General features: G+C 41.6%; 2 protein-coding genes across 2 annotated transcripts in view; one reads left to right on the top strand and one right to left on the bottom strand.

The window, feature by feature from the left end:
- Positions 1 to 48,911: 48,911 nt before the first annotated feature.
- On the bottom strand, positions 48,912 to 188,698 carry LOC308434941 (uncharacterized protein C12orf42; the record flags this gene model as incomplete). The annotated part of the gene is made up of 5 exons (XM_080935386.1): positions 48,912 to 49,351; positions 52,761 to 53,117; positions 112,060 to 112,171; positions 149,194 to 149,262; positions 188,564 to 188,698. 5 exons carry the CDS (start codon positions 188,696 to 188,698, stop codon positions 48,912 to 48,914), a joined length of 1,113 nt encoding a protein of 370 aa, XP_080791512.1.
- An 80,181-nt stretch (positions 188,699 to 268,879) lies between these two features.
- Positions 268,880 to 288,358, top strand: part of STAB2 (stabilin 2) — a 150,877-nt gene continuing 131,398 nt past the window's right edge. The window contains exons 1-3 of the mRNA XM_080935775.1: positions 268,880 to 268,940; positions 286,486 to 286,571; positions 287,493 to 287,562. Coding sequence (XP_080791901.1) covers positions 268,895 to 268,940; positions 286,486 to 286,571; positions 287,493 to 287,562 — 202 coding nt within the window. The 5' untranslated portion in view covers positions 268,880 to 268,894. The remainder of the gene's footprint in view (positions 268,941 to 286,485; positions 286,572 to 287,492; positions 287,563 to 288,358) is intronic.

Raw genomic sequence — 288,358 nt, forward strand, 5'->3', positions numbered from 1 at the left:
CTGGGGCTAGTATCTACTTATCAGTGAGTGCATACCATGCCTGTTCTTTTGTGACTGGGTTATTTCACTCAGGATGATATTTTCTAGTTCCATCCATTTGCCTAGGGAATTCATAATGTCATTGTTTCTAATATCTGAGTAGTACTCTATTGTGTAAATGTACCACACTTTCTGTATCCATTCCTCTTTTGAAGGACATCTGGGTTCTTTCCAGCTTCTGGCTATTATAAATAACGCTGCTATGAACATAGTAGAGCATGTGTCCTTGTTATATGTTGGACCATTTTTTTGGGTATACACTCAGGAGTGGAATAGATAGGTCTTTAGGTATTAGTATATCCAATTTTCTGAGGAACTGACAGACTGATTTTCAGAGTGGTTGTACAAGCTTGCAATCCCACCAACAATGAAGGAGTGTTCCTCTTTCTCCACATCTTTGCCAGCGTCTGCTGTCATCAGAGTTTTTGGTCTTAGCCATTCTGACTGGTGTGAGGTGGAATCTCAGGGTTGCTTTAATTTGCATTTCCCTGATAACTGGGGATGTTGAGCTTTTCTTTAGGTGCTTCTCGGCAATTCACTATTCCTCAGTTGAGAATTCTTTGTTTAGCTCTGTGCTCCATCTTTTAATAGAACTGTTTGATTCTCTGGACTCTAATTTTTTGAATTCTTTGTATATATTGAATATTAGCCCTATATCAGATGTAGGATCGATAAAGATCCTTTCCCAATCTGTTGGCTGCTGTTTTGTCTTCTTGACAATGTTCTTAGCCTTACAGAAACTTTGCAATTTCATGAGGTCCCATTTGTGGATTCCTGGTTTTAGAGCATAAGCCATTGGTGTTCTGTTCAGGAAATTTTCCCTTGTGTCTATGTGTTCTAAGCTCTTCCCAACTTTCTCTTCTAATAGTTTCAGTGTACCTGGTTTTATGTAAAGGTCTTTGATACACTTGCACTTGAGCTTTGTACACAGAGATAAGAATGGATCCATTTGCATTCTTCTGCATGCTGAGTGCCAGGAGGGGGATCTTTAGTTAAGGAAGGGAGAGAAGTCAATACAGGAAGGTGTCTGAAATAGTCATAAGGAAATCCTATTGTTATTTTTTTTTTACTTAAATTGCATATAAATCTTATATGTATATGCTCATATGTGTATATATCTCTATATATGTATCTACATATATATGTAGATAGATTAGATTAGATTAGACTAAATGAAAATGCCTCACCTACATTGATATTTCTTCCCACAAGAGCTATAGACAATACAACAAAACTCCCAATGACATATGATACTTCATTTTGAGTTGCCGGTCAGGGTTATTCAAGAGATTCCCAAATCATTATATGCTACTGTCACTGTCCTTCATTGTCCTTGGTTACCTCCCAGAGGTGGAAACAGTCCCTGTGGCTGCAGAAACCATGCCATTTGTACAAAGATGTTTGGGCATCTGATATGGTATCCTCCTTCTTGAGGACTAGGTTTCACAGTACCAGAAAATAGCATGCAAACTTCCAGCAGAAGGAAATGACCAATAATCCTACCCACTTATGAAGCCTATAAAGTACAGCAACCACCATGGCATAATAACACTAAAGGTATAATAGTGGTTTGCCACATATATAACACACACACACACACACACACACACACACACACACACACAAAACACTAAACACACACACGTGCACATACACAAATTGTATAGCTTGGAGATTACTAACAGTTATCTGATTGGAGTTAATGTCTGCTCAACAAGAGAGAAATCAGGCTTGCTACTGAAACCTAGTCAACTTCCTGGGGTTAAACAGTCATTAGTCTTGAAGAAGAACTTACATTACTATGGCATCATAATTCCAAACTTTATTCTCAATATTTATCCTTCTACTCACAGATCTCACACCTCATCAAAGAAACTTCTCTTGCAACAGAAAGAGACCATTACAGAACACCACAACTGCTCAAAATGCAGAAGTCAGTTGACCGTATAGAGCCCACCTCAAATGATGCATCATCTACAGCATCACTCCAAGCACAGGCTTAGGGGGCCTCATGGCAGAAGGGACATAAAGAACTGTAAAAGTCAGAGAAGCAGGAAGATCTTTGTGCGATTGTGTCTCAGAGAAATGTCAGAAAAGCTATACCCATAAAGTCTCAAATACACGTCTACTAAAACAAGGACTGAACAAAGATAAGACCAATAGACTTGCTAACGTGAAAGGTGTAAATCTCACAGGACCTCATGATTAGACAAAAAAACTAAAGGATGCTAAGAGAGCAATTGTCTTCTCTAGGGATGAGATCCCCAATATGTTATCTGATATCAAGTTTTTGGCCCTGAAATCCCATATACATACAAGTGACATTATATGGAATGAAGAGGTTGTATTTGTCAACTTAAGAATATATAATAAACAATTAAATATATATAAACTATATATATACATATATGCATATATATATTAAACAAAGAAAGAGAGGCCATGATTTTGAGAAAGCAAGGGATATGGGAGGGATTAGAGGGAGGAAAGAGATGAGAAAAATGATGTAAATATATTTTAATTAAATAAACATTTAGGCATAAAAATAAACAATAGCAAAAAACAAGGTGAAGAAAAGAGATGGGATATGGCTGATTTTATCAGCTCTCCTACCAATTAAAATGTCCTAGTCCATTTCTTTTAAGATCCTGGCCTGGAAAACAAGGACATTTTTATGAAGGGAAATCCTACTGGATAAACATTTACCAAACACAAGTATATTTCTTTTGCAATTAATTCCTCGATAGGAGGGATGAATTTAGAGGATTTGGAAGAATACCAAGATGTATTCAAATGATCTACCATATGACTCTGTACCATATGTGGTTAAACTTAATTAAACAGGGTTTTTAAAGGATGCCACTGTTTGCCTCCAGGGTGGATACAACCACCAGAACCTGGGCATTCAAATACTAAACATGAAGTCATAAAAGTAGTTCAACCATACACAAATGTAATATCTTTTTAAAGACATAGACCTGAGAGAAGGGATTATCTGTTCATATATTCAGGGCAAACAATCCCCTCTATGCCCGACAGATGGAGGCTTTGGGTGTGGAGAGAGAAAGCAGAGAAGACTAAAAATGCAGAGCTTAAAGTAACCTTTTGGATTGTGTCTTTAAAAGTCTCTTCTCTTTATTGTGGGCTGAGAGTTCCTTATTATAAGTAGAAGAAAATACAGAATCTTCTAAGTATACAATTTCTGAGCTCCTATTATTTATTAATAGGCATGTTATTTTTAATCCATGTGGCTAACTTCATGAGAAAGGAATTAATAATACTGCCATATTCTGCTTCTCTCTAATTTTTATTAACCACTTAATATGTAATCTTTGTAAAATATGCTTTGTGAAAAAATGAAGTTTTATGCTTTAAGAAAAACTATGAAATCTAGATTTTATAAGAATTTTCAAATCCAAATGATTAGTAGATTCTCAGGGGACCAGGAACATGGATTGTCATTCTCTCCTTCCAACCATGCTAACACCGGTGTCTCTGCAGAAGAGGATTCAGAAGCTTGGAGAGGGTTGCAAGGCCATGCAGCAAGTATCTCTGCACAGAAAACTCAGCCCATCTCAGCTCCCTCAGCCTTTATTCCTCCCTTTGTCACTGTGGTATGTGTCCTTTCCTTAGAATGTACCTTCAGATCTAAACTTTGATGAGTGGTAACTTAGGAATTTATAAGGATTTGGTGCCAGGGAAATGGTTCAGTCAGTGAAAGCACTTGTCCCCAAATCTGATGAGCTGTGCTAGTTAGATCCTTAGGATCCCATAGTGGAAAAAGAAGATAGACTTCTGAAAATTGTCCTCTAAATTCTACATGGATGCCTGGACACATGTATGTACACACACACACACACACACACACACACACACACACACATCATGAGTAAGTAAATTCAACAAAACTTTCTTTTAAAAAGAAGAGTTTATGGGGAAATATTTTCTCATCAAAGAAATGAATCATTGTTTTTTTTTCCTTAAATGTCTAGGTATCAAGCAAATAAATTATTATCAAATGTTATCGATATCAATTTACAACCATAGACAGCAACAGCATGGTGCTTATTCATAGCTCAATCATCATGGCCTCACATCAGTGAGTCTGTAAGAAAGTGTTCTGCAGCGTTGGGTTCCTCTCTCCAGCAGTCCTCCAAATTAGACAGTAATTCAGACAATCTGCCCAAGTAAGCCACTCACAGAAAGTTTCTATGGAAACAATGCGTGCTCAATATGAAAACCAGGCTGAAAGAGTACACACGGAGGAACCCCCGGCTCCAGTGGCATATGTAGCAGAGGATAGCTTTATGGGATATCAATGGGAGGAGAGGCCCTTGGTTCTGAGAAGGCTAGATGACCCAGTGTAGGGAAATGCAAGGGCAGTGACATGGGAGTGAGTGGGTGGGTGGGGAAGCACCTTTATAGAAACTGGGAGGGGAGTGAGATGGAGAGTTCCAGAGGGGAAACTGGGAAAGCGGATAACACTTGAATTGTAAAGAAATAAAATATCCAATAAAAAAAAAAGAAAACCAGGTTGTCTTTCTTTCAATTTGTGTGTGTGTGTGTGTGTGTGTGTGTGTGTGTGTGTGTGTCGTATGCATGCTGTTTGCATATATATGGGAAAGCAACTTTCTGATCCTTTTGCAAAACACAGACATGGTAGTAACAGACGAAAGCAGTCAGAAAGTGAATTACCGGTTGCTTTGTAGAAGCCTTTTTTGAAGATAATAAAGATATGATAGGATCTTGATCTTTTGTCTCTGGCTGTGGGGTTTGCATGAACCATTTAATCTCTATCTAGTGTCTCCGTTGTTAAAAAGCAAACACACACACACACACACACACACACACACACACACACAACGAGAAAGTTCTTCCAAGTTGTTTGTTACATAGTTGAGGTTTTTGGGGGTCTTTTGTTTGTTTTCTGTTTTTTTTTTTCTTATAACATTTTCCATGCAACTTTTGAGTATCCCTCCTCCCACAGTATCCCTCCTCTAGTCCTCTGACCCACTGAGATCCACCGTAACCCTTCTCACCGTCTATCTCCCTTGAGGCCCAACTATTGCCCTTTCCTTCTTCCACCGTGTGCTGACCTCAGGAGAATTTCTTTCTCATTTTATCATTTATGTGCATTGGTGTTTTGCGGGCACATATGTCCCTGTGAAGATGCTACAGTTAGAGACAGTTGTGAGATGCCATGTGGGTGCTCAAAATGGAGCCCAGGTCCTTTAGAAGTGCATCCTGTGTTCGTAACCACTGAGCCATCTCCCCACGCTCCCTGTGGTTAGATCAATGCCAACACATTATTTTTCTTGTTTTTTTTTTTCTGATTGTTCTTACCCACTCAACTGTGACAAAATTAGAAGCTGAATTTATCTCTCATCTCTGTTTTTCAAGGGAATGAAGCAGTGTGCTGCGGGAAGCCGTAAAGTAGCTCTGTGGATGCGCACATGCATCAGTACAGTAGCAAGTTCAATATTTTTAAAATATGTATTGGCAATACCAGGGCTCAGCTTCCAGGCCTTAAGCATGTTGAGCAGGGCTCTGCCTCTGGGATTACATTCTTTTCTTATGCTCTTTCAGCAACCTCTACAGCCTTACACAGAAAATATAACAAGTATTCCTGCTTTTCAAATGGTGAGCCAGCAAGGGTTGAGAGTGGTTATCAGTATTGTTTAAGTATAAATATAAAAAAAAAATAAGGCAATGGTAATACCATGGTTGGTAAGAGACAATAACGGCCGACTAAGGCCATACTTGTCAGAATCTCAGCACTCACAAAGGAAGACGGCAGAGCACTGGACGGTGGAGGATGACTCATCCCAACTGGGAAAGTCTTCCCACACTACCCCCTCTCTGTTCTCCCTGGTCCAGTCCAATCCAGGAGGGAAGCAGACCCTCACAAGAGGCCACTGAACAAACAGGGACTAACCACTTCCAGTACAGACCATATTAAGTAGGAGAATAAACTGAACCGCACAGGGCCAACAACGTGAGGGGATGCAAATCAGCCTGCTTTATGCTATCGTGCTGAAAGGCTAATATTACCCATTCGTTAGAAAACAAAAGCCAAGGTGAGTAAGCAAACCATTCAGCCCTTAGATTGTCAGACCTTCCCGGAAAGAGTTACAGTGTCAACATTGATTCAGGAGGGCTGCGTGCTAGTCAAAGAGTCTACTCCCACAAACGTAGAGCATCAGTTTCTGCATGTTTGGAATCATGATCTTCCTTGATATAAATGAAAAACAGTTTGGCACTTTTGAGAAAGGAACAATATCTATGCATATGTATACTCGATTTTATACAAGAGATCTGGTGTGCTCGTTTGTGACATGTACAGATAAAACTGGTTAGATCAAGATAAACGTGCAAAGAGGTTTATCATCTCACATGAATTAGACGGGCTGGCCCCAGCAGTGACCTCATTGGGAGCTCAAATTATGTTACCAGGCCATACTTTGTTCCAGACCTCTCTTCCAGACTAGTTCCCTCCTGGTGTTGTTCACGGCTTGGGACAGGCCAGGTGAAGGGTTCAGGGCAGTAAAGCAGCTCGAAAACACAAGAGCCTGAGGTGAGTTCTATTAGTGAGCTCCAGGTTCAGTAAATGACTCTGCCCCCCCCCCACAAAAAAAAAGGCAAGCTGCAGAAGTGAGTGATTAAAAAGGTCATTCACTGTCAACCTCTGGAAACACACACACACACACCCCACACACATAGACACTCATAGACACATACACACCTGCATGCACATCACACACACACATACATACCTGCATGTACATACCCCTTCACACACACCTGTATACATGCACACCCACACCCCACAGACATACACACACATACACACCTGCATGCACATACCCCCTCACACACACCTGCATACATGCACACACATACACACTTGCATGCACACAGACACACACACACACACATACACACACACACCTGCATGCACAAACATGCATGCACGTGGTACCTCTATCACCACCCACCCCTACACACACAGAAGGTGACCTTAGAGAACCTTCCACCTCACATCTCTATCTCTATATGCAATAAAGAAGAGAGTACTCCGCCACTGAACACTGAGGTCCCAGTACAACATTCAAGCCTTTGAGCTCTGCCTACCTGTAGAAACATCATCAGGGACAGAGATATGCAAGGTGCCATTAGCCCAGGGAAGGGAGCAGCAAGCAAAGAGAGTTCCCCAAAAGGGAGAGGATGAAAGGAACTCAGGCCGGTCTCGAAGGGCAATAAGACAAAAGACACCAACTGACCAAAATTTCCTCACTTTAGCAGAACGCGGTCTTTTAAGAATGCCGTTGTTCAGGGGGCAGCTGGAGAGATGGCTCCGAGGTTAAGAGCACTGACTGCTTTTCCAGAGGTCTTAAGTTCAAATCCCACCAACCACATGGTGGCTCACAACCATCTGTAATGGTATCTGATGCCTTCTGGTGTGTCTGAAGACAGCTACAGTGTACTTAAATATAATAAATAATTTTTTAAAAAGAAAGAATGTCATTGTTCTCATTTGCTGAGATTTCACACTTCCTGAATTTTCTTTTTCTGTTTGTGTGTCTGAAGAATCTGTTGTGGTTGGAATATGGAATGGTGCTAAGGTCTCAGATATAAATAAGGCTTTGTTCCAACTGTCCTGCCGTGGGGAGGGGCAGGATTAGTAGATATAACTGAACTATGAGAACTCAAAACTGATCACTAGGTTAATTGATGGACTCACTATTTGATGGTATTATTGGGAAATGGAAGACACTAAAGTGTGGAGACCAGAGAGCAGAAGTTCCTCACTGAGGCTGTGCCTGCTCCTGGCCTATTCCTCTCGTTTTGTTTCCTGTCCACCTTGAAGAAAGCAACTTCTCTGGCAAACACTCCTTCTTCCCTGATGTTGTTCCTCATCTTGCAGCTAACCATGCACTGAAACCCAGGAGCAAAAATAAATCTTACACACATTTGAAAAACGATGCATAGAGTTAAAATAACACTGTTGATCTATGGAAAGACATTGTGTTTGGTCATTCACCTTATACCTATAGCTTTTTGCAATCTTTGTTCATTAAAATAGCTTACAGCATTTCTTGGTCTTTTGTGTCTTGGACCATCATATGTATGTGTGTGTATGTATATGTGAATGTATATGTGTATCTGTATATTTAATAATATATGATATATAGTAATATATGTGTACATATGTATAATGTACATGTATGTGTGTATAAAGTTGTATGTTATATATATATATATATATATATATAAACATATATATTTTATACATAATTGTGCTGGCTGGGAGCATTGGCATAATGTTGACGTAATGATGAAGACTCTTTGACTTGACTATGATTTTAAACAAAATGGTCATGCATACACACATGCATAGCTTGCTTCAGATTTTTGATACATGACAGACCTCTTCCCATTCTGACTGCATTTACCGTTCAGCTTGCTGTGTCAATGTGATCAGGACCTTCATCTGTAATATATTACTACCCCACCCTCCCTTCCTGCCACTGGATTAGTCCTGATCTTTTATTCACTTTGCTTTTCCAGAATGTACTCCCCTCAGGAGGGTCGCATTACAATAGTATTGTGTGGGTCCTTAATACTAATAATATTTTAGGTGTTCTTGTAATCTATAAAGTCAGTTTGATGAAGATGAAGACCTTACCTCAAACTTTCTTCTAAGCATTTAAATGATGCTGTTCAATTTTATTCCTGGGATAGCATGTTGAGGGAATATCATTTTAATATCCACATAAACCACATGACTGCTTTTTGAGATGCGCAGAATGTCTTTTAAAGTGGTATCAAAATATCCCTGGGAGCTCTGCTCTTTTCTGAAGGAAAACAGAGATGTAGTGGATCTGGGAGCATGGTGAGGTGTGTGTGTTGGGGGGGGGGGGCTGGATCACTCGGGAAGGGAAGGGAAACAGTATTCTGGATGTAATGTATGAGAGAAAAATAACAATAAAAGAATGGCATCAAGATGTCCTGGATGTGTAGGAAAAATATAAGCAGCATGAACTAAACATTAAATGTCATAAAAAGTCAAAGAGGTCTCTATATGAGGCATTCCTGTCACATCTCCTCCCAGGGTTCAGGGCTCATCTCAGAAGAGGGGGTGGAAGGTATAGAAGGCTACAGAAAATCCATGTTTTCTGGTCACAAGAAGGCAGTTACACATACGGATTCCAAGAGGTTCTATAGGGATGCAAAAGACGAAGCCACGCCAAGTGCCAGCACAGGAGGAGAAGGCATGATGTGTCAGCAAAGGATGAGATTCTGCTGGGAACTGAGGGATGTCTGGATGAGGAGAATGTGCTGTGTCCAGGAGTGTGTTCCTTGAGAGGCTACCCCCTCCAGTGGCTGTACTTACACCCAAGCACACACTGACAGCACTAGGTGGAATTGGTGAGCGTTTTTAAAGGACACATGAAATTGACAGAGAATAATTTGGATGGATGGCAGAGGAAGAGTTAGGGGAAAGGGAGTAGGAGTGGCCTTGATAAAAACATTGCCTGTATTCATGAGATCCCCACAAATGATAAAAGTTTAAAAATAGGTCAAAGACCCAAGATTTTTTTAAAAAATGAAAAACAGGAAAAGATCATTTACTCAATGTGTTCATGTTAGAAAGATGGACACAGATCAAGGGACACCCCCAAAGTCTATTCTTTTGGGTCTTGATATGAGAGTAAGGCTTAAATACATATGTGCAACTAAGCAGTCCATATAAGGTGTGGTCCCCAACCCACCAGTGTCTGAACTCCAAGTCTCTTTGGCAAGGTCGCCTGACAACTTGGAAATATTTCTCCATGATATTCACCTGGTTGTAGGTACCTTCTCTAGCTATAGATTTCTCCTCTGGCTATGCATTCCTACTTTGGATATACTGCCCTCTCTAACTATACTGCCCTCTTCTAGTTGCCCCCAAAGTTTTAGTCTTAGCTTCTTCTAACCAAAGATTCCCAAGGAAAAGCTAATAGCCAAAGAAATGGAAGCAAACATCCCTAGAATATTCTCATTCCTGCCAAGCAGGTCAGTTACCTTCTACGGTAACTTAAACTTGGCTTTAGCACCCAGTCTTACGGTGTTATGTCCCTGTGTCTGAAACAAACACCACAAACAGAAAACAAATGGGATTCAGGTTTAGAACATGTTCAGTTGGCATCAGGTTACCATGCTTAAGAACCCTTTCTCCATAATCTCATGGCTTAGAGTTATTTTTGGAAGAGCTGGCACAAATAAGTCCATCTTTTTAGCCTGAAACAGGATCTCAACATGAAGCCTGACCTAAACTCCTTAACTAACGAATAAGTTCTAAGTAATTTCAATTTAAGCCCCACCCATAAGCTGATCCCAAAATTTAAGTAAGAGATCAACAGACAAAGACATTTTTTTATTTTGGCTAGGCAGCATCCTTACCATGTCAGAACCATTAGAAAGTTGTAATAATTAAGAGTGTGCCCCTGGAACTAGAGCGGAAGAATAGATCAGCTGACTAGTACACTGAACCGAGAAACCGTATCACAAACCTGAATATTTAGACCCTAAGTTATAATCATTTCCCAGAATTTTGTTTTAGAGTCTGAAGTCAGTATTGAATTGAGGGACACTCAGGTTTCCCTGTTCTCAAATTCTGAGCTGGAACTGGATTATAATAAGAGCTACTCTCAAAGGGTCAGTCTGTGGAATTGCCTTCATACACATAGAATGACATAAAATTGGGGTGTTCGATATCTACACAGGTTTTTCATTGGCTATAGATTACAACAGAGTGGGGACATGTCACAGCAGGCATTGTCCATTGTAGAGTTATCTTTTGGCAACATCTCATTGGGAGAGGTGCCTCTGTTTTCAATTAAAGACAAAATTTAACAATGGAAACAAAAGCACTGTGGAAACAGATTAAATTAGTAATAATAAAAAAGAATTAAGAATTATTAGCTGCTGGAGACTGTCCTGTGATTCAGGACCACATAATTTGTAGCTGCTGAATCGAAATGTAATGACCTAGGCAGTCACAACTCTTGTTCTCCTTTCACGGTGATCTCCGTGAGGTGCAGAGTTTTGGAGATGAGTTGGCTGCTGAAATGGAGTTCACATGTGGATCTGGTTCTATGAGATACTTAGACTGGTCCTGGCTAGTTACTGCTCTCACTGGGTCTGTAGGAAATGCGTCTCATGCCCTGAATTGACAACTCAGATAGCCTTCTCACCAGAGTAAGGAGAACAAAATAAATCCAAGGCATGTATACCTGAAAACACCCTATTGGGTGAAATCAACATAATGTTTAGGGTAAAAATGATTTTATAGCAAAATGCTCAGGCCATTTGTCACCGGGAACAGCAGAGATCCAGGGACACGAGCCAGGTACACGGGAGAGACAGAAACCAATCACTGAAAACAAAACCATGTATAATCACAGACAACAAGATGGCAAGAGGAAAGCTAAAGAACTTACCCAGTGGAAACCAAGACAACCTGGCAACACCAGAACCCAGCTCTCTCATCACAGCAAACAGCGGAATGCCAAACACGCCAGAAAAAGAAGATTCAGACCTGAAATCATACCTCAAGATGATGATGAAGACCTTTAAACAAGAACGGGAGGAAAAGCATAAAGAATTAGAAGCTTTTAAAGAGGAAATACGAAAAACACTCAAATAAATCAAAGAACTAGAGGAAAACAGAACCAAAGAGATGAAGGAATGGAAGAAGGAATTTTACATGGAAGTGAAAACAATAAAGAAAACACTAAAAGAAACAACCCTGGAGGTAGAAAACCTAAAAAAAAAAAAAAAAAAAAAAAAAAGAATCAGGAGTCACAGCTGCAAGCATCTCTAACAGATTTCAAGAGATGGAAGAGAGAATCTCGGTTGCCGAAGACAACATTGAAAACATAGACAAAACAGTCAGAGAAGATGCAAAAGCCAAAAAGCTCCTAACCCAAAATGTCCAGGAGATCCAGGACAGAATGAGAAGACCAAACCTAAGGATAATAGGAATAGAAGAGGGCAAGGATTATAAACTGAGTGGCACAGTAAATATCTTCAACAAAATCATAGGAGAAAAGTTCCCTACCCTTAATAATGAGAGGAACATGAGCATAAAAGAAGCCAACAGAACTCCAAATAGGTTGGACCAGAAAAGAAATACCTCCTGACACATAATAGTCAAAATGCCAAGTGCCCAAAGCAAAGAAAGAATACTAAAAGCAGTAAGGGGAAAAGGTCATGTAACATATAAAGGCAGACTAATCAGAATCACACACGACTTCTCAACAGAGACTATGAAAGCTAGAAGAGCCTGGACAGACATCATGCAGACCCTAAGGGAACACAAGTGTCAACCCAGCAAAGCTCTCAACTACCATAGATGGTGAGACCAAGATATTCCAAGACAAAACTAAATTTACAAAATAACTGACCACAAACCCAGCACTACAACAAATTATAGGTGGAAAACCCAATACAAGGAGAGAAACTACATCCTAGTAAAAACAAGAAAATACCTAATCAAGAAAACCAAAAGAAGACACATGCACAATTCTACCTCTAAAAGCAAAAATAGAAGGAAACAGCAACCACTATTCCTTAATATCTGTTAACATAAATGGACTCAATTCCCCAATAAAAAGACATAGGCTATGAGACTGGAAACATAAACAGAATTGAGCATTTTGCTGCATACAGGAAACTCATCTCAGAGACAAGGACAAACACTATCTCAGAGTAAAAGGTTTGGAAAAACCTTCCAAGCAAATGGCCCCAAGAAACAAGTCGGAGTAGCCATTCTAATATTGAATAAAGTAGATTTTCAACCAAAAGTTATCAAAAAAGATAAGGAAGGACACTTTTTACTCATTACAGGGAAAATTTGTCAGGAGGACTCTCAATCCTTAACATACATGCTCCAAATACAAGAGAACCCATATTCATGAAAGAAACCCTACTAAAGCTCAAAAAATACATTGCACCCCACACAATAGTAGTGGGAGACTTCAACATTCCACTCTCATCAATGGAAAGAAAATGGAAACAGAAACTGAATAAGGATGCAATGAAACTAACAGAGGTTATGAACCAATTGGAATTAATAGACATCTACAGAACATTTCATACTAAAACAAAAGAATACACTTTCTTCTCAGCACCTCACAACACCTTCTCCAAAATTGACCATATTATCAGTCACAAAACAAGCCTCAATAGATATAAAAAGATTGAAATACTCCCATGCATCCTATCAGATCACCATGGCCTAAGGCTGGTCTTTAATAACAACAAAGACAACAAAAAGCCCATATACACATGGAAAGTAAACAATGCTCAATTAAACGATAGCATGGTCAAAGAAAAAATACAGAAATAAAGAAATGATTTTCTAGAATTTAATGATTATTAAAACACAACATACCCAAACACATGGGATGCAATGAAAGCAGCACTTAAAAAAAAACACATAGCTCTGAGTGCTTCCAAAAAAAAAAAAAAAAAAAAAAAAAAAAACTGGAGAGAGCATACACTACCAACTTGATAGCACAGTTGAAAAGTCTAGAACAAAAGGAAGCATATACACCAAGAGGAATAGACAGCAAGAAATAATCAAACTTAGAGCAGAAATTGACCAAATAGAAACAAAAAGAACCATTCAAGGAATCAAAAAAACCAAGAGCTGGTTCTTTGAGAAAATTAACAAGATTGATAAACCCTTAGCCAGACTAACTAGAGGGCAAAGAGAGAGTACCCAAATTAACAAAATCAGAAAGGAAAGTGGAGACATAGCAACTGAAACTGGGGAAATTAAAGAAATCATCAGATCCTACTACAAAAGCCTATACTCAACAAAGCTGGAAAATCTGAAAAAAATGGACGAATTTGTAGACAGATACCAGATACTAAAGTTAAACCAGGACCAGGTAAACCATCTGAATAATGCCATAACACCTAAAGAAATAGAAGCAGTCATCAAAAGCCTCCCAACCAAAAAATGCCCAGGTCCAGATGGGTTCAGTACAGAATTCTATCAGACATTTATTGACAACTTAATACCAATACTCTCCAAACTATTCCACAGAATAGTCAGATGAAACACTTCCTAACTCATTTTTTGGGGCCACAATAACCGTTGTTCCTAAACCACACAAAGACCCTACAAGGAAAGAGAACTTCAGGCAAATCTTACTTGTGAACATGGATGCAAAACTACTCAACAAAATCTTTGCAAATCAAATCCAAGAACACATCAAACGATCATTCACCATGATCAAGTAGGCTTCATCCCTGGGATGCAGGGATGGTTTAATATATGGAAATCCATCAATGTAATCCTCCATATAAACAAACTCAAAGAAAAAAACCACATTGTCATCTCACTAGATGCTGAGAAAACATTTGACAAAATTCAACACTCTTTCACGTGTTGGAAAGAACAGGAATACAAGGCCCATACCTAAACATAATAAAAGCAATATACAGCAAACTATAGCCAACATCAAACTTAATGGTGAGAAACTTGAAGCAATGCCACTAAAATCAGGGACTAGACAAGGCTGCCCATTCTCCCCCTACCTATTCCACATAGTACTGTAAGTCCTAGCCAGAGCAATTAGACAGCAAATGGAAATCAAAGGGATACAAATTGGAAAGGAAGAAGCAAAAACATCACTGTTTGCAGATGACATGATAGTGTACATAAGTGACCCCAAAAATTCCACCAGAGAACTTCTAGAGCTGATAAGTTCAGCAAAGTGGTTGGATATAAAATTAACTCAAACCAACCAGTAGCCTTCCTCTACTCAAAGGTCAAAAATGCAGAGAAAGAAATTAAAGAAAAGATACCTCTCACAATAGTCACAAACAATATGAAATACCTTGGTGTGACTCTAACTAAGCAAGTGAAGAACCTGTATGACAAGAACATCAAATCTCTGAAGAAGGAAATCGAGGGAGATCTCAGAAAATGGAAAGATCTCCCATGCTCATGTATTGGAAGGATCAGCATTATAAAAGTGGCCATCTTACCAAAAGCAATCTACAGATTCAATGCAATCCCCATAAAAATTCCAACCTAAGTCTTCATAGAGTTGGAAAGAGCAATATGCAATTTCATCTGGAATAACAAAAGACCTAGAATAGCAAAATCTATCCTCAACAATAAGAAAACATCTGTGGGAATCACCATCCCTGACCTCAAGCTATATTACAAGGTAATTGTGCTAAAAACTGCATGGTACTGGTACAGAGATAGGCACGTGGATCAATGGAATAGATTAGAAGATCCAGAAATGGGCCCTCACATATATGGTCACTTGATTTTTGACAAAGGAGCTGCAAACATTCAATGAAAAAAAGGACAGCTATTCAACAAATGATGTGGTCCAACTGGCACTCAGCATGCAGAAGAATGAAAATAGACCCTTTTTTATCTCCTTGTACAAAGCTCAAGTGCATGTGGATCAAAGATCTTGACATTAAACCAGGTACACTGAAACTATTAGAAGAGAATGTAAGGAAAATTTTAGAACACATAGGCACAGGAGAAAAATTTCCTGATCAGAACACCAATGGCTTGTGCTCTAAGGTCAAATATTGACACATGGGACTTAATGAGATTGCAAAGTTTCTGTAAGGCTAAGGACGCTGTCAAGAAAACAAAACAGCAACCAACAGATTGGGAAAAGATTTTTACCAACCCCTCATCTGATAGAGGCCTAATATCCAAGGTATACAAAGAACTCAAGAAGTTACACACCAGAAAATCAAACAATCAGTCTGGCGATTCCTCAGAAAATTGGACATAGTACTACATGAAGACCCAGTTATTCCACTTCTGGGCATATTTCCTAGAGACACTTCAACATACAACAAAGACACATGCACCACAATGTTCATAGTAGTCCTATTTATAATAGGCAGAATCTGGAAAGTACCCAGATGTCCTGCAGTAGATAAATGGATACAAAATTGTGGTACATTTACACAATGGAGTACTACTCAGCTATCAGAAACAATGACTTTATGAAATTCTTAAGAAAATGGATGCATCTAGAGAATATCATCCTGAGTGAGGTAATCCAGTCTCAAAAGAACAGACATAATATGCAGTCACTGATAATTGGATACTAACCCCTGAAAGCTCTGAACACCCCAGAAACAACTCACAGACTATATGAAGTTCAAGAAAACAAAGGCCAAAAAAAAAGAAAAATCATCATGCTTAATCTTTACACACCAAGACAACTTTGACTATTTCCAGGTTACATCTTGTTTTACATGAACTTTAGGCTCATTGTAACTAGTAAGATTTTAATGCATACTATCAAACCTTTAAAAAACATCATGTACTGACAAAAATGTATTCATACACTTTTATGCAAAAATGCTTTTAAAATCTGTACATTTATCTATGTTTTTTTAAAAAAATAAAGTTGCTCAATTAAAAAATGATTTTATATAGCAAGAAATGTAGAGGTGACGAGTCGTCACTCTCAGAAAGGGGACTGATTTTTAAAGTGTGTGAAACCTGGAGAGCTCCACTTCCTAAAACAGGAGCAACAGAGCCTTGTGCCGGGACTGGGCTCCACATTGTTGACACACGAAGAAGCTCTTTTTAATTAACTGCCCAGCAACTTAATATCTTCACATATGCAAGGCAAGTCGGCTAGCCCAGGCAACCAGATACAGCAGCTTTGTCTCCCAGTTCGGCAGCCTTGGCTTGCCAGGGAGCCTCCTAAGTCAAGGGTATTAAGGCTGGATCTTAAGTAATGGTTTTGTACTCGAGTGTTCCTTGGGAAGATTAGGATATGCTGAGCACTGGCAAAAAGTACAAAGTGACCTAGCAAATTAAAATTCGACAACAAGAAGAACAAACCAAAAGAAGTCAGATTAAAATATTCAAAAGATTAATTTGCTGAACAGCATGTGAGCCTCATTGAATGAGAGATCTTTGGAGCTTTGGCAAAGTATGAAACTGGAATTAAACATACCGTCCATAAGCATTATCTGCTTTTGCTTAGCTTGTTTCTGAGCCATGCCTAATAAACAGAAAGGTGTGATTTGCTATCTTAGGTCGTATTTTAAAGGCATAGTTTTCATTTTAAGATAAATACCACGTCCTGGTTCTATCCATGCCCTTCTTAATGGTCCCCTGAACTGTCACCTTAACAAAGTTAAGAATAGTTATTAGTAAAAGACATTATTTCTTCTTATATTTTTATCTTGATATTTTGCATCTCAGATACATGTACCACTGCCCTCCTGATGTTCTTAGGTGTATTATACCTGTCTTTAAATCTTTCTTCTCCCCCCCCCCCCTTGTGCCCTTTCAACCAGGTTCACAGATTGTCTGTTTATGTGATTACATCCGTTACTATAATTTTGATGTATTTATAAATTCTCACCACCAGAATTCATGTATGGTTTCTCATTTTAAAAAGGTCTGAAGGCTGGCATTATTCCTTGTTTACATTCCTGTGATCCATGAAACCCAGAAGACCCAGTGAATTATTCTGAGGAGTATACAGTTTGCATACCAAATATCATAACACTCACTTCCCTTCACTCAGTAATATTTAGGAAGCCACAACAGGACTTAAATCTGGAGAGACTGGAATGAGGACAGGATGGACAGACAATAGAGGTGGGCTACCCGAGTCTCAGGCTGGTGTGTCCTCCGTGCATCCCTGGTAGAGAGTGGTTCATCAAGTCAGTAGGAGTCACAGAGAATAGAGATGGGTTAGAAAGAATGGCTAAGGGAGGGCAACAGGGAAAAAAAAAAATATATATATATATATATATATAAAACAAAGCCCCAACTCAGCATGGTTTGCCACCCAGTAAAATCTCCATTCCTAAAAGTAGGTTAAAGCGTATTGAATACTGACCATAGGGGTCCCATTGGCCCAACCCAACACCACATGCTATTGATAAGGCTATTGGAAGATGGCACATACTCATGTCATCAAACACAGAGAAGTGGAGCTGGTACCTGACTAGAAGCTTCTCCCCTAATAACTAACACTCATGGCACCAGAAAGCGTTCTGCATGCTGCTAGAGGAGAAAAGTAATTGCTTCTTCTCTACAGACCTTGTTACCTACAACCGTGACCTGCCTGAAAGATACACTACTATCTCTGTATCTACTTGCACAGATGTTATGGGTATTCCCAACCATTTTTTATTGGACTAACATGAAATGTAACCCATACTTAACATCACTAAAGAGACCAAGAACATGGGACTAGATAGGCCATGGTCCCAGGGGAAATCTGCTACTATTAATGTGCTAAAGAAATATACCAATAAAATGAGTCCCAATGATGCATTACTATGCCAGCATTCAGTGTGCTACTCAACTCTCACCCAAAAAGCTTTGTCTTGCAGTAGATGGGAATTAACAAAGAGAGCTACAACTAGACAAGCGCAGAGAGTAATAAACGTTGGAGCACTCTGTCTAAATAGGATGTAGTCCCTAAACTCCTCCCCTACAGGTCCAGGGATCTATGCAGAAGAGGAAACAGAAAGATCGAAAGAGCCAGAGGTGATGGATGAACCCAAGGAAATAGTGTCTTCTAGACATAACTAGACTGATGGACATATGAACTCATAGAGACTTTGGGAGTGCACATAAGACCTTTACAGGTTCAAGCCATAGAAATCCAAGCAACGCTAAGAAGGAGGAAAACACAGGGTCCCACCCCTAACCAAGGAGCTACTTGTAATAAACAGAAGCATACTGGGAAGGGAACAATCAGTTTTCCTCCCAAAGGAGTATCACTGGGCACATCAAGCACACACCAGGGCAGGGCCCCCAGCAAATCGTAGCTGGCCAGTACAAACTGGATTCCATGGCCCTGGGGCTTTATTTTTGTGAGGATTTTTAGGTTTTGATTTGGTTCACCTTGCCTTGATTTTGGGTTTTGTGAGACAGGATCTCTCTGTGTAACAGCCCTGGCTGTCCTGGAACTCACAAAGATCCACATATTTCTGCCTTCCTAGTCCCGAGGTTGAAGGCATGTGCCACCACGCCCAGCTCGCTTCCTTTCATTTGTTGTCATATTGGATTTCGTTTGTTTCATTTTACTTCCGTTTTGTGGTAGAGGAAGAAGATGAAGTTGGAAGGACAAGGCAGTGAGAAGGATTTGGGAGAAACTGAGGGAGGGAAAGTGTAGCACCAAATATGTTGTATAAAAAATTCAAATAAAAAGAAATAGTTGGACTGGAGAGATGGCTTAACAGTTAAAAGCACTGGCTGCTCTTCCAGAGGTCCTGAGTTCAAATCCCAGCAACCACATGGTGGCTCACAACCATCTGTAATGAGGTCTGATGCCCTCTTCTGGTGTGTCTGAAGTCAGCGACAGTGTACTTATATATAATAAATATATAAATCTTTTTAAAAGAAAAAATAGTTATTAAGATTATGCTGTTTCAAAGAAATGCATTATATTTCCTTATACTTTATAGTTTCAATATATGAAGTAATTTTGCATAAAATGATGAAGGATAAAAAAAACCTTTAAATTGAGAAGAAGATTTGAAGTATTCCAGCTTACCATGCCTATCTGAGGAAAGTTTGCAAGAGCTTTCAAAAGTGAGTTTGCAACACTAAATCTGCAAGAGTAAATGCCAAGCTGAAAAAAAAAAAAGTTGGTTACTGGTGAAATTGGAATTAATGCTCAGACCTGGTGACTTTGCAACCAAACTTTTCCACTTATGAGATGATCAAAATGTTTTTCAAAATGTGTTTATGATTTTAAAAAATCATATGTGTTTATTGCCTGCTGTAGCAGGAAGTTGTGCTTGGTCACAGTTTGACATAATACCTTAATAAATGTGCTTTTAAAGGGTTTAGAATCATAGTCCAGGAACTTGGCACTACACCCTTTAACTCATGAAATTTACCTCCTTTAACTCATGAAATTCACCTCCAGGAAGTCAAGCAAGATGCTTACCAAGATCTGTGTGCAACTAAAACTGCTAATTGAAGGATTATTATCAAAATATTCAAGCAGATATTTCATGTGATTAAAGGCCAGGCCCTTTCAAAGGATGCATAATCAGACATCAAAATATGTGGGGCATGGTACTAAGACTTACAAGGTGTGTTTGATGCAATCCAACTCAACTTTTAAAAAGTAAAGTTGCAGAAGTGTGCTAATATGTCCTTAGGAAAAAGCAACTACAATTTTAACTTATTCTTCTTGAATGATGCAATACTAGTGATCTTGGTTTTGTCCTTTTTAAAAATATTTTTTCTGCTACCTGGTCTTATAAAATAAGCATGAATGAATAAGTAGTAGGAAGAATGTTGTCTTGAAGATATGATATATGTGTGTTCAAAGTACACCTAGCAAATGGCCAAGCTAAGTAGCCACTCGGTGGGTTTAATGAAGGTAGTTGTATGAGGCCTCAGTCTTCTACAGGTATCCACAGTGACATGTGTTCAGGATTGTGATGGTCATGTTATATCCAGAAGACAGCGTAGAAGCCTCCATTTTCCAGTTCTTACATTCTTCAGCCCCCTCTTCCACAATACTCTCGGGGCCTTGGGGGGGGGACCAGATAATAGATGTTTTATTTAGGGCAGAACACTTAACAGTTGTTTATTCTCAGTGTTTAGATGAGTTACTAATCTCTGCCTTAAGCACTGCCCATTGCAAAAAGATGCATCTTTGCCTAAGGCTAAAATCAGCACTAGTCTGTGGGTATAAATATTAATATTTGTAGAGTAGTTTTGCTATATCTGACTAATACATTTTAAATAATATTTTAAATAATTGAGAATTTCATATGATTCATTTCAATCATATTCACTCTCCTATCCCCCAACTCCTTGCAGATCTACCCTAACTCTCCACCTACCCATCTTCAAGTTCTATCTTTTTGATATCCACAAAATTCAATTTATGTTATTCAACTATTCTTAAGGATGGAGTGTTGCCTACCCTGGAGTGTGATCAACCTTCCAAGGGCCACAATCAAAAAGAGAACTGATTATCCCTCTCCCAGCAGCTAACACATGCCAATAGCACATTAGCTAGCAGTAGAACTTTATGGTCACCTCCTCATCTATCAACACTAGGACTTTGTCATGTCTTTCACATGTTGTCACAACCACTGTGGGTTCAAATGTGCAAGTGCACTTTTGTGTCCAGAAAACACTGTTTCCTTAAAGTCACCCACCACCTCTGGCTTTTATAGGTTTTCTGCCCCCTACCCCTACCCCTTGCTTCTTTCCACAATGATTTCTGAACCTTAGGAGAAGGGATTTTGATATAGTAGGCCCATTTCACATTCCCCAGTTTCTGACTTCCTGTGAAACTCCATATTGATTACCATCTCTGATGAGGGCTGAGAAGGGCACTGATCGATCTATGGACATAACAAGAAATCCTTAGGAAGTTTGAGATCATGCCACAGATTCAAATTGGCTTCGATAATAAATTCCTTCAGTCCATATTTCCATAACGACGATCGGTCTCCAGCTTGCTGTGTAATTTTATCTCGTAGCTTTAGTGGTTAGATGAAAGAACTGAATTTGTATGTGAGCTTAAGGTTTTGTGTCCGTGCTACTGGGTGAAGTAGTCGCCAGGTCTGGTAAAGCAGTATTTCTGGGTATACCAATCAAGGTGCTTCTAAAGGGGAAGTGAACGAGATGAAAATGATGGGCTCTCAACACAAGTGGGCGTCATCCGATAGCTAAGAAACTCAGAGAAGACAAAGGGTGACAGAAGGGCAAATCTGGGGGCTCTCCTGGAGCTCAATCATATTTATTCCCTTCCCTCCAAGACATGAAGAGGATTCTGGGCTCTCTGGTCCCTTGACTGAAAAACTTACATCAGTGTTTTTTTTCCAGGATGTTTGGACCTTTAGCCTTGGATTTCAAGTCACACTATTGGCCTCCATTGTTCCAAGGCACTTGGACAGGGACTGTGAGGGCTTCTCTGGTTAGCTAACTTACAAATGGCTTATTGTGAGACTACCAGGGGCCAGTTTTCACAACAAATACATCTTACCTTTCTCTGTCTGTCTGTTTGTCTGTCTGTCTGTCTATCTATCATCTCTGTATCTGTCAATATATTTATCATCTATCTACCTGTTTATTTAACTCTACACACACACATACACACACACATACACACACACACTCTCGCATACACATGTTACTATTGGTTCTGTCTTTCTAGAGGACCTAAATAAATAGAAAACAGACAAAGGTTATATAAAGTTATATTTAATTTTAAAATTAAAGTCTGAACCTAAATCATATTCCATTCATATGACACTTGTATTTGGGGGGACAATCTTCTTATGTCTTCTAATCTTACCTGCACGATCTTCGTTTCTATGAGCCTAAGTTATCCATGCTCCTAGCTGTATACAGTCTTCTGCATCACTCCCTCTCTCTTAGTCATATTACTCTATATATCTATATATCTGTAGATGCTCTGTAGACTGGCAGTTTATAAATGACGGAGATTCCATTATTACGTCTCTGAAAATTGGAAGTCAAAGATCATGCCAAGAACGCATTCATATCCTAATGAGCATCCCTCCGAGTTGTAGACTACCACATTCTCACTGTGGCCTCATGTGACAGGAAAAGCTCAAGGGACGTATTTTGGGCCTTTTTTATAAATACACATATCTCACTAATGAGGGCCAATCTCTTGTGACCAAATTACATGCTAAAGTCACTACCTCTTAATATTGTCTTATTATGAGTTTAACACATCACAACACACTCATTCTTTACAGTTTGGTTTCTTTCCTCAAGTGCTTTGGTCCAGCCACTACACTAAGTGATAGAAACGTATCAATAACCTTTGCTAATCATATTCCCTAGCTGATTACTTCCTGATAAAATGGTGGGTTGGCAACTTTGAGTGTTTCAACTTTATTTCATTTTAATAAAGAATTATGTAATAAGATAAAACACTTCACTAGTGATTCAAAATTTATATAATAATTTTATAATCAACATCTTACTGGATCTTCTGAAAAAAAGAAGGAGAGATGAAGGAGAAGGAAAAAGAAGAGAACGAGGAGGAGGAGGAAGAGAAGTAGAAGTAGAAGAAGAAGAGGAGGAGGAAGAGGAAGCAGTTCCATGGGGTGCTGGCACTAATGCCACTGTAGGATGACAAACCCAAGGCAAAAATCTAATTACATTATCAGATCTGCCCTAAGGGTATGTAGAAACTGAAACTTACCAGGGGCTGGACCTGGGACATGTCAAAGAGAGAGGAAAGCAGGTTTAAGCACCTGGTGCAGGAAAAGTAATCCATGCCTGGTGCCCATCTTTGCTTTTGAAAACCCTTCCATTTGCCTGGTTTGCTTTGGCCTATGCAGGAGACATAGAGCTACAGCAACCCTGCCTGAATATTTTCTGTTACCAGTCTGTCAACCAAGATTACCTTTCATGTTCATCTTCAAAAATACCTTTCACTTGCCTGTTTGTGGGAAGACCGTCCTCCCAATACACTGACCACAAGTAAGGGGCAGGGTTAAAAAGCAAGGACTGCTCTGTTCCAACAGCTTATGAATGTTATCTGATGTAAAGTCATGCCCTTTAAAAACAGGCATTGTGCCTATTTTTTTTAACCTCAGAAAATGCTTCCAAAAGCATTAAATAAGGGCGTACCTATGATCCCTTAATATCAAATCTTGATAAATAATCAGGGGAAAAAATATTTCTTCATTAGCAAATGCCACCAAAATACCGAGAGTCAGATAACTGAAGTGGAAAAGAAAGTCACGTAGAACACACACTGCAGGATTGAGTGTCTACATGTGTGTATTTGTGCAAGTGGTCAGCACAGACTGTCTGGCTCATGTCACTGTAGGAATGGGTGCTGAGTACCAGGTTACCAGAGAAACCTAGACGACTGCAGACCATCTCCAGGGTTGCCTGGTCTGCTTAGCAGTCTCAATGTTTTCCTTACAGTGGTTAAAGTTATCTTTGTATCCCCTGTGGATTCTGAAGAAAAGGGCTGGGGCAGCAAATCAAAGAAGTACCAACATGGTCAGGACACAAAACAAAAACTCCATGTCCATCCACTATCTGAAGGTGAACAGAAGCTGAAAACCCAAGCAGGTGGTGACCAGGCTAACCTTGGTTGTTTCTTGCTTAATTTGACTATTTAAACTTTTTTAATTGGGTTCTTTTCTGTTCCACACCTTTTTTCTTTAAAGGTAGATTATTTTTAGACAAAATAAATAACATATTTGGTGAGCAGGTGGAGAGCTAAAAAATCCCAGTCACCGGGTGTCATACTATCAAAGAGCACAGCAGGTGTAGAAAAGAGAAAAATAACCTGGGAAGGCATCTGGGGAGAATTCCAAGAAAGGTCGGACAGTCATTATCCTAACCCTGGCAGCTATTTTGCTTCACAATTTAACTGCAGAGAAGTCACAACTGCTAGAAAGGTGTAGGTTAATTAGGAAAACCTTCAAATCCAGGAAAAATGCTCAGCAGTGGGAACCAGCTTCAGAGGCACCTCCTCATGGTCTCCTTACTCTTCAGCTTCCGAGCCAGTTGAGGCTTCACCCACCTATGGCAGGCCTGCCTGTTCTAGTCTTCCCTACAAAGCCATCCATTATGGAAATCTGTCTCTCACACAAGTCAAAAAGACAAACAGTTGACATTCCCCAGTATTGAGGCAGGTTCTAAAGGACCTGAGCTGCAAAGGCAGGCGTTGACTTTTGGTGGCTAATGAAAAGAAAGATCCGGGCACTCAAACAGTGTGGGTTGAGCCAGGCCTGCTAGTGACGCGTTTAATCCCAGCACTCAGGAGACAGAGGCGGTGGATCTCTGAGACTTTAAGACCATCCTAATCTACATTTGGAAACCTTGTATAAAAAGGAAAAAAAAGCATGGATTGAATTGCTAATGGACTTAGTGCAGGTCAGATATTCTTCTATGGACACAAACTATAGTGGATAGACGTCACAGGAGAACACTGAGAAAAAAGTCAGAGGTAGCACATATGTGTTAATGTATTCATATTTACACATACATATATATACTATGCACATACAGTGCCCCCTCTGTATCCTCAGGAAGTGTGTTCCGGGGCCCCCACAGGAATATTAAACCCCACAAATTCTCAAGCCTGTTTTATGGAGTGATGCATATCATATGCTTATATCATGTCCAAATGGTTTTCAAGGCAAGAGTCCATTATTCTGTTGTTGTCATAACAAAATCAGCTCAGAACTGAGCCATGTGGCCCCCATCTCTTAATAGCCAGCATCCCCTAAGGTCTGCAGATGGACTCAGTACACTCACACCTCAGCAAAACTTCCTCGTTTCAGCCTCTTTGTGGGCTTAGTGTGTCTACTTTAGCTGTGCTGTTTCCTATCTTAGCCCTTTGTTCCCTGGGCATACAGAGTCCTTGCCCTTCTCGGACTTCATCAGTCTGTGGGGTTGGTGCTTGGTGTGTTTCTTGCTTGGGTGGGTCTTAGGAATGTTCACCATGATTGTAAGAACTGTAATGGGCACAGAAAGAAAGAGGCGGGGCCAGCAAAGGATGTTTATGCGGTCATGTCTAAATTATAAATAATTTTTAGGCCTAAAACTATGTCAATAGTTGCTATATTGTTTAAGGAATAGTGTCAAGAGAGAAAATGTCTACGTGTCTGGTACCAATACTATGCTTTTCCAAAATATTGCTTAGTTCAATCCACAGGTATGAAACCCATGCAGATGAAGGAATCACTATATCTGTGTATATAGACATCTATCTATTTACAGACATACATTGTATATCCACATGAGTGTGTTATTTTATGTAAATTATGTTTAGATATGTGGTTCTACATAACTCATAAATACATATGGAGTGCTATATTTTTTATAAGTCAAAATCATCAATAAACTACTCATAGATAACCTTTCCATAGTAATTTACAAGTAGGAAAGAGTTTCACGTGTTTTATTTGATTCTCTAAAGCCTCAAGGGATAGTCAAGGGATAGTCAGCATGGCTAATTTTAATGGCCCAATTTTATACATAAAACCAATGAGGAAGCAAGTGTGGTAAGCTTAAAGACAGTTGGGTTATACTGGCAACCACATGGTCCAAAAGACACAGGGAGCCAGGTGAAAAGAGGATGGAGCTGTTGCCATGTCTATCCAAATAGTTCTGTCTCTTTATTTAAGTAGCAGACAAAAAGAACAAACACTACATTTCAGTTGATCATAATACAGAGTTGTCTTTCCAGCAGAACCTGCCTTCCTGTATTCCAGCCCATTTGTCCCAGAATAAAGAAGACAACATGATGGAAAAAGAGATTAGATACTTCTCAGAGCTCACACACCTTCTTGTCCTCAGTATATGACAAACATTATCCATGAACATGAGGCAAAGGCTCTGCTCTCTTTTTAAAAGACATCTAATAAGCTGACCTTTCTTGCCTCTTCTCTAATACCTTCTGTTCCTCCTTTTTCCTCTGTCCCCTTTGACTCAGAATGAAATCATCAGGCCTCTATAATCATTGGAGTGTGTTGTTAGGATATCTTCTCCCACAAATAGATTGTGACCATTCTGAAAGGAGAACCCTGTCTCAGCCACCCTGCTTCCCCATGGACAAGTGCCAGGTTTGGCTAGTAGATAAACAATGCATGTGTTGTGAACACAGAATAGATGTTCATCCTGCAAACACTCCCACAACTTGCATGGATTTAATCTGAAGCAGAGTCCACGAATCCTGCTTTGCTCTTCTCTGCTTTCTTTACTGGTCTACTCTTTTTTTTAGAACCAAGGGGTGGAGGTGGGGGTAAAGAGAAAGAATACAGTTCGCTTGAAAACTTCAAGATTAGGCTCACAGTCTCTTTAAGTATGGCTCCTTGAATATATGAGTTCCCTTAAACTTGCAAACAAGACTTGGCTTCATTCTACCTCAAGAAAAATGAGGACTGGGTATTGATTTTTATCCCCCTCTGAGTCTGAGAGTGCAGGTGTTTAAGCATTTATGAAATTGATTGACTCCCCTCCAGCAGCCAATTGATAATAAGTTCAAGCTTTGGAGTGAGGCTGTAAAGGTTTGATTATATTAACAATACCAATAGTTATGGCTTCATAAATCTCAAGAGAAAGGATGCATATGTCACATAGAAAGCATGAAAACGTTGTTCCTTTAGCACGGATAACTATCTATTGTGTGGAGACCCGGTTGATCAGCTATCCCATTATTTGAATAAGTATCTGATGTCTTGTTTTCTTTCAAGAAGGCAGGTGCAGGATGAAGCAGGAAGCCTGCCAAGAAAGATGATAAATTACCATTTGGTGCTGGCAACCAGGGGTGTGGAAATTCAGGGCTGCCGGGGATAAAGAGGGAGGACAACCAGAAATAGGGAAGGAAGACTCCACACTGAAACTCCAGAGGTATTAAATTTGGTTCTTCATTATCCTTGGGGCATTTTAAGGGTCCCTGTTCATTTTTGTGACCTGCAAAATAAAGTGCTATTAAAAAAAAAAAAAAACAACCACGTGCTTGCTGGAGATTATATTACAGCTGTGGAGGTCAGAAGAAAATTCAGCATTGAGGGGGGAGCTTGACAGAGGAATCAAAATGACCTCAATAGACAAATGACGTAAAGCAAAGTGAAGCATGCTACACTGTTGGAGATGGGGCGCCTGGGCCACATTCGCAGGGGGTTCCTGGCTCACATCTACTGCCTTGAGCAGAGGCACACCTCTGTGAGTTGTGGGCTCCACACCCTAATGCTTTGAACGATCCTCCAGACTAACAGTAGCCATTCTGACAATGGTCACAAGTCAATTTAGGAATACGTCCCGTTCATATCTTCTGTCTACGAGGGTAGAAACTCCTGATCCGCGATCATGCAGCGTTGCTGGTGGAATCACCACGGGCCGTGGCTCTCCATCACCCGTTAAATTCAACAATGCTAAAATGTGGCTCTGCACTCACCTAGATGCTGAGGACAAGACCTGGAGTCAAGTTCAGTGGCAAATGAAGGACTAGTAAGGTAGTATCCCAGCCCAGGAGAGAGATGTGTCTATGACTTGAGAGGTGTGGAAGATTGCCTTAGGGGTCAGCAACCCAGGCTCCTGGGAATGGTGACATCTGAACTGGCAAAGGGAGGGCCAAGAGGGGACACATTTTAATAACTCAGAGCAAGAGAGGTAGAGATGCAGATATAACTAACAGTGTTTCCCAGCCCCTGGGCCATGCTTCTGGGTCTTGGGGTGGATGGAAGGCTGGGTAGAAGGATATAAAAATCAAGAAGCTCCCAGGGTCTACAGCACAGAGGATACTGGACACACAGACTAAAAAAGTTTGCAAGTTAATCTGTTGTTAGTGAAAAGAAAATAAGTCCCTGAAATATTTTGATCAGGGAAGTCATACAGAGAATTAGTATCTGGCAATAAGTATTTATAACATAACATGGTTGTCACTGTGAGGAAATTTAACCTAAAAGATATGAGGATGTGGCAAAGGAAGGGGCTAAGTTCATGATTCCCAGAGAAGTCACTCTGAGGTGGGTTATGAGGCATTGTTAGAGTTCACCAGTCACAACGGGATGGGGAACATTTCTCTTAGATGGGAGGAATACAGGAGGGAAGGGGAGGAGAGGGGAGAGGAGAAAAGAAAGGGAAAGGAAACAAAGAGCAAAGGAAAAAGACAAACAGAAAGAAGAGTGTAGGGGGTAGTGAAGGAAGGTAAACTTCACCAGGAAAGAAAACTTTAATTAGATTTTAATGCTTAAAAAAAAAAAAAAAAAAACATTTTAAAACATATAGGCCTTTAAAAGGAGGGGAGAAATCCAAGCAGTGCCAGGATGATAAACGGGATTCCACGATCAGTTCAAAATAGAGCGTGTCCCTTTGTTCGGCTTAGAGCATCAGAGGTGTGTGACTGATTATTTCCCACAGTGAGGTCAGGAGAAATATTAAGACGCAGGGCACAGAGAACAATCCAGAAATTTAATTTGCTTGTTTGTTTTGCCAGTAGCAGAGCAGCGCTTCTGGGAAGGTCACTGGGTGATTTCCCAGCTCCAACATGAAGGCATAGCCTCTTGGTATGTTCTGAGACAGCTATGTGGTTTCTGTGAGCAGTAAGAGACCCCATGAAGTAGGATCCTGATGCCTCCACACACTGCTCTGTAAGCTGGTGAGCATTTTCTGTACACGTCATGGACAATAACAGCCAAACAACACAGTGACACTGAACTAGTAACCTCTGGGAAGATGCCGCAGTCACACGGCCCTGAGTAAGCCGGCCCTTTGGGTTTCTGCTTGCCATCACCACAGACAGAAAAGCTGCATGGACAGCAGCTCTGATAAAAGAAAGATAGTCACACAGGCACAGGGGCCCAGCAGCTGGGATCCTGTTTCTGCTACTCCTCAGCCATGCAACCCAAGCAGGAATCTCGTCTAACCTTAGTTTGTTTGTCTGTAAAATGGGGATGATAGTGTTTATCTCCCAGGAAGCAGATGGGACGCAGGTTTATAAAGTGCTGAGAAAACAGAATTTCTAGATCTTTGACAACAAGTTTGACATTCTGAAGAATAAGACTAAACACACACACACACACACATGGGCATGCATGTTCACACCACACACACACACACACACATACACACACACACCACACACACATGGGCATGCATGTTCACACCACACACACACACACACACACACACACACACACACACACACACACACACCATAAACACAGAGGCAGACTAATTAGGACAAAAGAGAGGATTGCTAGGATTGGGAGTGGGGACAAGAGCGTAACATGGGGTGAGTGTGATCAAAATCACATCTGTACAATGAATGAAAATGCCATAATGTATGTATGTGTGTATGCATGTATCTCAAGAGTAAATATGGTGCTAGGCAGTTGCCATGCTCAACCAGAATGGTGAATTTAACCCCTTAGCTGCTAGAAGACACATCCAGGCCATGTAATCCCAGTTCTCCCCCTAACCCCGACATCTCGGGCAGTTCAATTCCTTGTCGTATGCTCTCATCTATGATGTGAAAGATTCACAGTCTCTGATTTCACAGTTAGATTTTTGTCAAGTGTCTCGATAGCTACGATCCTGTCCGTGACAATCTAGGAGGTGAGACTATGGGGATAGAATGGAAACAGGATGACTACATTACCTTTCATAAAAAACAACCGAGGCTATGGCAGCTCTGCTGTTAGGAGCACTGGTTGCTCTTCCAGAGGAGACAGGATTGTTTCCGAAAACCCACATGGTTATTCACAGATGTCTGCAACTCCAGTCCTAGGGCATCCAATGCCCTCTTCCAGTCTTTATGGGCCCTGTATGTAAGTACTTCAAACTCACATGCAGGCAAAGCATTTATACACATAAAATAAAGGTTAAGATATTTTTTAAAGTACTACTTAAAAGAAAAATGGAGGAATAAATGTTTGGAAGGAGATAAACACAGTATCCCTAGCACAGCAACGCTGTTTCTAGGTCTAGCGTTCTAAGAGTGTGTCCTAAAAGACTTCGTCTTCTTACCTTGGTGGCAATGCTTAGAATAACGACAATGCTGTAGTAGCCAGCTTTCCACGACTGTGATACATATCAAATCTAACGAGCATATAAAAGTGAAAGCTGTCTTGGGTCTTTTAACTTTGAGGGTTTTAGCCCCTGGCTCATCAGCTCCTTTGCTTTTAAGCTTGAGGTGAGGCAACACATTTGACACACACATGGGGGGAGGGGACTATAGAGACCAAAGTCCTTCCCCTCAGATTGGGGAACCAAAAGAGTTAGGTAGTGGGGAGGGCAATGCTAGGGCCCCACAATATTCTTTGAAGACACCCCAGAACCTAAAGGCCTCCCAACAGCTTTTGCTTCTGGAATGTTCTACCGCCTCCCCCAAAACTGCATAGGCTAGAGAAGAATTCAATGTACATATCTTTAAAAATACTCCAGCAGCGCTACTGAGTTCTTAGCACATGCCAGGTACTAGCTGAACCCTTTAATGTTCAAGATAGCTCCACTGAGCAAACCGTCCTACAGCAGCTTCATATCTGAATAAAGATTATTTGGCCCACTCCTAAAGTAACGTTTCTCCATACCCAGAACCCAGGCTATGACAATCATGAGGTCCTTCTGTTAATACATTGCAAGGAAGGATGGATCTGCTTTCGAATGTACCACCATAGACAATTAGGGTGGGCTTCTGCTTGCCAAAATATAACCTAATATGACCTCACAGAAAACAGTGTGAGATCAAAACCAGGCAGAAGGCTAGTTTTGAATCTAAAGAAACCTTGGAGAGCAGGCAGTTGAGCAGTTTTCTCTCAGCTAGGAGAATACTGAGTCTTAGAAAGGGAAAGTGAGCCAAGCCCATAGGACACACAGCTAGTTAAACGTCAATATGATCTTAGACACTCGGGTCTCCTGATTAACATGTGACCTGCATCTGTCTCTTCTTGGCATGCAAGTGTGTATTTTCAGCAGCTGGCCAGGAACTCTGCTTCTCATAAATCAGAAACTCCTGTTCACACTCAAAGCAAAGCTTCCTCATTTGCTCTAATTTGTTTGCATAGTAACTGTGTGTTCCCTGCAGACGTAGGCAGGGGAACCTTCTCACACAGGTTGTTTTTCACCCACTTCTTCATGATGCTGTGTACCTGTTAAGGTATTAGTCATTCCTTTTATGTGTGGGTGACTCAGTATGTGACCATCTGGGAACAAGAATCACTATTTACAGACTAGATTCTCCAATGACCCATAGGGACATGAGAGGGACCTTACTGAAACCCATTTGATAAGGAAAGAGGGGACATTCTTTTTGACGTGGGATCACTACAATTTTTTAAGCCAGCATAACCATAAAGTAATATGAATAGCAACATTGCATACAACATAGAATATTGAGTATATTCTATCTACTACAGTGAAAAGTATATTTTACGGTCTGATGGAGGTCATGGTCTACAAAACTTCGACTTCAGCTGTCAACCATGGGTGTCACTTCAGTCCCCCAGTCTGTTTGCTCACTAAGAAAGAAAAGTTCTGGCTTCTTGAACCCCCAATTTTGTGGCTTAAAGGTTGTCATGTTGAATACATAGCAGCCACTTGTCATTTGTCATTTCAGCTACAAAAGTCTAAGGCCAAGAACAGAAAGCAGAAAGGATATATTAATATCCCCACTGTAGACATGCCATGTTCATCCAAGGTCAAGAAACGCCCTCCTAAGAGAGTAGCCCTTTGGGCTTCAGATGGTGGAACTTAAGCATCAATCCAGCCACAAAACTTTTGACCTAAAACCTGTCCTATCTCCAAGATTTCCTGGGGCAATAGTAGTCCAGAGGTCAATGGAGTGGCCAACCAATGACTAGTCGAATTTGAGGCCCGTGCCAAGAGAGGGAGACTATCCATTCCTGAATGACCAGAAAACAGAAGCTGGATAGCCCAGAGACCTAGTGCAAAACCAGAAATGACTGGCAACAAAAGTCAATGAAATGTTTTTCAATGACGTGCTATATTCATAGATGCATGCCTAGTCTTGGTATCATCAAAGAGGTTGTCTATGGGAGCAGATGCAGAGACCCACAGTCAAACATTAGGTGGAAAGCTAGCCCAGGTTGGAGGTCTCCATTGGATTCCTTCCCTTGGAGCTTGGGAAAAGAAGAGGGGGAGAAGGAATTGTGGGAGATGGAGAGGTTGAAGACCCTAGAAAAGCACAGGCCAACGGAATCAACTAAACAGGGATCATGGGAGCTCAGAGACTAAAACAACAATTGCAGAGCTTCTCTGGGTTTGCATTAGGTCCTCTAATATATGCTATGGTTTTTGTCTTGGTGTTTTGGGGCAACTCCTGGCACTGGGAGTATCTCTAGCCTTTTATGCCTAATCTTGAAACCCTTTTCCTCCTACTGGATTTCGTCTCTCAGCCTTGATATGAAGGTTTGTGCCTGGTCTTATGGTGTCTTGTGCTTTCTTCAGTTTATGCCCCAGAGAAGCCTGCTCTTTTCTGGGAGGGGAGATGGGGAGACAGAGGTAGTAAATCTATGGGAGAGTAGAGGTGGGGAAAACTGGGAGGAGTGGAGGGAGGAAAAGCTGCGATCAATGTGTATCATAGGAAACAAGAATTAAAAAATAGTGGCTGTAATGGTTTGTATATGCTTAGCCCAGGGACTGGCACTACTATAGGGTGTGGCCCTGTTGGAGTAGATGTGGCCTTGTTGGAGTAGGTGTGTCACTGTGGACATGGTTTTAATACCCTTGTCCTAGCTGCTTGGAAGCCAGTCTTTTGCTAGTAGACTTCAGATGAAGGTGTAGAACTGTTAACTCTGCCTGCACCATGCCCCCCTGAATGATAATGGACTGAACCTCTGAACCTTTAGCCAGTCCCAATTGAATGTCATCCTTATAAGAGTTGCCTTGGTTGTGCTGTCTGTTCACATCATTAAACCCTAACTAAGACAGTGGCCTTCTGGCCTTTGCTGCTCCTAGCATAGCAGCTGTCAACCTGTGAATTAAAAAGACATCAGATACCTACGTAACAGATATTTACATTATGACTCCTAACTGTAGGAAAATCAGAGTTGCAAAATAGCTAGGGACTAATTTTATGGTTGGGGGTCACTACCACATGAAGAACTGTATTGAAGGGTCACTGCATTAGGAAGGTTGAGGATCAATGTTCTACAGGGGCTGCTTCCTTCCCAGAATAGCAGTAATGACAGTAGGGTCTGAAACCACACGAGGTTTATTGTATTATCATTTTTTAAACCCTCACAACAGGCTAAAGGTAGGTACTCTTGGTAAGATTTGTCATTATATTTTTCAAACAGGGATTTGGTGGGACTAAGGACACCCAAAGGCACACAGCAGACACACTGAAAGAGTAAAGTTTAAAATCAGATGTGTCAGCAGTCTGTGCTCTTGAACACACAGTCAGCACTCTGGGTCAGGCTCCTCTGCTCTTCCCAGCTGAAATGAGGACAACTAGGTCCATCTAAAAGGCACCTACCTTCCTGAGTTGTAATAGGATTGATTGCATAGGGTAGCTAATCATTGTTTCCCTACTATTCAGAGGTCTCTAGCCTCCGCTGACATCCTTAAACCTCTTCAAGTAGATAATTCGTTCCTCCTTTTTATTGCAACTCATTTGGGAAGATGGTTTGGAATCCATTGGTATGTCTGGGAGTAGAAGGTGTTTTGATTCTCTGGTACGTAGAGCATCTATGTGCACGTGAGTACACATCAATGCAATGTACATAATTGTTTTAGCCTACATTTTCACAGCTTTAGAATAAATGAACCCTTAAGACAGCATTTCTTGCCCTGCATAGGAAAAGACATTTGGCTTGTTCAACAATTTTCTTACAGTTACTCTTTTAATCTGGTCAGAGTGTTATGTTCAGTCTGAAGCTGATTTTCTTCAGTAGTTTCTAAGCTCCTAAGTGAATCCTTGCCCTTCTGACATTCTATATGCCCTGTTCAATCCACATTTAGAATATCTTTGGTTTGCTTTTTTTTTTTTTTTTTTAATTAGCAAAGTTTTCTTGGAGGAAAAAAAAAGTCACAACTCTCTTTTCCCACCTGCATTCCTCGAAAAATCTTTATACTAAATATGCTAATTTCAGTTGATTTTACCCCTTCTACACTGGATTGGGGGGGTGGATGTGTCCCCTTTAACCAATCCTTGAAGCCTATAACTTTATTCAAAATCTGACTAAAAGGGACAAAAACAAGTCGATAGTTTCAGATAAAAACAAAAGATATAACAACGTGAATTTCATTATTACCAATGTTTTAAAGCTATAAATAGCTTCTGTAGAGAACTGTGTGCCATAATTTTGAAAACTATATAAAATATGTTTCATCTTAGAAGAAAAATAAGAATGGCTATTCTTCACACAGAAGAGACAGAAAGTTGAAAATTTGCCAACTGATTAAAAATCTAAAATTGAATTTACAAGATCATTTTTCTATCCCATTAAAATATAGCTATAGATTCAGCTAGCCTTGTGTCAAATCTCAAAGAGCACATTAATTCCAATCTTAGGTTAACTGCTCTAGAATCTAGAAAAATTAAGCACTCCAGTCCACCTGATAGGGCTATCAATTTATACCCAAGCAACTTAAAGATATAAAAAATAAAGTGTAATTCATTCTCATCTAATTAAAGAGATGCAAAAAAATCTCAAAATATTAGATAACTGAATATTTTAAATATGTCATGGTACAGTAGGAAAATAAGTGTTTTTATTGAATATTTTCTTTACTTACATTTCAAATATTATCTCCTTTCCCAGTTTCCCCTTTGGAATCCCCCATCTCCTCCCCTCCCCCTTCCTCTATGAGTGTTCCCCCACTTACCCATTCATTTCCTCCCACCTTCCCACCCTGGCATTCCCCTACACTGGGATATTGAGCCTTCACAGGGCTAAGGGCCTCTCCTCTTGCTGATGCCCCATAAGGTTATCCTCTGCTACATATGCGGCTGGAGCCATGGGTCCCTCCATGTGTACTCTTGGTTGGTGGTTTAGTCTCTGGGAGCTCTGAGGAGTCTGGGTGATTGATATTGTTGTTCTTCCTACGGAGTTGCAAAACCCTTCAGCTCCTTCAGTTCTTTTTCTAACTCCTCCATTGGAAACCCTGTTCTCAGTTCAATGGTTGATTGAAAGCATCTAACTCTATATTTCTCAGGCTCTGGCAGAGCCTCTCAGGAGATAGCTATGTCAGGCTTGCACTTTTTTAATTCATTTAGTTCATGTAATTGGACTACAGAAAAATTACAAGGTACCTAAGTACAGGCTCTTCTGTGTTGCCACATCTGGCAAGACTTTCCTCTTTTCAAAGTCTGAATAATATTCCATAATCAAAAGATATGAAATTTCAGTTAGACAAGATGATTAGGCTCTAGATATCTACTGATATATATATATATATATATATATATATATATATATATATATATATATATGTATATATATATATATTTATTTATTTATAACATAATGCTTATATCCAACAATATTATATAGGCATTAAATCTTTGTCAAGAAGTAGGATCTCAAATTAAGTACTCTTAATGCACACACACACACACACACACACACACACACACACAAACTGGAGAAAGCTTTTAGACATGAGGGATGGGGATCAGTCACATTGATTGTGATAATGGATTTATACATATATACTATTTTCAAACCTATTCAATTTTTACACACAAACTATGCAGTTTTCTGCATGTAACTCTACCCCCAATAAGCCCATCAACCATACACATAAGCCTATTATACTTATCTATTATATATAACAAAATATGTAAATAAAATGGTAACCAATGACTAGTAAGTAAACTGAAATATAGCTACCAAACTAGTCGCTACTCCTGGTGGCTCAGCATTTCCATCTGAAGTCATTAATATAGAATAACTCCTCTTAGCGGAGGAATAGGTGAGATGTCAATCAAATGTCTGGCTGAATGTGAAGTTACTCTCCCAGAAACATTAGCTTTAAAGATTTAAATGAACAGAATGTCTGCTCCTTTTTTAATATATACCCTAGTCAAGTAACCATGCCAAGGTGGAAGTTCACACAACCAAGACTGTATCTGCAGCCCAAACTGAGCTTGAAAGGTTGGGTTTTTTATTTTTGTTTTTGGGGAGTTTTTTTGTTTTGTTTTTTGGTTGTTTGTTTTGTTTTGTTTTTTGACACAAATTGGTCAGGTAAGACAGCAGAAAAGTGGATCTGGGAGGAATTGTGAGATTGGGACCGGAGTATGATCAAGCTATATTGTATGAAATTCTCAAAGGGCAAATTTCAAAAACTGTTAAGCTTCTTTGTGTGTAGCTTCTGTGTGTGTGTGTGTGTGTGTGTGTGTGCAACAGAGAAGCACTGTGCCAAAGAAGAGGTAAATGGCCAGCAGACTAACCCCAAGATGATAAAGATAGCCTGGGGTTGCTAATGCCACTCCAAACCCTGTGTCCTGTGGTACTAAGAGTGCTGACAAGGCAAGTCATAGGCACATGGAGTGTGATGCTAGAAACCAGACTTCCTATTGCCTGGGTACCTAGTATGCTAATGCAAGAGAAGGGAGGTAGTGAACAAGAATCTAAGACAAGAAGAAAAAGCACATTATAGAGAAAGGATAAAACAGAAGTGATTAGGGATTATTGTCTGCTGACTCTTTCTTAGATGCTGATAAAAGCATTGAAATTTTAACACTACCACCGCCACTAATAATTATAATAAGCTTTGAAGTTTTGTGTCCCAGATGGCTTACTGATCCCTTAGCAAACACTGTTTCATTCAGTCCTTCCAGCAGCTCGAAGAATCTAGTACTACTATCGGATGCACTTCTAGGAAAGGACATTGAGGCTCAACAATGGGCAGGAGCACACATCCAGCTTGACCAGAGAGTCTGCACTCTGAGACAAGGAGAAGAGGCAGATGCCATTCTCTAGTAGAACAGGGAAAGGCATACAATGAATCCGCACTTTATTAAGGCCCTTTGTCATTGAGCTTTCTATGCTAAGTCATGGCATAAAGTCATTGGTTCAAAGAGCTTCACCAGCATTATCATTATTTAGTTCACCAAACAAACCTACAGACAGGGATCAGTCTCCTCAGTGAACAACAATGACCCCCAGGAGGGAGATAACAACTTGCAGCTCACTTGCAAGGGGGAAGAGTGTCTAGACTCTTACTCTGAATAAACATCAGATCCTCTAAAGCATCTTCCTATTTAGGAAGGCTGAAGACCAGCTCTCCTCTCTGTGGGCTGGGGAGGCATTCTGGGGAAAGTGACAATCTGACACTAGAAATCTACATAGCCTCAAATCATTAACATGTCACAGCTGAAGTGGCTGCACATAGCTCCCTACCAGGTAACCTCTCACAGAGATGGTGTCCTTTTAAAAGATAGGTCTATGCTGACGATATCCTTAACACAGAACTTCAAGAGTCTTAATAGTTGAAAGAACTGAGCTTCTATCTGGGTTAAAGGGGGCAAAACAATGATTGAAGAAGATTTTCCCCATACCTACCATGTCCACATTGCCTTCCTACATTAATATGACAATGATCATCCTTTTCTTTGCTACTTTTGCAGTATGTGTCTTGGTGTGTCCCATTTTAATGTAATTCAGAAAAAAAGAAAGAAAGAAAGAAAGAAAGAAAAGAAAAGAAAAGAAAAGAAAAGAAAAGAAAGGAAGGAAGAATGAAAGAGAAAAGAAAACACACATAGATCCTTCACCCTTCTGAGGATAGGCCAAGAAAATGGGAAGGAAAGATCAGATTGTGAGGTTTTCTGAGCTCTTGAATTCAACCTGAGTTCTTCCCAAACCTTCCCTTTTGTCACTGGTTCTCAACCTGAAAGCCATAACCCCTTTGGATCAACCAACCCTTTCACAGGGTCACCTAAGACCACCAGAAAATACAGATATTTACATTATGATTCATAACAGTAGCAAAATTACAGTTGTGACAAAGCAATGAGAATAATTTTGTGGTTCATGTTACAGAATATCTGATCATATTTTGCCCCCTGAGATTGTGTTATTTATTGAAATACACAAAAACAAAACAAAACAAAACCTGTTTCTAGTTGTGGTGTGGCTCAGCCCTTAGCACATACTTTTAATCCCAAGCAATGAAGGTAAAGTTAGCTTGCAGAAGGAAGCAGTTATGTTTAAAAGTAATGTCTAATTGAGTGGCAAGGTGATGAAGCAGAGAGAGGTTTGACAGAATAGGATACGCCCAACTGTCATGAGAAGAGAGAGGAAAAGAAAGCTACTTAGGGGAGCAGTGCAGAGGAAGGAAAAAGGAAGAGGCAGTTTTACAGAGACAGGTTGAAGAAAGAACAAGCAAGACACAGATGAAGACAGAAAGAGACAGAGAATGAGAAGGAGCCAGAAGATTAGAACAGACCGCCAGTGCTAGTATAAAACCAAGGACCGCCATTCAGGAGCTGAGAGAAGCCAGGTTGAGTCAGTCAGCTTGGAGAGAAACCTGGGGCACAATAGCTGAGTTGAATCAGTCAGCCAGAGATCAGAAAGAACTAGGAAGGGTGAGCTTGTTCAACATCATGTCTCAGAGGCTGGAAACATTCTAGGCCAAGATAAGGCTAAAAGCTTCCAGGACTAGGCCTAGGTTAGCAGACAGAGGTCGTGAGTCTCAGACACTACAATTACATCAGGCAGATGAAAGATGTGTTTACAGTTGGAGGTCACCACAACATAAGGAACTGTACTAAAGGGTCACAGCCTTTAGAAGGCTGAGGACCACCACTCAAGGACCCTGTCCCAGTGTTTGGCACTATTCCATTTGTCTTAGATTGGGTTTTGTTGCTGGAAAGAGACACCAAGACTGAAGTAATGCTTATAAAGGAAAACATTTCATTTGGGGGCTGCTTACAGTTTTAGAGGTTTAGTTCATTCTCCTCATGACTGGTGGCACAGTAGCATCCAGGCAGGCATGGTTACTGGAAGAGCCAAGAGTTCTACATCTTGATCTGTTCTACATCTGCCCTGTTTTCTAAATTCCTGGTACAAGTTTAATGACTTAAATTCCATCCTGTTTTTCATCCCAGTCAAAAGGAAATGCAAACTTTCAGTAGGGCCTCATGGTCCTCACATCTTGACCTTCACTGAGTTGCACAAGTTCATCTCTGCAAGGGCTCACACTGCTTGGGCTCTGTCTGAACATGCCAGCCTTAAGCTAGCAATTTTCTTCCTCTCCAGTGTCTTGGACCAGCCAGGGCTTACACTGACATACTCTTGTTCTTGCCCTCCGTTTTCTTTGGACCCCCTAAATAAGTCCATTTTCCCCCATTACTCTGTGTTGTATGTCTCCCATTTACTAGCACAAATCCTAAGGCAATGGGTAATGTGTTGGTTTCCCATCCCCCTCCCTGACCCACTGACATACTTCAGCTGAGTGGTTCTCAACCTTCCTTACACTGCAACCCTTTAACACACTTCCTCATGTTGCCGTGACCCCCAACCACAAACACTGTTTTTGCTGCTAATTCCTGAATGTGATTTTGCTACCATTCTGAATCATAATGATAGGCAGGGTATCTGCTATGCGACCACCGTGGTGTTGAAACCCGTAGGTTGAGAAGCAGTGACTGGCAGGAATTGAATGGTCAGAACCCAAACAAAATGTAGTTTGGGGGAAAGACCCTTCTGAAACTTACGAGCAGGAAAACATCACCAATAGCTGGTGGCCGCTTGTAGGAAGACACCACTTTGGTAAGCTGGGGTAAGAAAGAACTTAGTGGAGCAGGATCTTGCCAAAGACAAGTGATGGAAGTAACCTCCCCCATGAACCCAAGTGGAGCTTCTCAGAAGAGCTATGAGTGAAAGGACAGGCCCTTCTACATTGCCCAAATTACTAAACTAGTGTAGCCAGAAACTGTGTGTGTCATCCTTAAGACTTGGCCCCTATTTGGAAACAAAGAAACAGGAAGTTTGATTAGCAAGCACCTTTCCCTGCTAATAGTCTTTATATTGATGCAATGTCATGAGAAGAAGTGCTGACACCTAGCACGTTCAGTCAGTCGGCCGTCATCCCACCTTTAGGAGGCTGCTCCTGCTACTAAGAGGCATAAATGAATGGGCAGGCATGCTCAGCTCGGCCACAGGTAGAGTCTGCTTATATCCCACAGGTATTGAGGTGTTTATAGCCCATTAATGTAAACAGATCTACCCAGCTACTCTACCCAAAAGGAAATGGAGAGATGAAAGTATATTTTACAACCACACAAATAAATACCTAAGCCAAATAAACTGGGGTCTCCTCATCGCAGAGGGCCACAGAGATCAGAACAGCATAGGACAGTATCACAAACACAAGATGTCAAGAGATGCTGAACCTCAAAACCTGGTGAAATGTTGGAAAATTTAAACGTCTCCTTTCCCTCTACACCTCAGTGCAAGGGGGAAATGAGGCCACCCTGTCACTCAAATGAGAAGCTTTTGTTCAGTGGCCTCTTCTGGAAACCCAGCCCTAGGTAGGAATATTGAGCTACATACAGCCCAGTGGCTTGCCCTGTCCTCATTCTCAATGCGGCAAATGACCATCTAGCCTTCTGTTCCCTGATGACCAAATACCAAAAATAATTTTCTTTGAGAAGACTTTGTTCAACATAATTTGTGAGTAAAATTTCCAAAGGGCAGCGGTGAAAAGCCCAGGATAATAAGGACGTCTTCACACTCAGGGGAGCCCATGAGCTCTGTTCTCCCGGTTCCTGTGCAGCCATTAATCAGTTGTTACTAGGCAGAGTCACGAAGCCCAGTTGGAGGTCACCTGATCACATGACCCACAGTGCCCCACCATCACATAGGAGCTTTGCAACACAGGACTTGTGATATGGCAACTTGAGAGAAGTCATCATCTACATCGTTTTTTCTTCTCATCGGGGCTTCCCTTCAACCCGCGGAGACTTTCTGAATACAGCAAAGTAAAAGCTTGAACACAGAACACCAGACATGCGGGGAAGGCCTGGAGGCTGTTACCAAGACAACAGAACATGTTCAGGATGTACTGCAGAGAGCAAATTGGACATAAACTTGAATTGTTTCCTTGTCTGGTCCAATCTGCTTTCATTTGAAACCTGGGCCTTCTCACCTGTCCCGTTTGATAAAGATTCCGGTTTAAATCTTCTTGTGCAGAGCAAGCCACTGACCATCATTTTACATTGTTTACACTGTGTGCTGTTTTGTCTTTTCAGAGCCCCTACAAAACAGAGCTCAGGATATCAGACCCAGAAAGGATCCTGTCCTGACCTTGACTTCCTTTCTCCGATATAGTAAGTTCCAGGGAGTGAAGTTATGGAGTTCTCAAAGGTAGTTAAATATCTCAGCATCTCATCTTTTTCTCTCAGAAACCCCTAATTCCAAATTCCCTATTAGTTCATTCTTTTGCAGACTCTAGAATTTTCTTAATACCATGGAAAAGCAGAAAATACAGCCAAAAGGAGAGACAGCATTGTCTGTGGGGAGAGTAAAACTGTTTTTATTTTTTAATGTCACTTTATAAACATAAAACATAAATTTCCTGCATTTATTCTGACCATCTCTTTCAGTTGTTCTGGAAACATTGTGTTGGGAGGTAACTACCTCTAATGGAAATATGCAAAACGCAAACCAGAAAAGTGAATTAAGCAGTATTAACCCATTGCTACTGTATTATCTCAGACATGAGCAGCAGTGCTGTCCTGTCTTTTATAGTTACCTGGGAGCCCCCAGTTCTAGTCCCCAAAGACCAGGCCTCTAGTTTTTCAGATTGAAAGCTTATCCACATTTCAAGCAAAGCAGAAAAACTCTGCATAGCTCAAACTCATTTAAATGAGAATGCAGATGGTTTGATTTAGAATCTCCCCTTAGAATTGTAAGTTGGACTGCATCCTTCCTAAATAATAGCAGCATTGCTTAATCAAATGCTTAGAAATAGGGTCTGGCTTGGAACAAAAGTTACCAAATTTAGTTTAATTAGCAAACTCCACAATTAGGAATATATATCTGTGAAGTGTGATGAGTTAAAACAGCTAGGTGAGGTATATTTATCACAGTTCATCATGACAGAGGAAAATGAATTTATACAACAGTATTACAGTATGATTTGATTTTTGTAAAGCATAACTCCATGTATGAGCATGCTAAGGAAAATATTGGAAAGGGCGTGCTCCCATATGCAAACAATGGTTTCGCTCACTGGGCTAGAGAGAATGCTTGCCCTCTTCGCATCTTCGGGCAATTTCTCTTTCTTTTACTCCATTTGAAAGAAGAATGAGGAGGAAAGTATGAAGAAAATAATTTCCATGTTTCAAAAAAAAAAAAAAGAAAGAAAGAAAAAAGAAAAAAGGAGATGGGGCAAGGAGGTGGGGGAGAGTGTGCCCTGAGCTGATGCTGGCCCTGCCATCTGGGTTAGTGACATGCGTGCAAAGGGCCTAAAGAGAGAGGTGGAGAAAAGGCCAAGAGGAAGGCTTCACCACACTAAATGAATAGCAAACAGTATGCATATCAGTATCCAAAGATGTACCATTCTGCTGGGGAATGCCAAGACAAAAGAATTATCGGCCACGACAGTTCAAAGCATATTGCACCTGTCAAAACGTCCGTCATCTTCTATAGAAATGCTCTATTCTGAGAGAGAAAGGGGAACCTCAGAAAAGTCACTCAGGAACAAGAGCTTACTTTGTCTCCTTCCTCTTGCCAACCCCTCCATCTGAAAACTATTGAACTCCACGCCAAAGATTGCCTGGAAAGGCCAGACAATAGGAAGGTCTCCTTCATTGTCAAGGACAGTTAACACTTTGAAGATGACGCTCAAAAAGAGGTTAAAATGGGTCAACAAGCAATTGTGGAGCCTATGCATGGATGTGTAAAGAGAACAATGTTGAAGTCTCTCTCTCTCTCTCTCTCTCTCTCTCTCTCTCTCTCTCTCTCTCTCTCTCTCTCACACACACACACACACACACACATCTCAAAGAATTCAACTTTAGCCTAGAGGTGTGGAAAGGAGGGAACTAAAATGCAATGCTGATTCTTTTTTAATGTCACCCTAAAGAAGAGTTAAAAGGGTAGGTATCAGTTAATAGACAGTTTATGGATAACTTTGCCAGTCCAAGCATCCAAACACACTCTGTATTAAGAGATAAGTGTGAGGCAGGACAAAATGAAAAAAAATATATATATATGGATTTAAAAAACATGTAAGAAATGGTCACTCTGTGTAGGAATTCACATTGTCAAGAATTATATTTTTCTGGCAAGACACAGTGGTAATTTCAGCACATGAGGGGATTGTCACTAATTCAAGATCACTCTGGTCTACCAAGGGAGAGATCCAGGCTAACCTGAGCTAGTGAGACCTTACCTCTAAAAATTACGTTTTTGTGGGTGAATTACGTTTTTGTGGGTGTGCTTGAGGACATGTGTGCAGTGTTTAATGAGATGCCTTAAGCAGCTGAAGAAGAGCACACTTGGATGATAGTTCCTACTCTGTACAATTTCTAAAAACCTGGAGAGTCAAGAACAGCTGATACAGGGAACAGCAGCAAGGGGGGTATGAGTCAGACGGAAGAGACTTGTGGACTGTCTCTACCTTGTATCTCATGTGTGACTCCAGAGAAGTAACTTAACCTAATTTCAGTTACTTCCTGGGGAAAGTGGGTGGGGCAGAAAGCGGAAGATAATTCTGGCCTTCAAAACGAAGCTTTCTTAAACTAAAACCAAAATGACTGAAACCTGAAATCGGTGAAATAATTTATCACGCCCTTGTGCTTCAGAACTTTACGTTCTCAGATGACTATCTGCCTTTAAAGTTTCCATTTAACCGTGAGAATAAGTAACAGACCTGGAGAGGTGGCTGAGTGGTTAAGAGCTCTGGCTGCCCTTCCAGAGGACCAGGGTTCAATTCCCACTCACGTGGCAGCTCACAACTCCCTAAAGCTCCAGTCTGGACATCCTCTTTGGGTACCAGGCACACAGATGATGCATAGGCCAACATGCAAGCAAACAGCCTTACACATAAAAATATGTTAATGCTTATAAAGAAGGATCATAAAGCCGAGAGGGAGCAGCAGCCTCACAGTAAAAGAATCAGAACGGTGATCAACTTAAGGGCCTGATACAAAGGATGATTGGAATTATTGTCACAAGTTCATAAAATATTCAGAAAAACGATCTAAAAAATACTGAAATGTAACATTGTAGTCAGACTGAAACTCCACTTTGGTTGTAATATATTTGCCTCAATACTTTTGAATTTAGATCCACCCTCTGAAATCTAAAGACAATCTACACCTAAGCAATCCAGATAAAGTTCAGAATAAAATGCAACTAAGTCTTTGGGGTTGATCCTGGAGTTACTAAGTTACAAAACCAGAATGATTCTCTGCTAGAGGAATACACCGATGAGGGGTTGGAAAGAAAGTAGGAGCCTAGGCATGGGACACAGAGGAACCTGACAGTGTCAAAGCACAGAGGAACATTACCGTATTTCACAATGTGAAAGTGCAGAGGAAGATTACCGTATTTCACAGAGACATCCCATACACTGAGAATTATGAAGCAGTCTTTCTAATGTCATCTCTCACTGACAGTGAATGACTTCTATTCTGGGTCCTTCATTACAGTGAATCTTCAACACACATCCGTAGTTACAAATAACACTGCTTCTTTAGGACTGAAGACATGAATCTGCAGTTAAGAGCAGTGGCTGTTCGTCTAGAGGACCCAGGTTCAGTTCTCAGTACACACATGGTCAGTAACAATTGTAAGTAATTCCTGTTACCCACAATCCAGTGCTCTCTTCTAGACTTTGTATGCATGGCATGCAGTGCAGGGGGAAAAAATCTGCACACCTAAAATAAAAATAAAAAATTTAAAAGTGCTTCATTCTTCTCTGCGTGAAATCACAACCTTTTCTAAAGAGATCATCTAAAAGATCAACCTGGGAAATTCCAATGCTACTTTTTTTAAAAAAAGTATTATTTGTTTTATGTATATGAGTACAGTATAGCTGTCTTCAGACACATCAGAAGAGAGTATCGGATCCCATTTCAGATGCCACCATGTAGTTGCTGGGAGTTGATCTCTCAAACAGCAGTCAGTGCTCTTAACCACTGAACCAACCAGCACCCAACCATCACTCTTTAAGGTGAAGTTTTCTAAACTGAAGGTTCAGCCAGACATGACGAATGGCAAAAGCACCGTTCAAGAGTCTGACCCAGGAGGACCATGAGTTTCAGATAGCCTGGGCTATATAGCAGAGCTCCTTCTTAGAAGATATAAAAGGAAGTAAATGCACTGAAGCTTCTAGGTGAAGAGTCTATCAATATTGTGAAGCATGGGACTTGATTTACAGATAATATTGCAGTGTGGTGTTTGTGAGTATGGGTGAGGGAAAAAATGAAACCAGAAGACGCGTAGTGTTTCAGCTCCTGGTTGGTAAAAGGTAACCTACTGCTCCTCTCCCAGTTCTCTAAGGAAGATGAACAATAACATATCTGTGTTGGCTGGTTTTCTGTATCAACTTGACACAAGCTATAATCATCATAGAGAGAAAAAACTTCAGTTAAGGAAATGCCAACTTGAGATCCAGCTCTGAGGCATATTTGCAACTGGTGATCAGTTGGGGAGGACCCAGCCCATTGTGGGTGGTGCCATCCCTGGGCAGGTAGACCTGGGTTCTATGAGAAAGCAGGCTAAGTAAGCCATAAGGAGCAAGCCAGTAAGTAACATCCCTCCATGGCCTCTGCATCAGCTCCTGCCTCCAGGTTGCAGCCCTACTTGAGTTCCTGTCCTGACTTCTTCCATGATGGACTAGGATCTGGAAGTGTGAGCCAAATAAACACTTTCCTCCGCAACGTGCTCTCTGCTCAAGATATCCCCATTACAGCAATACAAACCCTAACCAAGACAGTATCTAAAAAGTCCTCAGAGAGAAACATGATGGTGTGATCATCAGAAGCTCCGTGCAATATACGGCAGACCGTAACCACAAGCTCCATGCCTTGGCTCAGCAAACCAGTGACAACAGGAATGGTTATTATTGGCACTACTCGTAGGTCGATGCAGAGTAACAGCTGACATTTGCACACTACTCTCTCTCTCTTCAAGATACACGGGCTTGATAGCAAATTTCATCTTCAAATGGTCCTTGGCAGCAAACAAAAGAGGTCACTCCAGTCTAACAGTGAAGAAACTTGGGGTCAAATGGAGAAAGTACCACCAAGTTCTCTGGTCACAGCCACAGAACACTAATGTCCCCCTTCATCACGTCAAAAGTTTGATACTGCTCACCTCCAGTTATGTTGAATAAGGCCGCATCTTTTATAAACTCCAGAGCCGCCTCCCCTTATCTTCTGAGCCTTCCTTCACAGAGCTTCCGTCATTTCCGGCAATGAGCTGACTGCTAAGAACCCCCGATTCTGCTTTGCTCTGGAATGCATTACATACTGTCAGCCCACACTCCTGTGCTCCTCCTCCCCTCTATGGATAAAGAGCAAGGATATGGATAAAACAGTTTTAATTACAGATACTGGTAGAACGCACACACATCCCATACATGTGAATATGATACTGGTCTTAACCATTTCCTCAATTCTGGACAGAACTGCTTTCTCTGCATTGAATCTTTAGATAGATTTACTTATTTCAACCTCTATAGGTAGGGAGTCCACCTAGCATGCTAACTCCAGTTTCTCCATTAGCAGTGTTCTCCTGCCTTGAAAACATTGCATGCTAACTCATAACTGAATCACACATTTGTCTACACACTGGTTCCCAACCAAAGGTTGTGAGGTTGGATTTACAGTGGTCCCATGAACTTTGATGAGCAGATGCCCACAATACTCAATCAACGTGGGTGGTCTGCATGTTCTCCACAACAGTAGTAACAAGCAATAAGAAAGCACATCCTAAAAACCCACATTAACCTGGAAGCTTTAGAGTTTGGTATATCACTTTTTCAAAGTTCCTCACTTATAGAAAATATTGCTAGTTAAAAAATAAATAAATAAATAATTTTCAGGGGGAACTAAACACATTTCTAAATGTAATGCAGTTTTCTTACAGCAGCACCTTATTCCCACTGAAATCCTGAGACTCTGGGAGCTGAAGAGACGGCTCAGCAGTTAAGAGCACCAGCTGCTCTCTTCGCAGAGGACCTGAGTTCACCTTCCAACACCAGCAATTTCAGTACCAAGGGAGTCCCATGCCCTCTTCTGACCCTGTGGGTAATAGGCATGCACATAGTTCATAGGCATACATGCAGGCAAAAACTCACAAACATAAGAGGGAAATAAATAAATCTTTAAAAGCCCAGTTCTGAGACTTGAAATTTGAACACAAGGTGTGACGACTCAAATGTAGCCTATCTGCATATCGGCATTTATACATCACTGAACTAGCAGGGAAATATTAAAGTAGCTCATCTTTATAACTTCCATGCATCAACCTCCCCTCGTCTAAGCCCCTTGGGGAACTGGAGCCTGTAGTAGACAGACTGCATGTTGATCACACTGGTTCCTGTTTCTCCATGAGTATTAGAAGCAACAAATGCCATCCAATAAAATCATTGATAAAACCATCAAACACTATTGTGGCAAAACAAGGCCATGTGAGTCTCTCTGTTAGGTTACCCAAAATGTTTTAAATGTATTGTTTGGAATAACCAGTTTGACAGTACATTCTCTAAGCAGCCAGATTGCCAGACTTTCCTACTATGAATCAGAAACTTTGGGGTTATCTCTTAAAAAAAAAAAAAAAAAAAAAAAAAAAAAAAAAAAAAACCACCAAACAAAAAATAACCAAAACCATTAAACTTTCTTCCAAGTGTTTCAAAGCCCCCCGCTAGAATCTGGCTTCAGGTTTCTGACACAAAACCCTTCATGTAACTTAAAGAATTTCCGTAGCAACATCAGGAGCAATCAAATTTCGTGTTAACTATTAAATTACAGGCATTCAGCTATGTTTTCCAAGCGTCTATTTAGATATCCTGAAGGCCCTTAGCCCTGAGCCTAGGCTTGCAAGTGTAACCTTCTACCTATAATAGCAAAACAAAAGCTCCACCTTCCGATCCCAGCAGGCCACACTGCAAAGTGGCACGTGGTGCATTGTGCAGCACAAATTCTTTGTAACAGTGGGAGACACTGCAGAACAAAACTACTATTACAAATGCTTCGAAAAGAACACCTTTTTTATGGCGGCGATAGAGACTTTTGACGTTATTTATTGGGTTCAAAAATGCTTCACAAAGCGTAACAATGGTTCTGTGGAAACCAATACATCTGAGGCCCTTTCTGTTGTTCTGGCAGGCATTGATTGGAAGATGGGCAGAGCTCACAGAACAATTCCTTCTCAGCAGTATGTGTGAGTATTTACCACGGCTTCGAACGAGTTTGTGAACAAGCCTTATGGAAATCCCGGGGTAGGCACGGGACCACTGAGGAGTAAGCCTTCAGCGGGGCCACTGAGGAGTAAGCCTTCATTAACTTCTTGGAAAATAAATGGGTAGAAGTGCCCACGAGCAGAGGCAGGGGCTCTTTGACCACGCGGGCAGGGAAAGAGATAGCTGCCTTTGGCCTCCGTTCAGTGGGGAGATGAGGATGCTTGAGGTGCGTCTCCGGTGTTATGGCAACCGTGCATCTTCCTAATGCACTTCCGCACACGGTTAGGGAATCTGTTTGTGTTGGGGATGCCGGGGATGCCACTTTGTCCTTCTGCACAGTTTCGGAAGTCTTACAGCTGATCGGCTGGGAAGAGTTTTGACTGACATTTCTGCAGAGGCCAATGGCGGTGAAAGGTCTCATCACAGGACCTGGAAGAAACAAGCAGAGCGACAGTGGAACTCTGGCCTTTGGACAAGGAGCACAGGGCAGCCTCTGGGATGGAGAGGGAGAAAAGAAAATCCCTGGCTACCCTGTGACATAATCCAAATGCGGAATTTTCCTTTGCTGGCACCTGAAACGGGACCCGGAGCGGAAGAACAGTGTTTCAAAGGAACCTGTCCAGATCTTCGGAGAACGACGGAAGTGGGACACCATCTTCTAATTTTCAGAAGTTTGTAAAGAGAAAAGTCACTGAATCGTGGTAGGGATGCTAGAAATCATCAGTGGCCCGTTCAGACTGACAGCTATCGGTCGGAAAGCAAATCCAACTGTTAGTTACTAGCTCGATTTTATTAGAAATTGTAAAACCAGATGAAAAATGAAACCAAAACAGATTACCCTGAAACTGCGTCTATCCAACAACACTAATTGACATTAATGTCAGGTTTCATTTTCTTCTTTGCTCAATCATATTTACATTGTTATATATTCTATCTGCATTTTGTGCGTATAGTATTACATTTTTTTTTAATTTGAGAAACTCTACACATTGACCACACACATTAGAGGTCTATTCTTTAGCAATAAATTAAGATAATGCACATGCTTTAAATCACTCTCCACGAGTCTCTATAGGATTTTCGGTAACAAGAAAATCGCTAGAATATTTGGATGACCCACAGAATTATTCCCAAAAATGTATAAACTGGAATGCATAATAGTATCTTTCTAACACAGGATGCTGAACAGCCATTGCATCTCTAAGGAATTAAATTTGATTTCCACCACATTGCTTTGTTTCTAGGAGGCACTGGGTGTTTTCCACTGTGTACTTAATAACCCCGACAAATAGACAAATACCACAAGAAGAGTTTAATGAATCTTACTGACCCAACGTGAGAATTATTCCTTATAATAAAAATGGAATGTCATTTCCAAATGTCTAGTGATGTGCAAAAACCTAGTAACACCTATTAATGTATACTTCCAGTCCTCACAGATGAACATTTAATTATTTATCATATTTACTGCATAAAAAAAGGTCTACTGAAGTTCTGGAGCGTGACATAATCGGACATGACATAGGCAGAATATACTGTCCCATCTCTTCGTCTGGAAGCCCAGACATTCCCTCAGAACACCCCAGTAATCATGAGGATGCATTTGGCAAGCAACAGTCTTGTAACAAGAGCTCAGCCTATGCTTCTAGGTTCTCTCTGGAAACATGGAGCTTTTACACTCTGTGCCACTTGATTGCTGATGAAATTAAACATGTTCATTCATTTATTGATTGGCTAACATATGAGAACCTGGCAAGACGTCTGACAACATTCAAGACACCAGGGATACACAAAGGAATAGAGCGAGCAATAGTTCTTCGCATAGACAGCTTTATTCTGTTTGTGGGAGGGAAGGTGAAGAATGCCAACTCATGAATAAGTAAGTTTAGATTACTAATTTATTGATAAATACAAAGAGAAAAATAAAGCAAGAAAGGAGATTAAGAAAAACCAAGTGTTTCTCTTAATCTAAAGACTTGGTCATAGAAAGTACTAAAGACTTGACCATGGAAAATTAAAGTAATTAAATATTTTGAGGAAAGACCATGACAAAGGGTTAATTAAGTGCTGTGAATATAAAAAGTGCTTGAGGTTGAAGAACTGTGGTTGTCCTGTTAACGTCTTAGCACAAGACGTTCTGACCTGGGATCCCAGTGAGAAGTTTGAATCATGATGTCAACCCTACAACAGAACCCAGACAGACTTCCAATTCTGTTTCTGAATTATGAGACTAACATTCAGTAGAGGGATCGTATAGGTTAAAACTGAAGGTGTATGTTTACACTGGTACATTGCCTTACACAAAGCAAGATTCAAAAGAAGTTAACCAGGTTGGAGAGATGGCTCAGTTGACAATAGGTTTTCCTCGCAAGCATTAGATTCCCCAGAGCCCATGTAAAAAACACCCGGTGTGGGAACAGGTATTTTCAGTCTCAGAGTTGGAAAGTTGGAGATCCTCTAATCTAATGAGTCTAACCTAATGAGCGAGAACCAGGCCAGTGAATCCTGTCTCAAAAGGAGGCAGATTCCTAAGCATGAAATATGAGGCTGTCTTCTGACCTTCACACACATATACATGAGCACATGCACATACACACACATGTGCACAAATGCTCACACATACACAGACACATGGGTACCTGTACACACATAAGCACACACACACACACACACACACACACACACATTTTTTTTAAAAGAATTAACCAACTCAAATAATCTGCATCCCAGCATTGGGTCCAGCATCCCAATAAAAAAAATCTCAGACTCAGTATCACAGACCATCTTACAGAACCTGTCTTAGCATCTGGCATGGAATTCCTCTCCTCCCACCTTACCCCACCAAACCCCCAAACTTTAAATGCCATCTATCACGAGAAAGCTGTGTAACATCAATCCAATCGACGGGAGAGAAAGCTGAGACTTGACCCAAGATCTTCAGTTCAAAATCCCCTTTCTTATGTCCCATGTTTTACATCTAGTCATTTAGTTTGTAAAAAACCTTTGTGTGCGCATGTACATGTGTATGCTTGTGTGCATGTGTGCCTACCATGTGTGTGCATGGTTAAACATGCATGTGAGTATTTGAGCACAGACTCTTGCACGCATGAGTGTGGGGGTCAGAAGGCAACTTCAGTTTTAAGTCCTTACCTTTCACCTGGTTCGAGACAGCCTCTTGACATTTGGTTGTCCTTCATCACTGTGTATGCTGGGATGGTTTGACTATGAACTTTCAAATGTTCTCATGTTTCCCCTGCCTCTCCTCACGATTGAAGCTCTGGGATTATAGACATGTGCTGTGTGCCCAGCTGACATGGGTTCTAGAGAGCCAAACTCGGGTTTTTCAAACACCTTAGCCACTGAACTATCTCCCTGCCCTTTGTTTCCTTACTTTTAATCATTTCTTCTACCATGGCAGCTGAAGTTGAAACACCTACATTTCACATAAATTACCCTATCCTATTAATTCCCAGATCCTTTATGTATAAAGTGGGGAGGCTAGCTGCCCAAATGTTATGTGTCAGCTTTGTAAATTGACCTAAATTCTCAGTAGAGTGTAGCACATATTAGCAACTTAACACATATGTATGCTAGAATGACGTCACTGCCACTGTCCAGTATAACACCTTAATTATAAATAACTTGTAGTCAGTATCCAACTCATATCACCTCGAATGTCATGTTTGTCAACCATAGCCTAAGTTGAACTGAGACAGCCCTTAGCACACTTCTGGAATATGGCTTACCACTGATTCGATAATCAGCTTAGATTGAAGTTAAAACCCAGAAAGTGACAAGCTGAAACAAGGAAAGTTAGAAACCACAATGTGATACCTACCAGAATCTCCCCTGGAGTTGCCCAAGGGAGGGTTCTGAAGTGGTATATGTCTACCTGCAGCTTCCAGAGAAATGGTGTTCACTGACTGTGATCGTCTAAGAAGCTTATTGGCAGCTTGCATTTCCAGAAATGGGCTGATCCAGGTCTTCTTGGATAGTTGTCTAGGTTGCTTTGGTGCTTTATTGATAAAGAGCAGATCATCTTCCTCCATTTCACTGGATGGTGACAGGGAAAGACAGGCTTCTCCACCAATTTCTTCATCAAAAGAAACAGTGCTCGAAGGAGACTTGGGGATTGTGTACTGGTGAACACAAAGTAGTCTTTTACCTGTCTTTGGACTATGAGTCCCTATAGATCCTGTAAAAGGCAAATACATTTGTTTGAAAGAATCTCTTCAAAACCATCTTCTAGATTAATGGAAGAGAGGGTGGATATATCTATAGAGAGATTTGTGTTTTCAAATCTGAGCAAGCATAAATGATTATGAGAGAAACTGGGGTATCTATATGGGAAGCAAATAAAATCTGGGAAGAGTGTGAAAAGAAACATAAAGAGCTGTGAATACTTTAAGTCTGGGGTATATAGCAGATACTATGTGAGTTCTAAATATAGTTGCCACTTAATCCTTGCAAGAGCCATAGCTAGCTGAGAGTATTATCTTCATCTTATAATCAGAACACTAACTCTAAGTCTATAAGTCACACACACACACACACATACACACACACACACACACACACACACACACACACACACACACAAGCTGTATTAAAGTTCTGATTTGTAATACCTAGATCTTGTACCTTCAATATTTGCACATGTGATCTCAGTATGGAATAAAGTTTTTAAAAATATAATTAAAGATGAAGTCAGGCTGAATGGGGTTCAATTTGTTTATCAATATTAGAAAGCAGAGACACAAGACAGCATGTGCCTCATAGAGGCAAAGACATAGATGAAGCCCTGTAAAGATGAATATAGGGATTAGCAGCCAAAGATACATACATACATACATATATACATACATACATACATACATACATGGCACATTGGTAATTATAATGTCATGGAATCAGAGATAAGTGAGTCTCTGGAAATTAGTGACCAGTCATCCTAGGCTGCTTGGCAAATTTCAGTCCAAGAGAGATTAAATGTGAATATTCTCTAACAGTCAAAGATAGGCATGGACACAAATAAGAGAATGTCAACTTCCCTCTTCACAAACAATACTGCCTCAGAGGAGCTAAGGAGAAGATGGCTTAAAGAGATGGAAGCAACTCTGACATCTTATCCAAAAGTAGTGGGCAAGTTACAGATGGAGAATCAGGAAAAAGAACAGTAATTCTCTGGAGTTTGAAGCCAGAAGGATAGTATAAGGTTGTGTGGATGTGTGTGAATGTGCATGTATGTATATGTCTGTGTATGTGTAGTATGTGTATGCATGTATGGTATGTGTAAATGTGTGTGTCTGTATCTGAGTGTATGTGTGTGTGGTGTGTCTGTGTATCTATATGTGAGATTGTTTGTGTGTCCAGTGTATGTATGAGAGTATGTGTTTGAGTGTGTCTGTGTGTTTTTTCAAATGTGTGTGTAGTATGTGTGCATGTTTGTGTGCCAGTGCATGTACGCATGTGTGTTTATGTCTATGTATATGTCTTCATGTGTGAATATGTGAGTGTGTGTGCATGCATGTGTGTATGTGTCTATATGTGAAGTGGAGTGTATTTCTGTGCATGTGTGCAAGTGTGTGGGGGGGGGTGTGTGGGTGTGTATGTGTGTGTGTGTGTGTGTGTGTGTGTGTGTGATTTTAGGATTATAGATAAAAAGCAATTGATATATTTTTAGGGTTGAGAAGTGTTGGGAGAAATATGAGAATGGACAAAGTTTGTTTGTATCTAAGTATCAATTTCAAGCTTCTTTTGATTCTGTGTTTTGTGTAAATAAAAACATAAATGTTGGCTTATTTTTAAGACCTGTTATTCTTGTCGTAGAAGTACAAGTCAGTGAAAGTGCCAGACCTTGGAGCTAGGCATGAATCATAGCTTTCTATAATTCACAGCTCAGGAGCCCGGAAATTTCTCTCTAGTTTTACACAGCCTCAGTTTCTCATTTATAAAATACAGAGAATTGCATCTACCTTTTGATATTATTATGAATAACTAGATTACATCATGTGCATAATGAAGTATAATTGGTGTATGGAAGCAAATATTAAATATCAACATTATTACATAGTAAAATTGATATTATATGAAAAATAACTAAAATATAAAGATATGAAGCATACAATGAAAACAGTAGAATTCGAAGAAAATGAAGATCACCAGTTCAAATGCTGGAAACTATGAATCTTTAATTAGACAAAATTAAAATTCAGAGTGTTAAAATAATTTAATACTCCTAGTGCAGATATATTTAATGAAATCTTTTCATATAACAGTGACATATAATAAAATTTTCAATAGGTAGGTGGTATAGAAAAAGAGAAATTTTCAGGGTTTAAGAATCTCCTTGGATTGGGTGCTAAGCCATGTAGTTGTAAGAACTGAAGAAAACCTTGCAGAAAGCCATTGAACCTGTGATAGTATGACCAATTAGTCTAATTATTTATGCAGTCAATTGTGTCCTTTAGAAGATTTATTCAAGACCTGAACTTGAGTAGCTGTGAATCTGCCCTTATGTGAAATTAGGGATTTATAGATGAAAATAAAGTTGAGGCCCCTGGGGTGATCTTCAGTTCAATGTGATGAGTGTCTTTATGAGAAGATCAATAGAGACAGAGATGGAGATGAGAGCACCAAGGATGGGAGAGATGAAGAGATGTTACAATTAATAAAGGAATGCTAAGAATTGATATCAAATGCTAAATAAGGACTGAATAAGTTCTCCCTCAGAAACTGCAGACAACAATTTTTGAGTCTTGCTCTCCAAAGTAAGAAAATAAAGTCTCTTGTTTTAATCTTCCCAGTATTTGTGGTAATTTGCCACAATATCCACAAAACTGTTACAAACGTTAGAGCTCAGATGTGTTCACATTATCCTAAAGTAATTACCAACAAAACTCTTCCACCCCAAACCAGAGTGTTTAGATTTTGGAGATAGAAAAGAGAAGAATCCCAATTAACTGTGGAAGGGAAAGCTCTGGCTTGGACAACTTGAGTTCTACCATGTAGAGGAGTTGGGCCAAAATACCAGACATAAACTCTGTATGTTGAGTCACAAGTGACCAAGAGGATACTGGCCATGCTAACTGTCACATTCTGCCAAAAATACAATGGTGCACACTGAGAGATAATCATAGAAAATACTCTGGAATCCACTCAAGTGGGGCTATTGTTAGACTATCTGTCCCATTTGAAGAGATCAGAGACCTTCCAATCCTTTTATTGCCAAGAAAAAAATTGGAGAGTTAAAATAATTTTGAGAGAAGAATTTTTAAAAATGTAAAAACTTCTGATTTTTAAGTGTTGGTAATTTTTTTAGTCTTCTAATTCCGTAGTGTGAAATACACATGGTACAAGTACTCTCTGAAAAAAAGCACAAGCTACCAGTTAGTCTTTGTCACATAGTCAAACTGACAAGTGGCACAATCATTTACTTCCTCCTAAAATGTCTTTACCTTAGAAAATGGTCTTAAAATATTCATCTTAGATCTATGAAAATGTATTATAATCTCAGTTCACAAAAAAAAAAAAAAAGTCTTAGATCTAGATATCTGGTCTACCTCCATCACATGAACTTGAATGTCTGATCTTCATTTTCATTGTTTTGTTATTTCATTTTAAGCTTCACAGTTTGACATGGTAGACAAAAATTAAGCTTTACAAAATGCAGAGAAACATTTAGAATCTTTCTGAAGTGGAAACATCTGGTTTCTTTGGAAAGTCAGTTATGTCAAATGATGATTTGGGGGGGGCACATAGGTGAAAAGATGTTTTGCTAAAGTAGACACATGAAAGAATGTTTTTCTGAAGCAGACACAAGTGAATGGATGTTTTCTTATAGCAGACATGTAAAAGGATGCATGATGTTGGGAAGCAGTATAATAAGTGACCCCCTCAAACAGTAGGAGCTCAAGCACTGGTTTGCTTTGGTCAGCTTGCTGTTCTTCACTAACGACATCTACTGGGTTGTTTTATTTTGCATTGCTGAGCTTCACTTGTAGCAATGCCACAGAGAGACACTCACCAAAAGGCTTCTTCTGAGATTTCTCCTGCTTCTTGCCACTTCTGAGGCCTCGGACTGGTTGGCTAGCCTTGCCGTTCCTTTAGGATTGAAGTGCCCTTGCTGGTTTATGTGTGGTGATTGCCAAGAGGCCTGGACTGCAGCTGCTGATTCGTATTTGGTGTTTGCTACTGGACTAAACTGCTTATATCCTGACAACAAAGATTGGACACCCCAACCAAAGAAGTATTTCTAAACAGTACTACTTCCCCTGTGTCCTAATAACTTTCTCTTCCAATACCTCTGGTGGGTGGAGGGCTAGAGAGGAGGTTGAACATTTATTAAAGTAGGTTGGAAAAGAATTATGCGTATATCTTTCAAACTTGTAGCTTTAGGTCTCTTTGTCCAAAAGGAAAATTAATACCACTATAACCAATAATATCAGTCCATCCTTGTTTTGTTGTTCAAATATTGTAGATAGGATAGAAGGTCTGAAGCAATTCAAATATACTGAATTTCCATTCACATCTAAGAAGTTAGAGATAAAGATAATTTGAATTTTATTTGAGACTACCCACCTGCAACCTCCAACTCTACAAATATTTTGGAGATCTAAATTTTTACACCATTGCATCAAGTATCCCACTACTTCTCAAAAAAAGAAATTAACTTTGTATTTTATAACATATTAGGCATTCTATGTACACCAAATAATAAAAGCAGTAGGTATTACGTTAAAATAAGTGGTCATTGTCATTTTTAATTTAGTTATTTAACAAATATTTTTAAGCATCTGCCATAGATTAGATACTTCTCTAATGATGAACATTTTTACAGGCCAATATAAGCAATTATTTTAAGACAAAATCTATCAATGGATTTACACTAGAATGAACTTGAGATTAACAAACTAGATTCTTTTAATTTCACAGATCCTTGAATCTTTTTCAAGTATCATCAGTGATACCATGGTCATGCCACCTGGCCTAATAAAGCTACTGGTTAGCTGTGTCTTAGAGCAACTTCTCAAAATTCTTCTGCAATCTTCAATGGCTTTTAATATTTTATCTTAATTTTTCTTCCTAGCTAGGAACAAAATTTAACTTTGATTCCAGAGCCAGTGGCTTGAAATTTAGCATTTTTTGGTAGATTATATACCTGGACTCTAATTAAATCTTTCTCAGCCTTGACTTCATGTTAAACAATATATATTAAGCAATAATACATAAAAATGCTTCTTTAAAATATGGTTCGTGTCTATGTATCATTTGCAAACCAAGTGGAAGGAAACCAAGTATCTGTGCTTGAGGCCCCTTTGTAATTAAATCTTATTGTTAGTGTAGATAGTTCTTGATCTGTGTAAATTATATGAGTTTCTAAAGGCTACTGTGCTTTATTCAGCAATATAATCACAAAAATGAGCTAAAAAGTCAGCAATATCTTTCTCTTCAAGTCTTTCTGCATCTAAACACTATATTAGAATCTAACATCTATACTCCATAACGCGAGTGTTACATTTCGTACATTTTCATATCAATAATCCCACTTGAGCCTCACTAAACCTCTCTGGCTTAAAAATTTTATTAAGAAACTGAGGTTGAGAAAAAAAAATAACCATCTTAACCATATGACTAGCTGAGCTGAGAACAGGACCCAGGTAGTTTTACTACTTCATAATTTGTACCAGTGGTACCCAAGGATACATATGACTGTAATACCTCAAACTCAATAAAGTACATATAATGACAGCAGATAACAAATACTGGACATTGACCACAAGCTAGCCCATGCTCTACTAGCCAAGCCCTAGACATAAGAAGTGTTATTTGCACTTTGTTTAACATGGAAAATAAAAAAATCACTATTTTCAAATGGTGGCCAGTGAATAAAATTGGCAGAACCAGGATGTGAATTTAACCATGCCTTATATGAGATCCCTCTTCAAACCATGCTTTCAGGCTCATGATATAGGAATACAGTGTGCCACACTGGAACAGCTCTCTTTTTAATAATATTTACTACAACAGATGGCATCCAACATGGAGCAAAAATCTGCTCAAAATTTAAGATTTTTCAGCCTAAGAGAGTTTTATTTTCTACGTAAGAGAGGACTAGGGTGCCATGTTGAATTACATGATGTCTCAAGCATGGGACTCTTAAACAAAAAAAGCACAGAGGCAGGCTCTAGGTCCCCTGCTGTGAAAAGTACTGACGGATCCTGAGCCACAGAGAGCTGGAGAATGGAAACTACATGCTTTCATAGCAGACATTGTTTAGAATATGATTTAATTTAGGTTTGGTTTATTTACTTTAAAGATAGTATAAAAATCGATACTCTATTAAGTCTTACAGGGTACCCATATCCTGTCTAATGTGGTCCACAGGAATTTTGGGTTAAAATCCTGGTTTGACAAGCTGCCTGATTCTTATTGACAGGTATGAATGAAATTATGACTAAACCGTTTTTATATTTTTAGGAGAGATTGCAGATTTTGCCCAAGTCATGTGGAAAATTCTGCCCAGAATTTACAACTAGTACAGGGAAAAAAATAGAAGTCTGTATATCAGGCAGAGTGAATACAGACACATATTATAAAAGTTATTAGTGAATGAAAGTTTAAAGCTCCATGTGGACAGCTTGACAGTTAAATGGTACATTTTGGTCTACAGGTGGCTCATTCTCTTTCCAACATGGGCTCCATGAGAATTCTGGGTTGATCTCCTGACACAACACACTAGTGAAGCCTAAAATAGAATCATACATTATTGTTTCATTTGTTTCACTTATTTCATTTGTTTTATATTGTTTTAATTTTCAAAATGGGTGTGATTTTGAGTTTTATAATATTAATTCTCTGGGGTAGAATACAAGATGCAAACTTTTCTGGTTGCCAACTAAATGTTATTCTAATTTGGGAAAAGGTTTACTCTTTGCATTTTTAAAAAAGATGATTAAGTTCTAGACACCTTCCAGAGTCATACAGATAAGACTTGATAGAGGGAGACCTTCTTAAGAACTAGATTCAAGAGATTAAAACAAAATGAACACAATTTTATCCTAACTATAGATATCTTGATGATGCTAAAGTTTTTGTTTTGAGATTTATATATTATGGAATATACAACTTTGGTGAAGCTCATAGTCAGAATGCTGAACTGGCCTACTTAGACTCCTGATCAGGGTCTTTTGACAGATATCAGAGACTACAACAATCCTCAGTGTTGCCTTCTTATGGCCTGGTCAGCTTCCTTATTTTTCCTACCCATGCCTCAATATATCTCAATGCCCATGTACAGCTTGAAGAAGCCATTGAAGAGTCATTGCATTGAACTTTGGGGGCTGAAGGTGGTTATTCTAAGGTTGTTTTTCTGAGGAATTTAGAAATAGTCATAATTTTACACAAAAGAATTAGATAAAATTGTACAGCCATAATCTTATTTGTTAGAAATTCTTATATTTGTTACTATGGTTAAGTTATAATCTTTAAATTGGTATAGAATTTTTTGATACAAATTCAAGGTTTTCATTGGTATAATTTCTTATAATTTTAAAATTAAGATTAGTATTATTACTTTCATATAGGCATTGGGCCTAAACAACATATTTAAGAATGCAAGGCTTAGGGATGAAGAGATTGCTCAGTGGTTAAAAGCACTGACTGCTCTTCCACAGGTCCTGAGTACACATGGTGGCTCACAACCATCTGTAATAAGATCTGATGCCCTCTTCTGGTGTGTCTGAAGACAGCTACAGTGTACTTATATATAATAAATAAGTAATTATTTTAACCAATATTCCATCAGACAGGAGATTTAAAGGCACAACCAAATAAGACTGAAAACTGAAAGCATTTTACCAAAGCAACTTCTTATTCTCTTTGAGTTGCAAAGTCATGGTAGATGCTGGTATAGTCTTTCGGAGAGGTTGGGTGGGAATGGGCTAAGATGGCAGAGAACTCACTATGTAGAGCAAGCTAGTATATTTACTTTTAATTAAATAAGACAAGCATGTTAACTTCCATTTCTTTGGGCCTTTTTAGATCCAGAAACTATGCCTTCATCCCTTTAACCAGCCATCCCTTAGTTTCCCTGCACTCCTGTTTCCCCCAGTCGATCTCTTCACTCAACAGTCATGCTTATGTTAGGAAAGACTGCCAGAAGCACTTACCTAAGACACAGAGGCAATTAATTCCTTTAAGCTCATTATCTGTGTATCATTTAGGTGTGAATAGAGGACAAACATATCTGCTTTTGTTTCCCTCATATCAAACATTGATCATAAACACACTAATAAGGCAATAAAACAACCCCCGCCGTCACCTTTTTAAAGGTATTCTTACAGCATAGTGAAGTTTATCACCTCCCACTCATCTTTTCTCTCAGCCATGGAGTAAAAGCCATGTGTAAGCTTAGAGTACAAGAGAAGTGTCAGATGTGTCCTGAGATGTGATGGAGGCTAGATGTCAGGCACACACAAGTCCTGAGCCTAGAATGAGTCAAATCTATGCCTTGGGTCTTTCTAAGTCTTAATTAAGCTCTCCCTTCCTTGGTTCTCCAATCTATAACCTGGAAATTATGATGTCACCTACCTTGGGTATACATCAATTATGTAATGAAATAAGGCTAAGAGCAAAACGAGGCAATAAGAAGTATATATCTTAACTGTTCCTACTGTTTTTTTTTTTGTTTTTTAATGCCATTTCTTAGAGGCTCCAGAGAGGACTCAGTCTGTTAAGTTGTTGCCACATAAGTATGAGGGCCAGAGTTCCAGTTTCCAGAATACAGGTATAGAAGCTGTCACCTGTAATCATAGCACCGAAGAGACAGAGACCAGAGGATCCCTGAAGCTGGCTGGCCCACCAGCCTATCAATACCCAGAGTTGTAAAAAAATCTTGCCTCAAAAAAGTAAAGAATATGGAGAGAGACACATAATGTCAAGCTCTGACCTCCAAATTCATGCATACTCATGTGTACACAAATGAACATGTACACAGCATACTCAAACATACCATATACATTCAAATGATCACATGCATCACACCACACACACACACACACACACACACACACACAGTTCGTTCTCCTCCTGACAAAAGTACATATTCAAACAATCCAGAAACACATCGTATGCACTTCTTCATTCAAAAATGTTTGTTAAAAACTAATATGTGCCTGACCTCATACTTGGTGTGAGAAAATAATATAAATGGGGTCCTTACACCCATGAAGATTATAATTACTGTATATGATGGGTAAGAAAAACAGCACCACTAACTATAAGTAGAGAGTAGTATCAAGGAAGAGCCAAAGAGTTGAGGAAAAGATTCCTGAGAGGCATTTCATCTCAAAAGACCAGGAGTCTGAGAGGGGTTTGCTCACTCTGAAGTGAAGATGCTACCCTGACCATTAAAAGCAGCCCCAAATGCAAAGATAAAATAGTCCTGAGGGGCCAGGGAGGGGTCTTGAGGCTGCACAGCATGTGATAGAAATGGCAGACAACAGACAGCACATCTAAAAGAATGCCAAGCAAGATTAGCACAAAGCGTAGCCTGAAATTACAAACCTAAGGTCATCATTCTCAAACTGCAAAAAGTCAGACAGAAAGAGTTAAAACATGTGTAAATAAATATCGATGTGCCTGTGCACATTCACGCATGCCAGGTCATGCATGTGTATGTGCATATGTGCATGTGTTTGCATGTATAGAACAGATATCAACATCAGGTGTCATTCCTAAGATGACGTCTTCCTTGGTTTTTTGAGGTGGGGGGGTGGTTGTTTGGTTGTTTGTTTTTGACAAGGTCTCTCACTATCTTGAAAAATTTAGGGAATTAGATAAACTGGCTGGCCAGAGAGTCTCCAGGATCTGATATAACTGCCCCTGCCTTCCCACTCGTGGATACTGAGTATCAAACTCAGGTCTGCATGCTTGCACAGTGGGCACTTCACACACTGAGCCAGTTTCAGGGACTAAAGAGAAAATTTTGAAAGAAGCCAAGGAAGAGAAAACGCTGTCTTAAAGGAGAGACAGAAAAAGAATTATAGAGAGAGAGATATGATGTGCTGTAACGAGAATAAGAATCTGTTTCAAAGTCTCTACAAGAATAAATTTGTGTCCACATCATGAAAATAGAAAATAATATATAAGGTAATTAGTATGATTGAACTGGTCCACAATTATACCTATTTCAAAGCATCATTTACATATAATATACATAGTATTCACATTTGTTAATTAAAATCACATTAAATTAGCAGCAGAAATCAGAAGTCACATAATTAAGAAGGCAAAATAAAATATTCAAAGTGTTGAGAGACAAAAATAAATGCATATTTTCATATCCAGGAAAAATATATCCTTTAACATTAAAGCATAAATTCATAATTTCTGAGAACAGCAGTGGTCACAAAGCATTTGTGATTCTTCTGCAACAGCACTGTCCTGCTACAAATGTTGAAGGGAATTATTTAGAGGGAAGAAGAAAGGGTATAGATCACAAACTCAAATCTCATGGAGAGAGGCAGAAGTTGGAGAAAAGAAGAATACAATCATCTCTTTTTCTTTCTGTTAATCTGACAGTTTCTTCTGAAACAAAACATAGCCCTAACTGACTCCTTTCTCTGACTTACCTTTGTTGAATTAGTATAACTCATAATCTACGTGGTTGCTCCTAAGTTTAATCTCCTCACAAGAATGAAAGTTTGGTGAAGGCATGTTCCAACCCCGCATCATACACCTGGCATTTACTTGGCACTTGGAAACTAATTGTGAAAAGAATCATCTCTCTGATGGGCACTTGTTAGTTTGAAGGTTACCACCCTCCATGTTCAACTCATCAGACTCCACTTCCTCTTCCTGGGTGATGCCTGATATGACCATTTCATTTCTTAGGGACAGTTCCACATCCCTCAGTTCATTGCAACCACCATACCACCTCTAGTAACCATGGTGCCTGATCTCAAGCAAGGAAGACAAGCAAGGGTTGTCATCAAAACATTTTGTGATGCCAATTTTTACATGAAGGACCATGTTGAGGTTCACGGGGCAATTCCTGATGTTGGCCATGAATATGAGGGAACAAAGTAGCCACAAACAAGGCAGCTGTTTGTCATGACTCAGAGGCACACTGCTGTATACAAAGGTGACAATGTCTGCCTTTGAAGAGGAAAGTTGTACCTTCTTTTAATATCATTGGACCACAAGGATCTTCTGTAGAGTCATGAAGTCAGCCTCTCCACACCCAAAGGAAACATCAGGCCCTTCACCCCAGGTCACACTCTTTGGAAACTACCTCGTCCCACAATGCCAGGAGACTTGTTAAGCCACAAAAAATTCTCAGCCCATTACAGATCCATATAAACTCTTTCACTTTTAAACTTATAAATGTGTTTCACCACAAAATGCAATTTACAGAGCAACATCCTAGGCTGGACAATTATGGCAACATGTCTTTAATTCCAGTCCACAGAAGGCAGGCAAGTCTCCGTGAGTTTGAAGTCAGCATGGTCTACAGAGAAAGTTCAGACCATCCAAGGGATACCTGGTGAGACCTTGTTTTAAAACCAAAACATCAACAAAAAGCACATAGGCTCAACAGCCTGAGCATTTGATTGCAGCGTTCATTTTTTTTCCCAAGTAAGACTCAAGTCTTTCCATGGTTGTTCCCCCATCTGTCCAAGAATTAATAAGATCACCTAAATATTCCCTACCCACCCCCACAAAGTCTGTGAGCTTCCAAATGAGGTTTTTTTTTTTTTTAAAAAAAAATCTATTCTCTAAAAAAAATAATTACAAACATATGTTTATATGTTGAGACATTGTGCCATCGTTTTACATGTCAAAAGTAGCCAAAAGTATAGGCTGGGGAAATGATTTACCACGTAAAGTGTTTGCTATGTGCATTGGTTTGAATAAGTTTGGCTCCCATAAACTGATATGTTTGAATGCTTGGCTCACAGGGAGTGGCACTCTTAGGAGGTTTGTTGGAATAGGTTTGGATTTATTGGAAGTGTCACTGTGGGGGTAGGCTTTGCCAGTCTTCTCCTGTCCCGCTTCCAATCAAGATACAGAACTCTCAGCTCCTCCTGGGTGATGCCTGCCTGGATGCTGCCCTGCTCCCACCTTGATGATAATGGATGGAACCTCTGAACCTGTAAGCCTGCCCCAATTAAATGTCATCCTTTATAAAAGTTGCCTTGGTTGTAGAGTCTGTTCACAACAATAAAACCCTAACTAAGACACTGCAAGCATAAGGACCTGAGTTCATGTCCCTAGTACCCATGTAAAACACCAAGCTTGGTGTGCCCACAAGTCAAGTACTGAGGGGAGAGAGATGATTCCTGGGGCTCAATGACCAGCAGAAACAGTGAACTGTAGAGGTTCAGTGCCTCAAAACATATAGTGGAGACATAATCAAGGAAAATACCCCAACATCAACATCAGCCTCTAGCCTCCTCGTGTCCCCTCTTTGGTGAGTTTACCAACATGAACACACACACACACATGCACATACACACATGCACATACACACACCACATATCAAGAAAGGTGATTTCATATATCACAACTTACAAAAATAACAAATAATGCCAGACTCACCCTATTCCATTACATGAAAATCCACAATTTGTTCATTCATTCTCTCATGAGCATTTATGAGCATAGAAATAGAGTCTAGTTTTACTTTGATTGTTCTAACAATATTATAAGCAAGACTACTGTGGAAATGCTTGTGTGAGTTCTCTACATCTCCCAAAGTGAAACAGCCAAGCTGCAAATAGGTGTGCTTACCTCTGACCTTCTTACAGAGTAGCTACTTCATCCAAAATGGTTTATCATCTTTCACTAACACCAGAAGTCTACTCAGCTGCCCACTGTTCCACATTCTGCCAACACTTGAGGAAGCTAAAGTCAACATTTATTTATTTATTGCCATTTTGGTGAGTATTAGATGGTATTTGCACGGTGGTTTTTAACTTCATATTTTCCTAATGAAGAATGAACACAGTCATCTCTCCTCCTACTAAATCTGGCCTCACATGGTCTACACCTGTATAATTATAGACTGACTTCTGATCTATCCTTTCTCTCCTGTTCTGTGGAAAGCTAGCTGGAGCATAGTAACAAAGCCCAGCACCAAAGTGGGGGATAAAAGTGTTGATATTCTACCTCAAAATGAATAAATGGGAACTGACATCACTTCAGGAATTGAACCCATACAATTCTAGTCTGGTCAGGCACTATTTCACATGCAAAGATGCTCTTGAATATTTCCTCCATTTTAATTGTTTGACTTAACTTCGGCCACAACTGGCTTAATATACAAAAGGTCGGGGGCTTCCTGCCTGTTACCTCTTCAAACAATGCTCAGCTTTCTCTGAAATGGTTCTGTCGGCTCTCATTTTGCACACTTGGACACATGTAATGTTGCAATCAGTCTTTTAAAACACAAAACAAACTACTAGAAAACAGAGAAATATATAAACATTTAAAATCATAGCATTAAATGGTCCAGAAAAAAAAAAAAAAAAAAAAAAAAAAAAAAAAAAAAAAACCTCTTCATGGAATTTGCCCTATAAGAAAAGCATGAAGTATTTTCCACTGAAGCTAGGGAGTTTATCTGAGATGGTTCTTAGTTGGTTTCATGAATAAATGATTCTGATGAATAAAAGTGAGGGGAAAGATGAGAAGAAAACCATCACAAGGAGCCAGAATCAATTGGAAAATAAAAGGAAGTCAGGCTACCTCCAACCTCAGACTTTGTTGATGGCATCACCAGAGACCTGGGTAGATATTATTTTGAAATTTATATCTTCAGCTTGTATGAACATGAACCCGCATGCTGAGTTCTTGCATGCCTCCGTGAAATGGCAAAAAAGAACTCAACTGATCCTATTCTTGCATTAAAGCAACACACCGTAGAAGGCCTGAATATAAACCATCTATGCTTGATTAATTAGGTTTGTAAGCATTGTTTCAGAACCAAACAATATTTCTAAAGATTTCAATAGTTCAAAGATTGCCCTATGGCCGTCTGGCCAATACATCTTCCAACACATGCAGTTTACAAGCATTTTTCTTCCCAATATGTTGTCTTTGGTTGGTGCGACATTGTTTGAGTGCGGGGCTATTTGGGTCATGGTGGTTTTCTCCTCTGCACAGCAGTGGTGCTGAGCACAGCACTTTGACCATACATCTTCCATGTCATTTCCATCAAAGGCACATGACACTTCCTGGTGACCAATCGGGAGTGGTCCAGCATCTTAACAGAGGGCATATTGGCAAGCCAAGCTTTCTTAATGACAGCCATTGTTTGGGTCCAACAAAAGGGAGGTCCTGAATATTAACATGTGGCCTTGTGTAAGGGTCATCAGTATGGCACATCCATCATATTTCACGGCTGAGAAAGAGAACTTTATATGTTCTGTCCGAACCTACTGTTGTCTAAATAAATGTAGTGGGCTGACAGCTGACACTAACGAGGCAAATGACCTTGAGTGATGGCCACCTCTTTATGTATCGCTTTGCCCCTTTGAAGCAGCAGCAGACATTATTGGTGAGAGATAGTATTTGAGGCATATACCTCGGGGACACAGGGGATTTAAATAAGCAGGCAACCTAATTAAAATGCCGATTTAAGAACATGTTATCATTAAGCTGAATGGTCTCTGCTTCTAACAGGCATACTTTTCTGCACTAAGAAAAGAGAAATCACATGCCATCATCTTGAATATTTTTATTGATAAACATCCATGGGCCCAAGGAAAAATTGATCAGTAAGATTTTGACAATGAGTACAATTGGGAGAAGAGACTCGAGGCCTAACCTCATTGACAACACTGTCTTTTTGTTGTTGTTGTTAAACGCTAAACAAAGCGAACCCAAAAGGCACAACTGACTGGCGCTCAGTGGTACCCTGACCATTTAATACTACAGAAGAGAAACATGAGGAGATGGTTAGTGAATAGTATTGTTTAAGATTAAAACTGTACTGCCTGTTAAAAGATCTGGGGTAAACTATCCAAGGACCAGAAAGGTCAATGAATAGGAACGGACATCTCTGCTCTCCCTCCAGCTGGACAATCATGAGAGGGGGCAGGAGGTAAGAGGAGAGGCAGGAGAGACCCTTCCCTCCATGGGGGAGGTATCCCCTTTCTTCTGGAATGTTCTCCCCAGTTCTCTCCCCTGTAACCATCTTACTCCTCTCTGGGTTCTTTTTCTGGTTGGATCCTTCTGCTGTGTGCACACACTGTTTGCTGGACTTGGTTTTTATAACTCTGTGTTTAAAAGTGCTTGTTGATAAATCTTGTCTTTCACAGTAACTCCGTGCCCAAGGGGAGAGAAGCAGAATGCTTATTTTATCACCGTGGATGCTCTAGAAACACTTAGGTATAAATGGCAACTTGCAAATTTAAAATAGGATCCCAGTCTGAGCTGAGCAGTTTTTTTTTTTTTTTTACTTAAAATATGTTTCTTCTTTTCTTGCTTTCTTTTACTAGTTTATATTTAGGCAGGACACTATAGATAACCTCAAATTTTCCATCCTCCTGCCTCAACCTCCCAAGTGCCAGAATTGCAGGCCTGTTACCCTCACCCTTGACCTGAAAGATGTTTCTGTAAAACAACCGAAATTCTCAGGCATGTGAAAAAACCTATTTGGCACTTGTAGCAATTTCTGTTTATTATCTTGCAAAGAAGGCATTAGAGCCTCATTGGTCTACGCACCCTTCTTTCAGAACAAGGCCTTTGAGAGAGAACAAGGAGAAGATCATTTTCAGGCAGCAGCTAAAACACATGTAAAAGCACTCGCCTACACACCTGAGCTCAGTCTCCAGGACCCAAGTGGAAAGAACCAACTTTAGCAAGTGGTCTTCTGAAAGGGCAGGGAGTGGGGGAAGAAAGGGAGAGAAAGAGGACATGAGAAAGAGAGCCAGAAATCGTTAAGAAATGAACAGTTTCTAAGAAAATTAGTTATATATTTTGAGAAATATTTTGAAAAAGCTTGATATATATGTGTGTGAATATATGTACATAATTATGCATGTGTGCACACATGCACATACACACAGAGACACACAGACACAGAGGGGGGAAAGGAGAGGGGAAGAGAGAGAGAGAGAGAGAGAGAGAGAGAGAGAGAGAGAGAGAGAGAGAGAGAGAGAGAGAGAGAGAGATCCACTTGTCTTAGCATAGAACCTTCTCTCCACTCAGAAAAATACTCCACCCGAAACAGAGTTGCTCTTCAAAGACAGAAGTAAGCATCAAGCCTTTTATGCAACTCCAGCCTGCTGTTCAGACTCACAGAATTTCACTTGTCTTCCAAATATCTCTTTGGAAAAGCTCACTGGACACACTGTAACCAGACGTTTTCGATGAGTATTCTGTTTGTTGGGGGTAAGGGGTGCAGAAAGCAACCCACTAAAGGAATATTTATCACTATTCTTTTCTGAATCCAGCAGCAGTGCCTAAGTGTCCTGCACTCTAAGATTCTCTATAAATAGTTGCTAAAGAAACACAGGAACATACAAAATAGCCATTCTAGAAGTTCAAGCAATTATCCTAACACTTTACTAAACTACACTGTGGTCGTTTCCTTTCTACTCTTCCCCCAAGCCCTATGATCCCACAATTCTAAAGGTCTGAAATGGACGCCTTCTTGTTCTTAGATCTCTCTCTTTCTAGCTACAATGAGGACAAGTATCTGAGATGGTGTCCTACTGTTCGGTGATAATTAAAAGTCCAGGTTAGTGTAACTGAACCACCCTTGACCCATTGGATTCCCTCAGTGGGCTTCTGTTGTTAAGGACTCAAAGGTCACATCTTAGTCCTTCAAAAAGTTAGATGCCAGAAATATGCTGAGGGAGCTATTGGTAGCCAGATTTTAGATCTACACCAAATAGACTTCAATAAGGAAAATAATAGTGTGTAATAAGAACATGAAAAACAAACAGAGATTATTATGGGCTCAAAAGCCTCTGGGTAAGATCTTCCCCGAGGTACACTTTATCCAAAATTCTATGTATTTTAGATGTATGGGCCACCTCTCTCTTTAACTGACGTTATTCAGATTGACCTGGGATAACAAATCAAAGTCCTTCTAATAAAACCAGGCTTTGTTCCGCATCTGATCTGCCACAGTTGTATTTGTGAGCCTAGGGTCACTTCCACAAGTGTCTCTTGGTGAGATACCGTCCTGCTCATCTATGTGCTTGCATGAGTGGCTCGCCATGACACATACTTGATGCACTGTGAAGACTTTGCGTCCTCATAAATGTGGCTCCATGTTTCACCATCTCTTGCTGAATTCATAAAGAACAAAAGTGGCAAGTGAAAGAGAGCGTGTAATTACATGCTAGGGATTTGTAAAATTGTGCCCAGCTCCACTCTATCTGCCCCATTCTACAAATGGGGAAGAGAAAGCTTGGAGAAATGACGTTACTTCGTTAAGGCTGCCCAACCTTCTAGGCTCCACATAAAATATCCAAAACATTGTTTTGCAGCCCATGACTCATATTCAATTAATGCCCCAAGCTCCCCTCAAAAATCATGCCCATTTCTAGCCCACCCCTCCCCCTTGTAGCTGAACCCTATACTTCCTCGCCTCTCATTTATGGCAGCCTCCAGCCTTTCTGCCTGTCTTTCTTCAGAAAAGAAGACAGAAATAGTTATTCTGTTCATCCAGCAAAGAGGAAATTAATGGTTGATTAGATGCCTGTTCAACACAATGAGAATAAAAAGCAGTCTTCATGGTGAATTATTGAATTAGGGGCAACTTTCATTGCTACTGTGACTACACAAAGCCAAACACCCCATAGACTCAGCCAAAAAAAAAAAAATACAGTTTAGTAACAGAAAAAAAAATGAAGTCAGTTGATCAGACAAAAGATGAAGAAACAGACGTCAAGACAGCAGCATGATTACAGCCCAAATCGCACAGTGACAATTCCTGATGCTCACATATATAAAACAGAAACCCAATGGAATATACAAAAACCAAAACCAACAACAAAAAACCCAAATAAACAGATCCATTAAACTACTTGCTTGGAGGTGTGTGTTTCCACTGATGTTTTTATTTCTTTTACAAATCCCAAGTTTCAGATCAAAATTGAGAAAAGACAAAAACAGTGTCCAAAGATACGGAGATACACCCAAGCCCAGGATATTAAAAAAGACACCTTTCTTTCAATAAGTCTGACATATAACACATTATGATGTAGTCATTCAACCTGCCTTAGATTCATATTTCGCGAGTTAAATATTACCCTCATTTTCTATGACACACAAAAATCTATTGAGATGCATTTTATCTATAAAAATTCTAAATCACAAAACTCATTTGGTGTCCACATTGATAGCAAAAACCAGAAGGAAAAAAAAAAACCGACTGACTCTTTATACGTGACTATTGGGTATAATTCAAGGCGAAGGTATCTGAATCAAGTTTTTCAGACAGTGGCATTTTAATATCCTGTATCATTTCTTTCTTTGATTTGTGTTTCAGCTATGAGCGATATTGTGAGGTCTAAACACTACGTGGGCTATGAATAGTTAGTTGTTATGTGGCCCGGTTGACTAGATAAGATGCTGACTTACAAATCATTTCAAATCCATTAAGAATAAGATACAATTTACAAAAATTGCCAAGTCTTAATAACTCATAAATTTAATTCACATGCCCCACCCCACCCCCACAAACCTAAAAGAGCCAGGAGGTAGACATAGGAACTAATCCAGACAAAGTGGAAAGTACCATTTTGTGAACTGAGTCCCAAGCACCGGGAATGAATGTGCAGCTGCCATTAGTTGCTGTTTCCCTAAATATTGCTGGGCCATATGGAGGGGTGCTCAGGACGGCCTATTTTAAAATGCTCTCTTCATATTCTATTTTTTTTGTAAGTCTGTTCTCACTTCGGAGTTACTATTCTATTCCATAAAAATCAGACCTTTGTCTTATAAGAATTCTTCTCCCAAGTCCTCCTCTCTTAGATAATATACCCACAAACCACCCCAGTCATTCTAAGACCAAATGGCTGGAGTAAGAAAGAGAGAGCTACAGGGAAGAGACAAGGCCCATGCAGTATGGCCTCTGAGCTACACCGGTCCCATGACTTTGCTTCTTCCAAATACTCTAATCAATGGAGGCACTAACAAACCAAACGTTGGTGTCAAACTGTCTCAAAATAAGCCAAATGTTTGCAAAAATTATTCTGGTAAGCCTGAAGGGAATAATCTGGTTAACCAAAAATTAGCCAAAATGAGCTTTCTGGAAAAGGGGGCTCCCTGTAGTTCAGGGTTGACTTGGAGCAATTATCCAAACAAAACAGTTGGCTCCTGTGTTGGTGACAGAGTAGCGTTTGCATAAAAGTAGAAGGAGGGGACAAATATGCATGAAAATTAAATTTAGGCCTCTAGGACTACCCTTCGGGGACCATAGAAGAGCTGATTACATGTTCACAGCTGGAACTGGTGTTGGCAGAGAAGGCCTTATTCATGGGCAGAGGGAGGGACTCCCTTTCTGAGTGACATCATGGTGGTGAGGGTGGCGAGGAAAGGGTGACAGTGTGAAAGGCCTCCAATGCTGACAGAGCTGGAGCCCCCGTCACACACTACTTGGATCAGATGACTGACTGGCATTTTCACCACTGAGAAATCAGTGCTGTTTTCAGTCCAGTAAAGGCTCCTTCCCATCTCCCCCACCACGTAATCACCACACACAATGCATTAAGCAACATTTCCACTTAGAAGGCAGCTTATCAGAGCCAAGAAGTCAGCCATTGTTCTGAAGAGCAAAAGTGAGTCTTGAAAAGGCAAAGTTAAAGGCCGAAGCTATGGCTCAGTGGTAGAGCACTGGCTTTGAATGCACAAAACTGTAGGTTTAATCCTCAGCACTTCGAACACACACACACACACACACACACACATCTTCTCTCATATTCATACACACACACACACTCTCACACACACAACATATTCTCAGACTCATTCATACACACACACACACACACACACACACACAAAACAGACTCTCATACACACATACAGACATACACACACATCCTCTCTCATTCTCACAAACACACACTCTCACACATATACACAAATATTCTTACACTCACATACACACACACACACACCACACTCTCATACACATACACACACACTCACACTTTCTCATATACACACACAACTGAGGTTCATAATAAGAGTCTGAAGCTGTCTTAAGGCAAAGGTTTTGTGGACTTCAGTACCAGGATTTGTGCGCTCTAACGGGCATTTGACACATGTCCTAGATTTCTGGTGTGGCGGACTGCATGCAGTAGAACATTGCCTAGTTTTCAGATAAAATGCTCCCCCATTCTTAATCTGAGTTGGACCTACCATTTGTTTTGCCCACTCAAATATGACACAAATGACAAGTGCTTCCTACAGTGATGCAGACAAAAGCCCACTGAACAGACAACCGTGTGCTATGGCAAAAAAAAAAAAAAAAAAAAAAAAAAAGTTATTACACTGAGTGATGCTATAGACAATCCACAGAGCACTTGGACGTGCGAGGGGACAATCACAGCACTGTAGCACTAGCTAATCTAGCCCCTCAAACAATCTGAGGAGGTGTTGCCGCTGCTGATAATGGTGATTCTTCTTCTTCCTTCCTCCTCTTCATTTCCTCCTTCTCTCCCTCCTCCTCTTCTTTCCTCCCCACTCCCCCACTTCCTCTCTCTCAGCAGCTAGAAATTTGGTCCAGTGTCCCACAGATAGTAGTGGACAACATTTATATTCAAACTCAATGCTCTCTGGCTTCAGAGACCAAACTTCTCCAGCAGAATACAAGTTGTCTTTAATAGGACTGGAAGCCGTTAATGGGACTCACACTGGGTTGGAACCAGGATTTCTACCACTGTCTCACTCTGGGCCAGTGATCCCCTCATTCACTCCACAGTCTTTCTGTATTTTGTTTTACTTTTGCTTGCTTCTTTTCATTTTTGGGGGGGGGGGGGCCTAATAGGAAGTTTACTCCATACAAGGGCCGTTTGATATTCCTTTTCTGACACACCAGAAACAAATAAAACTAGAAATAAAACAGAATTTAAAATGAATCCTTTCCATACAGCGTGGGCAAGCTTACACTAAAGCATCTGAAAATGAATTGGGTTCCCTATGTTGTACCTGAAATGTCTGTGTTTCAAAAGAGGAATGGTCTCGTTCACACCAAGTCATGCCACACTGTCCTGAGTGTGTCCCTGCCAGTGGGTTAAACTGCAGGCCAAATACGGAGAAAACTTCATTTAAGGAGGTAATGCCAATCTGGAGAAAGTAATTTTGTGTGAGGCAAGGACATAAGGTGCAGAAATGTGCAAATAATTAATGGGAAAAGACCCTCTAGCCTCTGTGGCCCTGACGACAGAGCTAAGAATGGATACTGAACACAGCACAAAGCTCTGACTCCCTCTAGAAAAAGACCATTTTCAGGAAGCGTAGATGGCTCGTGGTGGACTGGGTTACCCCTCACCATTTGTAAGCTGAAGGCTGGTGTGGATTGTCTGGCACACTCCAGGCATTATTACAAACACCACCGGCAAGAAGACAACGGCGGGTCTTCAACCTTCACAACAATGTGTCCTGATAAAGGAGAAAGTTAGGAAGCCAGAGGCACAGTGCCATGGCATGAGAACAGGGGACCAGACGCCTCTGCACTGTGGCAATGTAAGATGGTGACCTAGCCTGAGAAAATAGTGCTACTGTTCTTTACAAAGCACCCTTGCCTCTCAGGTTCTAGAATGTAGAGCCTACACATTCACCGTGAAAAAAGAAAAGGTAAAGGACAAAACCATGACTGGGGGAGGAGGAAGCAAAATGCCTGTGGTCACCATTATTCCCAAATACTGCTACCTGGGTTTTGTTTCTCTCTCTTCTAACTCCTCACAGGCTGTTCCCACTGCTTGTTTTACCATGAATTACAGTCACCTTGTCTTTACTTGAATCTCATTTGCAAGGAGTATCTATGTTTATCCATCTTTATCTGTTTGTTTTGTAATGTTTTTGTTTTTCAAGACAGGGTTTCTATGTGTAGCTCGGTCTGCCCTGGAACCGACTGTGTAGACCAGGCTGGCTTTGAACTCAGAGATAGTCCACCCCCACAGTGACACACTTCCTCCAACAAGACCACACCTCTAAATAGTGCCATACCTGGGGCCAAAAATATTCAAACCACCACACCAGTGGTTGAGAATACCAAGGCTTTGGTCTTGTTCTACATCTTTGCATCTACTCTTAACTGGATAGATGGCAGGGGTTGTAACTCTAGCACCAACACCCTACCAAATGAATTGTGCACAGACTGCTAAGTGGACCCAGTAAACTACAGTCAGCTCTCTGTCACCAATGTACCCACTACATCTTGAAAAGGCCTTTGCTCCAGTTGACATTCATTATCAAACAAGATTGCCACTAACAGAGTTCACTCAGCAGCTCATTTTAATAGCTAGTCTATGGATGGCATTTAACAAATTAATTAGTCTAGGAGTAATGCATTTAAAAAGTGTGGTCTCAAGAATTCTTAGATGGCTTCTTCTCAGACAAATGAGTATAAGTAAATGGCCACCCATGGTTGTAACAAAAGCTTTCATAAGAAAGGAGCACCTCAAAGTAGTTTTGCAATGCACAGTGAAACTAATGCTCCCATCTTAGAGATAGGAGAACTGAGGCTCACAAAATGTAAGGCTCTCAGGGATTTCATGGCTAAAGATAGGCAGGCATAGATGGAGAAAGCTGTAGTAACTTGTTTTTTTCACAGCAGCATGACACCTCCATCATCCATACCTCTGCTGGGACCTCATTTGTCCTAGAGGAGAAAAGGAGTTAGGCTAATAGAGGGAGCCATGTATTGTTACCTTAAGCTCCTGCCAGAATATTCTAGAATATATCAACAATGTCTAAGTCCATTCCAAAATCTGACCACTGACAGGAAATTAGCTAGCACCTGGTTTTGAGATGTATTTATTAGCCTGTTTAAGGCTGCATTATGCTGCTATGACAACTGAAATTCTAATGGTTAACTGGAGCATGGAATAACTATTATCATTCATGATTTATGATCATCACCAAGGTGCCCCATGGACTCTTCATTCTGTGGCCCTTGGAGACAGAGCCCTTTTGTGAGACATTGCTTATTTGTAGCAAAACGGAAAACAATGTGCCCACCATAGTTTCTGCTCAGAAGTGACTCATTTCTTCTACTCATAAGTTCGGTAGCTAATGTTGGTCTCACAGCCAAGTGGAACATCATTGAAACATAGATATATAATTCTCCTCCTTGAGGAGAACACATTTTAAAAAACCAGCCTTCCATTTCATTCATGACAACAAACAAGGGACTAAATGTGGAAAAAGAAGGCCTTAGGATCGACACAAGCTCCCACTGCAGGTGAGCTGAGCTGAGATTCTCTCTGTGTATAACATTACCTCCTACAAACAAAACAACTGTCCATGATGCCCTATGCAAAGTAAATTCAGTAGCAATGTTCACATAGAAAAAGTTACACATTGTTCCTGGTCTCACCTTCAAATAGCTTGTTTCAACCTGCAGAAGAGGAGTCTGGAACCTCCTCCCTCCTCACAAATTATGATACCGATACCATGGGGATGAAAATAGAAGTTAAAAGCATGATAATAAAACTGTACATACAAAAGGAAACCAAAGAATAGTACTGGGAAATACTATACAAGCTGCTGCCAAGGGAGAAAGCAATCACTACCATACCTGGCTGGGCTGGGCTCAAATCACAGTGGTCAGAGTGACAAGATATTCCCAAAGGTGAAACAACAGCACTTATATCTTGGAGATTACCAATTGCTGTTTAGTTGGAGACAGAGAAGCTCTACAAAGGGGAATTGTGCCTGGTTCTGTACACCTAATCAACTGCCAATGGCTGGTGAAGTCATGGACCCTAGAGGAGAATCTACTACCGCCATTTTCTTCACCCGTTATTATTTCCAATTATATTCTAAATACTAATCCTTATGCCCATTGATTGATGGATCTCTCGTCCCTCATCAAAGAAGCTTCTTTTTTGCAGGAGATGGAGATCATTACAGAAACCTACAACTGGTCAAAATACAGACAACCATTGACTGTTGCATGCCCAACATCTACAGCACAACACCTACACCTAAGGCTCAGGGAACTTGGAGGGAGGAAGAGAGGGGACGGAAAGGATGCTAACGGCAGAGAAACAAAAAATTTTATCAGTGACTGTCTTCTACATGGAACAGCAGCCAAGATCCAAGCATGAGATCTCAACAATATGGCCACCTAAGTAAGTCCATATTAAATAAGACTGAATAAGCAGTTAGCACGTCAGCATGGAATAATCTCACAAGGCCTACCCCACTAATGACTGCCAAGAGAGGAAGAATCAGTCTCCCAAGATGATTGACCCTCTAATTGATTACCTGATACCAAGAGGTTGGTCCTTAAAAGCATATGCATGTGCATAAGACTCAGCGGGTTGTATTTATATATTTAAATGTATGTATGCATGCAGCAATGGTCATGAAAGAAGAATGAGAAAACAGCAGAAAAAACAGGGTAGCAATAACAGAGATAATGTAGATGACAGAGATAACACACCAAAGCAGATTGGAGATGGAGGAAGAGGAATGATGGGAGGGAGATAGGATATTAAAATAGGGAGTTAAAGATGATCTACTTATATTACATATAGGCCTGAAATATCATAATGAAAGCAATTAACTCTTATGATTATTAAAACAAAAAAAGAAAGGAGGAATGAATGAAGACAATGTAAAGGTAAGATGTGCCATGCTCCTGCTGTAGACTGATGGTTTACAGAGGTTCAAGTGGAGGCCTCTGGTCCAATGAGCTTTTCTACTAATGAAGAGAAGCTTTTAATACTGGAGAGGGGTTGGGAAAGAGAATGGCAATTGATGAGGGACTATCTCTGGGGATAACTGGAGACATGGGATGGGAGAGGTTTCAGGAAGTCTATGGGGGCGACCTTAGCTGAGACTCCAACCAGCAGGGGCTATGGAGACTGAAGTTGTCCCCTCCTGTAACCAGTTGGGACTTAACAGAGAAGAGAGGGGGCCATCAACCCCCCACAAAACCTTCAACCCAAAATTTGTACTGCCTACAAGATATTCAGGGATAAAAATGGGGCAGAGATTGGGGAAAAACCAGCCAATGACTAGCCCAACTTGAAACATGTCCCATGTAAGATAAGCAATCCCTGACACTCCTCTGATATGCTTGTAGACAGGAGCCTAGCATAACTATCTCCTGAGAGGCTTCATAGAGCAGGATATGTAAACAGATCAGAGACCCACAGCCAAACATCAGGCAGTGCTCAGACAGTCTTATGGAAGACAGGGATAGGACTGAGTGAGCCAGAGTGGTCAAGGACACCACAGAAAACCTGCAGAGTAAACGAACCTAAGCCATGGAAGCTCTAAGAGGCTTAATCACCAATCAAATAGCATGCAGGAGCTGGACCTAGGCACCTCTCCCAACACACATTTATATCAGATGTGCAGCTTAATCTTCATGGGGGTCCCCTAACAACTGGAGTGGAGGTTCTCTGACTGTGTTGCTTGCCACTTGATGGTCTTCCCCTAACTGAACTGCCTAATTGGGCCTCAGTGCGAGAGAATGCAGTTATGCCTACTGTAACTGGATGGCCCAGGATGGAGTGGTATGGGGTGGGCTTCCCCTTCTTTGAGGAATATGGAAGGAGGTAATGGGGGAAGGGATTTGTAAGGGTGGGATTGGTAGGAGAGGAGAGATTGGGGATGGATGGAGATATAAAGTGAATAAATAGCTTCAATGTCTTAAATTTTACTTCAATCTAATGCTATTCTTTAAGTATCTTTAAATTTGAATTTTTCAAAGATAACATAATTTCCAGGTAAACTTAAATGTTTATCTAAAAAAGCTCTCTATACTCACATTGTAAATCATTAAATGTTCATGGTTTTCTCAAAAATGACCACCAATTAAGAAAGCACTTGAGCTCAGTAGTTCTAATGTCTTAGTCCCAGATGATTTCTGCAAACTCCCACCATGTGAATGGACTGAAATATTTATAAGCAGTAGTATTTCAATAAAAGAAACAAGAGCCCAGTCATCCTTATGCAGGCAGGGGGTGAGCTGTCTGGAGTGCTGAACTGATTCCTAAGGACATAAGAAGTCAGGATGATAAAACCACGGTTTGGGGACACTTACTTGTCAGTGAACTTCAGGATGACTTCGAAAAGGGAATGTGGAACAGCTCGGGGAAACTGCTGACCTAGCATTTTAGGAATCTTCAACAGCAAAGTCTTATGGCCAGTCTACACTCCGTAGACCCTTGGCACAGTAAAGCAGGGGTTCAAGTCCACCTGGGGTTACAGTCATAATCAGCCTGTGTGATGCAGAGAAACTGTCTCAGAAGCATAAGGATGTCTAGCGAGATAGTTCAGCTGGCAAAATGTTTGCCTAGTGGCATGAATTGCCAGGTCCAGTCTCCAGTACAGTACGCAAAAATAAGAAAGAGGAAGTCTCCAAGAGACTACGCAGACTCCCAAGGCATGTGAGTCTCTACACTGTTACCCTGGATGATGTCCTTACTAGAACCCACTTGCATCAAAATATGTGGGTAAGACTCTAATGAGGTAATATGTCTAGTGTGTGTCCATTGCATCTTCAGTAAAGCCTGCAGGGCAGTGCTGTGGGTTCAACTGTGCCTTTGTCAACAGTCTATTGCCAGAACTGTGAACTTACTTGAACAAGGCCCTTGCACACATAACTGAGGTATAAATAATTACCCTCTACACGCCGAATCCACCCACTTATATTCTGAAAAATCCAAAATAGGTACGAAGACAATCTTGCCTTTGGCTGATAAATTTGCTGAGCCTGGTTGCTGACGGGGTGCCCTCCCTTACTGTTCTGAGAATCAAACAAATATTTGGGAAAAAAATTATTCTATTCAAAAGCCTGGTACACAGAGAAGTTTTTCAGGAGATGGGAGGGGTGATGGGCACATACAGTGCTGACTGTGGATCACTATCTCATAGCGTGATAAAGGAAATCTATATACTGTGGGTTCAGAGTGGTGGGCAGAGGACCACGGCAATCTGAGCAGTCTCCCCGTCTCTTCACTGTGTTTCTTCAGAGAGGAAACCATACACCACCATGTTTGCTGTGATGGGGGCTGAAGGAGGATGAAGCCAGTAGGACCAGCTTCCTGAGCACAAAGATAAAATGCACTAAGTTCTCAGAGTGCCTGTCACATCGCAGAAGAGGCCCTATGTCGGTCATTCTATCCTCAGAAGGCAGAATTCCAATGTATTAGTTCACAAGGAACTCATACTATGTGGGGTGGAGAGATGGCCAAGCATTTAAAAGTGCTGGTTGCTCTTCTACAGAACCCTGTTTCAATTCCTAACACCCCCCATGGCAGCTCACAACTCTCTAGTTTCTACTGCTGGGGATCTGACACCCTCAGATAAATATGTAGGCAAAACATCAGTGTTTATAAAATAATATTAAATACTTCTCTAACAATTCATTCCATAAAGAACACAGCTTCCTTTCCACAACATTGCAGTTGGAATAGACTTCCCAAAAGTCAAAAAGCAACTGAGGAAACAGGAAACCAAGAATGCAAATAATCTTCCTTCTTCAGGGAAGAAGACTTCAATTTGTCTTACTAGCTAAAAGCAAACTTTCAGAGATAGTATTCCAAACTGTAATAGGAGTAAACTCAGCCACAAAACTCTGCCATTGTAGGTCCCAAGTGAGCACAGCAACTGTGCACCACTGTGGCCTGGGGTCAGGAAGCTGTCTCTGTAAGACTTGCCCTGAAGACCAATTTCCATTTTACAGGCTAAGAATGATGGAGAATATTTACTGTGAGTCCAGGTACCTGCTGCAGTGTGAGTACCTGCCCACACAGTCACCTCAGTGCAGAAATTCAAGAGCACTTCCTAATTAAAATGCAAGTTGATGAGTGTGAACTACTTTAGCCTGGTGGACTTGAATCCTTGGTGCCCAGAAATGCCCAGTTGGCCTCTGATTGGCAGTTTTGCCCACTCTTCATTCTGTTCTTTCCCAACAATGTAAAGCCAAGAGTCCTCAGCCTGCACCCATACAGTGTTCATATTCCTTTCTGCTTCTCTGCATCAGACCACGGGTGATGGAGAATAAAGAAGGACTTCCCAGGAGCTCTCTGTAGGAGCTTTGAGGTTCGAATCGAACCCAATGCTTATCTTTGCCTGTGTGAGATTTACAAGCAAGAGAAAAACAAATACGGAGTAATTTAAATTTTAATTTAAACCCTCATCTATTTTCTTATCCCTTATCAAACTGCCAGCATTTTGCCTCCTGACAATAAGGAGGTGTCACTGGCATAGGCCAGACCCTACCCACAATCCAGGAATCTCTTTCATCTAAACCCCTGATCCCTTTAATAAACAAAATGCGAAGGGGCAGTCGAAATTACGCGGCGCCTTTATAAAAGAAGGCAGGGAAATCCTCAGAGTACAATCCCCTCCTTGTTATTCTCCAGTGCCATGTGACTTGAAGTCATTCTGAAGGATAAAGAGACACGGGCTGCCACTAGGTCCCAGCCATGACTTCCCCAGCGTTCCCAGCCTGGCCCATCTGTTCTCCAAGGACCACATGAATGGCATATGTCAAGAGAGTCGGAGCTGTGCAAACTGCCCAAAGAAATCACTCAGCCAACTTCCCTTTGCTTCTCCAGCTTCAGAGATTGCTGCCGAGCCAACCACCATATGGTGAATAATTAGTTTTTCGACCCCACTCAAGAAAAATGTCTGCTCCCTTGCCAAGCCTTAGCAATATGTGCATTAATGAGCGGTGGTCACTGAATGCCTATACATTCACAGAGCTGAGAACGCTCTCCACTTTTTTTTCTTTATCAGCTTCAAGCTCTGAAGACTTTTGATTTGGTCCCCTTTAACAAAGTGACGGCATCTAAAACATTTGGGAATAAACCATGTTTTCTTTCTTCCTTTCTTCCTTCTTCTCTTTCCTCCCTTCCTTTTTTATCTTTGTCTTCCTTATTTATTTTTGATATTCTATTACCCAAAAGGAAGTAGATTATCACAACTAAGTGCCCTCCTTTCACCTGCCCTTCTAAAAGTGATGAATTCAGCCCAAACGAAGACCAGAATCCTTGAGCTAAGCACTGGGATGTTTTCTGCTGTTATGTACAGGGTATTGATATTCAATATTGAATTGAAACATGCTCTGTGACCAAGCAGATGACACATATTAGCCTCCTTAAATAGACCCTTAACCCTCTCACTGCACCTGAAGACAACAGACTACTTCAAGCATGAATATGGAAAAACCCTGCTAATTTGAACACCCATTGTCTTAAAGGTGGTATTCACAGTGGGTCATCTACAACATTTTTGAATCATCATCAATTAATAAAACAGCAACATGTAATTTTAAAAAGCATATATGTCCCTTCCGTTGTCTAACGTAAAAGTATGTGTTTGTGTGTTTGTATCCATTTTTAATTTGTCTGTTTTGGAGGCACTGACTGTCCACCCCACCCCCATCTTGATGCTGGCTGCTTTCTGAGCTTGGCTTTCACAACTCTGCAAGCAGACACATGCATCCTGAGAACAGGAAGAAAAATGAGACAGAATTGAAATGTTCCCTGATGCAGGTCTCTGAGCATCCAGCCATAGAACAGTGGTTCTCAAATATCTTCAGTTTGCAGATCATCAAAACTAAACAGAAGAAACCTCCAAAGGTTCTTCCCACAACAATTTGTAGGTGAAAAGAAAATGTTTTCCCAGAATAAATCAGAGGAGGGATGCCAAGGATGAGGCAGAGAAAAATCTTACAAGAAAAAAGGAACAAGGACCAGACACAAAAACTACCCTTTCTTTCCTTACTCATTTTCTTTTATTTGTTATCTCTTTCTCTTCATTTCCTCTTGTATTTCTAAAAAACTAATATGCCTAGGATCTAAGTCCCTGAGGCACAGATTACTTGAATGCCCAGTCCTCTCTTTTCACTACCTAGAGCTCAGCACCCAGCTGACTGTGTTCATTAAGCAAATACTTCAAATGACACTGAATCTTGTAAGCAGCGCCTGAGAACTAGTTGTTTTGTTGTTGGTTATTTGTTTATTTTCTAGATTTGTTAGAAAATTTCCAACCTTAGCTGGAAAGAATTATTAGCTGATATTGAATATAGAACCCAGTGACACCTTGAATTTTATCTGATTATGATTATTTCTATACTCACAGTCTCTGCTCTAATACCACTGGGTGAGCATGTTCTATGTATGGTGAGAAAGGGTCTTCAAGTGTTTTTCACATGCTTATATCTAAAACATGTGAAGACATTGCACATCATACAATTACATACCCCCTCTACAATCCAAGATTCACCATCAATCAAAATATCTCTCCTCTACCCTCCCTCTCTCCCCATCTCTCTCTCTCTCTCTCTCTCTCTCTCTCTCTCTCTCTCTCTCTCTCTCTCTCTCTCTCTCTCTCTCTCTCTCTCTCTCTCTCAGTTTCCCCCTGCTCTCAGAAAGAAGGGGGAGAGAGAAATACTCCCTCCTTTCTACTGTTTAGTGGGTAAAAACTGCCCAATGAAAGCCATACTAGGACACCCATAAAGAGTGACTATTTTTGAATCAGGATCACTCAATACATGTTCAAAGCATCATCTGTTTAGTCCCAGGACCACAAGGACATTAGACTTTAAAGGAATTACTAATAAGCACTGACTTAGGGGTGGGTATGATTGCTCCTACCTCTAATGTCAGCACTCCAGAGGCTGAGAATATATATGTGTGTGTGTGTGTGTGTGTGTGTGTGTGTGTGTGTGTGTGTGTGTGTGTCACATAGGATATATATATTTGAAATATATTATATGCTTATATATTAAAATATATAAAACACAATCTTAGGATCCAAGAGTCCTTGACTATCATAGTATTTTATTAATAGAAAATAAGGTTCTATTGCTGTTACAAGCATAATATTAGATATCTATTCATATTTTATGAAGAAGACTGAGGCTTTGCATGAATGTCTGTATATCATCTGCACATCTGGTGCCCATAGAGGCCAGAAAAGGGCACCAGATCCCCTGAAACTGGAGTTACAAACGGTTGTTAGCTGCCATGTGGATGCTGGTCAGCAAACCTGGGCCCCTTGACCACTGAGCCATCGCTCTGACTGCACTACCCTAATTCTTTTGAGCCAAGCTTTTTAAAAATATACACATATATAATCAGAAAATATTTTAGAAAAATACATTAGAAAAAAACAAAGCGTAAAATGGTTTCACGTCATGACTAGAAGCTAAGTGGAAATGGTCCTCACTCAGAGGCAAAAAGCAAGGGGTTCCCAGTCCCTGGAATCTGCCACTCCACATCCAATTTGGTTCTTGGTAGAGCCACAGAGGGAAGATGGATGACAATATGGCATCGTTGCTCATACAAATTGCTCTTAACAGAAATACTTCTCTGGCCCAGCTAAAGCTATTTTTCTATACATTAGAGCTAAATTGTGTTGGGCTCATTAGAAATTGGTTGGGGAAGAGATGCTCTGATCAGCACGTAGTCAAGGTGAAGCCAAAATAGGAGTGTAAACTAGAAACTAAGAAGCAACAACCCGAAAAAGTGATCTTTTCTCTGTGCTGCCTAGGTAGGTGTTCTCTTCCCACCCAGCTGAAGCTTATTCTGATCAGTTTAGCAAGCCCAGCTGGAGGGCTTGGGTCAAGACTGAGAGTCTGGCCCAAAGCAGATTAAAAAAAAAATCTAGTGGGCAGAGGATTTGAATCTGAGATGTGGCTTATCAGGTGGTATCTCTAGGGCCGGGCATGAGCTCACAATTCACCATGGCAGCTCTACACCTTCCTAATCTGCACACACCCTCCACCTCCTTGCCAGTCTGAGATAATATTCTTTCTGCGCCATGCTCACTAATCAATGATGGCTGCTGTGTTTCGATCATTCTGCCAGTGTTTCTAGGCAAAGCTCTATTCTGCTCCTCAATCCAAACAAGCTGGTTGGGTGAAAGGGGAGGAAACAGTCAGGGTCATGTCTATGAGGATGGCCAGGTCCCTCCTACCCATGAGAGATAAACTAAGATACAGGATAAGGTTTCCTTCGTCAAATCGGGATTTCTGACTTTCCCTGAAACTTTCATTCACACAAACGACAAAGTCAGGGTTAAAATATTACCCACGTCAGGTCTCCATTTAAAAGCGTTTATTTTAGATGAAAGGGATACACCTTTAGTCCTTAGGCTTGTTGCTACCAATGGAGTTGCTTGTATGAAGTATGATAACACTTAATACATTCTCAACTCTGATCACACTCATGAGGATATCTTCCCAAATGAACCCCTTCCTGTCTCAAATCTCTCTGTACACCCACTCACTCCTTTGTCTGCCCCCCACCCTTTTGTTTTTAAGACTCTCCTGGCCTCCATGGACCACTGTCCCAGGACAGTGTTTGTGTTCTATCCATGTTTCCATTGGATATTTTGACCTCTTCTGCCACACCTATAAATAACTTCTCTTTAGGTAGCAATGCTCTGAGACCCTGCCCTTCTTTCCCTTTGTCATGAGACATGGAAAAATGAGACAGTAGTGGATGTCCTTTGGCTTATCGTAGGTAACAGACATGTGACTTGTGGCTAGAACAGTGGAACTACTATTGCATTAACAACTCCTCTACCGCCTTTTCTTCATAAAACATTCTTTGAAGATTTTATTTCCTTGCGGAACTTTGAAAGGAAAGAGCCTGCCTCAGCTTCTATGCTCCTCACACCTCCGAGCTTCTCTGTTCTTTCAGACCACAGCTTTGCCCAGTTACAGTCAGTTTCTGAGACCCTGGTGTTTGATGAGCAGGCGAGGTGATGATCTCTAGCTTCTGTGGTGAATCCCTTGTTTCAAAGAGACCTGGGCTAGGTTCGTTTTCAGAAAGAGGAACATGAAAAGCAGTTCTGCAGTGTGGAAGCATGGAGGGCAAAGCTGTTTTGACTGACTCCAGCACTTGACCAAGCCACACATTTCTAGCACAACAGTGCTACACTTCCCTGATACATGAGTGTTCTCCTCTCTCACCCCATTCTCTCTTTCTGTCTATTCTGTGTGCATCTGTCTGTCTGTCTGTCATCATCATGACATACAGAAGAACGCATTTTTATGAAAAGCCTGGGATGTTTATCCACACTATCAGAGAATTGTCTCTACTTTATCAATTGACTCATTTTAAAGACACAAGTAGATTAGACTGGAAAGAGTTTCTGTTAAATGACTTTTAAAATTAAAACAACTCAAGACAATGATATTTGTGTCTTGGGTCCCTAGATCAAGATGAAACACTAATAACCCCACGGTATTGAACAAATTCAAATACGCATCAGGTATATGCCCCAAATAAATCTAAGAAAATTATAAGATTTAAAAATTACAATTTTTAGAATTTCAAAAGACATATTGATATATTTCCTGCTTTAAACAAACACAACCATTGGTGTATAATACAGTCCATTTAATGGTGATTCATAAAAACTGGGACAAACTTCTTAAAGCTATGAGAAAATATTTAGCATGTCACTGAACAAAGATAATGGACCTAGAAAGATAGAGAGAAAATAAGATCTTGAAGAATGTCTGGCTTGCCGCCTTGGAAGAGTTTCCAGCCATGGGACAGTTCTGAAGAACACAGGTAGACTCTGAAGACTCCTTGAGTTAAGGAGCCAAGGTAGAGGGATATCTCTCTCAGGACAGTGCTTGAAGCTCGATCATGAGCATCCAAGCATGATCCGCACAAGCCATATAAAAAGGCAGCTGTGATGGCATGTACTTGTAAGTCCCACACTGAGGAGGTAGAGACAGTCAGATCCCTGAAACTCGCTGCCCAGGAGCCCAGCCTATTCATTAGTTCCAGACCAATTAAGACCTTGCCTCAAAAAATGAAAAACAATGGCTCCTGAAAAAGCACTCTCAGAGTTGTTCCCTTGGCCCCCACATACATGCTCATGCATTTGTGCCTACGTGTGCAACACACACAAAGCCATATACATTCAAAATAAGCACCAAACTTCTATGTTACATGTTACACCATGTAACAGCAATACAACTCTATCCGGTATTGTCAGGGGAAGTAAAAATAAAGAGAAGACATAAAAGAGGTGACAAAGTACGTGTCCTCCAGTGAATGACTAAGCATAAAATGGGATATGACCCAATAATGCATGGGGATGAGGTGTTTATATGAATATGAAGTTGGATGAGTCACAACAGCAGGATGGAATAAGCCATTCATAAAAGGTCACAGACTGCGTAGTTCTCTCTGTATGACATTCTCAAGAAGATTAAAAGCACAATGATGAAAGCAGAATCAATGAGGTGAACAGAAGACGGAGAACACTTGAGCATTTCTACTGAGAAGCCATTCTGCACTTTGACTACAGGGGAGGTTCCACAAATCTATCTGGGTATTAAACAAAGAACTGTATGCCAACAAAGTCAATGTTACTAGTTACTAATAAAAAACAAAATCAAAAGATGATGCCACAATAAAATACATAAAATATGGCCAAGAATAGGAGACAGTAATTGCAAATATACAATACTTGATAAGGAATTCATGTCCCCAATTTAAAAAAAACTATCAAAATTTAACAATAAGAAGAAAAATTCACTAAAGAAGATGTGTAGCTATTACATGAGCATGTGAGAAGATTCTCTACATTACCATCATCAATATGCAAATTAAGACCACATGACCTAACCCTTGCACCCTTCCGTAGAAGGAAAATGAAAACACGTGTCCATATAGAATCACAAATCACTATCATCTTTATTTGTCACAGTATAAATGGAGATACTTCAAGCACCCCTAAGCATGGGAAATAATAATAAAAACATTATGGGTATACCCGTTTATTGGAATAATGAATAGGTCAAGAATCAATAAATTGTTGATACAAAAACAAAACAAAACAAAATCTCTCCCCCTGGACAAAATAGTACCTACTATATCACTCTACTATCGTAAAATTCTAGAAAATGTGAACTAATCTGTAGCATAAAACAGAGCGCTGATTGTTTAGAGAGTTTGTCTATGGCTGTGATAAAATACCATGACCAGAAGCAACATATAGAAGAGAACATTTATTTCTTCATATGCTTCCAGCGGATACGTGTCCATCACAGCTCAGCAGCACGTCAGGAAGCAGACATGATGACAGGTGCAGCAAGCTGGGAGCTCATATCTTCAATAGCAAACAAAAGCAGAGACGACACACTGGGGAAGCCTTAATGCCAACTACCAGTGACATATTTCCTGTAGCAAGGCTGAGCCTACCAAAACAATGCCACTGTCTGGAGAAAAAACCAAGTCTATGGGGAACATTCTCATTCAAAGCATCACATAGTCTACTCACTGGCTCTTGTAGGCTCATGACCATACCATAATGCAAAATGTATTTAGTCCAACTCTAGAAGTCTCCGCAGCCTTCCAGTCTCAGCGTCATTTAAATGCCCACCCAGTCTCTTCTTTTTAATTTTATTTATTTTACATCAAGACTGCACTTTTTCCTCCTTCCTTTCCTCCCAGTCCCTTGCTTTATCCCTCATCTTTCCCCACCTTACCCCTAACCACCCCTCCTCATTTGTCCTCAGAAAAGAGCCAGACTCAATGGATATCAACCAGACATGACTTGGCACCTCCTCTCCTACTAAGGCTGGAAAAGGCAATCCAGTAGAGGGAAAGGATTCCAAAGGCAGACAAGAGTCTCAGAGGCAGCCACTGCTCCCACTGTTAGGAGTCCTACAAGACCAAGCTACTCAGCTATAACTATGTGCAGATTAGTCCCATACAGGGCCCCTGGTTGTTGGTTCAATCTCTGTGACCCACCCCTCATAGACCCAGGTTAATTGATTTTGTGGTTTTTCTCGTGTTGACTCAAAGTAATCTCTCAATTCTATATATTACTGTTCCAAAAGGGAAGGTTGGGGGATTAATGAGAAAATACTGAACCAAAGCAAGACATAAATCCAGGAGGTCAACCGTCAAATTCTGTATCTCCACTCTACCGTCTTTGCTGACTGGAACATATATCTCTTTCTCAGCTTTATGTGTGCAGGTCCCCACCCCTGGAAGATATTTTATACATCTGGCATCTACAAGATCTTGAGGTCTCCAACAGGACTAGGTTTTACTTTCACAGTTCCATGCAAATTCTTTTCATAGCCTCCTGCCTTTCAGGGCCCTGAGTAAGGATTACCCTGGCATAGTGTGTCTGACTTCAGAGGCTCTCTAAAGCACCAGAGGAAGCCCCTGTAGCCCCTTTACTCTTCTATCCTCCATAATTCTACAAACAGCATCTTGTGGACAACACTGCCAAGTTCAGCCACCAGCCTAGGATGAACCTTGGATCACTTAATCTATTGGCAGCAGCTTGTGTTTGTAACTGTTACATAGGAGCAGAAAAGTCTTTAGGCTTCTTTCCTTGAAGGGCTCTTGCTATTGGAGGACCCTTCCCTTATTCCAGTGTGGATCAGTACTGGTCTTGGCTGCAACATTAAATCCTTGGTGCTCTTTTTCTCGTCAAACTGTGTTTTGTATTTTTTCTACCCAACTTGTTTTTTTTTTTTTCCATTAATAACCTCTATTCCAGTCCTTAATAAGAACCACAACACAGTTCCAGTAGTATGCTGCCTTGAAATTACCTCCATCAAAGAAATTAGGCCATTATCTTTCAATTTAGTCTCTGGAAAGTTCCTTGGACAAGGGCAGAAAGTAGCCAGAGTGTTTGTTTACCAAGATAATAGCAGGAATGGCTTCTGGACCAGTTACTAATACTATTCCCCTGTAAAATCTCTTGTGAGCATCAACAATCCGTGTGTTTTTCAACACTGTTTTTCATTCCACTACTACAATGGCCAATTAAACCTTACTTATAGCATTTAGCTACCTTTCTGGTCCAAAGTTCCAGTCTTCCACATTCCTCCAAACAACACCACAGTTAAGCTTGTCACGGCAATAGTTTATTTACTTTTTGGCCCCATCTTCTCTATTTCTTACTTTTCTATTGCAACAATAAAATACCATGACCAGAAGCAACCTATTGAAAGGAAGAGTTTATTTGGGATTGTGGTTCCAGAGTAATAAAGGATCAATCATGGCTTTGAGACATGACAGCTAGAGCAGCCAGCCAAGAGCACACGTCTTCAGTAGCAAACACAAAGCAGAGAGATAATGCACTGGAAATGGTCCGAGACTTTCAAAATCTCAAAGCTGGATGACACACTTCCTCCAGCAAGACCATACCCTGAAGACTTGAAACATCACCACCAACTGGGTACCAAATATCCAAATATCTGAGCCCACTGGAGACATTCTCACTCAAACCACCACAGACATGTAATCAGTGTTGCAGATAATGACATCAACATTCTCTACTTCCATGTCTGAGGTATGTTCATAGGGCTAACAAAATATTGTTTTTGAGTATATGTTGAGGGAATTTATAGAAGAGAGTAGGGTTAGAACCAAGAGAACTGAAAAGAGAAGCTATGAAATGGAACTGTCCCATTTCTAATTTGTCGATGATAGAATAGGGAAACAATGCAGTTAGAAGCTGAAGGGGAAAGGCCAATCTGCTTTCTGTGCTTAAGCCCAACCAGCTCCCATCTCCTGCCTTAGGACACTGAAGTTCCTGCTTTGGTTGTTAGGACTCTGCGGCTTATACCAGTGGCCTCTCCTACTCTGTCACCCTTGCTCCTCTGGATTCTTTGGTTTTCATGCTTTCAGGCTCTGAGATTACACCATTGGCTCTCCTATTTCCATAACCTGAAAGTGGCTTGCTTATGTGGAACCATCCTGTGACCCACAATCATGGAAGCTATCCCTATAGCAAGTCTTCTGACATTCATTGGTAGATAAGTAGATAACAGACTATTGGATATTCCCACTCCAATGTGATTGATTTCCAGTCACATCTGTGTGTCTCAAGATCTTCTAGGCATTTGGAGAACTTAGTTGGACACTTCTGTCACTTGAAAAACCCTGAAGGATCATCAGACACTCAAAACACTTGAAAGACTCCACAATCTAATAAAGTTTTATAGCATGTAAAGGTTTGTAGACTGTCTTTTGCTACTTCATGAGTTCTTTTTCCCACCCTTTTATCTCCCCAGTTTTATCCCTATCACTAAATAGGAGAAAAAGGATAGAGGGCAGATAGAAAGAGATCTTTGTATCTAATTTTTTCCCCTTGTTTCTTCTTTGAGCAAAACCACTAATGAACCAAAAGTATCCCATGTCCTCAGATGACTGACAACCACAACCCTGCCTCTTGGGGGCCCTAGCATTTATATACTCTGTGAAAAGTTTCCAGATTTACAAATGTCACACAATCATAGAAACTATCTGCAGCTAATAAAACCACTCCTCTGCTAAAGCATGAGGCAAACCATAGTCAGCTGCTGTGAAGCAGCCCCATATCCCACACCTGGGATTAAAATGAAGCCATGCTCTAATATTTCTGGTTTTTTTTTTTTTTAAGGAAACTAAAATTTCAGCATTCTCACTACAAAGGTTAGTTCAGATTTTTTTTTTAGATATTACCTCTCATTGAATGCAATCTGTAATAAGTTATTTCAAGAGACCTAGACAGAGATCAAATGTCTTATTGAGTACCAAGATAGACTATACTTATATATAAAGGGAAAGGGAAAGATAAGTCAAGTACCTACTGAGTACCTACTGTGGCCCAGGCACTGTACTAATGACTCTACTTACAAGTTTCCACTCAACCTGCCCTAATGTAAGACAAAGGAAGAAGTTCAAAGGTAATCAGAAAGATCATAAATTAGAAGCATACTTGATCTTTTACATTTCAGAAACCAATCCAGATTGGAAGATTATAAGCTTTTCCATGTCTTTGTATAGAAACAAGCTCACACTTGAACCACAATGAACATTACAAAATGTGAATAGGCCTAGATGGCATTAGATTTGAATGATGACATGAGGTTTTCCTGAGGTTTGATGAAAGGAAAACTTCATTGTGTTGTCACCATGGTCCCTTCTCTTCTTCCAGGTGTCAAAACGAAAGTAATCAGATAAGAGTTGGGGAAGATTTGAATGAGTTTGAAAACTCAGCATCCTATACAGTTTAGAACTGAAACATCTCATCTACCATGCAGTTCTAAGGAAGTGCCAGGCCCATTCAGAACACCATTCAGAATACAAAATAAGAACATATTAATGTATTAGGACAGTGACCAAGTCCAAATGCAACCATCCACTCTCAAAATATCAGTGTGTTCTGTTACTGCAATTTCACAAAATAAATTCTAGAGTTCACACGGAAAATAAAATCTCTTCAGCACCAAGAGCCTGAAAGTGATTCCTCAAATGTCTTCTTCCCCTAAGAAATGGAGATTTTAATATCTTCTTTTCATTCATCGCATAGTCAAGTCAGTTTCTTTTGATTGACTTCCCTTTGCTATGATAAAAACCACTCAAGGCAGCAAGCCTTAAACAATGCTTTAAAGTGGGAAAACAAGCTACAGGTTCTTCATTTTAAACTGGATATCTATGTATGCCATTGTATGATCGAGCACTCTCAAAAGAAGCCCTGCATTTAGCCAAGGTTCGATTTCTAACATATATTTGAAAGGTATTTCAGAAGCTCAAGGTTTTAGTGATGCTAAAACTGAAGTATGGGGTGGAGGCAGAAATCTTCCTTCAAGGATATTAATTTTAATGACAAATTCATTGAATTGGCACCGTCATGAATCCTACCAATTTTTAGCTGCACTAGCTTGGATGTCTGCACCCAGAAGGGAAGTATTTAATCTTTAAATAAGATTAAGGTAAGGTAATCTCAAGTGTGTTACCTGGAGTCACTCTATAGGACCACAAATAGAGGAAAGCAGAGGCCCTCTGATATTTTTACAAACCAGATCATGTCCAGCTTTCATCTTTGGTCAAGCAAGAATAACAGAGGATCCTTAGATTTAAACAGAGAATTCCAGTTAAGTTCTCAGGCCAGCACTTGAGAAGCCAAGCCAGGAAGAGTTCATAATTCAAGCTGGTTTGAGCTTCAAAATGAGACCCTAAAAACTCAAGGACTAAGGTATAGCTCAGTGGTGCAGCACTTACATAGCATATATAAGGCCCTGGGCCCAATTCCTAGCACCATCTCCTGTGCCTCAACCACAAAGATAAAAAGGTGTGCCATTCATGCTCCCCAAAGATATAGTTTAGTACAAAGGTAGCAGCTAAAATGGAGATGGTGAATGATTACTGAATACCTTTGTGCACAATTAAACATGACAGTTTTATACACAAGCTGAGAAACAAAGGGGCCGCTAGTGGCTAAGAAGGCTGATCTGGTCCCTTCTCCTACTTACAAAGCCTTAATGCTGTACCCTCATCATCACCAGTAATGATGTTCACATCACTGCTTTGCTACCCAACCCATCCTCTTAGAGAGTGTAATCTTTTTAATTGGATATTTCATGTATTTACATTTTAAATGTTATCCCCTCTGCCCCATCTACCACCCACCTCCCCGTCCCCTGCTTCTATGAAGATGCTCCCACTCCCACCCACCCACACCAACCTCATTGCCTTGGCATTCCCCTACACTGGGTAAATGAGCCTTCACAGGACCAAAGGCTTCTCCTCCTGTTGATGCCTCAGCACCTGTATGTACTATTCAGCCCACATACCTCCCTGATACAGATGATGGAATAAGCCTTGTGTCCCATTGGCTTCATCAAACTGTTCTTTCTCAGGAACCTCAAATGGAGGCATGGGTACCAAGTCGACTCTCTGCAAAGCTCTGGTAAGCCTTAAGAACACCTTAGCCTGGGCAGACTTGGCATGTCTATGGCAGACCATGCAAGTGGGGTAGAAGAAGTTGGGAAAGAAGAAAGTCTACAGAAAGCTAATAGTGAGGCAGGTATAGAGAGGGAGCAGAGAACCTTAGAAGGGGGGATGCAGAAATACAATAAAAATCACAATGGCTTCTAAGGAAGGAGATTAACCTGGGAGAGCAGACACAGGTTCTCCTGTGGGGCTGGTAAATGATCTAACTTCACCCCACTGAGCTTCTGTGACCTCAGCCACTTACCTTGTTCTTCTTGGCCCTCATTTCACATACAACTGGCACTCCTCCCAAAGATTTTGGGTGGATTAAATAAAACACATTTGTAAAGCAGTTTAATACAACTATCAGCATAGAGTATCTAAGAACTATTAGTTCACAATAACTTTTTTGTTTTTTTTTTTTAGCTCTAACAAGAGTTTTTTTTTAAACAACTTTATTTTAACAAAGATAAATGTAAAGATTTTAAACATTTTTTGTTTAAAATTATACATTTTTGTCAGTACTTTTTTTCAGATTTTAACATAATTTTTACATAAAACTATATGAATATATTTTTTAGTCAGTACTTGATTTTTTTCAAGGTTTGATTGTATGCCTTGAAAACTTAATAGTTACAATGAGCATAAAGTACATGCAAAACAAAGTGTAACATGGAAATAGTTAAAGTTTTGTTTTGTAAATTTTTTTGTTTTGTTTTGTTTTTTTTATTTCTTGGACTTCATACAGTCTGTGAGTTGTTTCTGGGGGAGTGCAAGCCTCTGGGGTTAGCATCCCACTATCAGTGACTGCATATTATGTCTGTTCTTTTGTGACTGGGTTATCTCACTCAGGATAATATTCTCTAGATGCAGCCATTTTATTAAGAATTTGGTTAAGTCATTGTTTCTGGTGGCTGAGTAGTATTCCATTGTGTATATGTACCACAATTTTTGTATCCATTCATCTTCTGAAGGACATCTAGGTTCCTTCCAGCTTCTGGCTATTATAAATAAAGCCGCTATGAACATTGTGGTGCATATATCTTTGTTGTGTATTAAAGTGTCTCTGGGGTATATGCCCAGAAGTGGAATAGCTGGGTCTTCAGGTAGTACTATATCCAATTTTCTGAGGTATCGCCAGACTGATTTCCGGAGTGGTTGTATTAGCTTGCAACCCCACCAACAGTGGAGAAGTGTTCCTCTTTCTCCTCAGCCTCTCCAGCATCTGCTGTCATCTGAGTTTTGGATCTTGGCCAATGTGACTGGTGTGAGGTGGAATCTCAGGGTTGTTTTGATTTGCATTTCCCTGATGGCTAAGGATGTTGAGCACTTCCTCAGATGTTTCTCGGCCATTCGGTGTTCCTCAACTGAGAACGTTTTGTTTAGCTCTGTACCCCATTTTTAATAGGGTTATTTGATTTTCTGGTGTCTAGCTTTTTGAGTTCCTTGTATACCTTGGATATTAGGCCTCTATCTGATGTGGTGTTGGTAAAGATCTTTTCCCATTCTGTTGGTTGCCGTTTTGTTTTCTTGATGATGTCCTTAGCCTTACAGAAACTTTGCAATCTCATTAAGTCCCATTTGTTAATCCTTGACCTTAGAGCTTGAGCCATTGGTGTTTTGTTCAGGAAATTTTCTCCTGTGCCTATGTGTTCTAAGGTTTTCCCTACTTTCTCATCTAATAGTTTCAGTGTACCTGGTTTAATGTGGAGATCTTTGATCCACTTGCACTTGAGCTTTGTACAAGGAGATAAGAACGGGTCTATTTTCATTCTTTTGCATGCTGAGTGCCAGTTGGACCACCACCATTTGTTGAATAGGCTGTCCTTTTTCCATTGAATGTTTCCTGCTCCTTTGTCAAAAATCAGGTGACCATATACATGAGGGCTCATTTCTGGATCTTCTATTCTATTCCATTGATCCACATGCCTATTTCTGTACCAGTACCATGCAGTTTTCAGCACAATTGCCTTGTAATATAGCTTGAGGTCAGGGATAGTGATTCCCACAGATGTTTTTTTGTTGTTGAGGATGGATTTCGCTATTCTAGGTCTTTTGTTATTCCATATGAAATTGCACATTGATCTTTCCAATTCCATGAAGAACTGGGTTGGAATTTTGATGGGGACTGCATTAAATCTGTAGATTGCTTTAGGTAGGATGGCCATTTTTAAGATGTTGATTTTACCAATCCATGAGCATGGGAGATCTTTCCATTTTCTGAGATCCTCCTCAATTTCTTTCTTTAGAGGTTTGAAGTTCTTGTCGTACAGGTCCTTCACTTGCTTAGTTAGAGTCACACCAAGGTATTTCATAGTTTTTGTGACGATTGTGAAGGGTACCTTTTCCCTAATTTCTTTCTCCACATGTTTGTCCTTTGAGTATAGGAAGCCTGCTGATTTGTTCCAGTTTATTTTGTATCCAGCCACTTTGCTAAACTTGTTTATCAGCTGTAGGAGTTCTCTGGTGGAATTTTTGGGGTCACTCAAGTACACTATCATGTCATCGGCAAAGAGTGATGTTTTTATCTCTTCCTTTTCCGATTTGTATCCCCTTGATCTCCTTTTGCTGTCTAATTGCTCCAGCCAGGACTTCCAGTACTATGTTGAATAGGTAGGGGGAGAGTCGGCAGCCTTGTTGAGTCCCTGATTTTAGTGGGATTGCTTCAAGTTTCTCACCATTAAGTTTGATGTTGGCTGTTGGTTTGCTGTATATTGCTTTTATTATGTTTAGGTATGGACCTTGGATTCCTGTTCTTTCCAGGACTTTTAACATGAAGGGGTGTTGGATTTTGTCGAATGCTTTCTCAGCGTCTAGTGAGATGACCATGTGATTTTGATCTTTGAGTTTGTTTATATGGTGTATTACATTGATGGATTTCCTTATGTTAAACCATCCCTGCATCCCAGGGATGAAGCCTACTTGGTCATGATGAATGATCGTTTTAATGTGTTCTTGGATTCGGTTCACAAGGATTTTGTTGAGTATTTTTGCATCAATGTTCATAAGTGAGATTGGTCTGAAGTTCTCTTTCCTTGTAGGGTCTTTGTGTGGTTTAGGTACGAGGGTTATTGTAGCCTCAAAAAATGAGTTGGGTAATATTCCATCTGATTCTATCTTTTGGAATAATTTGGAGAGTATTGGTGTTATATCCTCAATAAATGATAAAATTCTGCTCTGAACCCGTCTGGACCTGGGCTTTTTTTGGTTGGGAGGCTTTTGATGACTTCTTCTATTTCTTTAGGTGTTATAGGGTTATTTAGATGGTTTACTTGGTCCTGGTTTAACTTTGGGATCTTGTATCTGTCTAGGAATTCATCCATTTCCTCCAGATTTTCCAATTTTGTGGAGTATAAGTTTTTGTAGTGGGATCTGATGATTTCTTGAATTTTCTCAGTTTCAGTTGTTATGTCCCCACTTTCCTTTCTGATTTTGTTAATTTGGATACTCTCTCTTTGCCCTCTAGTTAGTCTGGCTAGGGGTTTATCAATCTCGTTGATTTTCTCAAAGAACCAACTCTTGGTTTTGTTGATTTTTTCAATGGTTCTTTTTGTTTCTATTTGTTCTATTTCTGCCCTAATTTTGATTATTTCTTGCTGTCTACTCTTTTTGGGTATATCTGCTTCCTTTTGTTCTAGGGCTTTTAGCTGTGCTGTCAGGTTGCTGATGTAGGCTCTCTCCAGTTTCTTTTTGGAAGCACTTAGGGCTATGAGTTTTCCTCTCAATACTGCTTTCATTGCATCCCATAGGTTTGGGTATGTTGTGTTTTCATTTTCGTTGAGTTCTAGAAAATCCTTAATTTCTTTCTTTATTTCTTCTTTGACCCTGCTATCGTTTAACAGAGTGTTGTTTAGTTTCCATGTGTATGTGGGCTTTTTGTTGTCTTTGTTGTTGTTAAAGACCAGCCGTAGACCATGGTGATCTGAGAGGATGCATGGGAGTATTTCAATCTTCTTATATCGATGGAGGCTCGTTCTGTGTCCAATTATGTGGTCAATTTTCGTAGTTCACAATAATTAAAATATGACCTTCCTATGGATGCTTTCTATTCTATAAAATGGGGGAAACCATACCTTCCTTCACAGGCAGTAAATGAGTCTTCAAGGAGCAGCCGGCACACAGTGAGAGCTCAGTAAACCCTTTAACACTGTTACCACTGTTGATGTCACTGTCATTTACCAGTGTCTTCACCGTCATTAGGCTAGCACCAGCCAGGACATGCTAGTATTTTTAATAATTACCACTTTCAAAGATTAACCCAATTATTCATACAATGATAGAATGATATTTGCCTCCATGCAGAAGTGTATGACTGTTACACTCTGCATTAGGGCTATTTTTGCTTGGTGATCCTTCATCATGAAGCAGGTGTGGTATTTTACTTCACTGTAGTTTTTTGTCCCTATAGAGGAGAAGCTGCAGTCGTCTGTGAAAGGAATAAACTTGAACACAACCTAAATGTTCCCCAAAAGGGGAGTATGTAATTGAATAATAGTAAAGTCAAGTATATATAATATTGTTGAGCTATTAAAGTAATATAAATAAAGGTGTATTGAAGCCATATATAAAAATATTTAATGGTAAATCAAAGCATTAATGTTTCACATACTGCAGGACAGCAACTCTAAAATAATAGCTATGTACATCCAGAGTCTTAGAAAGATTGCTGAGGTTTACATTAGGTTTTATTTGTTCATTTATGTTCCTCTCTTACCATCATGTGGGTTCCAGGGATAGAATTCAGGCCATTAGAAGTTAAGTGACAAGTGCTTTTATCTACAGAGCCACCTCACTAGCCCATAATGATAAAGTTCACCAAGTTAGGCAGACAAAAGGGTTCCTGATTCCACTGACCCTGCTTCTCATAGAAATAATAGAAATAACTGCCTAATGCACTATTAATTTGAATCCCCCCCCCAATTTTACGCACTAGTAAGTACACAAAAAACACATCATTTTTTCTTCCCAGACAGAGTAAACCAATAATAATCCTTCAGTTTTAACTGTCATTAAATATTAAGGCTAAATCTTTAAATAAATGATGTTCACATCAGTCTTAGTTTCTGAATCACATCTGTGCCACACTACAGTATCTTGAAATAATGCAAGTCACTAGTAGTTAACAAGACATTTGCTCTAGAATTTCAGTGTGGCCTCCTGGGGCACTCCTACAGAAAGCATGTTTCTATGTTCATGGTCCTCACCAGGATGAACATCCCTCAACAGACTCTATGTGCCCAGACCCTCAGGGGTAACAATCCCGTCAAGTCTCTTAGAATGTTAAGATTTATCTTAGCACTGCCGCAGGTTAGACCCAAGACTAGTTCAAGAAAAGATTCAAACTCTCTCTCTCTCTCTCTCTCTCTATATATATATATATATATATATGTGTGTGTGTGTGTGTGTGTGTGTGTGTGTGTGTGTGTGTGTATGTGTGTGTGTGTGTGTATGTATATATATATATATATATATATATATATATATATAAAACCTAACATGCACTGTCATATTCTAAGTCTTTTATTTTGTTATAGAACATTTATTCTGCAACTTTATTGTAATGAATTGCATCTCTTTGGCAAAAATAAACTTTATAAACATTTTAATTGTCAGAGATTAGATTAAAAAAACTAAACGGTTGTAAGTTGTTTCTGCTATAAGCAAGGCAGGCAACTAAGTGGATCACTGTGGCTGGTCATTTATTGGCAGTTAAACTCGAGTTTTTATGCTACATCAGAAAAGAGAAAACAATTTAATAACAAATTTCTTTAATCAAAAGGTATTCTTATACTTTAAAAATAAGTAATAGTTACAATGACTTGGCAATTATTTTGTACACTATATGATGACAACATACTACTTTAAAATTAAGCACTGCTTAATAAAAAAAGTACAACTTTGAAAACAAGTTTGAAAATGACACTGGCAGTTAGATGCAAAGAATAGTCTTGAAAAATGTCAGGTATAACAAAATATTCTGCTTTGCCTTGCAATAAATATTTGATTACATCATTAACACATTGGAGTAAAGTTTAATCAAAACGTAAACATCTCAAAATAATAGCAGAACCCTCCCCGATATATATGTAAACCATAAAGCTTCACAAGTTGCTTACATGTTTTCAAAGGGCGTTAAACTGCTGTTCACCTGAGACAGGGGCCTGAACTGCTAAAAAGGCGTCCAGTCTACAAGGCACAAGTGTTCCCTCAACTCCTGCTCTAACTTCGAACTGTGCTAACGTGCATTTAACTGACCATCTAGTATGAACCTGTTATACAATGCCTCCGAAAGCAGTGACAACACATGCCAAACTTTACAGGGTACAAAGCAGAAGTCGGGCTGGCTATGAGAACAAAAAAAGGCTCCAAGGAAAGCAAAAAACCAACTATTTTAGGAATATATTGCACAAATTTCGAAGACATATTCAAGAAACACTGATTCTCTTGGCGATGTTGAAAATATACTTAATAGTGCTAAGCCACAGCTTTCATTAGGTATCCATTAAAAAATGGAATTGGTTCCAATAAAAGTCTAATTTTGATGTTAAGACAAGCAGAAGGCAGGAAGAATGTACCGGTAGTTACAGGATCAACTAAGGAGAAACAAGAAACAAGGAGCAACTTGATGGCCAGCCCCGCCCAGGCCTCACAGACCCCGCCCAGGCCTCACAGACCCTGCCCAGGGCTGGCCTTAGAACTAATAGTCCTTAGAACTGAATGCTCTAAAGCATTGGTGTGGCAAATTCCAGACACCCAGAAGGACCCAGAGAAAGTTTACCATTGGAAAGGCAGTATGAATATCTAGTCATCCTCCGGAGGTGTAAATTCTTCCTTCTTCCTAAAATCAAAGTCCCAGAGAAACCTTACACTGCCCTTGAAGAGACATTTATTAAAAATGAGTTGCTGTCTTGGTCTGTTTCTATTGTTACAACTGACAAGTGCAGATCGGGTAATTTATTTCAAAGATTTAGTCAAGTATGAGATTTAAATGAAATAGGTATATGTCAAGGGCAGAGCAGAGTTAATTTTAATTGTAATATTTTAAGTTAATATTTAATTTTCAATAAATATTATCTAACATTATTATTGCTTTCACTTAACCTTCAATATTAAAAAAACTTGCAGTCCGCCAGTTACAGCATAAAGACACTGCTTAGTGTGAACTATTTTCAATAGTTTTCATTGGCAAACTATTAGCTGCAACTATGTTTTGTTATTGATATCATATAGAATAACAAATTTATTTCATCTTATAAAGCATATTCTTGGAGCAGATACACCATGGTATATATTTAAATATTGCTTGCATTTTCAAACACTACCTGTTATGTTCTGTTAAACAAACTAGTTCATTTGACATTTGTGAAAAAGAGATGACTTTAATATAATGTGATTGAATTGAAAACTGCTTTTCTCATATGTACTTTTTCTCACTAGGTTAATATGTGAACCACCTCTTAGAGAAATATCTCAAGACATAGGCTCAGGCAAAGGTTTTTCTGAAATAATACCACGAATTCACCAAAGCTTCTGCACAAAGAAACAGACAATCACATTCTTCTAGAGCCTACAGCAGACAGGATAAGAGAAAAGGCTTTATATCTTGTTACATGCCTGGATCAAGATTAATAGCCAGAACATATAAAGAACTCATAACACCTAAACAGCAAGTGGACAAATGAAATAGAAAAGTTTCAGAAGTACAGTTGGCCAGGAAAATTATGAAAATGTGCAATGTCCTTAGAATCACAGATTCTAATGCAAATTAAAGCTTCATTATGATTCCCTCTCAACCCATAAGAATGGTTATAATTAAGAAAATAATTAATAATAAAAAGGCAAGTGCAGAGAAAGGAAGCTTTATATACTGCGGGCAGGAGTATAAATTGGTCTAGCCAGTATGCAAAGCAGTCTGAAAGTTCCTCATAAAAACTAAAGCTAGAACTAGTGTATGACCCAATCTACCACTCCCAGATATGTACTGAAGGACTCTAAGAAAACATATCACAGAGACAACATGTACCCATGTTCACTGCAAAAGTATTCGTTAGAGTCAAGTGATAAGATCAAAGTAGAAACCCATCCGAAAGTGAATGGAGAAGAATGTGTACAGGCATAATAGTGTTTTATTCAGCCACAAATAAGAATGAAATTTCCATCAATCTCTGGAAAGTGGTTGAAACCAGAGACACCCCATTAATTTAAATAGGTTAGATAATTATATATTGTAATACTAAAATTAACGAGATATTGGAGGAAAAAAAAGAAGAGGGGTCATGGTTTAGCAGTAATCTATTTGTAGGTTGAGTTCACAGGAAGTGAAATGTCCTGGTTAACTGCTTTTCAGCTTGACCCAGTTCTGAATGACTTGAAGGAGTCTCAAGGGAGGAATCCTGAGATCAGAGTGGCTTGTGGCCATACCTATGGGGAGTGGTCTTGATGAATGATTGATGTGGGAGGGTCCACCCTACTATGGGTGGGGCCACCTCTGGGTGATCTCCGACTCTGGCTTTCTTGATGATGGACTATATATAAGCTTTAAGAGGAAATATAATACAATATGATACGTGACAACACACCCTTTGTTTCCAAATTAGTTTTTCTCAGCAACAGTTTTATTACAGAAATGGAAAACAAGAGCAGATATATTGAAGCTGGTGTGGGAAGCATGTTTTGAGCCAACCAGTGAGGGTGATGGGAACTGAACTCTGGTCTTCTTCAGAAACAGTAAGGGCTGGTAACCACTAAGATATTTCTCCAGAGCCTCTGGAGGTTTCTTAAGAATAAAACTTTCAATCCTAGTAGAAGGAGTAGACATTTAAGAGAAATTACATTAGCTATAGAAAATTTTACAGTGGATGAATGGATTGATGTTGTGCCTTGTTCTTAAAACATGTTATATGCCACTTTTCAGATCTACACTAGTGGACACTTAGCAGAGCTCCCTCCATACTAGATCTTTCTTTACTGAGAAAAAATTTTACTCTGCTTGCTTTACTGCTTGAAAAGTTTAATAGGAGTGTGCCTGCCTATCCCCTCAAGACAGACGGCAAAAGAACCTCATACTGAGATGCCAACATGGCCCCAAATGCAATGCCCTGGGTGAGGCTGCACATCATCACACTGTTGCTCTTGGCTTGTGTGGTTGTTGCATTATGCTTATAGAACTTGACCTGTTACTATTGATCTTGACCTCTAAGACAGCTCAAAATTGAGGAACTACACCTTTAGACAAAGGGGGAAAGAAAAATGTGAGTAATGCATGGAATTAATTGTCACTGTAATTAATCGGGGAAAGACAATAAAGTCTTACAAAAGGTAAAAAAGAAAAAAGAAGTCAGATGCAAACTACTACATATTTGATCTTACTTGTTCCCAGAATCTTTATAGATCCACAAGTATACACACACATACACATATATATATACATATTCACATATATACACATATACATATATACACATATACATATACACATGTATACATAAATACATATATACATACATACATATATACATGTGTGTGCATACATACATATGTGCATATGCACATATGTGTACATATACATATATGTATATATACATATATGCATATACATATACACATATATATTATACTTCCAAATATTTATGCTTCCAAAGTTTAGGTGCTTGAATCCTTTATGTATTTTCTTATTTTTAGCCCCTCAGAAAGCTTTAAGCATATACTGTACTTTTTTATCAATAGCCATTCACCTTTTTAACAGTACCAGTAGTTTTGGTAAGACTCTCACTATCTTTGCAGTATTTCTAGTTGCAAGTGTTAGGAGTGATCAGCCCCCAGCCTGGCTTTTCTCACCGAGGTGTGTGCTTCTTCAGAACATAGGCTTCCTCAAAGGCTCTGTTACCAAAGAATTATCTAATGCACAACTGTAGGTGGAGATGACATTTCAGAGAACCAATCACAGAAATAACAGGTTCCTGAAGGGAACCGGAGCCTCTCCCTGTCATCAAACCCAGTTTACAAATGAATGTGAAGTGACTAACCCTGGAAGCTGTGTGAACTTTTTCTCCCCCTGGATAGCAGCTGTTCTCTCATTTTCTAACCATCTTTTGCTTCATGCTTTCTTCACTACCAATTTGAAAAGAAGGCTGAAATGAAAAACTATCTGCCTGGAACCTCATTTCTTTAAAAGGGGGATAGTGTATTAGGAAACATGAATGTGCTGGCTTGGTTTAATTTTATATAATTTTCAGAGACGCTGTCAGCTGATCGTAAGCAAGCAGGCTATAGGCCAGTAGCAGGGAAGCGTCAAACCTAAGTTGCCTCAACTCTAACCCAGTGAGACACAGACTATACCTGGGACTCATTATTTAATCACAAAGGAATTGGAAGGATTAATAACTTCCCCCAGAGAGTTCCTGTGAGGATTAAAACAATAGGACATAACTAAGTTCAGTGGGTGTTAGTCCTACTATTGTTTAATTAGACACAGTGTAACTGATGTTTTCCCAGGGAATACAAAGGTGTGAGTCAAGGTGAACACACCTCGCCACGCCACTACCCACCTTTGCTCATGGCACCAGCCTTTCTTTCAGCCTCAGCTCTTATTTGCAACATAAAGAACTACCATGTGCTACTCCTCACTCTGCAAAAGGGCACAGGACATAAGCCCCAGAAGATGTCCTAAACTGTCTGCGAGTCCTAAAGGTTAGTTCCCATGCAGGCAGGAATAAGAGTGCCTGGGAGATTCAGAAAATCCACCTTCCAGAAGGGTTGACCAGCAGGCCAACTGCCATGCTACTCACAAAATGCCGTTCCTTCTGTTCCCATGGAGTTTCACAGAATTCAAAAACGGAGGTGGGGGCGGGGGAATGAGCACAAAGGCTCAGAGGCAGGAGTGAGCAAAGGCCGCTGTGTTATTTAATCCATGTGATTAATCCAGCATGCTAAGGAAGACTGCAGAATCAAAAAACCTCCATGGGTTTGATCCACACGGATTAGAAAACATTTCTGATTCCTTTCACTTGCCTGTGCCTCCTTTGCTTTGTGCTCCAGTCTCATTCTTCAGAGTCTTGAGGCACAGAGAGAAGAGGGCATTCACAGAGGACCCTGCAGCACAATGTGATGAACGTCCGTCTGCCCTCCCTTTCTGGGACACACTTCCTGGATTTCCCAAGAACTAAGCCCTGGATTTTTATTTGCATCATTTTCCCCCTAAAGCTGTTCCCCAGATGTATATGACCGTCAACCCATGAGAAGTAGCTTCGACCATGAGGTAGGGTGTCCAATCCTCCCCCAGCTCCTTTGCAAGAAAAGTGGAGACTAGAGTAGAGACCTGTTTCAGATCCGGATGGGAGCCACCCCTTGAGCTGAGATTTCTCAGTTGTGCCAAAGAAAGAACCAGTAATCCTTAGAGAAAGACAGGGAGGCAGCAAGAGATGTACTGTCATGCTGGACTACCTTCTAACTGTTGGGAATGATTCTGGTGTATGTGCAAACTGGGGGGGGGGGGGGGGGCACGAAATGATGAGCTAAACTCTATATTCTCTGGGAGAGCAAAGTGGTCTTAGCAGAGGGTTTGCCAAAATTTGTGAAACTATTGTAGAGAATTCAGCTGAGCCTGTTGTCAGCACTACATTGACAGAATAGTGACTCTGGCAAACAAAAAACAACAAAATAACCTTCCCCAAACCTGTACAGATACATGGGTCAAGCTCAGATCTGAGCTCTAGAAAGAATGAGGGCTCCAAATAACAAGTTCCCAACTCTTCTCCTCAATTTCCTCTCCTTGTCTTCCCCTTCTCTCCACACTCTGGTTCCTTACCCTACTGTACAGACAGAGATCAACATCTGGAACAGTAAGTATCTCTCAGGTGACATTCTGTGATCACCAGATCAACATCAATTGATAGAGTTAATCAGAAAGCTGGACATTTGGGGGATCTTCTTTCAGAATAACTTTATACGCTACACTATATAACTATGTAACACTATACTCTATACATTATCCATCTATTTCTGGCAGCTTGATATAGAGAAAGCACTTACTATGCACTATTGAACTGTCTCATAGGAATTGATCTCAGCCGGTAACCATGGCCTTTAGATGAATTCCCCATCTCCCTTACTGAAGACACTCACCCTGATGCATTTATGTGGCAGCAGCTGGAATGTGTAAATGTTGATGAGTACATGGTCTATGGAGGAATGAGCTGATAGGCTTGTCATATCGATCTCTGAAGAGTGTGGTTTGTGCTCACGTGTTCATGTCTGTGTGTGTGTGTGCACGCATTTTCATACTCTGCTACCACCATGTATATATCTGTTTGTACATGTCTGAAGGTAAAAGAAGCAGAGAAAATGAGCAGCGGGGAGCCATAAATTTTGATTGGCCATTAATTACCTTCTCTGGAAAAAAAATATTTCTACAACATTCTGCAGTCTAACCATCCAGGCTGACTGAAGGATGTTTTGTAAATGGGTGCCAGGTCAACTCTTTTTCCTCTTGTTCTCAAACAGAGGAGGCTTTAGAAGAAACAAAGCAACTTGCACAGGGTCACATAGATAATAGTTAAGCTAAGCCTGTGCGGCCAATGGCTGCATCTCCTCTTTATTCTCAAGGTGTCAGCTGTCCAGACCGACTTTCATGTGCTACAAACTATTCTTACCAACACAACGACACCTCCCAACAACTAAACAAATGTGTATTTCTGTCAGAGCCCTTACTTGCCCTGTATGACACTAGCTATCCTTTTCTTCCTTTTGAAATTCATGACCACGTTTGAATGTTAACAACTATTGCACATTTAATAAGGTCTAGTTACTGTCCCAAGAACTTCACCTATACCATGACACTTAACACAATAAAATAAAGGAATCGGATATACTAGGATCTCCATTTTGCATTAGGAAAATTGAAGTATAAAGAAGTTGGGTAACTCGTCCATGGTCACACACCTAGTCAGTGGTTGACAAGGAATTCAGACTCAATAGTCTCAGTCCAAGAAGGGTAGTTGTAACTGCAGAATGTCTCCTTAGCTTCTGGCCTCTCCCTGCTTTTCTGAGCCATGGGCCCCCACAGCTTCTCCCACTTCCTGCTCTTGGAATGCTTCTATGGTCCTAGTCCCAATTCTTACATCTTCGTATCTTCTCCTTTCTCATCATTTCATACATTCCCCTTAGTCCATCATCAGGAGCTGACACTGATGGTAATGGATTCACCTTGAACAGAAATTCCGTCTCTCCTGTGCACAAATTTCTATTATTCTGTTTCAATGGCCAGCCTGGCTATGCACCATATTTGCTTCACTAGTCTTTGAGAAGTACAGCCCTGCCGGGTAAGTATGGTGGCACATGCTTATAATTCCAGCACTGGGGAGGCAGAGACAAATAGACACCTGGGGTTTGATGTCCAACTAGCCCCACCCACACAGTAAGCTCCAGGTTAACAAGAGACCCTGTCACAGAAAACAAGGTGGACATTGCTAAAAGTTGATAGCTGTGGTGGAACTTTAACCTCTACATACACACAAACACACACACACACACACACACACACACACACACACACACTTAAATAGTCAACTAATGAAAAATAATTAAATAGATAAATCACACAAAAAATTTAACTAATCTCTAAGTGCACGTGTAGGTGTGCTTGCACATGTGAACACAATGATTCTGAGAGTTAACAGCTCTTCATCATCTTAGCCAAGACTGGAGACTTTATGACAAACACCCTGGCAACTCTAATGATGGGCAGATTTGTCAGTCACTTTCATATCTACTCCTAGCTGGATTGACAACCTCATGTTTCTTACCATTTACCTGGTAAATGCTAAGCACACCACATGCATTCATTCCAGGACAATGGGAAGGGTCCCAACAGTGACAGGATGCCTCAAGACAAACCACATTTAAATTATCTTCCTCTATGGTACCTTCTAGAGTCCCATTAGTCAAAACTAGTAGAGTAGTTAAGCTGGGAGTCAACATGAGGAGAAAGACTTCTTGTTGATGTGAGGAAGGAACAGAATGGAAAAATGCATTCCAAAGGTGAATTATCAAGAAGTCTATGAAGTTTCTGCAGCTATTTTTACAATCTTTGTGGCTGTTTGCCTAGTCTAGTCCTGAAAAGAAGAGAAACTGGGAAGGGATGTGGTAATTAAATAGAATTATTTAAGCAGCAACACCTGGGAGGAGCCATCTCACTGATAAGAACAACTAATCATCACATAGCAACCCAACCCTGAGACCAAGTCTATGGATGTGGAATATAATTACATCTGTGAGAACATGGAGTATTAATTGCCTTATTCTTTCTTTTCTTTTAAAGATTTATTTATTTTATGTATATGAGTACACTGTCAGTATCTTCAGACACACCAGAAGAGGGCATCAGATCCCATTACAGATGATTGTGAGTCACCATGTGGTTGCTGGGATTTGAACTCAGGAGCTCTGGAAGAGCAGTCAGTGCTCTTAACCACTGAGCCATCTCTCCAGCCCTACTTGACTCTTTCTTAGTCTCTATAACTGGTCCATCACCTCACTTCCAGTCTCTCACACCATCATCTCTCTAGTACCTAGGGCACTTTTTCTCTAACCATCCTGCTCTCTGGTTCGTTTTTGCTACAGTTTTGTACAGAAACCACAAATCTCTAAATGTAGGTGGGAAGGGGAATAGAGATTTCAATGCCCTCACAGAATATAGGACAAAACCTAAAGTTCTTCCTTGTGACTGACAGATGATGTCAGCACTAGTTTTCATCTTAATTTACACAACACTTTTCTTTCTCCAGAATGAGTGTTGATTTTTCTAAACCCCATATATTAAGTAATTCCAACTCTTCTGCATTCCCTGGATTCCATTAGTTAATCATTTTTGGAGGGTTTTTTTTTTTTTTGTTTGTTTGTTTGCTTGCTTGCTTGCTTTTCTTTATCTTTCATTTTTGAAAATTTGTATAGAAGCTGTCTCAATATGAGATTTACTGAAGTAAAATTTACAGAGCATATAATTTATTAACTAACATCCAGCTATAAGTCTGACCATACATGCATATCTGTAATCATTAACACAATTAAGGTCTAAACTAACATTCCAGTTGCATCAACAAAGCCTCTCTGATAACCGGATAAACCTTGGTACATCCATACAATAGCCTATTACTCAACACAAATCCATAGATCGGAAGTACATTAGACAATATTAAGGAAGAACTACATATGAAATGATTCTGTTGATATGAGAACCTGAAAATGAGAAGACTATGCAGATATTAAATGCCTGTCTCCCATCGGACTCTGAGGTTGGGAAAGGTCTGATGACAAAGGGTCAGAAGAAAATCCACCTATTGTTTTTATTCATAGCTTTCTCATTATTTATTATCTAGTGTAACCTGGATAATTTACTTTCCCACTTATCAGTGTTTACCTTACTTAAAAGGTCAATTTTAAGAGGACAGGAATCTTACCTGTCCAACTCATGTCTGTATTTCCAAAAACAAACCTGATGGCAGTTACCTGAAGGCTGTTGAATCATCCTTTATTGAGTAAACTGATGGGTCTGTAAACATCCCCACACCAGCCCTCTATCTCAGCCTTAGTATTTAATCCACAATCATGAACACCACCTCCTCCACATTGACTCTGGCTCTTTGTCTCCTCTAATTTCATAAACATACCATTCCTTTTCGTCTTGTTTCTTGACGACTGTCAACAACCTCAGGAACAGTTTTCATGCCTCCAAGCTTGCCTTTTGATCTGTCTTTAACTGTTACTGGAGACAACTAGCTTCCCATTCCCTGTCAGCCAACCTCTCTATAGATCTTTCTTCTTTCAAGTGTCCAGCTCAGATCTCATTCCCCATACAACACCCAGAAACAAAATGCTATTCATTTGTCCTAAGGGCTACATAAAACCAAATAAGTGTCTCAGGCCTTAGAGTCCTTGATAACTAACTACCCCTCCAGCCACTGCTGACCCATAGACATAGGTTAACTGAAGACTTTGGGTCATCAAATGTTAAGATGTATATTAAAGCACTTAGAGCTATCAGTGGAAGGGACATCATTTTAAGCATGGATTTTCTTCAAACAGCTACAGCTGTAACCTCAGCTCTGAAGATTCCCGTATACTGAATTTTAAATTCTTACTTTTTTTCCCAGATAGATAGGTGGCTATTTTTAGTCTTCCACTGTACTTTGAAAAGAATTAAGTATTTACTTTTATTAAGTTTCATCAATTGCCTGAAACTAAGTGACTAAATACCTAGCAGTCTTTGTATGACATTAACAAGAGTGAGATAGATCAGAACCCAATTTATTATGTGCTACCACAGGGTTGAAATATGAGACACATACTACCATTGTCTTCTAGAGTCCAAAGGAGACCAGTTCCTGGACTTCTTTTCCATGGCCACTAAAACTTAAGGTTGCCCATATCCCATATCTAAAAATACATAATACTTATAAGTAGCCTACAGGACCTTCAACACAGTTTAAATGATCTCTGGATTACCACAATACATGATGATAATGTATATGCCATAGAAATACTTGTTGTACCATATCATTTAATATAATAACAAGATTAAAACATCTGCATATGTTTCAGGGTAGAGGTACTTATCATAGGCACAAATACATTTTGAGCTTCAGCTAGTTGAATCTACCAATATAAAGCCCTGGATAGATAGTTCATCAATGATACACAATCCAGGACATTGAAATTTTTATAAAACCAACAAAACCTTTCAACAGACCTGATATCCAGAAATATTCAAGAAACTAATAAAGAACCAGCCTGTCTCCATCTTAGATGTAGAAACCATCTTAGAGTAAAGACAAAATAGGTTCATTCCTGTTGATGATTAAACCTCTGTTTCTCAAGGATTGTGCTATGTCCCACCTATAACCTTAAGTAAAATTGGTTCTGTACCACCTGTTCCAGGTAAGGCATTATGTCTGTTTCAAAAGATTATATCTCATCTCAGACTATCTTATTTTGATTACCAATTGTGATTATCTTCTTTTGACCACCTTTGATATTCTCCTTCTTTAACTTCATTTTCCTCCATTTGGAAACCCTCTACTCCTGAGCCCTATAAAAGCCTTGCCTTCCTCACATCCAGCACTAACCTCTCAAATCCTGCTTTAAGAGGAGTCAGACCACAGACATGAATGAAAAAGCTTGTTTTAATTAATGCTTTCATTCATTAATTTGGCCATGATGATTTGGGTCCTTGGTCTTTCTCCTCCCATCTTTGGTAGTAACACTATATGAGTATATTGCATAAGTAAATAAATAAATGAAAAGTTTTAAAATTAATAACACAGCACACAAAGCACAACCATTATCTACTTCATTGATTGTTGTAAAATTATTGCTTTTTCTTAGATAACAAATTGGTCATATAATTCATCTCCCTTTTAAGTCAGGAAAATACTCCTCAAAATAGAGTTTATTAATAGTCTCAAGTTGCTGTAATGGTTCATAATGAAAGAACATGACAGATAAAAATACAACTATACATCACATTGGTTTCATTTTAAAAAATTAAATTCTTACAAAATTTTACCTACCATCAACATAGTTTGGAAAACCATCCTTTCCCCTCACCTTCCTTTCCTTTTTGTTCTGGTAAACTTTCCACAGTGACCCATCGAACATTTTTTTTCAGGTCCTTAAGACCAAAATTTGGTAAATCAAAATCATCAGACAATATGTGAAGACACAAATATAGGAAGAAATAAGGCCTTACTTTTTGTTTGCTTTATTTTTGTTATTGAAACTGGGCCTCACTATACAGCCCTGGGTGGTCTAGCACTCATTTTATAGGGCAAATTAGACTCAAACTCAGAGATCCACCTGCCTCTGCCTCAAGGTTTTATCTTTCATATTTTTATTTTATATTTTGTTTTATATGTGTTTTTTATATTTTATGTATTATCTCTAAAAATAACACATGCCTCTGGCTACAATGTGTTACCCTTTCTGAAAAATGAAAGCAACAATTAAATAAAGCCAGTAATACTCATGGGACAAAACCATAATAATATCCATGAGCCATGGACCCAACCAAGCCATGAGCCAATGTCCCCCAGGTTTTGAAAATTTCATAAACCAATAAAGTACCTCTTTCATTGCCATGTTTGAACATAGCTAAGGCATGGAAAACCTTATGGTTTTGCATATGTATTCTATAGTTTCTTAGGAATCCGTGGTATTTCTTAGGTTTGTTGAATTTACCTGGATATGGCAGAAAATGCAAATTGTCCGTTTTATGTGATGTGGAAAATTTCTTCATGTGAGTAAGAAATCGGGAGCATGGCAAAGCTGTGGTTTTACAACGAGGGATAGGCTGTGAGATAAAAGAGAAAATTAAACCAAACAACATTAGCTTTGTGACTCCAGATATAAGGCAGGCCATCTACAACTCTTACTACACAAAATAAGTGACCTTGTGATTCATGTACACTAAATGATACACATACATATAGACACATAGATATGCATATATACACACATACATACACACAAACGCATATACATACACTTTGACTCTTTATTCTTTAAGAGTTACAATACTGAAAACAATTGACTCTAGATATCCACAGTGCACACACACATACACACATACACACATGCATGCACATACATATAGATATGCATACATACACTCACAGACACATACAGATATATAGACAGACAGAAACACAGATATACATACACATATATACATATTCACACATACACACACGAAAACACATATACACATACATACACATAAACACACACATACACACGTATACACAGGCACACACATACACACATACACATATGTTCACAGACACAATCACATATAGACATAAACACACATAGAAACACACATACACACATGCACACACAGACACACAGATATGCATACATAAAGACAGAAACACAGATATACATACACATACATCCATACAAACACATACACATGTAAACACATATACACATGCATACACATAGACACACATATATACAAGCATGCATAAATACACACATGCACAGATATTAATACACACATATACTATGTGTTTAATTGAAGGAGTTAATTAGCATTTTCTGACCATGCAGAAAAAATTTTACTGAGTTATACCATGTGCCAGAAATGTTCATAAGATTAATGTTTTCTTGTTTTGTTTTTTAGTGAAGGATGACAAAAACCCCGATATATATATATATATATATATATATATATATATATATATATATATATATATATATATATATATATATATACATTTTTGTTATTGTTTTTGATGATGGTATGATAAAAAACATAAGGTTAAAAGGAATAGGAAAATTATAAGAGAAGTACTCTTAATTTTAAAAATATTTCTTTTTAATCATCTTCATGTCTGGAGGGGTCTGCGTCAATCACTGCGGTGACTGAAGAGAGCATCACATCCACTGGAGTGAAGTGACTGTCAATTGTGAGTCACTCGATTTGGGTGCTGGGAACCAGACTCTGGTCCTTCATAAAAACTCTAAGTGCCCATAACCATCCATGCTTCTTCCTGCACCTCTGTATATTTATATAGAGATAAAATATGGCTTCTTGGACAGAGATGCTGCAGAATTAGACTAATGGTAGGGGAGTAGCTACTGTGCTGTCCTGTGAGAGGGTCAGTTCATGCTCAGGGAGTATCTAATAGCTCAGAAGGTAGAGATGGAGAAAGAGGGAAGCAGGAGATGGGAGAGTGGGGGGTTAGGTCAGCTGTTGTGACCTTGAAATACCCACAAGAGTCAACGAGAAACCAAACAGCTACAGAGACTGAATAAACAATGAGTCAAGTCACCAAAAGGATGATCTCACCAAAAGAATGGAAAGCTGTTCATTAAACGTTGTCTCAGTGCCAATTGTCCACCGATGTTTATGTGCAATTTTAATTGTTTGCATATAATTGATTATTATGTCATTGCTTAGAAATTGGATACACAGTTTGTGTAAGTTATATACAATACTTTTAATATTGAAATTTGGGGTAAAATTAACTTGCTCCTGAATGAAGACTGAGCTCTTCAGCTAACATTGCACATAACTCTTTCAGCCCTATGTCCTCGGGTGATGGCTTATGTTCTAGTCCACAAAGGTTATACTGGATGGGAGCGTCTTGTAAAGGCCCTAAAGTAGAATCTTCCACTTTGGCTGCATTGTTTTAAGCCAAAGAGGCAAAGATGAAAGCTTGAGAAGATACACACTTCTCAGCCATGAAGCAAGAGTTGGTAGAGACCCAGACTAGGGACACCAGTGACAAGTGTACAGGAAGTCAGCAGAAGAAGGGCAAAAGACTGCTTTACGAGCCTCTCTGGTTGATGTCGTTTTCTTTATTTGCTTAACACTGTCTGAATTCATGTTTTAAAAAATCATATTAGGTTATCTAAGAAAAGAAGGGGAACTTCTTCCATCTAAATGGAATATCAAGAGTAAATTCAAGACAAAAAAGATGAAGGAGGAGGAGGAGGAGGAGGAGGAGGAGAAGGAGGAGGAGGAGGAACTAATTGTCAAGATTTGTCAAGCATCACTGCCCACCCCTTTGAAAGCCTCTATATGATAAAAGTGTAGAGACTCAGGTCAGAAACCACAGAATCATGATAATCCATCTATGACATAATTAGGTTCAACTACCAACTAAATGCAGCCAAGGTCATCTAAGAAAAAAAACCTCAAAAAAATTGCCCAGATCTAATTGGCCTGTAGGCATGTCTGTGGGGAATTGTCTTGATTATTAATTGAGGAAGGCCCAACTCACTATGGGAAGCACCATTCCCTAGACAGGTAGTCCTGAGCTGTATAAAAATCTAGGTAAGCATAGGCCTGCAAGAGCTCTGGGTCACAGAGCAAGGAGCATCCCGAGGGTTTGAATGAGAATGGTGTCCATAGGCTCACACATTTGAATACTTGGTCCCTAAGTGGTGGAACTGTTGAGAAGGAGGGGGTAGTCTGTGTGATCTCAAAGTCTACCACAATGAGCTCTTCCTCCCTTGTGGCTGTTCTCTCAAGATGTGAGCATTCAACTAATGTTCTAGCACCATGCCTGCAAGCTTATTGCCACGTTTCCTGACAGGATGACATGAAACTCTGAGCCTTTGGAACCCTGAACACCAAATTCAACGCCTTTGTTTATAAGTTGCCTTGGTCATGGTGTTGTATCACAGCAACGGAAAATACCTACAAGTACCCCCCCCCCCCAGATTAATGTTAAGGCATTACATGATTGGACAGGGAGAGGTAGATGGAGAAAAGATAGAAAAACGGAAGAGGAGGAGAAAGAAGAAAAAAAAATCAAGATGGAGCTGGGGAAAGCAGACCTGGATCCTGGTGGCTGTAATCAGCAATAGGTAGATATGAAAGTTTCTGTAGGTCATTGTATCTCATGTAGAAGGGCAGTTTGCGTCCTTGTCCATTTGATGTAATCTTATGATATAGAGGGTTTGTGGATTGAGAGTTTGATATATAAACCTGTATGAAAAGCTTCGGGCCTTAGAGTCATGTTTGTACCTGGTGGTGGGGCAGAAGCAGCAGGGCAGGTGGAATGAGACCTGGGGGTGGGGGGGACAGCTAAAGGACTGAGTGACAGAGTCCAGTGTGCATGGCTCCATACTAAAAGCAGTGTCCACCGAGTGAGACCTCGGGGGCCGAGAAAGAGATAAGTGAGATTCATTAAATATTTACTGCAACAACCCCCCAATCCTTCAATAATGGCTTCTGGTGTGCTTTCATGGCTGAGAGTCAAGTTCCTTGGTTCAAGCTAGTGCTGTGAAGAACAGCAAAAAGGCCTGCCTTCAAGTTCCTGCTTTGACTTCCTGCCTTAAATTCCCTCTTCCCTCAGTGATGAACAGTAACCTGTAAAATTAAACAAGCCTTTACTTCCCCTGAGATGTTTGACCAGGGTGTTCTGTAACAGCCACAGAGATCTAACTAGAACGCTCTCCCAGTTTCCTGCGTTCTTCTCTGTTGAACTAATTAATATATATATAATTTAGTATATATAATTAATAACATATAATATAATATACATGATTTTTAAACATCTACCCAGATAAATATACAGATAACAAATAATTTCTTATTGGAATAGGGTGCTGGCTCAGTGGTGTTTCCCAGAAGTCTGGTACATGAGGAGACTCTCACTCCAACTAAATCTGCTCAATCAGGATCTGAATCGCTGCTGATTTTCCATCTGATTCTCCACACTCATTAAAGATATAGTCCACATTTTTATGTAAAGCATCGAATGCTTTCTCTAGAAGGGGAAGCTGGTCATGAACCAGACTGCTGCCTCTTCCCCTACCTGCCCATCAGTGGACACCCTCTCCTCTGCAATCTACGACAAACTAGGAAAATTGAAGCATCAAAAGCTAATGCAGTCCAGGGCCCTCATTTTAGTGACCAAGTTCCTGCTGCATGAGACACGAGGCTTTCATTGGTCTATGCTGTATTGAACTGAACAGGCTCTGATGTTTCAAAACATGCATTAATATACATTGTTCCATCTAAAGTGTGTGTTTCATGGATCTAGGATCGAGCTAAAATTAAGAAATGGATAAAAAGGCCTCAGAGTATCGTGAGACAAAGAAGCCAGACTTCTTAAAGAAGGAACATCTCACCAGTGGGAAGGGACTGCTCTCTATGAAGACCTGTGCAAGTACCCAATTCAGTGCCCGAAGTCGACACACGCTCTATATTTTAAGGCACAACCCCCAGCTCGCTCTCTCTCTCTCTCTCTTTTTTTTTAAGGAAGAGCAAACTTTCACCACAAAGATACAAGAACAGTAAATATTGATCTTCTTGACAAATGGCCCACCTCATGCCACAGGCCGCTCAAGCATCTGTTCAATGCGGTGGCCCTCCCTCTTTGTCAGGAAAGAAAGCCAAGTGGCCTCATGCACTATCAGCTGCAGATCACAAATATTGAAAAGAAATAAATTTCTCTGAATGAAAAGCACCTTTCTTTGTTTTCCAACCCTCTCTCCTCCCAAGTCATGTTGATTTTGGGGCTGTGCAGACTCCCAGCACCTGTACTATTGAAGTGTTTGTGTACCAGGTCTATTGTGATTTCCTCGCTGGGCTTGAGGATCCATTCTAAGTACAGTAACCAATGAAATCGTATTTTCTTTCTCTCTTGGCATTATGTAAGAGAAGCAGCCGCTTCGGGCCACCTACGGCAACTATAATTAGAAGACACGGGAGGACAGAATGGGAAACCGGAGCTCCTATACCTAGACTTCTCCCTTAGGATTATGGGAAATGCATCTCTCCTGCAGACAAAAAGAAGCAGCAGAGATTTCTGCAACAGCCTTATTATATGGCCGAAAGCTGATATTTTCAACCTTGTTTTGCAGAAATCTGCAAACGTTCTTTAATTGAGAACTGAACAATAGCCTCATAAGTAAGAATCGTGCAATGTGTGTGCCACAGTATGAATAACCACAGTGGTCAAGTGCCTGATATCGGGGAAGGGGGAGAGTGGAGGGAATCGCCAAAGAATAGGGCAATAAGATATATAATGCTCTAGAGAGATAAAGGGAAAGTTCAATAGGAGGAGTACATAGGGAGGAGGGAGGAAAGGTGGGGCACAGGAGGGAACACGAGGAGATACAGCTAACACCAGAAGCCTTTTGAAAAAGCAAATGGAAGCCTACTACTGTGGAGGTTTCCTAAATGTATATGCATATATAAAAGCAATTTAAATGACGTTAACATGTAATGGCCTAGAGAATGCCCCCAAGTCAAACCCCGGTGCCAGAAATGGTTTACATCTTACTGAGTTGTTGGTCAAAGGGATCTGTATCATAGACCTACCTGGCAAGCACTGCAATTGCCAGGGCTCTTGGTTGTTCTCCACAACCTGATGGTAATGCCCGATTGTTGAGGAACGTGGTAATGTCCGATTGCTGAGGAACGTGGTAATGTCCAATTGCTGAGGAACATGGTAATGCCCGGTTGCTGAGGCACTGAGTTTATGCTCAACTAGAAGCTTCACCCACCACTGTCTTGTGTTCTTGGTGTTGGGAGGTGTTCTGCACACCACCAGAGGAGAAAGGGAACCAACATCCAACCCAGCGACCTGCCTGCAAGTCTGTCTATTCCCACCACACAGAGGGGCTTCCGGCACTTTTTTTTTTTTGCCACCTTTATTTTACTTTCATTAATTTGGGAGTCCAGACTGCAACTTTGGGTCATGATGGTTAGGGTAAAACAAACACATATATTTGAGCACATCTCTGCCTACTCCATCCTATTTGTTACAGAAACTTTAATTCAGGACCAATGGTAAACTGAATTTTTCAAAACTTCTTGAATGAGGGCTTGCAGTGAGAGTACAGAGGCCAGGGCTGCAGGAAGGCTTTTGCACCTCTCTTCAGATGAGACAGGTTAGGCAGACTGACTGCACCCTGCTGTGCCTGTTCCTCGGGCTGCTGTATTTGTAAGATGGAGGTTCAAAGGGCAGAGAACTCTGGATAAGACTGGTTCGGATGAGAGTTGGAGGTTAAGGCTGGAACTCACTCTGCCTTAGGAGGAAATTTCTAGGTAATATTTCTTCCCCAAATTAAAGAGACCGACACTTTTGACTAACGCTTATGCCTATGATTAAGAGGTTTGTTGTCGTTGCTGTTGTGGTGGTGGTGGTGGTGGTCAAAACCCCATAGTAAGCCATAGCATGAAAAGCTGAAACAATACTCCTTAGGGGCCTCTGCTCCTTATAACATTCAGAAGTTACAGGAAATTTCAGACAAAACAAGGCAACACCATGGCCCTAGTAGAGCAGGAAATCCAGATGTGAGTAAAATGGATTTGTAGGTAAAGACACTTGTTATAAAACTACTCTGTAGGCTAGAGAAATTGGCAGATTGCTCAATGGTTAGAAGCTCTAGATGTTCTTCCAGGGGGATCTGATCTTGTCGCCAGCTCCTACATGGCAGCTCACAAGCCTCAGTAACTCTGGGTTCTCATACACCTTCTATGACCTCCAAGGGAACCAGGCATGCCTGCAGGATACACACATACATGCAGGCAAACACACACACAAAGATTTTAAAAAGGTCAATTTAAAAATATAAAACACTGTGTAGGAATAATCAAGTCTAGATGTATTAAAATGCATATTTCAAAATAATTTCACAAAAAGCTAACCCAGTGGTGTCATAAATTATAAAACACACTAAAAAATGTCAGTAGCAGTATGATTTATATAGTATATGTAGTAACATAAAAAATTATCAAAAATTATTTACAATACTGATAATGGAATTACTAAAAGCAAAGGATTTTTTAATGTCCTTATAAGTAGATTTATAGAAAAAATATTTATGATCAGTTAAGACACAACATTAATGAAGCATTATTCACCATATTGTGCAAAATTGATACCAAAGTATCATTTTTAATTTTATTAAGTTCTGATTTATACTCCCATGTCGCTATTATTTATGGTATATTTATTTGTAATATGGTATTTTAAAGCTAAACTGCTTATGTTTTGTTTACCATTAAGAAGTGACATTTTTATTTTGCTCCAAGACCCACAAATTATTTACAGGTCTTAACAGTGTTTGTAAAAAAAAAAAAAAGAAAAGAAAAGAAAATCAGAATAAATCTTAAATTCTCACAGTCAGTTAGGCAAGGACGAAAAAATCCTGAGCCAACTGAATAAAGTCTGCATCTTTTCCCTGTGTCATTTATAGAGAGCCTTTCTATCCTGGAAGATCACTTGCTACCGCAGCTCAAAATACCTAAGACCAATATCTGGCCATAGGACAAGGTGATACTACTGCCTGCCGCCTACTGAGCATGAGTATTTTCTACTGAGCATGCGTATTTTCTACTGAGCATGCGTATTTTCTACTGAGCATGCGTATTTTCTACTGAGCATGCGTATTTTCTAGTGAAGAGATTGCACGGTACATATGCACTCCTGACTGCTTCTGACGCTTGGCATCTCAGGCTGATGATGCGGTGCCACCTGATGTATGTTCTTTTCTGATCTGCTCTGGCCATATTTGTTTGTATCCCCTGTCATTTATCTCCCAAAAACGTTTAAGATCCCTTTGTCGCTATTGAAAGAGGATTCACAATGAAGTGCCATAGTGTGGCTTTTCTTTCAGCACACCCAGCATCCTGACCACTCCTTCAACCTGGAAATTCCTGTTTTGCAGATTTTAGGAACGTTTTTTTCTTCCGTTTTCTTTTCTCCCTTTCCTTTCTTTCTTTCCTTCCTTCCTTCCTTTCTTTCCCTTCTTTCTTTCTCTTTCCTTTCTTCTTTCTTTCCTTCCTTCTTTTCTTCTTACTTTCTCTCTTGTTTTTGTGAAAATAACTCACAGTCTCTCACAGTCTGTGTTCCCTCTCTTCCCCACCCCCATTCCCTTTTCCTTCCTCCATTGCCCTCCTCCCTCTTATTTCTTATTTTATTTTAAGTTTTTCTTTCTACTTTTGAGGGACTTCCTGTGCACTCACATGTGGGTTACCACATAGTTCCTCTCCAGTAATTCTCTTGTTCACATGGTCTCTTCTTTTAAAAAGATGGCCTCATGATTTGGATATTGTGTCCTCTTCCTTCACATGTGTGTGGGGTCTGCAGAAGAGGTCAGGTTTGAATGGGTTTCTTAGGCCTTCTCTGCAATGCTTCTCTGAGCTTCCTTCCTCTGTGTATACCACTGTATCCCATCCCAAACTCCCCTCAGGAACCTAAAGAGGCTTCAATACCCATTCACTCTTTTCTTTATTTTCTTCCCTTTAAAACTATTCATTTTGGGAATTTCCTATGTAGATAAATGTGTTTTCACCACACCTACCCCTCTATACACACTCCCACTTCTCCTGTGTGCTCTCTCACAGACATTTTTCCCTAAATTCATGGCCACTTTCTTCATAACTGTTATTAAGGGATGTACAGAAATATAGCTATATATAAACTACTCTGCCTTTATAAAAAAAAAAAAAAAAAAAAAAAAAAAACACTGAGCTAACCCAGTGAGGCTCTGCAAAGTCAAGAAAGAGCAACTGGTTTGACATGACCAGGCTAGCCCAGGTTCCACATCACATTGGTATCCTAGCTACCTGCAACCAATTTGCAGTGTGTCAATTAAAAGTCTCTGTTCCACCATTAATTCCTTGGCATTTAAGGAGTGGGAACATGTAAGTGTGAGCAGTCTAAAATGTCTGATAGCACAGCCCTTACTCATCTTCACTGTCTAAAGTAGATGGCTGTTTGCTAGGAACTATCCACAGTATAGTTTGCAGCCGACTATTTCAAACACTGTTTTCTGACCTTAGGCAACTGGTCTCCATACTATTCCCTATGGAAATAAAGGCAATGTTTCTTACCCCACCCTCCCCAAGGCAAATACCTGGCCCCATGATAAACTCCCTAAATGACAGGAGCCTGGACCCCAGAAACATTCATCTTGGGCTGGGTGACTGGGAAGAGAAGGGCTTCGAACCCCCAACCATATAGAGCTACAAAGGCAAAAAGATTGATCTGAAAGAAGCTCCACCACTTGGCAGGGAAAATAGAACACAGTGCTCAGATCCCAAGACTGGGATTAATCACTGTTATTCTCTAATGGAATTCTGCCTCCAAAAGTCACTGGATACCTGATTCTCTCTAAGCCCCAGCATCCTCAGCCAGATACTGAGCATTCGACAGGGCAGCTGCTATTGTTGTGAATGATTTCTATGGGAACAAAGCACCAAACACAGAGGTGGTAGGGGAGTGGATGAGTTGAACAGAAAATATCAATGAACACTAAAAGGGAGAAGATAAGGATTGCACGTGGGCAAACGTCCTTTTGAAAAACATTAAAATGGAGAAGAAAAGAGATCTGGGCCTTGGTTTGGGTATACAGAAACACCTGGGCCCTTGCTATCCACAGAGGAACTGGAAGAACATCTGTGATTCATGTGAGCACAACTCTTGACAGTGTTTGAGGTCATTTTATGTACTGTTGATCCTAGGAGTTTGTCTTAGAGATGAACAAAGTTACTTTCTGTGTTTCATTATTAGTGTGTCAACTGGGGTCAGTTTTCCTTACCTATTATTAGCCTTCTTTTTACTAAACCATAAATAAAATGCAAGTAAATTCCTGGCTATGCCAGCCCATCCATTATTTTATACTACATGCACGCACACACAGACACACATACATTCATGCATGCACACAAGCCCACTGTAAATATTTTAGACCCAAACACCATATGCCATATTTATACATAGGCAGACCATCACACACGTATAACCTCAATATTCAGAAGGAACAAAAAAGGCCAAAGTGGAAAAAAAATATGTAAAATAGGTCAAGATCTCCTTGATAGCTGCTGAAATACAGTTAAACTTGAAATTTTTGCTTTTCAATAATCCATAAATTCTGGTTCCTTTCAGGTCCTCCTTGGTGGTAAGATTCATGAAATGTAGTGTACCTGAACAAAGAGAGCATAATTCAAGTATCCAAAGATTTATTATGAAACACTTTGTCCACATTGGATATTTGGATGTGCAAACATCAGAGCAGTACACCCCCACCATCCCAGGCTTCACATCTCGGATTTCATTAGCCAATAAAACCAGGTTTATTTATAATAAAGTTAAGCCTTTCAAACCACTGACCATGGAAACCAGATTTTGAAATAATTCAGATTTGTGTTTCTGCTCTTTCTAATTAAGGGTAATATCGGGAAGCACAGACAGTGGGTAGCATTGTTCAAGCACCATGGATTTAAGCAAGAAAATCTGATTATCAGCTCATGTCAGAAGCCAAGTGATAATGCAGCTTAGCATTCGTTTGGGCTTTTTCTTTGGCCAAAAGATAATTACCGTTCATGAGGCCTTACGTAAGTGTATCTAATATCTAAGGCTCTAAAACTTATGAATAGCAATAGTGTACAATGGGCAAAGGAGAATTATCATCCTTACTATTTCTACGCCTTGTTCCACCATGATAATTTCATTACCTGGCCAAGTCGAACCTCTAAAATCAAAGTATCATTTCCTAAAGGACAAGAAGTCGAACAGGTTTTCTGCCCGACTTTCTCCAGTGCAAGTTATTTCTGTCAGACAAGATGCAGATGAGGCAGAATTTTAATAGGAAATCTACCAAAGGGGACTTGGAGTTACCTAACGAGGTCATTGCACAAACAGATGGGGTAAAGATGCCTTCTTCCACGCGCTGTTCTTTATCAGGCGTATGGCCATTTCTGAGTGTGAAGCTTCCTGTCGGGCAGATAAACAGTGAGCAGAAAAGCTCTAACAAACAGGACATTGTCTCAGAATGCACCACTTCGTGCAAGCCCTCTGAATATGCATCTCAATGAAGAGAGGACGAAGCAGAAAAAATGACCTGAACTAGATGCTTGAAATGCGGCCCAGGAAGCCAGATCTAAGGGTGAAGATGTATGAATCAGGTTGCAATGTAATTTGTAAGGTTCGAGGTAATAGGCAGGAAGTCTTGCTAGCAACCACCTTGGTAGGATGTGTGATAGCTTTAGCCATCTCCTAGCAAGATATTTTGCTCTCCCATCACAACAAAACAGGAGCACTAACTCTTGAGCACTCGCTAAGTATAGACCATTGTCATAAATGCACTACACATCCCAAGTCTTTCTAACAACCCTGCAGAATCAGGATTGTGTCTAGAATACTTTACATGTGATGAAAATAGTACCGAGAGGTCAGCTAGCCTCCTACACCCTAAATCATATAGAGTTCTTGGTCTTATTTGCCCTCATAATTAGAGGCAGCTATATCTTTTGCATGGCTAATGGGTAGCAGAAATCATTCAGAGTTCCCAGAACTGATGCTCTGTGATTTAGTCTCAGTCTGCTTGTACAGTGGTGACATTCCCCCAAAGCAAGGGGAAGGTGCTAGGTCGCTGAAGAAGAGTTATATGGCTGGCCCAGGTGTGAGCAATCAGCAAGTCCCCACACTCTCCCCCTCAGCAGAAGTCAGGGTAGAAACAATGTCCTGAGTCCCCTGCCTCTTTCTCATGGTTCCAGAGGTAAAACAGGGGTCTGAAACCACTTCAGGAAGTATCAAGTGCTGTACTGCATAGAGGTAGGCACGCTGAGTTAACAACTGGAACTCATGGCTGACAATGTTTAAAAAGTCAAAATAGATGCAGAAATTAATTTTTTATAAGAACCAAAATTTATTTTCTGAACCTTAGAGATGTAGATAATTTGATTTAAAGAAAGGTAAGACAGTGTCAAGACACAACAGCACGGGGCCTGCATGGGTCTGTACCAGGTCCTCTAAGTATATGTTATGGCTGTTAGCTGAATGTTTTTGTGACACTCCGAAAAGTGGGAACCAGTGTGTCTCTGACACTTTTGCCTGGGCTTAGGCTTCTTTGCCTCCTGTTGGACTGCCTTCTCCAGCCTAGATATGAGGGCTTTTGCCTTGCCTCATTGTATCATATACTGTCTTGTTTGGCTGTATCTTGGAAGGCTACTCTCTCCTGAAGAGGATACAGATCTGGGGTAGATAGAGGTGCAGGAAGCTGAAAGGAGTGGGAGAAGGAAAAACTTTGTTGGGATTGTATTACATGAGAGAAGAATCTATTTTCAATGTTTTTTTTTTAAAAAGTTAACCATTCCTCCACACCTGTATGAGACAGCTAGAGCAGGAGATTGTGTTTTAAGCTGTATGTGGTTGTTTCACCTACTTCTGATTATATTCCCATTTATTGGTAAGCTGTCTTCTTGGGAAGTGGAAATTATGTAAGACTATCAGTCTCCTAGAGAATCATGAGGATTGGGTTTATGGAGATAATGAAGCAGCAATAGCAGAGGATAAAATAGTTGATAGTAGCAGGTACCAACCTGAATGGGGAAAAGAAAGACACTGCTTCATATCCCAGAATCCTTAGCCTTCTCCCAGTGGTCCTCAATAATCCCAATACAACAACCCTTTAATCCAGTCCTTCATGTTGTGTTGACCCCAACCCTAAAATTATTTTAGTTGCTACTTCATAACTGTAATATTTGCTACTGCTATAAATCATGGTGTAAATATCTGATATGCAGGATAGCTGATATGGAACCCAATGAAAAAGTCATTTGACCCAAAACCACCAAAGGTGTTATGACCCACAATCTGAGAACCACACTACCTTTCTGCTCAAATAACTCACAAGTCAATGGTGATCTCTACAACACTTAACTACGGTTTATATCAGTTCATCGGATGCATGCTACACTTTCTGTGAAATAAAGTACATTGTGTTCATTGTTTCTACAGATAGAGCAATCACACCTAACGATAGCTATTAGGAATGAGAGGAAATCATCTGCATTAATGAGAGACCCCCAAATTCCACAGTGCAGGGGGATATGGCTCAGAGAGTGAACATCTTGCCTTACAAGCATGAAGGCCTTGGATTCAACTCCAAGAAGCCATGTGACGTTGCTGAGCATACTAAACCCAAAAATGGGGAAGCAGAGATAGACAGCTATCTTATTCTTGTTGGCCAGCCCTCGTATGGGTCTAAAAACAAAAGTAAGAAATAAAACCAATGCCTGAAGTTGTTCTCTAACCTCCACATGTAAACACACACACACACACACACACACACACACACACACACACACACACACACACACAATTTCTGCTAAAAGAATATCAACTCCAAATAAGACAATGTGAGTTACCATTATCTCTCCAGTACCAAAGCCAGATGTAGAGGCCACAAGAAAACTACAGACCAATACCCCCAAGAAATAGAGGCTCAAATATCATCAACAAAGATTTGGGAAACTGAATTCCAAGAGTACATCAGAATAATCATGTATCATAATCATGAAATTTATTCTCAGAATTCAAGGATGGTTCAATGTTGCGAGAGGGGATGGGTGGGTGGATTAGTTTAATGTGATTATCTCAGTAGAAACCAAACTAGTGCATCCAATGATTCAATGAGCTTTTCTGATAATGAACACTCAAAAAAGCTAAGAGTAGGAAGAAGCTGCCTTTACATAATATAATAAAAGCCCTATATGATATGCTCACAACTAACACTATATTCCATATCAAAAGACTGATCATTCTACATTTTGGAGCAAGACAAGCATAGCATTAAAAGAGACCCATCCACTCTCTCCCCCAGCAGAGCAAGATTCCCGAAGGAAAGAAGATTAAGGGGAAGAAGGTGGCCCCTGCCCTAGCCATTGTCAAGAAGCAAGAGGCCAAAAAAGTGGTCAGTCCTTTGTTTGGAAAAAGGCCCAAGAACTTTGACATTGGGCAGGACATCCAGCCCAAAAGAGATCTAACATGCTTCATCAAATGGCACCACTACATCAGGCTGCAGCGGCAAAAAGAAATACTCTATAAGCGGCTCAAAGTACCTCCTGCCATTTACCAGTTCACCCAGGCCCTGGACAGGCAAACAGCTACTCAACTGCTTAAGCATGCCCACAAGTACAGGCCAGAGACAAAGCAAGAGAAGAGGCAAAGGCTGCTGAGAAGAAAGCTGCTAGCAAAGGGGATGTCCCAACTAAGAGACCACCTGTCCTCCGAGCAGGAGTCAGTACAGTCACCACCTTGGTGAAGAACAAGAAGGCTCAGCTGGTGGTGATTGCCCATGATGTAGACCCCATTTAGTTGATGGTTTTAATGCCTGCCTTGTGTTGAAAGATGAAGATTCCCTACTGCATCATCAAGGGAAAAGCCAAACTGGGGCACCTGGTCCACAGGAAGACATGCACCACTGTTGCCTTCACACAGATTAACCTAGAAGACAAGGGTGCTCTGGCTAAGCTGGTGGAAAATATTAGAACCAATTACAATGACAGATATAACGACATCGGCCGACACTGGAGAGGCAACGTCCTGGGTCCTAAGTCTGTGACTTGCATTGCCAAGCAGGAAAAGGCACAGGATAAAGAACTCACCACTAAACTGGGTTAAATGTTCACTAAGTTTTCTGTACATAATTATAATTACAAAATTATCTTCCAAAAAAAAGAAGAAGAAGAAGAAGAAAAGACCCGTCCAACATAATGAGGTTACACACATTGGAAAGGATGATGTAGCCCAATCTCTCTTAACTAGTGATATGATCTCATAAGTAGAAAACCCAGAAGATTCATGCATAAGCCTGTGAGTAGCTGAGATTGAAGATCTGTGCCAACAGGCATAGCAACAGTCTTTAATGTAGAAAACAAAACCAGCAACAACCAAACAGAATGAATTGTCCAAAACACATCCCACGGTTTCACCTGGGATAAAGAGAGCAGGCAAAGGAAAGACTCAATGCTCAGTAATGGAAGAATCTGGGTACCAGGATTCTGTGCCCATGAGTGTCCCCCACGCACACACAAGTGCGTGTCTTCACAGACGTGTCCATAAGACAGAACCCGTAGCAATGGCAGAGGTTCCAGGCACACTTCTACACTTCTACACTGCCCTGAGGAGCTCTTCTCCCAGGAAAAGCCAGGACTTTTGACTGTGCTACAGAAGCAGTAGCGTTTGAGTTTGTTGGGGAGATGTTTTAAGAGATTCAAGCCCAAGAATTAACAGAGAGAACGGCACTCGGGGAAAGGATAAGCCACAGCTGCGTGGACAAGGCTTTGCCACAGCTTCGTGGACGAGGCTTTGCCACAGCGGCGTGGACGCAGCTTTCTCAAGAGCAACTCATGCTCAGATGTCTTTACGACTGCAAAACAAGCTGGTTTTGGTGACTTTTGATGTTGAATTTCGAAGAGTTGCTGAGGGAGTCAAATGAAACCATGACATGGTTTCTAGAGGGCACTGTTTTTTAGGATCACACTGATAGAGTAGAACCTGGACTCCAATAATTAAAGATGGCGGGTGGGGGGAGGAAGATGTTGAAAGATGAGGGTTCCCTACTCCACTAAAAACAAAAAGTTTATAATTTAGTTTATAAAGTTTCCTGAAAACTTTAGGTAGTATGAAAACAATATTGGCTTACACCATAAGTGTGATTCATCTTAACTTAGTGTTCTTATCTAAAAGATCACTGTTCAAGAAGCTGGAGTGGTGGTTCTGTAATACTGAGGTCCAGAGTTTAGATCCCTGCACTCACATGACAAGCCAGAGTCCCACACAGCCTGTATCCCCAACTCCAAGTGGTGAAGGGTCAAGAGAACTGAGGGGCTTTCTGGCTTCCGGCATCTCTGGGGGAAAAAAAAAGGGGGGGGATCGAGGAGAGAACCTGCCTCAAAGAAACAGAGAGAGTGTGTGACAAAGAGACAAGCCCTTCTGGCCTCCGTATGTGAGCACAGAGCACGCATGCATATGCACAGTCACATCCACACATCCACACAAATAATATCTGAATAGATGAAATAAATCATCAGCACGTTAAGTTAAAACCCAAATAAATGCAGCAATGGTTCTATGACGTCACCTTCAGTGCAAATGTCAACCGGGCAAGAATTCTTGCCTTTTGCTGGCAAGATATAATTAGACTTCTTAATTTTTCTTCTCCACTGTCCTGCCTGAGAGCATCGACCTTCCAAACCAAATTCACCCTAAAGCTCCTTTTAGGTCACATTTGCCGTGTCTGCTTTTTTGCTCATCCCAAGTGACTCTTCTCTTGAGTTTTTTGTTGTTTTTGGTTTTTTATAGCTTTGCATTTAGCTTTCCACTTGGGCAGATTTTCTACCATCTTCCTTCCTTTGTCTATGAAATTTTTGGCTTCCAACAATCAATGTTTGATTCCACGAGCTCCTTCAGCTTGCTGATTGCCTCCTTTTAAAGGACACAGCTGCTCTTAGCCCCTGGCTTCTGCTCGGAATCCCTCACTATACTAATTACATGTCTTCTAAGAGCGAAGTTTTCTCCTAGTTCCTGCTTTCAGTGTTGGCCATTGGCGTTCTCTCCCTTGGATTCTCTTGGTCCTTCTCTGTGGTATAATTGGTTTTCTTTGAATTTTGTAAGTCCTTGATATGCTGAACAAAATTCAAGTTGATGAGTCACTTTTGTCTTTGTGTGGAATTGTGTCTCTTTTTAAACCATGAGGGGCTTCCCACTCTGAGGGTGACCTTGGCAGAAGGGAAGTGTTTAAGCCAAGACTTCATTTCAGAGTTGGGCTATCCTGGACTCTACTGAATGCTACAATAAATGGACATCTTTTGAAGGCATCAACTTCCATATCAAACCTGGTTAACTTTGGAGGTCAGAACAAACCATTTTGTTTGTCTGTTTGTTTTTTTGTCTGTTGCTTTTACCACACCTCTAAGTCAGTATTCCCAGCCAATCTGGTATTTTGATCTCTCTTAAATTGAAATTGATGAAAAAAAAAAAAGAGAGAGAAAAACATTTTAGCAGCTTAGCTTCAAAACCATTTTTTAGTGTGGTTTGGTTTTTGTTTTGTTTGTTTTCCTGTCTTGTTCACCTTGAGTCCTACACCAGCTCCTTCATGTGAGGAGGGCATTTCCCACCAGGAAGCAACCCCCAGTGTCACAGTGGCCATCTCTGAGAGGCAAATGTCAGGTACATATCTGCTTCATATCCTTCAACACTATCTAAGGTTAGACTTTCTAGACATCAAAGAGACCCTGATGGGTGGGCTGAAGGTAGGTCCTCTCTGACACTTGCCCAAGAGCCATTGAGATGAAATAATCCACTCCAGCACATGACTAGAACACCCCTGAGGTCAGTGTGCTATTTCCCTGATAAGAACTTTCCATGTTACCATGGTGACTAAAATTAGGCCCCAGAAGCAGGTGTCTCCAATCGTATATATATTTAAGCCTTTCCAGCAAGACCATGTAACTACTATTTCACACAGTGATTCTACCTTAGAGGAATATTGCTATTCAACCTATGAGAAACACAAACCATATTATATAAACACACACACACACACACACACACACATATGTATATATAATAAAAATGGTAACTGTTCACTCTAAAATCCTAAACCATACTCTACAGGGTGTATATTTCACCACCCTCGAGAATATTAAAAGGGAACGTGTTCCTGGGTGCTCTCACGGGGTTCTGGTGCATGTGCATTAGAATAATACACATACACTTTTCTATACACTTTTCTATAGACAGAGCAGCACCAGATTAAGCTGTTTCTGCATGACCATAAGGAGTACAGGTGCCCCGCTCAAAACTAAGCTTACTCTCAAAAGCCAGCTAGGAAGCAATTCAAGGTTTCACTGAAGTCACACAAGAAGCGTCACCTCACACTGTGCACTCTGGGCTTTCTGACACTCTACACCTTTCACTTTCCTTCCTAGAGTTTGTTCTTGTGCCCCTTCCCCTCCCTATTTCTTCAAAAATCTATATTCCCAAAGCTCTCTCTAGTTCTAATACACACACGCGCACACACACACACACACTCTCTCTCTCTCTCTCTCACACACACACACACACACTCACACACACACATACACACACACACTCACACACACACATACACACACACACTCACACACACACATACACACACTCACACACACATACATACACACACACACTCACACATGCACAATTCTTTCCACATTGCCTGTACACTAGTAAATCCTATCCATTCCAAAGGTACTAACCTTTCAAGAATTCTTTTAGTTATTTTCTGTATCCATCACTTCATTAACCCAAAAAAGACTTAGGTGTAAAAAAATAAAAATAAATAAAAAACAAAGCAACCCTGAGATTCCACCTCACACCAGTTAGAATGGCTAAGATCAAAAACTCCGACTACAGCAAATGCTGGCCAGGATGTGGAGAAAGAGGAACACTCTTTCATTGTTTGTAAGATTGCAAGCTGGTACATCCACTCTGGAAATCAGTCTGGCGGTTCCTCAGAAAACTGGACATAGTATTACCTAAAAACCCACCAATTCTACTCCTAGGCATATACCCAAAAAAACACTTCAACATATAACAAGGACACATGTTCTACCATGTCCATAGCAGCCTTATTTATAATAGCCAGAAGCTGGAAAGAACCCAGATGTCCTTCAACAGAGGAATGGATATAGAAATTGTAGTACATTTACACAATAGAGTACTACTCAGCTAGTAGAAATAATGACTTCATGAAATTCCTAAGCTAATGAATGAAACTAAAAGCTATCATTTTGAGTGAGGTAGCCCAGTCACAAAAGCCCCCAAAAGCTCTGAATACCCAAGAAACAATTCATAGACCTTATGAAGCTCAAAGAGAAGGAAAGGCCAGAATGTAGACACCTCAGTCCTTCTTAGAAGGGAGAACAAAACACTCACGGGAGGAAATACAGGGACAAATAAAGAAGCAGAGATTGAAGAAAAGATCATCCAGAGACAGCCTCACCTTGAGATCCATCCCATATGCAGCCACCAAACCCAAGCACTATTGCTGATGCCAAGGAGTGCTTACTGGCAGGAGCCTGATATAGATGCCTCCTCAGAGGCTCTGCCAGAGCCATACTGATACAGAGGAGGACGCTTGTAGCTAACCATCAGACTGAGCATGGAGACCCAAATGAAAAAAAGAGCTAGAGAAAGAACTGAAGGGGCTGAAAGGGTTTGCAACCCCATGGGAAGAACAACATTATCAACCAATAAAACCCTCCAGAACTCCCAGGGACTAAAACACCAACCAATGAGCACACATGGAAAGACCCATGGCTCCAGTTGCATATGTAGCAGAGGATGGCATTGTTTGGCATTAATGGGAGGACAGGCCTTTGGTCCAGTGAAGAAATGCCAAGACACTGATGTGGAGAGGGTGGTTGGAAGAGGGAGCACCTTCATGGAAACAAGTGGAGGGGGAGGGAGTATGGGAGTGGGGGGAAAGGGGACAACATCGAAAATGTAAATACAGAGAATATCCAATAAAACAAACAAGCAAAAAAGACACAAGTGTGGCTAACACATTCAAGTAAGAGCACACATCATTCTTCAGGGGGCAATAGAAAGATCAACATTATAAATACACACCTGCACATCATTATGGTTACACTGTGATACACAATACTACACTGCACTGTGATAATATCGAGCTTGCCTCTCCCTACAAATGTGGGTACAGCATCCTAACTCATTAGTGGCGTACAGGATTAACAGTAGTAAGAGTGCTTCTTGCTGACAAGTGTAGAAGTTGTATCTGACTTCTTTTATAGTCAAAAAGAATGCTTCACCAAATAAACCTTGAAGCAGGCATCTTCTTTACATGTAAACACTATAGATGTTTTCTTGATAAGTATTGATTTGTATTTCATGGGTTCAGGGTCATATAATTACTAATGTCTATAAATATATCTATATACCTATTTATTTTAATTGAATTTTAAAACAACATAACTAATATAATATATAAATACATAAGTAGTTTATATACACATACTTTTTAACTATGACGATCAGTGAGTAAAGGACCAAAAAACTGAGTGTGTTACTGTACACTACATGCAAGGTTCATTCTATGAAGAAGATGTCTCCACTTACCTGCTTTGGAATTCACCTTTTCCTCTCCTGTAACATGAGAAACTGTTTACATGGAATAAAATGAAGCCCTATCAATGATGGGACCTATCCCCAGAGCACTATGAGAGATCACCACGGAGCAAAAATCAACATCCATGAAGATTATTTAAATAAGCATCAGAGTGCCATGAACATTTCACAGAGAGAGAAAAAACACCAGAAGTGTTTGAAAGAGCTGGACCTGGCGGCAGGCTTTGGGAAGGACTCTGGTCATCAGACTCTACTGGGGAACTGCAGCTGTCTTAACCTTCCAGTGTTAACACCAACAATCAATTTTACAGGTACATCATTTCTGTTCTTAAAAATAAAAACAGCCTAGGATGAGCTGGGCTGGAGAGGTGGCTCAGCAGTTAAGAACTCTTGCATTTCTCCCAGAGGACCTGAGCTCAGTTCCAAGCATGTATATCAGACAGATCATAAAAGCCAGTCAGTCCTGCTCCAAGGGATTCACTGCCCTCTTCTGGCCTCCACAGTCACCTACATCCAAGACAGCCAGACAGGCAGGCAGGCAGGCATGCACATACACACACACACACACACACACACACACACACACACACACACACCAACACACACCAAATCTTAAAAACAAAACCCCAAGGTAACAGCTATGGATACATGCTAAAATATAAATGGTGCCAAAAGTAAATGTATTTGTTAAACAGTCTGGACAATGTTAAGTGATGGCCAAAGGAAATGAACGTATTCCTGACCCTAGAAAATACAAAAGAGCAACTAATAGCAGGACTTTGAAAATTAGATCAATGTTAAAATCTTAGCATTCATTCATTCATTCATTCATTCATTCTTCACTCTGTGTAATTTAAGTGGTCTATATGCCAGGCACTATAGTAAGCCGCCGGTGCATAAATGTCCAACATTTTCCCTTTAAAGATATTTAATCTTACACGGTGTTGCCTGTCATTGTCTAGAGTACAATATAAGACTGATCATTTATATAAAGGTATGTGCATGTAAAATACATGGCTGATTTGGCAGGCACAGGCTTCCTTCTCTCCTTCCCAACATCTACTTGAGTATTCCAGGCAAACTGAAGATGTATTAACATGCATGCAAATGCTAAAGGAAGCATTAACCAATCATGAATGAAAGATGGGCAGTTCTGGCCAGTTAGGTTGAATGGCACAGAACCTACTTGGTGAAGCCTAGTAACTAGACCTGTGCAACCTCTGTGTTTGGAAGTTCATATAAAACCCTACATTTGCCAGGTAGCAGCGTACCATGGTGAGTAGATCCTAATAACAAAACTTAGGGTACACCACAAGTTCAACTGTAGAGTCTGCTCCTCAGGATAAATTGAGAGTCCAGCCTCAGTCTCCTCTTCTAGGAACAGAGAGGTTAGGCTGTATCTTCTCTGAAAATACCCATCAAAACAGCAGGTTATCATTTTGCAGTCAGCTTGCTCAGACCAAAACAAGGAGCATCATCTGACCCTCAGAGATAGTGTAAGATCTCCAGAGAGGGAGGCTTTCCCACCCACACAGCTGATAGTTTTTTTACCATCCCAAAATATATAATGTACAGAGACTGGTAAGTTAAGAAACACTTAGTGCTGAATATAATAGCACATCTGAAAAAAAAAATTAGCCAGTCACTTCATGTTTTTAGCAAACACTCTTACCATTGTGTAGCATTTTATTGTCCCCCTTGGTGAATAGGGCCTTTAAAAATGTATACGCCTGAACTGAATGCCGTGTCAAATCTATTGGCGCTGTGTGTTTAAACACCTGCATCTCATCATCAGCCCTTCATAATATTGTTAAACAATAATTATACTTATAATGAGTGGTGAATCCAAATGCATTCTTCCTTGAGATGTGCTCATTCTTGTTTTATAAGTAACCCATTCGTGGCATATAAAAGCTACTCAGGTAGACCGGCGCTCACCATCCATCCATCTACTGTGCAATAATGCTTTCAAATTCTTATAATAAATTGTCCTGTGTCATCTCCTCTATTAAAGAAGTCTTGCCTGGTTTTATAAGAATGATCAATGTTTGTTTACTCAAGTTCTAAATTTCACCTGCTTAACAAGATTAAGAATTTCTTTTTATAAAAAAGAAAAGTCATTATGAAATTTGGCTGAGTGTAATTTATCTCTGTTTCTTCTTTCTCTGAAAGAAAACACGAAGTCTTTGAGGTAGGCATGGTGGTATGAACTTTTAATCCTAGCACTCAGGAAGCAAGAGAATAATCACACGTTCTAAGCAAACCTAATAATCAATTTAGAGGGACTCTCAGAAAAATTGACTCAGCTACTTCCCAAACGAACAACAAGAGTCAGCAATATGCCAATCACTGGGGTCCAAAGGGATGAGCCCCAAAAAAATAAAAAGGTGTCAATGAAATAAGAGAATGCCAGCCACTACCACCTTTGGGAGCACATGGACAGAGTCACATCTTACTCTCTGGGACCCTTACACGTTTTCATGACATAGTTTTTGCAGATGATGTAAGCAGACAGAGTAAGACTTAAGTCACCAGAAAGAAACTGGTTAAGGACCAGATTTGAACTCGAGCTCTCTAGTCTCTGAGTCTGTTTTTATAATCAACATTCTCAGTTATTCAGTTTCCATCCATGAGATCCAGGGACACCTGAACACAGGTGCCAACAACCTTAGTATACCACTGCTCAGTAACTTAGGATGCAAGAAAGAACTCAGTAACATACTCTGCTATGGGACAATCAGCCTTTGGATATCTGTCTGGCCTGGACCCTAAACCGTCTCTGGCTACTGATATAAACTCATCCCTTCTCTCCCAACTCTGTAAGCATTAAAATGTTCTGACAATCATCATGTCCATACAGGGAAATGAAGCTGCTAGATTTAGTTAAGTACTCCAAGACATCAGCCAACAGTAGTCTTCCTAAGTCACCTGCAATGTGAGCCTTTGATTGCCAGTCATAAAGTCTTTGCAGAACAGTCTGGGATGCTGGGGGGCCAGCAGGACCCAAAGGGTAGCCCCTGCAGTGCAGGCTGGATTGCTAAAAAGACTCGTGAAGCAGACGGAAACTGCACTCTGTCTGTTGTTTCTGCTGTGGCTTTTGCAAGGAACAATTTCTGAAAGAAGATTGACTACTCAGGGTGTTGACTCCAGGTCCTACAACACGGGAAGATGTCCTGAAGACCAGGCCAGCACCCCAGCCATTAGAACCTCAATTATTTAGAAAAATTCCTCATGGGCCATATCTTCTACCTCCAAGAGGTCATACAAAATGGCCCTATTGAGAGCCATAGTCCTACCCTTCAGTTGGAGCCCAAATGTGTTCCCCCATCTCAAGCAGATGCAAAAACTGAAATCACAGTTGATACTCAGTGTCATCTTTCTGCTACATTGAGAAGGATGTGGAGCCATAAATTTTGTTTGGATTATTCAGAAACACTTTGAGCATAAAAAGTTATCTAATCAGTCATCATTGTGGTACTACAGGAAACCTGGACTATCCTGAGCAAAAGAGACACGACATTAGCTTCCTCTTTTACTCTCCTGCTCTGCATGGAGAAGAAAAATCTGAACCCATCCCCATGCCACTGATAAGGAATATGCAAACTGGGTGTCTGTCAGATGTTCTCTCACATATGTGCTTGCATACAAACTCACTCCTTGAAAATAAACGATAATCAAGAACCAATTCCATCCAGGGATATAGGCCTGGTGAGACAGCGCTCCAAGTAGCCAGAGAGCAGAGAGGTCTGTTTCAAGCGCTCGGAAAGTGCGCCGCACCCCATTGGTTCAGGGGAGCAGGAACTCTGCCTTAGGGTGTCTGTTTCCACCCAGCGGCCTGCGCATGCAGAACAGGCACTCAGGTCATCTGTGACCAGGAACAACAGAGATCCAAGGACACAGGCCAGGTACAAGGGAGAGATGAGAACCAATCACAGACAACAAGATGGCAAGAGGAAAGCAAAAGAACATACCCCAGGGAAACCAAGACAACCTGGCAACACCAGAACCCAGCTCTCCCATCACAGAAAATAGTGAAATGCCAAACACTCCAGAAAAAGAAGACTCAGACCCGAAACCATACCTCAAGATGATGATAGAGATCCTTAAACAAGAACGGGAGGAAAAGCATAAAGATATAGAAACTTTTAAAGAGAAAACAAGAAAAACACTCAAAGAACTAAAGGAAAACAGAACAAAAGAGATGAAGGAATAGAAGAAGGAATTTAAAATGGAAATGGAAACAATAAAGAAAACACTAAAAGAGACAACCCTGGAGGTAGAAAACCTAAAAAAGAAATCAGGAGTCACAGATGCAAGCATCTCCAACAGACTACAAGAGATGGAAGAGAGAATCTCGGGGACCAAAGAAAACACTGAAAATATAGACAAAACAGAGAAGATGCAAAAACCAAAAAACTCCTAACCCAAAATGTCCATGAGATCCAGGACACAATGAGAAGACCAAACCTAAGGATAATAGGAATAGAAGAGGGCGAAGAATATCAACTAAGAGGCACATAAATTATCTTCAAAAAAATCGTAGAAGAAAAATTCCCTAACCTTAAGAATGAGATGACCATGAGCATAAAACAAGCCTATAGAACTCCAAATGGGTTGGATCAGAAAATAAATTCCTCCCGACACATAATAGTCAAAACTCCAAGTGCCCAAAGCAAAGAAAGAATACTAAAAGCAGTAAGGGGGAAAGGTCATGTAACATATAAAGGCAGACCAATCAGAATCACACCTGATTTCTCAACAGAGACTATGAAAGCTAGAAGATTCTGGACAGACATCATGCAGACCCTAAGAGAACAAAAGTGTCAGCCCAAACTGCTATATGCAGCAAAACTCTCAATCACCATAGATGGAAAGACCAAGATATTCCAAGACAAAACTAAATTTACACAATATCTGACTACAAACCCAGTAGTACAATGAATTACAGGTGGAAAACCCAATGCAAGGAGGGAAACTACATCCTAGTAAAAACAAGAAAATACCTAAGCAAGAAAACCAAAAGAAGAAAGACACACAGGCACAATTCTACCTCCAAAAGCAAAAATAGCAGGAAACAGAAACCACTATTCCTTAATATCTGTTAAGCAATTTGACAGCAAAAGGAAATCAAAGGGATACAAATTGGAAAGGAAGAAGTAAAAACATCACTGTTCGAAGATGACATGATAGTGTACTTAAGTGACTCCAAAAATTCCACCAGAGAATTTCTACAGCTGATAAACAAGTTCAGCAGAGTGGCTGAATATAAAATTAACTCAAACAAATCAGTAACCTTCCTCTACTCAGAGGACAAACATGCAGAGAAAGAAATTAGGGAAAAGATACCCTTCACAATAGTCACAAACAATATGAAATACCTTGGTGTGACTCTAACTAAGAAAGTGAAGGACCTGTATGACAAGAACTTCAAATCACTAAAGAAGGAGATCGAGGAAGATCTCAGAAAATGGAAAGATCTCCCATGCTCATGGATTGGAAAGATCAACATTGTAAAAATGGCCATCTTACCAAAAGCAATCTACAGATTCAATGCAATCCCCATCAAAATTCCAACCCAATTCTTCAAAGAGTTGGAAAGAGCAATGTGCAATTTCATCTGGAATAACAAAAGACCTAGAATAGCAAAATCCATCCTCAACAACAAAAAAACATCTTCGAGAATCACCATCCCTGACCTCAAGCTTTATTACAAGGGAATTGTGCTAAAAACTGCATGGTACCGGTACAGAGATAGGCACATGGATCAATGGAATATAATAGAAGATCCAGAAATGAGTCCTCACAAATATGGTCACTTGATTTTTGACAAATGAACTGTAAACATTCAATGAAAAAGGACAGCCTCTTCAACAAATGGTGTTGGTCCAACTGGCACTCAGCATGCAGAAGAAGGAAAATAGACCCTTTCTTATCTCCTTGTACAAAGCTGAAGTGGAAGTGGACCAAAGATTTCCACATTAAACCAGGCACACTGAAACTATTAGAAGAGAAAGTAGGGAAAACCTTAGTACAGGCACAGGAGAAAATTTCCTGAACAGAACACCAATGGCTCGTTTTCTAAGGTCAAATATTGACAAATGAAACTTAATGAGATTGCAAAGTTTCTGTAAGGCTAAGGATACTGTCAAGAAAACAAAACGGCAGCCAACAGATTGGGAAAAGATCTTTACAAACCCCACATCTGATAGAGGCCTAATATCAAAGGTATAGAAAGAACTCAAGAAGCTAAACACCAGAGAATCAAATAACCCTATTAAAAATGGGGTACAGAGCTAAACAAAAAGTTCTCAATTTAGGAATATTGAATGGCTGGGAAGCATCTAGGGAAGTGCTCGACATCCTTAGTCATCAGGGAAATGCAAATCAAAACAACCCTGAGAATCTACCTCACACCAGTCAGAATGTCTAAGATAAAAAATTCAGATGACAGCAGATGCTGGCAAGGATGCGGAGAAAGAGTAACATTTCCCCACTGTTGGTGGGGTTGCAAACTGGTAAAACCATTCTGGAAATCAGTCTGGCAATTTCTCAGAAAATTGGACATAGTACTACCTGAAGACCCAGTTATTCCACTTCTGAGCATATACCCCCAGAGAAGCTCCAACATACAACAAAGGCACATGCACCACAATGTTCATAGCAGCTCTATTTATAATAGGCAGAAGAAGCTGGAAAGAACCCAGATGTCCTTCAGTAGATGAATGGATACAAAAACTGTGGTATATTTACACAATGGAGTACTACTCAGCTATCAGAAACAATGACTTTATGAAATTCTTAAGAAAATTGATGCATCTAGAAAATATCATCCTGAGTGAGATAACCCAGTCACAAAAGAACAGACATAATATGCAGTCACTGATAATTGGATACTAACCCCAGAAAGCTCAGAACATCCCAGAAACAACTCACAGATTATATGAAGTTCAAGAAAAAAAAAGAAAGTGAAAAACCATTATGCTTAATCTTTACACACCAAGAAAACTTTGACTAATTCCAGGTTATATCTTGTTTTACATGTACTTTATGCTCACTGTAACTAGTAAGATCTTAATGCACATTATGAAACCTTTAAAAAAAACAAGTACTGACAAAAATGTATTTGTATACTTTTATGCAAAAATCCTTAAAATTTGTACATTTATCTTTGTTTTTTTAAAATAAAGTTGTTCAATTTTTAAAAAAAAAACCAATTCAGTCTACAGAGTCTAGTCATCCCTAGGGTCAGATCTAGCTCCTGGTCCGGAGGAGAGGAGTCAGGAGTTTTACTACGTTGCTGCTCAGTCTGTGTTAGTCCAAAAGATGGAAGGAGAAAGACCAACAGCCCAAATATCATATCCACATTAATTAAAGCAAGAGATTAATTAAAGCAATATTTTTGTTCATATACACTGGCTGCCTTCCCCCTAAGGAGGGATTCAAGAGCTCAGCATTGGATTTAAGGGAGACAAGGCTTTTATAGCCCAGGGGGAAGGAGATTCCAAAGGAAAAATTTGGTGGGAAAAATAGGCAAGGTTACAGGAGCAGGACAAACAAGTTAGTCCTGATGACCTCTTGAATCAAAGGTGTAGTTGCAAGGTGGACATAACAAGGTAGTCAGAGGTGGTCATGTGACCTTCTGAAACACACGTAGGGTTGTGAGAAGGTTATAAACAACTTTTTGAAACAAAGACATGATTGCTATTCCTGGAACAGGTGGTACAGAGCCATTGGTAGTTAAGGTTACAGGTGGGGCACAGCCCAATCCTTGAGAAGCAGACTTTAATCATCAACAGGGATGAACTTGGTTTGTCTTTACTATAAGATGGCTTTTAAGCCAAAAACAGAGGCAGGCTGGTTCTTCATCTGGAAACTTAACCGTGCCATAGAATTAGTTCATTTACTTGAAATCTTTCCTGCCGGAGCAGAATGTAGGGTTTCCTGGGACAGACTGTGAGGAAGAAAGCTGAGCCCAGGAGGACCAGGCTCTTCTTCCTACCCATGGCTGAGTTGGGCAGCAGTGGGCCAGTGTTGGGTTGGAGACAAGCCAAGCAGAGAAAAAAATGCTGCAAGTCGCCTCTTCTAAACAAGGAAGTGTGGAATAAGACTAGACTGTTTGCTAATTATTATATCATTTCAGCTTTATCATGACTCTGCTCTCTGTTTCAAGATGTAGAATCTTCCCTCCCAGTGAAGGCACCAGACAAATGTAGAAGAAATGGGTCCCTCTCTTCCAGAAATCAAGATCAGAAGGACTGGCAACATTTCATTCTCCCTCCACGGCTGTTTGCACAATGTCAAGTTTGAGACATGAGGTCATGAGTATCTCCTTTTTTTCTGGAAGCTTCGTAATTTTATGCTACATTTAAATCTTCTATTTTGAGTTGGGTTTTGTATGGGATGAAGGTAAGAATACAGTTTCATTTTGTCGTAGATGGGTATCCAGTTTGCCTAGAGCAACGTATTTAAAACACTCTCCTTTGCCCTCAGTGGGTCATTTTAACACCCTTTTTGAAAATCCACTGGCCCTTGTGTGTTTATGTTGGGGTCCTCTAAGCTGATCCCTTGTTATATATACCTTGTTTATATGCAAGTTCTACTCTATTTGATTATAGTGGCTTTGGATTCCGTCTGAGATCAGTAAAACTTTGTGAAATGTTTTCAAGTCCCTAAAGTTTCCATTTCTCCTTCAAAGCTGTTTTGACTCTTAGGGATCTCCTCAAAGTCATGTGAATTTTAAGGTTTGGTAAGAATAAAAAAACCTTGGTTGGGATTTTGATAGATATGCATTGAATTTATAGGCCACTTTAAATAATGTCACATAAACCCTGTTTAATCTTTTGATCCATGAACATGTGAAGCTTCCCGTTCGTTTAGGCTGTCAAGTGGCACTTCTAGGTACTTTCCAATGTTCCAATATTTCCTATGAATAAATTTATTCATATTTTACTATGATATAAAGGGATTGAAATTGAGTTGTTTTGTTTCTGTTCAGATTGCTCATTGATAGATTCAAATACAACTGAGCCCATAGTTACGGGTTTTAAGCTCTACAAGTCTGTTGTATTTGCTAACTTTAACCCAGAATTTTAAATGAGCTCTGTGCAGTGATCATCTATGGCCAATGCCCAGACACTGGCGAGAGCAGACAGACTTAAAACCCAGTAACACATAAGAAAACATAGGGAGTTCCTTGTATGTTTCTGCCAGCTATGTCAGGTCAGAAACTGCAAACCCAAGTATCTGGCCACGGGCAGCAAGATTGGAAGCCATGATATCCCATGATGGAGGCAGTGGCGGGAGCAGACAGTGTGGACCACTGTTATTAGAGCATTCCTCCCAGAATCCCACCCCTGGCTCAGATTTCCTGCCTCTCTGAATAATATATTTTCTTCCGTCTTTTCTGTGTGGGAGCTGTATTTGCTCATTTGTTTGTATGGGTCTGTGGAAGAATACTGTCTCCCCCAAGCACTCTCTACCTTATGTTGAGGGATATGACCTCAGACTGTCTCGATAGCTCACTAATTCTGCTTGACTAGATGGTCCACAAGTTCGAGGAACCCTCCTGCCTCTATTGTCCTTCCCAGCACTGGGATCACAGGCGTATGCCACTGCACCTAGGTTTTTATGTTCCCACTAGAGTCCTAAATTCAGATTCTTGGGCTTGTGCAACAAGCACTTTATCAACTTAGTCATCTCCACAGACCCTTGTTCAGACTGGGAATGCTATCTACACAATAGAGAACCACTCAGCTATCAGAAACAACGACTATATAAAATTCCCAAGAAAATGGATGCATCTAGAGAATATCATCCTGAGTGAGGTAACCCAGTCACAAAAGAACAGACATAATATGCAGTCACTGACAATTAGATACTAGCCCCAGAAAGTTCTGAACACCCCAGAAACAACTCACAGGCCACATGAAGCTCAAGAAAAAGAAAGGCCAAAAAAATGAAAGCCTCAGTTCTTCTTAGGAAAAAAACAAGTGTATAGCACCCTCTCAGAGTGTGGTACACCTGGGCCTTAAATCATTAATAATCCAAGAGCTAAGACTATAGCCTTGTGGCAATCTTTGGTATTCAAAGATCAGTATGCTTACTCTATACTCACCAAGAAAACTGACTGTTTCCATGTTACGTTCTGTCCTACATGTACTTTATGCTTATGGTAACTAGTGGGATGTCAATGCATGCTATCAAACCTCTAAAAGAATCAAGTACTGACAAAAATATATTCATATAGTTATATGAATATATAGTTTATATATAGTTATATGAATATATAGTATATATAGTCATATAGTTTCCTCCACACTGCTTAGTACAGTTTTAATTATCCTGTTTGTTTTTCCAGTTTCCATACTGGACTGAAGGCTCCTCAAAATGGGAATCTCCTGTTCTTGTCCGTTGCCACACACCTAAAGGACTGTCTGATCTATATTCTACTCAATAAAACTCACTCATTGTGAGAATTTTCAAACACCTTACAAATCCTTTTACGCTTAACATTTCGTGCTTAACAATATAGTTATGCCAAAATGCCTTTAAAATCTGTATATGTATCCTTCTTTTTTTTTTTAAATAAAGTAGTAAGAGAGAAAAAAAAAAACTGTCAACTGGTAAGAGGCCTCATTCTTTTATTCTGTTTTTCCTCCACACTGCTTAGTACAGTTTTAATTATCCTGTTTGTTTTTCCAGTTTCCATACTGGACTGAAGGCTCCTCGAAATGGGAATCTCCTGTTCTTGTCCGTTGCCACACACCTAAAGGACTGTCTGATCTATATTCTACTCAATAAAACTCACTCATTGTGAGAATTTTCAAACACCTTACAAATCCTTTTACGCTTAACATTTCGTGCTTAACAATATATATACACACACATATACGTGTATATATATGAAACCAAAAGCAATATTGATCTCAAAGCTCTAAGAGTGTATACACTGCCTGCTCTCACCTCTGCCTCTACCTTGGGATATCACAGCACCCACCCCTGCTGCTAGCAGCCGGGTAGTCTGCTTTGCTCTGCCATGGCACTGCTGGCTGGACATGTCTGCTCCTCCAGCAGGCAGCACCCCTCAGTTCCCATTGCAGACAGAGCAGAGCAGGGAGTCACTAGCAGGCCCTCCCTAGGCCCCTGCATTCTTTCTGTCTGACATATTTGCTAGCTTTTGCCTGAGCTCCTTAGTCACCATTTTACCAACGTGAGTGTGTATCTCTCCCTTTCTCTTTAGTTTTTAGCATCAGATATTGGAAAAGCCCAGCATTTTTAAACATCTTCAGAACCACTCTTTAACATCTAAATATAAAGGCCACCTCAGCCACAGGTGGAGTTAATCCCTTCATGAAGTCACAGGAGACACACAGTGTGAGCTTAGCACCAGGCCACACTGAGAGGAAGACCAGCTGCTTCTCAGATTACTTCCTCACCAAAGATGCTAAAGCACCTCGAGGTCCATGGCTCACTTTCCAATGTCCCTTTACACACCAGCTGTGGAAAAGCACACGTTCTCACAGCACTGAACGGTTGCTAGTCCCCACTCCTGAACCTTCCCCTTGCTAACGCACAGCTTGGCTGTAAGTCTTGAATGCCGTGAAATTTAAAAATATCTATTTCGGGCTATTGTCTGACAAGTGGGATCATTTGGAAACACACTTTCCAGAGAGCAGTATGTTTTCCCATTAATACTAGTGTTTCCCTGCTGCCCCGAGGAAAATCTCCAGGGAAAGGGAAGGAATCCCTGGACAGTGCTCCCTAGGAGGTACAGAGAGAGTTCCCCCTCTCTATAGCCAGGCCCCAGGACTAACAATCAAGGCCCAGCAAGTCCCATCCAGCCTGGGAGCCAAGACAAGGAGGGGGAGGGTAGCTGAGGCAGATGCATGCTTAGTGCAGATGTGGAAGCTTCCAAGTCAAAGCAAGTTTACTCCAGGAGCTTGGCTACGGGGTGATGGAAAAGCAGTGGCTGGGGCTCTTTCAAGCATTTCCATCACGTGGGGAGCGCCCAGCTCCCCCACATACTCATTCTGTAATGCCAAGTATTTACTGAGTGCCTGAGTGGAGATAAATCGAAAGTAAGGTGCTGTTGGCCTTAGCCTCATGGAGTTTACATTCTGAAACAGAGACAATGAACAAATCCTCCTTGCGTTAATCGGTTGAGGAAAACGGCTAAGTCAACAGTTTTCTTCCTCAGTACACATCTGTTCATCCCCCGCTTGAGAGGGTAAAAGGATGAAGGTGTCAGACAGGCTGTCAAGAGATTTGCTGCAATACTGGAATTTAGTAAAACAGACTAATAAAAAAAATATGGCTTCGCACCATTAACGATGAGCCTTACATAATGCATTTCTTTTTTAGAATTTGTGTGTAGGCCTGCGGGTATATCCACACACCGTTTGCATGTAGTGCCTGTGGAGGCCAGGAGAATCCTCTCAAGCTGGAGTTAGAGACAGTGTCAGTGCTGGGAACTGAACCTCTGGGCCACTGAGCCATCTCTCTAGTTCCACATCATTTTCTTAAGATTACAGGGCATGTTTTTCAAACTTACTCATTTTCAGTTAGCATGTAAAACAGATATCCTTCCGGTATTTCACACATGTTTGGTTTAAGTTGTTCACGTACATACACTTACATATACTCACTCCTTTCCGTCAAAGATTCTGTAAATTCAGTGGTAGAAGACTAGGCCAACAAGCATGAGGCCCTGGATTTGGCCCACAGCAATACGAAAATTATGAAAACACCGTGGTTAGATATGAAACATGCCTTCTGCTGCTTTCATTCACTTTTTGTGTTATTTAAATTCAGTGGGCTATGCCATTTACGATATATATTATAATTTATAAATATAATCTGTATATAAATATAAATTTATATGTAATATGAACTTATAACATGGCTTGCAATGTTGTGCTAAATGCAATGATACAAAATAGACATAAGCAGGTTGAGTACAAACACCCAGTTTTTTCCTCATTGCAAACTGTTTGCAGTGAGAATTTAAGCACCATCGTTTTAATCCTTTGATGCACTCTGACTGGTGAGTTCTTCCCAATGGAGTTGCTCAGAAACACTTCACCCCTGGCTGTCCTACTGGTCCTCAACAAAGGGAGTTGACACCTGAGGAAAGGGTTACTCCAACATTCCAGGTGCATTCGTCTGAGGTACACGGGACAGTGGGGCTGAAGAAGGAAGTGGGATTGGAAGGCCGATGTAAAACAAAGGAGAACATAATCATGGAGACCAAGAGGAGACTGAGGACCAGCCTATGGATGGCTTTGGGGCCCAGATAACATCTTTGAACTTAATCGTTAGTGAAACTGAACCCTGTTGGTGACCGGGAGCAGAATATGATGCTTTGTGGTTTTGGAAACATCACTAAATCCTTCAATCCAGCTCTGACCCAGAATGTATTTTCACCACCATCTGTTTGCTTTGCCTATGGCTCAGATATCTTTAAACTAGAAAGAAAACACTGAAGTGTATAAACATGCCCCCTCCGTGGACACAGTTATCACATAAAGCAAAACACACTTGATTTTCTGACTTCACTCCTTCCGGCGCATCCATGGTGATGAGTGTGTAGCTTCCGGTTGTTGCTTCAAACCAGCTGCAACATTCCACCGCTTAAATATTCCACAATGAATGAAGCCATTTTCCCGCTGATGGACACGTGTGTCTTTTTAGTGTTTCATTACAAAAGTAATGCCTCAAGAAGTCAGCTTCCATGTATCTTTGCCAACTCCAATTTCGTATGTTGGTGAGGACTATGGAGTCTCAGCTGTTCACACGTGCACCGTTCCATTGTTAAAGAAATGATTCTGCGCTGTGCAAAGGTCCCGTTCCTCTCCATCTTTTAAGAGCCAGAGGTGGTGGATGTCTCCAAGGAAACTGCCTCTTCCAGACACAACGGTGCTGATGCACATGGCTCGCAGAGACAGTGATGGCATACACAGGACCTGCACAGGTACACACGCAGACTAAAGCCTAGCATGGAGAAGGGGAAGTGGACACAAAGTCCCACCTCTAACCAAGAAGCTCTTTGTAATTGATACCTGCTGAGAAAAATGTGTTTCCACCAATGAGATGTCACTGGGTAAAGAAACCATACTCCAGAGCAGGTTTCTGCCCAGGAGTAATTGGCCAACATAAAATGGACTCCATGTTTTATTTGTGTGTGTGTGTGTGTGTGTGTGTGTGTGTGTGTGTGTGTGTGTGTAGTACTTGTTCCTGTTGTTCTTGCTGGTGGTGGTGTATGTATATGAGTGTTCTACTGCCATTTACTTTTTTTGGTTTGCTTTGGTTTTTCTGAGAGACAGAGAAGAACTAGAGAGAACATGAAGTTGGATCTGTATGAAGATAGGGAGAAAATGGGAGGAGTTGGGGAGGAAAATGCAATCAAAATATGTGTATATATCAAAATATTTGTATGAAAATTTTTGAAATAATTTTTATATATTTCCAGTTTTCTAAATAAGCTTTCCTCCTATGAATTTACGTTAAACTAGTAAATGTCCATTTTTACTAGTTTTGTGTTTATTCATTAATATGCATTTTGAAATTTTATTTTTATATGAAACTATTCTTTCATTATGAGAATTAATCCTAATTGGCTATGATGTATTTTTATGTTATAGGTGGCTGAATTTAAATTTTCTAGCTCTCCATTTAATATATTTTATAAATTATAACGGTCTATAATCTGTTTCCTTTTTAAGTAAGAATGAGCCACATATTTTTCTCTTTCTTCTCATAACAATTTCTGGCATATGATGTTTTAATCAAATTCAGCCACAGTTATAAAACTCCTCTTGGCAGGCTCTTTAGAAGCAATAGGAATTTTTGAATTTTATTTGAAAAAACGTTTTAATCTTTTTTTTTTTTTTGCTTATTGTGTTCTAATAGAAAATACACATTGATATCTGTTCTGACTCCTGACACACATTTCCTAAAATGCAAAGTTTTCTTTTTTTTTTTTTTATTTGCCATTGCTTTGATAACAGCCATTTGGCCATTTTCTTGGTGATCAACCAACACAATCTTAAAAGCATGATCGTGAGGTGCCTACACTCAGATGCAGGAATCAGACAGGATTTCCAACAGGTAATATATGGTAGTGTCCCACATTTGATATATGTTGGTTAACATATGCTGTGTACTGTACAGTATTTGACATCTAATACAGAATAGCCCATTAAGACATAGTATAGAGAACAAAGCATTCAGAGTATAGTGTATACAATAATCTATGACAACATAGTTTTTTTTTTTAATAGAGGCATCTTAAAATCTTTACTCCTGCCTCTGGGATTCCTCCAAAGCACGAAGCCACAAACACAGATGGAAGAAGCAAGAACAGAAAAGAGTGGACACAGCTACAAAAGAACCCAGGAAGCACCAAGACCCTGGCTCTATACACACGAACTGAAAGTCAGAAGACAGGAGGAGGGCTACCCAGATGTCAGTTGCTGGCACAGGACTGTAGTGTGCACCCCGCCTCTCCAAGTGGAGGGTCTTGTAACCCACCTTTAGGAAGTGTTGCCTTCCTAGGGTCTTGGCACACTAATGGAATGGCCTCAATAAGAAGATTCTGTTTGTGTCCTGTCTCTTCCCTTCCCCACAAATTCTGTGAGTCATAGACTCCATTAGCTGAGTGGATTCTTATGCGGCCAATGGCTTAAGTCCCAATGGGAAAACAAGTACAGAAACAGAACACTGCCAGTGCCTTATTTAGACTCAGCCCTCCGCTCCACTGCAGAGAAAATCAGCAGGAAATCAGGTCATGGATGTTGTTTGTACATTTTAAGTAGGCCATGTTTTCATCTTCTCTACTCTGGCCTTTTTCTTTAATCTTAGAACATGAGTTGACACCTCTGGTTGCTTACTAGAGTTCTATTTTCAGTCACTGTAACCTACTTGGGGCAAACTCAGTCACAAACTGTGATGGAGTTTTTGCTGATATTCAATTTGGTTTTTCTTCTTCAAATTTTTCTTTGTCCCATTAGATGGAGATCTGGTTGTTGTTGGGTAGGCTGTTTGTTTGCTTGTTTGTGACAGGGTCTCACTGTGTTACTTTAACTAACCTGAAATGGCTACTTTGGAAATGTAAGATTAGAAGGTAAACTATCTTAGAATCACCTTCTCCAAATCTCTTATCTACGTGGCTACATCAGTATTCCTGAGCTCCAGGGTCCTCTTTAGGGGACATTGTGATCCTTTTCATGGTAAATAAGAAGGAGATAGAGATATGTAGAGTTCTACATAATGTATATATGTATATTTACATTACAAATATATATTTCAGTATAAAAGGCTCCTTAATTTTCTCAGTCCTGCTCTTGTAAACAAAGTTGAGATAGAGCTAAATCTGGGGCGCTACTGTGGCTCCGTGACAATGAGGCTGGCCTGCCCATCATGGCAACCATCTCTGGACAGACTTCACATAGGTACAGACATTCAAGGCCTTTCATGAGTGGGTCATTAATAACGGAATAAAGGCAGCCTGCTAAGAGGCCACACAGGGTGTTGAAATTGTTCAGTGCTCAACATTTTTTATATGAAACTAGTTATTTTTTATATCATAAGACAAAAGTTACCATGCTAGACCCCTCTATGTTGTGACACCTACAGGGAATGAAAAGGCATCTAGCACACATTTCTATCCTTGCTAATCAAATAAATCTTTCCTTGGTGCACATATCTATGTGCTCAAAGAACAAAGAGATCAAATGAGTCTCAGACACAGATTCATGGGTCTATAGGAAATACCTTTGACATCCTTATCTGGGAATTTAAAACACAAATGTTTTACAGTTATCATTTCCAAAATAAGTATGAAGGACGAAATATCATGTCAGGCTTTGGAACACAGAGAAAGGACAGTACAGATGTGCTCCTAGGCAGTAGAATTCTGTTTACTCACACTTGTATGAGGTGAGCCTCTCTCCCACAGGGTCACACTGCTCACAATGGGAATATAGCAAAAGGACTTCTAGAAGAGAAAAGACAGGGCACTTATTGAACATCACTTCAGACATGTTTCATCACCACGAAATGAGCTATAAGCAGCTTCTGAGCTGCTTATAGCTTCTAACACTGGCTATTTACACTAAGTACCTGATAATGCCCTGAGCACTAGCCTAATCACCATGGAAACTATGGCCAACTCTAAATGTACTTGCCACTGTTAAGAGTCCAGATGAAGCCACATGTAGGATGTTAAAAAATATTTAAAAACAAACAAAGAAAACCTCAGGAATAAATTGAAAATTTTGACGCTGGTGTGTTATATAGTAGTAAATGACTCTTGGGGTTTATCAGGATGAAATAGAATTGAATAAGTATGCCTTTGCCATATGCTTTTGATGTGTATCAAAAGTCTTGAGCCCCTACTGATCTATCCAAAGCCAACCCACATACCCAAAAACATTAATAAGAAATGAGTACTGCTTGGTGGAAGTCATTAATTTGGGATGGTATGCCCTGCTGAATTAACATGGCAGAAACTTGCTTGAAACAAATGTGGTATACATATAATATGCTTACTCTGGGCAGCCAGGAAAGGTACACCAAGGATCTGACAATGAGAGAGAACCTTGACATTCTATATAAAATGTCAACTCTTGATAAGATTATCTCAGGATTGTTTTTCTGACTTCTTGTTTTCAATTTAGTTAGTCACAGTATCCATAGGCCCTTGACTTATTACCCAGCATTTGCTAAACTCAGTCTAGTTTTGAAGAACAAAAGCCCAAAGAGGCCCAAGGCCAGGACACAAATATTCATCTGAAAAGCAGTGGTCCTTCCTCCCTTCATCAGGATTTGAAGGTTTTACTTATTAATTTAATTCTATGTGATAATGTATGAACCCAAGTGTATGGACATGGACCTCAAGTATGCAAATGTCCACAGGGTCAAGAAGAGAGTATCTGATTCCCTGGAACTGGAGATATAGGTAGTTATGAGCTGTTTCGTGTGGGAGTTAGCAGTTAAACCTTGATCCTCAGCAAGTTCAGCAAGTCCTCTTGACTGCTGAGCATCTCTCCAGTCCCAAGTGAGCAGGACTAGAACAGAGAGAGCTATAAAGACTTCTGCAGAGAAAAGCAGTAAAGTGAAATGTTCCAGAATAGAGAGACAGGCACAGGCAGACTCAAATATGGTGGATGATGTGGACTTGGGAAAGTGCCTAAACTGCTCACCTAACAAAACCGGAAGAGGAAAGGAGGGTCTTCCTGAAATCCAAAACCAAGACTGAAGAACATGAGAAATAAAAGTTTAAGATGAAGGCAGTAGGAAAACAATAAAACGCCTGGGATCCAGAGGAAATATGTGGATGAGTAAACTGATTTTCAGAACCTGAAAAAATTATAAATATATAATATTTTATTATTTTTATATTTGTATTTATATTTATTGCATAAATGTATGTAAAATAATATATAGATATATAAATAAATGTTATTTGACTATATTATATTCATAATTATACTTTATAAATATATTGTTCATATTTAATTATATTAGATATATCATGAGTATAAACATGAACCTGATCCTATAAAATCAAGAAAACACATCTTTTACATGATAACCCTGGTAACAGTTCTGTACACAACAAACATTCAGCAAACAGAACTAAAGGATGCAGAAAATCCCTCCTAGGCCAAATGAGTTTGGATATGAAGCAGGAAGGAATCCTAAACTACTATCATTGGCATCCTGGGTGAAGAAGTTATTTCAGATTGTACAACAAAGTCAACAGCCCGAGATCACTGACTATGTAACTCCCCATTAAGTCACCTAGACTCATACACAGTCTTCAAACCCAGATGTCTGGTTTGACCTGGGGAAAACATCTCATAGGTGCAGGATGGAGAGACTCCAGGTTGAAGAAAAGACCATTAGGGGAAGAGTCAGGCCCATGCCAGGCACACATGTCAGTTCCCCTCCCCAGTGAAATCTCTGCACTCCTTCAACCATACATTTTGATGCATCAGGGGTTTCCAACTAGGTAACCTTTGTCTGAGGTGAGCAGGACCCTCAGTACACTGCTCTGACATTGATTTCAATGGGGATTTCTTGATAGCACTGTTCAAGCTGACATGGGACACAGCTGAGGTGCATCATTCAGAGACAACAGAAAATCAATTGTCTCCAAGGTATCCAGTGAGGCACATAAACATGTGTACACGGAAATCCTATGATTTGTACTTTGCAAACAAAGCTTCATGGCAGCCAACAGCCCCAGAGATCTAAGTATATTCTGTTCTTTAAAAACAACAACAATTTACAACACTTTGGCTGATATGCTAATGACTATGTATATTTGATATCTACAAGTTGATGACTTCAGAAGTATCTAACAGAGAAGAGAAGTGGTAGAGGTTAGGATTAACTATCAACTTTAGAAAATCTTTTTCTGAACCTTCAAATGCAGGTAGAATTTCTTTTCAAACACAAAGGTTATTGTAATCCATAAGCCGATGGCGATAGCGAGACTTGAAAAACTTAAGTAACTGAGATATTTGTTGTCAGTCATTAACCTGATTTTCTAATGAATATGGCATTAGGCATTCATTAACAATCATCTGTGTTTATGTTGAGCAGTTGATGTATGATGAAGGTTGGTAAATGGAAGAAAAATTAAAGCAGGGAATTCTGGACACTTATTAAGCAATTAACTTGTTTGCCAGTAATTACACATTGAAAACTAAGTCAAGTGCATTTAGAAAGTCACAAGAGTTGCCACAGAAAGCAAGGTGCTTTGCTCCAAAATACCCAGAATAAATAATAACAGCAACAACAATAAGAGTGACAACAATAACACCCTGTGTTTCTTTAAACATGAAAGAGAAGGCAAAATTATCCCGTAAGCAATGAGCAAGAGGCTCAAGTCCAATGAAGAGAATCCAGTCGTAACCCATATGTTAGAGAAGAGTCAAGTTACCAAAAATAAAGACAAATCAGCCCATTTAATTTAGATTTTTAAAAACTATGTTGTGACACCATACTGTGGAAACAGGTGTTACATACTTCAGGATACAGGTTTTGCTCCAATTACACACATATTCACTGTGTGCCCAGTGAAAACTGAGCCTACAAGCAGGCGCTGGGGGTGGGCATTCTATTGCAGATACAGGTTTTACCACTGACAATTTTTATTTTCAGATGGCATATGAATTCAATACAGTTCATGGCTAAGAGATGCGGTTAATAAACACAATCAAGAACTTCTTTTCAGAAGTGAGTACCTCCAGGAGCGGTGACATACACCTTTAATTCCAGCCCTGGGAAGAAAAGGGGGAAGAGGAGGAGAAGGAAGAAGGAACGGGGAAGAGGAAGAAAAAGGAGGAGGGAAAGAAGGAGGAGCGCTGTGGCCTTAAGGGAAAAAAATTCAAGGAGAAATCAGCTAGTTAAAGCAAAGGAAGGGAGCACAAATGTTCGTGTAAAACAAATCATGAAATTTATCATCGGAAGTGTCCCTGCCAGAGCTACATGCAGACTTCACTAAAGCTTTCAGGCAGGATTTCACTGTTTTCAAACTTTCCAATCCTCTAAGATTTAGTGGAGGAATGAGAAGAGGCACAGCGTGCGTGCGTGCGTGCGTGCGTGCGTGCGTGCGTGTTCCCTCTGAGGTCAGCAATAATATGAACAGCCTGCAAGAGAAAAATCTTCAGATGAGTCTATAGGGCTTACTAAAGTCACAAAGATTTTCAAGCTTGTGTCAAGGTCTGGATCACCCTCCTTTGAAAGACGGGATGTGACAAATATCTTCCCAAATAAAGGTTTGCGTGCACTTGAGGGTTAGTAACCAAAAGAAAAGTTCCCAGGAGGCTCTACAAAGAGCAGCTGGCTTTGTGAAAACATTTGAGAAGTGCTTGGGTGTCAACAATGCTAAAAGCTAATACTTGCTTTGCCCCTGGGATTGGAACAGAAAGCAGAAGCCTGGAGATAGCTTTTGGAATCCCTGGTTAGGTCATTGAACCAAATAAAAAGATGTGTTTGCCACAGTGGGCACTGTTTCTCTATAAAAGCTGTACTTTGATTATAAGAGAAAAACTATTTTACTTTTAGGCATAAAGTGAAGACATGAAGCTCAACAACTCATTTCTCAAATCAACTGAACCCCTTTTTGAAAATCTAGGCTGTCTACTTAGCTCTAACCGAAGTGAGGGTGCTTCATTTGACATGATCTTGGTTGGCAAATTGCTTCCGGACGGACTTCAGCAGCCCCTCAACCGTGTACCAACACATCAGCTACTGTCCCAGGAGCTTTTCAGGAGACTTTCGTTGTCAGAAAACTCAGTGAGTCTGATCTTCCTGAAGCAGCTGTTACCTAGCGTCTATTTTAATGTACAGTCAAGGGCACCTGGGACTCGCTGGTTAAAATGCACAGCGTAGGTCAGAAGGTCTAATGTGAACCTGAGTTTCTGCTTTTACATCATGCTTCCTGACCATGTGCTTCCCATATAACACACTGCTGAGCCACCAATCTTTATTCTGTTTGCTCTCTCAAAGGGGTTCTGAGAGAGCAGGGCTGGTCGAACGTGCCTATAACTCCCAACACTTTGGAGCAGAAGAATTGCCAAGAATAATGTGTGCGTGATAGGTAGCTGCTGAGGCCAGCCGGGACTATTGCACTAACAGTGGAATGCAAAGACATGGTCTAGCCACCATGTAGTGGGCTTTCCAGTTGTCTTAGCTATGCCCAAGGTGATTTTGTCCACTTGTCCGGTTACTGCAATCAAGATAGTTATTGATTCACACTGCAGTGTGTTCAACACCAAAGAAGTAAAACTGAACACTACACGGTCTCCATGGTACTCGCCAGGAAGCTCCAAGCCCAGCATGACAAAGGCCCTGATGGAAGGATAAATTTGGTTTGGTCAGTAACATCCTTGTGTAGAAGCAAAACCTTCCAATGTCACACAGCATCCGTGATGTCACCTGTAGAATTTGGAACAAGTGGGTGTGTCTAAAAACTCTACTGCAGTTTGATGACAAAGTGGAGCCTGTCATGGCTGTTGTCCACAAAGGACACATTTAGGAGTTCCTCGATGAATGGGGAAGAAGAGATAAGACAGAAGCCAGGGCGATGGGTCAAGTACTGACTTTTTATCCCCCTAAATAATTAGAGAGATCTAGGAAAGCTTAGAAACAGAGAACTGAGGGGCGGGGCATGGAGGTGAGGAGGGAGGCTTAACACTTACAATAGTCAACTTTAAATCCAGAAGCACCAGTTTCCAAGTCTAATCCTCTCTCTTCAAGGAAGACAAAATCATCTAAGTTAAAAGATTCCGAGTCTAAGAAGTAAATCTAATTCCCCTCTAGATAAACAGACAGACTCCGAGCCAAACAAAATCCCTCGCTCTTTGTGGTTATCTGGGTTTAAATGGATTCCTCATTTGCTAATTGTCAGCCACTGACTCAAGAAAAGTCAAGAAAAACAATGGATACTTTATTTGAATGTCTTATGAATAGAAACTTTATTTAAATGGCATTCTTTATAGCTGCTGCTTCTTTTGAATAAAGCATTCCCAGGAAACAGGTTGCTTATTCAACTTTGGATACCCATAGGTCAACTATGCAAAAGCAACAACGGAATATTCTTTGTCAACATCTGTTTAATGTTGTTCTCAATCAAATAGCACTGACATGACTCTACAAATATCCCTTTCCTTAGGCTGCAAGGAAATCCAAGAAATGGATAAATTGTATTATGTGCAGCCAAATATCTGCAACTTCATTGTAAGTCACTGATGAGCATTTTTTTTCCAAGTGTGGCTAGATACAAGAAGCTTTACAATAAAGGGCCTGAACAGGATTCTTGGGGGCTGGGGATTTTATGAATCATACATTCTATCTTGACATGTGGTTACCATTTCAGGAGAATCATTGAATTTCCAGGAACCAGCCAGTCTAGTCAAAAGAAATCACAAATCCTTAACTAACATATGCTAACTTTTCTTTGAGGAACAAAAGAAGCATCCTTGTTTGCTCCTTACCAGCAAACACCCAGCCTTCTCAAAGGAGCCCTTTCACTGGGCATGTTAGCAGGGAAATCCAATTGTATTTAATTAAGTTCACCCCCCTCCAGAAAAAAAAAAAGAAGAAGCTGCACACAGAAGCATCAAAGAGGTTATCAGGGGTCAGATGCCTGTCATGACTTTCTGACCCTCCCAAAATGCAAAATAAAAGATGGTGGTATCCCTGCTGGCAATATGGATTTCCACATTTGTGTCTCTCCCTTTCTGCTTTAATTTAATAGCAGTCAGCACAATATGGCCAGTTGTTTTCTGAACAATAGTATGGGCAGAAGTTAGATTGAAAGCTCTGCAAGGGGGAAGATTGGACACAAGAGAAGCTCACTGTGGTTTTCAGGGCTCAATAAGAACATCACGTCCATACCTGTCACACACACACACACACACACACACACACACACACACACACACACACACGCATAGCACACACTGACTTGAAAATCTATTTAACATCTATTGTGTTCAAAATAGACAGATGTGTGCCTCTGAATCTCATATTCAAAAATTCTTTTCAATAATCAGCTGCCCCATAGATGCTTTTGAAGGTAGAAGTATGCATGAAGTAAGTTTTTTTTTTTTTGTTTTGTTTTGTTTTTGTTTTTTCTTTACCAGAAAGTAATTTTGGGGTCTGGCCATGCTTCTCTCAGCTCTTTAACTTGAAAATATTAAATATTTATGGTCCTTCTCTAAATTTCATCATTTTCACCTTATACTGAGCACTTATGACCATAACCAGTACATTTAAGGGAAAACAAACACAAGTTAATTACACTGAATGTTATTTAAATGATTCCCAAACCTGGTACTTACTTCCTGGAATTTCATGTTTAAGAAATTATAATTGTTAATTGATATAATAAAAAAATGAACCTTAGGATCTAGGACCAAAAGATGTTTTGCAGATCATGTAATTCGACTGATGATTGAATCTCTGGTCACATTTCTACCCCACTCTATCCAATCTGTAGTCAGAATTTGGACAGATTCTTCAAACCTGCTGTTTCCTAGGGCCATCCATTCCCAAAGACACAATCTTCATGAGCAAACATGGGAAATAAAACTAAATGATGCTCAGCTATTCGGTCAAAGTGTCTCAAATTTTGATTCTAGCTCGTAAGCCAATTTAGGAACTCTAATTCACTCAAGCACCTTATTTCCATGAAAAGAAGGTAGGTATCTGAAACATCATCTTTGACTCAAGGTCTCTGTGGCTCTCTGCACTTGATTTCTCCAATGTGACTGCTAGGTCAGACAGCTGAATCATCTTTGACTTGAATCCATGTTTAAGTCGATGCTCTGGCAAGGATCACATCCAAAGCTTGTGTGATCCAGCTGGAATGCAGAACAGGAATATACCTTTCATCCCTCTGGCTGGACTACAGACACACCCTTCGTGCAGATGTTCAAGTCAACAAGCAACCACTGCCGGGAAATCCTTCCAAGCTCCCTATGAAAGAGCATCAATGCTGTCTGCATGGTTTTTTTGCCCCCAAGAAAGTCCCAGAGTAGAAGGGGAAGCAATATAGCATCTACCTTCTTTTTGTAGCCAGTGCTTTGGAAAGAGTTGCAAGAGGGACATTTAAGACTGTAACTTGGTTCCAGCAAGAAGAAAAAGAGTTGCAGAGTGGATGTGGAACAAGAGTTAATTGTATCAACCCAAGATACAATTAACTCTTTCACCAAATAGCTAAAAAGAACTCTGTCTCTTTTGTTAATAATATTATATGTTGATATGATATGTAATATTAGTATAATCATAATTAATATAACATTAAATACATATCTTTTATTTATTAAGTATTTACTTCTTTAATAAAGTATATTTAATCTCTTTAAAATAGTTTTGCCGTTTATGGGAGCATGTGTGTCTGTGTCTGTAGGAGAGAGTATGCCCACATGGCCAGAGGCCGGAGGCATCGGATGACCCCGGAGTTAGAGCTGACTGACATGAGTGCTGAGACCCATACTTGGATCCTCTCCCGGAATAGAATGTGCTCTTCACCACCCAGTCTTCTTTGTGGCCCTACTTCATGTTCTTAATAGAAAAACTTTTAAAATAAGCAATAAACACAAGGGCTTGTCATTCTTTTCATTATATAATACTACAGTAATTTGTCCTCCCAGAACAACCCCTTTCACTCCATATGATATGGAAACATTTGATACAAGAAAATACAGAGTTAATATTTAAAAGTAAAAAAATATATACAGGCAATTATTGCCCTAGTCGGGGTGCTTCTATCCTCCCTAAATCCATGCATTAAAATTCATGATGCCAATGTGTTGGTATTAGAAGTTGGGACCTTCAGGAGATGATTTGGCTTAATGAATGGGATTAAAGACATCATCAAGCCCAAAGGGGACATTTTTTCCCCTTCTGTCATAGAAGGAATGGCAATAAAGCATCATAGTCAGAGAGCACTGGATCATCTAGTGTTTTGACCTTGAAATTTTAAATATTCTAGACTGTAAGCAATGAATTTCTATTGTCTGTAGATTACCCAGTCCAATAATTTTATTACAGCAACCTAACCACGCTATCATAAGTACACATACACACACATGAGAGAGTGAGCGAGAAGGGGGAAGAGAAGCCAGAAAGATCAAGTGACTTAAGAACACATTGCTATTGTGCCGTAGCCCATGTGTTGTCTTAACGACTACTCATAGAAAGTTTGCTGTAGCCCCTGCTGCTCACCAACTGGGAAACCAAAGCAGCAAACACTAATTACTGTACTCTGAGTTTGCTGAGCATAATTAAGTAGACTATACTTACACTCAGGTGTATGTCGGTCACATCTGGGTATGTTACCAAGGCAACAAAACACCATCTGACACTCCAAGAGATAGCACATGTTCTAGAATTTTTTCTGCAGACTGACATTTTAACTAAGTCCAAATTTTTAACCTTTGGTGAGCATAAGAGAAAACGTTATCATTCAGAATCAGTGAGACACACACTAAACCTGAAGACTACTTTGGTTAAATTTTACTCACTTGAATGCTAAGTACATTTTAATTCAGCCAAACGAAAATGACCAGATAGTACTTCTGGGATGTGAATATATACTGTGTTTGTCTGACAAACTCTGATAACTTTTCAGAGAGAGAATTTTTTCCTACCAAAGAGAACTTTGGATGAAGACATAGCTTAGTTGGTAGAGAGCTTACCTAGGGTGTAGGATAAGAAAGCCTGTGTTAGACTCCACAGGAGGAAGTGAGAAGCCTGTGGCCCCAGTGCTTGGAGTTGGAGACAAGATAATCAGAAACCAAGAGGATCATCTTTGGCTACACTGTGAGTTCAAACTAACACAGGCTGTATGAGATGACATCTCAGAGGGTGTGTCTGGGAATAGAGTGGACTTGGCGTTCCTTGCCATGGAGTAGACATGTCATTTGTGGAGAAAAAAAGACTACCAAACTCAAGTATAATATGCTACATCTGTGTCCTCCTCCCCTTGACAGCCCTATGACCTTTAGGACAGAATAACAAAAGCAGCCACTAACCAAGTCCCCAAGCAACACCAAGCACTTTATACATGTTAACACATTTAATCAGTCTTTGGAGTAGGTGTTAGACAACAACCATGATAAGTAAAAGTCCCAGGGGTTTGAGTGTGTGCAAACATTATTGGTAATATCATGTTTTAGGAATAAACTATTTGAACAATCCGAAGGAAAAGCACCCTTACCCAAAGATTAAACCCAAATACACGAACACTAACAGGAAATTGTGAAGGTCAGATAACGGTGTCTATAAAATGCAACAAAATTAAGTAATCCTTGCATGATTCTGACCACGCAGCAGCATATAAAAATTGTGTTACCTGGTTTCTTGAACAGAGAAAACATGCCTAGGAACTAGGTAGCCCAAGGCAGCATGATGCTTTGTGAAGATGGCAATAAACACTCTACTTTGTTGAAAAAAGTAGACAGCTTAATAGGACTCTTAGATAAATTTTCATAAAGATCAAAAGTGGATAAAAAAATAACAGTGTAAGGGGAAATAATTTACTGAAACTTTAAGCTGAAATATTCATGTTTGGAAAATATACTTTTTCTTACAGATCCTGGTCAAATCTTTGAAATTAGTCCCTGGAACATAACCAAGCCATTATAGTCTCATCTAGTCCACAGATGTGCCATCGGTGAGAAAGAGCCACCAAATAGCCTATTGCTCAATAATTTCCACTTCTGATGTACCTCCTGTACCGTGTGGGATTAACCAAAGCTATTATTGTCTGATTTTCTAAGCAAGCAAGAAGGCCTCTATCTAGCCAAATCTGGTAAGAGGGAAGGCCATGGGTGATGTCATCATTGGAGTCCCTTAAATGTGACACTCACTCCCATGCTGTGCTTACATAGTGGTGGTCCAAAAATCCCTCCAGCCTCAGACTCATAATAGGCATATCTAGTAGATTTAGCTCTTTGCTTTGAGCTTTTCTTTTTCCAGACAACCTTTCTGCAAAATATCACAAAAGCCTGTGATTCAAGCTTTACAGTAGCATATGCTTTAGGAATTTAATTTGGTTTTGAACAGGATTAAATATGCCAAAAATCAAACCACAAGATATTCATAATGAGGGACAGAACACAATAGTCACCTTAAGTGAAGAGTAATTATATAACAAGAATTCGCAAATTGCTTGATGGTGTTTTCTTGTGGAGACAGGAACAGCTGCCACACTGAGAAAGTGCCAAATTTTATTCTTTTCTCCCTGTTTCCAAGAAGAGAAATCCCCTCTGCCTGGTGCAGGCTTCCTGGTTTTTCTCCAATGCATTCACAAGTCTTAACAGGTTATCTCTGGGGCAACTTGGTCTCTTTTTACAAGAATGTCTTGGCCTTTGTACAGCTGAGTGTGGAAGGTGTGTGTGTGTATACTAGAATGTCATCTGGGTGTCTGCTTTGTTATAAATATAAAATTTGTTTTTATTAAGGAGCATGTATGTGTATAAAAAGTAAATACAAAATTTTGTAAAAAAAAGAAGTGTAGATGATTAAAAAGATTTCTGATTCTGATATATTTTCAGTTTACCTGTTGAGCTTATAAGAATATATCAGAATCTTGCATAAACCAAAAGGTTTAAATATATCAGGGAATCATGAAGAAGTGAGTTACATGCAACATAGGCACAGCTTAATATATAAGGAAATATCTATCCCCTGGATATATATTTTTAAATATATTTTAATATGTATTTTTAAATTTTTTTAATATATATTTCAAATATATTTATATTTCTTAAATATATTTTTTATTTTTTAAAATATATTTTTATAATTTTTAAATATATATTTTTAAATACATTTTTTATTTTTTTAAATATATATATTTTTAAATATATATATATATATTTTAAAATCTAGAGTCAGCATTGCTACCTAGAGGCTTCAATGGCTAAGGTTCAGTGCAGCTATGTAGGAATGGTGGTTTCATGGATCTAATACACTCTTGAAGCTAAGGAAAGCACTTCACTTCTCCGGTGCACCCCACCCATAAAACTGTAATGAATTCATCCATCTTGCACGCTGTGCTTATGAACATGTGCAATAGCTATCTTGAGGTATGCTTTGTAGAGCACAGAGAATGGTATCTAGCCCCAACCTAACAACTCTCCACACTAGGCACTCGGTGAAAAGGATCTCCCATTCCCTACTTTGCATTATCATGTTTAATTTTAAGTTGGTGACCTTGGGAATTACAGAAAGCTCTAAACATTCTGTATGCTGAGCACTGTGCTTTAGAGCATATTGTCTCGAGGAGGTATATATGTATTTGCATACTAATTCTATAAAAGGTATTACAGCTACTATGTACAATGACAGCAGATTCATTTTAGGTTTCTGTTATTTTAGTAAGAAAGAAGGCCTACCCTTCCCCCACTCTTAAATATGGACACACCTGTGCTTGCCCCTCCTCATTCTACTGCCCAAACCTTTTCTGATCACGATATTAAAGCACCAGGTTAAGAACAATCTAAATAGATAAACTAATCTCCCCAACAATTAAGAGAAAGTCAGCGTTGAATGTGAACCGAAAACAAAAGCAACGTAAGTGCAACTTCTCTTCTCTGACCCTGAAATGGGAACAAGACTGAATAGTTTTAACTGGAAAGCCCCCCAGCTCCTCTGTGGCAACAGTCTGAGTGTTGGAAGAGGCCCAAATCTGAACAACTAGCTTGTAATGATCTATGTCTCTTGTCTCCTCCGTCTCTCTTATGCTATCTCTCAAAAACACCTGGACTGACTTTCTTAAGGACTTCATCTCACTTGCTCTGTTCAAAAATCACAGAGGCTTTCTTAGCACTTCTCACCGGCATGAAAGGGATCTACTCCCTTATCCAAACCGCCCTCTCAACCCTGGCCAGCATTCTCTGCTCCACATAAGCTTACCAACCTTCCCACAAGCCACACTGTCCCCTCTAGTCTTCATGCTTTCAAGTGTGGGGCATGCGTGCTCATTCCCTCAGCCATCATCTCTCTTTAACTGCCTCAAGGTCCTAATCATAATGATCCAAGACATATTTGCAGACACATTACATGGGTGTCAACCCAGGCTGAGAATTCTAACTCCCAGGAGGCTGAGGCGAGGCAATATCAAGACCAGCCTGGGCAATACAGTGAAACCATGTTCCAAAAAAAAAAAAAAAAAAAAAAAAAAAAAAAAAAAAACTAGAACAAGAACACAAAGGAGTTGGAGAGATGGCTCGAGAGTTATGAGTACTATTTTTTTTTCCCCCCAAAGGACTCAGGTTCAATTCCGAGCATTTCTGTGGCAGCTCACAACCATTCCAGAGCTTCGGTTCTCGGAGATCTGACACCCTCTTCTGGCCTCTGCACGAAATAGGCATGCATGCAGTATATAGACCGATGGAGACAAAACACCAACACATATAAAACAAAAATAAGTAAATAAACCTATTGTTAAAATAAAGAACAAAGCAAATCAGGCTTTGAGCACTTTGAGGAAAATAGCCATATTTGTTCTTAGATCCTTTCGATAGGGAGAAAACTTTGTATAGGACAGAACTTATGTAAGATTTTTTGGATAGGGGAATTGTGGGATTGATGATGGGGTTATTGCATAAGAGGATAACGAATAAATACATAAATGGGTGGACAAGTGGGCAATTAAATATTTGGATGGAGGACCACATGGAGTTATTGCATAAGATCCAAGTGACAGGGGCTACATTTCACATCTGACCTGGAACCAAATTCTGAAACAGAAAATCAGTTAGGTATATAACTCTGAGCTCATCCAGCTTTTTTTCTCATTGGTGTTTGAAGTTAACTTTGTTCCTCTGTCTTATAATCAAGAGCTTCTTACCTATTCACACCCAATTGTATTTTAATTAGTGCCAACCCAGATCTGATTCTTAAGAACAATGGTATAACTAAATCTTCCTTTTGACCAACTCAGAAAATAGTTTTTCTCCATAGTTAATTTTTTAAATAAACTAATCTTTATATCTGTGGGAAATACAGGTTTTGGAGCTGTCTGTCCCTAAGCCTGTTTCTCTCTCTGTGTCCAAAGCCAGAATATGAAAAGCAGACTCCAACAAGCTTGCGTTGTTTGTCATTAGACATGTACAGCCTACTCCTGTCTACCACCAAACACTGGGACAACCAGCAGTCAGCAGATCTCAGGATGCTACTTTGCAACAGAAACAGGATGACGCACACCAATGCATTTCCTGCAATAAGCACTGGCGGATTTAAATCGGCTAAGGACAGGCTAGAGGCAATGCTTTGAAAGTGGCTGGAGTGACACGCAAGGCAGACAGGGGCAGTCCCGTGAGAGCATGCCTAGGTGAAGAGCCACAGACAATATGACTCCCAAGAGAGGAGCACCATCTTTCCCAGGGACAAAGCACAGATGGGTTATCCAAGCCTAAGTGGTAACCCCTTAACACACATACATATGAGAAATACTAAATGGGCTTTCAGATTGTGTTTGTGCGTGAACAAGCATGAGAGAGAGAGAGAGAGAGAGAGAGAGAGAGAGAGAGAGAGAGAGAGAGAGAGAGAGAGAGGGAATAATTAAATAATTAAAGGCTACGAGATTGAGGGGAAATGGGGCCACACAGGAGGAGTTAAGGGGGTGTGGGGGAATGACAGAGGTAGTGTGAAATAGTAGGCATGTATGAGATTATCAAAACAATTTAAAATTTTAATTTAAAAAGTAATAAAATAAAATGGTTATGAGAGCTCATCTTAGTAGAATATTTGGCTAATGTTTTGTGCCACCATATTGCATACCTTGTCTATAACTATCATTGTATGGATGGAGCTCTTTCTCTATGTGCTTCTAGCAATCTCAGCCCATCGTGGAAACAGAGTTGAGAGAGTGAATCACAATCAGTAAGGAAAGATAAACAACCCTATGTGGCTTCCTAAAATAAAATCTCTGTCCAAATCTGGATGGAAGGCATAAATTTCTTTGGCTGGGAATATGAAGCTAGCTACGCAAGCAACGGAGAGGAGATGGTCCATGCAGAGACCATAGGCTAGCTGGAGGGCTGGTAGCACTCGGAAGAGAGAGACTGTCGTGGTAGATGTCATCTGGAGAAGAGGCAGGATTTAGGCATGCCCAACCCAACTCTTGGCTGGAGACCCAACACAAACCATAAACTTACTTCAAGCATAAGCATTTAAGCATGCCCAGTTCTTAAGCATGAAGTTTGACGGTGACAACATGGTGTCCTGCTTGTGTGGCAATTGACCTGAAATGAAGTTAGGAGTTAACTTAGGAGACATTGGGCAATCATTAAGTTTTAAAGCAAAGAGAGAAACAAACAGACAAAAAAAAAGAAAGAAAGGAAGGAAGGAAGGAAGGAAGGAAGGAAGAAAGAGAAGAAAGAAAAGGTGGGAAACTTTTATCAAAAGCACAACTTAGAAGAATCATGTTGGCCTTACTGTAGAAGGTGTGTGGAATAATTAAGCTAAAAGTAGCCAGGACCTAGGACACATGAGTAGTGACTTAAAGAAAGCTTGGAGAAGACAAGCCCTTAGCCTTCCGAGACTGACTGATAAGATCAATAATCACTATGAACCATTGGTATTGGCAATGGTAATGACCTCAGTGACCTCAGGTCTTCATATGCTCCCTACCCAGAATCCCCCAAAATCCTCCAAACTCCTCCAATGCACTCAAAATAAATTCCAGTTCCTTAGACCTACATTTGCCCTTTTTTAAACTTAACTGCTCTAGTTTGACCTTTGACCTTCTTAGAAATCATAAGCTAAAGATCACCCTTCCATCATTTCCACTCCAGCCCCCCCATGAATAGCTTATCATATCTCATCAAACCATGCTCAGATCCTTACATTAACTTGTAACCGTGTATCTCATGTAAGAACTTTATACAAAGCGTCTCCTGCCGTAAAATTTAAATTCTATAAAAAAAAAGTTTATTATAAAATTGTCCATAATTACGAGTTACATAAAACTAATATTAAATACCAGTTATATACATTGGGTTCATTTTTCTCATCACCGTGACCAAATACTTGACGAGAAGTAAGTTACAAGAAGACTTATTTTGGTCCACAGGTTTGAGAGAACGCCACTCCACCCTGGGTGAGAAAGCACGAGAGAAGAGCCCACCCCAGGCAACAGTGAATGAGACTGGTTAAGATGTATGTGACTGTGTAAGGAGTCAGGAAGCACAGAGGGTGGTAACAGGTTGGGAACAGGAACAGCTAGAATCCCTAAGACATACAAATCAGCAGCCTTTTCCCCCATCTCTTCTCCCCGAGTTCTGTGTCACCCACTGGGGACCCAGTGATGTTCATTCACGTGAGCATAAGGAGGTGCTTCACACTCAAACCGCACATGTATGTTACATAACATTACATATAATACATACAAACTATAATACATATTTTACTACATAGTTTAACTGAATATCGTGATATACAATGTATTGTATAGTTTGTTCTTTCAAACCCAAAGAAACGTTAAGACAGCTGCACGGCCCTCCTTGTACACATACACAGTCCTTTCTGCCACGACCATTTATTCACCCACATAGATTTGAAAATATTTTTTACGGATTTCTAACTAACATCTTAAGCAACTTGGATCCATGCTGCTAGCCAAGACTGATATGTCCCCCTAAGTCAGCCTTTAGCACGGATAAAAGCAGGCACCGTGGTGGAGGTCTCCTTCCTCAGAGGCTTGAAGATGGCGTGAGCTGCCACTTCTGGCCACTGAAGCCATCATCTTTGTTAAGTTGTTCACAGATGATAGCTTCCAGTTGGGGCCTTTTGCACTCCGCTCTTTGTGGCTCTCAGTGTCTTTCAGCCTCCCTTGCCTGCTGTCGGTCACAGTAGGGACGGGAAGCCACAGAGGCTGGTGAGAACCAGAGACCGTGGAAGGCATCATAAAAGTGAATTAAGGGTTCTTTCAAAGGGCAAACAGGACCAAGTAAGTGTAAACTTAAAAACACTCCAGAAGACAAAACTGACTGAACGGATATGATAGAACCAACCAGAAGCGGAGAAATGAGAAGATTTTGAAAAACTTGGGGAAAGCCCGCAGCCTTGCTTCGGCGCGGTCCCAAAGCTCGTACAGCTGAAAGATGAGCAGGAAGTACAGAAGTGCTTCCGCAAGAGACAGAGTAATTATCTAAGACTGTCAGACAACAGCCTTCCAGGCGGGATGGCTAATCATGATATATTTCAGGCCTGTTCTCCTGTCCTGCGTTTCTGGCACACAGTTATTTTCAAAAAAAAGGGGGGGAGGGGGGTCCGGGTGAGAATGGTAGTAGTTAAAAATAATGTTTGTATCTAAAGTATATTCATTGAAACCAGAAGGGCACATTTATGTATAATGAAGTTTTTGAACTTGATTAGATTTGATACTGAATTATTAAATAATTTCTTAAATAACGGGAGAAGGAAGAGGCAGTCCACAAAGGGCAACAGTGGGGTACAGAGCGTGGGTAGAGGCTCTGGTTTCAAAAAACTCCTTGTTCTAGTCAAATCTGTTTAAGTTCACTGAAATAAATAAGTCCTGTAAAGGTCATGACTCAAGAAAGACAGACGCACGCTCCTGCCTGCGCGCGCGCGCACACACACACATACACACAATTGATTTAAGGGGACTAACCAGGAAGGTTTGCAGTCCCTTTTACACGACTTCTGAAATGGAAGAGAACTGGCCAAGCATTCTGACTGAACCACATGTTAACATAACAGCCAATTATTGCTGCACAAACACAATCTCCGACTTTATTCCTGTTTTCAAGGTAACAACTCAGGGCTGTGAGTTATGAGAAAACGAAATGATAGACACCAGCCACCAAGGAAACTCGTGGGCAGGACTTGGGGCTTTTTACAGGATGAGGTCCATTTCATTAGTGGGTCTGCGTCCCCTGCTGGGCTCTTATTTCTAAGCCTTTTGTTTGGGATTTTCCTTTTAAAATGATATCTCCGATGCAGACATACACAATCTTGTAAGAAAACACTTTGCACATGTCTGAGAAACCTGTAGAGTGGTTCTGGAAAACACAGGAATCTTTTTCAAAGAAAAAAATAAATAAATAAAACAAAAAGAATAAAAAGGAATTTTTGTTAGGCTTTCCCTAGCAGGTGGGTTTCTGGTGGCTAAAAAACCTGCTCCAAAAAGAAATAAGCCTGTAACTGTGTCGAGAGAAAAGACACACAGGTCCCGATAATCCCTGCAAAACTAAATTGCAGACCTGGGACATTAGGAAAAAAAAGACACAACACCCTTCAAAAGAAAAATAAAACAATACTCCCAAAATAGGTCCGATTATGTGGGTCACTGCATACTGTGTGTTTCCCTGTAGCATTTTATCCTGGTTACTGTTGCCAGGGGACACCTGATGCTCTCATTATATATGTTTGTCTTTCACATCTACATTCGAACCAGTTTCCCCCCTTCCATGTTCCCAGAACTGTAACAGAAATAAAAAAAAAAAAAAATTAGGACCGGACCCCATTATTACACAAATACCTACAAAGCAGAGGGAGTGACCCCTGGGGCTCCCCGTGTTGTCCCTAGAAGCATTGATGCCCTCGCCCCCAGGGCCTCTAGCCTTTTGTCTAAGGGTCAAAGCCAGAACCTCAGCTGAGTACCCTCTGTGAAGAATTAACAAGTTGACAATTTGGACCCCCCCCCCCATCCCCTGGCCGGGCCTGCTTGAATGCTATAAATAGAGACATCTGGATAGAGCCCTTTCAGTGTAGTAATTGAAAACGAACACGGATCAAGTTCTGGCTGTTGTATTCATAAATCTTGAGGCTTAATTACATTAAAGGAAAATCTAGGGCCCAGCGCTATGGTAACTGCAGGTTCTATTGGCAGCTTGAATCATGAATCTTTAAGATAAGTGGTTTTTTTTTTCTTTCCCCATCCCTCACCGCCCCCACCACCTTTTTAGTAGAGTTGAATGGGAAATTTTCAAACCAGCCTTCTAGTATTAAATGTGCCAGGAAACTTATGAGAACATTCTGGGTCCCTCTTCTGGAACGGGAGCTTCTACCGCATGCCCCGGGCAGGGTGTGCTTCCTCCAAACAGATCCCTGTTCCAGGGCTTAACACTAGACCTAGTTTTGCAAGTAACAACATACCTGACAGATATTTATTTCAAGTGTGTCTTTCCCCAGAGGTGAACACAGAAAGTGTGCATCTAGCTAAAATTTAATGAGTTTCAGCAGGGGCGGGGGATCACCCAGACTGTGATAACTTAAAATTCTAAATGAAGGCAGAACTCTCAGCATCCCCTCTAATAACAAGTTGAGAATCGCACGCCACAGAGAGATCTGCAGACACGTTAAAATATCCTGTGGTGGAACTTCTTTGTTGTTCCATGTTTTTTTTTAAAAGTTATTCTATTTCCTGAAGCTGGATTTCAAAGTAAGTGTGTAGTGCAATGATTTATAGTGCTGATGGCTTTGTCATAATTTTACATAGTGTGAGTCATGAGAAGGGGAACGGAATACAGACCCACGCTACTCAGCCGACCGACTCCAAGTGCCCAGGCAGCCCTAGTTGAATTCTCTCACCCAAGCGCTCAGTGACCCTTTCGTGTTGTTTCACTTTCTGTCATTTGAGCTATGTCATCTGTGGCTTTTTATAGCATCCCAAGCAAATGGAGGCTTTCCATGAAACAGAGGGAACAAGAACCAGTCACTTTGCACTCGAGGGCCCAGGTAGAATCCTGGCTGTCAATCTCCTGTTACAGTAGTTGTTTATCAACTGTGTTCCCCGTTAGATACTCCCTGCCCCAGAATGTAGATATCCTTACTGTGTGTCCCCAGCCCCTCACGTAATTCTCACCTATTAAACGAAAAGGCATGAGAAATCCCGTACCTCTCTCCCCATGTCCCTGAGTAAGTAGCTAGTTAATGACAAAGTTTATTGGAGAAATACTGTCATTGTTGCGGACATGTTGGTTGTGGCAATTGTTGCCCTGTGACCATAAATGCAGAAACAGGTGTTGAAGGATCCTAAAGTCACTGATGAGTAATAGATAGGGGATTTCCAATGTGAAGCTCGCGAATCTACCATCCAAACATGCTCACAAATCCAGAAGTCTGGGTAGATGTGAAGTGTCACCTGACAGAGTAATAAGGGCATGACAAACCACTGGGGACAATCGCTAAAAAGTTGTCACGGCTTCCTGTTGGACCGCCACATGTTTTGGAAGTTTTTAAATATTGATTTTTTTATGGTTGGAGATTGACACGTGCCTCTGTATGCGTGTGGAGGTCACAGGACAACTCCAGGTCCTGAGACTCAAACTCATGTTGTCACGTTTGACAGCAAAAGCCTCTACCTGCTGAGCGATCTGTCAGTTTAACGTTACTCTTAATTCAATCAAGCATTTTAGCCAAATCTAACAGAAATTTGTGTTTTCTCTCCACATCAGACATTCACGTTGATATGTGCTCACTTTAAATAGATACTTGCTGTTAAATACAGCACAGCCTCATTTCAATCCACAGACCCAAAGAAGCCAAATAGCAAGGAGGTCCCAAGGGAGGATGATTGAGTCTTTCTCAGAAGGTGAAACAGAATAGATATGGGAGGTGGATGGAGGGAGGAAACTGTGGGAGAGGGGAGGATGACAGGGAGGCGTGGAGATCGGGTGTAGAGAGGGCAGGGGAGAGGGGCTATAAACCTTCAAACTGAAACCTGATCAAAAGAAAAATGGAACAACAATTTCAAGGTAAGTTGTTTTAAGAAATGTTTCCAGTGCACCATCGAAACCCCGCTGCCTCCTCCTGCCCCTCCTGCATCCCTGATTGTATTCATTTCTAAACTCAAGCTTTGCAGGGCTTTATGGAGCTGCCACACAGAAGCAACCCCCTGAGAGGCCCTGAGCAGAGAGACCAAGGCAGTTTCAGATGGATTCAAACGATCGGACCCCATGATGAGAAAATCGTCATCATCACCGTCAGAAACTGTTACGATGGAGAGAGGCCCAGAAAACATGTGCAAACCCCATTCACCAATGGACCCTGGAAACCACCTCCTCTCTTGTTCAAGTGGGCAGTTGGGAGACCAGGAGAAGTGCTATCGAGGGACAGAAATTTCTGAAGAGAAAGGCAGCAACATGAATGATTCTGGTCACTAAAAAAAAAAAAAAAAAAAAAAACCTCACTAAAATTTCCACAAGATGCTTATTTGCATCCTGAGTTGCTCTTTCCCAACCTCTTTCAGCGATAATGCTTTATAGCGCTTTCATTAGAAGCCTCTGTAGTATAAATCTGATACCCGAGAGCTTCTCCTGGTCTTTCCCATTAGATACCGCTAGCCACTAACCATAACAATTGTGTTCACATGGCTGCCATTTCATTACAAAGGCAGAGATGTGACTGATGAGGTCGGCCCCAGAGGATGGCAGTCTGTGGACAATGGTTTTCTCAAGCGCTAGGAAACACAGCTGTCCAGGTGGAACGAAGGCTGCTCCGGGCGTCCGCGACCTTCAGAGGGCTGCGGACAAGGTGGTTTTCCAGGAAAGTGTTCCCACTAACATCTCAGTCTGACAAATGGGTTCCGGATGATTCTGTCCTTGTGTTGTGATCTGAGGCAGCCCTCTGTCCTGCCAGTAGCTCTCTGGATGCTCTGGCACAAACATTTTATTTCCATTCCAGCATACACTGAACTTTTTTTTTTTTTTAACAAATCAAATCACATGCTGCGCGATTAGACAACGTGAGTAAATGGGCATTTCCACTGGGGGGGCGGTGTGTAAATTTTTCAGATTGTTTTAAATGGAAATTGTCTTGGAAGTTTCTCTCTTCTCATTCATTTATTTATCCATCCCATACAGCCAACACTAAGTGCTTATGAGATTCCGGCCTCTGCCCAGGGTCCTGAGCGCAAAGGAGCAAATAGGTCAGAGGCTAGTGGAAACGCCTAGGCTAACGATAAAAGGAAATCGCAAATGAAGATGAGGAGAAACAAAAATGTTGTTGAGTGCACGGGATCAGTGTGTGGTATGATCTTCCTTTTCCAAACACCTAAGCAGGAGAGATTAGCTTTAACAAATACCCGGTCACAGGGACGTCACTGCTCATCTTGCTGCTGACACTCTGTTTATACAGGAGAAGGGTACTGAGGCAGACCAAGCCCCAAAGCCTGGGTCCTCAGGATGTCTACCATCATGATCAGAGCCTATATCCAGCCACATTGCCAAGACGTTTTCCCCTGTCTTACCAACGCCCCCTCCCCCCCCCCAAAAAAAAAAAAAACAATGCGTAGCCTTGGTACCCTTTTGAGCAAAGCAGCTCTGTTCTTGAACATTAACTTCTTGTATATATGTGGGAGGATTTCCGAGGTTTGCCAACTTGGGGTGCAATTAATAAGTCATAAAACCATGCAGAAATTTACACACCAGCATATAACACTTACTTGACTCATGGGTGAACAAATCTGCACTGACGCTTTACATCCCACATCCTGATCTATTTAATTTGGCATGGTGGACTGGTCGGTTGGGTCCCTATTTTTACCTCATTTTAACTTTCACCTCCATTCCTTGACTACATACAGAACTGTCCTCAAATCCTCATTGGCCATCATTAGCACAAGACTGTTGAATAACAATTTTCATGTCCTTTACCCTGCTTCTTATTTCTGGGTGCCAACTATTCTCAGATTCTTTCCCTTCCCTCTCCCATGTGGAGATGATGTCTGCCCTCCTGGTTTCTGTTTGATTGGTTTTTGGTTTGGAGCTTAAATAAGCAGAACTAGTTCCTCACGCACTTATTGGGCCTAAGAATAGAACTCAGGTCCCCAGGCTTGGTATTCTGGTTTTTGTCTCAGAAACACTACATCGTCTTCTTAAAGATGAACAAACTCCAATTTTATGTTGAAGTCTTTTAAGAGATAATTTGGTATAAGTATGAAGTGAGTTAGTATGAGGTAATTTGGTATTTGAGTCTATAGTATAAGGTGAGGGTCAACTTTGTCTGTCCTGTGAGGTAATCAGTCACCCTATCATTACTTACATATTAGCCCATAGTTTCATCATGAATCTACAATAATAACGTTGATAACACTATGTAAAGCAGCCAACTTATGCATGAGGCATACTTACCTCATGTTGGCCACTGTTCTACATGGCTAACACTTGATGCCTGCTCCCCACTGTGATCTGCTATGTGACAAACTCTATAGACAGCAGGATTTTATACTTATGGCTTTCTCTTCTATTCCAATGGGGACCAAGTCACTATAATGGCTTATCTGTAACAAATCCTGATATCTGTCAGAATTTTCCTGAAATTATTTTCATGTAGCAATGGCTTGTAAATTCCCCACGTCCAAACTTCTGAATGTTTTTCTAGTTTGTTTTTTTAAGCATGTGCACTTGAATGAAAATGCATCAAGTCTAAATGTAATGCAAAGAATGCTTGTCAATGTAACGGTAATAATTACACGTCTTTCATATGAACATCTTTTAATTTCTGTGTTAAGTTTTGATGTCCTTCAATGAGTTACAATTTTCTCATGAAATTGAATCTTGACTTTTAAACTGTGATTAATTATAACTGTCCATTTTATAGGGATGTTTTGGTTGACTGATTCATCGAACTTTTGATTTTTAACATTGCTAAATTTTTTTTTGTTTTATTTTCAAAAATCTCTATTTTTCTTGCTGAATTTTTCTTGCACCTTGCTTACTTTTTAATTACACTGGAGGGAAAAAAAAGTTCAGCAAGAACCTCAGCATATGCAAGATATGCAAATACATTTAAAATTAATTACAGCTCCCTAAAGCATCATCAATGACCACAAAACTGAAAACTATTGTAGAATGTGCTGTAAAATTAAAAATTATTTGGATAGTAAAATTAAAAATTATGTGGATAAATGTGAAATTTAAAAAAGGAGGGAAAAGACTCTTCAACAGTGAAAAGGGTTTTTAAATTACATAAATAAAGGAAGGAGGATAAAACACAAAAAATATAAGAAAATTCTTATATCAACACAGTAAAGTCAAAGTACTATTAAGTGTTTTTTTCAAACTCAAGGGCAAAACCAGAAAGAATGCTAAGAAAAAAGAAAGCACATTACCCAATAGTTTTTTCATTTTTACTTTTTTAGTTATTTTATTCATTTACATTTCCACCCTTGTCTCCCCCCGCCCCCTCCCCGCTCCCAGTCCCCCCTACTACAGTTCCTCCTTTCCTTTGCCTCTGAGGGTGCTCCTCCCCCCATCAGGCCTCCCCTTTCCCTGGGGCCTCAAGTCTCTTGAGGATTAGGCACATCTTCTCCTAGTGAGGCTAGACCAGGCAATCCTCTCCTGCATAAGTGCCAGGGAGCTTTGGACTGGCCCGTGTATGCTGCCTGGTCGGTGGCTCTGTCTCTGGGAGTTCCATGGAGTCCAGGTTTGTTGAGACTGCTGGTCTTCTTATGGGGTCACCCTTCCCTTCAGCTTCTCCCAACCTTTCCCTGATTCAACCATAGGGGTCCCCTACTCAGTCCAGTGGATAGCTGTCCTCTGAGAGGCCCTGCTCAATATTTTTTAAAATGTAAACAGAATTAGGTAGATGTACAATGGGGAGTGATAAGTGAAATATAATATTTTAAAAAATAATTTAAAAAAAATAGAATTGTTAAAAAATAATTTAAAATCCTGCTGAAACTCCAGTAAAACTTGGCCATGGAAAACCACAAGGGTCCCAAAAAGAGGGCAGTGAGCCTCTAAGCTGGGGACAGTGTTACATTCACGGAGCTTAGGATAGTCAGTTGATCTTGTAGCTTATGCTGTTGTTGTCTGTAGATGGGCATTGATCTGAGGTCCCCAGAGCTGTCTTCATCGTGGTAGGCTTCCTTCTTTACATACCAGAGACCTCTGCTGGTCACACTTAGCTCTGCAGACTAAAGGCTGGGGAGGTTCTCCACCTTCCCTACCTGGTACTACTTGAGACAAATAGCATCTGATCCCACAACAGTGAAATCAGTCCTGTTCAAGACCACCTGGGTACTCATCACCTTACGGAGAAATGTGGCTGGAACCACAGACTTCTTGGGGTCTACATCTATAAATGACAGGTGACTCTGTTGTGTGTGTGTGTTTGTTTGTTTTTCCCTTCTTATAGCCTCAGCTCACCACTTTGCATTTATTTGCAATTGATGAGATCTGTTCCTAGCTACCAAGGGTAAGGCTATCTGTCCTTTGTCCCTGTGTACTTTTTCCACCTGGCCAGGTCCCTCACCCTCAACTTCCTCCTGCTCTTTGTAACTGGCTCTCTGGGCATCCCTCACCCTGAAGCTGTGGCAGCTATGATAAGTTGAAGCTCCCAGACCTACTGTTATTCCCTGGGTCTTGTGTTCCCTCTAATTCAAAACCTTCCATCTTAGAGGGAAGCTCATTAAGACACAAGATGTTTACAAGGAGGTGAAACATTTCATCCAGAGGGGAAGTTCCTGAAGCTCAGAAAGTAAACAACTAAAAACAGCTTCAGGAAGTCCCTGAAACTAACTAGATCCATTAGGCCCCTCCCTACCCAAGCACTAGTACTAATAAGACTTACTGAGACAAGACAAGCGGCCTAGAAGTACCCACCATCTGAACTGCCTAGAGAAACAGAGATCAGCCAAACTGCCTGGAAAGACTAAAACCAACTGAACTGCCTGCAAAGGACACTTTTTAACCTTTAGAGCAGCCTGCAGGTTGTGCAGTGAACACACAACTTTGGTGGCTGACACCCACACTGGGTTAGGCTTTGTTAATCCAGCCTTGATCCCTTTCAGCTCTATGAGGAACCCTTCACTTATATTTCTGTAAGTAACTGCAATAAAATTCATGGGTTAACCAAGTTGGGCTTTGGCGATATCTGTACTTTGGGCTTTCAGCTTCCTGTCTAGAGTGAATAGATACTTACTCACACCACAGGAATATGTCACACAACATAAGCCTTCAATGTAACTGGGAGTTTGGGGTGAAGTGGGTTTCTGGGTGTTTTTTTTTTAAATCTCAGAGAGGGCAGGTGTACATGTGGAAGGTGAGAGAACAACCTCATGTTTCAGTCTTCGCCTTCCACTCTGAGACAAGGGCTTTTATTACTCATCACTGCCTAGGCCAGGCTTCTCCCAAGTTTACCTCCCACCTCGCCATCTTAGCTTGGGGACTGCAGACAGCGGTACCATGCTTGGTTTTACATGGGTTCTAGGAATCCAGTCTAAAGTCCTCATCCTTGCTTAGCCAGTACTTTACCCACTGAGCCGTCCCCCTGGCTATCAGTCTGACTCTCTCAAGATGGCATCCAAGCACTGACCCCCTGGGTCTTTCAGAGTGACAAATGGATTCTCCCTCCTCGTGGTCCGTTTAAAGGTGTCAGTGTCTCACCAATACCTACTACTAGATTTGAGTCATCCAAAAGCTGTAGGCTTGACTTAGGCCAGGCCTGCCAGTCTCAAAACTGGTTCACCTTTGGAAGGGGCATCTGGTCTCTTCTATCCAGAGACTATCAAAGCAGAAGCTGTGTTTGTCTTACTCCTCTGTGTCTTCAATTATCCCTTAAGTTCCTTTATGGATTTTTGAGACTCCTCTTGTTTTTCTTTGAAAGAGTCTATTTTTTTTCCCACTCTAATGCCTTCCTTCACCAGCTCACAAGGGGCAGCTTCTAGTCAACCATGGCATTTTCCCTACATTTCTAGCTTAGTCTTTAGTTTGGTGAGTTCCTTGGCTTTCTCATTCTATGCCCTTCTCGCTACTGAAATATATTTGATGTTATGAGTTTTGACTTAGAAGATTTGTGCTTAAAAGTTTGCATTCATATGCAGCAGAAGATAGCATTCACTGGCATCAACAGGAGGAGAAGCCTTTGGTTCAGGGAAGGCTCATTTTCCCAGTGTAGGGAAATACCAAGGTACTGAGGTGGGAGAGGGCCATTGGGAGTGGGAGCACCTTCATGGAGGCAGTGGGAGGGGGAGGAAGGATAGGATTGGGGGAAGGGAATAACATCTGAAATGTAAATGTAGAGAATATCCAATAAAAAAATGAATAAATAAAAGTTTGAATCCGTGCTTTGTAGGATAGTGATATTGTTCCTTAATGGTTTTCATCTACACTATCCCTTTACTTTGAACAGACTGAGTTTCCAGCCTTGGGTCACCACTGCACTGTCTCCCACTTGTCCAAAATGTCCTTGTCTCTTCGAAGTTGGTGACACAGAGATTTCTAGAACTGAGCTTCATGGTCTATGAAGGTTTCTGAAGTCCTTTATCTAGAGGTTAGATAAAACTCCCAAGCTCCATCAAAAACAAAAGCTAGTATAAAAATCTTTCTATGGGTGATGTAGTATGCTAATATTGAAACTCGAGAATCCATAGTCTTACAGAATGTCTTCTTGCCTATCAGAGAAAGTGAGGAGGAGGACTTTTGACTTATTACTTGTCATATTTGCTGTATTATCAGCCTGTTATACCCATAAGGGAAGAACTAGTAACAAACTGTAAGGAAATCAACACTGGCCATGCCTTAAATGTCTGCCTGCTTACAGGGTACAGCCTACATTTCCATGAAAACCACTAATTGCTGAAAGCTTGAGGTATATCATTAAACCTTAAGAATGGGTCAGTTGCCCAATTCCATCTAAATCTATTTGTTTTTCTCCTGAGAGCATCCAATTGATTTAAGAGTGTTTTGTACACATATAAATGAGCAGCCTAGGAAAACCCTCAGTTCAGAAACTTGTCTGGTTTTATTTCTCTCGTTTTTTTAAAAAATGAATTTGCTTTGGGAATTTCACCAGAAGAATGAAAATATTTGACCCAATCACTATCCTGAAAATGTATTTCCTAGTCCACATCTACCATGGAGGGAAGGAAACTCAGTCAAATGTCTCTTTTAGCTTCTGTGGACTTTCCTCAAATACCTTGTACATAACTATGTGCTAAAGAGCTACTGTGTTCATGGAACTTAAATCATGTTGCTTTAAAAACATGGAAACTGTGCTGGGGGGGAGTGAGAATGGATCACCCCATAAAGTGTTTTCCATACAAGCAGGAAGAGCTAAATTCAGCTCCCAGAATCTATGTTTTAAAAGTCCAGGAATGTTGACATGGGCTTATACTCCCTGGGCGAGCTGAGACAGGAACATCCCTAGGGCTCCATAGCTGGCTGGTTTGATACAATTGATGAACTCCAGGACAATAAGAGATCTTGTCTCTAGGATGCCACCAGAGGTTGTCTCCCAGCTACACATGCATGCTCACCCGAGTGCATGAGCACACAAATGAACACCCATGCCCGTGTCAAAAAAAAAAAAAAAAAAAAAAAAAAAAAAAAAAAAAAAAAAAAAAAACACATGAACACACGTGCATACACTTAAAATCAATAAACAAAACCTGTGGACACATGCTTTTATCTATTTGCTTTTTATTTTCTACCTACAACATCTGATAATATCAAGAGTAATCTAGAAGTTTATAATTCCAACTGACATGCAGACAAAACCAAATTTCTTTATCATTACCCAAAGGAGGAGGGGGGAGTAATTTTTAACATAGTTGATAAAAGAAGTCCCTGGTGGGCGTTTGTTGTGCTTCTGTTAAGAACTACACTTTCCCTTTCTCATGCTTGTGTCCTCAAACTATAATCTTCCCCTTTCATGGTGGCTTAAAGATGTGGACACAGTGAGTCTGGTATTCATTCTACAGGGAGCTATGAGCCCCATATAGTTCAGCATCATTTCCACAGCAATGAGGACCTGCAGCCTCCTGCCTGCTCTCCTGACCGAGACTGTTGTTTCTAAGCTATATTCTTTTGTGCAACGCATCTGGTTGTCACAACAATGCCTAGCTGCTGTGACACCTGGGTCACCAAATGGGATCTGCCTGTGTCTGTTTGTAACACATATTTAGTTTCCATACTGTCAAAAACATCAAGTTAAGTTGCCTAAACATGCATTGGTCTTTCTAGCATTTGAATTAGTGGCCATAGTAACAGATGATCACAGATAGGAACCTACAATTTTATATTAAAATATGCTTTCCTCCACTTCCCAAGAACTGCACATTTGTGTACTCTGTCCTTTGGGAAAGGCGATTAAGGCACATGTAAAAATCTATTCTTTGTATACCATTGTGTCATGGACTTTTAAATTAGAAGTTTCATGTTGTTCTCAAAAACCTCTTATAACAATTTCCTATCACTCCAACTGTTTAACAAGAGCTGAAAATATTGAAATAGCAGTCCCAGTAACTAAGCAAGAGAGAGAAAAAAATCAGTAGGCTCTATTGCCTCTTCTCCAACTGCCCTTCAGCTGGAATTAAAACCACACAACTCCAATGACCAGTCATCTTGAGACAAAGAACAAAAGCTTAGCCACATATCTAGACGGGGCCATTAAAGTCAAGACCACAGAAATCTAATTCCAGCCGCACACCCATGCATAATAACCACTTTTGGGGTCCCAGTCCCAGCTGAAAAGGCTCAGTGTCCGTATGGAGTCTGTGCTTTTTAATCAAGAGACATTTCACATGAAGACAGGGCTGTAGGGAATCCGGAGACGGGGGGAGGGCGGGGGGGGACAGGGGGTGAGCCTTGCCCTCTCCACACACTCTGGTTTGTCTGACTCATTCTTTTTCAAGGGGGAAAAAAAGTTTTTGAAGAATTCACTACAAAACTTTTCTACCAAAAAGACATTCAGGAAAGAGGGTCTTGGGGTGTGGGAAGACAAAATGGCTAATAGGAGTTCTGCCTCCTTAATGGATGTGTGAGGTCGCCACATTTCTTACTCTCTAAGTCTCACTCTTTGGGAATCATCTGGTTGAGAAAAATTTCCATTCAGTAACAGACTGAGTTCTCACAGGGAAAGCATGGAGTTCAGAGAGATCTTACAAAATAGCCCTTATTCCCTGCTCTCTCAACTCCACCAGGAATCTCTGTGTTTAAAAATAAGTTCTCAGGTCAGAAATATGTCTCAATAAAGGATTTGCCGTGCATAAAAATTTGGATTTGCATTCTAACACTCATATAAAAAGGCCAGGTGATTGGCTCGAACCTCTAATCTTAGTGATAAGAAGGCAGAGACAGGAGGAGCCAGTCAGCCCCTCTTGCTGAATTGATAAGCTCCAGGCTCAGTGAGAGGCACAGTCTGAAAAAAGAAGGGTGAGTGTAAATGAGGAAGACAACCAACATTGACCACTACCCTACACGCATGCTCACACAAGTACACGGCACATACATGGGAATTCACTTTTTTGTTTGTTTGTTTGTTTTTAATCCTTTCTCCTCTAACAGCTATTGCAGGCTGACTTCCAGGTTCTTGGATGAATCAAAGGACTCTGTGCGGTCGTGGCTTACCAAGGTGGTTACAGACGAACCACCTTTCACTGTCAGAACCCATCTCCCCAGAGAACCAAAGCCGGCCACCTTCACACTGAAAGATTAGAATGACAGTGGCTTCTGAGAGATCTTCTGAGAAGCAAGAACAGAGATGGATAAAATGGGCAACTGACCATAGGAGCCACCGTGGGAGAAAATGAGGAGAGAAAACTCTCACCCCGTGGGAAGGAGAGGCAAGGAGAGAATGATGGGAAGGAAGGCACTTCCTAGACTGTTGTCCTCAGGAACCGTCTGTAACTGTCACCAAACGCCCAACCCAATACACCTGCTGAACTGTTCACTATCCAAGAGCAACCTTTGGGCTACTTTGCATAAAACCATCATTAATCCACAGACAGGTTTTCTATACCCAAGTATCTCTTTCTGAAATACCTGCTTAAAATTAAGCTCGTCTTCACAGCTAGAGAAAAAGTGAAACGTGTGGTGACTTTGACCCCCTCCAGCTCACTCAGTTCCACCCCAGCCCACACTTCCACAACTTCCTGAGTTCCACCTGATGTTTGCCTGCGACTCTCTGTACCAAGAACTGCAGAATCAACCAGCCTGGGCCCATGAGGGCTCACAGAACCTGAACCACCAACCCAAGAGGATGCAGGATCTAGATCTGGGCCCTCTACACACTTGTAGGTCACATGTAAAGTTTGATCTTTATATGGGTCCCCTAACAATGGAGCATGGACTGTCCTATACTCTGTCACCTGCCGTTAGATCACCTTCTACTACCTGGACTGCCTAGTTGAACCTCAGTAAGAAAGCAGTTTCTTCTTAGTCCTGCTGGGACAAGATGTCCCAGGGTAGGGTGGTGGAGCTTCCCCTTTTCAGAGAGGAAAAAGAGGATATAGGGCAGGGACTTGTAAAAATCCGGACTGGGGGGAGAAGAGGGAGGGGCCTACAATTGGGATGTAATGTGAATACAAAATTAAGTTATGACAACAAAGAAGAAGAAGAAAGGGAAAAAAATGAAACTGACTTAGGGAGCTACCAAAGCATAAAAATTCACCTCTTTAGCCCATGATAAGGCCATGCCTAGTGATGCTCACATTCTTCTCCCTGGGCCCTTGCCACACCATCTCTGCTCAGGCTGCAGCTCTGAGGCCAGAAACTTGCAGTATCAGGATAACTAAATTCTTGCACAGAGAAATACTCCTCTGAGCAATGTAAGAGGCCGTGTCACATTAAAAGTCTCCTCGAGACTGGGGGCATCTCTGTTTATTAGGTGTGCGTCCTGCACACACAAGACCTTGAAGTTAGTGTTCAGAGTTCACATTTAAAATAAGACAGGGGTGACAGCTAAAGCTGTAACCCTAGTGCTGGGGAGACAGAGGCAGGTGGATCCCTCTGGCCCACCAAAACTCAAGGATTGTCCTTGAGTTTTCACATGAACTAGAATATGTGACTTTGTACATATACAGTACACACACACACACACATACATATTTGTATACATGTATAGACATACCTATATGTACACATGCATATATATCTATGCACATGCATACACACACACACATAGACACACTCACAAAGTTTCTGAACCTACATACACAAATGAACTGCTTGAAAGCCCAGGTTTGAGCATTTGGTAAACATTTTCAGGCAGACATTTTTCTATGAGGAAAATGTGTTTTGCGTTATAAACAACCTATTTATAAACAGACTGTAAGAAGACCCATCTGTACATTTACCACTAAATATACTTGTAAGTGAACATAACTGTAAATGTCACATCCTGCAAAACCTGGAGATGGTGTGAGAGTGAATGCAAAGTCACTGGCACTCAGCTGGGGTCCTCTCACAAGGCTGTGTGCTTAGCATAAGAGAAAAGCAAGGCAGAGGCATGATAAGGAGACACTTTCTGAGACCACTGCAATTTTTTTTTATTTATAATCTATAGTCTGTTAAAGATTTGTTGCATGTCTTAACACCATAAAGTCAATTCTTTACTCCTGTGGGTTTTGAGATGCCACCAGTTGACTTAAATCTTTGCCTTTTATTAACTTTCCAAAAGAAGTAATACAGGGTTTTACTGAAAACAAAGTTTTGTGCTTTATTGAATGAATCATGGTAAGGTTTTATTTTAGACACACGTACGTAAATATGTCATTTCAAATATACACTTGAGGAGAATGCACAAGACTGCCAGCAATCTAGCCACTTTGCTCCGGCAAGGAAGTTAGGTCTCTTTTCTTCTCAGGCTACATGTCTGTTTTCTTTCTTTGAATGACAATCTTCATAGTCCCCCTAACAGTACACTCCTACACCACTACACTGTCCACTTCAGAGGATAAGCAATGTCATGGGCTTAGAGATGAGAGCCCAGAAATGTTAGGGCCCCTAAGAAGCTGAACAATAGTCTCCTGATTGGAGAAATCTGCAGACTGCTTTCCAGACACACACTGCACTGAGCGACATTCCCATAGCGCTCACAGATGTGTGGGCATCAGGAGAAGAGGATTCTTGGGGTCTGTGCTTACACTCGGGGCACGGGAGCTACTGGAAGCCGCACAAAGAGTACTGACAATAGAGTCTAAGAATGCAACTCTGCGCTTGTTTTCTGGGTGAGCTCAGAGAAATCATCCAGCTTGCCTGAGCTTTGCTTCTCTACCCTACAAAACTGAGATGACAGGTGGATGACGTCACCCCCAGCCGGTCCTCCATATGATACGTTGGGACCTTTCAGACTTTTCCTTTCCACAAATAGAAAGCTGTTTATAGAAGTATCTAGCTTTCTTTCCTCCCAAGGCTGTCTTCAGATGCAAATGTCAATGTGTGTGGATGGAGGTGGGTATAGCTCAGTGATAGAGCTCTTGCTTAGCATGTGCTAAGGCCCTGGGTTCAATCCCTACAGAGTGAGTGAGCGTGTGTGTGTGTGTGTGTGTAAGATACGAAAATTGTAAAGTGCTGTGCAAATTTAGGATCTTTGAAAGAGAAATAATCTCATTCCTAATGCCTTTTGCTTTTCTGCTTAATCTAGACCCAAGTAGTTTCCAAATCATCAGACTGAGCATGAGGACCCCAGTGGAGGAGTTAGGGGAAGAACTGAAAGAGCTGAAGGGGTTTGCAACCCCATAGAAAGAACAACAATATCAACCAACCAGACCCCACCCCAGAGCTTCCAGGGACTAAACCACCAACCAGTGAGTATACATGGAGGGACCCATGGCTCCAGCCAAATATGTAGCAAAGGATGGCATTGCCTGGTGTCAGTAGAAGGAGAAGCCCTTGGTCCTGTGAAGGCTCGATTCCTCAGTGTAGGGGAATGCCAGGGCAATGAGGTAGGAGTGGGTGGGCAGGAGTGGGAGCATCTTCATAGAAGAAGGGGGAGGGGAGTAAGAGGAGGAGAAGATCGGTAAACAAAATAATGTTTAAAATGTAAATATATAAAATATCCAATAAAAATTAAAAATAAAAAAGGATTCAAATATGCTAATCCTCCTAAAGATCATTTAGAAAGCTGAGAGTAACTTCCACACTTGATAAACTACAGAACACAGCCTGAGTTCAGATGAAGAAATATTATCTATGCTCAGGATATGAAGAATCTCATAATTTCTCAATATACAATAAATTATTGCTTTCTGCCTTTTCTATCAACCCAAACTAGAATGTGCCCTGAAAACACACACACAAGGTTGCATGGAGGTTGGAGAGATGGTGCAGAGGTTAGGAGCATTTAATTGCATGTTCTGAGGACCAGGGTTTAGTCTCTAGCACCCACATCAGAGGGTTCACAACTGCCTGTAACTCCAAATCCAGGGGATTCACATATCCTCTCTGGCTTCTGAAGGCTCCTGCACTCATATACACATAACCTCAGACACACATCCACACCCCCCACACACACACATCAGTTTTAATATTGTTTATTTAAAGACAAGCTGTATAGCAATGTAACCTCAATGTTCCACCACCATTGAAAGCCCACCCCTAGAGACTGCCCTAACTTTGGCAATTTGACATCTTTGTTTCTTATGTCCTATGGTCTAGGCCGAGATTACAGGCAAGATTATGACAGTGGCCAAGAGCTGGGCCTTTAGAGCCACTAATGGCAAGTTTGAATTCTGATTATATCACTTGCCATCTATGGGAGAACAGGCAAAGAGGATAAATTCTACGAGTCTGAGTTTTCTCTGTAATCATTTGATATACAGCTGTAGATGAAGGTCATACAGCTGGGTCACTGTGAAAAGTAGACAGAAAACAAACGCCATACTTAAAAGCTTGGCATGGTTCCCGGCACACAGTGCTCCAAAACTGGGAGTTAACTAATTACTGCAACTGGTCTGGATCCTCAAGTCTCAACATCACTCAAGCTAAGTCTTTCTCCCTCTTCCTCTAACCTTTTGCTCTTCCGATTCCGAATATTTCTTAAATAGCATTTTTATCTGGTAGTTGTGGCCGTGGGATCCATTATGAAGTCAACTAGATGGAATGGAAGTACCAGTTACTTAAAGAAAGCAGAGTGGAACGGTAACAGGGTGGAACAAACTAGAACGCAACAGAGTGGAACAAAGTAGGATGAAACGGAGCAGAACGCAGAACAGGACAGAAAGGAGCGGAACAGGAAGGGGCAGAACAGGAAAGGGCGGAACAGAAAGAGGCGGAACTGTACGAAGGGGAATGAGGAAGGGAGTGGAACGGAACGGGAAAAGGAACAGAAAAGAGCTGAACAGAATGAAATGGGAATGGAATGAGGGCAGGGAGAGTAGAAAAGAAAAACAGAGTACATTAAGATAAAATAGAAAACGTGATGCCCAAGTACACTGTAGTACTTGTATGTAATGTATACCATGAGATTTAATAGTCCTGTTCAATTTAGATATGAGATGGAATGAAAAACTAAATTTCCTAAAATGAGATGCCACCACAAAAAAAAAAAAAAAAAAAAAATCAAAACCCACCCTAAAACATTTCCATGGTAGCCTACAACACCCATAGTGTTTCTTCTGAGCAAAAGAATCCCCTGCACTTTCACTGTTTGTGGAATGTTCCTGTGTCTTTTCGTAGAAGTCTTAGCAGGCAGGGCGTGGTAGCACGTGCCTGAAACACCAGCCCTCGGGGGACAAAAGCAGGAAGATCATGAATTCAGATCAGTCTTAGCTACAGAGTTCAAGGACACCTGGGATTTAGGAGACAATTAAAAAGCCTTGGACTTGTCACGAGAGTATCCTGAAGGGTCTGTGGTGCTCAGCCTCTTAGATACTTCCCGAGAACCCTGTATTGCCTCCCCTTGACTACAATCTAGGAATAACACCTCACTTCTACCAAATGAACTCAGCAAAGATAATCATGTTTAACTTTCAAGGCTTGTCCCCCTCTTTCACACTAGAACAAGCAAGCAAACATGTGCAGAACCCCAAACCTGGAGGAGGACCCGTTACAAAAACTGGTTTGGAAATACCAGTAGTATTAGCCAACAACTAGCCCCTCCACAAAAACAAAAAAAGAAAAAAGAAAAAAAGAAAATACTATGAGATAATGTTTGCTGTTCTCTGAGGCTGACTTTGAATGAAATGCATTAAAGAGCAATGGACAGCTAATGGGTTTATTAAAACCTCAGCCGCAACAGTAGAGCTGACCATGGTGGTGGGGGTATGGGTGAGCAAACATCAGGGCATGGCTGTGGAAGACCTGGTCCCACAACTTGTCTGCTGAGCAGTGTCATGAGCGAGTGAGAGATGTTTCTCCTTCCCTTGCCTTCACCATCTATAGCAGGCTAGAGAGCTGTTCCTGCCCCTCGCCAGCTATAGCACTTGGGAGAGTGGCCCTGCGCCTCTACTGAGAACACAGTAAAACTGGCCCTGCTGGCATGGGCATGGGTGAACCAGCCTCAAAGACATGAGATCCGGGGATCTGGCTCTACCCTTCGATGGCTGCAACATTAGGTGAGCTAGGTGGGCCAGTGCTGGAGAGCTGGTCCTGGTGGTTGGTGAGAACCAGACTCAGAAAATAAGGTAAAGAACAACTGAGAAAGAGACGCCCAGTGTTGGCCTCTGGCCTCTACCTAGGCACATGTGTGCATGTGTCCCTGCTTATGTTCACACATATGAACACACAGCACATCAAATAAATAAGTTGCTGGGCCCACTGAAACATGCCTCCTGCATTCCTTTCAGGGGCCCTGCTTCCTCTGTGGAACTTTCAGATGCTAGTTCAATTTGGGGGGTCACTCTTTGTCCCACAAAGACTACTATACACAAGGGATTGTCTTCTATATGTCCCCCAACACTCTCTACTATATTGCCTCTTGGACCTCCTGGGCCTTTTGGGCCTTAGGGCCCAAACACTCCTCATTTGGACAGTACAAAAATAGGAGATTTAAAGCTCTAAGCCTTAGCAAGACCATGACACTCCACTGCCATATATAATTCAAAATAATATTTGCCTTTTAATAACAGGGAATTTCATATATGCTGAGATCAAGTTTTCCTAATTCGTAACATCATAACGTATTACTGATGAAGTCAATATCCTGGAAGTTTTAGTAGATTTGAGCTTGGGTTTGCATTGTATATTTTTGCAGAGATTTTTCTCTTTTTCTCTGTATAAGAAGTATTTAGTCATCAGCTTGGTCACTCCACTCTATATGAGGCAGAAGACCAATCTCAAGTGAGGTCCAGAAGACCATATAATAAAGGCCATAAAATTAGCATATGAAGAAAAGCAGTTGGCAAAGAGGAGGGAACCCTTGTACACCTGCTGAGGCCAACCAGAACAGTCTGGAGCCATGGAGCCACTGTCTCAGGCTCAGAGGTACTCCAGAGTGTCTGAAGGTACCCTGGGGTCATTATAATATTAAAATGCACAGCTCCAGGTGGAAATCTAAGAGACCACATGGATGGATACCACATGCGTGAATAGAGTCTGTCTAAAAAAAGCCATGCTGTGCAAATATTCCTGCTTCTAAGCAAGGAATTTATGTTCAATTCCTTATTCTGAGACAAAAGAATCTGGAACCCCTCTTGGGGTACCTACCACTTGACTCTGATATCATTAGAAAAAAAATACCCAAGAAAGCTAGATTCTTTTCTACTGGGACACCGACTGACTTCTAAACAGGTGTATCTTTTTCAAAAGATAATGGACACCAACCCCAAGTTTAACAAAAACAAAATAAGTCATTTTCTATAGCATATGCCTAGAAAGCACCTTACTGCATTAAGAGAATGAACCCTAGCCCATCAATACAGTGCACTAAGTAGTTACACTGAATGCCATTTATTATTTGACAGTCTGTTACTTCCTGTTTTTATTACGCCTCCTTTTAAATAATTGGATATAATAAACAGACAACACAAAAAGCTGACATTTTCATATTTTCAGAGGAGCCAACTAGGCCATTTGTTCTCCATAAGTTTAAAAAGCTATTTATTGTCCAGATTTGCAAACGCTGAGGCATGTGATTATTATTTCCATGGATGGCAATTGAATAAGCAACCGTCTTAATGCAAATTACCTACAATCTGTAGCCTGCAGTCCTTCCCTGGATCAGAGTTTTACATTTATCTTACTCTTAATTAAATGGCAATCTCTTCCATTCTTAAGGTTCAGGGGGCAGAAGCCACTTTGTAATGTTCTCCCACTTCTGCCCACACAGCCCAGATTGTCAAACCTTGGACAGGTTTGGATACAGGACAAACCCTATGGGGATGGAGGTTGGAGGAGGTGTCGGGTCAGGCACTCTAAGAGAAAATTATCTTGAGATTCCAAACTCAGTTTGTGCTTTTTGAAAAGCTAACAGGCAAGTCTTGAGATGAGACCGAAATAAGCCCCTTGCAAGATGGCTGCGCTACAGATGGCAGCACTTTCATGGTAATTCTTTAACGTTCTTGCAAAGCAAGACAGCTTACTTAAGTAAGATCCAGTCAACAGCCTCTGGATTTGAGGTCTTTTAAGCAGGAGGCCACATGGAGGCCTGAGGCTGCCGAATAGCTACAAGTTCCCACAGCCACTGAAAGATCAGACCAGAGCTCCCAGATGCCTTTGTCCTTCTCAGCCCCATCCACCCTCTAGGATCTCGAAGCTAGTCCTCAGCGTGAGAATTGGAATCAGAGGAATTGGGGATGGAGAGACGACTGACTGCAGGACAGCAGCTACTAGTGTTTGGGTGAATGAAACTCAGGAAGGCATTAGCCTGCTGAGCCTCCTTTTGGACAAGGTACTAATAAGAAGACGATGTCATGTAAGGCAAGTTATTCATACCGTCCATTTCCTTTCCTGACTGTGAAGATCGCACATAATGCACATTAGAGTTTTAAAAAGCAGAAAGATGAGCTGGAAAGATGTCTCAGTAGTTACAATAACATACTGCTCAAAAAGAGACCTTGGAACTCCAGCCCCAGGGGGATCCAGTGACCTCTGTAAGCACATGCCGCATGTGCACACACACACACACACACACACACACACACACACACACACACGGGGGGGGGGGAGATACACATACATATAGATACAAAGACACACATACACAGAGAGAAACATACACAGACAGACCCACAGAGAGAAAGAGTTGCACAGACAGGTACACATGCCCTTTAAAAATAAATAAATCCTTTTTAATAAAGAAAAGGAAGACATCCCTCCCAACGGCTATATGATTATTTTCAATCAGCCCCTGCCTATTCTTCTTTCTAGGCTTAAGTTTTTTTACATATTTAAATTAACTTATGCAAATTACATGCAAACGTGTTTTTAGAGAACCCTGCTTTTCATTGCCCACGTGTACTGTAGGTTATAGGATGTTCTACTACTGAAAACTGCAGGTGGTTCTCATTATTGGGTAAGGACAAATAGCACCGCAGCAGAGATCCTCGGACAGAACTCCTGGCCTCGTAATCTAAAGCTGTGTTTAAGGTAGATGCTCGAAGTGGTTCGTCGATGTATCTAATGCACAAAGTCAAGACCCTTCATAAGAACCCAGCGACAAGTCAGGATGCTCAACGGCTGCATAGGGTCGCCCCATATTTATTACACACTTCCACCAACATGGAAAGCTCAGCCAGTGGTAATTAAGCACGCACCATTACATACCTAAAGTCACTTGTTTTTGTTTAGGATTATGAAACACACCATGAATATCTCAGCTTGTGCATAGATTTGGCCCATGTGCAAAAGCCATAAAAATGGACTACTGGAAATCATAAGTGCCCTCAAAGAGAATGCAATGAGAGAAATGATCTACCTAGGCCTCTCTCTTTAGTGATGAGCTGAGGACTAAAACCCAAGTCTTTCATTCCTCATCCAGTCTAGGGTTCCTAGAGGTTTTCAGTAAGGATTAAAACCCGCTTTAAAATGGAAGACATACAGAAATTGGAAAGCCATTTGGTGACACGTGTGCCTGATGGTATCTCAAAGTCTTCACACTTGGCAGGTGCTTCTACCACGCAGCATATTTGACCTCACCTTTAAGAAGGGAAGAGGCATGCAATGGAAGCTTGTTTCAGGGTGCACTGAAGGAAAGCGGCACTGGGTTTGGTCTGAAGCCGTACTAAGAGGATGCCTGAGGTCAAAGATGGAAGACTTCTCAGGGGTCTGCATCGTGCTGAGATTGAGTGACCAGAGGAGGGTCATGCTCAAGCACTTCCTGCAATGTCACCCAACACATTCAAGTTTCTTCCCTCACAAACTGTACTGTAATTGTAGAATAAGGCCTTGAATTCTTCCTAAGAAAAGGAGCCATCTTTGCCCCCTTCCCTTGAACCTGGGGAAGCTTCTGGTTGCTATCAGCAATAGAATTTTTAACATGGCATGCTCTAACTCCACCATAAGTAATTAAAAACAATGAAGCTTGCTCCTTGGCTGGGAAGAATTCTTCTCAAAGCCATCAGCCGCTGCCTGAGAGAGCCCTTTACCTGGAGACCAACAGACTGTGAAGAAGTCTACAGCACACAGAAAGACTGTGGGTAGAAATGCTGGGTGACAGTTTCAGATTAACAGAAGCTCTGAAGCAACCCAACTCAGGTGTCAGGCATAAGGGAGAGCCTCTGTTGACCTCTAGTCCAGACACAACTGGGCAGCAGAAAATGACAGTGGACACCTTATGACTGACTGACTCACACTGTAACCTGGTGGATACAGATACTATTCAACAATGAATAGCAAATTCTCGATTTTCCCCCCATTTAGAAGCTTATGAGAGCTAAAATGTTTTCTGACACCACTATAAACAATGCTTCCATGCTAAGAGGAGGGAAGGAAGAACAGAGAGAGTCAAGGAGTAAAGAGAGAGAAGGGATCACATGTAAGACAAGGGTCAGAAAGCAGCATCTGTTCAGACACCACAGAGCAGAGTTACAGCCACCAAAAGGGATGCAAATGTCATCCAGTTCCCTTCCTGCCTGCTAGCTCAAGAAGAGTGTCTAGTAGATTTAAAGCAAGATTTATTTATCTATGCACACAAATGCGTGCCTACACATACACAATGGGGCAGGGACAGACAGACTAGGAGTGACTAATCAAACTCTGCATGGACCAGGAGTGACTAATCAAACTCTGCGTGGATGCTTTCAGACAATTTTACTGGGAATAAGCTGTGCCGTAAAGAACTGGGTCAGTGTGGAGATGCCAAATCACTGATGCTCAAAGAATTTGTCAACCAGAAATACACGTTTAGCTTTAATTGATCCACCACTTCTAGTTAAGTTTGCCCAAGGAAACTTCCCCCCATGGTTTCTAATATATCTCATCTCTATAAATCAGAGAACAAAACTGAGTCATCTTCCCCCTAAGCCAGAGTTTGTAAAGTCAACAGAGATGACTTTAGATGCCCAAGGATCTATCTTCGTGGCTCAGGGGGACGGAAGGTAGCTGGCTCATTTTGAAACTTCAGGAAATTCTAAACATTCAACAGTGGGAGTAAGCAGAGTAGGTAAAGGTTTAGAGACCTTCAGGACAAACTTTCTTTAGTTTCTCTCCTTCAACGAAAGTCAAAAGGAAGGAATTCCATCCGTTTGAAGTTTTCATGTGGCCTTTTCATTTGTGTGCGATTTAGCCAGCACCCTGCAATGGCAAATGTCTCCTTCTTGTCAGTACAATCATGTAGACTCAGAAGAAGCCATCTTCCATTGAGAAGACAACTGTTTTCTATAGAGATGAGAAACAATGTCCATGACCCGATTCACCTCGTCCCAGCAGGCCTTTGCTTCGGCTTCCTCTGAGCAAACACAGCGAAGTCTAGAGCAGTCAATCCTGCTGCCTCACACTGGGCCCCTGCAGTTGTTGCTATTTACCGTTCCTATTAATCTGTCAATGTTCTGGTCAAACACGCAAAACAATATGGTGGGCGCATAGTTGAGCTGGCCATTGCTAAGTAACTTGGGCCAGAGTTGGAGGAAATGGATACCCCCACCGCCCCCTCCCTCAACCAACAAAATTCGAGGTCTAAATGCAATTGCTTAAAAAGGTTCAACAATGCCAGCACATGACAATTTTTTTAAAGCGACTCTGATTTAGCGTGCCTCTTGCCCAAAAGAGTGATCCCCACAAATGATTCAGTTCCAGAATCTAAATGCAGGTGATGTCACTGTTCCTGTCATTGTAGGGTAACACTGTCTGAGCACATTGTAAAAGAAGGGGGTTGTTAAAAGATGTCTTTGCCCTGAACTGAACGGCTATTGAGCTTAGCTTGACACTCACAGATGAGCTCATGACAGAAATACTCTGAACTGACCAAGTGAAAAGTCCTCAGTTCAGCATGCTCCAGAAAGAAAAACATGGAATTTCCTATTTCCAAAACATAATTCAAATGTAGTTCAGTATTTTTTAATACATTTAATAACTTTTTTCCATATTTCCATTTCCTGCTAGCCCAGGGGAAGGCTTCAGCTATGGTTTGAATGTGAAATGTCCTCCGGGGGCTCCTGATTATCATCTGGTGGCAATGTTTCGGGAGGCTGTGCAACGTCTAGAAGATGAAGCCTTCCTGGAGTGGACAATAGACCCAGACCCACCTCCTGTCCAGTCTTTGCTTCCTAACAATGAGACCTAGCAAATGCACGGTGATCAGTGAGCCTCCCAGTCCGACTGTCATGTTGGACTGCATCTTCTCAAACCGTAATTTAAAACAAAGCTTTTCTCCTGTATAAGCTGCAGCTTCTCAAGCCTTTGGTCACAGCGGTATAGAAAGTAGCTAGTGCCTTCTCAGCACAAAGCTCAGAACAGCCACCTCTGTTCCACTGGAGTTAGCACACACACACACACACACACACACACACACACACACACACACACACACACAATGCAACCCACCTGATGCTCTAGCACTAATCATACAACCAAAAAAAAAATCAAGTGAAAGTCTAATAAAGTCTAATAAATGTCTAAGCTGTGCCCTAATAAAAAATATGGCATGTGCATTCCCCTGCTGTAGTTTCAAGAACTGGTTTGACTGGGAAGAGTGGTTGACCAATCATGACTATGGAATGTCAGGACACAGTACAGCACACTGACAGGAATATGGTTGGAGTCAATTCCCCCAGTGTGGCTATTTAGTAGCTGTTTGATTCCTGAGATAAAATAACCTCTCAGAGATATGTCTATTCACCTATATCTCAGTCACATGCTCATCTTGACAGTCAAGACACTAGGGGATCATAACTGGGCTGTATCCTCAAAACTAGAGGAAGCAAGAGAGTTTCCTCAAAGGAGCTTTGGGGGACAGGAATATTTGTAATGGGTAGACAAAACAAGAAATACCCAAGACCTCAAGGAGTAAAAAGATTAAATAGTATATATATATATGTGTGTGTGTGTGTGTGTGTGTGTGTGTGTGTGTGTGTATAATTGTGCATATATATACATATGTGTGTATGTCTATACATATGTATATATGCATGTATATGTGTGCATGCATGTGTATATGTATATTTATAGATAAATAGATAGATATGTGTATGTATATGTATATATGTGCATATATGTATATCTGTATAAATATGTGTATGTACATATAGATATGCATACATGAATATGTATATACATATATGTGTGTATATGCTCATACATAATTATGTATATATGTATGAAGGATTTAGCAGCTGACACAGTATTCTGTAAGTGGCAGCACAAACAATGGTACTTTTGTCATTATCAATCTTTGTTCTCAAAAATATCAAGTAATGGGGCTATTTATAAAAGGACATAAAATAGGACATCACTAGTGTCAGCTTAAATCTGGATACTAAGGTAATATAATTCCGTGTGTGTGTGTGTGTGTGTGTGTGTGTGTGTGTGTGTGTGAGTACACATATACATATGCACACACTGAGACTAACCTAAGAACTAAGAACACAGAGGGACATAGGGCACATAGTATAATGTTCAAAAATTACAAGTTAAAATGGACATTTTAGTCTTTACTGTAAAACAATTTCGTATTAAACTTGATTTTCCTGCATTCTTTGGCCTGTCTAAATGGACAGACAACTACGACAAACCCAGACAGGATGAGACACTCTTGTCTTGGGACAGCTGAGAGGTGGCTTTCAACCACCAAGCTGATATCTCTCAAAGACAGGCTTCTTTAGTTATTTTGATTTTAAGTGCATTGGCATTTTGCCTGCATGTGTATGTGTGAAGCTGTCAGAATTCCAGGAACTGGAATTACAAACAGTGGTGAGCTGGGAATTGAACCCAGGCCCTCTGGAAGAGCAGCCAGTGCTCTTAACCACTGAGCCATCCCATTAGAAACACTCTATACCATCTCAGCTCATATCCCCTGAACATCATAGGCCGCTGCCAAAACAGTAAGAGAAGAAAAGCTCCTCCCTCCTGTATTTGGAGCTGATTCTGAGAAGCTACTGGTCACAGCATGAACAGGTACCCCAGCTTTTAAAGGGCAGAAAAGAAGCGTAATGTTTCCCACACAGAATTCTCTGACATGCGCTTTCCTCTCCAGTCCTGAGTGGCAGCTCATTCTTATAAAATACTTTGTTGTGCTCCACTTACTGAAGAATACAGCGTTTTAAGCTTCAAAATTACATTGATTCATTCGTTCTATGTGTTACGTGTTTGACTAGGTTCTAGGTGGCACACGGAAGCAAAATTAGCCCACTCCTCACCTTCCGCAGGAGACCCAGACTGAAGAGGGACGCTCTTCGGAGAAAATGATAGACAGTGTAAGGTTAGAGAGGACAGGATGAATAGTAGACACATGGTTCACTGAAGACCCTCTGAGTGGAGACATGAACTATGTAAGCGTGAGAGCCATTCTGCACCAAGGAGGGACAGTGACCAGAGAGGTCAAGAGCAGAAAAAGCTCAGGAAGCAGGGAGTGAAGCTTGGAGGCTCGCTTCCTTCCTAGCACCCCTGTCTGAACGTGGTACCTTCCCAGCACAAAGAAACTTCGCATCTGTAGTGAAGGACTGCAAGGCAGGATTATTCTGGGAGAGCTCAGGGGTCTGTAGCCATTAAGGAGTGAGGCCAAGGCCACTCAATAGAGATTCAATCTGTGGCTGCTGGCTTGGAGGAGGAGGAAAAAGCTGCGGGAGCTAAGTTCAGGCAGGGTCAAGAAGCTGGAAAAGATGAAGAAATACAGTCTCCAGGAAAGTACACTGCGATGCTGAATTTTTTAAACCCAAAAGACATGTTAGATGTCAGACCTGCAAGGCCTGAGTGGCCCAAAAAAAAAAGTGTTTTCTGAAGGCATACACAATTATGGTCTCATTTGCATATTTCACACATCATTTCAGCCAAGTGAATAGAAACTGGCAGGATGTTTCCCACTGTGAGAGCAATATCACTGATTCAAGGATCAAAATGAATGGCTGACCTGAAGCAAACTGATTTAAAAATATAAAAAAAAAAAAAAGGAAAGAAAAAAAATCAAATCTTTTCTTCCACACAGTACCTGCATCCTGTTTTCCAAGAGTCTAATGTTTAGAAGGCGTCTCCCATTCCTCCATACGAGTCACTTTGTACATCCATCTGTGGTCTTAATCTCCTGTAACGACAGATGGGGAAGGACCAGGTATAGTGATGGAATGGGTATTGGACACACTGTCATTCTATCGAAAACATGTTATTGCTTGACGATAAATTCTGATAACACTTTATGCTTTTCCATTCTATTTGTAGAATGAGTGTCTAAGGAATGTTTGTTTCTCTTTTGATTTGCTGATTTTGTATTAGTTTTGCATCAAAATCTTCCCACCCCCCATGGACAAAGGATGTCTCAGAGAATCCTCAATACTGTCATTACAGGAGTGTGTATTTTTCAAATCATTTCTAGGGTATAGAAACGCAATTGTGAGCAAAATTTTCTGTTTGTGGCCTACCCTACTCTGGACTGTTAGGAATGGTTATATACTGAGAGCGTCCATCAACCCCAGAGCCCAACAGTGTGAGGCCTATAGCAGAAATTTCTCTGCTTTAATATTTCCACTGGTGCTTAGAAAGATTCTTACCTCAATTTATGACTTTCTTTATTCTGTTACTATAAAAGCCTCATGAAACTGGTGTCTCATTTAAACATGAAATATGAAGTTACCTACAGCTGTGTTCCCAGACCATGGTCACCTCCAGATTAAACTCTCTCTTACCCCCTTTAAGGAGAAAGCTGTTTCTTATGACAGCATAATCTTAAATGCAAGCTAGCCGGCGCTCATAGTAATGCTTAAATATGTGTCTGTAGGTTACTTGCGATCTTTAATGCCTGTCATTGTACATCTTGCTAATACACATAGCTGTTAGTCTTTCCTGCTTCCCAATATCTATGCTTTTAAAGTTGTCCACCTTACTGCATTAGCTTTCATCTCCAATACGTGAAGAGCTATGGTGGTATACATAGCTGTTTTCCCCCAAAACAGATTCACTATGAGGTAAATACAGTAAGTCCATACTTGTGTATCCCTCACTGTGGGTTCCAGAAGATTCTAGGACTGTCAAAGTGTTCTAAGTAGAGAGAAAAAGCTCAGGACACTGGGAAACATTCTGATCAATTAAAATGTCTTAGAAGACAGGCACATACCTTTAATCTCAGTACTCTTAAGACAGAGGTCATCAGATCTCTAAGTTCAAGAACAGCCTGGTCTACAGCGTGAGTTCCAGGACAAGAGGAACCCTGTCTTAAAAAACATATATGTGTGTGTATGTATATGTGTATATATAAATATATATATACATATATATACACAAATAAATAACAAGCCCTAATTATACTCCTGTAGTTTTCTATGTTTTCTACTGTTGTTCATTTTTAATACATAGTTCTATATTTGTAGTTTTAAGACTTGAATCTTAAGATATTTCTATCACAGAAAGCAAGATATAAAACTGGCTACAAAGGAATGAATAAGTAGGAAGGAAAAGAGTGAGGTACAAGAAATCACAGGAGGTAATGCTGAGAGATCAATAGGTCCTCACACTCAAGGGATGGAACCCACAAACGTTCAGTCTGCCCATGGGTGTCACATTCTTTGTTATTTTTGACATTTAAAAGAATTGATGCATCCCAGACTCAGGTACAATGTGTGCCATCTTTTTTTTTTTTTTTTTTTTTTTTTTTTTGTAGACATCTTTATAAATTTGAGCTGACTCCCTTCTATTCACAGTTTATAAGATCCTTGCTTCTTCTTTTTTTTTTTTAAACTAGGAGCAGGTGGTGAATTCTGTTTAGTGTTTTCTGATGGTCACATTTGCATTTTTACCTGTTAATGTGGTTTTGTGCTAATAAAGTCTATGACATTGAACCAGTCGGCATTCATGTCCACAGCGTGTATATTTGTCAGAGCTGAAAGTGTTACTCTCACAGCATCTTTTTCCGTGACCATGAGTAAAATTCATCCTACCCCCACATTATTATCTTTACGTTTTTAATCAAAGTTATGCTAGTCCCGTGAAAGGACTTAAGATATTCACCTTTCTATACCACTGATAGGAGTTTATATATGATTGGAATATTTGTCTTATATACTTGAACAACCGTTGATTAGACAGTTTGTTCTCATTGTTGGTGTTTGGTCTTTCTGGGGGCACTTTGTCTTATTTTGGAGGCAAGGTCTTGACTCATTATGTAGACCAGACTGGCCTTGAACTTAAAGACATGGCTGCCTCTGCCTCCTGAGTGCTGGATTAAAGGTATGCTCCACCATGCTTGACTAGAAAGCTCCTTGCACATGAAACCCACTACTTGGCATGCTAACCTACAGCTTTAATTGTAATGTCAAACGGGACATCCTACGCCTTTTCTCCTCAGAGAACAAAAGATCTAGTCTTTCTGCTTTTGAATTGAGGGAGAAAGAAAGACACCAAATTCCAAAGACATGTTTCTAAATCTATTTGTCTCAGGCTGAATTCCTCTAGGGTGCATTTTTCTGGGAACTACTTTTCTTTTCTTCTTTTTTTAACTCTTGAACTTTTATCATTTCTGTGTCTCATCTTGTGGATTTGTCCCAGATTTTTTAGATGAGACATATATATTATTTGCAACTAGTGACCTTGTTTATTTCAACTGGTTCCTCCCATAATTTCTGTTCATGGCTGTTTATGTCTGAATTGTTTATAACTCCCAGAATACCAAACGATGGTGACATTGTCTTATTGTGTGAGTCTAGTTTGAGTCTCTTTCTTTTTGTTGTTAAGTATGACAGTGACCATTGCTAAAAATTGACACTTTATCATCTCAATAAGGATGGTAAGAGAGGATAATAGGATAAGAATACTAAATGATTTTTCATGTATAAAACTGCCAAAGGATACATCATAAAGGTATTTTAAATTTTACAAAGAATAACTATTGTACATTTGTGTCTTGGCCAGGGTATCTATAGCAAAAGCAACTTGGAAAGGAAAGAGTTTGGCACCTTATAGCAATCAAGCCACCCTCCATCAGTAAGGGAAGTCAGGGCAGGAACTCAAGACAGGAACCTGGAGGCAGAACTGAAGCAGTGACTATTGAGGATTACTGCTTACGAGCTTTCTTTTTATGGCTTGAGCAGTCTGCTTTCGTATACAGTCCAGGACCAATGTCCCAGAAATGGCATGGCCAGGGTGGGCTGGGCTTTCACACATCAATCATTAAATTAAGAAAATGTCCCTACAGGCTTGCCTACAGGACAATCTTATGGAGGTATTTTTTTTCCATAAAATTGTGGTCTCCTCCGACAATTTAAGTGAGGTCAACAAGAATTAACAAGGACACACCTTATTTTGGAATTTAGCATGGGTCTTGGATGAATTTGTTCATCCTACTCTTGGGATATATTTCTAAAGTACTTAATGCTGAACTATCATTAAACAGTATCTATTTAATATACTTGCTCATGAATTTAATATGTCCAGGAAGTTTTCAAAACAGTAACATACATATGTATGAGTGAAATAGCTTGTCTGCTTTGTTATTCTTTTCCAAGTGAAAATAGCATATGAATTGCTTAGATTTCATCAGCTGTTACATTCCATAATTGATTACATTATTGTGAATTTTTACATAGCAATCTCATGGATTTAAGCGTTCTTTTACATGCTTGAGCATGAGAAGACTAGTTCCTGCATGGTTTCCTAGGGATTACAGGTATCATGGCTTCAGTTGTGCTCTACAGAGGACAGACTGAAAGGGATACCAGGGCTGTAGAGATGGTTCAATCGTTAATCGCTCAGATGTTCTCCCAGAGAAGCAGGTTCAAATCCCTGTACCCACTTGGTCATTAACCTTCTATAACTCCAGTTCCAGGGGCTCTGACACTGTCTTCCCTTATGAGCACCACACACGTGAGGTCCACACACATATATGCTGAAAATACCCCTAAACCGTATTATAAAACAAAATAAAATATTCAAAAACATGCAATTCCTCCTTTCAACAGATATTTGGTAAGACTGAAGAAAACCTACAGCTATTGGGAAAAAATTACCAGGCCCTTTAAAGAAAAAATGGTAAGGAGACCAGAGAAATGGTTCAGTAGTTAAGAGCACTGGCTGCACTTTCATTGGACCTGGGTTCAATTCCCAGCACCCACATAGTGGTTCACAATTATCTGTAACTCTAGCTCCAGGGGATTCAAAGCCCTGTCTGGTCTCTGCGGGTGCTGCATGCATGTGATATACACACATGCATGCAGGCAAAACATTCATACACAGAAAATAAAAATAAATACACTTATCTTAAAAGAGTAAAATGTACTAAGGGTTTTTGCTCAGCCTTTGTCTCTGTCTTGTGTCCTTCCCTAGGTCCGTATGTTCATACCCAGAGGTCTTGAATCTCCATGACAACCAGACTTTGTGGATGCAGTGGCTCGCCCTGCCCGACTCTACCTAACATAGGTCTTGTACGTGTAAGGGGTCCTCATAAGTTTTGATCACCAGTATTGGGGAAATCATTCTGGCTTAAAACAGAAACCTACTTCTTCAATTCATCTTTTTAAAATCACTTTGCAGACATCAATACAACTGATAAACTGATATTCAAAAAAATCGAAATGTGCAAAAAAATCAAAATGTGCCTTTAACCCACAATCCTGGACTCTGAAGAGAAAGGGAAGATTTAATTGGGTGTGATAGCATACACTTATAATTCCTGCACTTGGGAGACTGGGGCAGGAAAATTATGACTTCCAAGTTAGCTTGGAGTGGGGGTTTGAAAGAAAATAGCTCCCATAGGCTCATAAGAAGTGGCACTATTGGGGGGTGTGGCCTTGTTGGAGTAGGTGTGGTCTCATTGGAGAAAGTGTGTCACTGGGAGTGGACCTTTAATTTCAGAAGCTAAAGCCAGGCCCAGTGTCAAGCTCTCTTCCTGTGGCCTACAGGTCCAGAAGTAGAACTCTTAGCTTCTTCTCTAGCACCATGTCTGCCTGCATTCTGCTCCCCACCATGGAAATAATGGACTGAACCTCTGATCCCAACTAAATGGGTTCAACCCCACTAAATGCTCTCCTTGCCGTGGTCATGGTTCTCTTCACAGCAGTAGAACCCTTAACTAAGATATCTGGTCTGCATAAAGCAGACAGAGGGGAATGGAGGAGAGACGGAGAGGGAGAAAGAATGAGATAGAATTTATCTCCTGAATTCTCAACGACTATTTTCCAAACTCAGTTTTGGGGATGTGTGTGTGTGTGTGTGTGTGTGTGTGTGTGTGTGTGTGTGTGTATTTGTAAATGTCTGAGTGTTTGTGTATATCTGTGAATGCTTGTATGTGTCTATGTGTACATGTATCTATGTGTGTTTTGTGTATGTCTATGTATATTTGTGTGTGTGTGTGTGTGTGTTCTTAAATAGACTTGCCAAACATTTGTACACTGTCTCCTGATTTTCAAACTTCGGTGGGAAGCAACTGTAAAAACCAACTATAATAACCTTATCTGTGCACCATTAGAGCTGTTTGCCCCCAAAATACCTCTAAGCCCATGACACAGCTTCTTTTTGCTTCTCCCCATCAGCCTCTATGACCTCACACAGTTTCTTCTCTGCGCTATTTTGTATGTCACTCCAGCCATTCATTATGACCCTTAATGGCTCCTTTCGGAAGGATGGCTCCTAGCCCCCTAAGGCTCTCTCTGGATTAATCTGACAAGAGAGAATCACATTGTGGTTCCTGAGCAAAAGTTGAAAATCTTACTGGCCTAGCTAATCTCCTTGTGTCATGTCAAACCACAGGTCACCAGAAAGCTGCAGAATGACTGCCCCTACCCCAGAGGAGTCAGCTGTTTGACCCTGCACCCAGCCGTTTAGCCCCTCCACAATAGCTCAGAATGAACACATTGAAACTGAAGTCTTGACGCACAGGTCACATGCTGGTTCACACCTGCCTTCTCCACACGCCACAAGTTGAACTTAGCTTGTCCTCTCTGCTTTTCTGTCCTCATCCCAACCTCAATGATTCGTTCCACAGATCTCATTGTTTCGCTCTAAAACAGACCCGAAGGCCACCCGTTCCCTTCATTTCCATTAGCACGATTTATTGCAATACATCACATATATTCCTTGTCTGAATGACTGAGGAGGCCTCCTCAGAGCTCTCTGAACAGCCGCTGCATGTCTAGTTCTGCCCTTCAATAGTTAGGGTCTCATCTCTGAATTGGCAAGTGCCCATTATAAAAGAGTTTGAGACTGTGATCTCTCTCTCTCTCTCTCTCTCTCTCTCTCTCTCTCTCTCTCTCTCTCTCTCTCTTTCTCTCTCTCGTTTTAGCAGACTCATTTTGCCTTCCTGCAGGATACAAGACAGCCCAGCGGCAAGAGTACATGGCACTTGAAACGAGCACAGAACTACAACCCAAATAAGTTTCCGTTCATTCATATCTGTGGTACTCTGTTGGGGCATCACAAAGCAAACTAGGAAAATCCAGCGACCACCTTTAAAAGGCATGCCCAATCATAAAAAGCCCCCAAATCCTCAACAGCTCTTCCTTTCTTTATAATAAAAGCCCTTCTTTCCCAGTGCCCCACAGAATGCTTTCCAGATCTGAGCCTAGCTGGTCTCTCTCTGGTCACCTTGTAGTTATTGTTATTGTCTCATGGTTTTATACACTAACCCATCTTTCTAACGTCTTAGGAAAGAAATAACAAAGACCAGAGGAAATGCTGAACTGGGAAACAAAAAAATAAAAAACTTCAAACAGTATGGCTACATCATAAAATTAAGGGACAGTAAGCAGCAGTGAGTGGGGGTGCACCCATTTAGTTCCATCACTCGGGAGGCAGAGGCAGAGGCAGAGGCAGAGAGGTCTCTGTGAGTTCAAGACCAGCCTATTTTACATGGCAAGTTCCAGGACAACTGGGGCTACATAGAGAAAACTTGTCTCCAAAAAAAAAAAAAAAGAAAGAAAGAAAGAAAGAAAGAAAGAAAGAAAGAAAGAAGAAAACAAAGAGACAAAGAAAATAAACATAAAATTAATAGCATTCCAAGAGAAAGAAACACAACCTCACAATTTTCTTTCAAATAAACATAAGTGAAATATATCTTTAGGTGAAAATTCTAACCACTTATTTCTAATAAATAAATAATTATTACTAATTCTCATGTCTAGGAGTTTAGATAACTTGGCTATGTTTGAAGTTTAGTTTAAGAATTCCACTGGTTTAAGAATGTAGCAAAAGACATTGACTCAAATTGAGTAAAAAGCATTTGAAAAAGTCATTAAGAGCCCTTAAAAGAATCGCTTTTTTTTTTTTTTTCTGGTTGTTAAGTTTGTATAGCAAGGATCTAAGGCGTGTTTTAAAATAAAACAAATCTCTCATACAGCCTTGGGTACATGAGGCAACATTTTCCAACAATGGCCTGGCCCTCTTGGCCTCTCTTTGTCCTCCCAAAAGCCTCTTTGTAAATCACAGGTGTTTGTGGGCAGAAAGACCATCAGAGGGGAGTTTATTAAGAGTTTTTTTTCTTTCCCACTTGTTCTAAACCTGTTCAGAGAGTGCTTTATGCCACACACCAAATCTCCATAAAAATCAAGAAACAAGAAGTTTTCTGTAAGTCTGCCCAACAGCCGCACTATGACATTAGTTTCGACAGCTCTGTGACCCTGTATTGTCCCAACTTTATTCACTAGTCTCTTTTCCTCTTTCTTTTTCTGTTGCTTTTTTTAAAAAGCCTTTATTGGCATTTGGCATTTTTTATCTACTGTAAAATAAAGAGGAGAAGGATGGCTTTTTTAAAGCACTCTGTGTGACAGTTTAAAAAAGAAAAAGAACGCTATCTACAGTTACTGTAGTAATGGTTTAAAGGGGGAGGGGGAAAGCACCTGCAAATCAAAGAAAGATGCCGTGGCACTGTGGTCGGATCCCTCAACCCCTTCTCTTAAAGTTATTTCGTGGTCATTATAGAGTAGACCTGGCAATGAATTTATGTGACAGCTATGAAGTTAGTATTAAAATTGTGAATACCGCCTCGCAGTTTTCATAGCCGGACTATAAGATAACCTTAATTTGCCACACAGCGGTGAATAGGGTACAGAAGGGGGTGTGTGTGTCCAATGAATGGGAGGAGGGTGTGTGAATGGGAGGGCTTCCCAGGAGGGGCAGCACAGTAGTCGCCAGAGAGTGATTTATTTTTGCCCTTCCAGAAAGGAAAAGTCCGAAGAAGCAGCAGCAGCCTGAAAGGCCCAGACGCATTGCCGATGGGGGTGGGGGTGGAGGCGGGTCCGGGGCGGGTGTCTTTACACATTTTGCCATTCCAATGCCAGTTCTAGAAGCAGGGATCAAGGCTGGGCTGTAGTAAACCCATTCCTCTAGTCTTCCCAGCTCAACCATGAAATGCCGGAGGGGGGGGGGTGTAACTGTGGGGCCTGCTACTAAAGACCGGGAGCAGGGCAAAGAGAGAAGGTGTCAGCCCTGATCCACTAGGAGAGAATTCGGAGAGCGATAAAGCGTGCTGGGTGTGAGGTGGGAGAACTATTCAAAAGCAGGGAGGATTTGGTGAAGACTTTCAGAGAAAAAAATGAGGTGAAGTCACAGCAAAAAGCTAAGGGGCGTGCCCAGGGCGCCCGGCCCCGCCCCAGGCCCCTCCCCCGACCCCTATTAGCATGCGGGCAGCGCGGGCCACGGGGCGGGGGCGGCGCAGTGGGATCGCGGCGCTGGGCGCTTTGTGGGCCGCGCTCGCCTCCACGGGGGACCATCTGCTCGCTGTCAATGCATCACCTGCTCGTCTGGGCTGTCGCCTGGGCAACCGAGGGCGGGGGAGATTAAGGAGCGTGTGCGTCTTGGTGTGGGTACTGGCTGAAGGGGCGGGGTCTGGGCGCATTTCTGTCTCCTTTACCCTGGGACTGGTCAAGCTGGATAGAGGTTTGGGTGAAGGGGGGGGGGGAATAACGACCACCAGTAGCGATCGGGCTCTGCTGCTTGCTTCCCCAAGGCCCCTCCCGAGGGCCTCCCCCATCAGAGGTGGCTGGAGTCTGTAGAAGCCAACCCACCTCCTCTGTGACCAGACCAGACCCACGACTTGTCTTCTACCTGTGTACCTGCAGCTGCAGAAGCCCTATCCTGTGCCCGCCACAGCCTCCTCCAAGCGAGCTGGCCCCACACTGCCCAACCCTTATGGACAGCTCCGGGAGAGCCCCTCAGTCTCCAGGCAACCACAATGGGGCCAGCAGCGCAAGTGGACCCTGCCCCGCCCTGCCACCAAAGTCAAAGACAGTGATCATATCTCTTCTCTACCACCCAGCCCCAAGCTCTGGACAGGCCTTCAGCTTAAAAATATGAGCATCACCTGGTTATCATTTGCCAACGAGTTGGTTTTTCACAAAGGAGGTAGTTCTAGGGGTTAAAAGGGGTTTTTTGTTTTGTTTTGTTTTGTTTTGTTTTGTTTTGTTTTAACTGAAGTCCCCAACCAATCCCGCTTTTCCCTTGAATCCCAAGGAGAAAGGAGAAAAGTGCTGCGGGCTAACAGCAGGGGGCAGAGCTCTGCCTTAGGAGGGAACAGTGTCCCTTTCCCTCAGTCTGTGCCACAGTCTCAAATTTCTTGAAAGTTCAGAAACTTTCAAGTAATTCTATTCCAAGCAGTCAAGGATTTAGCTGTACCCACAAAGGCAGTTCACATCTGCCTGGGATTTTATTCAGCTCAGCAGAAAATGAGCTATGAATGCTGCGTACGGTTCCATAGACTGCAGCCCAAGCCAAGACCTAGGTTTGGGTTTGAGTTTTGAATCTGCGTTGGGATAGCAGTGACTGGATTTTTGAGACAATGTTTCATCTAACACATACTGGCCTCAAATTCACTTAGCCAAGTGTACCGCTGAGCACATTTTTATAGCCTAGGCTAGCCTGGAACTCAGAATCCTTCTAAGGTGACCAGTTTTGGGATTACCCACACAGGAACCTAATGCTGGCAGCCAGTTAAGATTTTGTTTGTAGGTAGTGCCTACTATATTCGTTTTAAAAAACAAACAAACAAAAAAAAAAAAAAAAAAAAAAAAAAAAAAAAAACCAGTTCTTAAGCCAGGAACCCCAGCACTCTTCCTAAGGCAGTCAGATCTGAGTTCGAAACCAGCCTTGGTCTATAGAGTGAGTTTCAGAGGTACACAGAGAAATCCTGTCTGATTTGAAAATCAAAAACAAACACACACACACACACACACACACACAGAGAGAGAGAGAGAGAGAGAGAGAGAGAGAGAGAGAGAGAGAGAGAGAGAGAAGTGGTTTTTGTTTGATTCTAATGCTTAAAATATTCTTAAATTTAAAAGCATGCATAAAGACTCACAACTATCATCTCAGGCTTTGCAAGAATGAGACAGATCTCTGAGTACCAGGTCAGCCTGGGCTATGAATCAACAACAAAACAAGACAAAAAAAATGTCAAAAACAAAAACCAAGATGGACCCTGGATGACTCAGCTGTCACTCCCAGAAGCACTTCAGCAAGCTAACGGGCCCCATCAAAACTGACAGAATTGTCAAGATGCCTCTAGACAAAGATAGCACCAGGGCTACCTGACACAGCTCCAGCCCAGAATTTGTTCACTGAGATGAGAGAGGCTATTAAGATCAGGTGGAGACCATGGGAAATGTCATTTTCAGCTACAAAGTAGGCATGACATTCCAGCTAAACCTGGACCCTGGAGTTGCAACTTTTGAGGTAAAGACAATCACAATACAAGCACACTTCTGTTTTACACTTTGTAGCCCAGGCTAGCCTCAGATTCTTAGGGATCTTCTTACCTCTGCCTCCCAAGGGTTGGCTACCAGCTACAGTGAAGACATGGTAACCTTGAGGCACAACTTCTATGTCCAAGTAACCAGACACAGCTGGAGGCCACTGCCTGCCAGCTGTCCTCAGACAGAGGGAAGATACTGGGGATGGGGTGCGAAGTCTTACAACTCCTACTGTGTAGAATAGTCTCACATCAGCCAATTGTGGGACATTGGTCTACAAGACAATGGCAAAAGAAAGTAAATACTCAGTATCTATTCCAGAGCTCTCAGCTGATCCCCAGTCACATTTAAAACTCTTTCGAGCATCTTTAATCTGAAAAAGACTTATCTCTTAGGTAGACCTCATTCCAAGATCTAGCAGCTATTGAAGAAGCAAAGGTTGTTATACTATTGACTTTCTTGGTGGCTTTGCCATATACGTACTGGACAATCACACACACACACACACACACACTCATGCACACATGCAAAAATATATCTCTTTCAAAATCAATTCTTTATGTTAAACAACTTACCTCAAACTTTCTCTTGGGTTTTCTTCATTTTCTTTTCTAATGGAGCTTTTATTCCTTGCTGTGAAGTGTATCAACCTTGCTCAGCCTCTTTAAACTAAAATCCAACTAAAGTCTATCAGCAGGTAAATTTCTATCCTCTAATTTTTAAATACAACTTAGGAATAAGATTAATTTTTTTATTAACTCTTCTTAGTTTGCAGTCACTGGGTAGCCGATGACAGTACCAAGGATGTCATTTTCAGTGACTCTCCCAGAAAATGACCCACTAAAGTATCATTGACATGCAAGATGAAGGGGTGCTATCAGAAACATCTGTGGCCTTGTTAAAATAGGTACATGTGAGAAGGTATACAAACCTCCTCAAAAGATAAAGAAAATTCTACTTAGCCAAAACTACTTTTAATTGTGACTCATAAAGGAGAATTCTGAAAAGCAAAGGTTCTCTTTGAGATGCACAATACTTTCAAATATGTAGAATCAGTGTCTCTAGAGGAACATAAGTGATAGTATATGTATATATGCATATATTCTATCACATAGATATGTATATATGCATATATTCTATCACATAGATATGTATATATGCATATATTCTATCACACATATCTGTATATATGCATATATTCTATTACATATATATGGGATATTTATTCAGTTGACTTATTACATAGAGGTCATGTATCCAACAATAGTTCACCCCACAAGCTGATCCCTCAGTCCTAATATGGCCCTGAAGGCTTGAAGGTTCTCACTAAGTCACTGACCCTCAGTCCGGATTGGAAGGCCAAGGAAGCTGGACTCTGACGGCAGAAGCAGCAGCAGCAGGAAGTACAGACAGATGCACTCCCCAGGAAGAGTGGAGTGCTGGTCAGCAAAGCACTGATTTCTCATTGGACTTCTTTAAATCTGGGCTGCTGCTGGAAGATCATCAATGTGGCCGGGTCAGGGGAGGCACATCTCCTCCCCTCAGTCAATCCTCCCTGGATATGCCCCATCACACACAACGAGTTACAACAAGCAGTTTCTTGCTGAGTCCTGATGTAGACAAGTCCACAGTTTAACATCCATATGTGGCATCATAGCGTCGTAGCCACTTAGAAAAGAGACGAGTTTGAGTCTAGTTGTCTGGCTGAATGCAAGATCACCATGGCAGAGGCGGATAGGACTGCTTCAGCCTCTCAGAGGTGTCCCTTAGCTTCTTACACACACACACACGCACGCACACACACACACACACACACTGCTCTTCCAGAGGTCCCGAGTTCAATTCCCAGCAACCACATGGTGGCTCACAACCATCTGTAATGGGATCCGATGCCCTCTTCTGGTGTGTCTGAAGACAATGACAGTGTACTCATATACATAAAATAAATAAATATTAAACAAAACAAACAAACAAACAGACTCCAACCTCTTGTAAAGCAGCTGGAGAATGAGCCCTCTCCTCTCTGAGTCCCACGATACTTAGAGTACACCAAACCTTTTCTCTCTCTGGACGTGCCATTTCGCTCTAGCAATCCCCGGTGACTCAGCTTGTGTCAAGCTGACAAAATTAACCAGAACAGACATATTAGGTGAAGCCGAAATAGTGACTAATGCCAAGTCTCCTGCCTACAGCCTCATCGAACAGGCACTGCTGCTCCACCACCCCTTGAGTCCCTCTGAAAGCTGAATGCCAGGCCTAGGGACAGCGAGTCTGCATCAACTGTACAGAAACTGAGAGTGTGCGTTGAGATGGAAAGAAGTCAGGGCAGGCAGAATTGCTAGGATTTGCACCAGAAAGTGGGGGAGGAAGCTGCCGAGAGCAGCAGCATCGCTGTGGGATGGGAAACGAAGGGAATCTGAAGATAGAATCTGATGTGTTCTATATGACCATAGGCATGACCTTTCTGCTTTAAGGCAATTTCACCTCTAGAACATCTAAGTTTGGACATTGTAGAATGACCGATTTATGTGACAGGCTGAGCCACTCTGGGCACTGTAAAAATGACTGTTGTGCATGTAAAGTGACAGACCTAACAGGCAACTGGAACTCTTACTACGATCAATGGATTCCTACATTTTCAAAAGCTTAGGGAAAATGCAGAATTCCTTTGCAATCTGTCCTAATGTTAAGCTGCTAAGGTGGAAGGCAAAGACAGAAAAGGGGGACGGATGCAGAGCTAAAACATTCAGCAGTTAAGGGGGACTTAACTGCAGGTTAATGATCAGCATCTGTATGATTATTCTTGAAAGCCTTTCAAAAGTAAGCTCTCTGGGGGTTTACTTACAAGTCATAAAACCCATCCGTACTCACTTACAGTTAGATGTGGATGCTGGCTAGTTTCATGTCAACTTGACATAAGCTAGAGTAATCTAAAAGGAGGGAACCTGTCTACACCATGACCAAGGCAAGTCTTATAAAGGACAACATATATTTGGGGCTGGCTTACATGTTCAGAGGTTCAATCCATTACCATCTCAAGCATAGCAGCTTCCAGGCAGGCATGGTGCAGGCAGAGCTGAGAGTTCTACATCTTTATGGAAGACTGACTTTCAAGCAGCTAGGGTGAGAGTCTTAAGCCCACACCCACAATGACACACCTCCTAATAGTGCCAATCCCTGGAACAAGCATATACAAACCATCACAGAACATTAACTGAGAAAATGCCTCCATGAGATCTAGCTTTAGGGCATTTTCTTAATTAGTGGTTAATGGACCAGGGCCCAGCCCATCATAAGTGGGACCGTCCCTGAGCTGGTGGTCCTGGGACCTGTAAGGAAGTAGGCTGGGCAAGCATGGAGACCAAGCCAGTAAGCAGCACTTCATCACTGCTTCTGCATCAGCTCCTGCCTCCGAGGTCCTGTCCTGTTTGACTTCCCATCCTGTCTTCCTTCAAGGTGATGCGGAGGCAGATGCCAAACACACCCTCTCCTCCCAGAGTTGCTTTAGTCACAGTGCTTCGTCATAGCGGTAGTAACCTAAGAGAAGATACTGTTTGCCTGTTTTAAGTTTCTTGTGGGCAGAAGGTTATGGTTTAAAGAATCTAACACTGCCGGGATGGGTAAAAGATAAGTATGTCCTCACAGGTAAGCTAATGGAAGGGGAGCCAGGCAAATTCTCATGATGAAGATCACCTGCACTTAGCCAAAAGTAAAAACTGTAGATATTAGTCAGATAGAAATCAACCTTACTTTAGCTCAAGGGAATCTATAATTAAAAGGGCAGGTATTGTGCTGTATATAATAATATACATAATATTGTAATATGCATAATACTGGGTGCTAACAGCTCTCCCAGTGCTAGAGAGAACGCAAATCCCCAAACATGCCACTTAGCAGAATGTTACACTTACCTTCAAATTCGAATGATCCTTCAGATAGCAGGGAAAGAAACAGCAGAGCATTCAATGCACGTTCCTGTCTCTCAGCATCATAAAGTTCCAGGGAAGAAGCATCTGCTGGATCTCCATTTGAGCTAGGCATGTGTCAAGCACTTGGTATATAGCATGTCATTCCATCCTTGTTTTAAACTTGTAGGAGGGAAAAATCACTATGACATTTCTAAGAGGAAGCTATCCCAAAGTTGGGATTCCTGACCAACGTAAAGTACCTTGCAGTTGGCAAAATCATAAGACCATGTATCTAGAATGCTTAGGGACACTTCCACGAGGGAAGTCTCCCAGAAGAATGAAGGTGGGGGGGGGGAGGTAAGGGCTAAGGAGTGGTTTCCAAGGTTCCTATTTGGAAAAATTGATAGTAACTGCACTTAGTAATCTAGAGTAATCTAGAAGATAGGTTTCAGAATAAAAAGTTATTGAATTACAATGTTAGAAGACACAAAATGAGGACAAAATATATTTGCTCCCTCCTGTGTCTTAAGACAATAGAGCGTCCTCCTTCTACTCTAAAGAGGTGAAAAAGACACCATGTCTTAGCTCAACCTAGTGGCTCTAATTGTACTTCCAGCCCTCGGGAGGCTGAATCAGGACTGACGTGAGTTCAAGATCAGCCTAAGTTAAGCAGAGAGTCCCTGACTCAAAAAAAAAAAAAAAAAAAAAAGTTTCAGTTTGAATGGTTCATGAGTCAAAAAAGTCTTCAAATACAGATGTCCAGAAAGAAGAGAAGTTGTGATTGGGTAATTACCTGGTCTCCCCCTTGCCGGAAGTCTAAAGTCTAAATCCTTACATGTTATGCAAAGGTTACGTAAGGATTCTTCTCATCCAGCAGTGTCCTGGTAAATATTGAGTTCGATAGGGCTCTGGCTTGTTTGCCAGTTTCCCTAGTGTAAATATTCCCACTGTGGCTGATCTCAGGCCACCCCGTCATTCAGCACGGAGTTAGGACAGTGTGTGCGTGACTGGCTGTGCAGAGTGCTCTAGGGAACACCACCTCCCCCCCCCAGACTGCTACATCTGCATCTCTTCCTGCTCTTCTTTCCCATGGAGCCGCTGGATCCTAGACAAGGTTGAGGGGACAAATCTAGACACCGAATTTATTACAGTCACTGTTAAAATGTGACTCCATATGACAATCTGCCTCTGGGCAGCTTGAAACATAGCAGAGGAAAATATTTTTTTCCTGATTTTTATTTGGGCTGCCTTGTCACACTGCTCAAGAGGTCACCACCTGGAAGTTGGAAAGCAAATCTGGCCCAGAGACATATTTTTTTGAGCTCGTGCTTAATTTAAAAAAAAAAAAAAAAAAAAAAAAAAAAAAAAAAAAATTCTCTAGTTTGCCAACAAGTAAAACTCATAAAAAAAAAAAACCAAACTTCTAGATTATCTCAATCTTTGCCATTTAAATACTAATTTCTGGTAGGCACCTATGCCTAGAACAAGGAAGTCATTCAAAGGATGCTCTGAGCATCCTTCAGCCCTCCTGGCTGGTGTGTTGCTCTCAGTGGCTTTATCATGGCCGTCTGGAAGCCAAGCCATCTGAACTCCCTCTTCCCTTGCAGTCCCCCCTCCCTGACTCTCAGTTTCGATAAGACTCTTTCCATCCTCCACGCTTGGCACTTGGCCGTCTCCCTTCTAGCTTATTCCGGTTTTCCACTATGAGCGCTCGATAAGCCGCCAACAAATACTCTCCATGGCTCCTCTCGGCACAGCCAGTGGCTTTTAAAGACATCGCTCTTCGGTTAGAATGTGGCTCAGTTGGTAGAGCACTCGCACCCACAAGGCCTGGGTTTGACAACAGGTACAGCATAAGCCAGGTGTTGTGGTACACACCTTTAATCCCAGCTCCTGGGGACAGAGGCAGGAGAATCAAAAGTTGGAGGCTAATCGTGACCAGGCAATGACTTTGAGGCCAGCCTGGAATACATAAAACCCTGCCACAAAAAATAAAAAATAAAGTGAAATAGTAAACCAGGAGCCGGGATGACTGACTGGGTGAATGCTTACTGAAGATGAACAAGGATCTGAGCTCAGTGCCCACATAAGTCATGTCTGATGCTGTAAACACAATCTCAGTGCTGCTGGGACTGGAGACAGGGAAATTCTGGGGACTTTATGGCCAACTAGGAGAGCCAAAACAGTGATCTTCTGGTTCAGGGAGAGACCCTGTATCAAAGCTTAGTAGGGAGGAATTGAACAAGACACCTGACATTAACAACTGACTTTCACACATCCATACACAGCTGCCTGCAGACACACACAGACAGAGAGAGACAGAGACAGAGAGACAGGGAGAGAGAGAGAGAGAGAGAGAGAGAGAGAGAGAGAGAGAGAGAGAGAGAATCCCTAAACCACAAATTGCAAAGCTACAACCAATAACCAAGAGTTGACAATAGAATTATGTCATCGTCAGACTGAGAGAATTAAAATTGTCTTTGGGGCTGGCTGAGACAAACTCTGACTCTGTTTGTCACAGAATCTGTTCTAGCACTCTACTTATGCATGATGTGTTTATTCGTCTTGTTTACTTTATTTATTTGTAGAAACTACCATCACCTATGAACACATCCACCCGTCTGCAAATCCCTTTAGGGGAACACAGCACTGGAGGCAAACTGTCTACACAGCAGACACACAGCACGTGTTTCAAGCCTTAGGCTCAGTCACTTACCAACCCTGCATGAAGTATCTGACCTCTCTTGATTGCTAGTTTCCTGCAACAAGGTATTGTTTCGAACTAATAATAGCTGATGTTTATAGATGCTTGAATATCAGGTGGGAGGAACTGAGCTTAAAATGCTTTGTCTGTCACATCTGTCTGTTCTCACAAGAACCTTTGGGGGATACTAAAATATTCACTGCAAAATATATTCATATTTTGTGTATGAAGGAGACTGAGAAGGAGACACAGTTCAGGGATTTGCTCAAAGGTGAGCAAAACCTCATAGGTGAGGTGATACTTGGTACAGGAATGGTGTGTCTGCAATACCCTCTCACACCAGGCCTTCTTCAAAGCCCCTCTCTGTAGGCTTGGATTTTTTAAAAAACCTACTTTAATAAGGGTTCTCGAACACTTTGACCCTGCTTCTAGCACAAAAAGTCAGGGAGAAAAGATGGTAAATAGGACAAGGGGATGCGAACCTGTTTAGAAATAGTTCTTTGAGACGATTCCGACAACCCCCCCCCCCCCCCGTTGTCAGAATACCAGTCATTCAGTTCAGTAGTATCAGGGTACCAAACATGAGACGATTCCGACAACCCCCCTCCCGTTGTCAGAATACCAGTCATTCAGTTCAGTAGTGTCAGGGTACCAAACATGAACCGGTAGTGGTGGCATGGTCCAGCAGAAACAGCCAAGCCTCTGCCTGATTGGCACAAGTCAGCAGGAGTGACCAGGACCAACTGAGACACCAGGAGAAGTTCTCTGCCATGCCTCTCAACAAAATGAAGATCAGCAAAGACTAGAGACCAAGGAAGAGTTGTAAAGCCAGATATGTGGGCATGCTGTCATTGTCCACGGAGTACTATTAATACTCCCTCCAAACATCATGTGTTCTCCACAAGATCTTGCCTCAGCAAAGATAATCATATTCGTTCAAGACAATCCTCCTCCACGCAGGTTGTATACTTTCCTGTGTACAGCTTTGTACACAGCTGTACAAACCTCCATAAAGAGACTTAAAGAGCAAACCATGAATGCCAGGGACCTGTTAGGTCATAAAGTGCTTCCCACAGAAGCATGAGGATCCAAGTTCAATACCTAGCACCCACATAAAAATATGAATGCTTAAAATCCCAGTCCCAGGAAAGAGGAGCTAGGGGATCCCCTGAGACCTGTTGGCAAGTCCTTCTAGCTAAATCAGAGAGCTCCATGGTAGGTGAATGAATCTATCTCAAAAGCACTGTGTAATACTAAGCTAAAAAAGAGTGTCGATATTAACCCCTGGCCTCCACACATGTACATACACAAGCGTATACAAGAACACATATGCAACCACATACACATACACAAAGATGAACGACACCCAGAGCTGAATTATGGCTTTCATACTCTCATGCAGACATGTGTGCATATGCACTCATACACATATGCCCACACACATACGTGTAAAGGGTGCTGTTATCATGATCTTGTATTGGATTCCCTAGTTGCCAGACAGTCTAACAATGAGTGAAAACAAAATGGGACAATTTGTATATGTTTACTATGTGGTTAAAATTTACACTTATGCCCTATACAGTACAAAATTCTCTAACTTTCAGATGTAGTATATATTAATGTCATTTATAATAGCCATATGTTATACATGTCATAATAAAGTTATATGGGATGTGTATATATAAGATATGTATTTGTGTGTGAGAGGATAAAGGTAATGTATAACAAAGAATAGTTGCACTATAAAAAAGCCACCTTTAGCCTTCAGTTATAACCATAAAATGCTTCATGTTGTCTCAATCCACTGCTGTCTCTTAGCATTCAGTTACTTCAAAGGGTCACTGACCTGTCACACCTTGAAATGGACAAGTAGGAACGGAGAAAGGTGGAGACATTCCCTCGGGCTCCACTGGCTAATGAAGCAGCATCTTTGGCAAGGATGTATAGTTACCCAGGAGACTTGCTTACTCCTGAAGAGGCTGGACGGTGTTATAAGGACACAGCTCTAGGGTCACTTCTATTGGAAAGCTGAATGCTTGTCTCCAGTGTTCTTCAATCTGCTTTGGAAAGCTGAAGCCCTGGAGGTAACCAGATGGACTGACATCAGACACCAGTTGAGGAATGATGGCCCCTATTTAAATAAAGATCCTCCGGAAAGATTGTGATAGTTTTGGTTCTTTCTCCCCCACTACATTTCCCATGAGGCTTTGATTTCATTTGAGTTTATAGAAAATGATTCATATCACATGCCCTTTGATGAAACCTCGGGAATTTGTAGGGATGGGGATGCCAGGCTGGAGGTGAACTGATCTATAATAGGTTAGTGGCCAACACTACCCCATCTGCCCAGCATTTATTTCCCCCACCTTTAGGTGAAGATCTGTGACATTTAGTCTGGGAGACCCTCCACCTTTGTGGGTTCCCATTCGCACTGAATTTATTGATAGTGTTTAATCCTTCAATGACTATTTAATGAGTAGCAAATGCATGCTGAACATGCCAGCATCCTGGGTACTTACATGTATGACCTGGGGAATGTGATCAGGCATGAGGATTAGAAGAGGATCTGTGGCCTCAGGCAGGCCACGGAGAACCAGGTTATCTTCATGAACCCTAGCAATTAAAGTGTGGAGTTTCTACATGGCTTTTCTTGTCATCATACAGGAAGGGAACAAAGTCACAGGAAGAGGAGCAGAGAAAGAAAGACAGGGAAGTAGGAAGGAAAGAGAAAGGAGGGGAGGGAGAGAAGAGGGGAAAGGAAGGGAGGACAGGAGAGGAGAGGAGAGGAGAGGAGAGGAGAGGAGAGGAGAGGAGAGGAGAGGAGAGGGGAGGAGAGGACATAAGATAATATTAGAGAGGAAGAGAAGGAAAAGGGAGGAGAGAGGGAGCCATGTTTGCCAAATGTACCTCTGGATTTCACTTTTATGAACAAATTCCCTTTTTTCTTAGGGTTACATGAGATTATTTGCCTCTTGAAAAGGAAAAAATTCTCACTAATAAAACCAGCTCCATGATTATTAGACCCCCCCCTCAACTGAAATAAAATAAAGATTTCACCTTGAGATTGAGCAATATGATCTTTTTCTGAAGATGAGTTTATAGCTCATTCCTGGACCCAGAGGACTCTAGGAAGGAAACTAAGCCTGAGGACCAAAACCCATTTGGCACCCAGTGTATTGACAGATATTCAATTCTTAGATGAATGTTTATTAAGTAGGCACATGGTGGAAAGGGGATCAACGCTCTAAGTACTGAGATGCTGTCTTGAGTGACAGATGGTGCCCACCTTGTGACAATCACATTCCAGCACAGAAAACCGGAATACAAATATGCCTTCTGCTGCAAGGAGGTGATGTCATGCACTTCCTGGTAATGGCTTCCTTGAAAGGCACGGGGCTAATGGAAAAACCTTTCCCACAAGACAGTGTTAGTAGAAATAGGGGGCAAAGAGACAAGGTTGAGTTAGGAAGGAGGTAAGGTTGTGCCAGCTTTGTAGAAATCTTAGCTTCCACTCTGAATGAGTGGGCTCCATTGGAGGTTTTGTGGGGAACCAGTAATAACACAATTCGACTTCAGTTCTTCACTTTAAAGGACTGTCGTCACCTGTGGGGTCCCAGTGCAGGGCATGGACAGAATCTGAAAGATGTTTTTCCTAGGGAAACTCTACTCAATCTTTCTGTTGGAAATAGTCTAAGACCTTCTAAATCCAAGAGAAGGGGCCCAACACCGTGGTTCACAAATCAATTTTGGTTTCTCATGCTCCTAGACCCCCTGTACTCTGACCAAACAAGAGCTAAAGTGTCTGGAGAGGCTGTCTGTGGTTCTGAAGGGCAGAGCAGACGTGACACTGCCATCTAGTGTGTGGAGGCCGGAGATGCTAATTGTTCTGCAGTCCATGGGACCCCTCCACCCTCCACAGCGCATACGCAACAATGAATATCCAAATCAAATACCAACAGTACTAAGACTAGAAAGGTCTAGTCTGGACTCAGGAGAGTCACTGTTCTCAGACTTCCCGCTAGTGATTCTTAAACCTACAGTCCATATGAAACCAGGAAATCACACCCCGAGTTTGATCATCTTTCACTTTGTCCGATACGTGTAAAAGCCAAATACTCTGCTTGCTGTTTTGCATTTAGGAACAGCAACTCGTGGAGAAAGACAAACAGTGGCTAATGCTCTCAGACTCAGACCAGAGACCACTAGGGAGGACAGAGGCCAAAAAATGCTTCTGAGTTTGCAACAGGAGAGCTTAAATTTAAATACAGAGATGAAGTGTCATTCCAGAAAAACAAAAGCCCCAGGTACAGACTGGCTGGGGGAGGAGACGGCCTTTGAAATCCCTGGCTGTATAATTAAGTGCTAATGAATGCAGAGCTGTGCTTGTGTCCCGTTCTCCACACTGGACTTGAAGCTGAGCTTCAGATGTTAAATCCTCCATGCTCTGGCCCCTTCATCAGTGAAGTGCACATCAAGGCCTTTGGCTGCTCCCCAGGGCAGTTCAGAAAAAGAATTGCAAACGTGATGTTTTCAAACTGCCAACTGTCCAGTGGTGGGCCAAGTCAGACAGACAAAACTCGAGTCATAGGTGCAAGACTGCAGTCAATAAACAATGTTTCTCTGAAGTGAGAAAGTGGGGGTGGCGGTGAGAGGAGGGGTTGCTTCATGCAAAATAGAATGGCCCTTTATTTTAAAAGAGTATTTTCATTTCATATGGAAGTCAGGAATACTCTCCCAGTATTCAGTTCATTGATTTTACTTAGAGAAAAACTACATTTTGGTTTTGCTTTCATATTGTAGCTAAGATCATACAAAAGATATAGAAAGGTGGTGTGTGTGTGTGTGTGTGTGTGTGTGTGTGCGTGTGTGTGTGCGCGGGTGCATGCATGGTGGGTGTGAATGTGTATACATATGTGTGCATCTGTGTGTCATATGTGTGTGCCTCTAGGTGCATGTGTGTGATGTGAGAGTGTGTGTGTGTGTGTGCCTGTGTTAAACTGAGCTTTGTTTATGGGGAATAGAGTGTTCAGCACCATGTTTTGACAAAAATCATGAAAGATTTTTAAGACTCGTCGCACCAGAGGCTGAAGAGAAGGCTCGGGAGTCAAGAGCACTTGCTCTTGTGTAGGACCCATGCTCCATTCCCCACAGCCCTGTGGTGACTGATAGCCATGTCTAGCTCTAGTTCATGATCTGATGTTTTCTTCCTCGGTGGGCACCAGGCACCGGACATGCCGGCAAAACACTCATGCGCGTAAAATAAACTTAAATTTTTAATCCACAAGATTACTTTTTAAAACCCATTGCACTAAAATCACAATAGAGGTTCTGAGAAAAAAAATTGCAAGAAACCTGTAAGTTGGGCTACTTAACCATTTTACCATCATGGTTACACGTGTAATACAAGCAACATGAACTTCTCCTGTCATCAGAGAGCCGTTCTCCTGCTGTGCTCTTAGAATTATGGTTTTAAAAAAATAACAAAACTGAAGGAAAGCTTCTTTTTGATTTTATATAAATTGGCTTATTTTCAAAGGACTAAAGCAGAAATCACACGCATGCACGCACGTGCACACACACACACACACACACACACAAACCTTAAGAGGGAAAACCTGTGGGAACTCCAGAGACAATAGAATGAAGGCTCACATTCATACAGCACTTTATAAACAGGCTAGGCTGTCCAGAGAAAACCAGGACAAAGGGAGATAAACACCAGGAAGGAAAGGAAACACACTTGCTGGCTTAGCTAGCCCCGCCCCTGCCAGGCACACAGACTATTGTCCAATCTGCTTGATGACGTAGTAAGGGAGCAACTGAAGGGCAGACAGACATCCGAGCCTGCGTATGGACAGTGCCCGACTTAAGGTCTCACAATGGATCAGCTTAAGATTGGGATGGGGGAGAGAGGGTGTCGTTTCCAATAGAGGTAATACACACTCAGCCGAACACATAGTTTGACATTTTGAATTTTGATCTTCCCCACACGCAGTGATATGGACCATGAGACTGTTGTGGTTTGTGTATGTAGTATCTCTGGTTATTTCAGGAGCTTTGTGTCCAGATAGCGTGGCTCCTGAGTCGGGCCTGGATTATGGGGCACTAATATCTAGACGGAAATGGAAGTGAGGCCCATTAGGAGGACGTAGATCACTGGTTGAGTGTGTGGTGTCTCTGTGCTTGTCTTCTCTCCTCCCTCTCCAGTTTCCAGTTGTCACAATGTAAGCAGCAGCAGTCACTACACTCTCGCCTCTCAAATGTTCTGCCCAGCAACAACATGACGCTCAACATCCAACGTGCCAGACAGACCACAGACTTTTCCAGAACAAGCAGACACCATTGCCCATACCATGCTCAGAAGACTTACTCCGACCCCAACCATGCTGTCTCTGCCACTCCTCATATATCTGCGTGTTGGGTAGTGTCTCACAGGGGTTACCCAGTGAGGAAGCCAAGCCACACATCTGCACGCATCCCTCTTCCTGTGGTTACAATATGAGGATTATTTAAATAATTTGCTCAGAACCATTCAGCCACTGAAAAATGAAAGTCTAGGTTTGAACCCAAGCCCCCTCTGAGATGTAAACTCTGTGGTTCAACCCTGGGTTAAAAGTAGACTCTAAGTGTACATTTTATAGTGTATCCTAAAACACCAGACTCACTGTATAGGGTGGTTGATGCCATGTCCTAAGCTCATGGTAGTTTAATTACATCTCAATGAGCATGCTTTATGTGCCTAGAATGCAATCGTAGCCCCACTTCTGGGAAATTAAAGAAGATCAGGTAACTGTCTTAGCCCTAGAAGTCTTTTTCTACATTTTCAGGAAAGGCATGGCGTCTTTCTCATACAGATGATGGGGCAATATTTTTTAGTAATGAGGCCAGAAACCTGGGCTACAATAGGAACATGATAGATATCAGAAAAAGAAAAGTGAGTCCAGGATAGAGCTTCAACAGACTAAGAGGCTGTCCAGCTTCTGTGGTCTACGTCCTAGGAAGCCCATTCATCTCTCAACCAACCCTCAACCCAGCTCCACACAAGTATACACAGACATACACACAAACACACACACATACACACACACACACACACACACACACACTGCGACTAGAGTGGGTAATATAGGCAGAAGAAAGAGGATGAAGAGAACACCCTGTCTTTGGGAAGAAGGAAACAAAGGAAAAAGAGATAAGACAAATGCCATTCCTAAGTATAGAGCGAGAACACTTAATATACACCCACAAGGCTTGGGACAAGGCTCCCAAGGACAGAAAGCAACAGTATCTAGACTGTCTGCCTCTGTGTTCCTTGAAAGGGAACAAGCTAGCTCCAGATCGCAGGTATAGGCATCCCCTGATGGGGGTGTTTGGGGCTGTAGCAGGGGAGAGTTCAGGAGCCAGGAACCTATTTTACCAAAACCCTTACTCGTTGAGACTTTCCTGTGTATTCTCTCTGCTGTAAGACCTTATGGGGACTTCTTCCTTCACAAAACTAACACCTAAAACATCGGGCTGATCCAGAAATCTCTAAGAGAGTGTTTGTGGGCATGCAAAGAAAACACACACACACACACACACACACACACACACACACGTCAATTCCCAATCTTCCATCAATGTCCCTCTACCTGTCACTACAACATGACTCCTATTCACCCCTCAAGACCCTGCTTAAACATCGCCTCTCCCAGGACCACAGAGGGAGCACATATTTCCCTTCTAAGTCATGGGACGATTGGATGCTGATTTCCACCCTGCTGCTGGCCTGCTACTCTTGTAAACAGTAAATGCAAGTATTTGAGGGGAGTTATTCAAAGTTTGCTCACCAATCTTGGACTAAGCACTGCTTGCAACTAGTGTTCTCTTCAAACCTTCAGTGGGAACAGTGTCTGGCTGGTGTGGCAGTGTTGAGAGACAAGAACTCCAAAAAGAAAAAAATTAATTAATTAAAAGACCAGATCACATGATTGCCTTCAGAAATGGATTGATATCATTTTGTGGGTGTTGGCTAGTTACTTAGATAGTGGGCTCCTAACAAGAGAACCCTCAGCCCTCAGTTTTTCCTTGTCTTATACAAGTTTGATTACAAGGGTAACCTTTTTAGATGTCAACCCCATGCTTGTAGACTTTCCGACCAACAGAACCCTGAGCCAAATAAACTCATAACCTAACCTGTCGACTGTATCACTTACAGCATCTCTGGTTGTTGGAACGTAAATCATCTCCTACAGGCTTATGTCTTTGAACATTTGGTCCCCAGTTGGTGGCACTATTTGGGGTGGGGGTGGGGGCTGTAGACCATTAGGAAGTAGAGCCTCACATTTCACAGCCCAGCCCTACTTCCTATCTGCTTCCAGACCATAGACACAATATGACCAGATAATCTCAAATTCCTGCTGCCACATCTTCCCTGCCAGGATGAATGGTATCCCTTCTTAAACTGTAAGTCAAAATAAATCCTTTCTCCCTTATAGTCCTCCTTGTTGAAATTCGGTCATAGTGAAGCAAAATGAAACAACAGGCTAAAGCGTTCATCCTTGACCTGGGCACCCGGGACTTCATGTGGCACCAGCTCTGTCCAGCATTACCTGACAACCTCGAGTCGCTGCTGTACCTAAGTTGTTTGCAGTTCCTTCTCTCCATGCCAGGCTTCATAACAGGTGTACAAACCTGAAAGAAAAAGGGCGTTAACATCCACAGATTAAAAGCCTTTGCACACTGGGAGATGGGAGTTGATGAAAATGTCCCCTTCTTTCATGTCTAAGAGGACAGTGTTGAGGCACAATGTACACAGCTCCTTCAGAGTCCACACAACAGCCTCCCTCTTGCCTCCAGTATGACCAGTTCACAATGACATAGTCTTGGATTGCCTTTTACTTCTTCCATCTTGAAGTTGTTTCTCAAAGAGTGCTGCCCACCAACAAGCCTTCATCTAAGGCTTTACAAAGATACAACTTCCTGGTGGTTTGGGTAGTGGAGGCCAATACACGTGGGACTCACTCACACTACGTCTGTGATTCCATAAGCGGCATGAAGCCACACCCACTGTGATGAGGGCTTTGAAAGGCGATCATAGCTGGCATACTTTGTGGCTAGACAAGTACAAACCCTCGGAGATGGAGCGAATGGCAAGATGATAAGATTTAAATGGATCTGAAGAGCCTTCTGCGCACAGCGGGGTCATCTGCTACATCCAACCAAGCTTCAGGTCGCTGGCTAAGATACGTGAGACCTGTCTTAAAGATGTTCACCTAGAGTCTGGCACAGACCATGGTCACAGTCATTGAGAGAGCTGTGGGGCACTCTTGAGGGTGTGATAACTTAAGCACTGTGCCAACAGAGGGATTAAATGGCTCTTTGTGTCTGCCAGTCTGCTAATATGTGTAGATGATGTTGGAACCAATGAAACAGACATTCATTCTGAAATACTTCATGTATTTTTAAAATAGCCTTTGGCCCTTGTATCAACACAGCCTGGCCTGAAGGCTACCTGCAAATCAGGTTCGCCTCACAAAGAGAAGCTGCGTTCTCAGAGCCTGAGGACCCATTTATGAAGTCACACCCAATAAAGCAAACCGATTAGTAACAGATTCTGGGCCTCGGTCACCTTCGTATGATCTCACACGCACAAGCATGTTATCTTCCACACCTGGCTTGACAGCCTAATTAACTGATTGATAATTAATTGATTGATTGTCTTTTTACCAACTTCATAACAACATTTATACTATTTGGTTTCATTTTCAAAGGGGGAAAAAACGGATTTACAAAGTGTATGAAACTTGCCTGAGGCTAGAGATAAGTGATTTAGCCAAGTCTAGGATTGTGACCTGCGAGACCTTTGCTGCCACGTAATTCTGTTGACATGTTGGAGACATGTGATGCTATGTACTCTGTGTGGAGCACCGTCATTTTTCAATCCCGGTCTGTGACATTTTCTTTCTCCCTACATCATCTGCTCCTTCCATTTGTGCTCGATTTAAGCAAGTTTAAGGTATAACAGAATCCGGCTTCTCCTGCCTGTGATGTCTAAGCATTTCTTGCTCTTTCTCTGGCCTTTGGCTCATCTAGAAAAGGAGGTGCGAGGGGAAAAGAGCTCCCTTCGCTGCACCTCCACGGCTGCGCAGGTCTATTCCATGAACCATGAATCTTGGGCATCAAGAGGAATCAGAGTACAAGAGCAGAAGCCCACGACCTTCAGCTATGCTTTCTAACGGTGCCTAGTGGCTGCAAGTAAGAAATGCATGGTCACATTTTCTGAGTGTACACCTTTGTCCCAAAGTCAGAGGGGGCTGCTTTCCGAGCCTCCTTGAACCCTCCTCTGCTTGCATAAGCACAGAAGCCCCAAGCAAACCCTCCTTTGAAATGCCAACCATGCATACCCCATCTCCACCCCCACAGCCCCAGGCAGCCATCAGCCTTGTCACTTGTCAGAATGACTGTGGTGACACAGTGAAGCTGGACCCAATCAGCCTTGGCTGATTTGCATGTGGAATTCACTACTATATCTATCTGTCACAGTGCGGCGGGCCATTCCCTGACAGGGTGTGCCATGATGAATGGCCAGTAAGGAGCAGAACGGGAAAAGTAAGGTTCCCAGGTCCATCAACACAGAAGACTAAATGTCAGTGCTGAAGGGGTTGCAGGACATCTCCCCAGGGAAGGTTTCCAGGCAAGCCAGCAAATGTCATGGTGAAAACTCTGCATCATAGCTCCTGCATCTGGCCCGCATCTATGTTGCCCTTTTCTGCGTCTAAAGAAGATGCTAAGTCACAAAGTATACCTGTCCCGGAAACTTAGTTAATTATTGCTTATCTAAAATTATTGAGCCTCAAAGAAGTGGAGCACCACTGGCCCTTTTACCTAGTAATTCAATTAGCCTGGGACTCTGTCCTAGTACATGCAAAGATTTGGTTCATACCGTTCATTATAGATGATTGGATTATAATAATGATGATGATAAATGAAGTTTAGCACAGTTAGGTATGCCCTATGTATAATAACTTGGTTTATCTTTGGTGATGTAACTGAAGCCTTTGGGTATGTTTAATCATGTGTGTTGTTTTAACCATAGGATGAGTTTATAATGGGTCCTATTTACAAAAAAAAGAAAAGAAAGAAAGAAAAAGAAAAGGAAAGAAAGAAAGAAAGAAAGAAAGAAAGAAAGAAAGAAAGAAAAACTTAAAGAAGTAATTTGCCCAATACTGTGAGCTAAATGTGTCCTCCCAATTCAGGCACTGAACGTCACCATGACATTATTTGCAACATCAGGGAATTAAATTTAAAAGGATCTCACACAAGCAGGACCCTAATCTAACATGACTCTTACAAAAACAGATATGCGAATGGCCCCCTTCCTCCCCTCATCCCTCCCTTCTACTCTCCCTAACCAACTGACACCTCAGTCTGGAATTCTAGCATTCATAAATGCAGGGGGGAAAAGCTTCTGTTGTTTGAAACACAGTCTTTGGTATTTTTTATGGCAGCTTAAGCAGGCAGATCACACGGCCATCGGACTTCGGAGCAGAATCTCATCCCAGGCTTCCTTCCTGCGTCTGGCTGAGTGTACCTGGTACTGATGATTCCCTGCATCAGCCACCTCCCTCTCCCAGAGAATACTGGTTGAATTCTAACAGCCTGAATGCTGGTTCAGCCTGTATGCTGGTCCTGTTTTCTTTCTTTCTTTCTTTCTTTCTGTAGTATGAAAGTTTTGTTTCTTTATTGGATATATTTTAGTTACATTTCAAATGTTTTCTCGTTTCCCGGTTTCCCTTTCATAAACCCCCTATCACATCTCCCCTCCCCTGTTTCTATGAGGGTTACTCCCACCCGCCCATCCCCTCTTTCCTCCCTGCCCTGGCATTTTCCTACACTGGGGCATTGAGCCTTGGCAGGACCAAGGGTTTTTTTTCCCATTGACGCCCAACAAAGCCATCCTCTGCTACATATGCAGCTGGAGTCTAACCATGTGTACTCTTAGATGGTGGTTTAGTCCCTGGGAACTCTAGTTGGTAGGTATTGTTGTTTTTACGGTACTGAAAACCCCTTCAGCAACTTCAATCTTTTCTCTAACTCCTCTATTGGGGACACTGTTCTCAGTTCAATGGTTGGCTATGAGCATCCACCTCTGTATTTGTCATGCTCTGGCAGAGCCTCTCAGGAGACAGCTACATCAGGCTCCTGTCAGCATGTACTTCTTGGTATCAGCAATAGTGTCTGGGTTTGGTGGCTGTATATGGTCTGGATTTCCAGGTGGGGCAGTCTCTGGATGGCCTTTGTTTCAGTGTCTGCTTCAAACTTTGTCTCTGTATTTCTTCCTGTGAATATTTTTGTTTCCCCTTCTAGGAAGGACTGAAGCATCTGCACTTTGATCTTTCTTCTTCTTGAGCTTCATGTGGTCTGTGAATTGTATCATGGGTAATCTGAGCTTTTGGGCTAATATCCACGTATCAGTGAGTGCATACCATGGGTGCTTGTATGTGTGTGTGTGTGTGTGTGTGTGTGTGAGAGAGAGAGAGAGAGAGAGAGAGAGAGAGAGAGAGAGAGAGAGAGAGAGAGATTGGGTTGCCTCACTCAAGATGATATTTTCTAGTTCCTTCCATTTGCCTAAGAATTTCATGAAGTCATTGTTTTTAGTAGCTGAGTAGTGCTCCATTGTGTAAATGTGCCACATTTTCTCTACCCATTCCTCTGTTGAAGGACATCTGGGTTCTTTCCATCTTCTGGAGATCATGATTTCTCTGAAGTTCTTTCGTTATTGAGAATAGTTTTTGCTATCCTGGGCTTTTGTTCTTCCAAATGAATTTGCAAATTGCTCTTTCTAACTCTATGAAGAATTGAGTTGGAACTTTGACAGGGATTGCATTGAACCTGTAGATTACTTTTGGCAAGACAACTATTTTTACGATATCAATCCTGCCAATCCATGAGCATGGGAGATCTTTCCATCTTCTGAGAACTTCTTCAATTTCCTTCTTCAGAGACTTGAAGTTTTTGTCATACAGATCTTTCATTTGCTTGGTTAGAGTCACACCACGGTATTATATATTATTTGTGACTATTGTGACCTGGTCCTATTCTTATCAGATATCGGCCAAATTTGCTCTATGTTTCCATTTGAACAATGGAATAGAAGTGCAGGTCTACCAAAGGATTTCTTTACAAAGAGAGATATGGGGGAAGAAACTATTCTACTGTTAGTCGTGAGCATGGCTGCTCTTGAGAGCTGGGATTAATTCTGAGAGCTTGATAAAGTAATGTTAAAGACCACAGAGTAGCAAGAGGAACTGAACATTACACAGATTCTCTCGCACATCTTGCTGATGAGGTAATGAGCTGCTGTTCATGCTATTGTGATACTGTCTTTTAGTTACTTGTAATAGACATGACAACCAAAAACACAATCACCATAAGAAGCCTCCAAATATAGCTCCTACCGGTAAGAGAGTAGAGAAGGCTGACAGGTCCGGGACCTGAAAACTGCTAGACAATGATGTCACACTTGTTAATAGATGGGTGTCTTCCTAGTGCCTGATTTGCTTCTGTCGATAGGAAAACACAAGTTGGGTGCCTCTTACCAAATGTGAGTTGATGTCATTTCTACTCTTGAACTTTTTAATCTTTTCATTGAAGGACTATGTGGACAGAGCCCCAGTTGGTACATAAGCTGAGTAAGATACAGCCTTTATATCCTGTTAACTAGTGACTGGTAATTCTCACAACAGACATCAAGATGCTTGAAGGTAACTCTCTCACCTGAGGTCTCCAGTAAACTTGGCAACTCACCAAAGACACAGTCTTTACATTTACTTCTAGTGTAACGTTGGCTTGTGATAATCATACTATAGATTTCATTGAATGGATGGATGGATGGATGGATGGCTTAATTAGTAAATTAATTAGAACATCTAATAAGTCTCAAACACAGGCCCTCATATAACTACTGCTCATGCAAGAAATCAAGAAGAGAAAGCATAAGGGGAAAAATGTAAAAAGCCAAAACAGAAACACTAGTCTAAAACACTTTGTTAAATGAATTGTGCTGAACAGGAAGAAATCATACGTCTGGGGTGGCAGATGTGTCAGTGGCCTTCGCCAGTGAACACTAGCGCACACTGTGTTTCTGTACAGAAACACTACACTGTAGCCCACTGTGCAAGCACAGAGCCTGGAGCTGGGATTCCCAGCACCTAGGAGAAGCGGAAAACAGCTCAGTCCCTACACTCCCACAGTACATAGAAGATAGAGATGGGGGAATTCCCAGAAGCCTGCCTGGTGTGTATACCAGTAAACAAGAAACTCCATCTCAAACAAGGTGGAAGAAAGTCAGTGACACCCAGAGCTATTCACTGACACACACACACACACACACACACACACACACACACACACACGCATACACAAATACACACATTGTGCGCAGAGACAGTTTTTAAGGTGAAAAAAATTAGTAAATGTTTAGGAAGAAAATGGTTCCATGTAGAACTATTAAAATAAGCAAATAAAATATATGAATAAAATAGAATTGATACCCGTGTCCTGTAGACAATATCATGTGAGCAATTAATTGACATTCAAGATTCAGTATACAGTTGGGAGAAAATGAAACCAACTGACTACCATGTTAGGTTTTTTTCTGTAATAGTATGCCTGAGGTTACATGTTGAGACACAAGAGTTATTTTTGACTCTCAGTTCTGAAGCTTCGGCGAGATCAAGCGGGACCTCCTTGCCAGAAAAATGGTGGAAGTTCTGAGTGGCAAAATCAAGAAATAAAAAAAGCAGAGAGATAGACTGAGATGCTTGAGGGGCACATCCCTAAAGGACCAAGGATCCCCTAAAGGTTCAGAGCACCTCTGACTTCTACAACCATGGAGATGAAGCCACTAATATGACCTCTGCACAAGGTCTTTGCCCAACACATAGCCCTTACTTTGTGCCAAATGCAACAGAATTCTTGTATTTAATTCTCTCATAATTGAGACAGGTACAGCCTGCTTGTATGTGAGCTACCAGCAAAAGCAGGGCTGAAAAGATGTTAAGGCACAGGTTCAAAGTCACACGGCCACTAAGTAGCAGAGCCAAGATTTAAAATTTCAAGTTGCTGGGTCACATTCTTTGTTCCCAGAATTTGGTGTATGCTCTCACCATTTCCAAAGGAGAGTAAGAGTTGTGCCTTCCCATCAAAACACAGATGCAAATCATATTAGCTCTTCTAAACTCTGGCCCTGGGGAAACCCATATATGTCTGGGTACTGAGACTAGTGGGTCAGACATGATTTAAAAACAGAGATGATTCTCAGCCTACTGTGTACATCTCATCAGTGGAGGACGCGCATGCTTCTCACCCTTGCCTGCATTTCTTTAATTCTTTCTTTATGAGGCATGCGGGGTGTGCCATTGGAGGCCACAGGCATTGGGTGCTGCGGAAGTCTATAGGATGTCCTTTAACAAACAAGGTTTCAACCTGAAGGTGCTTTTCCTCAGAACATAATTCCTGAAATTCTAGTGTTTCTTTATCTCCTCTATAAGTGCCCTGGTATCTCAGCATCGGTCTCTCCCAGCTGACAGCTTTTGTGGTTCAGGATCATTTCCACTGGCTTCCAGAGATACCGGTTGCCAGGTAAACACACAGCTTAAACAAGGGCATGTTATCAGCAGACAGGCATTGAATTCGCCCAGTGAGCCACAGGTCTGGGCTGGCAGCGGGAGATAGTGAGGGATGTGAGGTCTGAGAAGCTCTGCAGACTGCTGGGTTCCTGTTGGCGTGGGTTAGTGAGTCTGCGTTCGACCGACAGAAACCATAACAGCTGTTATAGATTTCAACTTGCAATGCGAAGACACGATGCTTTTTATGATGCTCAGCTATTTGCAAAGTGAGATGAAATCTGCCTCACACGGGGATGTGGAAGTCCCACCATTGTTACATGAGTGTTTCTGCATGTCACCCATGAAAAGTAATCCACAAGAGTTCCCTCTGCAATCAACCTTTTGTTTGGAACTTCCAGATTCTCCTTCAAAGAACCACAGAAGTGGTCTTGGGACACTCTCTCTCTTCAGATCACTCTAGTTGGCTTGGTTTATGTCAATACATGAGCTTAGGGTACAAGTTATTAAGATGTGTGTGCTTAGGGTAACTTGGGCTTTAAAAGTGCAAAGTCTCTGCAAATGATGGGTTCTGTGTGGGATAGTCCCCATCTCACCGGGTTCTTTTGAAGATCCTTTGCATCAAGATGTGCTGTGCCAGGACCTCACATTACCCAGAAGATGTGCGGGGCCTCCCAGCGACAGCTCATCAGAATCCAACCTGTCAACAGCACATGGCCCGGCTGACTTATGAAGCGCGTCACGAGAGATTGTTTGGTATTCTGAAGAGGCAGTGGTGTATGTTGGGGGCCAAGGCGTGCAAGACACTTTGGGGTCTGCCAGACTTTCATTCCCTCCAGATCGCCCCCCTGTCTCCCAGCAGGAGCTGACCCGGGTTTGGAAAAGGTTAACTAGCACAAACAGCCATCATTTGTGGCGAGTGGGAAAACCCCATGTGCTACCCCAGCTTCCCTTTATGAGGCTCGAGGGGTGGGTCTGCTCTGTTGTTCCACGGTTGGCACCGCGTAAATGCCCAGCGTGAGGGACTGGAAGGGCCTGTCTCCAGGACAGAGCCGAAGAAGAAGAAAAGAAGCCCACCCTATGCCATCAGCACCCTCCGCATCTACAACCCAGGGGGAAGCGAAGGGTGAAGGACAGAGGGACAAAAGTTGAGGACGGAATGACTCCAGAGGACTGAATACAGGCGTTCACCTAGACCTAATCGGTTCAGACGCTCTGTTTCAAACCCCATCTGCTTATCTCAAGCCAAGTTTGGGGACCGGCTCCTGTCCCATTGTGAGTCCGTCATTTTGCAAATCTATTCCTGTCTGCACCCTCATTATCACAGATGTCATTAGAGGAATCCGAGCTGTCAGGGAGCCGCCAGCCATGAAAAAGAGTAGCAGAGGCAACAGGCCAGGCGAACAAAACAAGTCACCCCCGCCGCAGGCGTAAACAGCAATGTTTGTCACAATATTTTCCCACATGGCCCAACAATTCCAGGGGATGGTGTTTTGAAAATGAAAGGAGGAAAACGTCACGGGTAGCAATGATCAGCAGGGCCAAGCCGTCAGATTCTTGTTCAGTGGTGGCCGCTGTGTGTGCTGTGCTGCCTAAGCCTAAAAAAAAAGAAATCAACTTTCTCCAAAACAGAAATGAATGCATGTCCAGTCTCATGGCAGAGCCTCTTGATCATATGAAGAGTTGTGCTGCAGTTAAATTTCAGGCTGGGCAGCAATGAAAAGAGCTCGAGAGTTCGGTGGTTTGATTGTTCGGTTGTGGGTCTTCTACATCTCCTGCCCCCCCCCCCCCCCCCCCCCGTGGCTCCCTTTACCCTGTGGCATCCTGGTTAGTAATCAACAGGAGTCAACACCTTATCTAATGCAAGGTGACAATTGCCTGCCAGCTTCACCCTCTCTGAGCGTTAGGATGACCCGTGAGGCTGCCCGCAGCGGGAGGCAATCGAGGGCTGTTACCCTCGAGGGGAGTTGGCTAAGCCAGGCTTTCTTGTCACCAGAAAGCAAAGAGCTATGTTTGGGAACCAGATATCTTGAGGTGTCTGGATTGTCGCCCAACTCCCGAACTCACTGGTTTGTGTGGGTCCTTTCCACTGTGGTAGGTAAACAATGTAGAACAGGAGAATATCTACCAAAACACACTTGTTTCTGGAATCTTCCATCCTCGGTGGGCTAGACTCTATGCCCTAGTCTCAGAATTACTGGATTCTAGAAGCCATCTCTGCCTTCCCACCCAGAAGTAAAGGTCACCCTTAGGTTTAATTCAAGAACAAACCCTCAATGCACCTACAAATGGAGCTTCCAAATGTCACCCAGGCTCTTGGAGTTCTTGTTGAAAGCAGAAAGAAAAAAAAAATCACTGAACAGGTTCACTGGCTCTTTCAAAATCTTAGTTAACCTTAAACTTTAAAATGGGTTATAACTTGGTGGTGGAGGGTTTGACAAGCATACATGAGGCCCTGGTTTCAACAGCTTGTACTGCAAACTAAATCGATTTAATAAATAAATGCTAAACACAATTGTGCATTAAAATCTCTATGTATAGCTTAAACTGTAACTTTCTGTTTTGTAAGATTTAGTAAGATTTAGAGGTTAAGGCAGGCTGTAGTGTAAGACAGACCATAGTGTGGCGGCCTGCCTAAACCCCACATTTTCAGACACACACCTTTAAAAGAGTCTTGAATCATCCTACCCTGCTTTGTAGAAACACAAGTCACTTCCCATCCCAAGACAGCCAGGCAAATGTCATCTCAACCCCATGGTCAATGACTGGAGAAATTGAGACCACTGGAGAACTGAGACCAAACGCTGTTTTCATCCCTGCCTCTCTGTGACTTTCGCTGCACCTTACGTATGAAAAGTTCCATCAACTTCACAGTAGCCCACGTGGCAAGGAACCACGACATCATGCATGTCCATCGAAGCTTATGGACGTCTGCAAGGTATAAAATGGAAAGAAAGCCAAAAGACAGAAGGTAACGTAATACGACCCAAATTTGCTTCTTTTTGTACCTCGCTTAGAAATACATTTGAAATATTAACCATGACTGTTGTGGGTCGGTGAAAATTTTGCTTCTTCTCAGTTTAACTTGTACTTTGAACATTTTATACAGCATGCAAGTGAAAACAATATTGTACCTTACAGAATAAAACCAATGCATTTGCTTGGTAGTACACCTCACAGATAATGTTCTAAGTTAGATACAGTCAGGAAGGAGGCTGGGCATGATGGCGCAGTATGCCTAGCACGTGGCAGGCTGAGGCATGAGGATCAAAAGTTCAAAGCCACCTTCTATGTAATATTAGCTCTGTCAATTACTTCACATAACCTAGAATTACCAGGAAAGGAGTCTCATGAAGGATTATTATACTGGGCTAGCCTGTAAGTTGTCTGTTGGAGTTAATCGGCGTGGAAAGACCCAGCCCACTATGGGTGGCACTATTCCTTAAGCAGGGCATCATGAATTGTATAAGAGTGGAGAAAAGCAGAAATGCTTTTGACTGTATATGTGATATGAGCTATTCAAACCTCCCATCCACATAATGATGAACTATGACCTGGAACTGTAAACTGAAATAAACCCTTGTCCCCCTAAGCTGTTCTTTGTCAGAGCATTTTATCACATCAACAAAAGCTGCAGTTGGAGCAGCTACACAAGGAGCCTGAGGCCAGCCTAGACCACGACCAACAAATTCAGTGTAATGAAAAAGAAAAATAGCTCTATGTTTAAGAATTATCTTAAAATAAATTATTCTATTTATTTTATGGGTATGGGTGTTTGCCTACAAGTGTGTCTGTGCACCTCATATCTGCCTGGTGCCATAAAAGAGCATCATAGTCGCTGGAAATACAGTTACAGACCATTGTTAGCTGTCATGTGGATGCTGGGAACTGAACCCAGATCCTCTGGAAGAGCACCATGTGCTCTTAATTGCTAAGCCGTCTTTCCCAGGCCCACTCTGTTCTAGCTTTAATCATTCAGCTACGATTGATATGATCCTGTGGGCCAGTTTTGACTCTGATCTCTGCTCTCCAGGGAGCGAGGAGGAGGACATTGTCATCTGCCATTTGAGTGGTACATTTGTTCCATTTTCACCACGCCTTTGCTACACTCTGTGAGAGAATGCAGAAGCATGAAGATGAGACGGACACTGAAGTATTGTGTCTGGCTCGCTAGGTTTCTCTGGCATGGGAGTAACACACAGCCACAAGTCTTCAAAGAGGCCATATCAAGCCACCCCTGCCCATAGCAAGGTAGAGCACAGCTCACATCTGGTGCTAGTTACCCATCATGGGAAGTTCAACATTCAGTTGGCTCCTTGTGGACTATGGGTCCTGACCAGCAGATTGGACTGGCAGAGTGAACTCCTGGAAAGTTGTCTATGTGTCATAATACTGATGATGTAGATGACTACTTAGCCAATACTGATGATGTAGATGACTACTTAGCCAATACTGATGATGTAGATGACTACTTAGCCAAGAATGCCAAGTTCATGCAACAGTGCTGCTTACACCCTCAGGTCCTCATCTGTCACCACCCCAAACAGCTCCTTCGTTTTGGGGAACTTGAATTGTCATGGACAACCGCTTCATATTTTGTATTGTCAGGGCTTGATTCTGACAGGATAAAGTTTATATGTATAATGCGTCTGAAACCTTGCAGCTAATCTGATGTGCGCTGGGCTCGGCTGTGTTCAGCAGCTACTCTGGCCCTCAGTGCTTGTTCTTTACTTTGTCTTTCTTGTGGGTCTGAGTTCAGAATCTCTCATTCACTAGCATCTGTTTTCCATAAAGCACATCATCCCCTGGGTACCAGGGCCTCTGTGAACAGAGAATCACAGTTACAGTGAAGCTGGGTACCACAGCACACACTGTGTTGGGGACAGTTAATATTTCTAAGGCTTTTTAAAAAAATAAAGTGTCTGAATAAAACATTGTTCATTGCACATATTTTACATCAAAATCTGTGAAACAGGGTTTCTGTAGATCTGTGGCTCTGAACTTTGCCAATGCTGCAACACAGTTCCTCGTGTTGGGGTGACCCCAAACCCTAAAATTACTTCCGTTGCTACTTCATAACTGTGATGTTGCTACTGTTTTAAATTGAAATATAAAGATTTTTGGAGCTAGAAGTTGACCAAAGAGGTCACTTTGAGAACCTACGCTGTAGATCAAAAGGCACAAATATCAGCAGCTTGCTTTTATTCGGTCTACACTGTTTGAAAGGTCACAGACTTTCAAGTCATAGGGTTAGAGAAGATGCACTGAAACTGTATCACATGGGTGGATGCTGGACCCCTGCTTCCCATAAATGACAACATTGGCATGGTTTGGAGCCAAGGCCTGCCTCGTGTTAATGTTGAATTATTACCTTGGTGTGAACACCAGCCCAGCACTTCCTAACCATTAAGGCTTCACATCTATAGGGCCTCAGTCCTTCGCCTAGAAAATGGAACACCATGGTACCTGCTTTGTATTAAGCAGGTTACGTGTTTAGCTTCCTTCCTGGGTATATAAGTGAATGACAATGAAATTTTAATTCTGTAATTTGATCTACAAAAATGTTTTAAGGACCTGTTGTCTCCAAAAGTACTTATGAAGTGCGTATTCTAGTGGGTGCTTCACACTGTGGAATTCACAGCAGAATTCTTCGGTGTCTATTTACAAGTTTACCACCTACCTGTCACCATCTCAAAGGCAGGTAGGATTAGCACACAAAACACAGAAGTCATTCTGAGGCTCTGTACATCTGGCTTGCATGCCGTCTCTCTTACTCTTTAGTGTTTTGACCGTCTCCGTCTCATCCTAAGAGGATGAGAATTCCATACTCTAGAAGAGAGAAAAGAGGAAAAACATTGGCCAAGTTGTAATTGATACTTTTTTTTCAAGCAACAATGTCCTTGATACTTAACAAGCTCTTTAAAGATCCAGGACTGAAGAAAATAATAATAAAGACCCAGGACTGGGGGCAGAAAGACTACAGAAGTCACAGGGGATGGGGGACACCAGGAGAACATGGCCACGGAATCAGCTGAGCAGGGCTCACGTGGCTCACAGAGACGGAAGTGGTAAGCACACGGCCTGCAGGGTCTACACAGCTCCTCTGTGTCCATGCTATGGCTGGTAGCCTGTACTTCTGTGGGACTCCTGACTGGGAGCAGGGTGTCTCTGCCTCTTCTGCCTGCTTTTGGGACCCTGTTCCTTCTGTAGGTCTGTCTTTTCCTTTTCTCGTTCTATCATGTTTTGTTCTGTTTGGTTGCTGTGTCTTGGAGGCCAGCTCTTTTCTGGAGAGGAAATGGAGAGGTGTGGATCTGAGAGAGAGGGGCGATTTAAGGAGAACTGGGAGGAGTGGGGGAAGGGGAAACTGTGGTTGGGTTGTACTGTATGAAAGAAGAATCTGTTTTCAAGTGACCCAGCGCGCTCTTCTTTCCAATGTCTAATTTGCTTTGATCTACAGCCTGCTTCTTCCTGCTCAGATGACAAGTCTACAAGCCAGGCATGTCATCATTTTTCTCATTATTTATTAAACATTATTTCACTCATTACCTGTCTTCCCAGAGTCTAGCGCAGTGCCCACAAAAACCAACTACATAAATAACACTGATTGGATAACTAAACAAATTAATCTAAGCAAACACATCTCATTTGCAACAAAACTTGATGGTTTTCACTTATGCTCTCTTATGCTTTTCCCTTAGCACCAAACAGGAAGAGCTAGAATATTACATACATACACACACACACACACACACACACACACACACACACACACACAAAATATCCATCAATGTAGCTTTTTTTTTTTTAGAGATTGGTGACTGTCCATTATCTAAGAAAATGATTGACAACCAGACGGTTTGAATTTTCCAGGTTAAGAGACTTTGGAGGTGGGGGTGGAACAAAAATCAGCTGTTTGACTTCCAAGTATTCTAAGAAATCAGAATCAACATTCTAGAGCTGATGGTCACCTCACAGTGGCCAGTGGGAATTTTACTCTCTACAAAGATCCAAACATCACAGATTCAGGAGACCCCAAGCCACTCCCAGATCTCTGTGCACAATAGCTAAGGGGTGAGCATACAAGAGCCCACAGAGGTTGGGGGGGGGACAACTTTCATCGCTCAAGAACAAAGCAGAAATCCTGCCCTCTATGCTCAGACCTCATTGAAATTGAAGGAGTTCATCCTTGGCCTGGAGGAACTATGTTAGTTTCTTTTCTGGCTGCTGGAATAAAACGTGATGACAAAAGCAACTTAGGGAAGGAAGTGTTTTTTTAGCTCCCAGTTACAGGCTAGCTTCAGGGGCTGGTTGTATCATCTCCATAAGCAGGAACCAAGAAGAACAAATGTGTGCTTTCCTACATTTAGCTCACTTTCTCCACTCTTACACAGTCCCGGGCCCAAACCCAGAGAACAGCACCACCCACAGTGGTAGAGTCTTCCCATTCCAACGAACAGTCTTTCACAAACACACCCTCAACCCGTATGATCTAGAAAACCCCTCGTTGATACTCTCTTTCCAGATAACTCTATATCAGCAGCTCTCAACCTGCAGGGTTGCAACACACAACCACACAACCGGGTAGGAGCTCATCAACCTGCATATCAAATATTTACATTCTCACAACAACAGACAAACTACAGTTGTGAAGTAGCGACAAAATAATTTCATGGTTGGGAGCGTCATCACAAGATGAAGAACTGTATTAAAGGGTCACAGAGTCAGGAAGTCAGAGAACTACTGGTCTAAATTGTGCCAAGTTGACAATGAAATCTAACCACCAAGGAACTAAATCAGGCTTCCTGTAGTGATGAGCTCTGGCCAGCAGGGCTTGGGGCTGCTGGAAGCCGGAATACTAAGAGACTGACTGGGCACCAGAGATCCTCCAGCCTGGATATTTTTTTTTTCAGCCTTCAGAACATTTAAAGGATGGAATGCCAACAGGCTCAAGGAAAACATATAATCAATTTTCTGTTAGCTTGGCACAAAGGGTATTATTTAGAAAAAGAGGTCTTATGACTAATTCTATTGTAAATCTGTAGACCGATTATTATTATTAGTTTTCTGCAGAAGCTCAAAAGAATAGACAATTTGATAAAGAACAAAGTGTTCAGTATTGTCAAATGCTATAGAAAAATGCAGATTGAACAATAAAGGTCACATGCAACCTTGGTGCTATCCTTCAAGACGATTTGGATATAGAAACCAAAATGAGTTGGGGGGATAAAATGGGAGGTGAGAAAGAGCCTATGGTCTGTGCAGATATTCTCTCCAGAAGAATTCTAATAAACATGAGAACTCACCCAGCCAGCACGGGCTGAGGCGGAGATGGGGCTAAGAATTGTGCTAAAGTACCAACAGGAAAGAATTACTGAAGAAGAAGGAATGTTAAACCCACAGCCTTGATCTTGTTTCTCTTTAATTCTTTAGCAACACGCATCCTCAACTTCTTCATTGCTAATCCTACTTTCGAGACTAGGAACCTAGAAACTATCTCCCAGACTCCCGAACAGACATGACATTGAAAAGTCCGAAGTCAAGCAGATGCCATTACTGATTGACAAAGGGGACTGAAGGAATGGTATATGTGTCTGTCCACCACTGTTTTGTGGCCTGTTACTCACAGAGGCCAGAAGAAGGGATGCATCCCCTGGAACAGAAGTTACAGATTGTGAGCCATCATATGGATACTGGAACTCAAACCCTGGTCTTCTAGAAGAGCAGCCAGTTCTCTTAACCACTGGCCCATCTCTCCAGACTCTATTTTTTTTATTTTTAAAAGATATTTTTATTATTTTAGAATGTCATACAATGTATTTTGACCTTACTCCTCCTCCCCCAATTCCCAGATCTAACCAACTTCAACTCTTCTTTAAAAAAAAAAAAAGTCAAATTTTATCACTCAAATATTCTTGGGTGTTGAGACTATTCTTTGAAGTGGGCAACCTACTGTGGGCCACATCCTTATGGTTTGAGCTTGTATAGGTCTTGTACATGTCATGAACATTAGGAATGCATATGTGCACCCACCCTGCTATTTATAAAATCTCTTTGTAGTCACACACCACCACCTTTCCTCCCTCTCTTCCATGATGTTCTCTGAGGAGGAGAGGGTATGGTCCAGACATCTCATTTAGGGCTGAGCACCCCCAAAGTCTCTCATTCTCTGAAAGTTGACCAATTGTAGGTCTGAGTTTACTGCCAGCTACTGAAAAAATAAAAGGCTTTGATATGAGGATTGAAAGATGCACAAGTGGGATGCAACCTCCTTATGGCCACTTGGCAGACATCTTGCATATCAGATATAAAATTACAGTTGCAAGGTAGCAAAAATAATTTTCTGGCTGAGGATCAGAACATAACTCTACAAAAGGGTGGCAATATGAAGAAGGTTAGAACCATTGCTCTGGTATATCGACAAATGATTTAAGGATTCGTGAACTTTAATGCTATGTCTAAGAATAATATTAGTAGGTTCCTCCCTGGGGCCTATGGCCTATCCCAGCTACAGGTCCATCTGACATGCCTAGATGAATGGGGGACATCTCACAATATCCCACCCCTAAAGGAATCACTGCACACAATTAATGGCTGATAAGAAAAGAAGAAGCAGTCTTATCCAGGGAGAAGTAAACACATATACACAGGTGTATCATTAAATGGGTTCAGCAGGCTGTGTGTGTTCATGAATATGCACATACATGTGTGAAGGGGGTGTACGTTCAGACATATGTACATACATGTGTGTGTTTGTGCATATGCACATACATATGTGTAGGATGTGTGTGTCCATGCATATGCACATACATGTGTATCCACACATATGCACATACATGTGTGTATTTGTGTGTGTTAATGGATATGCACCTACATGTTTGTAGAATGTGTTTATTCATGTGTGTACACACATATATGTGGAACATGTGTGTTCATGCATGTGTACACACGTGTGATGTTTGGGTATGTGTACATTTTTAAAAATAAAAATTTAAAAGGTCATGGACTTTAAATATGTTGGACACAAGTAGAGTTGGAGAGGGAAGAGGAATTGGAGAGATCATGTAAATTCCTACTCAAGTATGGAATTCTCACATTATTTAAGAAAAGTTGCATTCGTCTCTGAAGAAGAGCCTGCATTTGATATCGCATTGAACTTGAGTCTATGACCACATAATGGTGTCATCACTCCTTCTGGGAAGATCCAAGATGCACGTCTCCTAAAGGATGACAAGCTTCACCCGACTTTTAAACTGTCATTTCTTTTCTAGCTGCCTTTAACTGTGTGTGGTTTTGTTGTTTTGAGAAAACATTGATCAGAATATGCACTTAAGGGAAAGACAATGTCGTGGAGACCTTCAGAACCATGGAGAAGGTAAGAAACAGGGGGGCTTGCCTGCTGGCTAAATAAATAAATAAGGAAGGTGTTGTGGCTGAGGTCTGTGTAGAAGTCACGAACTTTGAGGTCTGAAAACATTAGAACCTAATACTTGTCTAGATTTTCCATGTTAAATTATAGGTAGGGACATGGTCTCCCAAATGTGCTATGTAGTAAACTATGTGCAATGTGCTGGAGGCATACAGGAGAAAACAGGTCCAAGACTTTCCAATCTTCCCCTAAACCAGTGGTTCTCAACCAAACACGGTTCCTCATGTTGTGGTGACTCCCAACCATACAGTTGTTTTCAATACTACTTCATAACTATATTTTTGCTAGTTATGGAGTGTAATGTCCATACCTGGTTTTCCAATGGCCCTACTCCAATGCCCCCCCCCAGGGACCTGGACGGGACAGGCAGTAAATGTGATCAGGGTTCCTTATGTGAAGTTCCTAAATAATCAGTCACAATATTATGTAAAGATGACAGTTTTGAAAACCCTCGGAGGAGAGGTTCGATGCAGAGCTATGCCTGGAAGATGGCGGTGTCCTTATCTCTGAGACTGAAGCCCTGAGAGAGTGCAGAGAGCAGACACGGTTGAGCTCCGACTGGACTCGGCCGGTTCTCTGTGCCCCCCATCAAGCCTGAGTAAAAGCGGGACACTTAGCATCTCTTTGTTTCTTTGCCTCCAAGTTCATGAGAGAAGGATACTCACTGAGTATATTCTCCCCTTCTGGTCAACCGGCTTTCGTGACAGCATACCAGTCAGGAGCTCAGAAAAACGTACAAAGAGAGATTTTCCTCCCCAAAGTGTCCAGTGTGCCAACCTCCAGCCTTCTGCAGCTGTTTCAATTTAATGATTTAATCAGGAAGATGTTAAATGCCTCGGTCTTTCTCACTGTCAGCGTTTCAAGCGGTCAGAGGACAGTGTGGCTAAACAGTTAGCGTAGTGAACACCTTGGACCCAGGACTGGCTCACTACTCTATAAAGTTTATTGTGCTGAGCTTAAAGCTAGCAGAACTCTATCTTATCCTCTCCGTGCTGAAGTTGGATGTTCAGCATTTCATTAACTCGTTCTCCGGAGGGCCTGTCATTGAATCCAGCCCCAAGAAAACTTTTCTTAATCAAATACAGTTTCGAGAAGTTTCTACCGTGGCTGAGGGTACAGCTCAGTACATGCAGTGGAACTCATCCTGGTGTGCATAAGGCTGTAATGCCTTGCACTGTCATAATTAGTTAAGTGATTAATTACTAATTATTAATTAATTGGTTAATTAATGAGGACCTTCGCCCTGAGGCTGGAGAACTTTCACCTGAGTTCTGCCCATTTGAGTGTGAAGTGAAGATCACTTCACCTTGCTCCCTTCCGGGTAAACCTGTCCTCACTTTCCTGAGAGAAGGAAGGCCTACAGAGCTGGGCCTTGGGCAAGTCACTTGTTCAAAATTGAACATACTGCCCTGTGAAATGATTCATTTCGGTGACAAGGGAGCTCATCAGAAAGGCCTGTGCATTTTTATCTGAAAATATAAATGAAATAAAAGGCTTCAGTAATCTGAGTTTGCACAAGGCCTCATGCAGAGTGTGCGTGCAGAGAGTCTGTGGAAACATCTGGAAATCCCGCAGAGCAAAAAAGTCAATGGGGGAGGAGAGACAGGGATGCCTCAGCCCTTTGCTTTCAGTGTTTTGTGACATCCTACAGTTCTGGGTCACGTTAGTAGAGGTAGGCTGCCTTATTTCTATAGCCAGTTGTCTGAGACAGACGTGGTTTTTGAAACGTTTGCCAACGATAACGCTCGCAGCGCAACTACATACTACTCTGCAAGAAACTGTCAGTATCTGTTGCTCTTACATTAAATATTTAATTAATTAATTAATTAATTAATTAATAACACTTGAGAATAATTCAGACAAATACTTGCAAACAAGGAAATGATATTGATCCAGGTTCGAACTAACCACATCTTAGGACAAAAAGTGTGGTCAGATAATAAGAGCAGGCAGGAGGAAAGCCCGGTGAAGGTAGAATTATCACGAAGACTGAAGCCCGTTTATACACTACAACTGGCTCTGAACGTCGCTGCAAAGGGTGTGACAGAAATAAAGGCTTCATACTAGTCTTCTTCCTCTTAATAGGTATTCCTGGTGTTGGGGCGTGATGTGGGACAAACGCAGTAGCCCGGATGGGGTGCACAGGGGAGCCTCCCCAAGGACTGCGGATGCCTTGGGCTCTGCTGCCCCCTCGTGACCGACGCGCGGTAAACCTACCCTAGGAACAGCGTGAAGAAAATCCGGGAAACAAGGATTGTCTTTGGATCCAAGAACCAAACTATACAAGAAAATGAGTCCTCGCGACCTTGCCCTCTGCTGCGTGGAAACCTTCATAACTCAACCCAGACTCCCACCGGGCAACGGGAACTCAGCCGGCAGCCTTCTGCCTTTAGAACTGTTGGTTCTTCTGTAACCTGCTGTAGCCTGCTGTAGCCTGCTGTAACCTGCTGTAACCTGCTGATGATCTCCCCATTAATAACTCAAGAGCTAAGAAGATAGCCTTGTAGCAATTTTTGGTATTTAAAAATCATTGTTTAATCTATACACACCAAGAAAACTTTGACTATTTCTATGTTACATTTTGTTCCACATGTACTTTATGCTTATGGTAACTAGTAAGATTTTAATGCATACTATCAAACCTCTAAAAAAATCAAGTACTGACAAAAATATATTCGTATAGTTTTATGCCAAAATGCTTTTAAAGCTCTGTACATGTATCTCTTTTCTAAAAAAAATAATGATAATAATGATAATAATAAAGTTGTAAGGGGAAAAAGTCACTGCGCGTATCTTACGAGCTCCCAAACCTTTCTTTCCTTCCGTCATTTATCCCACGCAGAGCTGTAAAGTTCTCACAAGACGTCATCCCTTGTTTTTATCACACTGATACTCTTTCATGGTAATTATTAGACCCGGTAGTTTGTTGTTGTTGTTATTGTTGTTGTTGTTGTTGTTTGGTTTGGGGGTTGTTGTTTGTTTTGTTTTTTATAGCTTCTGGGCACCTTTAAGAAATTACTGGGCGAATCCGTGCGTGTTTCTGGCGCCCCCTCGTGGTGACATTTTGCATAGGCAGTAAATGCACCATCAATTTCACGTGAATACATTCCTGTGTGTTGTGTACATTGTTTTTATGTTTTAGATTCCTTAGATTTAGTGTGGTGCCTAGAAGACGGATCCCTTATATGTTGGTGAGGGAAGGCAGAGGAGGGGGACAGGAAAAAAAGATGAACGGAGAGGAAATTTTATTTTATTCTGTTTTATTCTGTGACTAAAATTAACTTAAAGAATTGATCAGCTAAGAGTGGTGCTTAATTAAATTTTCTCTGTGTGGTAAATCTATGTTGAAACCCAGATTTCCATTAGGACTGAAGCAATGATCTTTTTACTAAATTATCGCCCAATGAATTGTACTAAATTATTGGCTCATTTGAGGTACTAATCTTTAATACATAAATGACGCCCATATAAATTACGGAATTTCTTAAATCGTTCAACTCCCTTTTGGGGGTAGGTACTGAAGACCTGACAGCAGGATTTGAGTTGCTTATTTGCTTTTATTTTCTTTTCCAATTGTAGCGAAAGCCTTTGCATTCAGCATAGACTACTCTCGGAGCCTGTTTCTTTGTCTCATGGACAAGCACTTGATCTTTAACAAATGACGTTAAACAAGCCAAGTGTGGTGACGCTTGCCTGTATTCCCACCACTCGGAAGCTAGGGGAGTTCAAGTCCAGCCTAGATTACATAGTAAGTACCTGTCTCAAAAAAAGAAATATCATCCTTGTAATCTCTACGGTTCTGTAACAGTAAAACGTTCTTTTTAATATTACCTCTTTGGTTATAAAATAAATATTTGCTCACGACAAAACCACAGAAGAATGTGAAAAGGAGGTTTCAAATCACTTCTGATTTCTCTTCTGATCACGCACTGTAAATACTTTGAAGAATCTCCTTTGATTTTAGTCTTTGCTATGCCTGGTTTTATATGACGAGTAGAACCGATTGTCTGTTATAAAATATGCTTCTAATATTTGTTAAGTACTCATCACTCATGTGTTAATACATTGATATTAATATTTCTTATTTATGCATGATATATGTTATATTTAATATTTGATAAGATGTTCAATATTTTCCATATTGTTGGACATTTAGTCCTGCCTTTCTTCCTATCATGTGAAACTGTAGAAAATGTTATGATTATCAAGTCAAAGTCTCCTCATATAAGCCTGTACTGATGAATTCTGGGAAAAAAGTGCTTTGCTCAAGCTAGATAAAGTGGAAGCGCGTTTAGACTGGCTGTGGTCCTGACGCCATCATGGACCGCTTCACTGAGACGCAACTAATGGATCCTATTTCGTGGGCTGAGAGACTGGGTTAAAAGATTTAAGTGGGAAAGAGCACACGATGCCTCGTGGAGAGTAGAGAAGATGGTGGCAGTGTTGTGTGTGCTGAGGGGAGGGGTCAGCCCAGCAGAAAGCCCCATGAGGTTCACTCTTGACACCCTCCATTTGAACCCAGACCTATTTGGTGTCAGTGTTCCTGAACAGAGTCTCTGTATCAACCCCGAGGTTGTCTGAATGAGGATGGGAGCATGGCCCCATAGGCTGATATGTTTGAATATTTGGTCCCGAGTTGATAGAACCATTTGGGAAGGAGAAGGGGGCGTGGCCTTGTTGGAGGAGGTGCCCCACAGGGGTTGGGCATTGGGGTTTCAAAAGCCCACGCCTCTGTCACTCTGTTAACTTTTTCTGCTTCATATTTGTGAATCTGATGTAAACTCTCAGTTCAGGCTTCCAGCCTGCCTCCTACCACATTCCCCACAATAATGACCTTCTCGGCTTCCATCCCTCCTGTGGGTTCTGTGTAGGGCAGAGCAGCCCTCAGCAACTTTGGAGAGAGCTACCAAGTAAGGAGACATAGAAGAGGCTGGAATTCCATTCTCCCGGTCTTGTGCAAAGGTTGGAATGTGGTGGGTTGTCAGCAAGTTCTGCTACTATCAGATCCTCTCCGCTAATGGACGATGGAGATCTAGCCTGAAATAGTAGGGTGAGCACAAGCTTTGTAATCATTTAGCCCTGCATTCAAACCGGATGCAGATCTGTTGATGTTAGAAGTTACATCAGATTTCGAAGTTTGAGTCTTCCTCCGTCTAAAAACGGTGCTATTTATATTTTCATTAAAATCTCATTGTTTGGAATTCTCCAGGGGATGAGGAGGAGGGAGAGGAGGAAGAGAAGGAAGATGGCTGTTATCATCATCATCATCATCATCATCATCATCATCATCATCATCATCATCATCGTTTCTTTCAAGGTTTGCATTTCTCGTGGCATAAGCCCTCAGCTATGAACTCTCAAAGACTATCAGGTCTCAGGCATACTGAATCAGAGCAAAACCATAGAAAAGTAGGCCAACGAAACGTCAGTGGCAGCCGCTTGTGTCTAGGGTGTGCCAGCTGCAGGTTTGCACCATCAGGAAGAACATCCTAACAGAATGAAGCCGGTGATCTAGAGGGCACAGATTGATCTTGAAATTTTTCTGTCTGTTACATTTAAGTAAGACCTGTCAGCCTGTGTGTATGTCGTGGGATTATGCAGCAGGTTGAATGACAGCCCCCACAAGGTCATGTCCATGCCCTGGCCTCTAAAGCCAGAAAATGTGACTCTAACATTAATAAAGACAGGGGTTTTTTTTTCTTAATGTAATTAAGTCAAAGGTTGTGTGATACCTCCTTGTGCTACCCAAATGAGCTGTAAACCCCATGACAAATGTCTTCGTAACAGGCAGGCAATGAACAGGGAAGAAGTGTGAAAGGAATGTATGAAAACAGATACAGATGCTCACGTTAAGCAAGGAATACCTTCCAGCAAGGGAGGAGTCTCCCAAGGAGCCCTTCCTGAAATCTTAGCCCTGATGACACTGTGAGTCCAGATTATGTTCTTCACGCCAGGTGTGAAAAAAGATCTGTTCAAACAGACTTAAGAAAATAATCGGTGTGCAAATGAAGTGGTATTGGTACCCAGGGTACGTTTGACCTCACCCAGACCTGAGCAATGGATTGCAGAGGACTGAGAATCAGGCAGGAAGAAGTAAGGTGTGTGACTTGGGCAAAGATCCACCAGGGGGCGCCAGCCGCTCTTGTTCGGTGTGGTGTCACTAGCATACTTTATCACGCCTTGGCAGCGTCGCTAAACAAACGAATGCATAAAATAGGCATCAGAATAAACAAGCTGGTGGATGACTCTGGAATTTATGTGATGCCCTTTGGGCAAACAAATGCTTCAAACCAGCACAAGGTTGCAGGCATTTCTGTGAGATCTGCCTGCCTCTGGCTCCCCAGTGCTGGGATTAAAGGTGTGCGCCACCACTGCCCAGCTAAGATTTCTCTTTTTGTAAGCTTTATTTTTGCGTGCATTAATGTTTTGCTATGCCTGGTGCCCAGAGTGGCCAGAAGAAGGCATCTAATCACCGGAGCTAGATTTAAAGACAGTACTAAACAGCCATGTGGTTGCTGGGAATCAAACCCAAGTGCTCTGGAAGAGCAGCAATTGCTCTTTACCACTGAGCCATCTCTCCAATCCTGGAATTCTTATACCTATCAGATACACGTCTTGTTCTTTTACCTCTCTTTACTTTGGTCACATCTACAAGAACCGCAAGATAGAAGAACTCAACTTGGGCCTACTGCAGTCTGCTGAAATCTTTCGTTGGTGTGAATCTTCAATGTCACTTGTCCCATCAGTTTTTAACTCTCCCCGTGTCCCTGGCTGTTGAGGTTTGGTCCACTGCTGTTTTGTAAACTTAAATACTGGCCCTGGTTGCCCTCAGGTTGGGTGAATCATAAAAGCACGGCCATAAGGGTTGACCAGTTGAAGCTAAGAACGGCCCAAATGTAACATGGCAGATTTTAACTTGGAGTTACTGGCAGAGAGGTAGACAAAATAGCACAGAGGGATATATCTGCCCAGTTCTGGTGATCTAAAAGCTTATTATAAATATAAAAGGTGTGTGTCTTTTATCTGGGAACTGAACGATTAAAAGTGGGGTAGAAACCCCTGAGATTTAATATTTACTACAACACCTGGCTTCTCTCTTTCAATGGCGTATGTTATAGAAAAGGCACAAATTCTATTCCAAAATAGAATAGACCACTCAGCTTATCTCTACAAATCCTGGGCCACCCAAATGATCAAACATCTCCACATCTCTGAGCTTCAGCTTTGCTATCCGGACAGCTAGAACGTGACTCCCTCTTCTGAGAACAGTTCCAGTGTTGCAGGAAATTCCCAGCATGCACCACAGTTGATCCTTCCCCATCTTCTTCTTTGTCCATGAGTAGAATATGTAAAAGAAGACTTTGGAAATAGAAGGATGTGAGGCTGTGGGCTGTGAAAGGTATCCTGGTTCCCAGTCAAGAGGCTTGAGACCCTTGTGACCCTAAGGGACGGCAGGAGTCTCTCTTTACTCCCTAAACCAGGTTTCCATCACTGGCCACAGTTCTCCATAGATTTGTGGCCATCAGGCATGTAAAGGCAATGCCCCAAGCCCCTCCACAGATAAGGAGGTGACCATAGGCCACATAGGCTCAAGACAGACCTTCATTATGCTGAGGTACCTAAAGGCCTGGAGGCTTAGCCAATTAGCCTTTCTTCCCAGACACTCCTCCCTGCAAAAGGTATTTAGTCTCAGGCCCACCCTGAGAAGTCGGGTACAGTTTACTCCTCCACTTTCCTCCATAACAATAAATGCCTTAAAGCCATGTCTCTTTTCATCCGAACCCACCTTCGGGGGCCTTTCGCTTACAGAGCAGAAGTGCATACCAAGCCAGCTCCGGCTGTCTGTCCCTGAACCTCAGACCTCCCTTCCCCACCCCAAGAGTGGTGCCCTGTGGCTTCCCAGAGCACAACACCTATCCAGCGACAGCGTGGGGTAAGCAAGTTCAAACTTCCCAAGTCCTGCCTCCCCCAGCAGCCTGAGCCCTGTGGCAGAGAGGCCGGACCTCTCCACCATTAACCCAACAGGAGGAGTCGATCGGGAAGAGGTAAAGGACTCCGAGTGCTTTAAGGGGAAATGAATAGTGGGTTTGATTAACTGGAAATTTGGGCTTAGTCTTCTTATGTACCTAGAGAAGGCTGGCCCTCTTCCCCGCTCGGTGTCCTTTCTCAGCTCATCATTTCCAAAGCGTGAGTTCTCTGCAGGGTGATTTCGGTGACTCGAAGCCCCCCTCTCAGTGCTCCAAGTCCAGTGGGAGAGACCCAAATACTACTTGAGATAAGCTTCTGAAAATGATTTGCCGGTTTCATATTTGTTGGAATGCCAAACTTAACTGAGTGTGGTATGCGTTCTCTCATGTCTACTTTATCCAGAACGGAATGGTGCTGCAATCAGTTGAAGGAAGGAGAGTGGACCTGAGAGCACAGCACACACGCATTCGCGTGCGCATGCACACAGAGAGAACAGCAGGTCTGTGCGTAGGAACTGGGTTTCTTTCTTGTGTGTACCCTGAGGCCAGTGTTAATCTGTATGTCTTGGTAGACCAAGGAAAGATGTTTTCTCTTTGTCCGTGTAAAGGTCATTTAAATACAAGTGTAAAGCTTAAAACCAAAACAGAACATGGAATCCACTGCCACCCACCCCATTATTTAAGAGACAAAGGCTCCAGGACTCCAGTAGTTAAAATACCTGTGTTAAATGAGACACAATCAGCTTTCCAGACTCTGACTTGCTCCGGTGTGATCATATAAATTCCCACTGTTTCTCTGTTAGTCTATGGAGCGAAGGGGGGGGGGGGAAGGTCGTCCTTGGGACTGGCTTGTATTTGTAGCACTTTGAGAAAGCCCTTCTAGTGTGTGCATGCTTAGCACACACTTCACCAGAAAGAGATTGCGTGTCCACAAAGAGGTGTGCACACATGGAGGTCCTCAAAATGTATGCATGACCCAGTACGGCAGAACACACACACACACACCACACCATATACACACCACACACACATGCACACACCATACCACACACACCATACACACACATACACACACACATACACCACACCACACACACTATACCACATACACACCACACACCACACCACATACACACCACACACACATACACACACTCACACACACCACACCACACGCACACACCACCACATACACCTCACACATACATGCACACACTCACATACACCACAACTCCCAGGGAACCTTGCCCTGCCCTTGTTCAAAGATGGCTTCCTTTTGTTGACAGCAATTGCAAAGGCTAAGCAACTCTTTTGAGCCACACAACAAAAAGGCATGCAAAGAGGCGGCGTTTCAGACCTAATCTATGGTGAAGGCCACCCTGTCCCAGACAATTAGGGTGGCTGTCAGCTGCCGGCCACATTCCAGGGATGGGAGGCAGTGTGTGCCCTCTGCCCAGAGCCTCCTCAACCCCGCCCAATAAAGGCCAAAGCCTGCATCCCACAGGCAACATTCCTCCGCAGTACAGCTGCCCAGTGTTTCAACATGCCCCATTGTAGTGCTGATTTAATGAGGCTTCCAAGACACTGGGTTTGCGATTGAGAGTCACTAGGTTGCCAAAGATCCAGACACTTGAGCTTCTTGGGTTCCTCTATCTGAGAATTCTGAGCCATTGGTGGAAATATTTTAAAATAAGCAATATGCACACACACACACACACACACACACACACACACACACACACTTCACTGACAGGTGGGATTTTGTCCAAACAAAAGAGAAATTGCAAATAGAGCATCCACTTTGCAGACATAAACCCGTTTCAACTCTGCATGTGCTAGCTGGGAGAAATCTCTAAACTACATTAAACTTCAGTTTCTCAACTGTAAGGTGCATGTTATTAACCTCATCTTCCTTAAAGGACTATCAGAGAGCTGAGTCAATATATACATACATACATACATACATACATACATGCATACATACATACATGCATGCATACATACACACATACATACATACATACATACATACATACATATATGACAGAGACCCCCTTGATATTGTATCTATTCCCTTAAATGAGCTCAACAAACACAAGGTATTACTCATTAGTCAGAATATATGTAATACTGAAAAACCAGAGCAGACATTTTTTATATCACTGTTATCTGAAGCTCCTCCTTACCATCTTTTCCCCTAACAATTCCGAGGACATGAGTTATGATCCGAAGGTGCTTTGAACAGTGACTAACAGATGACATGTGACTTCCTGCCATTGTGACTGTTGCTGTTGATAATAGCTCCATTATTACTGAATAAGAAATAAACCACAGCACTTGTCGAGATAAAAATCAACAGGACCTATCTGACTACCCCCACATGTTTCTGCACTGAGAGGGTCACATTTTGTAGCCCTAGCTAGCCTGGAACTCTTTTGGTAGACCAGGCTGGCCTCATGCTCTTAGAAATCTGCCTGTCTGTGCCTTGCAAGTACTGAGATTAAAACTCTGTGGCTCCATGCTTGGCCTTTGATACTCCATTTTAAAGGGGGAAATTAATAAAACTTATAGGAAAGTGAGATAAAATATGATCACAATTTAGCTAAAGCAGGACTTGTCCAAACCAACACCCACATGGAAAAGTGGTATTACCCGCTGCCTGTTTTGTAAATAGTTGTATTGAAACACAACCCACTCATTTGTCTTCACACTATCTGTAGCTGTTAATCATACTATGAGAAAATAATGTAGCTGACAGATACGCTTATGGCCTATAAAGCCAAAGACTTTACCCTCTGGTCCTTTACAAAGAAAGTTTGCTGACCTTTCAGTCTAAAGAGGATGGAGAGAGTTAACAACAGCATCTTACATGGAATATGTCATTAGCAGACATTTCCCCCCAAGAACGAAGGAAGTGAATAAATGAAGAAACAGGAAATAGCTGATGTATTGTCGTCCCTGACCGCAGGGCTTCATAAAGTCACGACCACCTCATACTGGTGTGTCAGCTCTGTTATTGTCCTGAGGAACTGCCCAAACCATTGTTGGGAATGAATGGGCCATAAATATTGCTTGGAAATCAGAAAATAATCCGAGTTTCCTGCCAGTCGGCTTCAAGTGTTTCTCGTTCTCCTCAAGCCAGAGAAGGGAAGCTGGTAACTGCTGAATGGACACTGGGTTTGACACCGAGGTCGTATGGAGAACAGAGCAAAGGAGAAAGATGAGAGTCAGAGACTAAAGGATGTGCTTGTCTCCAGCAGAATGAAGAAAATGAGCTTACATGGCTCTCAGTCTTGCTGAGCTTGTCAGTATAATGAGAAGGTAGACTGCTACACTCAGACATCAATCACAGGCGCGTAGAGAGCAAAACCTGGATTAGATCTGGTTAGAATTTGGGATGTTGATTTTTAACACAATTGTGAACTAAATTTTCTGGGGAGCTCCTAATCTAACAGTCATCCTCCATGGCATGGGGTAGGCCTAGCTTTATCTTTGATCTCTAAACTCGTTCACAAGAGTTTAGCATATTGTCACATGCTGGGGGTTCCTTGAACAAGACCAAATGAATGAACTGGATATGACGACACAGGTTGTAACCCTAGCACTTAAGAGGTTGACACAAGATGATCACCACAAATATGAGGCCAGGCTGGGCTGCATAGTGAATTCCAGGTTTTCCAGGTCCACATAACAAGACCATATTTAAAAAGAAAAGGACAGTTGAATGAACAGTAGAGTGGTAGACCAGTTGTCAGATTTACTGAACAATAAGCCTAACAATTAATGATGTCCTTGATTGAGAGATTTAGGGTGAGACTCTTCCGAGATCCACTCTCATCATTTATCGTGGGCAGCAGAGCATCTCCTTCATTTCTTGCACTAACCTAGATGTCCTCTGAGAAACCAGCCCTTCCCCATTCTTAGCTATGATGATATCAGGTTGCCTGATACTTTATTCCATCCCTATCAATACTTCCGCAGGCCATTTTATAATTAAAATGTCAAATAAAAAACCTGTGGCTTTAATGTCCTAGGGGTTTATTTTCTGTTCTAATAGGTAGACCCCTAGCTAGTGAATGAGCCTGGCCCTGGGTTACTTAAATAACAGATTTCCTCCTTCTTGACAGACCCACCCCTTGTGTAGCTGGTCTACTTGGAGATCTCTACTTAACTCAACTTTCTGATGTAACACAAAGATATAACAGGGTGTTCTCTGTGGGAATTCTGAAGGGATTAAATAATACACTATAAAGGGTGAGACACATGACACATGTGTGTAAACTCAGTCACTCAGTCCATCACCTGGCAAAGCACTCGTGAAGACATGCAGAGAGGTGTTGTTCTAGACCTGATGCTTCAGTGCAGAGACAGGTGTCAACAAACATGCCACGATTCATAGTCTAATATATGTTGTGCTGGAAACTAAAATGGAGTGGTACAATGGAGTGGCTTAATGGCCACACCAGGTTGAATGTAAAATTCTCTAATGAAGGTGACAATTAAATGGACACCGATGGCAGAGAAGAGTGACGGTCAATGAACCAATGAGCAGAGGCAAGAGCCCTCCACAGGAATGGAATATTTCAAGCAGAGGAACCAGCTAATGAAAATGCCAAAGATGAGTGGGACTCGCAGAACAACGTTGAATGCATACATGGAATAAAGTGGGGTTGATACAATGAAGTTTAACTCTAGGTGCTTCAAGATATGACCAGAGAGAAGACCAGAGAAATAGGTTAGGGACACTCAAAGCTGTAGACAACGCTTAACTCCAAGCACACTCATTCTTACTTATGTCTATAAAAGAGATTCCTGAGTGCTTGTTTGTGGGAGGATTGTAGACAGTGGACGGAGTCCAGGTAGGATGCTACCACAACAATGCAGACAAGCAATCACAACGGTCTCATCCAAGAAGAGATGGTGGGAACAGGGAGAGGTGACTGGATTCTTAATAGGCCTCTACCAGTTGATGGTAGGCTCAACAGCAACCGCTGATATTTCCGGTGGGCGAAAAAAGAAGACAAACAAAAAGTATTTGAGCTGCGTATGGTGGAGTGCACCTATGATCCCAGACTTAAGAGGTGGATGCAGGAGAATGGGAAAAAGACCTTTCTGGGATATATGAGATTTTGTCTTTAAAAAATGAAAAAGAAGAAATAGAAAACTCACTGGAGTTGTAGATGGTAAACATTCACAATTGCTATGTATTTGATAATCCCTGTCTGCCATGGAACAACAAACACACCAGAAAGGAATTATGGGAGTGACTGAGTACCCACTGTCTACCAGTTTATTAAACCACTGCAGGACAGGAAGAGGAAAAATATAGAACGAGATGTCTAGAAACGGAGTTAAAAGAAACTTGGCCTGTGTTACAATTTTGTCTACAGCAAGATCAGCTGAATGGATTCCAGAAAAAGAAAAAACAAAAATCACACACACACACACACACACAGACACACGTACGCACATACCAAGGTTTGCTGTGTGCAAAGATCTAAACCAGCAAAGGAAAAGGAAAGGCCTTGGAAACAAGAACATACATATTGGACACACCCCCTGCTTAGAGAAGCTGACAGCTCAAAACACCAGGCTCTAATGAGTGTCCAGGAAATCCTACAGCTTTGTCAGCACCTAAAAGCAACCTGAAGCATTGGATTTCTAGGACAGAGAGCCACGCTAAAGAACCAGGCAAGCAAAAGGCTAGGCCCAGGCACGGACCTAGGAGGCATCACCCACACGCAGAGCCTTGGCCCGCAGACATGAGCATTCCAGCTACCACTGGCAGACTCTGTAGCTCCAGGAAGTGATACCTCAGAATAGCAATTAAAAGTAAAAAATAAATGATCCCCCAAGAAAAAGTAATGAACTTTAAAAAAAAAGTGATCTCTGTGTTAAGACATAAACAGGATAGTTTCTAATATCATTTGGAGCTAAGTGGGTTTGTGTTCATATGTTGGTGTTATCTTGACCTTTCGTGTGATTCATCCCACCTGTGTTGGTGAAATATTATGAGAACATCCCAGTGGGGCAATAAATCCTTAGCTTCAGCATATTCCCACTACTTCGCCTGTCTCGGCTTCCTACAAGGCTTCTAATTCTCCTTTGGTTCTATAGTTTTGAGGGCTTGAGGCAATCTCATATGGTTTGAAGGGGAAACATCAATCTAATAGCCAGGCAGGGTGGCACACGCCTACAACCTCACCTACTCTGGAGGAAGAGGCATAAAGATCAGGAGTTCTCTGGCACCCTCAGCTATGTAGCAAGTTTGGGTTGGGCTGAAGTCAAAACTATCCTCAGTCACGTGCAGCCCATATGTTGCATGGCAGATATACCTATAAATGCCTGTCTAAGCTCTCTCTTTTTACACAAAGCTTGTAGCATCAGATGATCCAGTTGACCCGTGTTATTCTATGCTGAGATGGCAAAACCAGTGGACTGGCTAATGGGCCATCGGTTGGGTAGGTTGTCTCTTTCAATCCTGACATGCACCTTCACCATAGCTGTTGCTTTGAGGGTCTCACTGTATGGCCTTAGCTGGCTGGCAGATCTCGACGTAGACCAGGCTAGCCTGAGAGAACAAGTGTACCTCAGGCCTGTCTGGCACTGACCACAGGTCTTCTTCTGCCAATAAAACAAGGAAGAGACAGCAGCCAGTTGGACTGAGTACACCACAACACCACAGACCATGTTTAACTTAAAGGTCAGACACATATGAAGTGGTGAGCCACCCATATAAGCAGATAACTCCACCATCTGTTACTATGACAACCTCACAACACCTTATTGACTGCGAACACATCACTCTATTTTTTTTAGGCTTCATTTGCTATATTTGCCAAGCCCAGATGGTTTTCCTTGTCCATTCTGTTTTGTAAATATATAATAGTATTTAAGTGAGGCAGTGTATACACAAGCAAACTGGAAGCTCTAATGAACAAGGCAGTTTGATTTATCTAGCTCTGTTCTCCGGAGCCAGCAGAGTTCTCGGGAGTGGCATTCTATAAATATTTCCCAAGTGGACATGTGGTTGGCATGTCCTATAGCTATATAGGTTGCTATATAAGCACCAGATATCCTTACCCAAAGCTGGGAAGGAGGTGGGCAAAGAAAAGAAAGAATGTGATATCAATCAGTAGGTTGGTGCACAAAAAGATTTAAAAAATAAATTTTTTTTAAATAAATTCTATATTTAAAATATAAAAAGCCACCATTTTGTTTAAATATGACACTCAGATCTGAAGGAGAAGAGAATGTTTAGTACTCTGGCCAGGATGTTCGGGGGTCAAAATTCTACGTAATAAGCAGACAAAAAGAACTCTCAGGGGACTCTAACACCAACTCCTTAGCAACAGGAGACTCCCGCGCCCCGCTCACCCTGCCTGCCCTGCCCCCAGCTTTTGAGCTGGGATTCTGAAACCTGAGGATTCTGAGTGTCCTACCCTAGGCAGGACTGATGTTGCCTCAGGACCATGGACGGATAGATGCTAGAGAAGGGCCTGGTGGGACAAGTGGCAGGTTCCTGATGTCACTTCCGGGAAAGCTAAGAACTTATGGTTGTCAGGACTTCCGGACCACAGTTATTCCGGACGCTGGTTAATTCTGAGACTATTCTAGAGGCTGTGAGAACTGCTGAAGCCACACTGAAGCAGCTTGGTCTGAGTTCTTTCGTGTGAGTGTGTATGTGTGTGTGAGAGAGATGGGTGTGTGTGAGATGGGTGTGTGTATGTGATGTGAGATGTATGTATGTATGTATGTATGTATGTATATAGGTATGTATGTAGGTAGGTAGGTAGGTAGATATGTATGTAGGTAGGTAGGTAGGTAGGTATGTATGTATGTATATATGTATGTAGGTAGGTAGGTAGGTAGGTAGGTATGTATGTATGTACAGGCACATTAACTGCTGGTGTGTTAAGATCTGAGGATAAAATCCCTGAGTGTTACTCCTTACAAGCCACCTGCCTTAGCCTCTGCTTGCTTTTATCTGTGGGCCCAGGGTCTCCAGCAAGGCCTAGGGCTCCTGAGTCTCTGCCTCCCCAGCTATGGGATGACACATACTCGCTGCTGGCCCTGCCTTTGGTTTTTATAGGCACTGGACACAGAACTCAGGTCCTCCACTCGGGAGGCAAGCACTTTACCAAGGGAGGCAGCCCAGGTTTTCCATTTCCCAAGGAAACATCCAGGAAGGCTCGGCACTGGTTGCTGTGTCCAGGTGCTTTTATTCCTCAGCTTAGCAAAAGATGCCAAGAGAATTCAAACGCAATTTAATCCAAGAATTAACCTCAGAGATTCAACGTATGGGTCTTTGCTTCCTGCAAAGAAGAGGATGCTTTAGATCCCAACGTGGGCTGTAAAGTTGATATTTACAGCACTCGAAGCTGGAACAGACTTAATTAGCATGCCTGGGCAGACAATACTGCCGTGTGGACAGCCTGTGTCAATGCCTCTGATTGCTGAAGTCTGTACACAGGTCCTAAGCAGGTTAGCTCTACTTCCTGATAACCTAGAAAATAAAACATCTCCCCGATAAAGTCTAACACCATTTTCCCTAAGGCAGACCATGAGAGAATTGGATCTAGAAATTGCTGACAGAATTATTACACACACATGCAGACGCACACAGAAAAAAAACTCTGTCTTTAAGGTTTGCAAACATCTTCAGCATTGAGCTCTTTCTTCTTTGTTCCTGGTTTTTTCTCTGCTGTGGGAATCAGACCCTCAGACTGATCTAACAGGAACAGAACAGTCAATCCAGGAGAAGGGCTTCCGAAGGCCCCAGGGAAGTACCTTCTTCTCCAGAGCACCTGTTACATCTCCCAGAACTAAACAGTGTCTAGAAACTGATAAGGTCACAACTTCTCCTGGAACAGATCATGTCCCAAGCCTCATGTATGTCCTTCACACCCTAAAAGAAGAAGTGTGAGAAAGCAGCTTCCAACGGGTCTATCTCTCTGATACGTTAGCTGAGGGGACATGGCTGCCCGGACAAGTGACCTTCACAATCTCATTGGTATTCCACAGTTCCTCCTTAAGTAATAGCCCAGTGCAAAGAAGATCAACCAGGAAGCCTCAAGAAATTCTTCCCTGCCCCCCACCCCCCAGAAGTTCAGAGGTGGCTTCTCTGGGGAAACACTGGACACTAGAGGATTTTAAGGCTCCCCCTGGGAATTCTAATGAGCAACCAAGTGAAGATTCATGGAGACATGATTAACCACGACTCCCTTTTCTTATCATTTAGACTACGTTTGTCTCCAAATGGTCTATGCCAGAAAAGCTCCCAGATGACTTACGCTTAATATGGCTGGAAAAACTTGGGCACGGGGCTATAGCAAAAGGCCGTTTAGCCGAATCTAATTGCATGAGTCTGCAGGTTAACTCAGTGTCCTATTTGTGGATGACCCAAGATGTCATCCCTCCCATTCTGGGTCTGACTCACCATGGTCTCCAGCAGGGCTGGGGATCTTCCCGGTGTGTGAGGAGCAGAAACTCTGGAACCCGATTCAGGGCAGGGTTAGCCATCCTCCAGGGCAGGTTAGCCATCCCCTTGTTTGCCCTCTACTGCCTCGATAACATCGACCAGAACAACTTATAGGAGGAAAGGGGTTATTTCACCTCATAGCTTACAGTCCGTCATAAAAGGCTGTCAGGGCAGGAACCTGAAGGCAGAAGCTGACGCAGAGGCCATGGAAGACCACTGCCCCCTGGCTTGCTCATCCTGGCTTTCTCTGGACAACCTGCTCAGGGCTGGCACCACCCACAGTGGACTGGATCCTCCCATATCAATCATTAATCAAGAAAATGCCCCTACAGATTTGCCTACAGGTTATCCCTGTCCTCATATGACTAGGGCATGTGCCAAGTTGGGAAAACAAAACAAAACAAAACAGCTTGGCTTCCTCACTTCCCTGCCACGGTTTCTGTATCTGTCAGCCTAAGAGGACACCTTTTGTATTTGATAACAAAATCTATATACAACTCTTTACATACTTCAACTGTAGAAATACGAGAAAACGGTGATACTTTTTTTTGTATCTATGCCAGAAAAGTAGTGTTGGAAAGTATTTAGAACAGACCTTCTTAACATATCCAAAGTGTTCATTTTTATTTTATTATGTCTTCCTTAACACTTTTATAGTTTTTTTTCTTAATACTAACTTGAGTTAGTAATTTTCACAGTTCCCTAAAGAAAACAGATTACAATATTCATTTGAATTCTTCCCTTTGAATGCAGAGTTTACAGCTACCATTCTCTCCTGTAAGTGTGCAGAGTTTACAGCTACCATTCTCTCCTGTAAGTGTGGGTTTGACTACACTTCCTTTTGTGTCAATCAATACTTTTATGATCAACTACAAGAAGAAAAAGCTGAATAAATATCTTTGTAAGATATCCTTGCAATGCTCTGTAAATATTTTTGTAAATTGTGCATATACCTCTTAAGGTATATAATTAACAATAGTGATGATCTCTCGTTATCCATAAGAAATTACTTACTATTTTTCTGAAGAAATAAGTTTAGTATTTATTGTCAGACTTGTCAACAAAAGGCCAATTGTGTTTTTTGGTTCCTCCTCTTCTGAGGCTGTCTTTACTTTGTCTTCATGCTTCAAAAACAACTTTGCTTGATAAAGGATTCTTACATTTAAAAAAAAAAAAAAGAGGACACCTTTATGACTTCAACAAAGTCTGAGAGACTCGAGCAAGCCAACCACAGAGAGGACTAGAACAGCGCCTGGCACATAGTAAGTTTCCAGGGTCCTGGCTGTTATCATTTTTATTTTCAAGTCTATGTTTTTGCTCTAGGCTTTAGGCAGTGGTGTTACCAAAGAGAGTAACACTGTGCTGTTGCCTTCGAGAAATTCATGTCTGGCACACACAGGAGAAGGACAGACAGGTGGACTGCAATATGTGTGGCTGGGCTTTTATGACACGGTGTGCAAAATCCAGGAGGAGCGGAAGAGAAAGTCTTCCTGGAAGAAATGGCGTTACACTCAACCTTGAAGGGCTACATCAGAGAAGCAAACTCAGTCACTCACTGCTTGAGCAGTCTTGAAGGGAAGAGTGGGTGGATTTTGATAAGCACAGGATGGTGAAAACACCACACTACCTTCTGAGGCAGGGACCAGGCTTCTAGAACATTCTCTCCATGCCTGGGTCTATGCCTAGCGAAGGGCACTCCAACAAGTTCTCCCTACAAAAATTCTGAACCCACATGTGGGAACGGAAAGGCCTGGGGTGCCCCGTGGTGTGCTGTGGAAAGGGCTGCAGGCAGACGGGTCCCATGCAGAGTGGCTATAAGGACAGGAGAGGAACCAACCCTGGGTGTTCCACAAGGCACAGAAGTTCCAGGTCAGATCTCTGCCTTCAGCTCTTCAGGACATCCTGTCACGCCGCCAGGACTTATATACAGCTCAGAGCGGCCACTCCACTGAGCTCCTGCGGTTAGTCAGCCTGGCCTCACCTCCCTTCCCTTCCGAACCAGGGAAAGGAAAAGATTTAAAAGTAGACCCAGACACCGGACATGAGAAAGAATTCACCCAGGCACTCATCAAAGGAGTTAAAATAGCTGGATCACCCTGAGGGGAGCCTGGCAGGGGAAGGAGAAAGCTTTTCCTCAGCATGCTGCTGCCTTTAATCTCCATCTTCCTGGGGTTGCTTGTGCAAAATGCCTGCTCCCCAGCGGAAGCCCCAGAACTGGTAAGATAAACATTCCTGTGTTTTTACTAGTTAATTTTCACAATGTGCTCTAGATGGTGTTAATTTGTTTGTTCGTTTTCCCATATAAACTTGAGACAAAAAGCCCTACCTGGGCGTCATAAAAATCAAAAAAAAAAAAAAAAAAAAAAAAAAAAAAAAAAACCTACAAGAATAAGATCCTAAACCAGAGGTGCTCTTCCTGGGGCTGGCTGGGCTGGCTGTTTCTTGTGGGCTGTGCTGACTTGGTCTCTGTTAGTACTGACATTTTTCATTCCCTGGTAGAGCTGCAGGTTCTGGGTTTTGTCAGATTACCTTGTCACTGTGGGTCCCTTTCAACCATCTCCCCAAATGGAGAAATCAAACAAAGCTGTAGGAAGGTGCCCAGGGGAATTCCAGGGTAGAGAGGTGATGCCCTGTTGATAACAGGAGGCATAGGAAACATTTCCGAAATCCATCAGCCATTCACACAGGTCTTCTTCCTTCCTCCCCTGTAATGGGAGGACCACAGCGACTTTTAAGACCTGACAGAGGCTCACACAGGTGCCGTACCTGTATGAGGTCATTGTCTCGGTGATGAGCCATCTCGGAAATGTTATATAACAGGTAATTTGGAGCATCAGATCTCAGCACCAGACAGAGCTGTGGTAACAGCAAGTCCATTCCGGTTCTGAGGGCACTTTCCTGAGAACGTCTCAGAGAGCATGATGTCCAGTGCAGAAGTTAGAGATGGGCACATTTGAACTGCAACTTCAAAATATTTCAGAGGACAGGCCTTTGGGCTGCCCGTTACACTAGCCATTCAACCCTAAGCAGGTAAATTAATCCCTCAAGGTTTCTGTTGCTCCCCCAGAGAGGGCTCTGCAAATGGTAGTGATTGCTGTCACAGTTATCTTCAGCCTGGAGGGCTTGCTTCTGTGCAGGCACTTGGCCTTGACCATGGTTCAAAGCTGAGTCTGTTCTTCGGTTGGCTTAAGTTTATTCCATTTGAAAATAGTAATTTGAAAGTCAGACAGACAGATATAGATGATAGCTAGATAGCTAGATAGATAGATAGATAGATAGATAGATAGATAGATAGATAAATAGATAGATAAACAGATTTATGTCAGACAAATATAATATATTTATTTATTCATTCATTCATTCACTCACTCACTCACTCACTCTACATCCTGCTCCATGTCTCCTCTCCTGATTACCCCCTCTCACAATTTTTCCCCTATGCCTCCCTTCTGAGAGTGTGGAAGTTCCCCCCTGGGTACCCCTCACACTGGCACATCAAGTCTATGCAGGGCTAGGTGCATTCTCTCCCACTGAGGCTAGACAAAGCAGCCAAGCTAGAAGCACATATCCCATGGACAGGCAACAGTTTTTGAGATAGCCCCAGCTCCAGTTGTTTGGGACCCACATGAAGACCAAACTGTACGACTGCTACCTATGCCTAGGTCAAGCCTGTGTATGTTCTTTGGTTGGTGGTTTAATCTCTGAGAGCCCCAAAAGTTCAGGTTAGTTGACTCTGTGGGACTTCCTATGGAGTTTATTCCTTTTGGGGTCCACCATTCTTCACCCAACTCTTCCATAAGAGTTCCCCTAGCTCCACCCATTGTTTGGCTGTAGGTCTCTGCATCCAAGTCAGCTTCTGGGTGGAGCCCCTCAGAAGACAGCCATGCTAGACTCCTGTCTGCAAGCATAACAGAGCATCATTAATAATGTTAGTGATTGGTGCTTGCCAATGGGATGGGTCTCAAGTTGGGACAGTTATTACTTGGCCATTCCCTGAGTCTCTGCTCCCTCCCCTGTGCCTGCATTTCTTGTAGACAGGATAAATTTTGAATAGAAAGTTCTGTGGGTGGGTTGGTGTCTCTATTGCTCCTCTGGGGTTCCAATCTGGCTACAGGAAGTGGTCTCTTCGGGATCCATACTCTCTAATGCTGTGGGTCACAGCTAAGGTCATCCCCATTGATTCGTGGGCATATCCCTTATCCCAGGTCTCTGTCACATCCTGGAGATGCCCCCCACCTCTCCACCCCTGTCAACTACAGATTTCCATTCATTCTCATGGCCACGTAGCCACCTCTCCTGTCCCTCCACACACCTGATCCTAAACCCTTCATTTCTCTCCAATCCCCTCTCTCCATCTGCCTCTTATAACTACCCCCCCCCTTCTAAGTGAGATTCAAGCTTCTTCTCTTAGGCCTTCCTTCTTGTCTAGCTTCTTTGGGTCTGTGGGGTATAGCATGAGCATCCTGTATTTCATGGCTAGTACCCACTTATCAGAGAGTACATACCATGCATGTCCTTTTAGGTCTGGATTATCTCACTCAGGATGATATTCTCAAATTTATGATGTCTTTGTGTTAATAACTGAATAGTATTCCCTTGTGAAGATGTACCACATTATATTAGTGGTATATATGGGTCATGTAAGTGTGGCTAAGAATAGACCTTAAATGTCTGATCCTCCTCCCCCACCTCCTGGGTAATAGAATTATAGGCCTGCCCCACCGTATGGTCTTGTGCTGTAGCAGAAATTGAACCCAGGGTAGCAAGTACTCTCCAAACTGAGCCACATCCCCAACCCAAAGAATTTCTTTAAAAGGGAGTAAAATTGGTCATAGTAAGAAGGAAAACTGAATAGGACCTCAATTCATCCGTCTATCTGAAGAGAGACTCCAATGTAAACAAAACATTTTAGAAAAATTGAATCATGCCACAACAGTTAAAGGAGGTGTCGTATTATTATAAGAGTAAGCCCGGGGCACTTTGGTCCACAATGATCACCAAAAAGATTCTCATAAAAGTAGGGACTGTTTTTCTCGGTGCCACTTGGGTGCTTGAAGAAAGGGCTAATCGAGGAATCAAGAGGCTGTTAACTCATTTGTGACTTGGAGCAAGTCACTGAATATTCCAAACTGTCTTTTGTCCTCTGCCCTACATCCTCTACAATGAGAATAGTGACCCTTGGCCTCCTCTCTGGAGCAATGGAAATCAGATGACGCCTTTGGAATAGCCACTCGGTGTTCTGTGACTTCACATATCGTGATGAACTTGGAGGTGAGGGTGTTTCCATTACACCCGACCAGTGCTGGGCTGCTACAATAAGGAAATATGAGACGTGGCCCTGAACTGCCTGGGATTCTTAAGTAGAGAGCAAAGACTAACAATTGGGGTACTAGGGTTTAAGTTCAATTGGTGTTTACCCAGCATTCACAAGACCAAGGGTTCTACCCCTGGCTCCGCATGCACCTGTTGTGATATAACACACCCAGCGCTTGGGAGGTAGCAGCAAAAGAATCAGAACCTCAGGGCCATTTTTGACTATAGAGCATCTTTGAGAGGGCGTGACTACTTAGGACCTCTCTCAGAAACAAGAATGATCACAAACTGCTGGAAGACTTGAAGTTGGACAAAGGAAAGAAAGAGTGAAGGATGGTTTTGTAGAGGAGACAGGGAAAGTATGTCCTTGGAGGATGGAGGTTAGTTATCCTAGGATAGGGGACGAATCACCCATGGGAAGGCCGGATTACCAGTCAGTCTCAGAGGCAGGATGAAGAAATGTTTCAGGAAACATTGTCTGTTACTATGTTACCCCCATACACTGTGCCAGGCAGTGCCTAGTATGTCATGGAAAGCTGGCTACTAATGTCTCCCTTTTAACAGCTAGTAAGAAAGAGTAGAGGCTCGCTGGAGGCTGCACACTTCACTAGATGTAGAACTTGATCTAGACTCCACACTGGGCTCTGAAGTTTCCTCTGCCTTTTGTAGACTAAATTTGATGGAGAGATTAAGGGAGCTTGAAGGACAGAGAGGATTGTGGGAGGCTCTGTCTAGGAGGGTCAGCTTCAGCATCAGGACCACAGTCTCCCTGTATTCTTCGATTAAGCAGTTAATTCTGGGCCACCTTGTGTTGCCAAATAGCTGTTGCTAATATGCCTGCCTAATGGGCTAATTTAAATATACATTTGCTGAACATCATGGTGTGTCCGGGAGCACTCTAGGAGCATCTAACAACAACCATCCTTGCTCACACACTACCTGCCTCAACTGGATTGAAATCTAAATACTACAGACCTCTCTGGAGCAGAAACTGCCCACCATTAGGCACAGCACTAGCCTCATGGCAGATATGGTAAAATATTATTCTTGAAAACAATTGATCTGTGAATAACTGGTCTTGAATAACCCTCTGTAGCATTAGCTCACTTAAAAGAGGGATTCTGCAATATAGCTCCGGTTCCTCATTTTGATATCTGTGAGTAGTGACATGAACCTACCTCATGGAGCTCCAGGTTCTGGATGAGGGATGGTGCATGTGTTTAGCCCAAACAGTACCTCTGTCCATCCCCTCAGTCATGATAGACATTATTTGCTGATTGCTGATTCCAGATAGATAAGACTGAAGACATCGAGCCGGAGAAGTAGCCATACCAGATATTTTGTAAGGTTCTGATAACGGGAGCTGGTGTTTTTTTGCTGTATTTTTCCAGGCAAAAAGATGTGATAAGAAGTCAACTCTAACCATCAAGACGGACTGCCAATCCTGCGCGGTTAACTTTGCAGTCAAGTGTCCAGATGGCTACACCAAGATCACTAATGGCTCTGTTGGGGTTCGAGATTGCAGGTACTCATTATGACAAGATATGTGTGCCCATGTGTCTTAGTCAGGGTTTCTAATCCTGCACAAACATCATGACCAAGAAGCAAGTTGGGGAGGAAAGGATTTATTCAGCTTACACTTCCACATTGCTGTTCATCACCAAAGGAAGTCAGGACTGGAACTCAAGCAGGTCAGGAAGCAGGAGCTGATGCAGAGGCCATGGAGGGATGTCACTTACTGGCTTGCTTCCCCTGGCTTGCTCAGCTTGCCTTCTTATAGAACCAGGTCTACCAGCCCAGGGATGGCTCCAACCACAATGGGCTGGGCCCTCCCCCCTTGATCACTAGTTGAGAAAATGCCTTACAGCTGGATCTCATGGAGGCATTTCCTCAACTGAGGCTCCTTTCTCTGTGATAACTCCAGCTTGTGTCAAGTTGACACAAATCCAGCCAGTACACCATGTTTTGGTACCCTAAGAATTATAACTCCAAATTGGAACATCCTGTCTCAAACACTGCAAAGTAATTCCAGGATTTATCTCTTACTCTAAGACTATACGTAGAGTAATTCACAATCTATGGACTTGAGTGTAAATCCTTATTATTATTGACTGACATTTTAATGCAAGATTGTGTTGTACAGAAATACTTTCTTCCTCTTGCCCTTCTTTTTTTTAAAAAAATTGAAGTCTCATTTTATTTGAAAATGATTCTTGAACTCGGTTGATGGTTCATTGTATAGGTGAGCAAGAGAATCTGAGGGCGAAACCCAGCACTCACTTCAGTGTAGCTGCCCGTGACCCAGCATGGGCAGCCACTGAAAGATGGGGATCACTGACCTGCCAGCCTAGCCCAAGTGGCAAGTTTCCAGGTCCATAAGAAGCAAAGTGACAAAAGAAGACACCTGACACCCTGCCCTAGCCTCTGTTCAGGAGCATAAATGTGTATATACACACTCATCTGAGTGCAACACAATACAGAATTAAATAAATAGATAGATAGATAGATAGATAGATAGATAGATAGATAGATAGATAGATAGATGGATGGATGGATGGATGGATGGATGGATGGATGGATGATGGATGGATGGATGGATACATAGATAAATAGATAGATAGATAGGTAGATAGATAGATAGATAGATAGATAGATAGATAGATAGATAGATGGATAGATGATAGATAGGTGGATAGGTGGTTAAGTGGATAGATGGATGGATGGATAGATAGATAGATAGATAGATAGATAGATAGATAGATAGATAGATGGATGGATGGATAGATATGTAGCTATGTAATTAAATAGGAATAGGGCTCTAATTTGAACATTTTTTTTTTAAAAAAACCCTATAGGTTGCCTTGACTACATTCTGTCTCAAAAACAAAATCAATTTGTTAAGCCTTGAGTCTGGTGTTTGTGTTGCTAATAAGCTGTGGAGACTACTAATTAGACCCCAAAGATAGAGGGTAGAAAAACTGCAACATTGTTGGGTTGTCTGTATTACATTCTCGAAGGTCACCTATGATCCAGAACTTTCAGAATTCAAGGTTGGTCCTGTCAAAGGGGGACAGTTGGGCCTGCACACCTGCTAACAGGTGCCTCCAGGAGGCGCAAAGGCAATTGCAAGTTTTGATTTGTTTAGCTAGCCGACTTAGAAATGAGGCATCATTCAATAAGTTAGTTTTTTATTTATGCATTATACATATGTGTACATGTTTGTAAGTATTTGTGTCTGTCTGTCTGTATGTGTATGTCTGTGTATGTCTGGTGTGTGTGTGTGTGTGTTCATGTGTGTAGGTCATTGTGACATTGGTGTCTTCCTCAGTCACTGTCTCCCTTATGTTTTGAGACAAAGTCTGTCAGTGAAACTGGAGCTCTCTGGAATAAGGAATATCTCTAGGGAGTCTCCTGACTCTGTTCCTCTGGTGCTGTGGCTACAGGAGGGCACCCCTGTGCCCAGCTTTTTATGTGGGTACTGGGCATCCAGACTCAGATCCTCATGTTCACACAGCAGACAGTTGAGCAGCTGAGGCACTTTCCAGACTAAATGAGTTGACTTTTTAATTCAAGGATGACAGATGACTGCAATTTTCACATGAATGAAATGAAACCTTAATGTTGTTGTATGACAATATTTTACATTCACATGAGCCTAGCATAACGGCATCATATTATAAAACCAAAGTTTCCCAATATTCACTGGCCTAGAATTAGCAAGTGCATGCATGAATGAACCAATTAATTAATCAATTAGCCTAAGTGAGAGCACGTTTGCAATGACTTGTTTCCTATTAAGATTATATCAAAGTTCAAAGGTTAAGATTATATAACATTTTACTAAAGAATGTTTTTGTATTCTTTTGATAAGGGTCCAGATGAGCACTTGGCTATGCCCAAGCTGCTGTTGCTACTATTACTAAATACTACACACACACACATACACACACACACACACACACACACACACACACACACACACTGAAAATTTTTATGATGCTCTTGTTTTAGAATTGAAACTGGTCTGTTGCTCATTTGTGCTAAAAATAAGCTGGTTTTTGTTGTTTTGTTTTAAATTGTATCTTTGATGGGTTTTGGGGGAAGATAATTTTGTAATTATATTTATGTACAGAAAACTTAGTGAACATTTAACCCAGTTTAGTGGTGAGTTCTTTAGCCTGTGCCTTTTCCAGCGTGGCAATGTGAGTCACAGACTTAGGACCCAGGACGTTGCCTCCCCAGTGGCGGTGGATCTCATCATATCTGTCATTGTAATTGGTCCTAATAGCTTCCACCTGCTTAGCGAGAGCACCCTTGTCTTCTGAGTTAACCTGTGTGAAGGCAACAGTGGTGCATGTCTTCCTGTGGACCAGGTGCCCCAGCCTGGCCTTTTCCTTGACGATGCAGTAGGGTATGGGAGAACAGGTAGTTTCTTAGCTGGGATGCCCCCTTTGTCAGCAGCTTTCTTCTCAGCACGGGTCAGCAGCCTTTGCTTCTCTTGCTTTGTCTCTGGCCTGTACTTGTGGGCAAGCTTAAGCACCTGGGTAGCTGTTTGCCTGTCCAGGATGCACTTTGAGCCACTTATAAAGGATGGTCCTTTGCCACACGGTAGCCTGATATAGCGGGGTCATTTGACGAGGCATGTTAGATCTCCTTTGGGCTGGATGTCTTGCCCAATGTCAAAGTTCGTCGACCTTCTCTCAAACAGCTCCCCATTAGCATACCAATCCATCCATCCGTCTCACTCCATCCTCTCTCTCTCTGATGAGAACACTAACCTACAGTCTCCCATCTTTGCAAACTGTACACATACATTTGAAGTTGACATCACTTAGCTGCAGGCATAGACTTTGTGACAGATTTCTGGAATTCATCTTACATAACCAGAACGTGGCACCATTTGGCAAATACCCCATTTTTCCCTCACATCATCCCTTATGACCATTTTGTTGTCTTCTATTCGTTTGCCTCTATGACCGTCCTCAGCTAAGTAGGATCATGTAGTATTTGCTTGTCTGTGTTTGGACTTTTTCTCTCAGTGTGCTACCCTCCAGTTAATCCACATTGCATACAAACTGCATAGTCTCAGAGCCGGAGATGGGGCTCAAGAGACTCAGGTTCTTCCAGAGGGATCCAGGTTCAATTCCCAGCACCCATATGGTGGTTCACAAGTGTGTCTAACTCCCATCCGGAGAGACCTGATGCATTCTTCTCGCCTTTGGGTATACAATGTGCACAGAAGCAGGCAAACTCACACAAATAAAAAATAAATAAAATAAAATAAAAACAAAAATTTAGAACTCAAATTGCATGGTCTCCTAGTGTAAGGCTAAATAAAATCCACTGCTTATGCAATGTTGAATACTCTCTGTGATGACTTTTTGGCATGCTATGGTCTGATTCCTGCTTCTGGTTGCTGTGAGGCAGACAAGCTCCAAAGTCTCACCATGAATGCACTGACCTATGATGACATGCATGTGAACATCATACATGAAGAATGGGCTTCACTGGGTCATTCACAGAAGAGTCTCTGCAGAGATGCTGGAAACCTACAAGAACCTCACTAATGTAGGCTACAATTGGGCAGATGATGATATTGAGGAACGTTTTCAAGGTTCTAGAAGACACGAAGAAGTCATGGTGGAGAGGAATCCTATGAAGACAATCAATGTGGTAAAGACTTTGTCGATCAGAGTCAGCTCCAAGTACGTAACCGATGTAGTAAAGCCTTTCCACACCACAGTGGTCTCGGAATACAAGAAAGAACACATGCCAGGGAGAAACCCTGTGAATTTAAGCAGGATAGTCATGGCTTTGTGTGTCACAACTGTCAAATGCATAAATGAATAAATACTGAGGAGAGTCCTTATGAACGTGACCAATGTGGTAAACACTTTGTGAGACAATGTTACCTCCTACAGCATAGAAGAACCCAACCTGAAAAGGCAACCTATGAATGCAACCAATGTGAAAAAGCCTTCGTGTATTGCAATGTTCTCCAAATGCATCAAAGAAAACACACTGGAGAGAAACCCTATGGATGTCACCAACGTGGTAAAACCTTTACATACCATAATAGTCTCTGAATACACCAAAGAACACACACTGGAGAGAAACCCTGTGAGTGTAATCAGTGTGATAAAGTCTTTAGAATTAACAATCATCTTAAAAGGCATGAAATAATGCACATTGCCGATAAGCTCTATGAGTGTAAGTAGTGTAGCCAAGCCTTAGTAAGTCATGGTCATCTTCAGATGCATGAAAGAATACGTAATAGAAAAAAAAAAAAAAAAAAAAAAACCCTAAGAATGGAACCAATGTGGCAATGCCTTTGCACATCACAAAAGACACAGTGGCAAGAAACCCTACAAATGTAATCAGTGTAATAAAGCCTTTTAATGTCACAATAATCCCTGAGTACATAAAAGAACACACACTTGAGAGAAACACTAGGAATATAATCAATGTAGTAAAGCTTTTTGTAGTCAGTCATTTCCTAGAACATAAAAGAATATGTACCAGAAAGAAACCCTATGTAATTAGTGTGATAAACCATGTCATTATCATCTTCAGAGTCATAAATGAACCCACACAAGAGAGAACCTTTATGAATGTATTTAATATGGTGAGGCTTTGGCACATTTATATAGACTCATTATGAAACAATTCATACTGGAGAGAAATTCTATGAATATGAGCAATGTGGTAAGGCCTTTGTGTTGTTATAGGGTCTGTTGAGTTTCAAACACCGTGTCAATGCAAATGACAGGAATTTATTTTGATCAAGCTACTGCTGAATGATAGCACCACAAATCTAACTCGGAACATGAACTGTGATGCAAACACTTCTAACCCTGAACCAGAATCTCTCTAGAAATACTCGCAAAAGAGAAGCTGATGCCCTGACAGAGTTCTGTGAGGATCTTCCACACAAGCCCAGTCCCCTGGAGGGCTATGACATCTTTGGTTGTGCTCACTATTTTGTTGGGCAGGGATCTAGGGACCTACATGATCATCAGGCAGACCATCAGACAAGCAAACCTGTGTGTCTTCTCCCTGCAGTACCCCCAGTTCTACAAAGGACAGGGAGGAACTGGGTGTACTCCCATGACAGTGTGGTTCTACATGAACTGCTGGCCAGGCCACTCACTGACTCGTTAAGCACTAACCTGGACTTATCTCCATTGGCCTATTCTGGAAAAGGCACCTGAGTGCCCAGCAAATTCAAGGGCATGAAACAGAATCAGGGGAAGACCCAGCCTCCTCCTGTAGCTGAACGACTAGCTTCCCATGCCTGCTTCTGAGGACAGTCATATTGTGTGTTCACACACACACACACTCACACACAAATATACACTGGAGACAAAACCTAGGAATGTATCTAATATGTTAAAGACTTGCATTTCATACAGGTCTTTAAATACATGAAAGTGATAAGATTAAGCAACTCTGACCCAACCCTCAGATGGCTCCAGGAAAGGGCATTAGGCCCCAAGGGAGAGGTTCACGTTCCTGGCCACAGGATGATTTCCCAGAAACAACTCTGATAAAATACTTCTCAGAAAAACCATAAAATGTTCTGGCCAAAGGCTACCTGGGCCCTCTGGGGAATGGAGAGACTCTCCCGGGATGACTGCTGTTACTGTCACCTGCCCTCTAAAACTGTATAAAAGTTGCTTGTAAGCTAGAGTCGGGATCATATCCAGTCTCTCGCTTGAGAGACTGCTGAAGGTCGATCCTGGTGTGCTAAGAAAATCTGCACTTGCTTTTGCATCAAAAAAAAAATTCTCTGTGGCATATGCATTTTTTTCTTTATCCATTCATCCATCGGTTAAAATTTGGTGGCTATTGTGACTAATGCTACAATGTCTATGGATATACATAAACATCATATATGTACATATATACATACATACATACATACATACATACATATATATATATACATATATATATGTATATATATATATATATATATATATATATATATCACACAGAAGAGCTGCTTTACACAGCAGCCACACAGACTAACATTCCTGTCACACTGAACTGTTCTCTTTGCTCCGCTTCCACCAGCCTTGCACTAGGGGCTTAAGATAAAACTCTTTTAATGGCTCTGAGAATATCTTTCATCATGTTTTCAGTTCGTGTCTTCTGAGCTATAGACACACTTTCATACATCTGTGGGCCTCTTTTATGTCCTCTGAGAAGTTAAGGCCTGCATCTCTGCTCCAAGTTCCCTGTGTTCCCTTTCCTAGAGATGTCCCCATTAACATTCACAGCCTTTCAGACAGTAGCTCAGTGCTATCTTAACTGTCCCCAAAGCAGGTGTACAGAAACTTCTGTATAAGGACTTACTCCCACACTGATCTTTCTGTATTCGTTTTTACTTTATGTGTATGGGTATCTTGCCTTTATGTGTATGAGTATGTATGTATGAGCACCATGTGCTTGAGGTATCTACAGAGACCAGGAGACAGTGTCAGATCCCCTGGAGTTACAGATGGTTGTGAGCCACACTGTGGGAATTTAACTTGGGTCCTCTATCTGGAAAGGCAGCATGTGTTCTGAATCACTGAGTTATCTTTCCAACACACACACACACACACACACACACACACACACACACAAGCAGATTAGATAAATAAGTAATAAAAATAAAATTCAGAGCAATCACACCACCTAGTGGTAACTCCCCTTTAATGGTCATAGGTTAACAACCTCTCTCCCTTTTTCAAGGTATTCGTTTGACATCCGGTCATACATTCTGGCTGTCCCTGGATGCCGCCATATATGCAGGAAGGATTATATGCAACCTCAGTGTTGTCCAGGACACTGGGGCCCAGACTGCATGGGTAAGTGACAAACTCTTCGCATCTTGGAATGTGCTTCTCCAGACCCATCTCACAGACATACAACAGGAGAGAAGAAATGGGAGGATGATTCTCTAGAACTTTGTGTTCCATCTGTATGTAGAAACATCTCTTTTCCCATCAATTTCTAGGCAGGAATCTGCTTGCTACAGTTAGTGATCTCTCTTCAAAAGAATTCCTTGGAACCAAGCCAACTAGCACATTCCTATAGACCCAGTACTCAAGAGGCTGAGTCAGGAGAATCATAATTTTGAGGCCAACATGGCCTGCAAAGCAAATTTTAGACCAACCTAGGATATATAACAAGAGCCTGTCTCCAAAGAAAAAAGGAGAAGGTAAAAAAACAAAAGAAAGTTATTTTTAAGTCATAAATCATAACATTAAAATAATATATTATATACATGTGTATCAAGGAGAGCTTGTGTGTGTATGTGTGTATGTGTTTGTGTGTTTGTGTGTGTCTATGTGTGTTTGTGTGTGTGTGTATGAGTGTGTGTGTATGTGTGTGTTTGAGTGTATGTCTGTGTATGTGTGTGTTTGTGTGTGTATGTGTGTATATGTGTGTGTGCTTGTATGCGTATAAAAAGATAATGTTCATATTTTTGTGTGTTTCTGTGTATGTGTTTGTGTGTGTCTGTGTGTGTGTTTGTGTGTGTATAAAAAGATAATGTCCATATTTTTGTGTGTTTGTGTGTGTGTGTTTGTGTGTGTGTGTTTGTGTGTGTGTTTGTGTGTATAAAAAGATAGTGTCCATAGGAAGAACAATGAACATTTATAACCTCACACACACAACTTTTCTTAAGAATAAACTTGATTACAACATCTAGAAGACTGATATTCATTCTTTATCCATTCCAAAAATAACCATAACTTTGTGAGTGTGGTGGTGCACTCTTTAATCTCAGTAATTTGGAGGCAGAGGCAGGAGGATCTCTGTGAGTTTGAGGCCAACCTGGCCTACAAAGCGAGTTCAGGACAAACAGGGCTCTATTACAAAGAAAAGCCCTGTCTTGGAAAAAAATTAACTAAAATAAAATAACCATGAAGCTTTCTAAAATTTAACATCTAAGGATTTTACATATCAAAAACCATAACTCTAAAGGCCTGGCATCAGAAAGCATGTGAAGGTAACTGTATGGAGTTATCTGAACACATATGCATGCTGTTCGGGTATTTTGACTGGTTGGTTAGTGGGTGGATTTGACTCTGACAGCTTGAGATAAACTAGAGCCAGTTGGAAAGAGGGAATCCCAACTGAGAAAATGCCTTCAACAGGTCAGCCTGTGACAGGCAAGTCTAAGGGGAAGTTTCTTGATCAATGGTTTGTGAGAGGGTCCAGCCTTCTGTGGGCAGTGCCACTCCTGGGCAGGTGATGCTGGGTAGCACAGAAAAGCAGGTTGAGCACAGTGTGGTAAGACAGCAGCCTCCTTCCAAGGCCTCTATCCAATTCCCTCCTCCAGGTTTCTGCCCTGGCTTCCTTCAGTGATGGGCTATGGCACAGAAGGGTAAACCAAACAAGACCTTTATTTTGCCAGCTTGCTTTGGGTGATAATGTTTATTATGGGAACAAAAAGCTAACTAACATAGCGTGTGCAGTGCACATAGAAATTAACCTCAACCTGGTCCCTCTGCAGGAATTCCTAGTTGATGATAAATAACCTCAGATTTCTGTGAGAAATCATAACATTTTCTAGCTGAAATGGACTGTAGAGATGGATAACCAAATACGGACTGGGTCCTTTCCATGGTTGGCAATTACCTGAGTCCCCATTTGGGGCAGTCAGACTCTGGAATTTTTAATTCATTATGGATTTGCCACTTGTTCCTTAGCTTCTAAGACAGCATGGGATGGTCCCTCTGGGATCTAGCTGCATGGAAGTGTTCTTTGCTTTGCTTCTGCCTGACTAGGTAACTGCGCACCACCACTGGAGCTCAGAAAGATCTTTCTAAAGACGGGGAAGGGGAACGACCGTGGCTCGCTCACACTGGCACGCGAGACTATAAGTGTCTGGGTTACTTTTTATCTTGGTTTTTTATTTCTCTCTACCTTCTCAATCTTTGAGCTTATTTTATACACAAATCTGTGTCTTCTGCTGGTTCCCAAAGCTAAGGATTACATTATTAGTTATACTGATTTCACATTACAAGCATTACGTACAGAGATGTCCGGGACTCTTCATCATCTAATATAATTTTTGAATATTCCCATTTTCACTAGAAGAACTAGGGATTTGAAGAGCATGTCTGTTGTGGTAAATATTAAAAAGGTGCAACCATTTCCATGCTGGTTCCTAGTACTCTCTTACCTAGGCGTTTGATCCCTGGAATTTGTTCCAGCACTGTAGGGCCGTATAGAATTAACATTAATTTATCTCTGATTGGTACTCTCCCTGATGCCTCTCTCCCATGCTAGTTCCCACACCAGAGCGCCATACAGAACTAACATTAATTTATCTCAGCAGCTCCACACTGCCCCCAAGTACTCTCTGACCCAGGTGGTCTTCCAGCAGTTCCAGCGTGGCACCTTGCCACACTGCTTCCTGGCATAGTTCTGGCACCGGTGGGCCATAGGGAAATACCAATATATTTATCTTATTGGCAGCAGCCCTTTGGTTAGTGTCTCCCCCCGCTGCCACTCTACCAGCCAGGAACTCCGCTTACATTCCCTGTAGCCACCCCAGGTCCCAGCAGTGGTTATCCTCTCCCACTTCCCTTGGTGTTGAGTGGCCGAGTTAAAAAAAAAAAAAAGCACCACACAATAAACTCTGATCCAATTGTTATGATACAGTTTGCCCACCTAGACAAGTCAGATCATCCTGTACACATCCATCCCTTATAAAATATTCATAAGAACCTGTATCTGTGCAGAGATGTGCAGAGAGGAACATCTATGTCTGCCTCCATCTTGACCCCTTCCTCCTTCCGCTTGCCTCCTCTCTCTCCCTCTTTCTAAAACTTTATCCCCTCCCACCCTTTCCTCTCGTCCAATGACAGGCCTCATTCTATCCTGTGCCTGCCTTCCTGCATAAACACAACAACTTATACATGCCTTTCCAGCTTCCTTTTGGTACACTAAATGATATACTAAGTACCAAGGGATTGCTATATTTCCATCTTGTCCTCTACCTAAAGCAGAGCTTATAACGGATGTTTCTAACTCATCTCTTGGTGTCTTCACTTCCCTAGCCAACACCCAGAGTATGTTCCTCACCCTGGAAGATAAAGCCTTGGGATTTAGACATCCTAACCATTCTGTCTATTAATTAATTGCTCCATTCCAGCCTCACTCCATATTCTGACTTCATTTATGTTGCTATGACAAAATACTTATAATTCCAGATTACAGCCATCATTGCGGAGAAGTCAAGGCAGGCTCTTTAATTAGTTGATTAAACACACAGTCGAGAGCAGTTGCTCGGTTGTTGGCTTGTATTCAGCTTGCTTGCTCCCCTCTGAGAGAGTTCGAGATCCCTGGCCTAGGGAATAGTGCCACCCATAGTGACCTGGGGTCTTCCCACAACTTAAGACAATGTCTTCTGACAGACAAGTCCGAAGGCCAACTTAATGTGGACAGTTCCCCTGTTGGAGCTCTCTTCCCAGGTGATTCTAGGCTGTGTCTAGTTATAATCATAGCTAACCCTCACGCCTGCTCACTAACACTGCATATGTCGGTGGCTTTAGTAGATCAGACTCGAGTGTTGGACTCAGCTATCTTCAGAGTGGCCCCCATGCTTTCCAAGTTCAAGGGTAGCTTTTGGTGCCAAATGTAACTATGACTACATTCACTTCTCATAGCCTTCCTGTTAGGCCAGAAAGAGTGTTTACATTTGCTTTTATCTTTCTTCCTCATAAAAACGAATGTGATAGTGCAGTTGTTGGCCTGACATAGCATAGACAAGCACAGGCTCTGTCTGAGGCACACCAGGGCATTAGGAAAATTAGTGTGCCCGACAGAGAGAGTAGCCGACCACGTCCAGACTGCATGGGAACATTTTTGAAGTGGACCTCCTAAAATCAAGGGCAGGTAAAACGGTGCCTTTCTTGGAGCCCCTTAGTAAGCATGGGAGTCATCTTCCACAGGGCTCACAGCCTCCACAGCTGTCAGCACCCTGCCACGCCAGGTGCCGGCAACCATTTCGAGGTTCTCCCTCAGCACCTGAAGTGCCAGAAAAATATTAATTTGAATGCTCAGGCATATCCTCAGAGCAGGCCCAGGGCCACTGAGGAAAAACATGAAAATAAATGCCTGACATCAATTCTGTTCTCCAGTGAGGCCAAAGGGCACTTCTCTTTATCCTCAAAATCCAAACATGCCAAGTGACACAAAGGGCTTCCTTCCTTCCTCTCAGGAAGAAGATAAACTGGCTGCCCGTTTTACCCTACCCACTCTGTGGCCGTGACAAGTTTGGTCTTGACTATCACTTTACAATTCCGCGAGGACAAGGCCAGCTGCTGACACAGGTCCATCCCTCTATTCGGAGGAAGCACATTCCCAACCTCCCTGTGACCTTGTGTCGGAGGCAGATGGGACACCCGCTTCCTTTATAGTACAATAAACACGTCTGTCAGCAGCATCTCTGGCTCACTGTGAGAAGTATTTTTATAATGCCTGACTCTGGGAACAAGTGAACAATCCTGAAAATTCAGAAAATGCCAAAAGCAAAAAGAAAAAAAAAAAAAAAAACATTACCCATCATCTTCTAAAAATAAGGCATACATTCTCACTGAAGGGGGAAAATGGTTTCTGAGGAGGTTTTTATTTCAATTTAATCTGACTCACCCTAATTAAAGATACTGCTACTTTTTCAAACATGCTTATAAAGAGACCTATTTTTAACTAATCACGGTTGAGCCGAGTTTTGCTCTGCGGCACAGAATGTTCCAGAGCTTACTGTGTAACCCAGTCTGGCTTCTAAGTCCGGGCAAAAGTCCTGCCTCAGCTTCCAGGCTGGTCAGGCGACAGACATGTACCACCACCTTTGGTACTGAGCAGCCAATGTCTGAGATGAAACCAGCAGTTTTTCATTTACACGTCCCTTTTGTTTATAACTAGTCCCCAATGCAATGGCTCTGAATTACAGCACAAGAGTCTGAATGTGTGCAAGAAAAGTCACATACACTACAGCTCAGCTATGATCCTAGTGATTTATTTCAAAGAGAAATGGTCTTTTTAAGAGGTAGGTAGGTAGGCCATTGTGTGTGTGTGTTTATGTGTTAGACTTTATGCACACCACATGCATGTAGGTACCCACAGAGGACAGAATGGGGTGTTGGGATTTACAGATGGGAGTTACAGATGGTTGTAAACCATCAGATATGGGTTCCGAGAGCAGAACTTCAGGAGCAGTACGTACCCTTAGCCACCGAGCCACCTTTTCAGGCCCCAGAGGAGAAATTGTCTCACTGTCTCCCTTTCCAGCTCAGCGTTGCTATGTTCTGGGAGACTGTTTTGGGGGGCTGTCTCGTTTCCATTTCTCAATCCTTCCTTCTCCACACCGTATGCCTCGCTAGGTGCTACACACTTCGCAAACACATGACGGATCTGTGACCCACAAGCTATTCTGTTCTGCCCGTTTGTGTGTGTGTTGAAGGATAGATAATCCTGAGTTCAAATGAGAAACTTAGCTCCTGTGGGTTTGCCAGGTAGAGAGTTCCAACTAGAGAGACACCTGGAGTGTCGGGGTATGTTTTCTGCTAGCACCGTGCAGGAAGCTAAGGTTGCCTTGGCTAGGTGACCTCTTAAAAGATAAGGCTCCAGGGAGGGCCCCCTGCCTCTTGTTGGGCAGGAAATGAATTATCTTATTTTAAAGCAACAGCCCAGCTTCTGATGTGCTGACAGCTTATGATACATGGGGAAAGCCTTGACACAGAGGCCACCCACCAGCGGCGACCTACGGGAACCATGATAAGGACCTGAAATAGTCTCATCAGCAACTTTGGCCTCACAAGCGTGCCCCAGAGGCAGAGTCTGCGGCTGTTCTCTCAAGCGCATGCTGAGAATGCCTGTTCTGACACAGGATTATCTCAGATGCAGAAAATAAATGCTCGCCTCTGCTTTGAATTTTTTTTTATTTTAGAACGGATTGAGTTGTTTCCATGTATTATTAAAAGATCCCACTCAGACCATAAAGTACGGACCCTCTCCATCCCCATATTCCTGCTACCTTGTTTCCAATGCTCCTTCTAGGATTAGCCAGCCCATAGAAGGAAACCATTTACTGATCACCTACTATATGTTGCACATATTCACACATAAGCCAAGGCTAGTCACCTTGCCCATAACCCTCTAAGTCACAGATGATTAAGAGGGACTGACACAGAAACAGATGTAAGAGACCCCAGAGAGGACCCCAGGGCTATGAAGACACTGCCACTTGCCCCGTTTGTCTGCCATTCTACATCTAATTGCTTCCAAAAGCCCCCCCCCCTCCTGAAACCATCACACAGGAGTTGGGTTTCAACACAGACATCTGTAGGGGACACTTCACCTAACAATAAGTTTTCACACTAGTGAGTCACACTAGTGGGTCAGGAAAAGGAGCTTCTACAGAGGAAAAACGTTCCATTTCCTGCAGAGTGGCTGCTGCTAGGACTTTAGGGAAACCCCAGGGGACAGACATTGCCCAGCAGGTCCTCATGCACAGCTGCGGGCAAACATGAGGATGGCCATGAGCCAATGAAGGGCCACTCGCTTCAAAGATGGACACTCAGCAAGGTTCCTCTTTAGAAAGAAGCCGGTCCCTCCATCTGACTGAACGTTGTTTTACTTTCTCCTGAGTACACAGAGAGCTGTCATGGCCCCCTTAGAAAGTTCTGCTGAAGACTCACCAACATTAAATGAGACAATCAGCTGAACCAGTGACCTGTAAAAATCCGTAGGCTGGGGGAAGGGGAAGCCATCACAGACTTGTGATACCCATGGCTGTGTGACTTAGTTAGCTTACCTCTCTGTACCTCAGTTTCCTTTTAGGGGTCTGGGAGCACTACATTACCAAGATAGTCAGGCAGTGTGCTTGTCATTCTGTTCGGGGTCTAGAAGGAAAGTTAAGAACGAGGAGGAGGATATGATGATGATGATGATGATGATGATGATGATGATGATGATGATGATGATGATGATGGTGATGATACAATAATGATGAGATGATAAGGAAGAAGAAAACAAAGACAAAAGGCAAAGGCTGGGACTGTGGATCAGAGTCAGAGGGCTTCTTAGCATGCACAAGGGCTTGGGGTCAACCTTAATGCCAAAAACTTACATAGACAGACAGACAGATAGATTAAGTAGGTAGGTTGTGTGGTTGATTTAGATGACAGGTATCAGGAGCATCATCAAATACATGTAGATGAGCAAAGAAACCACTTTAAAAGCTACATTCGGCCCTGGCTGCCACAGCTCTGATGCACTGAACGGTCATTTAAACCCTGAGCAGCTCTTCCTAGACCCTCATACTGAGGTGCAATGAAACCATGGCATCCAACGTGTAACGATAAAGAGACACAATTAAAGTCCATGTCTGGCCAAGAGCAGTCAGATAGTATAGAGTGTGTCCAGTGTGAACAGGGCAGTCAGATGGTGTAGAGTGTGTCCAGTGTGAACAGGGCAGTCAAATGGTATAGAGTGTGTCCAGTGTGAACAGGGCAGTCAGGTGGTATAGAGTGTGTCCAGTGTGAACAGGGCAGTCGGGTGGTATAGAGTGTGCCCAATGTGAACAGGGCAGTCAAGTGGTATAGAGTGTGTCCAGTGTGAGCAGGGCAGTCAAATAGTATAAATGTGTCCAGTGTGAGCAGAGCAGTCAGGTGGTATAGAATGTGTCCAGTGTGAACAGGGCAGTCGGGTGGTATAGAGTGTGTCCAGTGTGAACAGGGCAGTCAAGTGGTATAGAGTGTGTCCAGTGTGAACAGGGCAGTCGGGTGGTGTAGAGTGTGTCCAGTGTGAACAGGGCAGTCAGATGGTATAGAGTGTGTCCAGTGTGAACAGGGCAGTCAAATAGTATAGAATGTGTCCAGTGTGAACAGGGCAGTCAGGTGGTATAGAGTGTGTCCAGTATGAGCAGGGAAGTCAGATGGTATAGAGTGTGTCCAGTGTGAGCAGGGCAGTCAGGTGGTGTAGAGTGTGTCCAGTGTGAGCAGGGCAGTCAGGTGGTGTAGAGTGTGTCCAGTGTGAGCAGGGCAGTCAGGTGGTGTAGAGTGTGTCCAGTGTGAGCAGGGCAGTCAGGTGGTGTAGAGTGTGTCCAGTGTGAGCAGGGCAGTCAGGTGGTGTAGAGTGTGTCCAGTGTGAGCAGGGCAGTCAGGTGGTGTAGAGTGTGTCCAGTGTGAGCAGGGCCTTGGGATGGATCCACTGCACTACAACAAATAAGCGTGTGTGACTCTTAGAGCCGCTTTCATGCCAGTGGGTACAAACTATAGAAAAGACATGGCTGTGCTCTAAATAGGAGAAAGATCAGTCACCTACAAGAACATGGTTGCATTCTCCTAACCTGACTGAAGCACACACCAGTTCTAGTGAACACCCATGTCATTCTAGTTCATTTCACCCATGTGTCCTTTAGTCATATTTACTTATAGTACAAGTTTTTCCTAGTAGGATATGGTTATTTGGGATTTTCAAAAAGCTTTTCTTGCTGCTGCTGCCTTCATCATCTTCTTCTTCTTCTTCTTCTTCTTCTTCTTCTTCTTCTTCTTCTTCTTCTTCTTCTTCTTCTTCTTCTTCTTCTTCTTCTTCTTCTTCTTCTTCCTCTTCTTCTTCTTCTTCTTCTTCTTCTTCTTCTTCTTCTTCTTCTTCTTCTTCTTCTTCTTCTTCTTCTTCTTCTTCTTCTTCTTCTTCTCCTCCTCCTCCTTCTCCTCCTCTTCCTTGATTTTTCTGTCTCTGTCTCACTCTCTAGCTCTCCCTCCCTCCTCCCTCTCTGTCTGTCTCTCCCCCCCCCCCGTGTGTGTGTGTGTGTGTGTGTGTGTGTGTGTGTGTGTGTGTGTGCACGGTGCATGTGTGTGTTTGAGAATCTCTTGTGTGCTGCTATCACTCTATCACAGGTGACTTAAAGGCTAGCTGGCCCCTGGCTTCTGAGCATTCACCTTCCTCTGCCTCTGTGGGAGAACCGGGATTGCGGGTGCAAACTCTGCAGTCCTAGTTTGTCATGGGGTCTGAGAATCCAAGCCCAAGTTCTCACAATTGCACGGGGAGTGCTCTAGCCCTGAGCCGTCACCCTGGACAGGGCTGGCTTCTGTCACTTAACACAGTGTACCCCAGATCTGTGCTGGGAAGCTAACAGTTACTCATTCCTCATGAGTCGTCACAGCGCCCCATCCTCTGGCTGCCCACAGTTCACTCCCTAAGTCAGAGACATGCAGAGCTATTTCCAGTCCAGGACGACAAAGAATAAAGATGCTGTGGACATCTAGGCAACAAGCATTTTTGAGAACATAACTTTTCTTTCACTTAAACAGATACCTAGACATAGAAGAACTGCGTTATATGTTGAATATTAAGAAACTAAATACAAATAAAACCTTCCAAACTCCTTTCTAAAGCATCCGATCATTTTTCCTTTTTAATTTTTAAATTAATTAATTTATTGTTGTTGTTCTGTATGAGGACACGTGTGGTGTGACATGTATGGAGAAGTCAGAGGACAATTTGGGGGGGAGTGGGTTTTCTCTTTCTAGCACGTGGGTCACAGTGATTGAACTCAAGATCACAAGATTTGACATCAGCCACCTCTTCAGCTCCTCTACTGTTTTGTTGTTGTTGCTGGGTTCTTGGTTTTTCAACAACACATGAGGGTCTTGTTTGCTAGGAATCCATTGTGAAAGCCAATACAATTATTTTTTAAATTTCTTTAACTGTGCTAAAAAGTATCAAATAAGTCTTTTTATTATTCTAATTTACATCTTGAATGTGCTTTTTTCTTTTTTTAGTAACATCCCCAGTTATCCAAACAAATTTCTCTGAAATAAATCAAAATGTTCCCACTCAGTGAACCCACTTGCCAAGACTCACTGCAGAGAGAGCACCTAGTAGTGGCTCACGGGAAGTCACAAGTCAGGCCTGGAGTTGGTGACCTGAGACTTGGTCATTACCTAATTATAGCCCTTGATCCATTTCCCTCTTTTGTATAGCCACATCTAGGTAGTGGTATTTTGAGACTAACTTTCAGCATTTCCTAGATAACGCTCACCAATGCTCACTTTTGTAGGTCATCAGAGATTTTCCTGTCTAGACACAAAGATTAAATGGGATCTGCCTATAACAGTTCCTCTTATCTGCCTGCCTGGATGGACAGAATCTTAGAAGGACATCAGCTCACCAAATAATTGAGATTCAAAACCATTCTTGGCTACCAGTGCATTTACAAATGGTGTTGTTTACACAGAGGCATGCTGGAATGGAGTAATGTCCGGAAAGGTTGTCTCAGGCACCAGACTCTGGTAGCTATTTGTATACATTTTGGGTCAGTTTTCCCTATTGTTAAATTTGGATAGTTTTTTAAATGTATTAGACACAGGCTGTTTATTGGATGTGTGACTCACAAGTACTTCTTCACAGTACATGTCTCCCTTGTACCCTCTAAACAGCACCTTTGCAAAGCGAGGCCAGGGGAGGGATTTTTCTTCAACAAATGTTGTTCCTTGTATCACGCCTAGGAATCTTTGACTCACCTAGCTTCGCACAGGATTTCTTCTAGAAGCTTCACAGTTTTAGGTCTTATATTTAGGTCATGTTAGCCTTTTTGTCTGGGAAAACATATGGATCAAAGCTCATTTCCAATAACTTCAGCAACATTTGTTGGTTTTGGGCTCTGTGTATATACACACATGTGCCTGTCTGCCTGCCTGCCTGTTGTGTGCCTGTCTGCCTGCCTGCCTGCCTGCTGTGTGCCTGTCTGTCTGCCTGCCTGCCTGCCTGCCTGCTGTGTGCCTGCCTGCCTGCCTGCCTGCCTACTGTGTGCCTGCCTGCCTGTGTGCCTGTCTGCCTGCCTGCTGTGTGCCTGCCTGCCTGCCTGCCTACTGTGTGCCTGCCTGCCTGCCTGCTGCCTGCCTGCTGCCTGCCTGCCTGCCTACTGTGTGCCTGCCTGCCTGTGTGCCTGCCTGCCTGCCTGCTGCCTGCCTGCTGTGTGCCTATGTACACCCGGTGTTATGTAACCAAGGCTGGCCTCAAACTCAGTATGTAGCTGACAATCACCTGGAACTCCCGATCCTCCTAAATCTACCCAGGTGCATGAGCTATCACACCCAGCTCTAGCAAGATTTCTTTAAAAGATTTTCCATTTACTGTCCTGATTTGATGGGAGTCTAGAAAGCAGTTAGTCATTTGTGTTCCTCTCTTCTGGACCAGCCCTTCACCACTACCATGCTCTACCAATTTATCTGGCTAAGGAGTAAATTACTCTCAGTTACTCCCCTCCCTCATGAAAACTGAGTAGTGATGTCCTTCAGCTCAGACACTGTCAAAGTCATCTTGGTTAATCCAGGGCCTTTGCCTTTCCACACAGGGTCTTTTTATTAATGTCTGCCATAGCATCATGTTAGGATTATTAATGTCTGCCATAGCATCATGTTAGGATTATTAATGTCTGCCATAGCATCATGTTAGGATTATTAATGTCTGCCATAACATCATGCTAGGATTATTAATGTCTGCCATAACATCATGCTAGGATTATTAATGTCTGCCATAACATCATGTTAGGATTATTAATGTCTGCCATAGCATCATGTTAGGATTATTAATGTCTGCCATAACATCATGTTAGGATTTAATTGGTGTTATTTGTCTCTATACATCATTTAATCCTGTCGTAGTCAGAAAGCAATCTTAATATGATTTCAGTGTCTCCAAATTTGTGAAGAGTTGCTTTAGAACCCTGAGCCTAAAAGGATCCCAAAATATCACATCTCTTGGAAAATGTTTCCTTTGTACTAAAAAAGAAAAAAGAAAGAAAGAAAAGAAAAGAGAGAAGAAAAGAAAAGAAAGGTGTGACCTGCTGTCCTTCGGCATTGCTCTGTGTCACTTAGGTCAAGTTGATTAACAGGGCTGGTCCAGGTTTCTCTAGCCTTAAAGATTTGATAACCACCTACTCCGCAATTATTGAGGAAAGTGTTGAAACCTGTGACCCTGGATTTAACAATTTCTTCTTGAAGTTTTGTGGAGTTTTATTTCATTTACTAGGACTATTATCAGGGTCACTAAAATTATGATTTATATTCTTTTGCTGAGTTGGCATCATAACATTGTAAAATGATCTTTCTCATCCCTGGTCCAAATGTCCTACTCTGAAATCCATTTGTACGATGAGTTTTGCCCACCCTAGCTTGCTTGTAATTCGTGGTATCTTAGCTACCTTTCTATTGCTATAAAAAAAAATTCCACTGTCAAGTCATGGCATCTTTTTACAGCAACAGACACAAAATAATGTGTTTAATTAGGGCTTTCTTACAGTTTTAGAGGATGAGTTTATGACCAACATGGTAGAAAGAAGCATAGTGGTAGGCTGGTATGCATGCTGCTGGAGTGGGGAGAGAGGGAGGGAGAGAGAGAGAGAGAGAGAGAAAGAGAGAGAGAGAGAGAGAGAGAGGTAGAGACTGGCCTGCCTTGGGCTTTTGAGACCTCAAGCCCACACCCAATGACACACATCCTCCAACAAAGCCATGCCTCCCCCAACAAGCCACACCTCCTCCAACAAGGCCACACCTCCCCCAACAAGACTACAACTCCTCCAACAAGGCCATGCCTCCTAATCCTTCCCAAATAGTTCTACCAACTGGGAACAAGCATTCAAAAATAGGAGCTTGTGGGGTGACTCTCATTCAAACCACCACGGGTGGTAAGGTGCTACATCCTTCTCTCCTCTTTGCCTTCTACCTTTATCTTTATATTTAAAGTGAGTCTGTCCCAGTGTGAGAGTACTTCCTTGTAATCCCAGCATTTGGGAAGCAATGGCAAAAGGATTGCCTGTGAAATTCACGGCCAGTCTAGTCTACATTGTGGGCTTCAGACCAGCAACACAGGGAGACCCTGCTGAAAAACTAAACAAAGAAATAAAATAAAGTAGGTCTTCACAGTGTGATGTATTTGTGTATATGTTTTGCACTGATGCATGCACGTGTGAGCACATGGATATGGATGCCTGAGGTAGATGTTGCCAGTCTTTCCACCAAGGTATGGCCTCTCCGTTGAATCCAGCACACCCTGAAATCCTCTGTCTCTGCATAGTACTTATATGGGTTCAAAGGATCTGGACTCCAGTTTTTAGTTAACTAGCCAGCTTGCCCTGAAATCCCCTGTCTCTTCCTGGCACTTGTATGGGTTCAAAGGACTCCAGTTTTCACTCTGAGGCAAATTCAGCTACTAACTTGTCATCTAGTGTGATAACCCACTCCTTTTAATTAAGGTATTTAGACCATTTATACTTAATGTGGCAAGTTTATTCCACTATCTGGTATGCTTTCTATTGTGTGCATTGGCTCTGTTGCTTTGTCTCCTTCTTTTCCTCCCTTTTACTTGTTTTACATAATCCCACTTTATATATTTTATCAACTTGTTTTCTGTGATGTTTATTTAGGGGATTAGGCACTTGCTTCTGTGTATATAGAAATACATGCATTTTCTGCAGTCTACACACGTCACGCTACACCACCCTACGCACAGACATCCACAGCATCATGTTTCTACCCTGCATCCCGGGCTTGCTGGTCTAGTTCTCAGCACTTTACTGCGGTGTGCCATAAACCAGCCAATGCAGCACTAGCAATCTGACCTTAGCCAGCCATTTTTAAGCTCCTAACAACGGTGCCCAGCATTTTCCATTCCTTTGTAGGTCTCTAGATCTCTGTCTGCTCTCGTTTTGCTTCTTCCTGCTCTATTAATTACATTTCTCTTTCAGATTTTATATATCTGGGAAAAGCCTTCATTGTGTCTTTATTCTTTACATGTGCTGTTGTTTTAGATGGTATTTCAGATTTGCGACAGTGTTTCTGTTCTAGTACTTTAAAGACAAATGCGCCACTGTTGTCTAGGTGGAATCCAGTCCAACCAGGGAGCTGTTGTCATGGTAACTGGACTCTGTTATCACTACATGCTGGCTTCGCCTGCTTGTAAGATGTCCTTGTCATCGATTGTAAGTTTGTGGTGATGTGCGATTTTCATCACGCTGCCGTTCCTCAAGGCTCATTGCATGCTGGGAACTGGACACTCAGCACCTCCATCCAGTTTAGGAAGTGCTGACTCTAAATTTCAATGTCTTTTCTTCTTCCCCCTTGATATTATAACAGAGCTCACTCCTGTTCTCTTGGTATTATCCAAAATTTTCTCTGTGCCTCTTTTTGTCTTTACTGTTTGCCTGTTAATTGAACATTTGTCAGTGTCTGAGCAGCCACAAATTGAATACAGTGTGTTTGGACTCAAATGTTGCGTTTTCATATGTAAGCTTGCACACACACACACACACACACACACGTGTGCACACACACTAAGGGGGCTTTTCTGTTACCTGTTTAATAAATTTCTGTCCCCCTTTCTCCCCCTCCACTTTCACTTTCGGGTTTTCTTCTTTGGGCAAAGGCCAAAAGCTTTAGCAAGGCCTTCCATTTGTGATCTGGCCATTCCTGTCCTTTGAGACCAAATGGAAACCAATCTGTCTTCTCAAAATTAGGCTACTTGGAATAAATTCTGAAAGTGTCCAGTAGGGGGAGCTGTGGGCACCAGGCTTCCTACAAATGTCCTCAGCTGGCTTGTAAACCTGCACCTTCCTCAGGCTAACACCCAAACCTCCCTCCCCCCAGAGACAGCTCTGTGTGCCCCTTCATTCATTATTTTGTTCCCCCTTCCTCATTTCTTTTCCTGAGTGTCATTAACTGTTACCATGTCAATCCTAAAGAAAGAAACTGTCCGAATATCTGCCCAGGAGTTGTGAGAATTTAATTTGCTGTCACCTAGGTTTCCAGCCACGCGGACAGCAGGAAACTGGATCTCAGACAGACACGGGCTGTGCTGAGGGAAGAAGGGCGCACGGCCAGCAAAGTTCAACCTGGGATTCCAGTGCAGAATATCCCAGTTGCCAGGCCCGGGCTCACTGTACCAATCATCTCATATTGCAGAACAGCCCAGACCAAGACTTCTTTCTTCCCTTCTCCCTCCCTCCTTCACTCATTCCTTCCTTGCTTCCTTCCAGCTTTTCTTTAGGGGACAGAGGCAATGTTAATGCTACCAAAATGAGTTCCGTTTGGGAAGTTCTCATACCCACAGCCTGTTTTCCAAAGTACTGACTACCCATGTAGCCGTGAGCAGGATGGCTTCTTGTCTGCTCACCTTGAGAATGCCTCTGTCATCTTTGGGTTGACCCTGTGCCTGTCTGGTTGCGTGATGGGGGTTCATCACAGTAACATACAGAGCATCGCCAATCTTTGAAAACTGGTTTTGTCACCATTGTAGAAAGCCTAGATTCAAAATGTGCACACCTTTAAAGCCACCATTGAGAAGGCAGAAGCAGCCTTTTTAAGTCCAAGGTCAGTCTGGTCTACATAGTGAGTTCAGAGACAGCCAGAGGTATACAATGAGACCCTGTCTTGGAAAAATATGCAAATATGTCAGCCACTTATATTTTGAATAGGAGGGGCCAGAGGGAAAAAAAACTTATACACATTGGACAAGTAAAGCCTCACCCCCCCCCCCATTGTATCTGCAATTTGCCAGCCATCTCTTAAGGGACCAACATATTGAAAGATACGGTGTCATTCAAAAATCAGACCTCCTCTGTGTGTAGAAATCACCTTATCTAAGAGCTGCTTTTATGGTCTGAATAGTTATGCCCTGCCCCTATGTACCCACTTGGTTTGTTACTATAACAAAACACCTGATGCAGTATAACTTATAAAGAAGAAAAGCGTATTTAGCTGACAGATTTGGAGTTGAGCCATAGTGCTAGCAGGGGGCTCTATTGCACCATGGCAGAAACTCATGTGGGAAAAAGAGATCCCATAGAGAGATAGGTATGGGGAAACTCTGCTGATTAAGGTCAAAGTCTGCCATTGACCAGATAACTTTTGGGGGCTTTTTAATAGGGACTCCCTTCATTAGCAGGGATTCTCCTCTGATCTTGTCTGGGGAATTCTAAGCCCTCACATACATCTCTACCTGAGGAATGTCATGTAGCCTCATTTATATTACAGGGCCAATGTCCTTTCTCCTGATAAAACCTGAGCTTTTCTTCAGCTAGCACCTGGGATTCCTGAAATGCTTCCCCACGCTCACGGGGCATTTCTGTGCCCTAAGCCTTCATCCAATGACCTTTGTCCATCCTGGATGTTTCCACCCTCAGATGCCCAAACTCTATAAGCCTTGATTCACTGTAAGTAAAGTTGATCTGCCTTCTGATAGCTGATTCTGCTGTGGTTACTCACCTTATGTACTCACAGGGCTTCCGAATCCCCATTGGTCATCTCTGCTCCCACTGCCCCACGAGCAGGGAAACCCACAGAAAGGAAGCTGGGGGGCTAATGTCCGGCCTTTTATAGCAACTTCCTTAGAAGAACAAGTCAGGATCTTTATCAGACTCTGAAGTCCCTTCTGAGGACAGATAGTGAAAACTCGCCCCAATGGACACTAAGCCCATGTCAACACACACACACACAGACACACACACACACACACACACACACACACACACACACAGTAGACCAAGCAACACATAACAGGAGAGGAAATTCATCCTTGGGGTAGTCATACCCTAAACTTCTGCCACTTGCTACCATTTTAAATTCTGTCTGGTTGGGACGTTGTCCCAGCTGGAGTCCTTGATCAGTGTGTTGCTCTGCCTCAGTCTACCTGCAGTGTTTGGTAGACCGTTTGCTGATGGACTGGAAAATCCTCTAGTAAAGATCGGTCACAGCTCTGGTTCAACAGAAGTGCAAAATGCATACTTGTTTGCAACCGTCTCTGGGTGGAATCTGACTTCCTTTGCTCACCTTAAGTACACCATGGGGGACTAGAGAGATTGCTCAATGGTTATGAACACCGGCTGCTCTTCTGGAGGATACGGGTTCGACGCCCAGCACCCACATGGCAGCTCGCAACTGTCTATGGCTCCAGTTCCAGGGCATCTGACATTCTTACTCAGTCATACACGGAGGCAAAACACTAATGCACACAAACATAATAAAAATAAAATTATTTTAAAAAATAAGTACATCATGGAATGGGTCAAATCACCACCCCACCGCACCTCATAAGCCCCACCCTTGCTGCTCCCAAGTTCAAATCCCAGTCCCTCTGAAGTCCCCCACCTCTGCAAGTGTTCTAGCATAAAGCTGTTCCTCTCGACCTTAGTTTTTCAAGACAGGCTCTTGTTATCAACTCATGAGGCCTCGAACTCACTGGGAAGCCCAGGCTGGCCTCCAGCTTGTGAGCCGACCAATCAGGCCTTCGATTGGTTTTTGCCTCTGGCAACTATACACCAAGCGGCGGACTGCTCCTTGCAGCATGCCTTTGCAGTCTAGAATGAATGTGTTAATCTGGTCTGTTTGATTATTCCAGAGTGCCCAGGAGGAGCACGGGCACCATGCGGTGGCAGGGGCGTTTGTAATGAAGGTATGGAAGGGACCGGAAGCTGCTCCTGCCGAGTAAGTTCAAGCCCTGCCCCACCCGGAAGTGCTGCCTCCCCCCTTCCCCCCAGTTGAGTGACCTTAATTACAAGCCCACACAAGACGTCTCTAGCGTAACAGAGTCAAAAGATGAATTCTCCGTGTGCAAGAAAATCACCCCTCACTGTTATATCTGCCTGTGAAACCCGAAGAACGAGCTATAGAATGATCCTCTTTGAAGACAGAAAGCGGGGTCACAGGTGTAAAGCTATCTTATGAATACGTATCATACGGGTTTGCGGCTGTCACCTCTTGCTATTGTCAGAAGTCATCTCTACCTCACTGACTAACTTTGGGGCCGTGTTCCCCACACTGGGCCAACCAGGGGGTGGGTGGCCATTGAAGAAACTCTTTAGCTAACAAAAGGGACTCTTGTACATTTCAAACTCGTAGAGGATTTAAACACAACTCTGATGGGAATTTCGTTCAGCTGCCTTCAGAACAGAACTGGAAGTGGTTTTGTTTCTTTAGCCTGCTCCTGGGACCCCTTTCCTCGTACCGGGTGCCTCGTGCACCTTTGCTACGGAGATGTATTCCTAGCCTTATTACATCTTGTTGTGCCGTGCTGGGTTGATACCCCTGGGAGGCCTGCTCTTTTCTGAAGGAGAATGGAGTAGAAGTGGGTCTGGGGGAGAGGGGAGGTCAGGGAGTGGGGACTGGGAGGAGGGAAACTGTGGTCAAAATATTTTTTTAATTTAATTAAAGAAAATAAAATACAAAATTTATGTGTGTATTGTTATGTACAGGAAGACTTCGGGGCGGGGGGGTGGGGCTCAGGGAAGAAAGGTCAGGGGAAAGACATAGTTGAGAAGCGAACACTGGCCAGACTCTGGCTTTCCTGCTACCATGGGAGCCACCTGGATGACCTCGGGTCTGATGTCACCCACCCGTGTTTTACAGGCTGGCTTTCGTGGAACGGCCTGTGAATCTTGTGCTGCTGACAACGTTTTTGGGCCCAACTGTTCAGCAGGTGAGCCTGAGTTTTGTTCACTTAAAGCATTGGGAGGGTTTCAAAGTCCCCAGAGAGAATGGTTTTGATTCTTAACCATGGTTTTAGATTTCCAGCCTCCAGACATGTATGGATTTTTGTCTTAGTTTTCCATTGCTGTGACAAAGAACATGAAACTGGAGCTTTGGTGAGGAGAGAAGGTTGGTTTGGGGGGCAGGAAGTGTGTATACACCCCATTTGCTTTATCTACCCATGTGTTGATGGATGGCTGGGTTGGTTCTGCCTCCTTGCTATAGAGAATAGAGCTGCAGTAAACAGAGATATGCAAGTGTCTCTGGTAGGACATGGAGTTGTATAGCTGGGATATACAGTACATCTAGCAGATGGTTTTGTTTTTGTTTTTCAAGAAAATCTATAAACACATATAGATATTCAGTCTCACTGTTCATTCGCATGGCTATTTGGTCATCCCTCCGTCCCTCCCCATATCTGATCCTTAACCCCCCTCGAACCCCTTCCCCTTTCCCACACAGCCCTCCCATCTGCCTCCTATAACTCTTCCCCCTTCTGAGTGAGATTTAAGCATCCTTGCTTGGACCTTTCTTCTTGTTTAGCTTCTTTGGGTCTGTGGAGTATAGCATGGGTATACTGTACTTTTTGGCTAATATCCCCTTATTAGTGAGTACGTACCATGCATGTCCTTTTGGGCACTCTACTAGCCTGTATAGTGTTGACTGCCCGGGAAATACAGCTGTTGTTAGCCAGATGGACAAATGTGTGTTTGAATGAATGAATGAATGAATGAATGAATGAATGA

Source organism: Micromys minutus (assembly GCF_963924665.1).
Source record: "Micromys minutus genome assembly, chromosome: 22".
NCBI classification, from domain to species: Eukaryota; Metazoa; Chordata; class Mammalia; order Rodentia; family Muridae; genus Micromys; species Micromys minutus.